Here is a 288,358-nt window from a genome sequence, read left to right as displayed (position 1 = left end):
GTAAAAATGACAATGAAATTATGAAAGTTTGATCTTCTTATTAAGCAAGTAAGTAAATAAAACCCAAAAGATCTCTTCCTCTTTGTTTAACTTAATCACATTGGCAAAAAATTCTAAACAATAATATCCCTTGCTGGTGGGACAATAAATCAGCAGCTTTTCTGTAAGTCTAGTTGTATTATACATCAAAAGCTCTATGAACATACATTCATTTTGATCCAGAAATTCCATAGTTAGAAATACATTTTAAAGGGATAATCAGAAATAAATGCAAATATCTTTTTATATTTATGCCCATGGGAATTACAGTTATTGTAGGTAAAAGAAAAAAACAACTTAAATGTCTAATTCTAAGAAATTGGTTGCAGATAGTGTATTGCCTCAGTAGACTATGAGGCAGTTTTGGAAATATACTATGTAATTAATATTATAGAAGAATTTTCAAAGACATGAAAAATATGACAATGAGTATTGCTAGTGAAGACAGCATGCTATGTATTCACAGTATAGCAGGTTGTATTCACAATACGATCCTGTGTTTGTTTATACCCACATATGAACAAAGCATGTATTGTGTGCATTACAAAATGATTTTCTTTTGACTTTTTTGCATTTCTACAGAACATGCTTATTGGTTTTCTAATAAGGAAAACTAATAATTACTGTTGATCATCATTAAACAGAAATTAACAGATTCTGGGTCTGTGGTATTTTTGAGGGATGGAATTATAGGCCTGATCATACCCTATGACATATACTTTTGTAATGCTTGAATTTTGTTTATTGAATCTGGCCCTTTTTATAGTCAAGAGGAAACAATTTTTAAAAGAAAGAAAGGGCTGGGGAGCAGAGAATTTCATGCTCTTTAATTCAATAATTTCACTTTTACAAATGTTCTTAAACCTGAAGGCGAGCAAATAGTTATACACAGATTGCTCATGACAGCAGTATTTATAACAGAAAGCAAACAAAACCCTGATAACAAACATATAAACATCATCAAATGTCTGACAATAGGGAGCTAGATAAGTAAATTCAGAAAGTCCCTTGAGATGGACCTACAGCAGCCTAGTGAAGTCAGCTTGAATCCAGCCTGCCTCAGTTCCCATCTCAGCTTGCCACTTACTTGCTGTTTGACCTTGTACAAGGTCTGAGTTTCAGTTTCCTCGTTAGTAAAATGGGGTAACAATAGAATGCACCTCATAGATAGTTATGAGGATTTTTATCAGTTACACTCTATGCAGGAAGCAGGTAGACGCTTTACAGAGGTGTGGGAAGGAAGTGGGGGTCCACCACGGATAGAGAGGTTGTCTGGGCTAGTAACAATAGGAAGTCATAGAGAGCAGTTGGGCAGTTATCGGAAGTGGGAATTATTGAAGAGGGACAGAGAGGGAGAAAGCGAGATGAAGATGGAGAGAGAGGGATCTTCTAGAAAGAGCTGTGCCTTTTGGTGAAAACCCAGTGACCCTTCACAAATATCTCGACCTCATTTCCAGCCTCCTTCTGAGACATCTGTGATTAGTCGGCCATTGCTGCTAATGGTGCATACAAACAACCTCAAATCTCAGTGGCCACCGACTGCAAACATTTGTTTTCCTCACTCCCAGGTTGATTGGGCAGCTCTGCTTCAGGTTTTGGATTGGCCGGATTCAGGTCAGCTTCCGTTGGCCTCTTATTTTGGGACTAGCTGCCAAGCAGCCCAACCAAACAAGCAAGCTCACTCCGGTTTCCGCTCGGCCCAAGTCTACAAGCATTCCATTGGCCAAAGTGTGACACATGACTGATCCTACCATAGAGTAGAGATATTTATAATCCATTTACTCCGGGAGAAAGCAAGCTCACGTGATAAATGCTAAGAGAGAGAGAGAGAGGGAGAGAGAGGAGTCAGGATTGATAATCCAATCTACCACAACTCCTCATTGACCAAGCCCGAGGGAAGTGAGACGGCACAGAAGCTCGTTAATGCAGTTTATACAGGTTGGCTTGCCAGGGCACAGAACAGGACGCAAGAGGGCAGAGGGGTCTGGAGAGGCAAACAAAGGCATCTGTGCAAGATTACATGAGTTAATCCTTTTAACGAGTTTAAGATAGTGACTGGCATGTAAAAAAAACACAATATAAGTGTTCATTAAATGAAATAATAAAATACAGTGCAGTTGAGAATGATGTTTTTTTTTTTTTTTTTTTAGATAATTATTTTTTATTGAAGGGTAGTTGACACACAGTATTACATTACATTAGTTTCAGGTGTACAACACAGTGATTCAACATTTATATACATGATAATTCTAAGTACCAGCTATCACCATACCAAGTTGTTACAATATTTTGACTATATTCCTTATGCTATACATTACATCCCGGTTGCTTATTTATTTTACAATTGGAAGTGTGTACTTTTTCTTGGTTGTTGTTGTTAGGGCATCTCTCATTTTTATTGATCAAATGGTTGTTAACAACAATAAAATTCTGTATAGGGGAGTCAATGCTCAATGCACAATCATTAATCCACCCCAAGCCTAATTTTCGTCAGTCTCCAATCTTCTGAAGCATAACGAACAAGTTCTTACATGGAGAACAAATTCTTACATAGTGAATAAGTTACATGGTGAACAGTACAAGGGCAGTCATCACAGAAACTTTTGGTTTTGCTCATGCATTATGAACTATAAACAGTCAGTTCAAATATGAATACACATTTGATTTTTATACTTGATTTATATGTGGATACCACATTTCTCTCTTTATTATTTTTAATAAGATGCTGAAGTGGTAGGTAGATACAACATAAAGGTAGAAAACATAGTTTAGTGTTGTAAGAGAGCAAATGTAGATGATCAGGTGTGTGCCTGTAGACTATGTGTTAATCCAAGCTAGACAAGGGCAATAAAACATCCACATATGCAGAAGATTTCTCTCAGAACAGGGGGGGTGAGGTTCTAAGCCTCACCTCTGTTGATCCCCAATTTCTCACCTGATGACCCCCCAGCGACTGTGCCTGTCTTAGGTTGTTCCTCCCTTGAGGAATCTTACCCGTCTCTGGCTAACCAGTCATCTTCCGGGGCCACACAGGGAAATGTTAAGTTGGTAAGTGAGAGAGAAGCCTTATTGTTTGAAATGGTTAGCTTTTTATTTCTTTGCATATTTATGCCCTGTGGCTTCTATGCCCAGCATTTGTCTTGAGGTATCTTTACCACTTGGAGGAGTTATGATACTCGGTAAATTTGATATGAGGCACGAATTCTATTTAAGAATTCGTTGTAATTAGGAAGGAAGAAGAAAAGCTATAGAAGTAGCAGGCGGGAGAAAACATGGGAAGATTGATTATTTCTTTGACATATCTTCTTGTAGAGTAACTTCAGCATGTATAGATTTTAAGCTACTACTTAAATTGCGCACACACATTAACATAATAGGAGTATAGTTACATAACCAAAGCATACCTGTAATTACCAGCCATCTCCAGTGAAACCAAGAAAACCAGTTAGGCACCCTAGGCATTTGTGAAAACTTATCAATGATATGATGGTTATTATCTAACTGAATTTGAATAGTTTGAGAAAAATCAGACAAATTAAAACAACCCATTCCTGGGCACTGTTCACATCCCATATGTTCTTTTAACAGTAAATAGTCTGTAGTTGTAAGATTTTGGAGCGCTACAATTTGCACTTCTCCTAATTCTTGGTTGAGTTCCAACAGTATAGATCCAGTCAAATTTGTTGTTTTACTGTATGCACAGGCCAGCTTAGATATCTCCTTCATTCCCATGGCAAGTCCAGGAGCTGGTGGGATGAGTGCATCTACAGCTGTAGCAGTGCGTGGATCTTTGTTGGGGTTTTTTGATGATCATCTTCTGGCATGAGTCTTCCCGAGAGTGCTGATGTTGGAAGTTCTCTTTCATATCGTTTCTTAGTTCATTTTCGGGGTAGCCAAATTAGGCTTTGATCCTCTGTATAAACACAAACAGACCCTTTGCCTACACTTTTATATGTCCTTTATATTATTGTGTAGAACTCATTAGAGGTCACCACATAGGAACTGCATTTTTTTTTTTAATCATTAATCTACACTTACATGACGAATACTTACGAATACTTTGTTTACTAGGCTCTCCCCTATACCAGGTCCCCCCTATATACTCCTTTACAGTCACTGTCCATCAGCGTAGCAACCTGTTGTAGAATCACTACTTGTCTTCTCTGTGTTGTACAGCCCTCCCCTTTCTCCCACCCCGCTATGGATGCTAATCTTAATACCCCCCTACTTCTCCCCCCTTATCCCTCCCTACCCACCCATCCTCCCCAGTCCCTTTCCCTTTGGTACCTGTTAGTCCATTCTTGAGTTCTGTGATTCTGCTGCTGTTTTGTTCCTTCAGTTTTTCCTTTGTTCTTATATTCCACAGATGAGTGAAATCATTTGGTATTTCTCTTTCTCTGCTTGGCTTGTTTCACTGAGCAAAATACCCTCCAGCTCCATCCATGTTGCTGCAAATGGTTGGATTTGCCCTTTTCTTATGGCTGAGTAGTATTCCATTGTGTATATGTACCACATCTTCTTTATCCATTCATCTATCGATGGACATTTAGGTTGCTTCCAATTCTTGGCTATTGTAAATAGTGCTGCGATAATCATAGGGGTGCACTGATCTTTCTCATACTTGATTGCTGCATTCTTAGGGTAAATTCCTAGGAGTGCAATTCCTGGGTCAAATGGTAAGTCTGTTTTGAGCATTTTGATGTACCTCCATACTGCTTTCCACAATGGTTGAACAAGTTTACATTCCCACCAGCAGTGTAGGAGGGTTCCCCTTTCTCCACAGCCTCGCCAACATTTGTTGTTGTTTGTCTTTTGGATGGCAGCCATCCTTACTGGTGTGAGGTGATACCTCATTGTAGTTTTAATTTGCATTTCTCTGATAATTAGCGATGTGGAGCATCTTTTCATGTGTCTGTTGGCCATCTGTATTTCTTTTTTGGAGAACCGTCTGTTCAGTTCCTTTGCCCATTTTTTAATTGGGTTATTTGTTTTTTGTTTGTTGAGGCGTGTGAGCTCTTTATATATTCTGGACGTCAAGCCTTTATCGGATGTGTCATTTTCAAAGATATTCTCCCATACTGTAGGGTTTCTTTTTGTTCTATTGATGGTGTCTTTTGCTGTACAGAAGCTTTTCAGCTTAATATAGTCCCACTTGTTCATTTTTGCTGTTGTTTTCCTTGCCCGGGGAGATATGTTCAAGAAGAGGTCACTCATGTTTATGTCTAAGAGGTTTGTGCCTATGTTTTCTTCCAAGAGTTTAATGGTTTCATGACTTACATTCAGGTCTTTGATCCATTTTGAGTTTACTTTTGTATATGGGGTTAGACGATGGTCCAGTTTCATTCTCCTACATGTAGCTGTCCAGTTTTGCCAGCACCATCTGTTGAAGAGACTGTCATTTCGCCATTGTATGTCCATGGCTCCTTTATCAAATATTAATTGACCATATATGTCTGAGTTAATGTCTGGATTCTCTAGTCTGTTCCATTGGTCTGTGGCTCTGTTCTTGTGCCAGTACCAAATTGTCTTGATTACTATGGCTTTATAATAGAGCTTGAAGTTGGGGAGTGAGATCCCCCCTACTTTATTCTTCTTTCTCAGGATTGCTTTGGCTATTCGGGGTCTTTGGTGTTTCCATATGAATTTTTGAATTATTTGATCCAGTTCATTGAAGAATGTTGCTGGTAGTTTCATAGGGATTGCATCAAATCTGTATATTGCTTTGGGCAGGATGGCCATTTTGACGATATTAATTCTTCCTAGCCATGAGCATGGGATGCGTTTCCATCTGTTAGTGTCCCCTTTAATTTCTTTTAAGAGTGACTTGTAGTTTTCAGAATATAAGTCTTTCAGAGAATGATGTTTTCAAGAATGTTTAAATATTTTAAAGGTTCAAAATTAATTGTTAACGAAAGAGGCTATAAAGTAGGTTTTTACATTACAATGTCATTTAAAAATACAATAAAACTGGAAGGAAACTTAGCAAAATAATGTCACTGGGAGGTAGAATCAAGGAGAATGTTTTCATTTCTGTGCTCTGTGTTCAGAAATTGGTTGCCACATACGGCCTCGTAGGCTGTACAGTGCACAACTCCAGGACACCCCATTTGTCCTTCTTTACACCTTCAGTTTATGCAACATCCCTTATTGCTTACAGCTTCTAAATTGTACATGTATTGTTCTTGTGTAATCAAACAAATTCAGTTACAAAAAATTGCAACCTTGCTTTTTTTCCTAAAACATTTCAAAGACAACAGAAGTTGACCTAGTTTGGTATTTTTATTAGAGCAGGAGAGAAATTTTCCTGGTACTCTAAAACAATTGTAAGATGCGCTCACCAGCTCTTGAGACAATCGGGCACCACTGCAGGATGGAAAGGTATTGCTTCATGCATGTAGCATAAATAAAGAAAACATGTTTGGCCTGGGTGAATTATTAAAATAAGAAACAACACCCTTGTAAAGTATTTTATTCACTGAAGAAATCCAGAACTGTTGGGTCACAAATGATGAGTATAAGAATGGCATATTCATAGCAGACTCACAGAACACAAGAATGTACTAAGTTACCAAAGGGAAAGGGACTGGGGAGGATGAGTGGGAAGGGAGGGATAAGGGGGAAAAAGGGGCATTACGATCAGCACACATAATGTAGGGGGGGATTCGGGGAAGGCAGTACATCACAGAGAAGACAAGTAGTGATTCTATAGCATCTTGCTATGCTGATGGACAGTGACTGTAATGGGGTATGTGGGGGGGACTTGATAATGGGGGGAATCTAATAACCATAATGTTGCTCATGTAATTGTACATTAATGATACCAAAAAAAAAGAATGGCATATTCATATTAAATCTGCAATGGAGAAGATTTAAGTAAATGAACACTTCTCTTCCCATGCCCAGGATGAAAAGAGCATGATTTTAATGGCATCCAGACCAACTCTGCATTTCGTGCCTCCATACTTCTTGTTATGTGAGATGATAAATATGTTTGCTACGTGGGGTATGTGGGGGCATGATAATATGCGTGAATGTAATAACCACATTGTTTTTTCATGTGAGACCTTCGTAAGAGTGTATCAATAATACCTTAAGAAAAAAAAAAGTTTACTACATAGGCCACTTAGTTGTGTGTTCTATTACTCAAAGCCAAATGTATATATATATTCTCTTTGAAGCCCTCCCTTCCCTTGATAGTTAAACATCCTTCTTCCATGTGCCCACACCCCTTGTATATACCTCTATTCTAAGTTAACATACAGTGTAATAGTCATTGACATGTCTTGTTTGTGAGGTCATCTAAATAATTTATGATTTTCTTTCATTTGTATAACCTCAGTATCCTTCTTGGTATCCAGCACAGCAATATTTATTTAGTAGGTGTCGGGACTTCATATGTTCACCGTTCTGGGAGGGCATTCTTTCTTGAGAGTGTGGAAAAGCGATGGGCCCACCCATGTATATACACATGAGCAGTCTCAGCGTGGGTGAGGCTGTCGGTAAAGGCCTAAAGGCTGAGTCAGAAATACCTGAGTGGACTCTCCCTTCAAATCTGGAGCCCTGGCACTGCACTCCTGAAAACTGGGAGATGGAGAACTGACCGAAAGTCACTCTAGAATGCAGGGTGGCGCCACAGAAGAGTATGTCTCTTCTTCCATTTGGAGTCTTAGGATTCTTTTTAGATAGTATTTTTATTTTATTTAATATATATATATTTGAGATTAAAATGTCGGCTTCACTACAAAGCCAGATTGGAGAATAGGGTATGGTTATGAAGGGAAACGGGCTTGCTAATACTCTCGTGTTTTGAACTACCTTCCAAAATGCCATCCTCCACCCCTTCTGGGATAGAGGTTGTTGTGTTTTGCTTACACATGCTGGGGAAAAGACCAGAACACACGCACTCCACAGGGCAGGTTACTGACCTCTGGTCCAAGCAGAAGTGAATTCAGAAAGCTCAGCCTGCGGGGGGAGCATGTGCAGTAGTCCCTCTTATCCGCGGTTTCAGCTACCCGAGGTCAGCCACGGTCTGGAAGCAGATGATCCTCGAAGGTCAGTAGTAGCCTAACAGGGCAATGCCTACGTCGTTCGCCTTGCTTCATCTCATCACACAGGCATTTTATCAGCTCACATCATCACAAGAAGGGTGAGTACAGTACAATAAGATATTCTGAAAGAGAGAGACAACATTCACGTCACTTTTATTATAGTATATTGTTATAATTGTTCTATTTTGTTATTAGTTATTGTTGTTAATTTCTTACTGTGCCTAGTTTGTAAATTAGGCTTTATCATAGGCATGAATATATGTATAGGACAAAACATGGAGTTTGATACTATCCATGGTTCATGCATCCACGGGGGGCCTTGTAATGTAGCCCCTGTGGATAAGGGGGCCTACTGTACAAAGACATGAACTTCTATGCTCGTAATCTGCTACTCTGCATTCTTTATAGTCCTTCTCACTTTCTTTTCCTGGTTTGGATCACTGAGAGGTCAGAGTATTTAAACATTTCTCCCTAGTCTTGCCTTCTTACAATATGAAGAATGCAGCCTCTGAGCCAGTTGAGGAATGTGGGCTGCAAAGTGTGGACTCTGTTTCATGTTTGATACCATCGTATTTTGAAACTTTCTACACAGAGTCTCAACGTGATGGCTGAAATTATCATTGGCAGAAATATGCATGATTCCAAATATGAAAATTTGGGCCCCAGGTTGCAGTAAAAGCAATCAGTCCCGACTGCTATTTTCAGAGTTCAAATATCCCAATGGGCAAATCTGATAACATAATTTGAAAGGCCTTAATGGCAGAGAACAGTTTTCTAAGTTAGACCAACCAAACATCATCTGTTTTTTAGCAGTCACCTTCAGTGTCTTGCCTCAGAGGAGGGTGTCCTATAGGAAAGTTAAGCCACGTGGCAGGGTTCCTCAGAGAAGGCGGCTTTGTCTGGCACCCCTAAATCATGGCATGCAGGAAGCTGCTACTTTGTTCTCCCACACACAAGGCTGAGGATTGTAAGAATGTGGCAGGAAAGGGGGAGATCTCTAGGTTTAATTCAGAAGGAACAAAACACAGGGCCTCTACCAGCCTCACCCCCTCACGATACACTTCCAGCTTGGGCAGAAACAGGAAGTAGGTGCGGGAAACACAAAGCCCTGTGAATTTGACCACGGTACCATTTTCTGGGTTCTGTGGAGTAAGTTGACCTTATCAGGCGGAGACTCAGCCTCTCCTTCCAGCTGCCTCAGGTTAATATTGTCCTGGGCCCAAAAGGTCTCCAGTCCACTCGCCTGGGGTCCCACTCTACTGACAGTCCCTGTGCTGTTATTGTGGCCAATTGTCAAGTAAATTGCTCTCCTGGGCTCTTAGGGGATTGGGTGAAAGTGTGGATGACTCACTGCGGCCTCTCCCCACTTGCAGAGAAACAACTCAAAGCAAATAGTCTGTGACAGTGAGTTAGTGATGTTAGTTTCACTAGAGAATATATTGTGGAAGGTGCAGTGAATAGCATTTTGCAAACCTTTTAAGACTAATTTTTGTGTCATGAAAGAAAGGGGAAGTTAGAGTAAATAGACTGAGACTCAGATGAGTCTTGTGTGTTTAGACTTGTGTGTTTCATTCATTTCTGGGACATTTCTTCTCTTCTATCCGCCTTTGGGGATCAACATTGAAAGATGACTGAGTCATCATTTGGTTACGTCTTCTTTTCTGTATTTAATCCTTTAACGTAAAGAGGATTAGGCAAGAGGATTAAGAAAAATTAAACAAGATTCATTACTGAATTATTAAAAATTAAGCTCTGGTTTAAAACACCTAAGAAGAGATGTATACACAATGGAAGGGACATAAAACTTATTCAAGCACAAGAGATGTTATCCATTTGCCTTTTCGTAAGAATAAATCATTAACGATAATAACATGCTCAAATGATAATCCAGGAAGAGACCCCGCTGACTCACTTCTGGGGAGTATAGACTTAGCAGAGTAACTCTAGTCCTGAGGTGGGTTAACCTGGTATTTCTCCTCATCTGCCATACAGCCAGGCCTTTTTACCCAGTGAGGCAGCCGGCGTTTCCAACTGCTCCACCATCAAATAAATGCTCATAGGTTTGTAAAGCCCTAGATACTACTCCAGGGTGGGGCTGCGGTAAGATACTGAAAACTAGCCAAGTTCTTCTTCATTTCTAGTGACAGACTTGGCCTCCAAGATCAGCTTTCCAATCTAGTCATGTCTCCTAGTCTTTATGTGTGAGAAAAAAAAGTAAAGATCCAGGAAAAAATCTGGAAAAAATCAAATTAGGTTTTCCTTAAAGAATTTCTAAAAAATAATAATAATTTTAGATTATAGAAAGATGAATAACATGTTGAAGAAGAGATGGTTATGTATTGTTTATTCAGTTTTATTCCTCCCCACATATTTCTTAAAACCACAAAATAAGGAAAGTTTCTGTAGAGCCAGCTCAGTCTCAGAAGATTACACTTCCAAGCAGAGACAGACCAAGACTCTCGAAAGACAAACTACATTTGCTTTCTGAGCTGCTGTGACTTTCACGAGGAGTTACTGCATTTCCTTTGGGGGTTTCATGCTGTTGTGTTTAGTTTAGAGCCAGGGTTTGTAACTGTCTGGGAGGACCATGGATGGGCCAGTGGGGGTCTGTGAGCCCCATGAACCTGTAGCAACATTTTCATTATATGCACATGGGTTGGGGGAATCTGGAAGATTCAAAGCCCTCATTATGTTTTCAGAGGAGTCCATGACCCCCAAAGTGAAGGCCCCTGTTCCAAGGCTGGAGCATTTGTATGCCTTCTGGTTTAACTGCAGAACCCACATCTTAAATACAGGTGATATTGTTATCCCCAGTGTTCAGATGAGGAAATAGGCTGCCAGGGTAACCTCTCCAAGGTCATACAGCTGGTAGATGGTGAAGCCAGGTTAGAAACCCAGATCTGACCTCAGAATCTGAGTATCTCATTAGTGCAAAATGCTCTGTCTACATTTCACAGGTTTCAAATAATAAGATCTGGAATTTGTTAGGGCTTTTCCAGCTTTCCCTCATCTGTATAGCAGCATCCCTGACAGGTGACCTAGTTCTGTCTGAACCCTTCCAGGGATTGGAGCTTCCTAGCTCAGCAGCAGGTGGCTCCGTTGTTGGACTTAATGAATGCTTTTTAAGTATTAAACCCCAATTTACCTTAGGATTGGGTGTTGGCAAGGTGCTTTCAAATGTTATAAAATACAGAACCTCTTCAGGTTCTGTTCAGGACTGGAGTCTGAACTTGTGCGACCTGGAGACCTCTATTTCTCTTCTGCAAATTGGGGCACATGGGGCAAAGGAGACTGTGTTGGAAAATACAGCCGTGCACAATCACAAATAATCTAACATGTGAAATGATGGAAAAGGCAATCTTCCAAACATATCAGGAGAGAGTGTGCTTTGAAAATGAGAATGAGCTGACAATTTCCATATACAGAAAAATCTTTATTAGCTGATATTGGGGGTCTTTTCTCCTTGAGCTTCTTTTGTAAGAATTATCTTTTTTGTATGTCCTTTATACTTTAGGGATTAAGAAACCTGGAAGGTGAGGGAGGATGTTATCTTAGAGTATTAATGGTTTCTTGTGAGCTCAAGTTCTTTCCTGCTTTTTAAAAGATCCTCAAGGATAAATGCCTTAAATGCTTTAAAAATGGAAACTATTTAACAGTAATGTTAGTAAATTAGAAAATTTGTTATTATTGCCTGGAAACTATTTGCATGTGTGTGTGTGGTAGCCAATTGCCAAACATGACCCCCAAGGGTCCATGTCGCCACGATTCATGCCTTGCAATCTAGACTGGCTCAGCTTCCCTTTAACCAATAAAGTGCGGTGGAGTGATACTGTGCTGGTTCCAGGCCACCCAAAGTTTCCACTTTTGCACTTTGGGGAGTTCTGTGCTGCCATATGTGAAGTCTAACTTCTCTGCTGGAAAGGCCATGTAGACAGAGAGGCCCCAAGATTATGTGGAAGGAGAAAGAGTCCCAGCTGCCCAAGCATGCCATCTGAGTCCAGCCTTCTAGCCATCTCTGAGACGTAAACGAGCTATCAGGATGTTCCTGCCCAGGCAAGCTCCCAGGTGACCACAGCCTCAGCCGACATGACCCAGAGCAGAAGAACCACCCAGCTGAGCCTAGTCAACCACAGAATCATGGAAGGTAATAAAATGGCTGTTATTTTAAGCCCCTAAATTGTGGGGTGGTTTGATAGATAGCTGAAACACTTTTCACTTTCCTATATCAAACCTGATTATTTTTGCAAGTAAACAAAGTTAATAACGTGTATTATAGCAAAGTGATTAAAAAAGCTCATCTGTCTTGCAGAACACTCAATCATAAATAAGCTTCAGTAAAACAATATTCAGACCACAAAAAGAGAGCACTTTATACCCACTAGGCTGGCTATAATCAAAAAGATAATAGCAAATGTTGCCAGGCATGTGGAGAAACTGGAACCCTCAAACACTGCTGGTGGAATGGAAAGGGTGCAGTCCTTTGGAAGCAGTCTGGAAGTTCCTCGATAATTAGCATATGACCCAGCAATTCCACTACTAGGTATATACCCAAGAGAAATGAAAATAGATGTTCCCACAAAAGCTTGTACAGGATTGCTTATAGCAACATTATTCATAATGGCTGAAAAGCAGGAACAACTCAAGTGTCCATCAACTGATGAATGGCTAAATTACACGTGGTATTATCTATACAATATCTATCTTTGTTAGGTGCAGTTCCATACATATCCATTAACTCAAGCTTGTTAGTTGTGCATTTATGTCCTCAATAGCCTTATTAGTGTTTTAGCTACATAATTTCTAGTTAAAATAATAAATAACTATTTAATGACAAACTAAAATTTGTCAGATCCCCTGTTGGGCTCTGAGGATTCAATCCTGAACAGGACACACTTCTCGCACTCAAGGAGCTCAAGGTCGATGATACATGTCTCAATATACAAGGATGTGAGATCTGCAATATCTTGTATTTATAAGTTTGCATTTACTTTGAATTTATATTTTTTATTTATATGTATGTTTTTAAATTTATAGCTTTGCCTTTTTTATCTATCATTTTTTAAAAAATGCAATGTTAAAATCTTCCACTACAGTCTCGAAACCATCAAATCCTTCTTTAGATCTGTCAAGGTTTGCTTTATATTAGATTCTGAGGCTCCACTGTTAGGTGTGCAGTGGTTCAGGCTTTTTATAATTTCCGGATGAACTCTCTTTTATCTCCAGCGATGGCTAATCTGCTGTTCACACTAGCCACTGAAAATGTGTCCCAGGCATGGCTGTTTTCATCTCTAGAGATTTAATTTGGATTTTTTTTAATATCTTCGATGTCTCTACTTAACATACACAATTTTTCTCTACCATCTTAAATTTAAGGAACATAGTTGCAATAACTTTTAATGTTCTTCTCTACTAATTCTGTCATCTGTGCTATTTCTGGATGATGTGTTTTATTGATTGGCCTTTCTCCTTATTTGCATGCCTGGTAAGTTTTGATTGGTTTGCAGACATTGTGTATTTTACTTTGTTAGATGCTGATGTTTTGTATTTCTGTAAATATTCTTGAGCTTTGTTCTGGGACATAGTTAAATTACTTGGAAAAGTTTGATCCCTTTAAGTCCTTTTTATTTTTAAGCTTTGTTTGGTGGGATTTGAGTAGTAGTCTTCAGGGCTGATTTTTTTGCCCCACTACTGAGGCAACACACTCTGATCATTTGGTGCCCCGTGAATTGTAATATTTTCTGCTGTGATGGGACCTCAGCTATTCTTAGCCCTGTGTCATCTGCCTGAATTGTTCCCTGTGTTCTTTTTGGGGCCATTCCTTCTCTGATTTGGGATAGGTCCTTCATACTCACATGCTAATGAGCGCTCAGCTGAAGACTTGAGGGCAAGCCTGTGCAGATAGATTTCTGGAATTGTCTGTCTGAGGGCAACTCTCTCCTCCCCAGTACTGTGTCTGCAAACTCTAGCAGCTTTGGCTCCTTCAGGCTCTCAGATTTATCTTTCAGCTCAGAAAGACTCAAAGGTCTGCCTGTCTGTTCTATGGCCTGGAAACTCTCCAGTCACTAAAGCTGGCACAAATAATGGGGTTCAATAATTTGTTTTCCTTCTCAGGGGTCACTGTGTAATGTCCAAAGTGTGAAAAATCATGGTCTCAGGTATTCTGTCCTGTTTTTTGGTTGTTTCAGGTGAGAGCTGGGAACTGAAGTCTACTTAATTTCTAGTAATGTTTTTGCATTGGTTTGCTTTTTTTGTCTGATGTTTGCTATTGCCACACCAGCTTCCTTCCACTAGTATTGCCAAGGTGTATTTGCTTCCATCTCTTTACTTTGAACCTTCTTGTATCATTATGAGTCAGGTTTGTCTCTTTAAAAAAAATGTAATCATTGGAAATGATCTCCTAGTCTGAGCATTTTTGTCTTTTAACTGTTGGGTTTAATCGTTTAAATTTTTTAGATTTATTTCTATTTCCCATTTTTGTGCTTTTCCTTATCATGCTTTGTTTTTCCTTTTATTGCTTTCTATTGTATTAATGAAGTTTTTCTCTTTTGCTCCCTCTTTTTATTTCTGTAGGCTTGGAAGTTATGTATTCTATTTTTACTCTTTTAGGGATTACACTTAGAGTTTGAATATGCATCCTTGACATAAGAAAATACAAAGTTAATTGTGTCACTGTCCTTCTAAAAAAATACAAGGTCTTAAAATGATTTAATTCCTTTTTCCCCTGTCCCCCATTCCATCTCACTAGTGCCTAAAATGTATTCCCACCTTGTTTTAAACATCCCCATATGAGTTACAATTTTTAGAAATTGAAGTATAGTTGACATACAATATTATAATAGTTTCAGTGTACAACATAGTGATTGGATATTTATATACATCATGAAATTCTCACCAAGGTTAAGTGTAGTTACTATCTGATCTGTCACCCTACAAAATTATTACAATATTATTGGCTGTATTCCCTATGCTGTACTTTTCACTGCTGTGACTTATTTATTTTATAGCCAGAAGTTTGTATCTCTTAATACCCTTCACTTATTTTGCCCATTCCCTCTCTGCATCCCCTTGGGCAACCACCAGTTTTTTCTCTATAACAAATTAGTAATATTTTGTAGTCAGTGTTTTGTTTATTAGGTTTTAGATTACCAACCTGTTGCTCACCACTGCTTCTTGCATATCCTTTTCCTTCAACTACCATCTTATTGAAGAACGTCCTTCTGAAATTCTTTCACGGAGGGTCAGTGAGAAGTGAACTCTTTCACTATTTAGTTGTCCAAAAATGTCTTTATTTTATTCTGTGCTCAGTCTAGAAATACTATTTAGGTGAATTGAGAACTCCAGGTTGACAGTTTCCCTTAATTCACTGAAGACAGTGTTTCATTTTTTTTTCTGACATTTGTTATTCCTGATGAGAAGTCTGTTCTCAGTAATTATTGTTCTTTGTAGATGATCTTTCTTTCCAAGTTGGTAGGATTTATCTCTTTGTTTTGTTCTGCAGGTGTGATGGTGTGTCCAGGTGCGATTTTTATTTATTCTGTTCAAGACTCAAATTGCAACTTCAGTTGAAAAGACTCATTATGTCTAACACTGGCCTGCACCACCGGAATCTGTCTTCAGGGCTGAAGGAATGAGTCGCTGAGACGTGAGGACCTCGGGGTGCTGCCAGCAGACAATGTTCAGATGTCAGCTCTCTCTAGGCATTGCTCTAGGCTGAACAGTCCTGCTTTGCCCACGAGGTCACAGCCCTTCCTGAGGGCAGCCTGCATCCAGTGATGGGTCAGCGCAGGGGTACAAAGCGCCAGCCCTCTGTCTCAACATGGGACAATTCTAAAGGGCCATCTAAGCTTCACAGCTCCCCATGGTAGGATGATCAATTCACCCAGGTGTGCTAGAGACTCGTGTCCCTGAAACCCCTCAATTTTACATCCTAAGACATCCCTCAATCCTGGGCACGCCAGGGCAATTATTTCCCCTTCTCATGAAGCTGGCTGAAGACTTTGCTGAGATGGCGTCGCAGCTCACCTCCTCCCTCTGCCGGGTCCTGCTTCCATCCCTCCCACTGCTATTGGGCCCAAGAGCTCCCCGTGACAAGCTTCTTGCACACTAATCTCTGTCTCAGTCTACTTCCCAGGTAACCCAACCTGCAACAGTAGTGTCTTTCTAAATTTAATTATAGAAAATGCTTAGATATTTTCTTTTTAAATATTGCCTTTTCGCATTCTCTGTTCTTTCCTTCGGGGACATCCACTAAATGCATATGGAATCCCTTTATTATATCCTCTGTTTCTCCTAATCACTGTTTTTATTTTCCATCTTTCTCTCCCCCTGTAAGTTTGGTCTGATTTGCTGTTTAACCCATCTATTGACTTCTACACCTTAATAACTCCCTTCATTTGGCTTTGAAGACACATACTCTTCTGGTTTTCTTCTGTATTTCTGGCTCTGTTTCAGCCTGTTTCTTGCTTCCTCTTCATTGTCCCCACTTCTAAATGAAGTCCTGGGGCTCAGTTCTTGAACCTCTTCTCTTTTGCACAAACTAAACCACTTTCCAGATGAAGTCATCAGTCTTGTGACTACAAATACTATAAATATGCTGATAACTTCCAGAGCTCAGATGTCTCCCCTAAACTCCTGAGAGCTTGCTGTGAGGTATCTCCACTTAGAAATTTAAAAAATGAGCACCTGCTCTTCATTCCCAAACTCTGCAGTTTTCCTGTCTTAGTTAATGGTAACTGTTATCAGTGTTTAGGCTAAAATCCTTGAAGTCATCTTTAAATATTTCTTCTCTTTGCCTCACACTGCACATACTACAGATCGTGTGGATTTTTTTTATTAAGGTATCATTGATATACAATCTTATGAAGGTTTCACATGAGCAACATTGTAGTTACAACATTCACCCATGTTATCAAGTCCCCCCCACCCACAGCCCATTGCAGTCACTGTCCATCAGCGTAGTAAGATGCAATAGAGTCACTATTTGTCTTCCCTGTGCTATACTGCCTGCCCAGTGACCCACCTATATTATGTGTGCTAATTATAATGCCCCTTAATCCCTTCACCCTCCCTCCCTACCCTCACAACTCCTTCCCTTTGGTAACTGGTAGCCCCTCTTGGAGTCTGTGAATCTGCTGCTGTTTTGTTCCTTCAGTTTTGCTTTGCTGTTACACTCCAGAAATGAGTGAAATCATTTGGTATTTGTCTTTCTACTCCTGGCTAATTTCACTGAGTATAATACCCTCTAGCTCCATCCATGTTATTGCAAATGGTAGGATTTGTTTTCTTCTTATGGGTGAATAATATTCCATTGTGTATATGTACCACATCTTGTTTATCCATTCATTTACTGATGGACACTTAGGTTGCTTCTATATCTTGGTTATTGTAAATAGTGCTTCAATAAATATAGGGGTGTATATATCTTTTTGAATCAGGGATCTTGTTTTTTTGGTGTGGGGGGGTAAATTCCTAGGAGTGGAATTACTGGGTTGAATGGTATTTTTTTTTATTTTAAAAGTTTAAAAAAATTTAAAAACTATTTTTGTTTTCTCTGAGGGAACCTCCATATTGTTTTCCACAATGGTTGGACTAATTTACATGCCCACCAACAGTGTAGGAGGGTTCCCCTTTCTCCACATCCTCGCCAGCATTTGTTGTTTCTTGTCTTTTGAGTAGTGGCCATTCTAATGGGTGTAAACTGGTATCTCATTGTGGTTTTGATTTGCATTTCCCTAATGTTTATGCTATGTATTATATTTATTATCTATCTTCATCATTAAAATGTAAACTCTATTAGGACAATGCTTTTTGTCTGTTTTGTTCACTGCAGTGTTCCCAGAGGTTTGAACTATGTCTGGCACATAATATAAGCTCAATAAATATTTGTTGAATGAATGAATGAGTGATTCTACTTCTCATTTCTAGAAATCTGACTTGGTTCTTTCTTCAGATCTGCCTGTCCTTATTTAATAGTGTCCTGTTGCCTTAATCTATAGTGATGAGTAGCATATACTCTGGAACTATACTGTTTGGGTTCAAATCCCAGCTCTGCTACTCTAATGGCTGTGTGACCATGGGCAAATTTCCTAACATCTCATCTGTAAAAGGGAGGAAGAAGTAATAATGCCTGCTTCACAAGGATTTTGTGAAGATTGAATGAATTAATACTCTGTGAAGTCTTTCAAACAGTGTTATGTAAGTACTAGCCATCTTTATTATTATCACCTCCACCTTTTAAAATCTGCGCTTATTACTTACAGTACCTTCCAGATTTTTTACTATTATGACTTTTGAGGAGACACCAGTTTTTCTGTTTCTTGTACATGCCAACTCTCTACTGATAAATCCGCATCAGCCACAGGCCAGGAGGGAGGCTGTAGTCTGACCATGTGAGAGTGGTTGATTCAATGCAGTCAGGCAGGTCCCTCCAGGGGAACTGGTGGAATGTTGTTCCACAGAAGGGAGGAGGGGAGCATCTTTGGTGAGGTTCAGGTCCCGTTGAAGGATTCTGAGGGTTCTAAGGGAAGTGGCATCAATTCTGGATTGGTTGCTGATGCAGAGGGGAATTCGGAGTGGGGATCAACCAGGGATTGGGTGCTGGCATGAAGGGAGGGGGCTTAGCAGTTGGGTACCCCAGCAAAGAAGGGTATGGCAATGGCAAAGTCGGCTGGGGCTTTGGTAGGAAAGTGGTAGTCACTCAAAGAGGGGTCGTTATGGAGTTTGAAAGCTGCTGTTGACCTTGGGAGAAACAGTATTCCCTGCTAACTTTGTAGCTTGATTAGTGTCCAGACTAATTAACTTCCCCGCCTCTTTTGGCAGGGATGCTTTTTGGTGTTTGGTTTTTGTTTTTTTTCCTGCCAGTCTAAACTAATTTTCACTCTTTAAATTCTAGACAGGATTTTACTTTTTTACCAGCATGGAAGGATATTTGTAACTTTTGTTGTGAATTTACCTTGAGCAGGGGCTGCTTCTTCCTAGGGCTCCCTGAAGCTCTGACCAGGGCCGTCATCTCCGTGGAGCAGGTTCACATTTGCTTCTGCCAGAGTGCTAAGTACCTCAATGACTCTAAGCCAGTTTTTATGTCAGATTTTCACATTGGGATTTGCACCACACAGGTAGCTTAATTTGGACCCCCACTCCTGCACATGTGATAGGCCTAGGGTTAGATTTCTGGTGGACGACATTTTCACTCCATGACTAAGAACTTAGACAAATGGTGAGCTTCCTGGCTAATTCCCGGGGATGGTGTACAGTTTTTCTAACTCCATTTCAAAGGAAAGAGTTCTTCAAGGCCTTAGATTTTATGCAGAGTGCAATCATGTCTCACAGTCTTCCTCTTGCCCCTCATGGGCATGAGCCCCTGGCTCTTACTCCAGAGACAAATTCTTGTGGCTGCTGAGACATCAGTTCACTTTGCTGTCTTTGATGGCTTTCTTCATTGCTAGCATTTCCTAAGTTTTCCTAAGTTTCTTTATTTACTTAAATATACATTTGGATAGTATTTTATTCAGCACCCTCTATGTATCTGTGATAGAATTGGGGCCACCTCCACTTCAACTGGGCTTACTCAGTCCTGATGCTAGAACATCAATGGTTGTCTGAAGTCAGACCTGGCTTTAAATCCCTGAGTCTATGCTTATTTTTTGTATGACTTTGGTAAACTCTCTAAGCCTCCATCTCCTGTCTATAAAATGGCTTGCCTTTAAATGAGGTAATAAAGGCAAAATACATATATAGGGAACTCATTAGGTTCCACTTTTATTATTACTAGCAATATAGACAATTTTTTAAAACAAAGGACAAGAAAGAAAATGATGTATGCCTTTTGGTGGCAAGAACAACCACTTAAAACCAAGAAATCTTCATCTACTTTTGACATATTCTGCCTATGAATGCAGAATGATAACCCCTTTTCCTTTTTTTTGTGTTGCTAAAAAAGTCTTTGATTTCCTTGAGAAGGTTCTGAAAAACGCCTTCCTCTAGTTTCTCTTCCCAGGACACGGCTGCTGGTGGTAGCAGGTGTGCCCTTTAGCATGGCAGTCCTGACCAGCTGCCTCTGTGGTCGGCACGCTATGACTTGAGGTGCTTCGGGGTTAGTGGTTTTCTACTCCCTCTTCAGTGGAAGAAAAACTTTCTCTGTGGTGTCTTTTGAAACAGAATCCACCTCCCCATCCCTCAAAACACACACACACACACACACACACACACACACACACACACACACACTCCCCTGCTAGACAGAAACACCAAGGTCATAACCTTTCTTTTGCCACACCGTTATTAAAGTTAGGATTAACTTCAGCAGTCTCATGTCACATGGGTTAGACATGTATTTAAGTGTCCTTACACATTTTTGATTTTGGAAATCTGACATCTTCTCTAAGTAGTTGCACTTATCTTTCAACTCTTAGTTTCTCCAGCAAAGATAAGTGAGTCACCTCCACACACACAAAGTTTCTACTAAAACTTTTCCCATGAAGGAAGTCCAATAACTATTATATATATATATATATATATATATATAGTATCTCATACCTCAGTAATTCTGAATTCACATGTTAGGAAGATTAAATGGGGACGCACATAGGAAAGTATGTGAGCACATAGGCCACAACACATAGATGTTGGGAATTGAGCATAACTCTAACCTCTACATGCTGATGGCATCTAATGTAGATTCTTTGAAAAATGCAAATTATAACTCCCTAATGCATCTGTTTTCAAAGGCTATCATGCATATGTGTAACTGGCCTGCCAGTTTGTGAATCTATGTTTCTTTTTCTCAGATGAAACAGTGTGAGCTCGAGGAAGCCAGGAGTGATTTATTCTCTGTACTCTAGGTCTTCCTCAACCAGAGGGCCTTATGCCCTGCATGGTTTTTTCTTATACACATGATGATGTGCATGGCCGGCTTTGGTGTATGACAGTGAATCTCCAGGGGCCTTGGGGAAAATGAAGCTGTTACCCCTTCCTCCTTCCATGTCAGGTATTACAGATAGGCTCAGTGAACTCCATCCCAACTCCCTTGTAATATGCCTTGCTAAATGCCTCAGATAAGATGGTAAAGACTGCATGTTTCCTGGATTCCTTGACAGCTGGAGTTTGAGCCCACAAAGGAAACACACCCGGGATTTGAAAGGCAAGAATAAAGTGGGGGCCATGCTTCTTTTGGTTTCTGTCACTTCTGCTGACACACACATATGGCAGGTGCATCGGGTTCTTCTGTGGCAGCAGTGGTAGGAGTCCCAGTGGCTGGTTCTCAGCTTTGTGGGTGCCAGGAGCAATGTGGTCTGAGTGCCTCCTGACTCCCCAAGGCACTACTTCTGAGAGAAGTAGCTGCTCCCTTCATGGGTCACTTCTACCATCTTGCTCTGTAGAGTCGTTCTTGGAAGCTCATCCTGGGGCTATTCCTACGACCCTTCAAACAGCTTTGTAAGCACCCAATCCCTTCATTAAAGGGTTGTTTAAACTAGCTGAAGTGGTTTCTGTTATTTGCAGGTGGACCCTGACTGATAGACCCTATAAATGCCCCTTCCTCCTGCACCCCCACATTCTTTCAACAAGGCTGGTGACTAAAATGCTAGCTGGAAAGGTACTCCATTTATTTGAGACTTTGAATCCTACAAAAGCTTATGAAACTTGGGAATGCATAACACAGTGTAGGATATTCTCAACCAATTATAGCTCAGAACAATAAATTTAGAAGATATCTCCTGGTAAGAGATTTTGAATGTGTCATGAAAAAGAAAGAAAAAAAGATAGGAAGGGAGAGAAAACAAATAAGGGAGGGGTTGAGAGAGAGAGAGAAAGAAGAAGAGGGGAAGGAAGGAAGGAAGGGAGGGAGGAAGGAAGGAGGAAGGAAGGAAGAAAGGAAGGAGAGGGAGGGGGGGGCACCTTTGGAGAGGAGTCCTGAGTGGGGAAAACCCAATGCTGAGTCAGAGGATAAATTTATCCCACTTCCTTGATGATGACGATGGTGAGTGTGGTTGTGGGGCAGTGTGTCATCATCAGGAAAAGCAAGTAACTGAGAAATGGCTGGAGAAACCACCCATCTCAACAGTCCTCCATGCCTGGGTCGGCATTCATGATGCAAAATTTCCAAAATGCTCTGTTTAGCAAAAAGAGCTGGCTGTGGGATCTAAAGAAGAATCCCAGACACTCTGTTTATACCCATTCCAACTGCTTTTTCAGGAGATTTTTAATTTAAAAGTAAAATGTAGTTATTTTTATTTAAGACAGTTCCCCATTTTGAGCACATTTACATTTTTTCTTTCCCCATTTACAGCCTATTTTCCCAAAAAATATTGAGAAGATTTACACGTCTAATTTTTTCCAAGGCCATCTCCTGATTCATCAGCTTATTGTTTGTAAAATATAAGCCTCCAGAAACTGGCTTAAATAGGAATGTTCATCTGGATTTTCTCTTCTGATTTACTTCATGGATGACACAGAATGAATTAAAAGATTAAAAAGTCAACATTGTGCTGAGTCCCTTGAATAACAAAGAGGCCCTATAAGAACTGAGGGAGGCCACCACAGGCACCCCTTGTCCTATGATACAGAACCCCATGTTGATAACATTTGTGACCGGGAGGGGTCATAGACCTGTCACCTCATTTCACAAAGGAAGAAGCAGGGCCTGCGAGAAGGGAAATGGCTGACTCAGGACCAAACCCTTAGCCAGGGGCAGAGCTGGGACTAGAACTCAGGCCTCCTGAGAGTCACCCTCCAGGGCTCTCTCTGGCCTGCTTATTTTCAAATGCACCCTTTTTTGCTCATTCCTTCCTGTCCTGCTCACCAGCTGTTTCTACTTCAGCATAAGTAGTCAGAAACTTTTCTTATTGCCCCTACTTAGGAGAAATCAAAGATCATTGAAATAGCTGAGAATTTCCTTCTCACTTAGAGCTCCTAGATGTCAGGACTCCCATCCTCAATGTGCAGATGAGAAAGAAAAAGTTCAGAGATGGAATTTGGCTCGCCCAGGGCCACACATCTAAGACTTGAAATCAGGCCTCCTAACACCAAGCTCCTTCCCAGCACATTGCAATAGGTGACCTGGTACATTATGTGAATGAGCCAGGCTTTTGTTTTAAGAAGTATACAGTAAGCAGAATTTGGTAATTAAGCACCATCCAAGAGAAATAATGAAGTACAGAAAGGACCTCATTAGAAAGAGCTGTCCTCTAAAAGGCAAGCCAATGGCCATTACCTTTCCAAAATGCACATTAGAAAGCAGTTCCTGTGTAATTTTCCAATCATTTAACTTCATGATTTCTATCTGTATAGTACATGTAGGTCTGCATGTCCTTTTATGATAGGCTGAATCAAGGTTGACTTGAGCAGAAAGCTGCCAAAGGTCAATGATCATGAGCTATTACCTTTCTTCATGTATAAACGTTTATATTCTGAAAGTAACATAAACACACAGATCTTTGGAAAATTTAGGAAAGAAAATATATACCTATAATTCTACCATCCATCAGTTATTGTTATTCTTTTGCATATTTCCTTTCTGTCTTTTTCCCAGAAGCTAAATAGTTGTAAGTGCTCTTCCTCTCATTTCTGTAGCATGCTTACAGCCCTATACCCTGTGTTTCCCTGTGATGTTATATCATAAATCTTTTTCACATAATACCTTGTCTTCATGAGCATTGCGTTTAATGGCTGCAAAGCATTCTACCTCATGAGGGTCCCATAAAGTGTCTGTGATCCTCTGCAAGATCTGTGAACATTATGCCAGGGAATTCCAGGGACTGTGGAACACCACATTCAAAGAGAACAATTGGCCTTTATTTGAGTTTCAAAAAGTAAAAAGTAGCTTGATTAGGTATTCAAAATCTTCCCCCTTTAAAGCTGAGTGGTGAGGGAACCACTGGGTGTGTGTCCAGTGAGTGTGCACAGACAGAATCAGTGGAGATCATGAAGACCTAAGAAATCTTTCAAACTGCTATAAATCATCTTTATTCCTTATTGCATTTTTAAGTCAATGCACATAATGGATTACAGGCTAACAAAAATCACAGAGAATATTGTAATTAAGATAAAATAAGTTAGTGAGAAGCATTATAATTATAATTCTGCACTGATATATAGTACAACATGGATGGCCCTTGGAAACATTATACTAGATGAAAGAGACCAGGCACAGAAAGCCACACAGTATATGATTCCATTTATATAAGATATTCAGAATAGGCAAATCCATAGAGATGGAAAGCAGATGAGTAGTCGCCAGGGGCTGGAGAGGGGGGACTGGGGAGCACTGCTGAATGGTCATAGGGTTTCTTTTTGGAAACCTTTTAGGGTGCTGAAACTGTTCTGGAACTAGATAGTGGTGATGGTTGCACAACACTGTGGATGCACTAAATGTCATTAATGGTGAATTTTATGTTATGTATATTTTATCACAATAAAAAATTTTCCTTGAGATAGCCGTTACTTGTAAGTTGTATTTATTTTATAATTCTGATAACATGAATTCAAACATCAAAATTTGTCTGATGCTTTTGTCTGTTTTAAAAGGAGAAGAGCAATTCATTTTGGGAATAATTATTATCCACACCCAAATTCCATTCCCAAGTGTATTTGTAAAGATGTATTTGCAAATGACAGTCTGAAATCCCTCTCATTTCTTCATTTGAAAACAAAATAAGAAAATTATAAAATAAAATAGTTGGTATTTTAAGATGTAAGAATTCTAAATGTTAGGTAATGAAAACAATTTTTGCCCATTTTAATGCCATAGTATGTGGTCTCAGTCTATATTAAATATAGATTTTGTCCCTAAACTAAACATAATAAATGATTCCATTTCAAAATGCATATCACAAATTATACTTTTTCTAATTAAGTACTTTAACATGTTAAATAATTTAATTTTATTTTAAAAGTTGAAATATTAAAAGGAGCATGTTAATAGGCAGTTAAATTTTGTTTTAATAACATGGATATTATGAAGGTTGTGTTAAAATAATCTTTGTCATAGAATTTTAATACAATGGTATTAAAAATAAAATAATTTACAAAATTTAAAAACATATCAATGAGCTAGGATTTATAATGCAAAATATTTTATATTTTGAAGTGCTTAGGACAACTCCTGGCAAATATTAAACATTATGTGTGTTTGTTAATTAAAAATAATGCAAAAATTACAAAATGACTTTTAAAAATACTATGAATTTTATGAGATTGTTATGTGAGTTGACAAAAGAGACTTGAACAGAAAAATAACCTGTCTCTCTCTCTATATATATACATAAACTGGGAAAGGCAGGTTTATGTAATGATTTCCCCATTGTTGGCTATTTGCCAATGTCTTGGTTTTATAAGGATTACTATGATAAATATTTTTCAAGCATAAAGATGGTTCCATAGTTTGTTATTTTCTTGAGGTGTATTTACTAGGGCTGTTGGTCTAAGTGTTAGGATGACAATGGAGGGAAGTCATCAATTTTTGCTGTCATCTATGAGGGAGATGGAACTTGTAACAAAACTTGAAGTCTTACAGTTAAAGACTGAAAGATGGAAAATGGGTTGGAGAGGGGTCAAGTGTGTTTGGTAGGATTATGTAGTGTATTCGTTTCTCATGGCTATTATAACAAATGACCACAAATGACAGAAATTTATTCTTTCACAGTTTTGGATGCTGAAAGTCTGAAATCAAGGTGTTGGCAGGGCCATACTCCCTCTGAAGCCTCTGGGGGAGGAATCCTTTTTTATCTTCTAGTTTCTGGTGATTGTTGGCAATTTTTGCCATTTCTTGGCTCATCTATACATCACTCTAACCTTGGCCTCCGTCTTCACCATGGCCTTCGTCCTGTTTGTCTTTGTGTCCAAATTTTCCTTTTCTTATAAGGACACCAATCATATTGGATTCAGGGTCCACCCAAATCTAGTATGGCCTCATCTCATCTTGACTACATCTGCAAAGACTCTATTTCCAAATAAGACCATTTTCCCATGTTCTGGGTGAACATGAATTTTGGGAGATCACAAATCAGCCTAGTACAGTTGGGGAGAAGGAGGCTGATAGTTCTGCCCCTCATCATTTCTTACTTTGTGCCATGCAGTGGTTAGCAGAAGTATTGGTCTCCAAACAACTGGGGAGACCTTGGAGCACAAAATCTTAGGAGGCTGCTGATACCTAGAAATAGAGAACTCCCCACATTCAGAAGACCAGGAATGGGCCTATCCCTATCTTCCTTCCCAGTAGTTTCAACAGCTCTCATAATCAGGATAACAGAGAATATCAAAGGAAAAGATGTGCACAGTGCCAGAAATTACTAATATATCATAAAAGAGGAGCACGAAATGTAACACATGACAAATACCTAAGAGATAGTTAATAGAATTCACAGAAGGTGATTTTAAGGGAAATATAATTAAAATCATCACAGGGATAAAAGCAAAAGAGATCATTGAATCCATGAGACAAAAAAGAACCAAGGAGAGAACTTGGAAATGAAAACTATTCAGCAGAGGGGGAAATAGCAGAATAAATGCAGTTGAAGAGTTATTTAGTGAGCTGAAAACAATAGCTGAAGGATTCTTCCAGAATGTAGTACAAGAGGTCAGAAAGTAAGAAAGAAAATTTAGAAACATGGAGAATAGAACCAGAGGCTTCTAAACCTACATGTTCCAGAAGAAAATATAAAATAGAGAAGATGAAAGGGAGAAAAGGTCAAAGTATATTCAGAGTTGAATAAAGACACAAGTCTTTTGGTTGGGAAATGAGTAGGATGAATAAGAAATGACTATACCTTAAAAAAAAAGGGAAGGAAGAAAGGAAAAAAATGACTTCACCTGGATACACAGAGTAAAGTTTTAGAACAATGGACATAAGGAGAATTCCTAAAAGCTCCAAAGATTTTTAAAAACACTTCTACAAAACTGATATCAGAATCCTCAATGGAAACATGTTGGATCCAAGAAGTCAGTAGAAATATATCTTCAAATTTGGGGGGATAAAAATGGTTACAAATCTAGAATTCTATAAACAGCTATTATTCAAGTGTGAATGCAAAACAAATACATTTATTCAAGGACTCAGAAAATTTACCACCCACAAAGAATTAACAGAGGATGTACTTACCTAAAAAAGTGTAAAGAAAAAAAAAAGCAATCCAAGAGAGATACATGAAGCAATATCCAATTAAAGAAATCAGTGAAACTTTTTGTAAAATCCATCTGGCTTATTGATACATCACTCTAACCTTGGCCTCTGTCTTCACCATGGCTTGATTAACAAAAATAAGTTGATTAACAAAAATTTTCTACCACAGAACAAGTTAGGGGAACTATTTGAGGAAATAGCAGATATGAGTTCCAAATTTTTTAAGAAAGATGAATAGGACAAAGAAAATTCAATCTTATAAAAGAAAAAAGGAAACAATAAAAATCTAGGATAAGTAGAAAAGGCAAAATTAGATGAGACTTCAGATGTATCAATATCATATTGAATATGATTGGATTAAGTTCATGGATGAAAAAAGAATATTACATTGGATTTTTAAAAATCCATCTATTATAAGAGACACATATAAAGTAAAATCACCTAAGAAGGTTGAAAATAAAATAATGGAAGAAGATTTTTTTTAAGTGCCTAAAAAGAAATTATACACAATTATATTAAAAGCAAATAAAGTAGAATTCAAGGAAGGCCTAGGAAATGGATCCACAAAGTAATAGTGAGCACCCCTGGTACCTAAATAGTGGTCTCTCAACATCATTTCTCCCTAAAGGGATCAGAGTTTACTTGCAAAAAGGCTGATTTCAGGTCTGTGACAGGAAATGTCAAGATGAGTCTAGAACAAGTTGTCATATCAGAGGCAAGGATGATAAAGATGTCAGAGTCAAAACCACTTAGGCACCAACTTGAAGAGGCTGCTACTGGCTAAAGATGTGACAGTTTTACATTAATAAAAATAATAACTACTGGATTAGACACTTCAAATATAAGTTTCTGAGTGATAATTAAGACAAAAACAAAAAAAATCCTTCTTGGCCATTTTCTACAAGAAATAGGATACAGAAAAATATATTAAACAACATCATAGGGATATAATCAGCAAAATCAGGACTGCAGGAAATTCTACAGAACAAATGATCCAGTTATTTCAAAAAATAAATTCCAAGGAAAAAAGAAAGGTGTGTGTATGTGGGAGGGGGCGGAGGTTTAGGAGTGTGGAGGGGAGATCTATAGATTTAAAGAGACCTAGAAGACATCACCCAATTGCATGTATGGATTAAATCAAATCTTGATACAAACAAATTCACATGTAGGGGAATTTGAGCACTGACTGGATATTTAATGATATTATTGTGATGCTTAAAAAGAGTTCTTATATTTTAGAGATACATGCTGAAATACTTATGGATGGCATGTGATGTCAGGGATTTGCTAAAAAATGATAATTGCTGTGAATTGGTCATTTTTGGCTATGAGTTAATAAATGGTTCATATTATTTTCTGCATTCTCATAAATTCTTTAAAGTTTTAAAAAAAGACACTAAGCCTAAAAAGCTTTATGGATGATGCTAAGCTTTCCAAAAGGTATAATTTCTATGTTACAAACATTACTTTAGTGTTGGAAAGGTATCTAACTTGTTTCGTAAGAGCAGCAAAGTGCTGATGCCAAAACTGAATAAGATCAACTTCACGTGGCACTCAGATGCAAAAATCCTATTTAAATTTCAGTAAAGTAAATATAACAGTATATCAAGGGAATATATCATGATGAAGGAAGGTTAATTACAGAAGCCCAAGAGTCTAATTTTAACTTAGTTTATGTAATTCACTACATTTACAGATTAAAACATCTGATTTTATCAGTAAATGTTGAAAAATAATTGACACATCTATTAATGATTTTTAAAAACAACTCCAAGCAGCTAGCTCTAGACGGGAATTTCTTACTTTAATAAAAGGACAACCAAAAACCTACAGCTATCATAATACTTAGAGCTGTGATTTTAGAGGTAATCCTATTAAGCCTGGAACAAGACAAGGGTGTTTGCTTTCAGGCTGCTATACAGCATTAAACTGGGAGATCTAGTTAATGCAATAAAATAAGAAAAATGAATAAGAAACCTATAATGAGGATGTTGTCATCTATAATACTAACAGAAAACCTAATTTGAAAGAACTTACACAATAAATAAATTTTATTATCATATAATAAGAAATCCTGAGGCAGGAAGTCTCCAGAGTTGGTTAATCTGGTGGTTTACATCCTTAAGGATATTTTCAACTCTACCATACCAAGAAGGTCAGCTTTGCTAGTCTCTGGCACTTGCCCCTCCCAAGACAACAAGAAGACTCCCATACTACCAGGAATCCTCTGTAAGCCTGTGACACCGAAGTGTTGTCTATTCTGTTTGTCTTTTCTCAAGAGTGAGGAAATATTTCCCAGAACTGCGCCAGGATATTTCATCACATCTCATTGGTCAGAGCTAGGTCGTATGCCCATCCCAGAACTGTAGAAGTGAGCTCACAGTCTGTCCATGATGGACCTTTAGTGGGAGAAAGTCTAGGCGGTTAGACGGCTGAGATTTTGGTGAGTTTGTTACCGCAGCATAACCAAACCTATCCTGACTTGATTAACAAAACCTAAAGTTAATCAACATCTTTATCCTCCTTTTTGAGAACAGTAAATCCAGTTACTCCCTTTCCTACTGATATGCCACACTTCCACTCTCTCCTTCTCTATCTTGTTAAGTACTTTTACTAATTTCATTTGAATATTTCCAGTATTTCTTTATACAGATACAAAGAAATAAGGATATATGTTTTACCCTCTTTCTTGATTAAAAGCAGATTATATATTACTATTTCATACCTTCTTTTTGTTACTTAAAATAGACCCTAAGGATCTTTCCATACCATTACATTTAAAAACTTCCTAATTTTTTTATAGCCATATTGTGTTACATTTTGTGAATAGAGCATAGCTTATTTAACCAGCTCTTTATTGATGGGCACTTGGTTGTTTCCTATCTTTTTCTACTGTAGCAATGCTGCAATGATGAATTACACTGTACATACTTCATTTTGTCAGTGTGTAGGGTAACATATAAAATCTCCAGACATGAAAATGTCAGGTCAAAAGGCAAATGCATTGTAAATAAGGGAAATATTGCCAATTGCCTTCTATTATGGTTGTACTATTTTTCACTCTGACTGCCAATCAACCTGATGTCCTGTAATTGATAACAGAAACTGCTCTTCAACTTTTGGGTTTTTCCTAATTTAATAATTATCTCAGTTTAATTTCAATTTTCACTTTTCTTATTATGAGTTAAAGGAAGCTTATTTTCTCTTTATATGCATAAGGACAATTTGTATAACTTTTCCTGTGAACTTTCTGTTCATGTGTTTTGCTCATTTTTCTTTAAAAGCATTGATCTTTATTGGTCTTTTTTGTGTTGATTTATTGTAATTCTTTATGTATTTGGATAGGTTGCTCTTTGTCTATGATGTAAGTTGCAAATACACTTCCTCAGTTTGTCATTTGTCTTTCCACATTTGCTTATGACATATTTTTTCATGCACTTAAACATTTTTTTTATATAGTCAAAATTACTAATCTTTCTGTCTGTCTTCCGTATTTTGAGTCATAGGTAGCTCATAAGAAATTCACTTGTGATTTCATTCTGATAGTTCTATAGTTCCTTTTTTTTAAAATACTAAGATTGCAAATACATTTGCCTTTTTCCTGGTACATGATGAGAGATATCAATTCAACTTTATTTTTTCCAGGTGGCTACCCAGTTGTTTATTTAAAATTCTTTCTTGCCATGCTGATTTAGTTGCCACCTTTCCATATACTACATTTTTAGGTATATTTGGTTCGATTTCTGCACTTTTTACTCTCCACCTTTAGCCTTTCTAGTCAGGTACTGTTGCCATACTGGAAGTCCTCCAAAAGTGAGGGAGATAGATATGAGACCCATGCACAAAACTAAAATACCAAAGCAGAGTTAGAAAAACCCAGCTCACAAAGTACAGTAAGAAAACTTGCCAGACCTGTTGTATGTTTTAACATCAGTTTGGGGTGGCTCCATCTCATTCTTCATTTTCATAGTTTTTCAGATTACTCTTGCTTATCTAGTTTTTAGAATGAATTTAGAAACAACTTATCTATTTCCTGGAAAAAAATCTCTTGATAATTTTATTAAGATCAGGTTAAATTGATAAGCTGATGCAGAGAGAACTCGCTTTTTGTCATGTTGAATTTTCTACCACAGAGCATGTTGTATATTTCTATTATTCAGTTCTACTTTTGTCTCTTATAGTGGTCTTTTGAAATTTTCCTCATAAACATATATACTTTATCTAAGTTTATTCTTAAGTAGTTTCCCCATTCATCGTTTTTGCTACTGCAGATGTGGTTTTCTTTTTCCATTGTATTTTTTTAACTGGTATTTTATATGAGTTACTCATTACTGTATATTAATTTTATACCCTTCAATTTACTGGATTCTTTTATTATTTGTTGTAATTTTTCAGTCAATTTGAATAAATATGAAATTGTATCATTTGAAAATACTGACAACTTTATCATCTCTTTTGCAGTTCTTATATTTTTCTCTTGTCTAATTGTATTTGTTGATATCTTCAGGACAATATTAAATAATGTTGCTGATAGTGGGCATCTTTGTCTTGTTTCTTACTTTAGCCTGAGTTTTTCCACTGTTGTCCATTAAGGATGATTCTGGTTTCTGGCTTAAAAAATCATGATAATCATGTTAAATTAATCAGCTATTTCTATTTTGTGGATGTTTTACAAAACCAAGAATAGGTTTTGACTTTTTTTCTAAGTCCTTATAAGTATCAGTTGCGATGATCATATAATTTTTTTCCCTCAGCTATCTTAATATAAATAGATTCCTAATACCGAACCATCTTTTCACTCATGGAAGAAATGTCACTTGATTATTATTTTAAATGAACCCTTGCTTATGCTTGTTAATATTTTATTTGATGTTTTTGCATTGATATGTGTAAGTGAAACTGGTCTGTAGTTTTCGTGTTTTGTGCAGTCATTGTCAGGTTTTGGTGACACTGTTGTACTTGCTCTGAGGCATTTATAAATAAATTATCAGATTGAGGTTTCTCAGAAAACATGGGCCTTGTGGATTTAGGCCATACATCAATGTAAAGGCTAGCTGTCATTCCACATTTTCAAAGGATATTTTTATTTCCCCTCCCACCAACCACCAAGATTGAAACAGGTATGTTTTCTTACTGTACTTTGTGGGCTGGATTTTTCTAACTGTGCTTTGGTATTTTAACTTTGTGCATGGGTCTCATATCCACTACCTCACTTTTGGAGGACTTCCATACTCTGGACCTTGGAAGCTGTCATAATGGAAATTTGAGGCCATAAAAGATGACTAGAAGGCACCTGGTATTCCACTTGGATTTCTCCTCTCACTCATCTAGCCTATGCAACTTACTGTCACTTTCTTGATAACTTATTTTTTAAATTGAAAACAAATCTATTTTGTCCAGAATTTTTACTTGTGTGCAGCAAGAAGCCATTCAGGGTATCTAATCTACTATGCTGCTAGAAACAGATATTAGGACTTGTCCTATCAAATATCAAAATATTTTATAATACTAAAGCAATTAGAATTGTGTGATTTTTGAAATTGAAATAGATAAATATGTGAGTGGGGCAGAAGGGAGACTATAGAAATGGACTTGTCTATATATAAGAACTTAGTATATAATATTAGTATTCATATTCAATAATCTTGGGATAATTGGTGGGGGAAAGCTACATCTCTTCTATATATCATTTTCAAATATATGTTCCAGGTGAATTAAAGGGTTAAACTTTAAAAAAAACCCTCAAGGCTATGAAAGTATTAAATGAAAATACAAATACAACTACCAAGAAGGAAAGATTCTCTAAATCAAACACACACACACATGCACACACACACACACACAATCACACAGGAAGAAACAGGCAAATATTTATACCCACAGGGTAGGGAAAATTCTCTAAAGCAAGATACACTCACACAACAAACAGCTTTGCAGGAAAGAATGATAAATTTGATTACCTTGAAATAAAACTTTATTCTTATAAAACACATCAAAACCAAAGTGAAAGAAAAAGCAAGAGACTACAATACATAGCCTCATATATATATATATATTCATCACATATACAGTAATAAAAATTAATATCACAAATCTGTTAGGTAGTCAACAAGAATAAAATAGTTCAATAGAAAAATTGTCAAAGGCTGTAAGAGGCTAAACAAAAAGCCAATGAAGATATTAAAGATATCCCCCTTTTACAGTTAGTCAGGAACATTCAAATCTTACTGTACTTTGTGTATTATGATATACTATTTCTTAACTCCGATGTATGATTATATCAATTGTGGCAACATGTAGAAAATTAATATCCTATATTGAGTTGTTAGGAGTTTAAGTTGATGATATCTTCTTGGCAGAAAATTTAGTGATATCAAAATTCTAAAAGTGTATACCCTTTATGTAAGAATGTTACTTATACAGCATACACTAGAAGACTGTATGCACACATGACAAAGAGATGTATGATAATAAAAATTTTAAATAAAGTAACTATCCATCAATGGTGAAATTGTTAAATAATCTATGGATTGCACATGTACACAAGGAGGCACATACAGTGATGTCCATTGCATCACTGTTTGTAATAGCAAATAATCAGAAACAATCTAAATGACAGCAATGGGGGAAATAAATAAAATGTGGTCTAATCATATGATAGATTATTACACAGCAGTTAAAAGGAACAAACATGTCTATCAATGTGGATGGGTCATAAGCATAATTTGCATGATAAAGACAAGTTGTAGAGACATATGGCATGATAACGTTTTTGTAAAAAATTTTAAGCTCATAAAATAATGCTGTACATTATGTAAGAAAAATATGGCAGATGAATTGGAAAGAGACACATTAAATATCTGGAAGTAGAATGCCTATGGTGAAGGGAGAAGAGCAGGGTAAATGAATAAAACCCCAAGTTGGCTATAGCTGAGGAGTATGAATAAACAAATCATGTCAATCCATTTGTACAACTGAAGTCTAACATAATTAGAAATACAAAAGACAAATGAACAAAACTGTGATAAACCCATACCAGTACTTAGGTGAAAGTTAAAGAAAATAGTTAAGTTGACTATATTTTTTGACATGGAAAGATCTCCAAGATGTATTGTTAAGTGAAAAAAGCAAGTCAAAGAACCATATGCACAATGTTATAAAACTTACATGAAATATGAAATGAAACCACAAAACAAAACTTTCTTTAAGTACACGCACATACACATGCAACTAAATAGAGAAAGTTTTGGAAAAGATAACTATGGAAAAAATATAGATAGTGATGTAGGAAAAATTCCTATACTCTTTACAAAAATTTATAAATACTACAGGATAAAAAATGAAAGCAGATAGAAAGCCCAGGAAAGAGAAAAATCATTAAGGAAGGAAATGTAACTCTAATGACCACTGCTTCTGCAATGAACAATATTTTCAGTTGCAATAGTGTAAAGAGTATTTGTCTCCCTCTTTCTCTCACTGTACACAGGTGTGTGTGAATGGTGCATATATATATTTACATGTGAGTATGTTTATTTCTATAAACATTTTATGCCCACAAATATTCATGCCATACTACAAGTTGATTCATTTATAGTGGGCAATACAACTCTCAAGCAGACCATATCCTTGCTTCTTCTGGTCACATCATCTTGTCTGTTTGTCTCTGTCTATCTCTGTGTATCTGTGTCTATATCTACAAGTATATCTATATCTATAATGTCAGTTGCATAGCAAGTAAGTTTTCTGGGACTTCCACAGAATTAAAACAAGAGATGGATGATGTTACTATTTTTTTTTTATTGAACAGTGTATATCACGATGCATTCATTGCCAACAGCAGAGTTATAATTGATTTTTTTGTTATTGTTCATAACCAACCTATAGATAAAGCTTAGAAGACCTAGTTATAATGTAAATGTTGTCAATCTTGATAATACAAAAGTAGAGTATAATGCAAAAGTCCACAGAAGTTACAAAGTGAAGTGTAGAATTGCTGAGTGGACAAGTATGAAAAGATAGTTGCTGGAACAAAAAATAAAGGTGTTAGGATGTTCTTTATAGTCATTAAGGTAACCAACAGAGGAAATAAAAGGGGAGAAAGAAGAGGTATTGAAAATGAGCTGATTTTTTTCATCTATCATGATACATTAAATAGATAATGTCTAATATTTATGAATCAAGAAACGGCAGTAGAAGCATGTTTGGGAATGTGGAAGTCTATCAGATAGGGGGCCTGTTTTCCAGTAACAAAAATAACCCTAATTCAATTTGACTTGGATTGCAAGGAAATGCATTGGCTCTCATCACTAAAATCCCAGAGGTAAGGCAAGTTTAAGATTGATCCAATCCAGGATCTCTAGCTCTGCCTCCCTGCACTTCTCTTGGCCCTGCACTTATTTAAGGGTTGGTATCAAAATGGCTGGTATTCCAGGTCTTCCCACATTTCCAAGTCCTGGAAAAACTGATCTCTAGTCCCCAGAAGGAAAAGAAAACTTCCCCTTTCCCTCTCTCATTTGAAGTTTTTCTTACATTTTTATATTCTGACTGAAAAATGAACTTATTTACAGGATGATGGATGATGGGAACATCCATTCTTCAGTGAAAATACAGAGTTAGACCACTTCCATGGTAGAGGGTGAGCTGCTGGGAGGCAGGCCAGGAGAATGGCTGGGGATTTGCCTGGGTTTAGGAAGTGATTATAAATTGTTCTTGAGTGGCACCCCCTGCCTATAACTCACAGGCTCTAGCAGGTGTTATTAGTGTTACATCTCAGTCTCAGTGCTGCTGGGGGGATTTTAGGTAAGAGCTGGTGGCCAAGCTTGCTGCAGAGAGTTAGAAGGAAAAGTGAAATTCCTAACCCCTAGGCAGAGAGGGTTAACAATATTAATCAATGGAGGAGAGTTGTGTCCAGAGTGAGCCACGTGATATAGATTGAGGAGAAGCTTCTCATACACATTGGGAAATGTGTGTGTTAATCTGGAGCAGGTAGTTGGCTTGGGCTTAGGTCATCATTACTTGGGGATAGTTATTTGGGCATAAGGAGAATGAATGACCTAATTTTATATATGGGCTTCAAATAGATTGGATATCAATCCAATTTCTCATCAATGCTTCTCTCTTTGGGGGAATATTTTCCCGGGAAAAAAATTCCCTTATTCTACAGAAAAGTCGTTCCCCTCTACAAATGAGTTTCCCAGACAGAATTAATGAGCTGGCAATGGAAGGAAGCTCCTTATTTAGCTATTGATTTGTTTGTTTGTTTTTTAACTCTAGCATTTGTGTGTCTTGTGTGTAGGTGTGCCTGTTTTATGTTCAGTAAAAAATTATAGCAAGTCAGATACTGGACCCATGGAAATCTCGTTACACCATGCCTGCCACTGCACTATGTGTAATTGGGCTTCCAATAAAAGATTTCACGTATTGGTGACCTTTTAAGAGAACTCTCTTTTTAGGGCAGATGTGGGGCCAGAGATGTAAACAGTCTGATCAAATATGAAAGATAACTTTTAAATGTTGAGCAAGACTATCTGAGAAAGCAATGGACTTTCTGATTCCTAGAGAACTGTAGGAACGGAATGGCCTGAAACTTGCTCTTGATAGTTTACTGTTCCTCCATCTGAAGGAAGGCTGCAAAATCAGATATTCTTTCAAAGTCCTTTTCTAGTTCTGGGTTTTTACATATTTAAAATTTAAGAGCACAAATAAAATTTAAGCTTCCCATTTCATTTTGCCTCCAAGGGACATACATTTGACATAGAGCATGGACATGGTAAATGGAAAGAAAAAATATAAACTTGAATATAAATTTGTTTTCCTTTAAAATGACAAAATTTATGATTTATCACATATTCTACACAGCTTTGGAACAGAATTCTTCCTCCGCTTATTCCTAAGAGTTATTACATCAGGAGAAAGGCATTGGGAAGAGCGTTCCTTTCTAAGTAAGATTTAATCAAGGTTGGCAGCCATTGATGTTCTGGGAAATAATAATAGGGCAATAATCGTTTATTCTTCCCGCAAAGTGCTTCTCCAAAGAAGGACGTTGAAGAACATTTAGAAGTGGTGACCTCATGAATTTGTGTGGGAGAAGTGGCACACACATGTGACAGTGTTACAGACAGCTAAAGGGCTGCAAAGGAAAGTTAAATGACTTGTCAAAGGTCAACTTATAGATCCTTAGGAACAGTTTGACAATCACTATCTTATATTTTAAGGTTAAAAATCACTGGGATTCAAACTCTACTGTAACAATTTCTTTCTGCTAGATGACTGGGTCATTATAGGTCACAGAGGCTGCTTTGGGGAGGGCAGTATTAGGAAGCATGTGAATGAAAGAGGGCATGGTTACAGGGCATTGTACAGGTATATGAATGGCTTGTTTATTCTTTGCCTGAAATGGAGCAAAGGTGGAAATAAACCATTCCAGGTCTTTCATGGGGGCATCTTTGGATCATAGAGTAAACTTTCCTTGTCTACCTGTGACCTAATCATGACCTTCTCTCTTCTTTCTCTGCTATCTCTTCTATTTCTTAAATCATGACTTCATCTGGAAGGATGAAAATTTTATGCATTGAAAACAGTATCAACTTTTCAAATTGGGGCATAAGATCAATGGGCATGATTTTAAAGAGAGCAATTCTATTATTAATGAGAATGAGAACAGTTATGGGTCAGAGGGAAATATTTTTAAGCTTTGACAAATAGCTCTTTAGAATTTATCTGGTCCTGTGTCAGGCCCTGCTGGAGATACAGTGATGAAAGAGCTGATCTGCCCTTTAAGAAAATGGATTAGAGAAGAAGCAGATTTGACTGTGTGGCACAACAATGGCTTAAACATTAAGGGGTTTATTCTTTTCTAGAACAGAAGCTGAGAGGAGATAGTCTGGAGATGGAATAGTGGTTTCACAAAGTCACTGGACACTAGGTTCCCTCTATCTTTTTACTCCACTGTCCTTAGCCAGCGGCTTCCATTCTGAAGGTCACCTCATGGTCCATGATGGCTTTCTTAGCTCAGCCATCCCCTCCCTCTTCACTTCAAGAAGCAGGAAGGTGGATGGAGGAAAGGACAAAAGGTCCAGTCTTCTGCCTGAATCTGTTTTCCTTCAGCAGTCTTCCTGTCAGTTCCAGAAAACATTTCACCTCATATTTCATTGATCACATGAACACACTCGGCAAGAGAGGCTGGAGAGGCTAATTTTTATGTGGGTTTATCGACACTGAATAATTGGAGTTCTGTTCCTAAAAAGCAAGGGAGAATGGATATGGGGTGGCAATGTACAATTTCTGCCTTGGAAAGTTAAAATGTACCTGGGAAAATAAGAGCCCATAGGCTTAAAAAGACCATTATTAGTATGTTGGGAAGTGTCAAGCAAAGGGTTGCCAAAATTTAGAGGAGGAAGAGTAGGTTAGGTATCAAGGAAGTCTGAGAAAACTTCCTAGAAGAAGTAGGATTTGAACTCTCCTCTGAGGATGGGAAGGATTCACTAGGCACACAAGACTGGTGAGGGCATCCCAACAGGAGGCACTGACCTGAGCAAAAGCCTAGCTGCTGGACAATGGAAATCAGCCTTGGGCTGGAGCAACAGTGACCAGATAGATGCTATGCTACGATGTAATGGAGTCTTCGGCTGAAAGGGAAGGAACACTGGCTGATTTTTAAAAATTACCCAAGGCTAAAGTTCCAAGTCCACTTTGCCAGGATAAAATGTGAATACTGAATTTGCTTCCCTTTTACTGGAATAGACCCGCCTATAGTTAATACACAATTCATGCCAGCAGAAATGATTGCATTATTTACTCCAGTGAGTTCCTGTAATTTTGGATTGTCCAAAATAGCACAGAGTATAACCAGTGAATGTAGGACAATGATAATTAAAACAAATACATGGGACACCTAAGACCACAGTCCAAGGCTATTATTTATTAAGTGGGGGAGGGAACCTGCACATAGATGGTTCTGGGCCCCTTTCCTAAATACTAATTGTTTATTTCATGATTCTTCTCCACTCTAAACAGACCTTAAACTGCTCCTTCTTAATATGCTCCCATAAAGGATTATAAACTAGAGAGGAGGTTGGTTTAAACAAAGTAATCAGAAAGTAAGCAATCTTCTCTTTCTCTCCGGCTCAGAGATTGTTTTGTTTTGTCTGTCAGGGAACTTTTCTCTTCAGCGCACAGACTGCAAGGTCAAACAGAGGTCACTCTTCTGCTTTTTGAGGTATGGGTGCTTTCACGTTATTTGCTCATTTTTATTGCTGAGAATAACCATCCATTTGCCCACATAACTGGGGCCTCCCCGACACAAAGACTTGAGAGTGGGCCCTGGCAGGGGGATGCTAATCCCATTCAACACAAAGCAAACAAGTTCAAATCTCATTAAATGTCGGACTTTGCGGCAAGAAAGCAAACATCATTTCCAATGTAGAAAAAGGAAGATGGAAATGTGACACAGAAATATTCTGATCATTTAGTAGAATATATTGTGCCAACATGATACTAAACCCAGCAACTTGGTGGAATAAAAGGGTAAGACGCCATTAATAATACAACAGCAACACTTTCTCACGTGAGGAGAATTCCATTACAGCAAACAGCCTGGGGCTTTCTGACTGGTTTTGTTCTAGATCAGTGGCATATCGGTATAAAGAATCTATTGCTAGCAATGACAGCTTGGATCGAAAGATGAAACCTGGCTGAGTTTTTAGAGTGAACTAGGAGAGGTGGCAGTGGTTGCACACGGGGCCATGTATGAATAATCTCCTTCTGGGCACATTTTAGAAGGTAGAACCTTCACACGGGCACATAGCCTGGCAAGCAGAATGCGGGCTGGAATTCAGCTCTACTTGCCCCCTCAGCCAGGCCACAATTGCACAAACTCTTACAGAGGTCCTGGTTGCACAAGATTGTTCTTTTAAGGCCTATTTGTCAGTTGACTCTCTGAATGTGCTTTCCTTAAGTCTACCCTGGGACAGGACGCCCCACACAGTTTTTTTAAATTATAAGGTCCTTTATGATAGATTTTCCCGTTTAAGGAATTGGATGAAAGCTTCCCTCTCCTGGTTTTGGAAACACTTTAGAGCTATCTTGTAAGGGTCTTGTGAGTCCCCCTCTGCCACAATGCCATCTCCTGGTGCATCTGGCCAGATATGGACCAAGGTCTGCTAGAGGCCTTGCCTACATAGCCAGAATTCTCAATTGATCTCCCAGGTGATTGCCTTAGCTTGAGTCCTCCTAAAAGTAGAACTGAAGAAAAGGATTTGGATGTAAATAGTTTATTTTGAAGGTGGACCTGGGAGCACAGTGAGGTGTTGGGTGATTGAGACAAGGGAAAGGGAAAGGGCCCAATCACAGTGGGGACCCTCTGGAAGGCTGCAAAACACACCTCAGGATTGTCCCCTTAACAATGATAAGATACTATTTCATACTCATCAAATTGACAGAAATCTAAAAATTCAACACTACCAAATGTTGGAAAAAAGATGAAAAAATTGGTACACGTTGGGGAACAATTTGATTTTCTCGATTAAGATTGGCAGTGCTTATATTCCTACATCCTAGAAAATCTACTCATAGGTCTATACTTTAGAGAAACACTATTTGATTGCACCAGCAGATATGTATGTTTGTGGCAGCATTACTTTTAATACTGAAAAGATAAATCAACTGGAAACATTTAAATGTCATTAATAGAAGATCAGATTCATATGTCATCATATATTCATACAAAGGCATATTATACAGCAATTACAGTGATGAATCACAGCTTTGTGTCTGCAGCATGATAAATCTTAAAAACAACACAGAAAAGCTAATTTTAGAGTATGTAGAGTGTGACACCATTTAAATAGTTTAAAACCTGCAAAATAGTACCATATAGTGTCTATAGATACATGAATATGTAGTAAAAGCATAAAACATGTACAAGAATGATTAACGCCTACTACATGATCTTGTTCTTTCTGAAGAAGGAGAAAGAAGAATGAGAAAGGGAAGAGGAAACACACAGAGCCCTCACTTCTATCTGCAGTGCTTATGTTCTCTCAAAAAATATCTCAAGGAAATGTGGAATTCTGTTAAGATTTAATTTGCTGTAGATAGTGCAGGATACATTAGGTAAATCCTTATGTAGGTATTCCTTTTATCTTTTTTATATTTCTATAGGAAACATACCATAATAAAAATAATTTAAAAAATTGTTGCATGTCGAAGGGGTATTTGTATTCTTGCTTTAACAAATCCTTCATCCTTCCAGGCACAAGGTCTGAGACAGAGAACACAACAATGGAAAGGTACAATGCCGGTCTTTGGACAGTGGTTCTCAAACCTCACTTCTCCTTAAGTTGTTTAGCACTACTGTGGAAAGACAGTCTTTATTTCTGCTATAAGAATTCCAAGGACTGATGGGAGAACTATTTTCTGGATGGTCTGCTTGGCCAGGTCTCTAAAAACACACTTACGCTGCCCACCCTGGGGCCACAGGAAACACATTACCTTCCTGGCTTCTCAAGAAATACAACTCCATCCTCTTACCCTTTCTTACTTGTGGTTGTGTATATTTCAACTTATTCCATTTAAATTTTAGCTCCCTTGGGGCAAATACGCATGCTGTTTGGTGTACTCCCTGTACAAAATGTTAACAGTGGTTATTCTTAGATGATGGAACTGTGGGTAATTTAAAAATCTTTTTGCTCATCTGCATTAGCTAACATTTCCATAAAGAATGCTTCCATTATGCACAAGCATTAATTATATAATAAGGATATTATAGTAAGATGAATATATACCAAGTTGCATTAGGCTCTGTGATGAGAACAGAGATGCTAAGAAGTAAGATGCCAAGAAGTGGGAGATGCCAAAAGTAGCACAAATATGTAGCTGCCTTTAAAATGTTTATGATCTTATTTGTAAGAGAGAATATATGTTGGAAAACTACTTAGTCATAAGAGAAGGTATTCAGGAAAGGGTTTCGTTGAGAACTAAAGGAACAGTTGGAAAGTACTTTGGAAGGAAAAAAAAGACTGGCTGAGCAGCCCTAGAAGAGGTATGTGGGCCCAGCCTTGGATGATAAACCAGCTTGGCATCTGCCAGAGCCTAGACAGAGGTTGAGGGAGGATGCATGCATCCCTGCAAGCCCCCAGGGTGCCTCCACTCAGTGAAGCCCGGCAGGAGTTCAGTGAACGCTCTTGAAGAAGCAAAGTGAAGAACTGAACAATTATTGAATTCATACAGAAACTTCACTTGAGCACAAGTACACATTTAGCATAATAGAAGCTCATACCCTTCTTGGACTCCACCCATAAGACACATAAATAGAAACCAAATTAATTTCAGTGCGGATTTATGACAAGTTAGGTAGAAAAGTCTGTCATTTTCTTCTTTTACATGCTTTCTGCATTGATGACCACATCCTGTAAGTGCATTTATGAGTTTGTAAGAAAGATCCATATGGACTGGACTCATCTCTTAGGCAGTTCTCCACTTTTGCCCTTAAGATCAGGCTGTTCTCTGTGGATTAATGGTCTTCTAGTTTCTCTGTTCAAAAGCATCCTTATCCTGACAGAGCATTTCTTCACTTCTTTATGTTCGGATTGTTAATATATATATATTGTTTTGCATTCTTTTGTGTCATTTATTTTTATTTATTTATTTATTTATTTATTTATTTTTACTTTTTAAAAATTTTGTTATCATTAATCTACAATTACATGAAGAACAGTATGTTTACTAGGCTCTCCCTTACCCCAAGTCGCCCCCACAAACCCCATTACAGTCACTGTCCATCAGCATAGTAAGATGTTGTAGAATCACTACTTGTCTTCTCTGTGTTGCACAGCCCTCCCCTTTCCCCCACCCCCCACATTATACATGCTAATCATAATACCCCCTTTCTTCTTCCCCACCCTTATCCCTCCCTACCCTCCCATTCTCCCCAGTCTCTTTCCCTTTGGTAACTGTCACTCCATTCTTGGGTTCTGTGATTCTGCTCCTGTTTTGTTCCTTCACTTTTTCCTTTTTTCTTATACTCCACAGATGAGTGAAATCATTTGGTATTTGTCTTTCTCTGCTTGGCTTATTTCACTGAGCATAATACCCTCTAGCTCCATCCATGTTGTTGCAAATTGTAGGATTTGTTTTCTTCTTATGGCTGAATAATATTCCATTGTGTATATGTACCACATCTTCTTTATCCATTCATCTACTGATGGACACTTAGGTTGCTTCCATTTCTTGGCTATTGTAAATAGTGCTGCAATAAACATAGGGGTGCATCTGTCTTTTTCAAAAGCATGTTGTTAAGCCTCCACGTGTTTGTGAGCCTTTTTGCTTTCTTTGTACAATTAATTTCTAGTTTTATACCTTTGTGGTCTTAAAAGTTGGTTGGTAGAATTTCAATCTTTTTGAATTTACTGAGGCTCTTTTTGTGGCCTAGTATGTGGTCTATTCTGGATAATGTTCCATGTGCACTTGAGAAGAATGTGTATTATGCTGCTTTTGGGTGTAGAGTTCTATAGATGTCTATTAGGTCCATCTGTTCTAGTGTGTTGTTCAGTGCCTCTGTGTCCTTACTTATTTTCTGTCTGGTGGATCTGTCCTTTGGAGTGAATGGTGTGTTGAAGTCTCCTAAAATGAATGCATTGCAGTCTATTTCCTCCTTTAGTTCAGTTAGTATTTGTTTCACATATGCTGGTGCTCCTGTGTTGGGTGCATATATATTTATAATGGTTATATCCTCTTGTTGGACTGAGCCCTTTATCATTATGTAATGTCCTTCTTTATCTCTTGTTACTTTCTTTGTTTTGAAGTCTATTTTGTCTGATACTAGTACTGCAACACCTGCTTTTTTCTCCCTATTGTTTGCATGAAATATCTTTTTCCATCCCTTGACTTTTAGTCTGTGCATGTCTTCGGGTTTAAGGTGAGTCTCTTGTAAGATGCATACAGATGCGCCTTGTTTTTTCATCCATTCAGTGACTCTATGTCTTTTGATTGGTGCATTCAGTTCATTTACATTTAGGGTGATTATCGATAGGTGTGTACTTATTGCCATTTCAGGCTTTAGATTCGTGGTTACCAAAGGTTCCAGGTTACTTTCCTTACTATCTAAGAGTCTAACTTAACTCACTTAGTATGCTGTTACAAACACAATCTAAAGGTTCTTTTCTATTTCTCCTTCTTTTTCTTCCTCCTTCATTCTTTATATATTAAGTATCAAATTCTGTACTTTTTGTCTATCCCTTGATTGACTTTGGGGATAGTCAATTTAATTTTGCATTTGCCTTGCAATCAGCTGCTCCACCCTTCCTACTGTGGTTTTACTACCTCTGGTGACAGCTATCCAACCCTAGGAACACTTCCTTCTATAGCAGTCCCTCCAAAATAGACTGCAGAGATGGTTTGTGGGAGGTAAACTCTCTCAGCTTTTGCCTATATGGGCTTTCCTTTGTATGTGATCTTATTTCTGCCTCTGGCTGTTTTTAACAGTCTGTCCTTATCCTTGATCTTTCACATTTTAATTACTATGTGTCTTGGTGTTGTCTTCCTTGGGTCCCTTGTGTTGGGAGATCTGTGGATCTCCATGGCCTGAGAGACTATCTCCTTCCCCAGATTGGGGAAGTTTTCAGCAACTACCTCCTCAAAGACCCTTTCTATCCCTTTCTCTCTCTCTTCTTCTTCTTCTGGTATCCCTATAATGCGAATATTGTTCCACTTGGATTGGTCACACAGTTCTCTCAATATTCTTTCATTTTTAAAGGTCCTTTTTTCTCTCTGTGCCTCAGCTTCTTTGTATTCCTCTTCTCTAGTTTCTATTTCATTTATTGTCTCCTCCACCGTATCCAACCTGCTTTTAATTTTAATACCCTCCATTGTGCTCTTCAATGATTGGATCTCTGACCTGAATTAATTCCTGAATTCTTGAATGTCTTTCCATACCTCCATTAGAATACTGATGATTTTTATTTTGAAGTTCCTTTCAGGAAGAGTCACAAGGTCCATATAATTTAAATCTTTCTCGGGAATTGTATTAATAATTTTACTCTGGACAAGGTTCCTTTAGCGTTTCATGCTTGTATATGGTGCCCTCTCATGTCCAGAAGCTCTATTCTGGAGCTGCTCAGCCCCTGGAGCAATGTCGGGGGTTGCAGGGGAGCCGTACTGGTGCCTAGGGGGAGGAAAGAGCTGTTCCCCACCTCCTGGCTGCTGTGCCTGTCTCCACTGCCTGAGCCAGTGGGCCGGTCACACAGGTATAGGTTTTTGTCCCAGAGCAGCCGGATATGGATCCCTGCTTTCCACAAGCAGCTGGAATCCCAGTGTCCCCAGGAACTCTGCCTGTATTAACTTTCCAACCTGGTAGTCATGCGAGTCTCATGAAAGCACCATGAAATGTAGGTTTGTGCTCCCAGAGCAGATCTCCAGAGCTAGGTATTCAGCAGTCGCAAGCCTTCCACTCCCTCCCTGCTCCGTTTCTCTTCCTCCCGCCTGTGAGCTGGGGTGGGGGAAGGGCTCGGGTCCCGCGGAGCCACAGCTCTGGTACGTTACCAGGTCTGCTGGTACGTTCGCTGAGGTCTGCTCTTTTCTCCAGCTGTGTGCAGTCTGACTCGTCCTCTTTCCTGTTGCTCTCTCAGGATTAGTTGCGCCAATTAAAATTTCTAATTGTCAGTTTTAGGAGGAAGCCTCTGTCTCTCCTCTCATGCCGCCATCTTTAATCCCCTGTTGGATTGTTAATATTTTTCTGTGTTAAAAAAGCCTGGATGACAGATGGTAACTACACTTGCCATGGTGAGCATTCATACTGGATATAATTGTTGGATCACTGTTTTGTACACCTGAAACTAATATCATTTTGTATGTCAACTAAACATTTTTTAAATACTAAAAAACTTCCATTAAATAAATGTGTATGCCTTTGCCCTTTACAAAAATTAAATTAAATAAAAAAGCTTGGAGATGTCTACTTTTGGACGAGATAAAAAAACAGGGACCAAATTTATCCTTCTGCTCTAAACAGCTAAGAAAGCAGATATATGGGGGAAAAATGGGGGAAGATTTGGTTAGGGGACTACAAATTGGGACTGGATGGAGGAATTATAGAGAAGCATGAGAAAACTTTTGAGCGTGTGGACATTTTCTTATCTTGATTGTGCTGATGCTTTCCTGAGTATATATGTATATTTCAAAACTTATCAGGTTGTATGCTTCAAATATGAGGAGTTTACTGTATATCAATTATATCTCAATAAAACTTTAAAAAGTACCTGGAAGGAAAAAAAGAATGGCCTGGAAGCAGAGATACCATTTAAAAAATATTCCCATGCAATGTATTGGATAATTTCCAATTCTAGCAGATTTTTAAAATTACTGTTAAGCAGAGGTGAATATACAGTGAAAAAATATTTCTATGCTATTCAATTGCATGATTTCTCCTCCTTTTATCAGATTTGTTATTACTGTCAAGCACAGATAGACATACTGTGAATAATATTTAGGATTTCCTCACTTTCTTTCTCATCCACTGCTTTCTCTGGAGGGACCAGAGTACAAAGGAGAACAATGGCTCCATAAGTACAATTCATTTCAAGCATCTCATGAATCTTTGTTTCCTGCTTCCTTCAATAGCAATGCAGAACTGAGCATGCGATATAGTGGAGGAGAGCTCTGCCTCAGGTGTTTGTATCTGAACCTTGGGGAATTTCAGTTCTGCCACCTTCAGAAAAGGAGTCTTGAAATGATCGTGGAAATTGGATATTTTACTACATTTGGGCCATATTTTGCACTACCCCTGAGTAAAATGTCCTTGTTCTTCTCTGCCTACCAGATTCCACCAGTCCCTTAGTACCAACCTCAGTGCCTTTATCCTGCAATGGTTTGCCCAGATCTATTCAGCCCAGAGTGAACTCTCCCTCCCTCAAACTGAGCACTTAAAGTATGTACCATCTTCTAACCGTTGGGAGTTTAGACTCTAACTCTTATAACCATATGATGTGGGAAAGTGGTAACCTTTCCAAGCCTAGAGTTCTCCAATAATAATTCATTTTCCACACTAGTCATGTGTTATTTTTATAATTAAAATGTTTTCTGATGGCAGTAATTATTTCTACTGATGTCACAGAGTTGTCATGAGGCTTAACTAAGACAATGTATGTGGGCATCTTTAGTAAACTATAAAATGCTGTTCAAATACAAGGTACTGGCAGAGGAGATATTCCAAATATTTAATGATCAACAGGCACTGGCCTTGACCAATCAGAAGAGTCTTCAACCACAGCCCTGGAGCAGGTCCAGAGTTCCAGACAGTAACTCTTGAGTTGCTAGATTAAAGGAATGTTTGGAGTTTCCTGAAGGAGAAGCTGAGATAATGGGGGCCTTTGGAAAGAGACTTGGCGCTAGGGCCACAGGTATCAAAAAATGTTTTGTTATTTTAACAAGTATTTTAACTTGCATATAAGTACAATTTATTACTGCTTTAAAAAGAGCAATACTTTTTTACCCACTTGCTAAAAAGCAATAGAGTTTAACTTGAATGTTTATGTATTTTGTTGTGTATGTTTCTTCAAAAAGTATTCCCAATCCTCTTTTATATTCCACTGGTTTGTAATGATATTACAGAACTCAGTTAAACCTGAAACACCTAGTAACAAATCCTAATTTTTGAAGCACTCTGTCTTTACTCTGAGAAATGTCTAGGATACAATCCGTAATTATTTAGTACACAAACAACGAGGAAAAATATCAAGTAATAAGGGAAAAGATTATCAGCAGACAGCAACCCTGAGAAGACACAAATGAAATTATGAGACAAAGACTTTTAAATAGCTATTATAACCATGCTCAGAGAAGTGCAGGTGAACATTCTTGAGACAAATGGAAAGTCTCAGTAAAGAAATACATGATATAAATAATTGAATGGAAAAATTTCAAATGAAAAAAGTAATAACTAAAATAAAGAATTAACTAGATAAGCTCATAACAGAATGGAAATGACAGAGGAAAAAGTCTATGAGCTTACAACAGAAATTGTTCAATCTTAACAAGAGAGGAAAAAAGAAAAAAAAATGAACAAAGCCTCAAGGATCCATGAAACATTACCTGAAGTTCTAACATACATATCATTAGATATTCAGATGATCCAAAAGAAATAAGATAAGGGTAACAAAGGAAAAACCCAGAAAACAAATAGTAAAATTGTAAATATAAGTCCAGCTATACTAAAAATTACAAAAATGTAAATAGTCTAAACACCTCAATTAAAGGCAAGGGTTGTCAGAACAGTTTTCTTAAGAAAAGAAAAATGACCCAATAATATGCTGTCTACAAGAAACCAAGTTTGAACATAATATAATAAGTAACACAAATAAAATGATGTAAAAACATATATCATGTAAGCCCTAAGCAAAAGAAAGCTGGAATGGCTATATTAATACTAGGCAAAGCAGACTTTAAAGCAAGAAAAATTAACAAGCATGAAGAGGGACATCACATAATGATAAATGGGTCAATTAATCAAGAAGGTATAATAACCCTAAATGTATATGCACTAAACTACTGAGCTTCCAGATATGTGAAGCAAACTCATAATTGGAGTTGAAGATTTCAGTATTCCTCTCTCATTAATAAATGAAACAGCTAGATAGAAAATCATCAAGTATATAGAAGAGCTGAACAACACTATCAAACAACTGGATCTAATAGCTTTTCATAAAATATTCTGCCCAATAATAGTAGAAAACACATTCTTTTCAAATACACATAGGACCTTCACCAAGACAGACACATCCTGGGCCAGGAACAAACTTCAACAAACTTAAAAGAACTGAAATAACATAAAGCATGTTTTCTGACCATAATGGACTTGAACTAGAAATTAATAATAGATAACTGGTAGATCTCCATAACCTTGGAAATTAAACAACATGCATCTAAATAATCTATGGGTCAAAAAGAAAATTCCAAATATACAAGAAAACATTTTTAAAGAAACAAAAATGAGAACACAACACATAAAAATTTGTGAGATGAGCTTACAGTAATACTTAAAGGGAAATTTAAACAATTAAAATGCTTATGTTATAAAAGAAGAAAGGTCTCTAATACACAAATTAATTTTCCATCTTAAGAAAAAATGAAGAAAACCTAGAAGAAATGGACAACTTCCTAGGAAAATACAACCTTCCAAGACTGACCAAGGAAGAAACAGAAAATCTAAACAGATGAATTACCAGCAATGAAATTGAATCAGTAACCAAAAAATGACCCAAGAACAAAACCCCCAGGCCAGATGAATTCACAGCTGAATTTTATTGGACATATAGAGAAGACATAATACCCATTCTCCTTAAAGTTCTCCAAAAAATAGAAGAGGAGGGAATACCTCCAAACTCATTCCATTAAACCATCATCACTCCAATACCAAAACCAGGCAAAGACACCACAAAAAAAGAAAAATACAGACCAATATCCCTGATGAACAGAGATGCAAAAATATTCAACAAAATATTAGCAAACCGAATTCAAAAATACATCAAGAGGATCATACACCATAATCAAGTGGGATTCATCTCAGGGGTGTAAGGATGGTACAACATTCGAAAATCCATCACCATCATACACCACATCAATAAAAAGAAGGACAAAAACCACATGATCATCTCCATAGACATTGAAAAAGCACTGACAAAATTCAACATCCATTCATGATAAAAACTCTCAACAAAATGGGTATAGAGGGCAAGTACCTCAACATAATAAAGTTGACAAACCATATATGACAAACCCACAGCCAACATCAGACTTAACAGAGAGAAGCTGAAAGCTTTTCCTCTAAGATCGGGAACAAGACAGGGATGACCACTCTCTCCACTGTTACTCAACATAGTACTGGAGATCCTAGCCACAGCAATGAGACAACACAAAGAAATACAAGGCATCCATATTTGCAAGGAAGAAGTCAAACTGTCACTATTTGCAGATGACGTGATATTGTACATAAAAAAACCCTAAAGACTCCACTCCAAAACTACTAGAACTAATATCTGAATCCAGCAAAGTTGCAGGATACAAAATTAATACACAGAAATCTGTTGCTTTCCTATACACTAATGATGAACAAGCAGAAAGAGAAATCAGGAAAACAATTCCATTCACAATTGCATCAAAAAGAATAAAATACCTAGGAATAAACCTATCCAAGGAAGTGAAAGACCTATACCCTGAAAAGTACAAGACACTCTTAAGAGAAATTAAAGAGGGCACTAACAAATGGAAACTCATCCCATGCTCTTGGCTAGGAAGAATTAATATTGTCAAAATGGTCATCCTGCCTAAAGCAAGCTATAGATTCAGTGCAATTCCTAACAAAATACCATCAGCATTCTTCAATGAACCAGAACAAATAGTTTTAAAATTCACATGGGACCACAAAAGACCCCAAATAACCAAAGCAATCCTGAGAAGGAAGAATAAAGCAGGGAAGATCTCACTTCCCAACTTCAAGCTCTACTACAAAGCCACAGTAATCAAGACAATTTGGTACGGGCACAAGAACAGACCCACAGACCAGTGGAACAGAATAGAGAGTCCAGATATTAACCCAAACATATATGGCCAGTTAACATATGATAAAGGAGCCATGGACAGACAATGGGGAAATGACAGCCTCTTCAATAGCTGGTGTTGGCAAAACTGGACAGCTACATGTAAGAGAATGAAACTGGATCATTGTCTAACCCCATACACAAAAGTAAATTCGAAATGGATCAAAGACCTGAATGTAAGTCATGAAACCATAAAACTCTTAGAAAAAAACATAGGCAAAACTCTCTTGGACATAAACATGAGCAACTTCTTCTTGAACATATCTCCTTGGCAGGGTAAACAAAAGCAAAAATGAACAAGTGGGACTATATCAAGCTGAAAAGCTTCTGTACAGCAAAAGACACCATCAATAGAACAAAAAGGCATCCTACAGTATGGGAGAATATATTCATAAATGATAGATCCAATAAAGGATTGACATCCAAAATATATAAAGAGCTCATGCACCTGAACAAACAAAAAGCAAATAATCCAATTAAAAATGGGCAGAGGATCTGAACAGACACTTCTCCAAAGAAATTCAGATGGCCAACAGACACATGAAAAGATACTCCACATTGCTAATCATCAGAGAAATGCAAATTAAAACCACAGTGAGATATCACTGCACACCAGTTAGGATGGCCACCATCCAAAAGACAAACAACAACAAATGTTGGCAAGGTTGTGAAGAAAAGGGAACCCTCCTACACTGCTGGTGGGAATGTAAATTAGTTCAACCATTGTGGAAAGCAGTATGGAGGTTCCTCAAAAAACTCAAAATAGAAATACCATTTGACCTAGGAATTCCATGCCTAGGAATTTACCCTAAGAATGCAGCAACCCAGTTTGAAAAAGACAGATGCATCCCTATGTTAATTGCAGCACTATTTACAATAGCCGAGAAATGGAAGCAACCTAAGTGTCCATCAGTAGATGAATGGATAAAGAAGATGTGGTACATATACACAATGGAATATTATTCAGCCTTAAGAAGAAAACAAATCCTACTATTTGCAACAACATGGATGGAGCTAGAGGGTATTATGCTCAGTGAAATAAGCCAGGTGGAGAGAGACAAGTATCAGATGATTTCACTCATCTGTAGAGTATAAGAACAAAGAAAATACTGAAGGAACTAAACAGCAACAGACTCACAGAACCCAAGAACGGGCTAACAGTTACCAAAGGGAAAGGGACTGGGGAGGATGGGTGGGACTTGAAGGATAAGGGGGAAGAAAAGGGGGCATTACTATTAGCAGATGTAATGTTGGGAGGGGGGCACGGGGATGGCTGTACAACACAGAGAAGATAAGTAGTGATTCTATAGCATCTTACTACACTGATGGAGAGTGACTGTAATGGGGTATGTCCAGGGACTTGGTGATGGAGGGAGTCTAGTGAACATAATGTTCCTCATATAATTGTAGATTAATGAAACCAGAATTTTAAAAAAAGAAAGAATGAAGAGCAAAATAAACCCAATATAAGCAGAAGGAAGAACATAATAAAGAGCAGAAATCAATGACATTGAAAACAGCAAAACAAGGGAGAAAATCAGTGAAGTGTAAGACCAGTTCTATGAAAAGGTCAATGAAATTAATGAACTCTAACCATAGGGAAAAAAAGGACACAAATTGCCAATATCAGTAATGGAAGAGGGGATATCATTACAGAACCCACAGACATTAAAAAGAGATACTATGTACAACTCTACATACATAAACTCAATTAATTAGAATGAAATGGTCCAATTCTTTAAAAGCCACAAACATCAAAAACTTATCCAAGAAGAAACAGGTAATATATATGTTAAAGAAATTGAGTACATAGGTACAAACCTTTAAAACACACACACACACAAGCACACACTCCAGGCCCCAATATTTTCACTGGTCATTTCTATCAAACTTTAAAACAATAAACAGCACCAATTCTAGACAATCTCTTCCAGAAAATAAAAGAGAATGGAGCACTTCTCAACTCATTTTATGAAGCTGGAATTCCCTTGATACCAAAACTAGACCAACACAGTACCAGAAAAGAAAATTACAGACTAATATCCCTCATGAATAGTACATACAGATCCTCACCAAAATATCAAATCCAGCAATATATAATGAGCACAACACACACTGTCCATGCAGGGTTTATCCTAGGAATGGAAGGCTGGTTCCAAATTCAAAAATCAATCATTATAATGCACTATATTAAAAAACTAAAAATGACAAGAGCATGTCAAACAATGCAGAAAGAACATTTGAAACTATCCAGCATCCATTCATGATAAAAACTCCCAGCAATCCAGACACAGAAGGGAATTTCCTTAATGTGATAAAGGGAATCTGCAAAATACCTATAGCTAACATCATGCTTAGTGGTGAACAACAAAATACTTTCTCTGAAGATTGGGAACAAAGCAGGATTGTGTCCTCCCTCCTATTCGATATAGTACCAGAAACCCTAGTCTGTGAACTAAGGCAGAAAAAGAAAGTAAAAGGCATACAATTAGAAAGAAAGAATACTGTTCCTATTTGCAGGTCAGATGATTTTTATATAGAAAAATCTCAAGGAATCTGCAAAAAAAGTCCTAAATTAATAAATGAGTTTGGCACAACCATAGGATACAAGATCAACTCACAAAAAATGCACCATGTTTCTAAATGATTATAATAAGTTGGAAACCAAAATTTATAAAAACAATATCATTTAAATTTTTAAAAAGAGAAATACTTTGGTATAAATCTAACAAAACTTTTGCAGGATCTGTATGCAGACAACTATAAACACTGAGGAAAAAAATCAAAGGACATAAATAAATGGAGAGACATAGTGTGTTCATGGGTTGGAAGATTCAATTAGTTAAACATGTCAAGTTTATCCAAATAAATCTATAGATTTAATGCAACCCCAATAAAAATTCCAAAAGGATTTCTGTAGCTATAGACAAGCTGATTTAAAAATTCATACAGAAAGAAGAAGGGACCAGAAAAAACAAACTAATTTTGAAAAAAAAAAGGAAGGAATCAGTTTACCTGATTTCAAGACTTGCTATAAACCAACAGTATTCAGTGTGGTATTGATGGAGGGATAGAGGTGAAGATCAGTGGATCAAAATAGAATACCCAGCAACTGATTCATAAAATGTGGATTGTTGACAAAGGTGCAAAGACAATTCAACGGAAAAAGGAAAGTCTTTTCAACATTGGTGTTGGACCAACTGAACATCCATATGCAAAACTATCACAGAAAAAAGGTTTTAAAAAATCTTAGTCTCAATCTCACACTTTATACAAAAATGGAGTGAAAAATGTACCATAGATGTACAAGTAAAATATAAAACTAACTGTTAGGAGAAAATATAGTAGAAATGTTCATGACTTGGGGGGTAGGGAAAGTTTTCTTAGACTTCACACTAAAAGCACAACCCATAAAAGAAAAAATGGTAAGTTGGACTTCATCAAAACAAAAAACCTTTTGCTTTGTGAAAGACCCTAGGAGAATTAAAAACTGTCGACTGGGGGAAGATACTTTCAAATTACATAGCCAACAAAGGACTTGTACCTAGGAAAACTCTCAAAACTCAATAGGAGGAAAACAACCCAATGAAAAAATGAGGAAAACATCTTGCTATAGTTTAATTCTTATAATCCTTAAAACAAAGAATTTATTGTGATAGGAAAGAATGACCAGTGTTATGTGTTTCCAATGCCTTTTTAAAATAGAGGGCTTCCTGGGTAATTTACATTACTGTAAATGGGGAAAAAAGCAGTTAAAAATTTTTTTTACAACCTCCCTAATTTTAAAATTTAATGCTGTTTACTGTTGTAGGAAAAAATTAAGTAAGTGTTTTATTCACTTCAATTTAGTTCAAGTAATCCGTTCTTGCAGAAAGCTTTCTTTAAGTCTGATTTCAGGATTCCTCCACTGTGCTTTGCCAAGTTCCTGCACATATCTTTCTGGCCACACCTTCCTTATCTTACAGGGTTAACTGTCTATCTCTTAAGTAAGGTAGCTTTCACTTTATTTCACTTCATTCCTAAACCCTAGCACTGTCACTGACACAAAGCAACCACTCAGTGTGTTAGTTGATCAAGGAAAAATTTATGGAGCATAACTAAAAATTATGATGAAATAAATTAAATGACAACAAATCTGATAATAATATGATACTTTATAATAGGTATTCATTGGATTTCCACTACTGCAGAAATTTCTACTACTATGAAGCACTGTTATAAGTGATATCATATCGTAAGTTACAAGCATTTTTGGTTATAGCGGTTAGAGCAATGAATAGCACAGACCAAAATGCTTCCCCTCGTGAAACTTACATTTTAATAGGGGAAACAGACAATAAATACAATAAATAGGCAAAATATGTAGTTTGTTATGTGGTTTTTTAAAAAGGCAAAGGGTTAAAGACATATGTCTAGACACTTTACCAAAGTGCATATGCAGGTGGAAAATATACACATAAAAAGATGGCCGACAGCATTAGCCATTAGGAAAATGCAAATTGAAACCACAATGAGATACTACTACAAACGTAATAGAATGGGAAAAAAAACAACAGTAACAGAAGCCTGGCAGTACCTAATAAGGCTTGTTTGTGCAGCAAATAGAACTCTCATTGTGGGTGGGAATATAAAATGGTACTTTGGAAAACAATTTGCCATTCTCTTATAAAGGTAAATACATACTTTCCACATGACCCAGCGAGCCCCCTCCTAAGTATTTCCTAAGGAGTTGCTCTGATCCAAAGCATTTACCTTAGAGAAATGTATTTTATATTCACCCAAAAACCTATACATGAATGTTTTTATCAGCTTCATTCATAATCATCAACAAATACTGGAGACAACCCCAATGTCCTTCAATGTAAAGAGATAAACTGTGTATATTTATACTATTTAGCATTAAAACTACTTAGCAATAAACACTATTGCTAGTATATGAATACTATTTAGGATTTAAAAGGAAAGAACTATTATTATAAGCAGCAGCATGAATGGGTCTCGAAGACATTATGTGGAGTGAAAGAAGCCAGTCTCAAAAGATTATATACTGTGTGATTCCATTTATATGATATTCAGGAAAAAGGCAATGTAATGGAGTGATAGGAAACAGACCCGTGGGGCTCCAGGGCTTAGGGATGGGGGAGAGTGTGATTCTAAAGGGACAGAACAGGGGTTTCGAGTGGCTGACAGAATCTCTGTATCCTGATTGTGATGTTGATATGTAACACACATACAAGTCAATTTTACTACACGTTAATTTAAAAAAGAAAAGAAACCATACACTAAATCATGGGGCTCTGATTCTGTCTGAGAGACAGTTGGCCAAAATTCTGTCTTCCTCAGTCAATTCTAAAGGAGAAAACAAATATTCTTAAGTCAAATAAATAAGTAAATAGCAAGAAAAACCAAACCCCAAACCCCTGGAGGCTCAGTTACACAATGTCAGAGTTGATTTACTAGGTAAGCAATATTTCTACACTGCTATACAGTCATGCTTCCAATTATTAGAGCTACAGGCTGAACTGAGAAAACTCGGTAGGGGTGCTTTATTTTTTATTTTTTTATTATTTTATTTTGTTATCATTAATATACAATTATATAAGGAACAGTCTGGTCACTAGATATCCCCCATTATCAAGTTCCCACCACATACCCCATTACTGTCACTATCCATCAGCACAGTAAGATGCTATAGAATCACTACTTGTCTTCTCTGTGCTATACTGCCTTCCCTGTGCCTCCCCCCAACATTATGCGTGCTAATTGTAATGCCCCTTTTTCCCCCTTATCCCTCCCTTCCCACCCATACTCCTCAGTCCCTTTCCCTTTGGTAACTGTTAGTCCATTCTTGGGTTCTGTGAGTCTGCTGCTGTTTTGTTCCTTCCGTTTTTTTCTTTGTTCTTATACTCCAGATGAGTGAAATCATTTGATACTTGTCTCTCTCCACCTGGCTTATTTCACTGAGCATAATACCCTCTAGCTCCATCCATGTTGTTGCAAATGGTAGGGTTTGTTTTCTTCTTATGGCTGAATAATATTCCATTGTGTATATGTACCACATCTTCTTTATCCATTCATCTACTGATGGACACTTAGGTTGCTTCCATTTCTCGGCTATTGTAAATAGTGCTGCGATAAACATAGGGGTGCATCTGTCTTTTTGAAACTGGGCTGCTGCATTCTTAGTGTAAATTCCTAGGCATGGAATTCCTAGGTCAAATGGTATTTCTATTTTGAGCTTTTTGAGGACCCTCCATACTGCTTTCCACAATGGTTCAACTATTTTACATTCCCACCAGCAGTGTAGGAGGGTCCCCTTTCTCCACATCCTTGCCAACATTTGTTGATGTTTGTCTTTTGGATGGTGACCATCCTAACTGGTGTGAGGTGATATCTCATTGTGGTTTTAATTTGCATTTCTCTGATGATTAGTGATGTGGAATATCTTATCTTTTCATGTGTCTGTTGGCCATCTGAATTTCTTCTTTGGAGAAGTGTCTGTTCAGATACTCTGCCCATTTTTCAATTGGATTATTTGCTCTTTGTTGAGGTGCATGAGCTCTTTGTATATTTTGGATGTTAACCCCTTATCGGATATGTCATTTATGAATATATTCTCCCATACTGTATGATGCCTTTTTGTTCTACTGATGGTGTCCTTTGCTGTACAGAAGCTTTTTGGTTTCATATAGTACCACTTGGTCATTTTTGCTTTTGTTTCCTGTGGAAATATTTTCATGAAGAAGTTGTTCATGTTTATATTCAAGGCATATTTTGCCTATGTTTTCTTCTAAGAGTTTTATTTTTGTATTTTTTGCCTATGTTTTCTTCTAAGAGTTTTATTTTTTATTTTTTTATTTTGGTATCATTAATATACAAGTACACGAGCCTTTCAAATACCATTTGACCCAGGAATTCCACTCCTAGGAATTTACCCTAAGAATGCAAGAACCCAGTTTGAAAAAGACATGACTTACATTCAGGTGTTGGATCCATTTTGAATTTACTATTGTGTATAGAGTTAGACAGTAATTCAGTTTCATTCTCTTACATGTAGCTGTCCAGTTTTGCCAACACCAGCTGTTCAAGAGGCTGTCATTTCCCCATTGTATATCCATGGCTCCTTTACTATATATTAATTGACCATATATGCTTGGGTTAATATCTGGACTCTCTATTCTGTTCCACTGGTCTGTAGCTCTGTTCTTGTGCCAGTACCAAACTGTCTTGATCACTATGGCTTTGTAGTAGAGTTTGAAGTTGGGAAGTGAGATCCCCCTGCTTTATTCTTCCTTCTCAGGATTGCTTTGTCTATTCATGGTCTTTTGTGGTTCCATATGAACTTTAGAACTATTTGTTCCAGTTTGTTGAAGAATGCTGATGGTATTTTGATAGGGATTGCATTGAATCTGTATATTGCTTTAGGCAGGATGGTCATTTTGACAATATTAATTCTTCCTACCGAAGAGCATGGGATGAATTTTCATTTGTTAGTGTCCCCTTTGATTTCTGTTAAGAGCGTCTTGTAGTTTTCAGGGTATAGGGTCTTTCATTTCCTTGGTTAGGTTTATTCCTAGGTATTTTATTCTTTTTGATGCAATTGTGAATGGAATTGTTTTCCTGATTTCTCTTTCTGCTAGTTCATCATTAGTGTATAGGAATGCAACAGATTTCTGTGCAATTCAGATAGTAGTTCTAGTAGTTTTGGGGTGGATTCTTTAGGGTTTTTAATGTACAATATCATGTCATCTGCAAATAGTGACAGTTTGGATTCTTCCTTACCAATCTGGATGCCTTTTATTTCTTTGTGTTGTCTGATTGCCATGGCTAGGACCTCCAGTACTATGTTGTATAAAAGCAGGAGAGTTGGTATCCTTGTCTTGTTCCTGATCTTAGGAGAAAAGCTTTCAGCTTCTCGCTGTTAAGTATGATGTTGGCTGTGGGTGTGTCATATTTGGCCTTTATTATGTTGAGGTACTTGCCCTCTATACCCATTTTGTTGAGAGTTTTTATCATGAATGGATGTTGAATTTTGTCAAATGCTTTTCAGCATCTCTGGAGATGATCATGTGGTTTTTGTCCTTCTTTTTGTTGATGTGGTGGATGATGTTGATGGATTTCGAATGTTGTACCATCCTTGCATCCCTGAGATGAATCCCACTTGATCATGGTGTATGATCCTCTTGATGTTTCTTTGAATTCAGTTTGCTAATATTTTGTTGAGTATTTTTGCATCTGTGTTCGTCAGGGATATTGGTCTTTACTTTTCTTTTTTTGTGGTGTCTTTTCCTGGTTTTGGTATTAGAGTGATGGTGGCTTAATAGAATGAGTTTGGAAGTATTCCCTCCTCTTCTATGGTTTTGGAAAACTTTAAGGAGAATGGGTATTATGTCTTCTCTATAAGTCTGATAAAATTCAGTGGTGAATCCATCTGGTCCAGGGGTTTTGTTCTTGGGTAGTTTTTTGATTACCGATTCAATTTCATTGCTGGTAATTTGTCTGTTTAGATTTTCTGTTTCTTCCTTGGTCAGTCTTGGAAGGTTGAATTTTTCTAGAAAGTTGTCCATTTCTTCTAGATTATCCAGTTTGTTAGCATATAGATTTTCATAGTATTCTCTAATAATTCTTTGTAGTTCTGTGGTGTCTGTCATGATTTTTCCTTTCTCATTTCTGATTCTGTTTATTTGTGTAGATTCTCTTTTTTTCTTAATAAGTCTGGCTAGGGGTTTATCTATTTTGTTTATTTTCTCAAAGACTGAGCTCTTGGTTTCATTAATTTTTTCTACTGTGAAAGATTTGTTCTGGATTTTGTTTATTTATGCTCTGATCTTTATTATGTCCATCCTGCTGAGTTTGGGCCTCCTTTGTTCTTCTTTTTCCAGTTTCAATAATTGTGAATTTAGACTATTCATTTGGATTGTTCTTCCTTTTTAAAATATGCCTGGATTGCTATGTACTTTCCTCTTAGAACTACCTTTGCTACAGCCCACAGAATTTGGGGCATTGTGCTATTGTTTTCATTTGTCTCCATATATTGTTTCATCTCTGTTTTAATTTGGTCATTGATCCATTGATTATTTAGGAGCATGTTGTTAAGCCTCTGTGTGTTTGTGGGCCTTTTTGTTTTCTTTGTACAATTTATTTCTAGTTTATACCTTTGTGATCTCAGAAGTTGGTTGGTACAATTTCAATCTTTTTTAATTTACTGAGGCTCTTTTTGTGGCCTAGTATGTGGTCTATTCTGGAAGATGCTCCATGTGCACTTGAGAAGAATGTGTATACTGCTGCTTTTGGGTGTAGAGTTCTGTAGATGTCTATTAGGTCCATCTGTTCTAATGTGTTGCTCAGTGCCTCTGTGTCCTTACTTATTTTCTGTCTGGTTGATCTGTCCTTTGGAGTGAATGGTGTGATGGTAGGGGTGATTTCTGATGTGGAATTGTTACCATTCAGATGTTTACTGTGTTGTTTTTCTTCATTGACTTAATTTCATTTTCTATTTCTGGTTGGATTTATCAATAAGCATGTTGCGGCTGTATTTGTAAAAAAACAAAAAGTGTGTGTAGGGGTTCACAGTGGGTTACAAGCAAAATGTATTTTCTTTTTGCATCTTAGCGTTCCAAAACAGTTTTCCTTAATGAGCATGTATTACTTTAATAAACTAATAAATTGTAAGAACTTAAGTCATTGCTAAGTAGAGCATCTTTCACATAGAGAAGTTTTTGGACTGTATTTTTTTTTTTTTTGAAGGCAAGACTGGGCTTAGTTACTCTAGGTATGATATCATGTGATTGTAAATGACTGCTTCTAAGATGATTTCAAACAGTGAGTTCCCTTAAAAAAATGAAGTGTAAGCAATTTGGCAGTTCCATAAAGTTAAACATAGAATTACCATTTGACTCAGCAATTCCACTCCTATATGTACCCCCAAAAGAACTGAAAACAGGCATTCAAATGAGTACATGTACACTCATGCTCATAACAGCATTATTCACAATTGCTGAAAGATGGAAGCGACCCGCATGTGCACCAACTGATGAATGGATAAACAAAATGTGTATAGCCACAAATGGAATATTATTCAGCCAAAAAAAGGAATGAAACATTGACACATTTTACAACTTGTAATGAACCTTTATACTAAGTGAAAGAAGTCAGACAGAAAATGTCACATATTGTATAATTCCACTTACTCAAAATATCTAGAATAGGTAAATCTAGAGACAGAAGGCAGATCAGTGGTTGCTAGGCATGAAGGAGAGTGGAGAATAGGGAGTGACTGCTTAATGGGTAAGGGGTTTCCCTTAAGGGTGAGAAAAATATTTTGGAACTAGATAGAGGTGATGGTCATACAACATCATGAATGTATTAAATGCCATGGAATTGTACACTTTAAATTGATTCTAAGTTTATATTCTGTGACTTCTCCCTCAGTTTTTAAAAATGATGATGTGTGTACTTGCAATCTTACTCATAGATGTAGCAAAACATTTGTTTTTCAAGGAAATTGTAAAGGCTAAATTTACTTTAGCCCATTTCTGAATAATTGGGAACTCTGAGTAGAATCCCAATTAATCAGTGATATGTACTTTTTTGAAAGCAATCTGGATAGTCTAAAAATGTTCGGAGGAATTAAGTAGTCAGAATGGTTACAAATCAGCCTAACGAACTCCCTTTGTACCAGCTTTTCAATGCTCTGTATATGTAAAAGGTGTCTACAAATATTTAATTATACCCAAATCCTCTGTTGGAATATAGTCTATTCAGCGGCTATTGCCCCAGCAGCCCTTGCGGTTCTCAGGCTGCTCTGCCTGTCAAAGTCACTTCTGGTTGTGATGTCGGATCTTAGGGAGACAGGAAAAGCAAGAGTGAAGGGGAGAGGGATGTTGTCTGCAAATTTGACTTTGGGTCCTGGAATGTTTCTACAAATTTTGAAATCTCAGGTTTCTCTCTTTGCTAATGATGGCTCTTTCAACCAAGTAAGTAAGTCTCTCTTTTCTTGAAAATTCTTAGATCATTTTGTTTTTCCTTTGAAAGTATGTAATAACCTGGTGATGCATACCAAATGACTATCCTTTAAAAATCATCAAATTTAAAGTCCTTTACTGAAATTCATTTTTTGTGATATTTCCATTTTATTTACTCTTAACCATGATCCCGAAAATTTTGGGTAAAATTCATGAGCTAGTTCTTCACTGTCCTGTACAGACTCACTCTTACTTTTTCCCACTGTACCCTTGCCCTGGCAGGCTGACCTCCATTGATTTTATCAATGGCATCCCAGACCCTCTGACCTCCTGTGGGGTTCAGCCAACAGGAGGTGCACGCAGGAGATCAGAGAACAGGAGTAGAGAGAGAAGTTGGGGTTATCTATTCACCTGCCTCCCTCTCTACAGGCTCTGGCTTGACTATGGCTGTTCTATAGAATGCCACTGCTTCTATTGTGTGACCATCTCTGGCCACAGCCACAACTTCAGCAACAGCTTTCTCTCTCTCTGTTTAGCTATTTCTCTTTCTTGCCCTTTCTGACTTAGGGATGGTAAAGGCTCCACACTGCTTTTAATCCTTTGGTGCTATACAGTCTCTTTCTGGTTTCCCCTACCTCTGCATATATGACTGGTTACATAATTTGTGGGGCCCAGTGCAAAGTGAAAATGCAGGACCGGTTGTTCAAAAAATTGCTAAGAATTTCAAGATGGCAACCACAAGGCATTACACCAAGTGTGGGACCCTTCTAAGGGTCCTGCACAGGGGCCCATCCATGAAGTCTGCCCTGGCTGCACACTCCTATAAATAGTACTTACCTTAAATGCTCCTCAGTTACCTGTTCAATGTACTACCTGTTTCCTGCCAGGATCCTTTCTTACACAAGATCTCATGGATTCTCTCTCCCACTTAAAAAAAACCTGTGGCTCCATTAGGGCTTCTGGAAAAGTAGCCATTATCTATACTTACCATTTAAACACTGGGCAATTTAAAACTTAGTAGATTTGTATTCCCAGTAGGAAATTCACTTAATCTCTCTCTTTCTCATCCTTACAGCTAAAAAAGTCACTCATTTGGGAAACTTCCTGGGTCACCCAAGCCCTTGAGCATCACCTACCATGTAGTAATATCATAGCAGAAATATATTACTATCAAGGAAGCCTTCTGGACAGGTGCAGAAATTTTTAACAGTGATTTCAACTAGTTAGTTGCTTTTTGCTTTTTTGTGTCAGATACAGAATCTACTAAGTATCCTAGCTTTTTTTTTTTCCTCTTGGAAATATGACTTAAACTGAGAACCTTCGCACTGCCTGAGCCTGTTTTCTCTCTCTGGCTAGAAACTTGCCTGAGATAGTGATCTCTTAGTATTACTAAACACACACCAGTTAGGCCTTCTGTCTTGAGTAAGGCCTGCTCTCTCAACACCACCCTTAACAAATTTGGGGGTTGGGGTGACTATCAACAAATGATGCTGTCTTATTGGTTGTAGAATCGGAGTCCCACAAGCCCTTCCAGGCCATAGTAATCCCCTTCACTGCTTTGATTGTTACAGATTCAAGGACGTGAAGAAAGAAGAGGGTGAGAAATTCCCTACAACCATATTGTTTCATTGCCATGGATTAATCTGCCCTTGCCACCCAAGCCTTTTCCAACAAGTGCGTTAGTTACATCTGCCACGCATTTCTAAAGTGCACGCTCCACTTGTTCTAAACTCATGGTCTCTTGATTTGGTCCTGAGAGGCTTCATTCTGCAGCCGTGGTTACAGCAGGAAGCAGAGGTGGTGTTTTTCTCTCCATCTCTTCCACCCCTATTTCTCACGTCTCCAGTTTTTCCAGTTTTTGAGAAGCTCTCCTGAAAAGCCACCTTTAATATAAAGGCAAGTATTATACAGAGGGGTTCACTTCTTTGAAGAGTTACCAAATATTGTCTCATCTTTTCTCTGAAGTGCAGATTTTCTCTCAAAGAGGACAAACTTTATTTCAAAATGGGGGTCATATATAAAAATAATTCCAGCTCTTAAACCCAGAGCACAGCAAAATTACTCCTAAAACAATATATGAATGCTCACTGGGCCTAAAATATTTCATTTGGTTATAAAGTGGATACAGTTTCATTTCTGTCAGCTCTGATCTGTTCTTGAGATATGCCAATAACCAGTGTGGCCTCAGAAATGACCCTTGTCTTGTGAAAGCAGACAGCATTCCTTAGTGTAGGCAGCTGGGAGGGGCTGGAGAGGTCTGGCCCCCAAACTACAACTGAGGGATCTCAGAGCCACAGTTCTGGACTGGGAGACAGAACTGGTAAGCAGAGAGTTGAGAATTTACCCAAAGCATCAGATTTCTTATCCATGCAATTCTGAAATGGCTCTGTGATGACATACATTTTCAGGCAAAATCTGCCCCCAATTTAATATTCACCTGTTCCTGTCACCTAGCCCCCTTGCCATTTATCTTCCTGTACATTGTCCTCTGTGTGGTTGAATGTGTCCTTAACAATCACCTGTCCACCTTGCTTTCTGCAGTGTTCATCCCTCCCTCCCCTGACACTGCCACCAGTTTACCTACCAGATGCAGGTAAGACCTGCCTGGAATATCTCACAGTAATGAGCCATTTTTACACTTGCTATACTATAAGCCAGTACTCTATTTCAATAATTTAAAAAACTTCATAATTGTTAATTACAATTCACAGTAAATAAGCCTGATACTTTAAAATTGTAATGCCTCAGAATACAATTATTTTACTTTTACATTTATTTCAAATGTATTTTAAACATTTCAAGTATTCAACGGAAGTAGGGAAAACAGTATAATGGACAGCTTCAATAATTATACACAGTTTGCTAATCTTGTTTTATCTTCTGTTTTTTGGGGAGGGGGCTGGCATACTTGAAAATAAATTGTAGACATATCTTCACCCAAAATTTCTTATTATGCATTTCTAATAAATAAGAATTGAAGAAAAAACTACAATGCCATATCACAACAAAATTAATTTCATAACATCTATGTCAAATCCACATTTTACGTCCCTGATGGTCTCTACAATGTCTTAACAATTGGTTTATTTAGATGAGAGCCCCATAAGACTGAAACATTGCATTTGTTTTATGAGACATTTTAAAAGCCATTATTTACATGCACTTAGCCTTCACATTAAACCAGGGGAAAATGTATAGTCCCAGTTCACAAGCAGATGAACCGGGGCTCAGAGAGGTGAAGAAACCTCCTCAAATCCTCAGTGCTGGTGGGGACCAGACCCAGGATTTGAATTAAGGTCTAAGGTGCAGAGACTCCATTCTACTTCCCCTCCAGGCTGCCAGAATTTTCTCTGTGTCACAGAGAGGCAAGAGGGCAAGTGGTTAGGAGAGAGGGTTTGGGCTCAGGTTGGCCTGGATGCAAATTGTAGCATGTTATGTAATCTCTCTGATCCTCTACTTCTGCCTGCATCTGTAAAATAAAGATAACAATGATTTGGGCTGAGTAAATAGGATAATGCGTGTTTAGGACTTAGCATAGTGCTTTGGCAATAAACCTTATGATTAGTACTAGTACAGAGGAGGAGAAAGAACCACAAAGTGTTTGCTTTTGTAAGTAGCTCAGGAAATGATGGTTTCTCATTAATACAACCTTGTTTAGGATTGAGGCTGAAAGCGTTGGAAGGGTGGGAGTAGAATAGGAGTAGGGTGGTTGGTGATTTCTGTAAATTATATGGAGGCCTCAGGTGGAACATGGTTAACATGTCTTCTGAAGGCTAACCCCGGTTGCCTCCACAGAGGGAAAACCAATGGGTGGCAGTCAGGGTGGGAGAGAGACTTCTCAATATTTAATTGAATTTGGAACCGTGTGAATTTGTGAAACCCATTCCAAAGAATGAATTAAAAAATCCATGAGGGTAAGTGCTGAAAATGATAAGACTAGGAGCTAACGATACTAATAATAATCTCCGTACATATTTTTGCAGCCCATGGAAGGCTTCCATCGTACAAGGCAGGTTTTAGACCAGGACTACAACTAGTTCAGCCTGACTCTGATTTTAAAGATCCAAGGTAATATTTTAACCCTCCTTCAACACTCATTCTGGGTCCAAAACTAGAGCTGGGGGATTTGGGATTATCCACCTCATGGATTATCTTCAAGTTATATGCGTTGTTGAGGGTTGAATCTAGTGGCTAAGTAAGGTCTTTGTAGGTATTGTCTGTGCATTTATTGGTGCTTTTACAGCTTTTAAAGACATAGATTAATTTTTGATGCTTAAGTCAGTTAAAACTCTGGGGACCTGATTTTCTGGGATCCTAGGGCAGCAAGGGGGCACAAAACCCCACACATCTAAAGTACTTCCCCAGACACTGTTCTAAGGTTTTTATACATATATATTAACTCATTTCCACCTCACAATCACACTAACTATAGGTACCATTATTCTTTATAGGCAAAGAAACTTGAGCCAAGTGAGGTTAAGTAACTTGCCCAATGTCAGAGTCTGTATGACTGACCATTAGACAGTACTACCTGGCTGATGGCAGTGGGCCAAGCATATGCAGGGTCCTTTGAAGGTGACAAAAGTGTCCTTGGCTGTGGAAGAGCATTATCTTGGGCCCCAAATCCCAAATCCTTCATTTTCTTCACCTTCTGGTTTAGGAGCAGGAAAGACCAGGGTGTGAATTTCCGCATCGACTCTGGGCAATTTACTTACTCCCTGCTAGCTTCAGGTTCCTGATCTGCCCCAGGGAGAAAGAAGTTTTAGATTACAAGAACTTTTCTTGCATTAGTGTGCACCCACGTGTACTGGGGTGGGAGGTGGAAGGGCTGAGCTTTTTTCCAGGTCTCTAGAGGAAACAGGGTGTTTTGAGGTTCCGTCCTAGCCAACTCCCTCCCAGGGGGTCAGGCTCCCAGGCAGTGATGGTGCACAAGCTTCGCTATTCCTCCTCCGCTTGGAAAAGGGCCGCCACTGGGGCCAGCTCCAGCCACAGCCCGCTGCCAGGGAGGGGTGTGTGTGTCTGTCTAGGGTGGGTCTTTTCCCCCTAAGTGAGCCGGGGATGAGATTGTTTCCTCAGGAAGACTTCTCGGAGGTAGTGATAGTTGAGGCAAGTCCTGAAGGTCTAGCAGAAGAGGTGGAGTAAGAGTTTGGGATCCTCTCCCACAACCCCCTACAGAACAAAGCAGCACCCGGCTTACATTACAGGAGGAGGAGCTGTGAGAGTGCAGAGGTCTGTAGAGGCGAAATCACGCAGGGGCTTGAGCTTGGCTTTATTCTAAGAGCAGTTGGGAGGGGTTTGGAGTGTAGTCAGGAGTTTTAGACTCCTCTAGCTGCTGGGGAAGAACGGTTCGGAGGGGGACAGGCGGCTATCAGGGAAAGCAGTAGGGCAGGAAGAGGACTGGGGGGCGGGGGACGCCCTAGCATCTGAAGTCTTTCTCAGTCTCAGAGATACTGTGCGCTGTCGCTCGTCTTTCTCTGCTTCTGTTGAAGGGCCCCATAAGGGGCTGGGCAGCGGACAAACGCTCTGAGCGAAATAGCCCAGAGCCCCCTCCTTTTTCGAGGGCTCTCTGCTCCAGGTGCGCCAGAATTGGTAAGGTTACGCTGCTGAAGATGGAGAACCGTTACCCCTCAAAATGCACAAGAATCTCGGCCGCTTTTGGTAGCAGCCTCCTCCGCCCATGACCTCATGCTTTAAGCTCCCACATAGCCTTCCCCCGCCCTGTCCACACCCAGAGACCGAGTGGGGGTGGGGAACAGCGGCGAAGGTCTGGGTCGCGGGATCACCTTATTTATCTTGCGCGAGATTTGGGGGAAGGGGCGCAACGATTTATTCACACTGAAAAAAGCATGATTTAACTTTCCCTTGAGCAAAAAAATACTCGCTGTCTTGGGGGCCCTCCGTGAGACAGATGCCTCGAAGCCGGCTAGTGGTGGTCTGCTTAGCCGAACCACCTTCGGCTCACGTTTCCTCAGACTACCAGGACAGAAGCCTGGAAATGCTGGGGTCGCGTGCTGGACCCAAGCGCGGCCGCGCCTTCGCGGGCCCCGGGAGCTGTCCTGCTCTCGCCTCCCTGGCGCCGCCGAGGTTTGAACCCTTGGCTCGCCTTTCAGCCCTCGCCCTGCCCCCTGCTCGCAGCTGCTCTCGGTTTGGGTGCAGCGGTTTCCCCCGCAGAGGAGGAGGAGGAGACAGCGCGAGGAGCGACTCCAGGCTCGGGTTTCCGCACCAATGCCGAGCGGCCCCGGGCGGCGGTCCCTCCTCCCCGGCACCACGTTCGACAGTCATGGCGCGCGAGGAGGGGCGAGCGCGCGCCGCGGCGGCACCCGCGCCCCCTCCCTCCCCGCCGTCCGGCCCCGGCTCCTCTCCTAGGCAACCTCCCTCCCCGGCCTGCTGCGCCGCCGAGATGGAGCCCCCTCCCCAGAGAGCTGCAGCTCCAGCGCCGTCTGCAGCACCCCCTCCCCGCCCCCATCGGGGCGGAGGGATGGAGCCGCGCGCCTCGCAGTCCTCCAGCCCCTTCCCGGGCGCCCCAGACCCTCTCCCAGCCCCACAGAGCCGGGGCGCCGTGGGGGTAGACGCAGACCATCTCCCGCAGCCCCCCCAGACCGTGGCATCTTTGCAACCCCTTATAAAAATAAGTTTAAAAAAATCCCTAACCCCAGTCGTTAGATTGCAAAGAGCGTTACAATAAGCGAGACGGCTACGCAGGAAGCAATCCTGCACTGGTCCGGGTCTAAGGCGGCAGCTTCCCGGCCACGCCGCCTTCTCCCGGGCCTCGATTTTCCGGCCACGCCGGAGAGTGTGCCACACCCCGGGCCTGACAGGTCCCGCGCAGGGTCGAAACTCTGTCCGCGCCCCGTACCCCATCCCCATCCAGCCTCGCCAGGCTACAAAAGGTGCAACCTCACGCACAAGCAGAGCACACAAATAAGGTCGGCAGCGCATCGCCGGGAAGGCTGCGAACAATGCGCCCGCGCCCGCCGGAGCGCGGCGCCCGGGGGGACAGGGAGCGCGGGTGGGGGCCGTGGCGGAGGACCCGCCGGCCGCTGCGCTGGACACCTTACTTCCTGCTTCCCCGCCCGCGGCCAGACCCAGCTCTGCGGAGGGATATCTTTCCCCACCTCTGTCCCTCTCTCTCCCTTCCCCCGCCCTCCCCCCCTTTTTGCTTCTGCACCCCCCCTACCCCGCCTTTCTCCTTTTGCAAGAAAATAATTTGACAGTCGATTTGCTGACAGGGGAGGAATTTGCATCCCGGATTTAAAAAAAAAAAGGCCGAGAGGAGCTTGGGAACGGTTGCTAGGGGTGGGTAATGGGTGAAAAAAGGGGGGAGCCGGAGAGCGGATAAGGAGAGTTAGGGGAGGGGGCGAGGGTGGGGAGCAATGCAAAAAGGTAAGGCCAGGTTACTGCGGCTTGGCCCCGAGTGGGCTGCGGCCGGGGGAGGGGCGAGAGATACATATGTATTTCTGTCTCCCTAGCACACCCCCTTCCCTCTAAGCGATGGCTGAGAGGCGGTGCATGCAGATGGGGAGTAAGTTTCCTGAAGGGGAGGGTGGATGCACGCGCGCGGCCCCGCACTGCAAATTTCCACCGGGGAGGGAGAGTGGCTGGATGCGGAGAGTTTGGAGTTGCTTGCGGCGGAGGGCAGGAAGGGGAGCAGGGCCGGGAAAAGGGGCTGGCGGGCGCTATATCTGCGAGTAAGTTTCCAGGATCGGGAGAGCCTGCACGCTTGCTCGCTAGTAAGTTTCTGAACGGGGAGGGCGCGTGGGGAGGAGGAGCGGGAGGGGTGCATGTATGTAGAAGGGGGAGGGGGAGCAGATTTCCTGCGGGGAGGCTGAATGCATATGGAGAGTAGATTTCCTGAAGGGAGGGTGGAGGCGTAGACGGACCGAGTAAGTTTCTTGCTGGGGTGGTGGCGGAGGTGGTGGTTGGTGCTTTGGAAACCCAGAGCTTCTTACCCAGGTTGGGGGAGCACGCTGTTGGGTGGTGGTTGGGGGGCGAAAGGCCAGGTTCCCTGCTGGGGAGAGGGGCTTGCATCTGGGGAGTATGTTTCCTGGCGGAGCGATATTTGTTTACAGGCTGTGGGCAGTACTGTAAGTGAGTAGCGCTTCAAGAAGGCGGCTCTGACATAAATTAATATTGAAATTACTCCATCAGCTCTGTTCGTCCCCCATCTCACCCCCCAAGAGGAGGCTTGTCTTCTTGTCGGATTGCCCATGCACTTGTTGCAGAAACAGCCAAGGTAGGCACGAAGCTTATTAAGTTTCATTAAAAAAAAATTAGTTGGGGGATGCTCCGGGAGAAGACGGGGGAGGGGAACGGAAAAGTCTCCCCCCACTTCCTTACTTTCAGTATGTTAGCAGGGCCTTCTCTCTGCTTTCCTTCTTCCCTCTTCCCTCTGTGGGCTGCACAGCATCCCAGCAAAGGGGGTGAGGTGAGGTGGGCGCTGTAATTGGTAGCCCTGGCTTGAAGGGTGGTGGCGGTGGGGCTTGCAAAGGAAGGTTGTGATGCTATAAAGCCTTCATTCTTCGAGCCAAGAAACCGCAGGACCCTAGGGATGTGCCTTTTGGGGTTTTTGACATGATGCCTATGTGTATGTATACAGCGTCTGTGGGCTCTTCGGGGGCTGGGTAGTCCCCAGAAGTTAAAGTGGCCACCCAGATTGGTGAAATGTGTAAGGGGATAAGCCTGCCCCTTCACTTCCCAACTTCAGTTTGGGAGCCTGGGAAGTTACTGCCGGAGGTCTGAAGAAATAGATATTTAAAAAACAGCACAAACCCACTTATTCACTGGCGGAGGCTGAGAGCACCTGGCCTGCAGCCTCTGGCCAGCCCTGGGCTGGAGCATGTGCGCCTGCCATCCTTAGTTTTAAGAAAATGACTTCTGGTTCCTCCGTATGCCGTTGAGTGGGCTGTTTAGAGCAGCTTTGTGGAAGCTCTTCCACAGACTAGACGCGCCTTTGGCAAGTGAACGTGTAGAAGCGGGCTGCTAGCAGCATGGCCTGGGCTGTCTTGTGAAGTGCATGGAAGGGATGCTTAGGAATGACGGATCCAGGGGCGGCTGAAGAGTTCTTTAAAAAATGCCTCTGGAAGGCCGGCTGGGTGCACTTTTTAACAGGCCATGGCGGAGAGTGTTAAGAAAGGAGTTTTAATTTGTCTCCGTTGGTCAACCTTCTGCATCATTTACCTTTCACGATAGAAGTCCGGGGATGGAAAGGTGGTTCTAATGCCTGCTGAAAGGACAGCAAACAGGAATACTCAGTGCTTAACCAGTTAACCAGCAGCGTTTGCTTCTCCTTGCTTCTCTTTTCCTGGTTCTCCGTCCACTGGTTTCTGCAGATGAGTTGTAGGGGTTGGCTCTCAGGTACCTTGATTGTACTGGGAGTCTTAACTTTGCCAGGATAATTTTAGCACCAAGGATTCAAACCCAGACATCTTTAGTAGGGTCAGGGAGCAAACATTAGGCATGCAGTTAACTGAAGTTGATTAAGCTTTCTGTAATTCTGTAGACAGGCTCAATTCTAGCAAGGGAAAAGTGGGTTTAAAAAAGAAAGATCTCTCTGCATGTTAATGATGGACAGTGCTTTTTTTCTTCCTGTCATCAGATTTCCATATTGAGAATTTGATATTTAGCAATTTAATAGTTGAGTTAGTTGGGAATTAAACATTGTTGCTGCCTATCAAATGCTCCTAACTAGTTATTAGTTAAACAAAATTAGCTATTCTTTTTTCCTGCTGAAAATCTGAGTCTTGTTGGTGTATATGCCAGGAGGGTAAACAAAGTCTTTATGTGTGTTTATCCCAGGTTGGTGGAATTATTTACTTGCCTCCCCTTGAAGCCAAGAGCAGTCATTCAGGTTTTTTTTCTTATATTTATGAGACTTATTTTATTGTCTTGCTTTGGCCATTAATCAAATCACAGTAGCTCCCTCCTACCCCCCCTACTTTTAGCTGAGAATGTTCTTGTGGTAATAAAGGTTTGAAAGCCCATGAATCATAATTCATTTTTTTTTAAAATATTATGGTGATTGTCAGGATTTGATTTATAGGAATTGATACTGGGAGTGACACACCTCTTTGGGCCCCGCCCTTTTAGGCATGTCCATTTTTGCCAAAGGATTGTTTAGAAGCCAGCTTGACATCTCAAAACAGAGCCATTTCCCTTCTGTTTTGTGGGCATTGAGAAGATAATTTTGCAGGTTACATAGTGAACATGGTTCTTTTCACAGCTTGGTAAGCAGGTTTCCACATAGCAGTCATGTGTTAATATCACATAGTATTTATGTGAGCTTGCTGTGAAAACAGCCGTTCTGTGAACTGTGTGCAAAGTACTCAGTTTTGCCTCCTTAAACTCACTTGAGCCTGTGTGGTTTTGTGAGGTAGGAGCTTGAATTGTAAAAGAGGGGTGTGCTGCTTATGTAATAAAACATGTGGTCACAAAAACAAAGCTTATTTATAATGTAATATCTTTTTCTTCTCCTTTGATAGGTGGGTTGGTCATAACAACCAAAAAGCATTGGAGTTTTGGGAAGTACAAGGATTCTCTACAAAGTTGATTAATCAGGAGGTGATAAAATTGTCTTGCATTCCGTAGTTGGCTCAGTTTACTGTATTTGTAAAATGACAAAGAATTTTAAAGGTGGCTTGATTCTCAAGGTGGGGAAAAAATGTCCCTGAAGAGAAAAGTGGGAAGGGTACCAGCTTCTAGCCATTTCTTGGGTTTGGATTCTTTATCTTAAAAAATGCCCAATTTGATCCATGAGTTCCATCCGTCTCTGAAATTCTGTGACTTGGTTCTGTAAAGAGAGGTCTCAGGAGGCCCCGACAGTCTCTTCCTGGGCCAACCAACCGCCAAGTTGCTTCATGGACTTGAGCGAGTAGATTAACTTCTGTTTTTGTCTTCTCATGGAGAGAGTGGATTTGCACCTTCGTATTCCAAAAAGGACTCTTGAGTGGCCTGGTAATCTTGACTATCAAATGTATGGAAATACTTACAAAAGTCTCCCGCCGACCAGGAGAAAAATAGTGTGCAGTGTGCGGTTGATTTCCAATTACACGTGCTAATAGAGAGTGAGGCGCATAATCCCAGGTACCAAAAATAATTTCAGTTAATCTTGGAAGTTTCCCCTTCAGCCAGCTGGTTCCCCTGTCTGATCTGCTTGCTCAAGGCTAAGGTTAATTGAGCTGTTACTCCAAGGCAGCAGGAGGTGCTCTTGGGGAGGAATGGGATACCAGAAAGCCTAGTGTGGCTTTACCCGCTTTGTGTGGAGAATTCACATGCGGGTAATTGGGATTTGGTGGTATATTTTTGGAAGGATTCATAATAATGATACTGTATTACTTTCATTTCTGGGATACCATGTATTTCACTGTGGGCATTTTTTGGGAAGAGCTCTTGGTGTTTTTATTGACTGAACATTATATGAAAAGTGAAGATCCAGACAAGTGGCTCAGCCCCGAGGCAGTACAAATGGGTGTTGACTGTCCTGCTCTAAAAGCAGTTGAATTCAACTCACTTTCTCTTTGACGTCATAAAACTGTGTGATTTAGGGAAGAGGGAGGAGTAGAATCAGCTGGGATCTTGTGGATTAAATAATACTTCTAAATTTGCATGTTGGAGGGGAAACTGACTTTGTAAAGGGGAAACTAAAACATAGCTGATTTCTTTTATGGGGAGAGGGAGACAGCAGCTGAATTCCAATTATTGGTACACTTTTCAACAAGCTTACCTTGGCATTTTAAGGAATAATACAGTCCTAGTAACATGAGTTTGAACCTTTTGCTTTCTTAATAAATCTTTTCTTCTGGGTTCAAGAAAATACACAACAAAAAACCCCTGATATTTTCTAAGAATTTTAAGAGCTCAGGGCAGCGTACACTGTCTTCTGGTTGCTTTGGGTTTACTGAGGAAATGGATGATTTTTGCTTTTTAATACCTTGTGAGCAACAGCTAGGGGATGGGTGGGACATGCTGAACTATTGGGCTTGTTGATTCAGCAACATTCAAAAAAATCTCTTTGGATAGAGAGGTAGGGGGAAAAAGAACCTGTGTGCCTAGATGGCAGTGATAACTCTGGGCCTCTAGGAGGCTAAGTTATTTTTATAACATAGTGGGCTCTAGTTTTTTTAAATTGGTACATTCAGCGGCTACTTACTGAGCACCTACTATTTGTTATGTGTTATATTAAGGCTCTGGGAATACATTAATGACTAAAACAGACATAGTTATCTCCCTCTACCCATCCCCCACACTTGTCCCCTAGCTTGAAATCCAGAGGGGAGGCAGACATGTAAAGAAATATATATTGCAAAATGTGAAAAATGCTCTGATGAAACACAGAGCACTGACCTGGCTTGATGTAACTTAAGTAGCCTCAAAAAGCCTCTCTGACCACTGGGGGTAGGGGGAACAGACAGCACCAGGCCAAGGAGAGCCTGTATGGAAGGACTTTGGCTTGGGGGGGTGGCAATTACAGAGGCCTAAGTGGATGAGGGGGAGGGAGAGAGGGCAGCGTGAGACGATCCTGCAGGGCTCTGGGGGCCTTGGAAATGTTTGAGTTTCGCTGGAAGTGTGGTGGGAAGCCATTGAAGGTTTGCAGTGGGAAGGGGCCTTCCCTAGCTCATGCTACAGAGGATCGCAGTTTGGAGAGGAGCAGGTGTGGAATGGGGAGCAGGCGAAGTGAGGATGTGACCGGAGGTGAATGCAGGGGAGCACGTGGGTGTGAGGTGCACCTTAGAGGCAGAGGGGCAGGGCTTGCAGCTGGACTTGGTGTAGGGGGGTGAGGAAGGTTGGATCATTCTGAGGTTTCGTGAGATGGTGTTATTTGTTGAGATGGGGAAGATTGGAAGAGGGAGGGAAGCAGAATCAGGCTATTTTTGTTTGGACGCCACTAAATTTGAGATAACTCAAGGTGGAGATGGCAGCCAGGCAGTCTAATTATGGTGTCCGGCACCAGAGGAGTGGCTAGGCAAGAGATAAAAATGTAGGGGTCTTCAGCCAGGGGGTGGTACTTAGATCTAGGAAACTGGAGGAGATGCCCTAAGAAGCCTATAGAGGGAGAAGAAAGGATAGCACGCGTGCGTGCATGCATGTGTGTGTGTGTGTGTTGGGGGGGGATGGTTTAAGTATTTCATGAGGTTGATGGGGCCAGGAAAGTCACCATTGGATTTGACAAAATGGAAGCCATCAGCAACTTCGGGGAGACCAGGTTCAGTGGAGCGATGGGTTGGATTGAAGCAAGATCAGAGGGGGTTGGGAGGGGATTAGGAGGTGAGGACTGGTAATAGGACGTGTAGATAACTTTTTTGGTAAACATTTGACTGTAAAGGGAAGAGAAATGGAGTGGGAGCTGGAAGGTCGTGTGCGGACAGGGAAGGATCCTTTTTGGGGTGCTTGGCATATTCGTGTGCTGATGGGAAAGACGGTGGAGAGGGAGTGATTCTTTGAGAACAGGTCAGGTCAGCTGAGGGAAAGTCCTTAAGAATTTTGGGGAACATCTTGCCTTTGCCAGGGGAGGGGCACTCCCTCCATCCTGACTGGAGTGACTGAAGGTGTGGATGGTGCAAGGTGAGGGACCAGTAAGCTGGGCTGCCACGTGCTCTGCCTCTCAGGCTGGGGCCCATGCCCTTGGGAAGGGGTTTGGGCTCAGGACTTGACACCAGCCAGAGACTGAAAGGGTTAAGACTGCATCAGAAAATCGTACTGCATTTTTCTGAACATTTGACTGCATTACTGAGCAGTACAGAGGAAAGAGCAGATAAGTTCGCATGGGGAAGAGTCTTCAGTTTAAGTAATTTGGGCCTCCCATTAAATTTATTTGAAAACTGTGATTGGAAAAAGACAGCTGTGATTTTTCAGCCTTGTTCAAAAGTTGGTGGGCACTGTCATATTTTGAGCAAGAAGCTCCAAAAAATAAAAAAGAAGGCAAAGGTCTGCCTCTCCTTCACGCTGCCTTTCACAGAAATATGCCACCGACTGCCAGCCAGCCTCAGTGGCCCCCAGCCACTGCGTGGGAGGTGGGTGGGTGTGGAGGGAGTCGGGCCTGGGTTGGGGTGCAGCTCCATAGGTTGGCTCTGGACAAGTTGGCCTCCAAGCCTGTCTCGCATCTGTAAAAAGTGGGTGATACCATCTGTCGCCTCTCCTCTTAGAGTTGTGAGGATGGCATCAGATAATGTACGGAAAGTGCTATGTAAACTGTAAGAGGCATCGTACACAGGCAGCAGAGAGGTGAATTGATCTTCAGCCAGATCTCTCTTTCAGATATAAAACCCGACAACCAGTGAAACACTTGCTTTAATTTCCCAAAGTGTCTACTAGAAACTCTGTTCGCCATGTCCACTCCCACTCTTTTTCCCTCCTCATAGCCACTTTCTATTTGGGGTTTTCAAGTCCTCTGTGATGTGATCCCTTTAGCGAAACTGCTCTTACTGTCAGAAGGCTGGTATCAGAAATGCGGGCTGTGACATCCTAGTCAGTATTGGTTGAAACTCTCATTCCATCTTTAGAATTTGAGACCTGCCAGTGGGTTGCACCCTTTGGTGCAAAGGGCCAAAGGAACTTGGTTTGTGACCTTGGGTGCTGGGGAGCCTTGACCCTACCCAAGAAACCTGATGGTGGCCTGTTGTTCTCAGCAGGCTTTATTTGCATTCAGCATTTGTTTTGCAAATGAAGACTGTTCTATAAAGCTGAGTCTACCTAAAACCACCTTTAGTCCTGCTGTGTATGCTGGAAAGCTATTTCCAGTAAAAAAAAGTCAATGCTTGTCACTAATCGGACCTCTGGCCTCTGCCTAAGAGGGTGAGGCATTATTTATTTATTTCTAATTTAATTTTTGTTATGAAAAAACATAAAACATACACAAAAGCAGACAGATGTATAATGAACTCCCTCGTACCCACTGCGTAGATTCAGCAGTTAAGTTAGATTTTGCACTCCTGTACGTAATAGGCCTTCTTGTGTTTGTATGATAAATGCAAATTGTCAGTTTTGAGACATCGGTGGAACCGTTATCAGTTTGGTTTCATAGACGGGGAAGATAATCAATGAAGAATCAGAGAGAGAGGAAACAGATACTGTCTGTGTAAAAACTAGTGTTTACCTAGCATTTCATAGGTCCAGAGACTTTGGTGTGTCTTATTTTATCTGTGCTACAACCATGGGAGGTAGATGTTATTCTCTTTTTAGAGCTCAGGAAAGTGAGGCTCAAGAAGTAGACTTGAAAAAATGTAAGTGACTAACCCAGAGTCACGTGTCCAGCCAGCATCTAAAGCCCTGGTTTAATGCCAGAATTTGGTCTCCAAATTTCATCCAGTTTTAAAGAGCTAATGCGATACAGTATTACATGAGAATGTGGTACATGCATGTAAAGGATCATGGAAACGAAGAAGAGCATGGGTAAGTTTTGGGCTTATAACTCCAGTGACCTTAGTTGGAAGTGCTCAGATGATTTAAGGATGTTTTAGGCATTACATTAAAAAAATACCTTGAATTGTCTGGCTTATTGTGGAGCACACAGCTTTAAGGCTGCCTTGTAATTAAAGTCCAGATGTGACTTCAATAAACCACGTGGCTGTTCTCTCTCAGCTCCTCCCCTCAGCCCTGTCCCTCCTGTAGGGCCCCTCAGTGAAGGAACCTGGATAATCCGTGGTCATTTCTAGAGAGGGTGGCTTTTAGGAATCCTCCAGGCTCCTGCTTCGGACACATTGGGCCCTGAGCAGTTTGCTGTCTCGGAAGGCTTCCTGAGGGCCCATTAGGGGTCTTTGTTATAACCATGGCTGCTCTGGGAGCCTTTCCTATTCTTTGGGAAACCACTTCCAAACTAACTTTTTTGAAAGGTGTTTCTAAGAAGAAAAAGAAAAAAAAAAAGATGGAGTTGAGGCCCACAGTTTTCCTAGGAGGGCCATTTGAGTTCCCTCTGCCATCAGAGTGGGAGATACCAAACTCCCGTAAACTTCATCTCAAGGAGACCAGTTAGTATTGGGACTGTTCATTTTTCTTTGTTAATTGGGTAACACAGGAGAGCTGAGGGGTTTTTGTGGAGAACCACAGTACATAGGGGCATTTAGGGGCCTCTGTTCTTTTGAAGAGTCTGAGCCTCTTTAGAAACCAGTGTGGAATTCAAACCATTTCACTGTGCAGAAGCTCCTTCCTGAAGTCTTTCTCGAAGACTCTGTGTGCCTGGTCCTGGGCCAGGGCTATGGGGTGGGCTGGAGGTGGATACACTTGGACTCCTGCAGCCCTCAGCTCATAGGGTGCTGATGTCATACTTACATCAGGCAGGTCTTACCCCCCTTCTAGACTGCCCTGTGGAGGGCAAAGCTGGGTCATCACTCATTTTTGTACCCCCTGAACCTAGCCCAGAGTCTGGCAGCACTTAGTGCTGCATAAATGCTTACTTATTTCAGAAACAGCTGGTTGTTTTGCTTTTGTTTTGCCTCTGATTTTCTCCCCATTGCTTCTTCTTGAAGGGAGAAATCCAGGCCTCTGCCACCAGGGTCAGCTCTTGCAGCCACTGAAGGAGACCAGGCTAGGGAAACATTTCCTTCCCCCTTGTCTTCTGAGGCCTCTCGGCCTTTAGCTGGCCTGCTTTAACTGAGCTCTCAAATGCAAATGCGGCCCCATCCCCCATCCCTTTTAATAAGTGACATTTTGTTAAATCAGTTATTTGAGACCTTATCTATATTTCTGTCTGTGCTGGCTTAGTCAAAATAGGAAAGAGAGTGAATATTAGATTTCTTCACCCGCCCCCTCCTCCCTCCCATTTGAGCAACTCTACGTAATTTTTCAGATAGGGGAGGGGTGATGTGTCCTTGAAGAAGTAAATGCTGCGTGCAGAAAAAATGTGGAGGGCTTTGACTTGTAGCGAATGCTGTTTTTCAGCAGCTGTGATTTTTCCATTTTTCTTTTTCTTTCTGTTTTGATTAGTGGAACTCATTGTGCTCTGGGGTTGGGATTGCGTTGGGGGAGGGCGCAGAGGGAACAGCATTTACTGGGAGAGCTCGAGTTGGGGAGGAGGAAGGCGAGAAGGGATTTATTGAAAATATATGTCTACTTCTGCTATGATAAAGCAGCAGGCCTGTAAAAATGCAATGGGGAAATCATTATTGTGGTAATGTAGGCAGAGCTCCGCTTTCTCATTAACAGAGCTTAGCTCACTTGGAGGAGGGGGCGGCCAGGCTGCTTTGAGAGTTGGGGTATTCAATAATAGCAGAAACTCAGGGGATTGTCTCCTTCCCCCCTGCTCACCCCCTCCAGCTGCCTTCTCCTTTCTCTCTCCAGTCAGTTTGTAACCTTTATAAAGCTGCTTGTTGGATTTCATGGTCTCCATCCTCACCCCTGCCACCCCAAAATGCTGTAAGGACTGTTTAATTTTAAAAGTTAGAGGGAATTAAAATAAAATTTATCTTGGGAACTTGAGGAGAATTTTGGCTACATGTTGTGAGTCAGAGATTGGATTATATCCCTTGCATCTCAGCACCAAGAAGAGCCTATTTAGGGGCTCAGGAATTTGCATATGCGGTGGGGTGTCCAAATGAGGGTTCCACATGGCGCTAGGAGTAGCTGCTGCTTATGGAAAGCTTACGGTGTGCTTAGCCTTGTGCAGATGTGTAGTCATTTCAGCCTTACCAAAACTGTAAGAGGCAGATGCGAGACCCATTTTATACTTGAGGAAACTGAGGCTCAGGCATTTCAACACCTTGTGTAAAGATACACAGGGCTGAGTAACTGCGCTGGTTTCCAGACCCAGGACTAACTCCAAAGACTGGTTCCTGGTTATTAGCTATGATGCCTTTAAAAACTGGCTAGTCACTTTCCCTGTTCGGACCTTTGGAATCTAGGAACCTGGACAAAATAGAGGCCCCACAAGGCCTGCTGTTGGCATTAGGGGTGGAGTACACAGGGTATTCATGAGAACTTTTCCTGAGACCAGGACAAAGCTGTCCTTCTGAAGGTCAAGGTTAGAGGTTCACATCTTCGTTAGAAGAGGTCAGTGCCCCGCTGCCCCTCCCTGCCAGGCTTTGGTGACTTTGCTTTATCAAGCGTTATTTGGCTTGCTTTGGTTCATCAAGCATTATTGAGTGCCTCCCCTGTGCCAGGACTGTACCGGTGGCTGGAAGTATCAGGACCAATAAGAGAAGGAACTCAGAGTCTAATGGAGGATGGTCATGAGAACATATAAATGTGATACACAGCGATGACTGCCTAGCAAGCGACAGCATTTCACGAGTAGTAAGTGGCAGAGACTGTGTAGAGCAGCCCAGGGGAGTTGGGAGAGAGGTAGAATGTGGGCCTGGCTGTACAGGCAGGGAGGGAATAGCAGATAGCATGGTGAGTATAGGAAGCCACATAGAGTCTGGCCTTACTTCAAGGCTTCCCCGTCTAACTTCATTTTCGATCACCTTCAGTTTAACGCTCTAGAATTGTGCTGTCCAACATGGTAGCCATTAGCCATGTGTGGCTGTTTAACTTTAAGTTAATTAAAATTTAAATAAAAGATTGAGTTCCCCAGCTGCACAAGCCATATGTCACATGCTCAATAGCCACATGTGGCTAGTGCCTACCATATTGGAGGGCATAGATACAGAACACTTCCATTAGTACAGAAAGTTCTATTAGGCTATGCTGCCCACCACCTTGGCCCTGTGGTTTCTTCTGCATGGAGTGCTTCCTCCTTTGCCCCTCACCTAACTCCCTCTCCAGAAGCCTTCCCTAACCACCCCAGGCTCTGCACCACCCATCTGGATTGCAGTGATCTCTTCCTGTATCTTTCTCACCAACAGGATTTACAGCTTCTTAAGGACATGACTGGGTCTTATTCATCCTTGTGCCATGTCTTATTTATTACCTTTGTGACCCCAACATCTAGCTGGGGCCTGACACATACCAAGTTCTCAGTGACAGTTGGAGGTTGTACATCGTCTGGAGAGGTAAGAAGGGATTGGGCCGGGAGGACCTGGTACCCATGTTATGGAGCTTGACCTTGACCCTGTAAGCAGTGGGGGAGTCACTGATAGTTTAGAGTGAGGAGACGTCTATGGGGGGATGGGGTCAAGTCAGATTTATATATTACAAAGATCGCTCTGAGTGGTATGGAGCACAAGCCAGAGAAGTGAGCCTGCAGCCCAAGAGATGGGTTAGGAAAGGGTTGCAAACACAGGGTCAATAGGGCCAAAGGTCTGGATTCTGAGGCTGTGGCAGCGCTACTGAAAGAGCAGCATCACCATCTTGCCAAGACAGGGCCTGCTAACCTTTCCTCTCTGTATTTTGGGTGAGTTTCTAAGGGAAACTGCAAAAAGAATTCCCTTCCACTTCTCTGGGACCCTGGACCCCCTCCCCTCTCTGAGGCCCTTGGCCCTGTACTGGGACACACTCCCTTTCTGCTCTCTACTTTGTTGCTGGGCTGCCCTCTGTCATGCCCCTCTCCTGCCAGGTGCTCATCTGTTGGTCTGACCCTTTATCATCCCGTGGCTAAACCCTTGTGATGGAATCAGAAGCTCAGAACACAGAGGCTGGATGGAGTTCCAGGCTGTTGTCTTCTTCCACTCTTGCCAGGTTCTTCTCTGAGGACACTTTTAAGGGCCTGAACTTAAGCTTGTTGAGAGTTTTAAAAAGGAGTCTGGAAGTAACTAGTTCAATCTAGTCTCTTTGAAGTAGTTAAAAGGAACCAGAATGGTGGAATTTAGAGAAGCATAAAAGGATTATTTGCTTTAGGAAAGTGAAGCAGTGTTCTCTGGCCATGGGGACCTCACATTGTGCACATTGGGGATAGGGTACCTTTCAAAATGTAGCAGCTATCTGCTAACTGCGGACACAGGCCATATATTACCTCCTTAATCCTCAAAGCAACTCCATGAGGAAGGCATTGTTATCCCCATTATACAGGTGAGAAAATGGAAGCACAAAGGGACGAAGAGGCTTGCTCAAGGTTTCATGGCTAGTAAATTACAGAGCAGGGATTGAAACCCAGGAACTCAGACCGAGGTAAAAAGCAGGTGCTTTCCCACTTCCTCGTCCTGCCTCCCATTAACCTTAACAGTCAGTGTGGCCTGAGTTCTACTCAGAAATACGGCTGTAATAATACAATGGAAGGGACCCCATACTGACTCTTCTGGGGTGTTCTCAGACAGCAGTCTAATTCTCAGAGCCTTGTTTTCCTTGAGCTCAGTATCTTTACTTTTACTAGCTAAACAGGTTTATTTTGAGAATCAAAGGAGATAAATGATGCAAAAGTGCTTGGAGAAATACAAAGCCATATTCTTCATGCTTCTGCATAATTGTTTTCTGAAGGGATGAAGCCCTGTGGGGTTTGGGTTCCAGTGCTGTATGTGGGTTTTGGGCATGATGTGTGTGTGGGTCACACAAATCTGCACTGGTAGCTTCCAGAAGTGCTTGGGCATGGACTTGCTTTCAGGTTCCCCCCCCAACCAAGTTGTTCAACATGATTTGGGGGAATGGTTGGTGGCTGGGTGCATGTTGGATGGTCCTTTGACCAGAGCCTGGAGTGCTATGCATGACCTTGAGAAAGTCACTTCACTTTCTCCTTTTCCTGAGATGGTCATATCTACCCGGATGGGTCATTTTGAAGATTAATGGCAGAATATATGTAAAAATCAGCACTTTGTCAGCCAGATAGTGACATGTTTGTGCAGTAGAAGTCGTGCACTCTGGAGTCTGTTGAGCATACTGTCGATCTGTCCCTTTTCATGGTCAGAATATCATGGTTCAGATTTACGCCATGTTCTGCTTTTAAGACCTGAAGAAGGCAAGATTCAAAACTCCATTGGAGCTAAGATTTTTTTCACTGAAATTGTGTAAATGGTGAGTGAAAGTTCATAAAACTTTTTTTTTTTTTGGCAAAGGAGACTGCAAATAGTACATGGTGATTTCAGAGAATTTGGAAAATACTGATAGGAATAAGGAAGAAAATAAAAATTGTCTTTAATTCCTTCCTGTTCACATTTTAATAATTTCCTTCCAGTTTTTTTTTCAGGCAGTATAGTCTGATGATTAAGAGTATTAGCTCTGGAGTCAGGCTGCCTGGGTTTGAATCCAGGATCTTATACTCATGGGAAATAACAATAACCTGTTGGGCTGGGTGAGATGAAATGAGGTGATACATGCAAAGCATGTGGGACTGTGCCTGCCAGATAGTAAGTTCTCAATACACATTAGCTAGGATATTATGCTTTAAAAGATTATTGAAGTTATTTTGAGTGTGCTTTAATTAGTATCTTGTTCATTATTCTTTGGAAATTTTTTTTCTTAAATACTTGTTTAAGAATTTAAACATCCTCTCATGGATTCTGTGTTAAACAAATATTTATAGAGAACCTACTGTGTACCAGGTACTGGGTCCCCAAGTTCATTTAACTGGTTCCTCTTATTAGGAATTAAGTTTATTATTTCTGGCTATCATAAATAATGTTTTGATGAATATCCTTGTACATAAAACTTTAATCACATCTCAGATTAGGTTAAATTCCTGGAAAGGAGGATTACTGTCTTAATGACAGTGGGCATTTTTTGGGTAATATATTCCTACACATTCTTCACAAATTTTTAAAAATTAGTTTTCATTTGTAGTACTGACATGTGAGAGTACCCACCTCACCTCATCAGCTCTAATATTCTTGTTTTTAAGAAAATAGTAATTCTCATGTAGCATGGATTGCCCTCAAAATAATATACATTATTTCTCTGGGGCTCAATTTTTTCTTGCTGCAAGATGGAGTACAAATGTATCTTGCATGCTGACTGTAATTTGTTACGTTAGCAAGGTCTTTGGATTTCTGTTGTGGAAAGGCTATACAAATGACCTGCATTATTATTAAATGTGATTTTTTTTTTCTGCCAAGTTAAAATTTCTTCCTGCTTGTTAAGAAGACTTTATAGGAGCGCTGTCTCACCACACACAGTGTGTGAGCAGTCATTCTCTGCCCAGGACACAGGATATGTCAGATAACTGGTCTGTATTGGCAGGCGGACAGCATTCTTCATTTGTACAAATAAATGTTGCTAATAATTGACTGTAGAATTACAGGGTCTCTAAGTTTCTAGAAATCTGTTTGTTTTGAAACTTCATAAGAAAATGAAGGCTACTTTCACCTCCTGGCGAGAATAAGAAAATACTGTTCTAGTTTGGTATGAAACCAAATATTAAGAAAAAAGTTGATCTACCAGAAATGCTGAAAGACTGAAGACAGTGAAAACCAGTCATCATTCCATCTAGATAGAACCTCTGTTTTACAAAGATGCTGTGTTTGTTCTTTTCTAGTGTTTTTTACAGTATATATGTCTCTGCATTTTTGGAGGCTTTCTGTGTGATTTTTTTTTTTGTATTTTTTTTTTCTGGAGCTAATCCTCAATCAATACTTTAACCTCCTAGACAATGCAAGCTACTCACCACACTTAGATTCCTTTTACCTCTTCTATTGCCCTTTGGGGTCTTGTGATTTAAATCTTTATATATGAAACCCTACATGATACTGTTTTAAAAAGTCAATAGTAACTTAGACTAATCCATACATTTGCTCTTTTTGGTGTTCTTCTTGTATAACCACACTAATGCTCCTCTTTCAGATTAATTTCCTTCTGTCTGAAGAACTCCCTTTAGGTGTGTGTGTGTGTGTGTTTGTATGGTGAAGGGGTGTCTGCTGGTGTCACAATTCTCCAAGGTTTTGTTTGAATGTTTTTTTTCATCATATTTGGAGGATATTTTCACTGGGTATAGAATTCTAGCTTGTCTTTAAAAAAAATCCTTTAAAGATACTGTACCATTGTCTTCTGGCTTCTTTCATTTCTGTTAAAAGTCATCTGTCAGTTTTATTGTGGTTCTTTTGAAAGTAACATTTTTTTAATCTCTTTTTTTTTAAGCAGTATTACTGTGATGCACATCAATATAGTTCTCTTTGTATGTATCCCTGTGGAGTTTGGAGAGCTACAATTCTGGCTTGATTTTTTAAAAAATCATTTTTAGAAAATCCTTGGGAAATTCTATGCAGATATGGTTTTTGCACAATTACTTCTTTTCTTCCCTCAGATTCCACATATGTTAGACTCTTTTGTGATATCCTACATGTTCCTGAAGCTTGTGTTTGTATTTTCTGTGCTTCAGTATGAATATTTTTTTCTACTGACCTATCTTCCAGTTTATTAATCATCTTTTCTACTATTTATTATTTGCTGTCAAACCCAGGTAGTCAATTCTTAATGTGTTTTTATTGTTTTCAATGTTTAATTTTAAAACATTTCTTTGATTTTTTAAAATGATTGTGCTTTTCTCTTAGTTTGGACCGTTTCATGACATGCTTGGTAATTTTTATTTGAATGCTGGGCATTTTACATAGAAACTGTTGTACCACCTTGATTCAGTAAAGGCTGGTCTATTTCAGATTTGTCCTTGCTTTTAGGGTGCGTGTTATTAGGTTTCCTCCTCCTTGGCAGGCCCTGATCTTCAAGTTTTGTTTCCCTGCCACTACCAAAAAATCTCTGCCTAACTTTTTAGTCTTTCAACAGCTTTTTTTCTGCTTGGATTTCTATGGTATAGCCCTGTACACAAATGGCTTAGGTGTCAGCAAATGCCCTGAGGGGAAATTGCTGCAGAACATTGGGCTCACTTATATGTCATTCACTTTCTCTGTGGGATCTTGGCCTCTCCAATCCTGGATGTCTACATAGCCCTGAGCTCTAGTTTTTGTCTTCCCAGTCTAGAGAGAAAGCTGTGCGAGCTTTAATTTGCTGATTTCTGTTTTACCTCAGGGTTCTTCTACCAGATGGGCAGCTGTCCTAGGGGAAACACCTCACAGCGCTTCCCTTTCCTCTCAGAGCTGAATCTCTCAAGTCCTGCCTGCTTGTTGGACTCCCATACCTCCAAGCAGTTGTTGTTATTATTTTGAATTTTATCTACCTTTTATTGTTGTTCTATACAGGAGGGTTAATTGAATAGCAGTTACGTTATATTGGTTGGAAGTGAAGTCTAATTCTGTGTCCTTTATTATTTGATACTTTTTAAGTATCTTCCATGTCTTTAAAAATGCTTCATTATGTGATTTTTTAATACACACCCTTATGGCTAGATCTTCACAAAACCCTTTCCTACGGCTTTTATAACCTACTCACCCATTCTTCTATTGTTGGATACTTAGGTCATTTCCCATAATTTACCTTTATAAATAATGCTGTAATAAGTACGTTTGTGCCAAAACATTTTATTATATTTTAAAAGTATGGAATAGGAATTATCAGAGTTGAAAAAATTAGCCGGTAGTGATTGTTTTCATGCATACGTGCAAAAATAAAACTATAGCCTTTTTCTCTCTCAGATGGCTCAGAAAGCTTTCTTTTTTCAAAAGTATTTTTATGTCTTTAAAAAATATTCATATAATTCTTACCATGTGCCAGGCATCTTTTTCTATGCTTTATAGTACTAACTTCACTTCTGAGAGCCCTAGGACACAGGTACTAACAGTGATCCTGGTTTTAAAGGTGAGGAATCTGAGGCATGAGAGAGTAGGTAACTTGTGCAAGGTCATGCAGGTAACTTGCCCAAGGTCATGCCCTTTGCCAGTGGTGGAGCTGAGCCAAGCATTCTGGCTCTAGAACTGTGCTTCTAGCTCCTGCGCTATACCACCTTGAGTTAATTGCTCTAATTTATTATGTCCTTTCTACTAATTTTATCTTATTTCAGGGCTTCCCCAATGTTCTCTTTAAATGCACATTATTTTTTTTCCTCTGCAGTCTAGTTGCTGAGGGATAAGTGTGAATGTGGGGACAATCTGGGAGAGGAAGTGCCATGGACAGAAGTGGCTGTTGGGTCTGGGGCTGTGTGAGGGCAGCCCATTTTGTAGATTGACCAGGTAAGGTTGCCTGGTGGCTGTCGCCTTGGGAGAACCCTGGTTGAATTCTGTGATGAGGGAGTTTCTGCTTCCACCTCTGGTGTGACCGGCTAGGTTAGCTGGGCCACTGCCTTTGCAGTTTAGAGAGGAAGAGTGACCTTTTTCTTCTCTCCCTTCCTCCAGTTCCACCTGATGTCAGGAAAAAGCGAAGTTCAAGAGGTGGGAAGAGAGGGCTGCCCACTGATTGGATTGTCAGCTCAGTCACAGGGCAGTGGGGATTGTAAGACTAAGCACCGGTGCTTGGGGGCCTCATAAGCTTCAGGACATGGTGAAGAGTAAGGAACCTGTTCAGCTTTGTCTTTCTGCCTCTCTGGTGCTTTCTGGACTTTTCCACGTATATCTCCTTGTCTCTCTCTTTGTGGTTGTTTTTTCCTGGTATCCATTTCCCTCTTTCATCTTCCTACCCACCTTCCCTTTTGGGTCACATACTGATTTCGGGGGAAGGTAGGTGTCGGGCTTGGCTGATTTTCTTAGGATTGTTTGAGTTTTATAGCTTGCAGTGATGAGTGGGAGAGGGCTTTGCAAGGGAGATGACTTTGAGTATATTTATTAAATGGTATCAAAGGGCTCACCAGGGAGAATGACAGTGACAGACAATTGAAGGGGAAGCTGTCCCTCCCCTGTTCACCCCACCTCAGTCAGTGAAAACCAAAGTACTTATAACTTTCTGGTGACACTGTGTCCCCTTTCACCCCCCTTGCTTTTGTGACACTGTCTTCTAATGTTCTCTACCTTTCTCACTCTGCCACAACCACACTTGCCTTGTGGCTACTCCTTGGACATACCTGCCATGTTCTTGCCTCAGGGCCTTTGCACAGGCTGTCCTTTCTGCTTGGTTTGCTCTTCCAGAACCTAGATACCCGTCTGCATTGTTGACTGTCTCCTCCTCCAAGTCTTTGCTCAGATGTCTCTCTTTCTTACTGAGGCTTTCCTCACCACTGTATTTAATACCATACCCCGAATTCCCCAGCCCCTATATCTGCTGTACTTTTTCTTCTTCCCCAAAATACTGTAACAGACTAACATTCCATATAGGTTACTTGTTCATTATCTTTATTGCCTGTCTCCTCCTCCTAGAATATGGGCGCCAGGAAGCAGGGATCTTTGTGTATGTGTTCAGTGCACCTCCTAAGCACCCAGAATAGTGCTAGGCACATAGTAGGCATTTACTGAACATGTAGTGAATGCTGGGTCCTTGGCGGCTCTGGAGGGCCTCTGCTCAAGAGACTTTTATCACATCTTAGGATCTGGAAAATGTCTTTGCCTGTAGGAATTGTTTTTAATTAAGATTTTTATCATTGTCATCCCCTTTCCCCATCCAGTTCATTTAAGACTGTTATGAAACAAAACTCATTATGCTTCAAAATCTGACAGAGCTAAGGCCCGGGGGAAAGTGAGAGGAGGGGGCAGCTCCTTCTGTTCCCCCCACTCGGTTTTCTCATGTGGCTGGTTCTCTTAGGACAGCCTGAAGTCCACTGGGTTGAGGTAAGCAGGGGTCCCCAGACCTCCCAGGGTACATCCCAGGGAGCATCTCCTGTCGGCTAGAGAGGAGAATGCTGCCTTCCTCCAGTGAAGAATTTCTCCAGTTACCAGGACTCAGGATGGAAGGGAAAAGGAGCAAGGCTGGAGAGAAGAGAGGCGAGAGAAGTGAGGAGTGTTTGCGTGGGTCAGCTGGCCGCATAATGCCGCAAGGAGAGATTAGAAGCGTGGTCCTCTGTGGGTGTAACTCTTAGTTTTCATTTAAAATAAGGTGTGGATTTCATTCATTTGTTCAACAGCAGTTACAGACTGCCTGTTGTATGGACAGGCTTAGACCTGGGCTGGAGTCAGATCTCCAGTCACTTGCTCATTTAACGCAGGAGGGACACTACCAGGTGACCTTGGGTGTAACCCAGCGACTCCAGGCCGGTGTGTTGCACTTCTCCTGGCTCTGTGGCTTCCTGGGAAGTGGGAAGGCCTGCTGGGAATAATTAATATGTGTGGAAGGGAGGGAGGAGGAGGCACTCGATGAGGAAGTGGCTTAGGCTCCTCCCGGCATTCTTTTTGAAACATTTCCCTAAATGAATCCATGCTCAAGCTTTTCAGAGTCAGGGCAGGGCAGACCTGTCCTCTGACTTCAGCAGGCCAGGGATTTGTTCTAGGCTGCAGAGCTTCAGCTCTGAATCTGTTTTAGGCATTTGGGCTTTCCATATGAACACGGGAAGGGAGCTTGGAGAGAAATATTATTGGGTCATCATAGAGGCAGGCCTGTTTCACAGAATCATTGACAGGCTGTCACTGTGCAGGGTGTAGGGCAAGGGGATCTGATGAAGGCTGTCTGAGGAGAGCCTTGTCTCTCAGGACCTGGGGTCTCACCCTCTCCACACCCCACCCCAGACTTGGCATCTTGTCCTCCAGTCAATCAGCAGCACTAACTGCTGAGAGTTTCGCCTCCTTTCGTTTCCTCTCTCCTGACTATTGGAACTGGGACCATGATCAGCTTCAGAAAGCCACCAGCCAAATGATCGCCGTCTGAATAATCAAGTCTGCAGAACTAAAAATAACGGTTGCGTTGCAATGCAGATGTACCGATAAATTAAGGGGAAAATAATTGAGTCTACAGTTGTTTACCAATGCACTGTGCTGACCAGAAGTTACATAGGAAACAAATGACATGATTTTCACCCTAGTTGGGCCTATAGCTTAATTGTTTAGCATGGAAAGCTTGGGAGGCCAGAATCCTGCTTTGAGCCCCACTTGGAGATTATCACAGCGTCTTGACTGATTACCCAGACTTGACTCCTACTTCTGGCCTCCGCTGGCCTGCCAAGCCCGTACCAGCTGTCCCGACTACAGCTCCACGACTTGGTGTAACCCACCACCACTGTGAGGGAAGCGCTCAAGGCATACCACCTACTGAGGATGTCAGCCTTCACATTCATTGATTTAATATACAAGAGAGCATATTTCCCACTTATTAAACATCTGTTACTATTATGTCCTGGGTAAATAATGTCTTTGTTCTTATGTATGAGCTTGATTTGGGCTTATTAGAAAAAATTAATTCAAAAGATTTTGAATCCTCACTCTATGCAGATAATAGGCTAAGCTTTAGATCAAGGCTGGGCGAAACTTTCTTTAAAAGGCCTAAGAGTAAATGTTTTCAGCTTTGTGGGCCATGTCTCAGTCCTAAGCACTCAACTTTATCACTGTAGCATAAAAGCAGCCAGAGACCAACATGTAAATGGATGAGTGGCTGTGTTCCAGTCACATTTTATTTACCAAGCCAGTTGGTGACCCCTGGTCTGACAGCTTCAGTCCCTTCATTAGAGATACAGCAGTGAACAAAACAGACATGATCATGACCCTCAGGAAGCTTTTATTCTTGCTGGGAATAATTCTTCACTACTGTTAGCACTGCTCTGAAACCACACCTGTTATAAATAGTTGACAAGTGGCTTCTGGGGGGCATTGGAAACCTAAGTAACTTTACTGAAGAAAGGTTCTAGTGAACACTCAGTTCTGTTTATTTTATCCACCCATGTCTGGGGGTTCTGTATATCCCTAATTTGGCATGTAGATACTATTTTAGAGTTGCTTTTTTTTTTCATTTACCATAATTTTGCATGCATGTTTCCACGTATTGGCCTGCGTTGTATAATTTTAATGGCTACATAGTATTTCTTGATGAGTGAAGGCATGTCCTGCCCCGAGTATAGTAGGTATTCATTAGATGTTTGTTCCCAGTTAAAGTTAAAAACCCTTTCAAATTTGAAAAGGAGCTGGTTTCTGCAGAACCTCCACTGGTGGGAAATATAGACTTGGGAGAACTCTGAGAGGGCCAGGCTTGGGTGATGTCCTCGTGTCAACCTGCTGGGTGACACCAGCATCTTGTAGCTAGAGACCTGATATGAAAGCGTATTGTCAGTGCAAATGTTAAGTGACAAACAGGGTGACCTTTTACTGGAACACTGTCCCCCAAGTTCAAGGAAAGCATTTGTGGGCTGTAGAGCAGCACTTGGAATCTGAGGAGCAATATTTGTGGGGATAAGAGGGCAGTAAAAGAGCCCCATGCAGAGAACATCAAAAGGCCAGGGGCAAGGCTGGTAGCAGGTATGTGGAAAGGGCATGGGTTCTGGGGCCAGACTGACTTTGATTTGACCCTGAGTGGGTTTGCCTCTTGTGTGCTGTGATGGGGGACCTCCTTAGACTCCCTGAGGCTCAGTTTTCTTTGCTATAAAATGGGGCTGTCACATCCGTTCCATATAGACTGTTGTGAGGATCAGATGAATAACCAGTAAACATGCAACATGGTGTTTGGTGTATAGTAAGAATGCTGCGTAAATAATAGATAATAGCTGTTACTGTTGGGTGTGAAGTGTGTTGCCTATGTTAGACCTGCAGTGCACAACAGTTACGTTGCTTTACTGTTATGGTTATTGAGGCGCAGTGAATTGCCTGAGCCAACACAACTTGGCTGCCCTCCATGGACCTTTCCTTCCTTCTGTCCGGGTTTGTAGGTACCACCTCATCACTTCTACTTCCACCCCCTTGTGGAGGTAGAGTTGGTGGAGGTCAGACCTAGACTCCGGAGCCCAGGCTTTTAATAAAACCAGATCGGCACCTGAAGACTAACTGGGTAAGTCTCATGTACTCAGCTGTTCTTGCGTTCATTCATTCATTCAGCATGGACACAAAGGCCCTACTTTGTGCCTATGTACAGAGTGCTGTGGTGAAGACAACAGACATGGCGATGGGCTTTAATCAAGTAATTCCACACATGGTTAATTGTACACTGTGATAAGAGCTGTGAAAGAAAAGAACAGGGCATTAGGTTGGGAGAGGATCTCTCTCTTTTTTTGAGAGACAATTTCATTAGTAATCGGGGAATACAACGTACACAGAGATTCCGTTTCATCCCCAGTCGCCTGTCAAACATTAAGATGCTGTGCAATAGTGAGCAGTGGAGAGCATAGAGATGACTATGGCCTTTCCCGTGCTGCTGGCCAAGGTGTAAACTGATGCAAGCACTTTGGGAAACAGGTTGATGTTGTCTTGTAAAGTTGTTTGTGTGCACACTGTATGAACTGGCATTTCTGCTCCTCGGTGTACAATAATCATGAGAAACTCATTCATATGAGCACCAGGAGATACACCTAGCAGCACTGTTGATAACAGCAAAAAGCTGGAAACCCAAATGCTCATCAGCTGGAGAATGAGTAAATAAATGGTGGTCACATGATGGGCTGTTCTACAGCAGTGACGTAAGTGAACATCTACATGCAAAGATATGAATGACTCTTAGGAATCTAAGGTTAAATGCTAAAAGCAACCTGTATACTCTGTATGCTGTGACACCTTTTGAATATATTTTAAGCCAACAAAATTTTAAAAAACATTGTTTAGGGATGCAGATGTATCTAATAAAACCATAAATGTTGGATGGTGGGTTTGTGAAAGCTCCTCCTGTGGGGGAGACTCTCGAATGTGTTTGCCACACTGTCCCTGAGTGCAGTGACAGAGATGGGAGTGAGGAGGTGCCAGCTGGTTAGACACATTCTAGAATAGACTCTTTTGGTATTGCTTTGGAAACTTTTTTCTAAAACCCCAATTACAAAATGTCATCCATCAGAGTAGTGACACTAGGTGCCTGTGTATGCATTTTATTTATTTATTTTATTACCATGAACACATTTTTTGATGGCCACAAACGACATAGGATATGGGAAACTGTGGCTGTATCTGATGTCTATCATTTCCTGCCCGTGCAAGGTGGTGCTGGGAGATCTCAGCTCGGTAGGGCTGGGTTTGCAGCCAGCTGTGAGATTCCTTGTCACAGGGCCGCTGTCTCCGTGAAGGGGCAGATGTGGCCAGGTGTTGAGGCCTTCTCGGTTTGGTTCCAGGTTTAGTAGGCAGAGCTAGTTCAGAAATGAGTAAGAAGGGAGCACTGGTTGTAGATTTGGGCTCAAATATGTGTATTGAAACTCTTCCTCACTTTCGCTCTTTTTGTTGCTGGGCCATGAGGCATCCTTATTTCATTTGTGGAAGGACAGAGAAGGAGGTGGAGGAAACACCTTTGTGTGAAAGAACCAGAGAGGAGCTGGGAGGTGCTGGAAGGAACCTCAGCGCATTCCTGTAGGGATGCGTAGGACATCTGGTGGGAAGGTTCAAGAAGATGCTCGTGTCACCTGAGGCCACATAGAAGCCGCCAGAGGAGCAGAGGCACCTGCTAAGTGAGCTTGGCACTCCCAGACAGCAGTGATCTAAGGAGAAACCTTGTAGAGGAAGGAGTCCAGAGGAGGGGATGTGGACGAAGCAGGATTGGAAAGGCAGATCACATACAGTCACTGCTTGAGACAACAGGGAATGCTTCAAATGCTTGGGAGGTGAACACATGGAAGATGGAGCCAAGTTGTTCTCTATGGGCCAAAGGGTGAAGCTAGAATCAAAAGGTAGAAGCTACTAGAGGAAGTATTTATTTGGTCTTAGTATAAGTCAGTGTTTTTTAAATTGCAATTTGCAGTCCATTAGTGAGTTGTGCAATCAATGAAGTGACCACGACCAGCAATTTAAAAAAATGAAATGGAATAGTAAGGAAACAATAGAATAGGAAGCAAATCTTCAGTGAATCAGATGTGTATGAGGCAGCTTTGTTTCTTGAAAGTAGTTGTTCAGTTTTATATGCTGATATGAGTATATAGGTATTTTATGTACTGAGTCATAACAAAGTATAATTTCTTTATAGGGGTAAGGTGGAAAAAGTTTGAAAACCATTGTCACAAACTATCATTTAATAATAATACTTACTGTTTATTGAGTACTTATACCTTGCTAGGTACTTTGTTAAGTGCTTTCAAGCAGATATCGTTCCTATCTTAGAGATGAGGAAATTCAAGTTCAAAGAGGCTAAGTGACATTCCCAGGGACGTGGAGCATATCAGAGGCTGAGTCTGGTCTTGAACCCAAGTCCAGGTCTCTCACACACCTGTGCATGTGATGACTACCTTCACCTGCGGGAAGAGTCATTGATGGAGCTTCCCCAAATGGTGCAGGCTGCTTGGAAAAGGGATGGAAAGTGGGAAGTATTTGAGCAGAGGCTGGGAGGCCGCCTGCCAGGGGCAGTGGAGGTAGGGAGATCAGACTAAACCATTACTATGGATCCCTGACTACTCCCCCTGACATTGTGCGGCATGGCCCAGGATGCAACCTGCACCTCTCTTCAGGTCAGCTCCAACTCTTGGGTTTCTTTGATTTTCGATTGGAATGAGATTTAATTAACAAATAGATTCAGATTGTTTACAGGGTAGTATTTTCTTTTAACAAGTTTCCTGATTTTTCTGTAATAAACGCACATTTATTTTATGATTTAAAAATGTTTTCTGGTTTTCTGTAATGACCACAAGTCAATTTTATAATTTAAAAGAGTCATTAAGAAGAAAATAATACTGCAATGCAACAGAAAAGTTTAATTAAAAATTCTTCCTGACAAGTTTGCGAAGACAGCTGGCAGCTGGCCGTTCCTTTTCTGTGGGCTAGAGAAGCCTTGTGTGGCCCATAGCAGGTGATTGTGGACAGGTTTTTTGTGAACTGCAGCTTCTTATCAGTTGCCTGGACCAGCCCATCCTCCTTGCACAGAGAAGAATGATGCAAGGGCCATGGCTTGGGGAGCCCTGTTCCTTCCCAAATGCCACATAAAGCTTCCATTGATTCTATTTAAAGCTGGAAAGGATCTTAGAAGTCATTTCCACTAACTGCTTCATTTTAGAGAAGAAACTTAAGTCATAAAGAGGGTATGTGACATTGCTTTGCCCTTGACCCACCTCATGGAGAGCAGAACTGGACCAGCTCCCACATGAGTTGAGTTATATTACTTCCCCAAGAGAAAGGGGGGCTGAAAGGTTGGTTGAGGTTGGTGGGTGATAAAGAGCAGAGAAGTGGCCAACTTTTTAGTTCTAATTTCATAGGGGAGTTCTAAAGCAGAAGTGAGGGGAGCATAACTTAATTGAAAGAACCTTGATCTGAGAGTTGAGGGACCCAAATTCTTTAAAACTCATTGTATAAAGTTGGGTGAGTCACTTGCCCATAGTCACTCTTGGTCCTCTCAGATTCATTCTTGGTCCTCTCATATTGCTTAGTCAACTCATGGCAGGAGTACTCACCCCAGCAGAGCATGTCTCAGGCTTATTTCCTTCCAAAGCCAGTGGCCTAATTTTTACAGAGAAGTTGTCATTAGCCATGTAATGTAGAACTTTAGGGCACAAGTATAAGGAATTCTCTAAACTGGTAGGTTCTAGCCATTGGGAAACTTAACATATGATTGCTGCCTGAGCATGGGGTGTTGTATCTCTTTTTTAACCAACTCCTCAAATTCAGGGATTGTTTTTTGAATCCTTATAGTTTATAAAGGATGCTGAGGTTCTGCACCCTTTAGACACCTGATTCATTGGATGGAATTAATTGCATTCATTGGTTTGTGTGTGTGTCTGTGTGTAGTTTGTGGGGCACATGAAGGTGGGTCCAGGACTATCTTTGAACAGTCTCTGTGATTGTTGCTCTGTTGGTCAACCACCCACCTCATCACCAAGCAGCACAGGCATGCAGCTTGAAACACAGGCCATCAGATTTCAGAATTGAGCAATGCCAGGGAGTTCTGTGGTTTGTGATGGGGTCGATTTGAAGTGGGTCACTCTGTGCCTAAGTAGGTGACATGAGCGGGAGAGAGTCAGCAGGAGGAGTGAGGAGAAGCAGAAGGTTCTCCCAGGCTACCAAGTTTCTCAAGGAAACAGGTCCATTAAGGAAGTTGCTAGGATTGTGGCAGATCGTGATTGGTTTCCAGAATCTTCTCAGAGTCATACAAGAGCTGATAAATTTCTTGCATGGCCCATCCTGGATAGGAGATTGTCACTGGTTAGATGGCATTTTTCTTCCACTCGGGATGTAATGCAAATGTTAGCCTGACTGATGGCCTCAGCTGGGAGGAAAGGCAATTGTTGTTGGGTTTGTTTTTCACTCTGTTATCAAGGCTAATAATATGGTGCTTTAAGGCTTTATGACTTGATTAGTGACATTAGCCCTTGAAAGAGCTGGCTTAGGGCTGCTGTGGAAGGTTACAGGGAGACTAATTAGATGGTAGTTGTGAAATGCAGGGGTGGCTCCCATTTACTAATGGCTTTGAGGGAGCCCTGCCTGTTACTGAAACCTCATGGTGAATTTTTCTAATAGAAAATGAGTTGATAAATTTGGGTGCTCTCCTGTAGACCCCAGTCAGCCTTCATTTTTCTCTCTGGCCCTGGTTAATGCCCATAATCTGCTGACTGGTGGCTCACTAGAGCCTCTGCTCATCTAATCCTTTGCTACTCAAAGCATGGTCCCTGGATCACTGACATCCTGCATCACACAGGAGCTTTTTAGATATAAAGGCAGAACCCAGAGTTGCAGAATCAGGAAATGCAATTTTTTTTTTTTAGGATCTGCACTTTTAATATGATGGGTGCACTTTGACGTTTGAGAAGCCCTGGGCTAGCACAGATGCCCCCTGAGGTTAGAGTGTTGTGGCAATGTGGTTTTTATTGTGTAGTCAATAAACTTTTTAAACCCTAGTGCCACGGCATGGTTCCAGCCTGGCTTCTTTAATTAGAACCTGGAGGTGTGTGTGTGCACGCAAGTGGCATCAGGAGAGGGTTGTGGTTTACAGCCCCCCTCCCAGCTCACCGAGTTCTTGGCACAGCTAGTCATTTCCTTGAATGCAAGTCTGGCATCATAGAATGTGGGGAGTGTGACCAAAACACCACTTTGTTCCTGTTACTCCCCAGCACAGGAGTGTGCGGTGGCTCCCGTTGTCTGCTGTGTCATGTCCAAACCTCTTTTGGCGGCTCCCAGGCCCTTGGGGCCCAACTTAATTTGTCCCCTTCCCTGGCCAGGCAGCATCCCACTGAATACCATCACACACTGGGCTGATCCTCCTGCAGCCTGGCTTTGGGTCCCTTGCTTGAAGTGACTTTCTCACTGGCCTTCCTGGTGGCCCAGTGACCTCTCTGTTCTCTGCACTCTTGGTTTGCTCTGCTACAGTACTTTGTTCTTGGTTGTTCTGGGCTGCTTCTTGCGGCCTTGTTACTTGTGGGCAGTCATAACCCCTGGCTCAGATACCATACTTTTGAAGCCAGGATGCCTGTATGGCAGGTAAGGTGCCTGATGAATGAGCACCTGGGGATTCCCTGGTGCTGTCCATCAGGAGGGCAAAGATTTGGTGTGAATTGGGTGAGGTGAGCTGCTGGCTTCAAAAATGGGGTAGGGGTTGGCAAGGGCTCCGAAAAGAAGCCCAGAAGAGATTAGAAGGGACTCCGGTGACGGGAGTGGAGGAATTGGGCCTTTTGTCTATAGTCTTTCCCTGCTCTTTCTGGAGGTGGGAGAGGAGTGCCAGTGAGGTTTTGGTTTCTTGCAAACCTGTCCATTGTCTCTTTATGTGATTCTGGTGGTGAGAAAGATGAAGCCCTAAAGAGAGAGGAGGATGGGTTCAGAAATTAGGAACCAGGCTGGTTTGGGCGTTGGCCTGGTAAGGGGGAAGGTCTGGGTGGAGGCTGTGTTTACTTTTTACAGTGACGCTGGTAGGATCTTCTCCTGTATTTAGGCATAGTTTATGTAATATAAGAGTATGTGTTCTTTAAAAAGAAAACAAAAAACTGACACCAGAATAGAACAAAATTTAAACAAACCAATTACCAAAGAAGAAATTGAGACAGTTATCTAAGAGCTGTTCCTTAAAATAGTTGTAGGACCCGATGTTTTCACAGGTAAATTTTTTCAAATATTGAAGGTACAGGTTATTCTAATGCTCTAGAGCAGAGAAAGAAGGAATTCTTAAATTCGTTTTATGAAACTAGTGTAACAAAATGTGACCAAAGGACACTATATGCACACAAAAGACTGCAAAATGGTCTGTTTTGAATATTCATGCAGTATCCTCATGACATAATTAGCAAATGGAATCCAGCAGCCCATTGAATGAACTCCATGGGCACGTGGGTTTCACCACAGGAATGCAAGGATAGGTTAATTTTAGGATTTCTATTAATAAAATTCACCATATTAAAGAATCAAAGGAGAAAATAAGATGCTGAAAAAGGTTCATGAAAAATTAAGCATCTGTTTCTAATAAAAACCCACACTGTAGGAATTAGATACCCCCTCATTGTGAGAAAATACGTCTTTGTCAGGCCGGTTGCCAAATTTCGCTTAGCATTGAAATGGTGAAGACTAGATGCTTTCCCATTAAAATCAAGATTAAGTACCGTAATTATATAACCTTGTTTTAGAGGGACAAGCTGGTACAACTGGATAAAAGAAGGAAATAAGAGATGAAAACTAGGAGGAGGCAAAACTAAAGACAAATAATGAGAGAATTCAGTAAGGTAGTTGGGTGCATAATTAGTGCACAAAAAGTCAGTAGCTCTCCCATGTAATATCCAACTTTGTAGCAATATACAATGCTGCAAAAGGGCATAAAAGACTTAAATAGAAAGATAACTCTGGCTAGAGTCTGTGTTATAAAAATATCACTACTTCTGTACATTTGAATGTGATCACAATAAAATCACCAATAGGATTATTTTGGTAGTAGAAAAGCTTTTCTAAGTTCATATGGAAAAATTAACATGCATGAAAATATGAAAGAGAAAAAGAGAGGAGGGCCTAGCTCTGATACTAAACATTTAAAAAGCTACAATAATTAGGATAATTTGGTACTGAGTGGACTGAAGAAGCAATGGGACAAAATAGAGTCCTGAAATAAATAGGGGTATGTGTGTGTATATGTGTGTAATTTATGATAAAGGCAGAATTTCAGATTTAGGGAAAGATAATATCTTCACAATTAGCTGCCTGATGTGGGGGAAGAGACACAGAAAGCAGGATCCATACTTTGTGCTTAGAACAAAGTAATTCTTTCAGAGATTTAATAATGAATGAAAATACAAAAGCACTAGTAGAATTTTTCTACAGTCTTAGATCTTCCCAAGCTTGACATAAATCCCTGAACATATAAAATCAAAAATGGATAAATTTGACAACATAAAAATGAGAACTCCAACATGAAAAAAAATACCATACACAAGGTCAAAAGATAGTTGATAATCTGAGAAAAAAATATTTGCAACATATATGATAAAAAGAGCTAATTTTCTTAATATGCAAAGAGCTCTTAGAAACAAAGAAAAATCATTGACTTAATTGAAGAATAGGCAAAGGACAGGAAAAGAAATTCACAGGAAAAGAAGGGTAAATGATTCCTTAAAAAGAAAAGATGCACAGACTCTCTTATAAAACATGCGAATCAGAACTACAGTAAAATGGCATTTTAACCTAACAGGTTGAAAAAAATCAAAACATTTGATAATATACTGAGTTAGTGAGGGCATAGAGAAAAATGGTACTTTTGTACATTGCTGGTGAGAGTAAATGGATACAATTGCTGTGGAAGGCAATTTGTGGTATTCATCTAAATTATAAATGCCCATATCTTAGGACCCAGTGGTTCTGCCCTAGAGAAACATTCACATACATTTCTAATGTTCTAATCACTTATCTAATGTTGATTGAACATTAGAAAATTGGAGACAATGTAAATATCCATCATAGGATGGATAAATTAAATATTTATTGAGTAAGGGCTAAATAAAACTGGACTGTTCATACCATTACTAGGTTAGTAAGTCAACTTGGTGGGTTATGACACAGTGGGAAACAAGTAATAGAAATAATGGAGTGCATTGCACACAGTGTGTGTAAATATCTGGTGAGATTTTTGTTTCAGTTTTACTTAGTAACAAGTGTGAACTGGGTTGGTCGCAATATAAAAGATATTTCTTGCTGTGGGACTCCTTTCCACAGCAAGAGTAGTGGGAAGGAATATATACGATTGATACAAGAGTAGATCTCAGAAATGTAATGTTGAGTGAAAAAAAGCAAGTTGTAGAATATTTACAATGTGATGCCATTTTTGAAAAGAAAAGTGTATCATATTTTCGACAGTGTTATGGTTTTGGTGTAATCAAAAACAGGCTTCAAATATGTGTACGAGGCTTGTCTCAGCGGTGCCCTCTGGGGCCTGGAGTGGTATTTAGAAAGGCCTCAGCCCTAAATTGCCTGCTTTAATTTGTAAAAAGGAAAATATGAATGTTTTATTTGTATGTTTAAGTGATCAAAAAATGTTTACACATTACAGGGCTTCCCAAGGCACCCATTAAGCCCAGGTGCCTTTCCCTTGGTTGTTTGCCTTTTTCTAATTCATCTGTTTTTGATCAATTTAACTGTCTTTCCTTTTGCTTTGAATTGGGTGTCTTATAAATGTCTAAGTATCATCTTGTTATCTTTGTTTTTCAGTTATTAACTTAAGATTCCGCATAAAATCCCTTAAACAGTGTATAGGTGGCTTATTTATTGGGTCTTTGTATTCCTTTTCTAACTTTTCCAGTTTATTCTTCTTTTAAAAATTGAAGTATTGTTTATACACAATCTTATATTGGTTTCAAGTATATAACACAGTGGTTCAGTAGTTACCCATATTATTAGATACTCACCCCTACTAGTGTGGTCACTTCTGTCAACATAGGAAGACGTTACAGAATCATTGACTGTATTCTCAATGCTGTACTGCCATCCCCATGGCCAGCTTACTTTATGACTGAGAATTTTGTGCCCCTTTATCCCGTCACCCTCCTCACCCCCCCAACCCTTTCCCCATGAACCACTAGTCACTTCTCAGTGTCTGTGAGTCTACTGCTGTTTTGCTCATTTTATTTTGTTTTGTTTTTATATGCTACAAATAAGTGAAATCATATGGCATTTGTCTTTCTCCACCTGGCTAATTTCACTGAACATAATACCCCTTTAGGTCCATCCATGTTGTTGCAAATGGCAGGATTTCTTTTTCTTTTGTTTTATGGCTGAACAATATTCCATTGTGTGTAGAGTAGCACATCTTCTTCATCTATTCATCTATTGATGGATACTTAGGTTGCTTCTATAACTTGGCTCTTGTGAATAATGTGCTAATAAACATAGAGATCACATATCTTTTTGAATCAGGGTTTTGTTTTCTTTGGGTAAATTCCTAGAAGTGTAGTTACTGGGTCATACAGTATTTCTATTTTTAGTTTTTTGAGGAACCCTCATACTGCTTTCCACAGTGGCTGCACCAATTCACATTCCCAGCAACAGTGTAGGAGGGTTACCTTTTCTCCACATCTTGCCAACACTTGTTATTTCTTGTCTTTTAGGTAGTAGCCATTTTAATGGTGTGAGGTGATATCTCATTGTGGTTTTAATTTGCATTTCCCTGGTGATTAGTGATGTGGAGCATCTTTTCATGTGCCTGTTGGCCATCTGTATTTCTTCTCTGGAAAAATGTCTGTTCAGGTCCTCTGCCCATTTTTTAATTGGGTTTATTTGTTTGTTTTGAGCCGTGTGAGTTCTTTATATTTTGGTTAACCCCTTATCTGATAAATCATTTAGGAATATACTCTCCCATACTGTAGGATGCCTTTTTGTTCTGCTGATGGTGTCCTTTGCTGTACAGAAGCTTTTTAGTTTGATGTAGTCCTACTTGCTCACTTTTGATTTTATTTCCTTTGCCTAAGGAGATGTGTCCAGAAAAAAATTGCTCATACTTATGTTTAAGAGATATTTGCCAATGTTTTCTTCTGAGAGTTGTATGGTTCCATGTCTTATTCAAGTCTTTGATCCATTTTGAGTTCACTTTTGTATATGGAGTTAGACAATAATCCAGTTTCATTCTCTTGCATGTAGCTATCCAGTTTTCCCAGCACCAATTATTGAAGAGACTGCCTTTTCCTCATTGTGTATTCATGGCTCCTTTTTTTTATATTAATTTACCATATATGTGTGGGTTTATATCTGGTCTCTCTATTCTGTTCCATTGATTTATGAGTCCATTCTTGTGCTGGTACCATACTGTTTTGATTACTGTAGCTTTGTAGTGGAACTTGAAATCAGGGAACATAATCCCCCCAGCTTTGTTCTTTCTCAGGATTGCTGTGACTATTCAGGGTTTTTTTTTGTTGTTCCAAATTTTAAGATTATTTGCTCTAGTTCATTGAAAAATACCATTGGCATTTTGATAGGAATTGCACTGAATTTGTAAATTGCTTTGGGCAGGATAGCCTTTTTGACAATAGTAGTTCTGCCTATCCATGAACATGGGCTAGATTTCCACTAATTTGTGTCTAAGTTAATTTCTCTTATGAGTGTCTTACAGTTTTCAGAGTACAGGTCTTTCACCTCTTTGTTTAGGTTTATTCCTAGGTATTTTATTCTTTTTTATGCAATTGTAAATGGAATTGTTTTCCTGATTCCTCTTTCTGCTAGTTCATTGGTAGTATATAGGAATGCAACAGATTTCTGCATATTAATTCTGTATCCTGCAACTTTGCTGAATCCAAATGGTTTTTTGGTGGAGTCTTTAGGGTTTCTGTATATAATCCCATGCCATCTGCAAACAATGATAGTTTAAATTCTTCCTTACCAATTTGGATGCCTTTTCTCTATCTTGTCTGATAGTCATGGTTAGGACCTCCAGTAGTATGTTAAATAAAAAATGTTGAGAGTGGACATCCTTGTCTTGTTTCTGATCTTAGAGGAAAAACTTTCAGCTTTTTTGCCATTGAGTATGATGTTAGCTGTGGGTTTGTCATATATGGCCTTTATTATGTTGAGGTATGTACCCTCTATACCCAGTTTGTTCAGAGTTTTTGTCATGAATGGATGTTGAATTTCCAGTTAATTCTTTTGAAATTAATTTGGCCCAGGTTTAATAATTCTGTTATTTTTTCTAAGAGCCAGCTTTTGGTTTTGGTTCTCTTCCCAGACATTGGCTGATATTCTTGTTAATCCTATTTTCACTTTTTTCTTTCATTTTTTTCTTCCATGATTTCCTATCAACAGAAATGCATCAGTGTTTCTTAAACTTTAAGGTGCACAAAGATCATCTGGGGCCTGGCACCCTTGTTAGATGCAGTTCTTATTTGGCAGGCCAGGAGTGAGGCCCCAGATTCTGCATTTCTAACTAGAGGCTAGTGGGGCTAGCCTCTGAGAAGTGAGGAAGTAGAGGAAGTGACACCTGTTCTTCTTCTGACCATAGGATACTAAGTCCCCAAGTGTCCAGTGTCTGGTGAACCTGTCAACTGTATAAAGATAATGCTTCTAACTATTGCAATAAAATTCATACTGTTCTTTAAAGTAGTAAAGATGGGATGCCCTGACCCACCAGTCATTTTCTCTGGCTTCAGTAGTGACCATATACTTTACAGATGGTTTGAGAGGATTTAGAAGAGATTGTGGTATAGAATTTCTTCGAGCATATTTGGCTGGTTGAGCTGACTGCCTTGACTCAGTAATGCTGTCTAGCACCTGCTGGTTTAGCTGACTTCTTAGGCGCATTTGAACCAGTTTCTCTGAACCTTTTTGGTGGTCTGTAGATGCCCTTGGAAATATAATGGAAGTTATGGACTTCTTCTCCAGAGATCTACCCACCCCTATTCATGCACACTGAAACCCCTAATTTTTCTTTCACTTTTATGGGCTTCAAATGTCCTGAAGGCTGTATATAGATCATAGGACCTCCGATTTAAATGGTGTTGCTAATGTGAAGAATCCAAAGAAGAGGAACAGAACTGCAGTACTTGCAGAAGCCATTTGGTCACGTCTTGTTCACTTTGCACATTGGGAAGCCAAAGGCCACGATTTTCAGGTCAGATTCTCCGTGTTCCATGAGCTCCCATTCTAAATACAGGTGGTGTTGCCTGTAGCAGTGGAGTGCCTGCCTTGCTGGGCACTGGTTCCCCTTGTGGTCTGTGGAGCTGAGGGGGGCATAGCAGACTCGGGCTGCATCACCGCATCTGAGGGCAGCCCTGTGGGTTCCTTCCTGCACTGGGGTCTGCCCTCAGCTCTTAGTGTCTAGTCTGAGGAAGCAGAGACTCATATCCCTTCTGGCCAGGATTCTGGGCACAGACACTGTTCTGGCTTTGACATGGCAGAGCCTCCTGCCTTGTTCCTGTGTCCCATTTCCTACTCTAAGTCTCAGTTCTTGTGAGAAGCTTCTGGGTTGGTTCCTGTTCTGCTAATGTGCTTGATATCCAGGGCCTGAGCTGGAACCAAGATCCTGCCCTGGCCCGTTGCTAAGGAGAGCCAGGTGTGGTGGGAAGACACCGGTCTGACTCCCGACTCATCCACTTTCTGGCTGTGTGATCGGGTAAATTACATAACCTGACTCGCCAGTTTCTTTATGTGTGGAATGGGAACTTGAGACTATACCTTGGAGGTGGTTGGAAAGATACTTGGGTAAGGTGTCTCATGCATAGTGTGTGTAGATAACCGGTAACCAGAGTGATGATTCCTACTCCCAAGGGTTGGGGTCTTGCCTCATCAGCCAGCTGGGGCCCTGGTAACCTCCCATAGACGTCCCAGTGCCTGTGTGGAGCTGGGGTCATGTGTCCAGGCTCCACCCACCACAGGGCTTTACCCATTTGTTGGGACCATTCATAACTTCATCTCACATTATCCCTTTCCCCAAAATCACTGTGAGCCCATCTTCTAGTTGGAGATCTCCAGTATCTCCTCAGATACGAGGCCTGTCCAACAGACCACAGCTCTTCTATGTGTGCATGGAATTGAGCCAACTTGTCCATGCTCTGCTGATCCCAAGGATTTTACAGATCAGTTTCACTTAAAAATACAGCTGCAGGAATCATCAATGAAATGAATAAAGAGATGAATGAGCTAAGTACTTTGGGAAATGTTTATTGAGCAGCTCCCATCCACTAGTCATGGTGCTTAGCCCAGGTGATACACCAAACCTCTGTCCTCGCAAGAGGGATGGAGTCCTGAGGGGGAGCAGACAGGTCGGCATTTGGTTGCAGTACAGTCCCTGTGATAAATGTGGTAATGGAGGGAGGGAGGACTGTGGCAGCCTAGAGAAAAGAGCTGAGAACTCTACTGCAGAATAGTTTTGGGAAGGCTTCATGGAGTAGGTGATGTTTGACCTGGTTCCTGGAAGTTGATATAGCAATATTCTAGTCTGTTCTTTTTCCAGGTGAATTTTATAGTCACTTGACAGGTTCTTGGAAAATGAGTCTTGAAAAATCCCAAGCAGGGCTCTCATCCCAGAAATATATTCAATATAAAGAGCCAAATATTAATAGAAATAAGCCACAGAAATCAGAACACCTAATATTTAGCTCAGTGCCTGCGATATAATCAGTGCTCAACAAATATTTTAATGAATGAGTTTAGTCTGAGTAGATGCAGAAAAATACCAAAAATAATTACATATGCATTAGAGCATCATAAAACTAAAAATAGGTGAGTGGAACATACCCCTAAATATGATGAAGAGCCTGCTTGTGTATAATCATGGACCAAGCCTTCCATGGGGCTGCAGATACCAACTGGAGAAATACTAAAAGTGTGCTCTGAAAAATGGGAACTAAACCAAGATGTCCCTTATCGCTACTCTTATTTAACATAGTTCAACAGATGCTTGTCATAACAATATAGGAACAAAAAGAAACTAGAGGGATTGGTATAGGGAAGGAAGAGATAAAAATACCACTGTTTGCAAGTGACACAATTTCTATTCAAAGAAAATTGCAAAATTCTACATGGTTGCTTCTGATCAGAAGTTAAAAGTGTTGTAGGGTCAACATCCCCAGGTTTTGCCTAGATTTCACGGCAGTTAAAATTCCAATTAAGTTCTTTATAAAGCATGAAAAATGATAACAGTAGTACAATCAGGAAAAATTGATGGGCAAGCCTACTGAAATACGCTTTGAAAAACATTTAGGAGTGGGCTCTTCTAGGCAAACTAGGCAGGTAAGCAGTAGTTATTAAAACTGTACATTATTAGGCTAAGACAGAAAAACGGGAGATTGGTACAATACAAGAAATTTAAATAAATGGAAGACATTAATATGTGGCAAATTTGGGAAGGCAAACGATAGTAAAAAGAATTAAAGTAAATGGCTCATGGGAAAAACTAGATAACAATATGAAGAAAATGAACTCAGATTTATGCCTCTTCATATGTTACAAATTCTAGATGTATTAAAAACTTTGTTTTAAAAAGTCTTTAAAACTCAGAGAAAGCATATGGAGTATTTATCCTTACTGTGGAGAGCAGATGCATTTGTGAAAATCCCATAGACATGATCATTGACAAAATGGGATGCTTGCAACTGTAAAGAAATAAAACCTGTAAAGTAAAAATACACCCGTGTACCCAGTCATTTCATCACAGACTATGTGACCTGGGAGCTGGGAGCTGGGGTGGGGCGACATGTTTACAGCTGGGTGTGACTCAGTAAAGTGGATTTGTTTCAGATAACAACAATAATTGTGCTAAAGGGGAAGGCGATAGAAGAGGGAAACGGTTGTGATATGTGGTGGGTAAGAATGTTTGGTCAAAGGTAAGCACAGAACTACTTAAGTTAAGGCAAATATTCAGACTGTGTTGGTGATATAACCAAGGCATAGGGACAGATGATTTCATATAAAGCCCAGATAATAAACTGAGATGTGGTAAAGTGTTCAGCTTCCTTAACACAAAAGATGTATATATGTAAGTTAAAACAGTACTTCAGTTGGCCCGTAATATGAGGGACAAATAGATCAAATTTCTAAAACCCACTGTTGAGGTTCGTGGGAAAGAAAACAGAGTTTTCTTTAACCGCTGGTGTTACTGAAAAATGGAGCTGGTTTTCTGGCAAGCATTGCAACTTCGGACCACAGCAGCAGTGGCACTGTTCATACCTTTTGACCAGTATGTTCAATTCTGGGAATAAGTCCCACAGAAATAGTCCCAAAGAGGCAAAAAACCAACTTGTCCAAAGTTGGGGAAAACTGGAAATAATCCAATATAGGTCATCAGGTGATGGTTAAGTAAACTCTGCAAGAACAGCACGCTGGAATACTTACCCACGTATAGTCATGGAACCAGATGGAACAAGAACAACATGGCATAGCTTACCCGTGCTGATGGCAGCAGGTAAAAATCTATGTGCACCTATTGGTAAGAATCCAGAAAAGTGCTGAGCTTATTTGATCTGTTTTCGATCAGGTTTCTTTCCCCCAGTAGAACTGTTACTATGTAATGCTGGTTTTTAAAAGAAGGGAGGAGGGGGGAAATGCTGGTAGTAAAAAGAGGAAACGTGGGTAATATGTTGTGGAGAGACAGCCTTGGACAAGGAGTCCACATGGGCTGGATTTGAGTCATCGGGTCGCCGTGTGGTTTGGGACAAGTCACATATCTTCCCCACCTCCCTGGCCTCCACCCCAGAAGGAGGTGATGGCGACACCCACCAATTAGATCCCAGGAGTTCTTGGCTTCTGAGCAAACGCCCTGGTCCTGAAGAGCGTTGCAGAGGGCTGGGGACCCTGGCCTTTTCTCCCTTGTTTTGCCCCCATCTCTGCAGAATGTCTCAGGTTTGGCGGCAGACCCAACTGTTTAGTGTGGGAGCAGAGAGGGAGAGGCAGACAGACACACCCCAAAACAAGGCAGCCGACAGAGCCTGAGAAGACACCCCAGGAAACGTTAGGCAAAGGAATCTTTGCCCCTTCCATTTTGGAATGGGAGACGTGGCCCAAGAAGAAAAGACAGAGACTTAAAGAGAACACTTTGATGAGCAGACGCAGATTTGCCATGTAGTTGAGCTTTTTTAGAAGATTGGCTGGTGGACAAGGTAGGGGGGGAGGGAGGCCAGCTACTTACCTCATGTGTTTGGGACACTTGGGGGCCTAATAAGTCTAGTGTAGAGCTCCTCTATGTGGGAGCTGGGTGACCCTGAACTTCTTAACCTGAATCCCAGTCTCTTCATTGTGAAATGAGGCTAAGCCCTCCGTCTGCCTAGTTTACTGTGGGAATGACTTAGCACGTTGTGCCTAAGTGTTCTCTGTGCTTTCAGTTCCTGTTTGTCAAGGTTTTCCCTGAATCCATGTCAAAAAAGGCATGATGCTGCATCCCACTGGAAATACGGAGCCAGCTGAATCATTGTCCCTGCCTTTGGGGAGCTCTTAGAGCCCAGCGGGGGCCATTACACAAACCCCTACAAAGGGGCAAGTGTCATGAGAAGGTGGCAAGGCCAAGGGTGGTGTTTTAGGATGAGAGAAATTGGGGCCATTTAGGGCGAGGGGCTAGTGACTAGTCAACAGGCAGAGTGTAGGGATGTCTGTGAGAGAGGTGGTATTTGACAGGGGGAGGTTCCAGAAGGCTGAGATGGGTTTGCATAGCCCTGTAGAATGTACTGGACCCATCTGTGTCTGTTACCTCTTGTGAGCCTTCCAGCGCCTGGAAGGTGAGGGTACTGACGTTTGCAGACACTGAAGGGATCTGAACTCCTTCCTGGGCTGTCGGGGGCTCAGGACCGAGTCTCCTTGCCTCCTCACCTGAGCTCCTCTGTACCGACGCCGTCTCAGATGAGTGGTGGGTATTGGCAAGAGTTCGGCTTCTCCCTTCTGAGTGAGGAGAGAGGTAGAGAAGAGGATGAAGGGCAGGACATGCTTGAGGTGGAGAAGAAGGGAGGTGAAGGTCATGGAGGCGGTCTGACTGATTTTGGGGAGGCACCGATAAGGATATGGTACCTGGAGTCAGTCATAGGGGGTCAGTCACAGCTTTACACCTGCCAACCTCCATAATCGTGATCAAGTCGGTCAACTTTTATGAGCCTCAGTTCCTCCCTCTGCAGAACGGGGACAGCCAGCTTACCTCCTAGGAGTGTAACTTAACTCGTTCATAGTTACATGTGAAAGTGTTTGGTGCTTAGTAAGTGTTCTGCACACAATTGCTGCTGTTAGACGATTTTTATTTTTGTGATTACGAAGGATTGGTGCCTCGGAAAGAATGGCGCTCCTGCGGCCTAGCAGGTCAGTGACACTTCACATGGGCAGGTGGCTGCCTCTCACCCTCTGCCTGACTCTCACTCTTTCTCTGCCCCCCTCTATTTTCAACTTAAAACAGCTACCTTTATTAAGCACCTTCTATATGTCAAGCATTTTATTCTATGATTTTACGTACATTGTCTCATTTAAATCCTCCCAGTTCTCTTCAAGGTGGGTGAATTAGAAGGAAATAGAGGCTTAGAGAGTCCCGCAGGAGGGAACTCAAACCCAGACCAAGTCCCTCAGCAGCCGTGCTGTGGGCTCTGTGACCTGCGGCCCTAGTGAGCCAGGTCCCCTTCCCTTGCCTATGGTGAACTGGGACACCGCTGGGTGGTCCTTATCACTGCCTGTTCCCTTCCTGATTGTGAGGCTGTGAGTGAAGGTACTTAGCCCCTCAGTGCCACACTCTTCTGTCTGGAAAGTGGCAGTGATAACAGGCCTTCGTGGGGACGCGTTCCTGTGAAGATTATGTAATATCCAGTGCCTTGGGGCACAGCTGTGAGCTGCGGCTGTGAGTACCTCTGTCTGCCACCTCCGACACTATCCAGCCCCTTGGGAAAGGGAGCTATTTGCTGGCCTTAGCCTGGGGAATGGGTGTATTAGCCTTGACCAAATATATAAACACTTCAGGGAGCCTCCCAACCTCCCTGTTTGTGCCTTCAGGGAAGAGTTCTTTGAGCACCACAAGTGGGAACTTTAGCCCCACTTCTGATGCAGGCAAAGACAGCTGGAGGTGAGTTTCCTAGTCAGAGAGGGCAGGCGGTCCTGAGATTTTATCTTCTTGAGACCTTTGATTCTGTGGTTGCTTAGCTAGGACAGGACAGGGGAATTTGCAGAGAGCACAGTTAGAGGGTTGGATCTAGAGGCAGGAGGAGAGGCTTGCTGGGCTGGGAGGATAGGGAAACGGATCAGGTGGGGCTTCTGAGTGAGGGAAGGACTGCGAGTCACCGAGACGCCTTCTGGCTGAGTGCAGTGGGGCCAGAGGTCGGGTTTTCAGAGAGCTGTGCTTCTCAGGATGAGTCTTGTCTGTGGTGCTCAGGATGACTGGATTGCGGTGGGGGCTGGAGAAGAAAGGCCCCTCTAGTGTCCTGCTAGAGACAGGAACGCCCGTGAGGCAGCCGCTGAGCAATCCGGGAGGGAGAGGAGTGGAACTGCACTCCAGTCGGGCATGAAAAGTGGGGGTGGAATGGACAGACAGTTTGTGGCTTCCTGGATGTGGAGGTGAGCAGGAGAGTCTAGGGTGAGCCCGTTGTAGGGTGACGACCCAGTGCTCAGTAGTACCACCTACAGAGGTAGGGAGGAACCCAGTAGGAACAAGGTGGCGGGGACAGATGTGGCCCTGAGCTCACCTTGGGACGAGTTGAGGTTGAGAAACCTGTGAGGTTGGTAGGCGAAGGTGTCTGGTCAGAGAATGTCCTGGCTGCTGTCGGGTGCCATCTGCAAACAGATTCTGGCACTTGAAGCCCTAGGAGTGGATGAGACCAGCAAGCAGAATGTGGGCGGACAAAAGCAGTGGAGATTGGAGGCCTGCAGGGCGCTAACAGGCACAGGACTGGAGTCCACAGATTGGAAGGGCATAACCTCTAGACTGGGTTTTATAACCGCTGCCCCACCCCACCCCCAAGCATATGCCCCACTCTGCTGCTTAACATCTGCAACACAGGCCACAGAGTGAAGTCCAAACTCCTTCACCCAAGAGTAAGGCCTGGGCAAAGCACAGAGGCTGCCGTAACACAGCACCTCGAGCCAGGTGATCAGAACAACGGGAGTGTGTTCTCTCACTGTTCTGGAGGCCAGAAGTCTGAAGTCAAGGTGTTGGTCGGGCTGGTTCCCTCCAGAGACTCTGAGGGGGAACATGTTCCATGCCTTTGTCCTAGCTTCTGGTGGCCACCAGCCACGCTTGGAGCCTCTCAGCTCGTAGACCCATCGCTCCAGTCTCTGCCTGTGCGGTTGCGTGCCCTCCCCCCTGCTGAGTGTCTCTGCTCTCCCCTTCGGAGGGCGCCGGTCATGGGACTGGGGGTGCTTGAGATGAGTGCGACTTCATCTTAACTAACTACATCAGCAAAGACCTGATTTCCCAGTACCATCATGTACTGAGGTTCCTGGTGGTCATGAATTTTTGGGGGGGACTCTTCAACTCTGTGTAGACCTTCTCTCTGCCTGCTTTTTTGGCCTGATTTCCACCTGCCTTCATTATCTCCATGAGCTTCTCTCTCTGTGAGCACCCCAACAGCCCACCCGCTCTTTGTTGTATGTGCCCTCCGCTAGGCACCAGCTCCCTGACGCAGGCCCGGGCTTTGCTCCTCTCCTGACTGCAAGGCCCCTTGGCGTTTCAGAGCCCAGTTCCAGGTGCTGTAGCAGGGCATTGGAGTCCGGGCTGTCCACCTGATTAACCATAGCACCCTGTTCTAACCCCCCTGTCCCAGTTTCTTCATCTGTAAGATGGAGCAAGTAAGTGAGAATTTAATACATTAAATGAGAAAAGGTACATAAAGCAGCAAGTGCAGGACTTAGGATCTGCTGTGTGTTTTCATTCACCTTTGTGTTTCTGGCACTTGGTTCCCTGTCTGACATGGTAGGTATTCCATAAATATTTGTTGAGCAAGTGATTGCATGAGGAGATTTGGCTTGATAAGAAGTGACAGTCTGTGTTTATGGATGTGACCCTTTCTTAGAAACCCCCCTTCCTCTTGCCCTCAGTCCCCAAGAGCTGGGTAATTACAGTTTGAGTTTCAGCTGAACGCTGACGGGTGGCGGTGAACAAGGGTCGCATTTTGAGTCAGGTTCACAGCCGTGCACCCAGCATTTCTCTTTCATGTGGATGGAACAAACTTCGGCTTATTACATTAGCGGTACCTATGGTGGCTGCAATAGATGAGTCACCATTTACTGTAAAGCTTTCAGATGCCCGGCAGACACATGCCAGTCGGGAGTGACAGAGCCTTCTGCAATCAGGCAACCTGGCTAAAGCGTCTAAAAAGAGAGAGAAAATATTCTTGTGGCCCCAAGAAGTAGGAAAGTCTTGGGTGAGGGTCCAGTTCTTCCTTCTGAAATTTCCTTTTGGCGTTTTATTTCGATCTATAAAGCGATGGTGGATGTAGCTTGAAGTCAGTTAAATAAGTCTGTGTGCTTGCTTCTAAACTAGAGGTTTATGCTTGTGTGGTTTTGGTTTTATGTGGAATATTAATTTTTTTTAAGGGACCTGCTCTTACCTCTTGATTATTGACCACTGAGAGCCATGCTTTAAGCCTGAGACCTTTTTTTCCTACTTTTTTCCCCCCTACTTTTTTAAGTAGAAATGTCTTTGGTCCTCTCTGCCTGCAGGTGATGGTTTTCTTTTCCTTTCAAGTGAGAAACTTGAAAATTCCATTTGGTCTCCAGTGGTAGACACAGGTTGGGGTGTTTCATTTCATTCTTTGAGGATGAACTCGGTTGTGAAGACCTGAAAAGACTCACCGGTGTGGCAGTGTGCTCTTTTGCCGGTGGGGCTGAGTGGGGCAGTGTGTGGGGAGTGGGGAGTGGCTGGAGGGGCCCCCACATAGTGCCTGGTGGGTACCTGGCTCCATTCTTGGAACCAAGTTCCCTGCAAGCAGGCTCTGTGGCAGGGCCTGGAGCTCTTGTGGAATTTAAAACCCCATTGCATAGGTACAATGTTTCTGTGCATGTCCGTGAGCATATCTGTGCTGTGGGGCTTTGGGTGAGTTGTGTAACCTCTCAGCCTCAGTTTCCTCATCTGTGGAATGGACATACTGAGGCTTTCTTCAGTTGGGTGATTTTAAGGATTTGATATTTAAGGCTCCTTGTACAGGCCTGGTACACAGTAGGGCTCACAAAATGGTTGTCATAATTACAAGTGCTGTGAATCTTCTATTTTGAGAGTATGTATTGTGGAGGGACCCCTTTAGTAACATGTTCGTTCTAGGCAGTTAGTGGCCAACTCCCTGATTTTTTCAAGGTAATTAATTCAGTATCTTAAGTTGGCCTCTGTGTTCGTTTGACTAGTTTCTGCCTCTTCACTTTGGATTTGCTGTTGGCCCATGTGGAGCATCTCGTTTCGCATCCTCCTGGGCCTGTCCCCGTCCCCTCCTTTTGGGCTTTTCCCATGATTGGCCGGACCATGCTTTTCTGGTGAAGTTAGAGGGCAGCCATGAGCCCCTGCAGTTTAGTTTCTGCCTTGCTCTGGCCAGTCGGGCAAAGGACGTGACCCCAAGGTGCCCCCACCAGGCCCCAGATCTCCCAGAGATTTTTGTGCCTCTTCTGGGAACAAGAGGCTGTGAAGGACATCTGTTTGGGATGCTGATATTTGGGGCTCTCTGGGACATACCAAGGCTTATGGGGCAGTGGTGACACGATTTAAAATCAGAACTTTGGAGCATTCAGGGTAATGGTCACCAAAGGAGGCCATCATGGGCGGTGGAGGACTGGGGGGTAAAGGGGCCATCTTTCCTCCTGTGCCCCTTTGCTCCTGCTCCGTCCTCGCTGTTGGTGTGTCCCAGGTCGCTTTCTTCTCCCATCCCCGGCTCTCCGAGGTGGAGGTGGTTTCCCTAGAGCAGAGCCCCCTTTTGACTTTGCCAGACCTCCTCCAGCCCTGGGTGTTCTGCCCTCTTAGAAGGTAACAGTCCCTGGTGGGTGGGGGCTTTGTGTCTCATCTGCGGCAGTCTCACCAGGTCATCCTGCCAGGAGCCAGGGTGGAGAGAGAGGGAGAGGGAATGAAGGACCCAGTGAAAGCCCCTCACGAGGAGAGAAAATTCAGATGTGGGGCAATTGCTATGCCTTCACCTCTGTGGGAAGGGGATGGTTGTGATTTGCTGTTCTTCTGTGTGTGTGTGTGTGTGTGTGTGTGTGTGTGTGTGTGTGTGTGTGTGTGTGTGTGTGTGTGTGCTGGGCTGTGTAGCTGTCCTTTGAATCATACCACACTGAGCCATACAGATCCCTTTGCTCGGTCCTCTCTAACGTAGTAATCGTGCAGCATTTAGGGTGCGTCTGGCTGGGTTGGGGGACACAGGAGTGTTTTTCTTTGCACAGAAAGTGTGGGTTTTGTGATCTCCGTTTCATGATAACTGGACGCAATGGAGGAGGCAAACCTAGTCACCTCGGCTGGGGCAGAGAGGCTGAGTGACCTCTTGTAAGTTACAGTCAGGGTTCCAACATAGTTTTGACTCCAGAGATGGTGTTCCTTCTGCAGCACCAGCCGACTCCTGGAATACTAGAATGCTCTAATACCAGACTTCCAGTCACCCTTGGGTCCTGTGGGACCTGCCTGGAGAACAGAAAGACTGTGAATAAGTGGTATTCATCAAAAGTGGCTTTCTCCATTCACTGCCACTCTACGGAGGATCTGACCGAGAGGGCCGGGAAGCAGAAATTAGTGCAGGGAACCTGCCTCTGTTCCCAGAGCCCTTGATTACTACTGAACGTGTGGTGGGGGGAACTCCGTAGTTCTTGTCTCAGGGACCCATGGGAGCTCTTCTGTCCACCCCACACCCCCTTCCCCATTGCCAGTTTCTGGCTACTTCTTATCAGCACCAGGCCAGGTCCCTCAGCAAGGCACATTCCTCTTCGAAAGGCGTCAGTCTGGAAGAATTGACCCCCGGCCATGTGGTCGCTCAGAAGGTGTGAGTTCTTCTCTGGTTAGGTGCTGGCGTTTGGGTTTCCGCTGCCGTTCTGCATGGTCTCCTCCCTTCTTTTCCTGCAAGCAGGTACCTGAGGAAACCGCTGGCCCCCGGCTGGTAATAGGGAAAGACAGACCTCACTGTCAGGGGAGCTCTGAGGGTGGAATCTAACTGCAGTGGGGCTCATATCTTTTCTTTGATCGTTTTAGGTTTAATATGCTCTCGTCTGTAATGGAAACCGTAACACAAGCTGATTACCAAAATATAACTATTGGTTTAATGAGAAACCTGTGAGAGAGACCCACTTCCTCTTGATTTTTGTTTTATTTTTTAAAATTCTGTACATTCTGTTTCATTTCTCTTCCTCTGGACTTGTAGAAAAGGCACAAACAACATGCTATAAAAACCCAAACCATTTGGAAAATAAAACTGGACCCTGGGGAGTGCAGAGCACTTTCCCTCCATGCTGCCTCCCTTCCCACCATATGCTTGAGTCTCTCCATTTGTCTAATGGGGAGACAGGTTGTAGGTGACATGAGGAAACTGAGGCCCATGGAAGGGATGGGAATTGACTGAAGTCCATCCACCCTGGAGAAGGGATAGAATCAGGTCTGTACTGCGTAGACCTGCCCTTCGGCTTCTCCACCGAGAGTGCTGGTGTTAGATGTGAAGGATTTTCCCATCCGTGTATACGCTTAGCCCTTCCTCCTTGTAGTTTCATTAGCTTACGTATCATGAGCTCTCACCAAATGCACGATAATGCATTTTATGTGGTGTCAGGACTGTCTTGAATGGATTCCTTCCCCACCCACCCATCCATCTGACATTTTTATTGACCTGCTCTGTACAAGGCAATGTGCCAGCCAGGTCCAGAAGGTTTGGGGGATGAGAGAGACAAAAGCCCGCTTCCGAAGAATCTTTTCTTTGAAGTTGGGGCACAAAACTGTATCACAGCTGGGATACCAAGCAGAACAAAGTAAGTATATAAGACCATACAGGCAAAATGGAGTAGTGGAAGAGGGTTTAATTTTTGTTGAGAGATGTAGAGACAGCATTGGAGCTGAATTTTGAAGGATGAGTAGAATTTTGGTGCTGGGCAGACTATAAAGGGCACTTGGGGAAATAAGGACCACGGGCATCCTATGACCACAGTCCTGATGCCTGCATGCCACACTGCACAGACACCGAGGGGACCCCTTCCAGGGTTTCAGCAGTACTTGCCCAATAGTGGTTTTACAAAATGCTTTGAGCTGCTTCACTTTGACGTTAGGGTTGGAGGTGGGAAGGTTGGCATTAGGAGAAGGCTTGTATTTATTGAGTGTACTATTTACATTTATCCAGTCTACCTACAGCATGTAAGCAAAGGCATACAGCTAGCAAGTGCTGGAGCTGGGACTTGAACACAGAATTCTGAGACTCCAGGGTCCCTGATCTTCCCATAATATTACCTTATTACCTCCTGGGAAGTCACTGATGTTGAACAGCCATTCCGAAGCAGTAGGGTTCAGGTGGCAAAGTAGAGTTGGCTTCTAACTGGCAGAAATGGCTACAAAAATGTTCTGCTGTCTTAAGTCACATCATTCAAACTTTTCTGTAGCTAGTGGAAGGCATAGGCCCCCTCTGGTCGTGCTTTCTGGAGGACCCTCCATGGCACCACTCTTTTGCAGTGCTGCTGTTTGGCTGGTTCATCAGATGATTGCTATACATATTATTTTCTGATGAGGAGGCATTTCTGACCTGTGACCTGCCTAAACTGGCAAATCATATTCTGTGCTTGAATGGGTTGTTAATGTGTTTCCAATGAAGACAAGCTTTTGAGCTGGCCGAGATGACCCGATAATCCTTCTGCTTGGTTAGGGTGAGGTTTTTATTGGGCAAACTCATGCCGTGCTATGAAATCTGAAAGGAGAAACAACGAGAAAGAGTGGGGTGAGGGGCAGCGGTTAAGTAGGAGGTGGCACTTCACGGGACAAAAACAGTAGATTGGGCATTGGGAATTTTGGACCCCTTTTCCCCAAGGGATGTTTTGAGACATGAGGGTGTCAGGGAGGTGAGTCATTCATGGAGTAGGGTGGTTGTTTGACTCTTAATAAATATCTGGCAATTAAATAATGTTTTAATTCTGGAGTACACCTTGATGTTGTCTCTGTCTTGTCATTTTGACCCCTCTAACTAGGGGTTTGTATAGTGAATGATAAGGAAGGTGCCTGAGGCAGTCAGTTTTGTCACACACATGGATGCTGTTCCCAGAGGTCCCAGTCCTGTTACACAGCTAACTTCTTGTTGCCACTCTGCTCTGATGACTCCATCTATGTCCTTTGTCTCCTTACTCCCCACCCCCTTCTCCATTATGGTGCAATTTTAGTTTGCAAGATTCTTTTAGGGCTGCAGATCAGTTAATCTTAGAATCTGCTTCTCTAAGAGGATCTTGCCTTTTAGTTCTGTTCTCTATATTGGGGTCTGGGATTCTGCTGCTAAAAAAAGTTTGAAAACCAGATGCCAGAGCATTTCTGCAGTGTTCATTGTCTGCAGGCACAGGCACCCGGGGAGGTTGTGAGTGGTGGCCACACTTCTCGCTGCAGGGTGTGTGTGGGGTGGGGGAGGGGACCGATGGGCCTGTCCTTTTGCTCTTCATCTGCTTCTGCGTTCTGTGTCCTTCTAGTTCTTGGGAGATCCATGGTTCTCCTTCTTTCATCCCAGGCTGCTGAGGGAAAATGACTTGTGGTTTTTATAGTTGAAACTAATGAATAAATCCCAAGTTATATATATATTTCCTGCAACTTATATATACTTTCATTTCATAGATGACCAAGCTCAGAGGGGTTGAGTAACTTGCTTGAGGTCACATAGTTTAGTGAAAGGGCCTAGATTTGAATTCAGATCTGATTCTACAGTTCTTGATTTTCGCTACTCTGTGCATCAGCCATGCTTTTACCTACAGTCAAAAATGTTTATTATTCTCTATCATTTCCCTCTCTTGGGTAGATGGGCTGGGTAAATTTAGCACTGAGTAAGGCAGTGTAATCTGTATATCTCACTTTTATTCATCTTTGAAAGTACTGCATTTGGAGGGCTGGGCTTTCTGGTCTTTGATGACTGGCCACGGTGGGAGTACTGAGGACTCTTGAGTCCTGTGTTCAGTCAGAGTCGGGGGGTGGGGGGAAGAGGTCTGAGGTTTGCCTCCCAGATCCTGAGGCTGGACAGTAAAGTCAGGTCTGAGAGCTTCAGAGCACTGAGGCCATTGGTTGCCCTCCACTTATCTCTGAGTCTCCTTTCTCTCACTGTTTCTGGATTTCTGATGAAGTCCTTACAGCGTGGCTCAGCAAGTGAGGGACACCCTGCTTGGAAGGTTGCAGGTGTGAAGGGGGCAGGGCCTGAGGAGGACTGGAATTGAGTGTGTTTGTGTGTGTCCATCGTGTGTGACTTGATCAGATCTGGATTGCCCATCCATGATTGCGGGGATGGGAGTCCCAGGTTCGTTAGACAGTGTGGTGTCTCAGCAAGCACAAAGCAGTTTAATGCCTCCAATATGAAGCTGTGAGTTATGCCTTTGTTAAGGCCTTGCTTCTCCTTGAGTTGTGAATATTCATTTTATTCTGCTTTCCCAGGTTGCTCGTACCTCTGTTGGAGGGAATGGGTACAGACCTACTATAAGGGCTTAGATACACTCATGAAACACTGGAAGGAAATCTGGAAAAGAAATCCATGGACGAGGCTGCTGGGAGAAAAGTCCAGCTAGCTTGTGGGGGGCCCAGAGCCTCAGAGCCATCCAGAAAACCAGAGAGCGGTTTTCAGTAGCTAGTGCCTCCTCTTTCACTGGCCAGATCCCTTTGAAAAAGCCAAGTGTGCAGAGAAGAGAGCAGGGACTCTGAGTTTGTTTGAAACACCCAGTGCTCTGGTACTGCCCGGACAGGACCAGAGGGCACCGAAGAACCCTCTTAGCTGAAGCCTCCCTGGCAGCTCAACCTTCTGTGTCCCTGCTGTTGCAGAACATTGACTGAGAACTGAATGCTCCGAAGCCGGAGCTTAGGAACTACTGCAGCTCCAGGTCTGGCCACCTCCTTTAGCACCCACCAGCACACCTGGGTTGCTGTTCATTCATTCTCTGGGTGGTGGGTGGTGGGGTGGGGTGTTCAGGCCTTGCCCAGTGGGCTGCCCTCTGCACATCAGGGGCCTGTGTGTTACATGGGCCCTTTCATCAGCCCATTCCTGGTTTTTCAGGCAGATGACTGAGGCCCAGAGAAGGGAAGTTGGCTGCCACAAGGTCACATAGAATCAGGCCACAGAGTCTGCTCTTTGCCAAGGAGTCTTCCGAGGCACAGCCCATATACCCCCAAGGATGCCTGCCCTACCTGCCCGGCCAGTTTTCCTTGGAGCAAGTGCTAGTATTACAGATGAGGGCTTCATGACTTCATTTCAGATAACACATTTGGATACAGTGTGCCTGGCGGTTGCCTAAATTTAAACGAAGTGGGCTGGGGTGGGTGGTAGTGAAGAAGATTGGTTTGGTGCTTTCATTAAAGCACAATGTGTTGGGGGAAGGTTTGATTTTTATTTTTACTTCACTGAATGAGGGATGAACCTAGAGCTGAGGGTTCCCCCCACCCTTGTCTTTCTTTCTTTTTAAAATTATTAAATCTCTCTCTAGTCTCAAATCAGGACTAGTGGTGCATTTCACTTTCAGCCTGGGTATAAATTAAAGTAGGTAAATTGGGATATTATTATTTCACATTTGGCAATGGCCAAGTACAGCTGTGGGGCAAGCAAGCCTCTTAAACATCTATAGACCAGTTCTGGTTAGACTTGGATTTCATTCCTAATTCTGTGCACTCACTGGCAACATGACACTGGATATCATTTCTGAACTTGACTTTCCTTCTCTGTAAAATGTTGATATCAATACCTACATTTTAGAATTGCCGTATATCTAAATTCACGTGTGTGAACGCCCTGGCAGGCTGCAAAGCACGTGGAGGGTGCTCATAAGTATCATTGGGTGTCCATCCTCCTCCATGCCTTCCAGGCCTTGCCCCCCACCCAGTTTAGAGTAGGTCAAGGGGTGAGGTCAAGAGGCTGGCCACCTAAGGAGGAGGCGAGGAGGTAGTATGAAGGCATGTGCTGGTGTGGTGTGTGTACAGAGCAGTTGGACAGGAGCAAGTCTAGGTTGTCTGCTAGGGTGATAGGAGGAAAGTATTAGAGGCATGAGCAACCAAGACTTCTGCTCCAGAGGAGTGCCTTCCTGGGCTTTACCTCACTGATTGTTTGCAGTTAGTCCAGACTTAAAAATGTGGTCTGCTTATTGTTTCTCTGGCTATAAAAGCAACACATTGAAAAGTTGGAACATATAGAAAATCATAGAGAAGAAAATAAAAACCACCCATAATCCCACCCTTCTGGTGGAAACCAGTGCGAGGATTCAAAGTCTGTGTCTTCAGTCCTTTTTCTATGCATATATACACAGGGTGTGTTTGCCTGCTTGTTCATTTTTACAAAACTGGAATCACATTGCACATACCGTTATGTAACATGCTTCTAAAATGCTATCTGTGAGCATTTCCAAGTTATAAACTGGTCTTCTAGAACAGGGCTCTGGGTGATGGCACAATGTTCCATTATGCGGATCCTCACAATTTACTTAACCAGCCGCCTATTGTTCGTCATTTAAATTGCTTTCCATTTCTTTTGCTCCTTGCCTTATGATGCAGTGGATTTGGGAATGCAGATTTTAATAACTGGATCATTGTTCTAGGAAAGCATCTCTCTGGTGAAGCCTGGTGAGTGAGACGGTTTTATTAGTTTCAGGGTTTTTCACACCTTCCATGCTCCCTGGGTGAATTCTTTGAGCTCTGTGGGTGAATTCAGCACCTAGGTAAGCCTGGTACCTCTTCCGGCGTTTCTGCTCCGCTCTGCGCATACTGCTCCGCCTTTAATCACTTCTCCCGTAGGAAGCCCTGGCTACAATATGAGATCAGAACTGCCCTGGAAGATCCTGGTCCAGCCCTCACAAGGTCATTATTCACTAGCAGGATGACCCTCAAAAATTTTAATACTGTTTTGACCTGTTTCCTTTTCTGCAAAATGAGGGCAGTATACTTTTCTCACCAAATGGTGAGGGTGAAAAACTGTTCTGGCCTCAGATGTGCTTTGTCACCCGAAGTACCACAAAGATGCTAGATGTTAGCATTAACCACTTGGCCCACAGCCCTTGACCTTGAGGAATAGTCATAGGACCCAGTCCAGCGGTGTGCTGCGGCTCGCTCATGCCAGCTCCAGAGACTTGATGGTGCACATCTCTCCCCAAGTCTGTGTCCACTGGCCCTCACGTTGGTGGCTTGAGATTGGCCTCAGTGACAGTATTTACACCACGGAAGTTGACAGATGTTGCAGTCAAGCCATGAGATCTGTTAAACATTTACCAGCACATAAAGTCCTAGTGTCCAATTCACTTACTTGACACTTGACAGACGTTGCTTTCAGTTTGAGTTTATAGTTTTTTCACATATTAATGTCTCATTTTCCCCAGCTGGACTGTTAGCTCTTGAGGCCAGGAATTAAATATTTTAAGACTTTAATGATAGGAATCTATAAAGCAGTATTTACACAAAGGAGCTCATCACTTCAAACTCCATGAAAAGATTTTACACTAGGACTTAGTGCTCCGAGGGATCCATAGGAGCTGGGCAGCCTATCGCACAGTCCTGTCTTAATGATCATTTGTGAATGGGTCTTACATACACAGAATTTTAGTTGTTTAGCCTAAACACTGCCCAGGGTATAATAAAGAGGTTTTATGGCCCTGTGTTTCCATCAGTGGCTGTACTAATAATGGCTAACAAGTAATAATAGCTAATATTTATTGATTGTTTGCTATGTGCCAGGTACATCATAAATGCTTTTACAATTATTTTGTCTAATCCTCACTCCAGTCATATAGAAAATACCTTAGTAGTATTCTTGCTTTATAAAAGAAGAATATGTGAAACGCAGAGATGTTAATGGTCATGATTTAGGAAGACCCAGGATTTAATGCTGCCCTGGCTGCCAGGACCAACGAAGTAAGTCCCTACCCTCATGGCGCATTCCTCCTCCTGAGCAGGACAGACAGTAAGTAACAGGTAAACGTGTACTCCAGTGGCAGGTGTTTCCAAGGCCTGCAAAGAAATTCAGTCAGGAAAAGGAGAAAGGGGCTGATGGGGCAGGGCTGGGGTTTGGCTGCTTGGACTCCAATCCTGGATGTCTCTCAGCCCCTGAAACGCAGCCCACCTGTAGCTAGCCAAGCACCTTATCACCCCTCGTCACACCCGTGGGGATGATACAGGGAGGCGCATTGAGAGCTCACGGTCAGCACAAATCAGGTACAAGTACACACAGAACCCTCCAGAGTACGGCTCTGTGTTCTGAGGGCTCCCAGGAGTTGTGGGCAGGTGGAGCGAGCAGGAGGTTGGGCAGGGAAGGTGGGGTAGGAGAATGAGCCCTGTAGTGGTCAGGGGGTGGGACATGATGCCCAGGCCCAGGGTCAGCAGCTTCCTGGAGGTCCGTGTTCTTATGGTATACATGACCCAGGAAGATGTGGGGGGCAGGAGGACGCCCACCCCGCTGAGGCCACCCAGTGAGATCATGTTCACCGAAGAGTAGATCCCGGTTTTTCGTTCCTACTTCTTTATCTTGTGTAATACCATTCTGTCTCCCAGATTTTATTTTATTTTTTTTAATTCCTGGCTGAGTAATAATGACAGATAAATGTAGTAGTTTAGAGACCCCTTGAAGGGCAGCCCCTTACTTATTGGCATTCAGGCATTAAGGAGCCAGTGGGTTTTGAGGACTGGATACTCCGCCCCCCAAAATGTACTTCCAAAAGATGGGACCTCCTAGAGATATCATCAGGCAGAATGATCAGCCGCATGAACTGTATTTCTTTTCTATGCCAGGGAGAGTGCAAGGTCACTGGCTTAGGCTGAAAAATGGGTAAGGGCCGGTGAAGCTGGACAGAGACTCCTTAAGACACGATGAAATAACTACCTGCATTCACTTTTCTATGGCACCACAGGAAATAAAATGGAACACAATAACCTCCTCTTACGAAACAAACAGCAAACATGAGAAACAAAAGCAAAAACAGGATATAGCAGTGGACAACAAATCAAACATTGTATTTAGAAAGTAAACAGAGGATAGTAGCAGCCTTTGCAAATGTAAAAATCATCCTAGGTGCCTATAGAACAAGGTGGGCACCTGGAGACCAGCACTGCAGAAGATAGTGCTGCAGTGATAACAGAGGAGTTGTTTAAAAGTTAAGTATATTAGATCCCAGTTCCCTCACAGTCCTATAGAAAATAGCTTGCTACAGAGAAGAGAGATTTAATCTCTTGTGACAATGCACCATACTAGCTCCAAAATAGAGATGTGGGAGTGGTACATGGCTGGGAACAGGAGGTTGAAGCTAAATAAGTGTGCATAACAAAGATTGAGACCCAAAAACAATGCCAGTAAAACTTAACTAAATGTGCACAGAGACCAACCAACCAAAGCATATATTAACTAGAGGACAACCCTAAAAATGGGATGGTTGACACTAAGGACAGGGCACATTTTGACACCTAATCTGTTTATGGATCCTTTTCTGGCTGGTTTTAGATGAAAGGTTAACTTCTCCTGGTCTGGACCCACTTCCTGCCCACTGGATTACATGATTCAGGAGGCACAGATACTGTCTTCCAAACATGTTACCATGCTGGGGCAATTAATTAAATGCTTTTGCATTAATCTTACTCATGCTGCTACTTGGGTTGTGGTTTTAATAAACTTGTCATTTGAGTGATTATTCTTCCTCAATGATGTTGTTAGTAAGTAAATAAATAAAAGATGGAGCCATCTGATGTATAATAGACAAAAGTATTTTAGGGTCACCCTCCACGTCCCTGATGTGTTGTGGACGAGCCAGTGTCCAGTGTGGTTGAGCTAACATTGGGTGAGTATCTGCTCCATGTTCATTTGATAAGATACTAAAAAACCCTGTCCTAGGGGTTGGAGAACTGGGATCCAGTAGTCGCTCTGCTGCTGCTAGATTAACCCATGTGTTACATGCAGGTCTTGAACTCGCTTTCCTCCTCTGTAACAGAGGGGCTGGCCAAGTGGTTTCCATGTGTCTTTTTGCTCTGACCTTTATTCTAAGCCAGAGGTTAGACAGGGTCCCACTCACAAAGCATTTCAGTCTTTTCTTTCCCAAGTGGTGATCGTTGCCTGGGGTGCACAGTTTGGGGACGGGTTTAAGGGCTGGAATGTGTGTCCTCCTGGTATTTCTTGGTCTGTGGGTGCCAAGTATTTTCCTCCTGGGTTCCCAGGTCTAAGCCACCTGGTTTTCACTAGTGGTTAAGTGGCCATTGCCCACACAAGATCCTCCCCACAGAGCAGAGCTCGCCCACGAGTGTTTTCCTAGCACACCCACTGTTGCTGGAAGGGCCTGAAATTTGGGGTGTACTTTCCTAACGGTGGGGTGGTTGTGATTTGGTGTCCCAGAGTGCGGGAGTCCTCATCCTGGTGCCTCGACAGCCTCCTGCTGCTGCCCCACAGTGATACCAGAGCAAACACAGCCGCTTCAGAACCTAAAAGTGATGAGGTGAAGAAGCAACAGGAAGTGGGGAAGCGAGCAGAGCAAACCCTGCGATGTGTGCTCAGAACGCTGTTGACCTTTTTTTTTTCTTGTTAAACTAAAGTCCTCTTAAATTGTTGAGGTAGACGTTGTTGTTTGTTTTAAAAGGTTCAGGCTCTTCAGAGGCCTGTGGAGAGAACGTGTGGTGGGTGTAAAACAAGTTTAGGGAAGATGCAAACCACCCTCCTCTGCTTGGCAAAAGTTATGCAAATTTATGTCAGTCAGTTTTCTCGGGGCTGTTTGATCCTCTTGCTCCGCTTTTCTTTACTGGGGCTGGGGAGGGGAAAGTTATTTAAATTGCTCCTCTTTTAGACCTTCCTCTGTAGGACTCCATTTCGCTCCTCTCATACTTGATTGAAGACGGCGGGGAAAGTGGAATTTGGCCCCCACACTTTTTCTTTTTCTGCCTCTACCTCAATCTTATTTCCTACTAATGACTAATGACTTAAAAAGAAGAGAGAGCAACTTCAGTCAGTGGTTTCTGGTTTTGTGAGGGCCCACGTGTGTCGACTTGAACAAGACCCCGTCAAGCCCGTGAGAGAACCATTACCGTCTAAGATGCCTCCTCCCGGGGAGGACACACTTCACACGTTCGGTGACAAATCACTGGCTGGCCAGATGCAGAGAGGGAGTGTTACGTTAGGCAGGTGGCTTTTCATTTGGAGAGCAAATAACAGTCCTGAGGATTGAAGCTACTGTTAGGCGTTCCGTCTTTGGCTCTGGGACCCCAGTTAGCTCAGGTTCAATTAGCCGTATTGGGCTTTACATGGGGTTTGATCCGACAGTAACGCTGCTCTTGATAAGAGCTGCGTGTTGGTAGAAGCTTCCCCTCCATTTCCACAATCTGCCCTCCTTCCAAGATGATGAAGTGAGGAGGCAAGGTGTTCTAGGCGCTCGCTCACTGATGTGATGGCTGGGTGATGTTAATAATGAAGTGATGAAAACCAGAATGGTAAGCGGGCACTTGGTGGGCACGCGCTCTGGGTTCAGAGGCCCCGGGCTGGGTCCTGAGGTGTGATCTTGTTTAGTGCTGAGGGAGCTCCATTGTGCAGATGGGCAGTGGAGCAGGTGTCCCACCCTTGGGTCACTGTGCCACAAGTTGTGTCTCCTGTGTCACCTTCTGGGTTCCCTCGTGTCAGTTTCTGAGATGGCTGGCTTTGGGGTGTGGTCCGTTGCCTGGCCATAGAATGTGTCTCAGGGGAGCTCATTGGGGACAGTCCCAGGGGACATTCCAGCCCTGACTCCATTGGCTTTGCTGATGGACAGGCATGCCTCGCTCCCTGCTGCAGCCCTGAGGATTTATGTGTCAACTGTATTCCATTGGAAACGCACCAAGGCTCAGGCTATTTCAAAGAAAAGTGAAGGTTTCGTCTTGGTCTGTTGATTGTAAAATTCGTGTGGGAAATGTGGCCTGGAACGTGAACTATGAACTTGGCCTTTTTTTTTTTTTTCATTAAAAAGTAGTTCTCCAGCTTTGTTTGATTGTTTAAGTTCTGTGAGAAGTTCCATGTACAGCAGTGGGGAGGGATTGCCTCCCCAGCTCGTCCATGAGCAGGGAGAGTGAATTTGACCACTTTAAAATAATAGAGTTTGTGGCTTAGAAACCCCTGCCCCCATCATTAGCCACCGGTGAATGCCAGCCTGAAACATGTTCTTGTGCCAGAGTAAACTGCGAGGTTGTGGAAGAATGTAAAGGAAATGGGGGGTAAATTAGTCGTAAAAGGTGAAGGGTGGTGGGTAGGGGATATGGAGTGGGTGCAGCAGAGTAAAGAAGAGAGAAAGGAAAGCCAAGTCTGACTTGGGCCTCTTGGCCCTCCGGCAGCTTTGACTTGGCGAGTGAGAGGTTAGCAGTTGTGAACTAAATATTGATATTCTAATTTCTGCATTTTCTAAGATTTGCATTTTGAAACTTCCGAGACAAAGCAGCATAGAGGAAACAGATTACGTTTGATGGAATGGAGTGGATTTGTCTCCACCCGCCCCCCTTTGTCAAGGTAGACTTCATTCATCTCGGACCTTGATTCTTGACTCAGGTGATTTTGCCCCCAGGGGATTTTTAGCAGTGTCTGGAGACATCTTTGGTTGTCACAACTGTTTGAGGAGGGGTTACTAGCAACTAATGGATGGAGGCCAAGAGTGTTTGCTTGCTGTCCATTCATCTTTAAACAGAGCAATGTCTTGGCACTGGGCTGTGGGAAGTACCTATTTCTACTGAAGTAGAACTGCCAGGTCCGGAAAGCTTACCGCTCCAAAGACCTGAAAGGGTCCCAGGAATTGGCATCTTGGCCTAGCTCTAATAATTTTGCAGCTTGAGTCATTTTTCTTGCTCTTTGCCTCACAATTGTCCATCTTATCTTGTTGCTCCATGGACTTGTCCCCCAACATTAATTCTCCAACTTAGTGCATTTTGCCCCTGTCCCATACAAAATGCTGTAATTTGAATTTTTCTTGCTTGTCTATCCACCCATCTTAAGGCTGTCCTAGATGAGTGCTTGGTCCTCTTTGGGGAATCTGCTTTTTGTTTTTTAACCCCAAAACAGGTTCATGAATCTCCAAATTGCTATTCTGCATAGGGTGCATCCGTGTGCTGTTCCCCTCCCCATATAGAGAATTAAATATGAACTATTTAATAAACTGTAGGCTTACCACCAGTCAGCTATAAAACACATGCCTCTTTTAGGCCACTTTTTGACATGTTTCAGGTAAGAATGATGGCATATTAAATTATCAGGCAGTTTTATGGCTATGCAGGGCAGATTTATCCCCTGATGAATAAGTATGTCTGTGGCCCAATTTAGAACTTGACAAATGCTGATTTACAGCTTAAAATATATATAAGGGTTATTTTATGATGAAGTGCGGTGGTAGTGGGGTGATTTTAAAAGCGGCTGTGGCACCTTTGAATAATGTGCCATTAGAACATTGCCATGGGCTGAGCTGCAGGAAGAATTCTCAGTGGCTGCTGGGGGTTCCTGCAGCACCCAGTAGGTATTGGGGTCCAGGACACTTTGCGAAGCACAGTCCTAGCTGATAATGGTTTGAGGCACTACTAAAAAGTGTGGGTGCCCCTGGGTCCCTGGCAGTTGATCCTTCAGTGCACCTTCTAAAGGACTCCAGCTGGCTGCCTGCATGTTGAACTTCAGGGTGATGGTGGTCCTGGTGTCAACCACAGTACATTGTTCAGATAAGAAAACGTAGTTTTGAGGAGGAACACTTCCAAAACCTAGTTGAGGAGGGAAGCTGGTGAGTTTCTTATGTGTCCTAGATGTGGCGATTTTCCTCCTTTTTAATCAAAAGCACATGGGACATTTGAACTGACAAGCACAGATACTTACAGGAATATGGAATTTATCACTGCAACTGACCTGTGATATCTGTTGCGTGCATACATGTGTAAGGATGGTCATCTTAATCAGTTACTTACAATCTTCCTCTATTTATTTGCTTGTTGAGTAGTTAATGCATGCACATGGTAGGAAAGTTGGAAGTCAGGAAGAGTCTAAAGTGGTGTAAAATGATCCTTCAGTCACTTCCTGCCCCCAGTCTCCCAGTTCCCCTCTCTAGAGGTAACTGCTCTTAGTAGCTTTTTGCTTATCTTTTTCAAAGGTAATGTATGTATATAAATGAAATGTGAACACATGGTATTTTTCAACAATTGCTGGCATACTGTTCATGTCATTCTGTGACTTTACTTGTCTTATCTAAAAGTATACATGGAAAATTATTCCATATTACGATGTAGAGAATGCGTTCATTGCTTTTTACATATGAATAACATTCCATTTTATGGATGAACTATAGTTTGTTAAAACAATCCCCTGACATTGGATATTAAAGCTGTCTCTAGTCTTCTGTCATTACAGAGCCTCCTATGGTGAGTATCCTTGTATGCACACCATTTTGCATGTCTAGGAGGGTATCTGCATGATAAATTCCTAGAAGTGGAATTGCTGGTAAATCATATATGCGTCTATGATATTGGAAGACATTACAAGTATCTATTCAAGGAGGTTGTAGCAATTTACACCAACACCCTCAATGAATGAGACATTCTCGCCAACACACTGAGTTATCAAACTTCTTGATCTTTGCTAATCTGATACATGAAAATTGGTATCTCAGTTAAGTTTCAATTTGCATGTCTTTTATGAGTGCGGTTGAGCGTTTTTTCACAAGTTTAAGATCCATTTGTATTTCCTTTTCTTTCGATTCATATTCTTTGCCCATTTTTCTATCGGGTTGTTGTCTTCTTACAGTCTTTTACATTCAGTATCTCTTTGACCCATTTCCGTGTTTGGCATAACTCACTGCTGGAGGCTGAGGCTGACTGCATTCAAGTGAGGCTTTAAGAGTGGGATGGATTGACCACACTGGTGATGAGAATGGTGATTTTCACCACTTGGGTGTGGCCTTTGCTGCTTCTGAGGCTGCTGGAGTCCTGAGCCTAGTGGTTTCTGCTGCCCACCCCCCACCCCCCCAACCCTCTCCACGCAGTGCTCCTCAGAGCAGGCAGCAATCTGACTCAGACAGAGAGCAAGTGCCTACTGGTGTTTTGAACATGTGGGAATGGATTGGTTTTGGGGATGGACATGAAAGAGATTTGGGTTGGAGGAGGAGTGGGGCGTGGGGATCCAGGGCGCTGCATGTTCGTATTTAGGCAGATTCACAGGAAAGAGGCATGACAGCTACACTGAAATTTTTCAAATACATGGTGTCCGAAAAGTCAGGAAAAATAGGATACATTTATTTTTAAGTAGTATGTCAGTTACATTTTCAGTACTATGCACGGTGCCGTTTTATTTTTCAACACTCAGACATCTTTCTAGTTGAAATTTATCTAAAACATAAAACGGTGGTTCTCAACTGAGAGATGTGCACACCCACTGCACCCCTGCGCCATGGCATTTGACAATGTCTGGAGACATTTTTGGTTGTCACATTTGGCAGGAACAGAGGGAGAATGCCACTGGCGTCCAGCACGTGGAGGCCAGGGATGCAGAGCACAGGATGGCCCCCATGACAGAGAGTTTTCAGCTGAAATGCCAATAGTGTCAGTACATGGACAGCCTTCTTGTAAAGCAATGGGATCCAGTTAATCTGAAAAATAGTACCCTATTTCCTTTGGTTTTCAGACATTCTGGATACTCTGTAGTGCCTAGTCAGACTCACTGATTTATTACATTTAGATGAACTTTACCTGAAAAGGTGTAGAAGTTGAAGAAAACATATTGAGAATTTTCTTTGAAACAGTAACTGGCACACTATGAGTATTTGGACTTCCTGAGTTTTTGGACCCCTGTGGGCTTCCAGTGGGAGCTGAGACTGGGGGGTGGGTATGCTGGATACAGAGAGGGTGGGAGTTTTTAACTGGGGGGTCCTTAAAGAAAAGGGCCATCGACATCAGCAAGGTGGCACTTTTAGGGCTCTCAGCACAGTGGGAAGATGGCGCTAGGACCCTGCCAGGCTCTGTCTGAGTCTCCAGCACCCCAGCCTTCAAAGACTTCAGGGTGCCTGTTGCAGGGAGGTCTTCAGCCCCAGAGGTTCAGAGGAACCAGCAGAAACACCCTAGGATTTCCCCCTTTGTTTTCAGAGAAGGAGGCCGCTAAGGACGCAAGTTGGGGAGCCAGACTGCCCAGCTGAAATCTTTATTCCTCACCTAGCATACCTTCAGGCAGGCCTCAGTTGCCTTGCTTGTAAAAGGAGTATATTGTTAGCGCTGACAAAGAAGAGTCCCTTAGGTGGTGTATGGACAGCACGTGGTACAGTGCCTGTAAGTGTGAGCTCTTGTCACTGTTACTATTGTTGTTCCAGCCTTCTTGCCCCTCTTATGCAGTTGTGTGGGAACCCATTGCTGAGATGAGCCAGCATCCGAGATTCCAGGAGGGCCTCTGGTGGCTTCCCCGAGTCCACATGGACACAAGTGCCCCTCCCTGTGTCTGGGGTGGGCTTTGCTTCTGCCAGGGGACGCCAGGAGCTTGTGCTGAGCCAACCCTGTACTCTCTGAGCCCTTCTCCACCTGCCTGCCCTGACCTCCTCCATCAGGGGAGGCATGGGCCTGCCTCTCTGGGATGGGTCTCCTCCTCATTCCACGCTGCTGATTCCAGGTCCCGTAGCCAAGTTCCCATGTCCCACCACAACATTGGTGTCACTGCCTTGGATAGCCCAGGTTGGAAGTTGAGAGGATGGTTGTGTCTGGGTCATGCATAGGTCAGGCCTGGGCCAGTGGGTTCCCTGCTCTGTGTCCCTAAAGTGATTTTAGCTTGACCTTAGCCACAGTCACCAGAAAGAGTTATTTATAAAATGGGGACAGCCTTTGACTAGAATCTGTAAACGGTCTACCAAAAAGTTGTTGGGTGAAGCCAGCGTTTTTGGTTTTCTTTTCATTCAGCTTGCAGGTTTGTATTCAGCTAGTTTTCATGATCATTTGATGGCCGGAGGTCACAGGGTCTTGCCCCTGGGTGGGTGGTTCAATCTGAGTGTTTCAGTCAGCACCTTGTTTTAAGAAACCACCAAATACCAAAGCCTATGGGATGCAGTGCGGTGATAGAGGGAAAGGGGCAGATAAGCCCTGTCTCCAGGGAGCCTCTGGTCCAGTGCAGATGGCACAGCCCTGACATTAGGTGTTCCCAGTCTGTTGGAGGAGATACAGCCTTAGGCGTCATGGAGCCTCCAGTCTGATGGAGGGAGGAGGAGGAGGAGGCATAGGATGTATTCAGGCTGTTGGGTGAGGTAGTTCATATTCTCTGGGAGCTTCTGGTCTGATGGAAGAGAGATAAACTCTGCCTAACCAGTCTGATGTGTGATGATATGATGTGTCACAGACAGAACCTTCAAGAAAATGGACGGGATGCAGCCCTTGACGACCCCATAACTTTCCTTCTCACTCCTGGATGGCAGTGAGGGAGACAGGAGAGACTGGCAGCTCAGGCAGCAGGGGTTCCGCAGCGCCCTCTGATCTGGCTGAAGCAGCCGCTTTCACTGGCCACTGCCGGCCGGGCCCAACCCTGAAACGTGTGGAGGCTGTGCTATCTTTAGTGGTCACCCTTGGTAATCTTTAGAGGACATTGCTGACGTGGCAGCTTCCTGGGCTGGACCTCTCTCCCTAGAGAGCTGTGCCTTTTGCAGGGTGAGAATTTGGTTTGGGGCAGGTGCACCAGTGGGGACTGGTTGGGGGCTTCTAAAACTTGGTTGCTCTTCTCCTGAGAATTTTAGACCCTTTGGGCAAACTAGACAGCATCTGGTCTTACCTTCCCATTTCACAGAGGAGAATGTGGAGGCCAGAGAAGGGGAGTGTTTTTCTCACTTCTACTTAGAGGCTGTGCTAGGTTTGGAGCCTGGCTCCTGAATCTGGTCTCCTAGCATGGGCAGCCTGGTATCAACAGCAGTCAGGGAGATCCTTGTAAAGCCTGTGTCAGTCCAGTTATTCCCCTGCTCAGGGTCCTGCATGCTCCCATCCCACTCGGAGTAAGACCAAAGGCCTTATTGTGGCTTCAGGGCCTGAATGATGGGGCGCCCATCCCCTGCCTCTCTAACCTGCCGCTCTCCTCCTCACTCATGCCACACCAGACTCTTAGTTATTCCTTGAACATATCGGGGTCTTTTCACCTCAGGGCCTTTGCACTTGCCGATCCTTTTTTGTGTGTGTATGTGTTTTATTTTTATTTATGTATGTATTTTTGATACACAATCTTACAAATGTTTCACATGAGCAACATTGTGGTTACAACATTCACTCATATTATCAAGTCCCCTGCCACATACACCCCATTGTGCACTTGCTGATCTTTTGCCTGGGAAATCTTCCCTCAGATATCTGTAAGGCTCACCCCTTTGCCTCCAGAGAGCCCTAACCTGGCCCTCCTGCATAAAATGCCCTCCTTCCCCACCGTTCTCTACCCCTCTTATTCTGTTTTGTCTACAGAGCATTTGTCACCATCATCCATTGTATCTATTCATTTGTTTTTAACTCTTCCTGTTTCCTTCCTTTAAGTGTAAACACCAAATCATGATTCATTTTGCTTACTGCCATATCCCCGGCACTCCGAATATGCCTGGCACATAGAAAGTGCTCAGAATCTATTTGTTCAAGGAAGGAAAGGAGGGGATAATGGAGGGAAAGCGGGAGGGAGGGAGGATAAAACAAATAGAAATCAAAGGAATCCGGGCACTTGGTGTTGAGAGGGGCTTGCTTTGGTTAGTCTGTGCCATGAGGTGGTGGCAGGTCCCTTCCCTTCCCAGTGGCCTCCTGAACTGGTGTTTTGGGTGTGGTAGGCTGGCAGCATTTCCTGTCTGCCCCTGTGCTCCATCCACCCTACATGATCCTTATACCTATAACTGTAAAAAACTGGGTTAAACGCCAGTCTTCCCAGAAAAAATAAATGTGTTTATAAATGCCCTGGACATGGAACAGCTCTGAACCCTACAGTGGAGCCCTTCTGGCCTTTTGCCAAATGATGGAATGGAGATTGTGCTGGTGGGAGGAACCTGCATCTTCTTCCTTAGAGTTTATAAATCTTAACCTTCTCTGCATGACCAGACTCCCTTTTCCGAGGGACAAAGACGCCCTAGACAATTTGAGCTGTGGGTCCAGGAGACTATTGGAGATGAGGGGTCTACACCCAGTACGTGAGTTTGGGTTGTGTTCGTGAAATTGGGAGCGTGGAAGGGGAAGCTGAAAGCCCCCGGGGTTCTGGTCCTGCCTCTTTTTGTGGGTGGCCTTGGCCGGTCACTTCCCCTCTCTCAGCTTAGCTTCCTCATCCGTGAAAAGAGAATTGGACTGAACTGGGGCGGGGGATCAAGGTTTCTGGGGATCCATGTACGGGGAGTGTCCCTAAGGCCCCTTCTAGTACTGACATTGGTTCTCTGACTCTCTTTGGATTGAATACCAGGTTTTTGGTGAAACCATGACTTCCTTGATATGCTGGAAATAAAGGTGACAGTTAAAAAAAAAAAGTAAATGTTTAAATTTTTCTCAGTGCCAGTTACTTTAGTAAGTGTGGGTTTTTTTTTTCTTTCTTCTTGGTCTTAACCTGTAAGCGATTATAAGATCAAACAAGTTTCAGTTTGAGTCCCCCTGCTTTACAGTCTGAGCCTGTATCACACTAACTTATCATATGTACTTTCAGCTAGTCTGCTTGTTCCGGGGAGGCCTTATCAGCCAACTGTTCAGCCCTCAGGGTAGGAAGACCTGGTCTTGGGCAGTTTGGAAGCTGGGTTTTCAGCCTCCCTGTAGACCTGGCTTCGTTCCCCCACTTACCTGCCATCCCCTATCCCCAGCCTGACTAGCTGTCCCGTGGCCATGGCAGCAGTCTCTTCATGAAGATATCAAGATCCCACCCTTCCCAAACTCTTGCCTCTTGCCCAGTACCAGGTACATAACTTGCTGGGTCCTGTACAAAATGAAAACATGGAGCCCCTTGTTAACAATTATGAAGGCTCTCAAGGTGGTAACAGGAGTACACGACACAAGTACAGGGCCTTGTGGGCTTCCCAGGTCTCACGCCATGAAGACTGTTCCATTTTAGTTACCAGGACTCTGGAGATTTATAAGCCCATTTTAAGAGTCATTACAGAGTCCTTCAGAAGGAATTTGAGTTGTTTCTGTCGTGGCCTATGTGATTCAGGGCTGCTGGCCTTGGCCACTGTGTATTTCTAAATCATGCCAGCCCGTGGGGAGAGCTTGGATGGTGTCCATGGGTGCTGGTGGTCGGAGCAGAGAAGGATGGTTTACAAATGATTGCATGGCCCAGGCAGCCCCAAGGATACCAGAAGCTCCTTTGTGCTGGAGCACCACATGTTTTGCCCCTTAAAGTCTCTTTTGGTGGATAAGCAGAAGGTGGTACATCCATACAATGGGATGTCCTTCAACCATAAAGAGAAATGAGGTATTGACACCTGTTGCAACGTGGACGACCCTTGAGAACATTAAGTGAAAGAAGCCAGACACGTTTACGTGAAATGTCCAGAATGGTTAAATCCATAGAGAAAGAAAGTGGTTGCCAGGGGAAGAGGGGAATGGGGAGTGACTGCTAATAGGCTTGGACTTTTTAGGGGATGATGACAATGTTCTGAAATTAGATACTAGTGATGGTTGTATGACCTTCGAATATGCTAAAAACCCCTGAAGTTTAAAGGGTAAATCTTATGGTTCATGAATTATATCTCAATTTTTAAAAACTAGTGGGGAAAAAAAAAAGGTCTCTTGAGGGCTCAGCATTTAACACCGTACTCCTCTGCCCATGGTAGGTGTTGTTGGTCCAATGCAGGAGTGGCCTTGTCTCCTTCCTAGAGTCTCTCCCTCTTCTTCCTGCCTCACCCTCAGTCACAGGTAATCTCTTGAGCATCCCTCATGCAAAGCCCGTTTTCCAGGGCAGATCCCCTGGAAGCATTCATGCTAAGCCGATATGTAGCTGCTCAGACACCCTCGTCCACGGCATTTGCATATTAGCTTACAAAAGGAGAAAGCTTTTAGGTGAGAAGAATGAATGTTTAATTTTAGAATTCCAGGTAAGAGCAAGCATGTGCGGAAGGTCTTTATTTTTCATGGGGTGAGGTGCTCTCAGTGGCTCTGCAGCTAGGGGCCGGCTAGGTCCCCATTCCACCCACTGATCCCACTGACTGCAAGGCAGGGCAGGCAGGCGGTGAGTGACAGGCCGAGAAACCACCCTTCTGGACAAGCATCTTTGACCCAGACCTGACTGGGCTTCCTATAATATTTCCCAAAGGGGGGACGTTTTTGACTTTGGAGGGCTGCTGGGAGGAAACATCCTTCTAGTCAGGTGTCATTTCTGCTCTGTTAATCCACTTGGTTTTGAATCAGGTGGTCCCAATTTGAGACAAACCCCTCCCTTGCGTAGCTCTTTTCTGCTCTCACCCCTGTCATTTTAATTCTGTTTATTCTTGTCCAGGGCTCCTTCACTGCCTGCTTCCCTCTCACACCTCCTGCTGCCTTCCCCCCCTTCCACACCGACACAGCTCTGTTCCTCAAGGCCCAGTGTGGTTCAGGCTTTATTTCTTTGAGAATCCCCTTTTGTAGTATTAAGCCCTCTTCCTTCATATTTTTTGTAGCTCTTGGATCCTGAGACCTTTTTCTTAATATCTTCAGATGTTCAGTACCTGACTTGTACCTGTACACAGTAAGCGCTTAATACATGCTGTTGGATTGCACTGAACCAAGGCTTTGTTTGGCCCTGAGAGAACGGGGAGCAAGAAAACCAGCAAGAGAGATGCTGAGGAAATCATAAGCCTCAGGAGTTACCTGATAAAAGACAGGAAAATAGCGTTTGTGATCTGAAGGGCTGCAGTCTGAAAGCCTGCTTGCCGTAGGTGAAGATGTCTCAGAGCTTCATAGGCAAGAGGTGATGGGCGAAGGGTCTCAGGAGCTGCCCTGTGGAGTAGCTGCTTCCGTGGATTATTCTTTCCTGAATGATCTCTTGGTTTTCAGGTTCCCATTCTTCACCAGAAGGACCTTTCTGAACAAGTATTTATTGGGTGCCTACTATGTGCCAGGAATGGAACTAGATTCTTTTATTTGATTGGAGCTCCATTATGTGATGGATTTGGAGAACAGGGCCTTTGAATATGCCATGTCTGGGCTGGGAGAGTTGCTTTTCCCTGAGCGTTTTGGGTTTTATCCAGATTCCTAGGGATGTTAAACTCCCATATGATTGCTCATGGATAAAACACTGTGCATATAACTGACACACTGCCGTCCACATTCTGCCTCTGAGGGGAGGAAGGGGTGGGAGAGTAAGAAAGGACTGAACTTTTGGCCCTGTGCATCTGGGGATGGGAGCAGACCCTGGCTCTGTTAGTCGGAGTCCCAGCATGAGATGGCTGGCGCATGCAAAGGGCTTACCCGGAGAGGCTTTAATGAAGGGGACTATTTAGAGAAGCTTGAGCAGGGTTAGGAAAACCAAAGGATGGTGAGGTTCCCCACAGCTGGCAACAGTGGGAAGCTATGACCTCCCCCAGACCAGGAGGAGGGGATCTCCAGAGTGGGGGCAAAGTGGCCCCTGACAACAGCTGTGATGGTGAAGGGATGTAACCATTGCCAAACTGGTGAGGTGGGAGGAAGAGGGAAATAGATGTTTTCCCTTTGACTGAATCAAGCTGGAGGCTTAGGGAGCCCAGCTGATACAGTTGGTGGTCCAGTAAGGGCAGAGAACTGTGTGTGTGTGTGTGTGTGTGTGTGTGTGTGTTGTGCCCTGGTTGTTGGCTGCCTGGGCATTCTAATGCTCAGCTGGCTCTCCACTGTTTAGGTTATTCAGGCTGGTATCAGTCAGCCATGTTCCGTCTTCCCAGCATCACGGCTGCTATAAAGAAGAAAGTGCCCTGTCTGCATCCCCAGGGTGGCCACTGGGCAGTTCTCCCTAGTTAACCGTCAAAATAACAGGTCATAGTCACTGGTGGGAGGCACCGCGCATCCTAAGCGCTGTGTGTGCCTGCTGTCATTCAGTCTTCATAATACCCCCATCAGGTGAGTACCACCATTATTGTCATCTTCATCATGTTACTGATGGGTGAGGGTGGGACAGAGAGGCTTACTAAGTCACCCAGCTCATCAGAGGCAGAGTTGGACTCCAGGCAATTCTGACTCCTGAACGTAACCTCTCACTGTTCATGGTCTCATTCCTCCACAGCAGGCTTGCCCACCCTGAGGTCAGTGCCACATGTGTGCTGGTCCCACTGCCTGGGACAGTCTTCCCACTTCCTCTCCACTTGACCCAATTGAACCCATTTTCAATACCCAATTCAGATCTCACTTCCTCCACGAGACCTTCTCTAATCATTCCAGGCCCCCCCATGCCTGTCCTTTGGCAATCAGTGGCAGGTGACTGCCCACCATCCCCTCAGGGTATTCTGTGGCTGTTTTGAGTGTGTACATCTCCTCAATCTCTCAGAAGGCCCCAACTTTCTTTGGTATAGATCTTAGGTCCTGAGTTTTCTTTGAACTTTTCACTCACTCAAAAGGATTAATTGAAGAGACTTTAATAAAGTAACTACTTATAGAGCTGTAAGGTTAAGGGAGTCAACAGCGATACTCTAGTGCCATGCAGAAGCCGTTACCACTCAAGAGTCTGAAGGAACTTCTTCAGGGAGCTGTTACAGAGCCCGGCGAGGGCTATAGCCCTGGGAGAGGGGCCATGTGATAGGAGCTGACAGACTTGAAGATTGGTTTTTTACTTGGTTAGTAAATGCCCACTGAAACCAATAAGGAGGACTTTTTTTTAAAGGAACAAGAAGAAGCTAGAGCTGAGCCCAGTAGGAGCTTCCATTCTCAGTCTAGTTGAGTGTTTTGGGGAGAAAAGATGGACGTGCATCTACCTAAAGCAGCACAACACTTACAGAGCAGTATTTCCTCCTGGACCAGATGTGCACAACCATTCACCAAGCAGTCAAACCAGTGGAGGTGAACATTTGAGGAGACAATTGTCAAGAGCTTCTTCTACTGGATAGGAGGCCATGCTAGTCCAATGCCCTCCATGAGGGTTTCCCAGAAGGCCTCACAGGCATCTGGGTGGAACATGGCCTGTGTTTCAGCAGTTTTGAAGTTTCACAGTTCTTTAAACACATCTCTTGAGGGTCCGAGAAGTTTGGGTAGTTGGCAAACATCCTTTGTCTTTGGGCCTGATGTCAAGGAGAGGGTTCAGCACCACATTCTGTCCCCTGCTCAAGAATCCTGCAAGGCCACTTAGGAAGATTTGGTGTTGCACTGGGAGGACTTCAACCAGCCTCAGTGTGATGTTGCATAATCTCATTTCTTTTTTCTCTATTCCTGTTTTTCCACCCACTCCTGTTGGCCTAGACCCAACTAGACACTGGAAGGGTAAAGTGAATTATGGGGAAGCAGTTGGAAGGATGGATAGCAGATGAAATGTTGAGAATTCTTTGCTTGGGCCTCTCTTTGCTGGCCCTTGTAAGTTTTGCTGTTAAAGTTTTTTGGGGGGGGGGGATTTTTCTCTCTCTGCTCAGCCTTGGACATGCGAGGAGATGCTCCAGACATCCCAAATGCCTTTTCCTTCCCTGAACACATCACACACCCTCTGACCTCCAGGCCTTTGAGCTTGGGATTCTTGCTGCCTGGAAGATTCTCTCATTCCTCTTCATTGCTTTGTTCGACACTAGGGAGCAGTGGGGACTGTGGAGAATTCCACAGTTTATACTCCATCTAAAGAGTTTCTGGGCTCCTGATCTACAAGTTGTGGGTCTGAATGTTGCTTGGAGTAGGTGTGGCCGCTTGCTTTGGCAGAGAGGAAGAAAACATGTAGGGGTGGGTGATACAGCCCAGGTTGAAACAGTGAGGCAGGGACCAGAGGAGACACTCAGGAGAGGACAACTGATCCATGTGACTGAAACTCAGAAAGCAAGGGGAGATGGAGCTGAGGGAGTCAGATAGGTCCTGGAAAGGGCTTGGCAGCTCTGCTAGAACATCCCTTCTGCATCTATTCTTGGGGACCAGCAGGGCCTGGGTGTGGCTTGGGGTCCATTGCAGTGGTAGACATGGCCCTGAGCAGGGTGTAGAAGCCGGGGTCTGACTGGGGAGAGATCTTTCATTTTAAGAAAAGGAGGTGTTTCTACCTGCTGCACTGGGACCTGCTCTGGTGCCTTTGCTTCTCAATTCCGTGTAGGTTTCAGAGCTCAGACAGTGCTTTGGTTCAGGTTTTAAACTTTCATTATTCCTTCATCACATAAATAAAACATCATAAAAATAAGCAAAGAGGAAAGGGAAGTGAAATTAATGTCACCCATAATCCCTGCCACCCAGATAGCATTTACATTTAGAACTTGGGTATGCGCACTTCCCGGATGATTTTTCTGTATTTACAAAGTAGAAGCAGACTGTAGATGTATTTTGTAACCTGCCCTGTGTGATATGTTTGTCCCATTAAAAAAAAAGACATGCTTGCATGAAATTCAAACTGAAGTATATGAAGAGAAACCCATCTGGTCCTCCCCTACTTCTTAATTCTACTCCTCACAGGTAGCCCTCTTTAAAAGTTCCCAGTATATCCTTGATTAGGGAGAAATTTAGAAGGAATAATGTGTGTGGCATAACCAACGGTAAATATTGGTTGTAACTTATACAAATATTAGCTGTCATGTGTTGGTCAGGAGGAGGATGAAGGGTGGGTTTGGAGGGACTGGGAAGTAGTCTGTGGTTAGAGAAGGGACTTTCAGAAATAGATACTCTGAAGTTAGGAGAGGTGGAGATGAAGAATTTTTGAGGTCTGGCTTTTGTTTGGCTTTGTCGCACGGATGTTGGCGAGGAACGGGGAATAGAGGCGAGTGAGACTGTGGGGGTGGGGTGGGCAGATATTGTCAACGCTCCCTCTGGGGCAGGGATCGGGGTAGAGAGGGTGGCCAGTATGCAAATGAGCAAGGATAGGAATTGGTAGATATTTACAAAAATACCCTTGCTTGACAACCAAACGTCAGCAACTCTGTGTTAGTCCCCCAATTAGAGGGGAAAAAAAAGATTTTCAACACATCTATGAATATTCAAAATCTGAGTGAGACTGCAGAACTGGAAGGGAGTTGTAAAGGTCAGGTTTGGTTCTGGTTTTGTCTCTGGCCATACAGTCTCAGACTGCCCCTTACTTTCCTTAGATCTCAGTTTTTGGGTTTTCAGTACATCAGTGGTTCTCGACTGTGGGTGCATTTAAAAATCACTGGGAAACTTAACAAACCAACCAACCAGTGCCAGAGCCCCCCTCCAGTTCAAATGTAGGTGAACCTCTGGGGGTGGAGCCTGGGAATAGTTTTAATTCAGCCAAAGTTGAGGACCACTGGATAAGGATCGTCCTAACTACTCATTTTAGCCCTAAAATATTAGGATTCTATGTATTGCATTATGCAGTTTTGTTCCTGTCAAATACTGGGTACAAATGTTGTAAATGTCTTACATACCAAAAAGTCTTACTTTTTATGAAAAATTCCCCATAATTCTCATTAGGACCATGGTATAATGCCAATGTCTTTGTCCAATAAATCAGAATCGCAAACATAGTAAAACATCAAATAATTAATTTCTGACCCAGGAGTTGAAAGCTTGGACTTTAATTTCCCTTAATTTCCCATCCCTTCATTTTGAAAGAGCTACTGACTGGAGGCCTGGCCACCTCCATTCGTAAAGAAGACCCTTCAAAGAGAAGACATTACTGGAAATGTTTTTGCTAGAAGAATTGTGTGTACCGTAAGCTCCAAATTAGGAGGTCCACTTGGGGAGTCTTTATTGGATCTAAATTCTACATGGAGTAGGAGGTGTTTAAAGAGACTTGTTGCTGTTTTATCTTTACCATTGAAGTTTTTGGTTTTGACTCTTCCTAAATGAGTCATTTTTTTAAAAAGGAACCTAACGTGGGGAGGTGGGGAAACCACTGCAAGAGGTGCCAAGAGGGGGTGGGCGGGAAGGCTGGCAATCAGGGGACTGAGTTTACAATTGGGTGGGTCCCCAGGAGGGGTGGAACCAGGGATCTGTCTGATGACGGTGGATCAAGATGAGTTGGACACCACTGTGGTAAGATAGTAGAAATGGTATTGATGTTTGTTGATTTGCAAAGTATTTTCTGGAGCACACCCACAAACACATAGAGCCTTGTAGCGAGGCTCAGTGGGCAGGTGGCTGAGAGATTGTGAACAGGGAGGGAACCTCCTAGTTTTCACTCTGGTTGGAGAGATGGGACACAGGTCCTGGAGGGTAGGTGTGTCCCTATTTGCCTGCACTTGCAAATGAACGAACTGAAGGTATGGCGCTCCACACAGTGTGAGCAGTACAAATGAAAATGTTAGTGCCAGGCAGGATTTCAGGGGAGGAAAAATGACAACCTGAGACCCCTGTTGTGGAGCAAGGGGGACTGAAAGAACATACGATGGCCAGGCAGCCAGATGACTGGAGAGCTCTGTGGAACCTCTGCACATGACATCCTTTTTATCCCAGCTGAAAAGTTATCCCCCACACCTGAGTCACCCAGGCCTCTGAGAGGTGTTCATAGGGCTCACTATCCTCGATGCCCAAGGAGGTAGGGACAGAAAGTGGGGAGAAATTGACAGAACCTGGCCTTGGATAACCAGAGCAGCTCCATGTGATTCGCGCACATGCTTTGCTCCCTGACACCGGCGAGGAGTTTCATGCACTGGAATGTTGGCCAGGCTTGCCCCTTTTAGTCCACTCTGATTCCCCCACCCCTAGAAGTGCTGGTTTTCTTTTTTTCTTAGTGGTGTGCAACCTCCTGCAGTTGTACATGCGCATTTTCTAAGTTTGTCACAAACTTCCTGTTTGGGTATGGGCTGAGGCTCGAAGCTGTGCTATGTTTTGAAACCCAGGCGTTCACAGAAGTCCAGCGCTTCTCTGTCAGCGAGAAGCCTTGTTCTCCTTTCTGTTGCTGACTTTTGCCATCCTTCTTTGCAAACCTTCTAGCTGGGAAATGCTCTGTAGTTTCTGTACTTGTTTCCATTAGCAAGGCTTGACAGCTGTGAGTGCTGAAGGTTGGCAGAAGGGAAGAAGCAACCCTGTTGGACCCCTTTTATAATGCCAGGCCCTGTGCTAGATGTTTTTATACATTTCTTGTGTTACTTAGGCCTCACTTTAGCTTATGCAGAACCAGGCTCAGAGGGGTTAACTGACCAGCCCAAGGCTGGACAGCCACTGGGTGACAAGGTCGGAATTTGCTCCCAGGCCTGACTCCAGAGTTCCTGTTATTTCTACTGTGTCATGAGCACCATGGTGCGACTTGGTTCCACTGGTCTGGGGAGATGCTGGGCATCTTGGCAGACAGCACCACCTCGACCCCCAAGGTTGCTCCCAGACCCTTGTTATCCCTGTGCAGCCCTTCTTTCTGTGTGGCCTGTGATTTGATGGCCCTTGACTTTGCTGACTTTCACCTTTCCCAACCACCCTTCCCCTGTAGCCCTGGGAATCCCAGAATTGTGTGGGGCCACTCAGTGGACTGCAGGAGAGGGCTGAGAGCAGTCGGAGGGGCAGAGCTGCAGGGCAGAAGAGTGCCGAGAACTGGGGCCTCCTGGGAAGCATGGAAAGGGTAAGAGCGGGCTAGGTGGGGTGGAGCGCAGGTGCAAGTGGGAAACGAGATCGAAGAAGGTGATGTATGTTGCTCATGAAGGACCCCAGGAAGCGAGTTTGGAACTTGTCTGTATGGGAGCCACCAAAGCTGATTGAATAGGACAGGGGTGGGTAAAAACAGTGCTGGAGGAAGGTTCGTCTGGATGTGTGCTTGTAAACTGGGAATACTGGGAGGTTAGAGTGTTAGAAGACGTTAACCATGTTAATGAAATGTTGAGGGTTTGCACTATATAGAAAAGTAGAGAGTTGGAAGGTTTCAGGTCCCAGCTCTGCCACTTGCTGTCTGTGTGACTTTGAGCAGGTTTACTTAATCTCTTGAACCTCCATTTCATCACCTGTGAATAGAAGCTAATAACACGTTAACAGGACTGTCATGTGCGCTGTTAACTTGTGTCGCACCCAGCACATGAGTTGTTGTGGGTGCTCAACAAAATAGAAGTCCTCTCATAGCATAAGAGGCCTGGTGTGTGATTGATGGGGAGGAACTAGGGGCATTGACAGAGGACACAAAGGGGTTGAAAAGGGTTGGATCTGGGAGCCCGTTGGGGTGATGCAGTCTTGATAGAAATACATGGAGCTGCTGGGGAGTCCCGAATTCTTTTAGGAAGACTCTCCTAAATCCAGGCTGCTGAGGGCCTGTTCCAGATATACCACAGCCGCATGGATTGTGTCTCCACGGAACCACGGCCTCTAGTTTCAGCTGGGCCCTCTGTGCTGCTGGCCGCAGCCAGCTCTCTCCCCCAACAGGGTCGTCTCTGGGAGAGACAAGTGAGGCACCCAGGGCGCGTCATTTAAGGAGGTGCTCTGTTTCAGGGTGGCCCCTGCACTTGCACAATTCCCCATAGCAGCATCGATGTTCCACACTGTCCCCACATCCCTTGAGCCTCCTCTCTCTGTCTGCCCTTCTTCACTCAGGAGGCAACCTGGCTTCACTGACTGGTTGACAAAGTCGAGCCACTCAGCAGCGAGCCCACTCAGGTTCCTGCCTCCCCTCCTGTGCGGTTCTCCCCATCCGGGCTCATCCCGACCCAGATTCCTCCCACTCAGGGAAGGACACATCCCTCCTCCTGGCCAGAGAGAAGCTTCTTCCTGTACATGGGTTCCTCCGTCTCCTGTATCTCCTGGGAACTCACCCCCTCCAGTCATTCGCAGTAAAGTCTTTCCTCAAACCTTCACTCTGCTCTGTTTCCCATCCCCTTCCTCCCACCCTTACAGAGACATCTGGAAAAAATCTGCCTCAGGTTCTGCTCCTCAGCTGACACAGCCCCCGCAGGCTGGCTTCTGTCTCGGGGAGGTGTGGCTGGCACAGGGGAGGGACCTGGTGGAGAGGGCTCCCGCCTTCCATAGGAACCGCCCTCTGGAAGGTCACCTGCAGCTGCCATGTTACCACACCCAGTGGAGATGAAACACCATAGGAGCGTTTTGAGCAGAAGAATGATTTTTAAATGATCACTTAGGCTGCTGTGGGGAGCACAGTGTGTTAGTCTCTGAGGGCTGCCATAACAAAGTACAGACTGGGTGGCTTGAACGATGGAAATGCATTTTCTCACAGTTCTGGAGGCCAGAAGTGTGTCAGCAGGGCCCCACTCCCTCTGAAGTTGCCGGGAAGGATCCGCTGCAGGCCGCTCTCCCAGCTTCTGGGAGCGCCTGGGCTCGTGGCAGCGTCACACGTCTTCACATGATGCTCTCACCCTGTGTGAGTGCCTGCATTCTCGCTTCCCCTTTTCATAAGGACACCAGTCATAATGGATTAGGGACCTACACTACTACTCCAGTCCCACCGGATCTAATAGTTCATTACATCCGCAATGATCCTATTTCCGAATAAGGTCATATTCTGAGGTACTGGGGGTTAGGACTTCAACACAGGATTTTGGGGGAGACACAATTCAACCTATAACACAATTCAACCCACGTAACAGATGGATTATAGGAAGGCAAGGGTTGGGGTAGGGAGACCAGTTAGGAGGCTACTGCAATAATCCAATCGGAGAAGCTCCAGGCTTACACTAAAGAAGAGGTGGTGAGAAGTGGTGAGAGTCTGGATATTTTTTGAAGGTAAAGCTGACACCTTGCTAATGGATTGGCTGTGGGGTGTGAGGGAAGAGGGGAAGTCATAAGGACTCCTGGGTTTGGGGCCTAAATAACCAGAAGAGTGGAGTCGGATGCAGTCCTCTCCTCCCTCGGAGACCTTCCTGAGTCTTTGCAGGATCCTCCTCCGGGGCAAGTTCATCAGCTCTCCGGTTCCTCGGGGCTCCATCCTTGGCTGCCGCCTCTAGTCTCTCCCTGATTCATCTGACCTGTTCCTATGTTGAAGCCAAACCTCCTGAGTGTGCTTTTTGGGTCACTCCTGCAGGCCCCTGGCTCTGGAGGACCCTGAAGGAGGAAGACACAGAAGCAGGATGCCCCTGAAAGATTAAGTCTTACTCCTCAAACAGGTAGCTTTCAGAGGTTCTCAGGGTCTGAATGCTTCATGATGAAGCAGGAGTCATGAAGTCCTTTCTTTGCCCCCTGTGGGGTGGCAGATGTCCTGAGGAGGGGAGGGTTGCTCTGGGCCTGGGCACTCATAGATTTCTAGGAAACTTCCCCCAGGAGATGGTCAGTGACTGTGGACTCACATACTGGGATTCAGCAGCACTTGGAGTGGGGCCGAGGGCATTCTCTCTTGTCTCTCTGGACTTCGCGGAGTTGTGAATCATGAAGGATCAAAAGGGTGTTCATGGATGGTAGCTCTAGAAGTGTTAAAAAGGGAACTAGACATTTCTGGAGAACTATAGGACAGGCTGCTCTGGGAAACCCCACAGAGCCTGTCAGAGGCAGATTCCTGGACCAAGGAGCCTTTGAGCTGGCCCAGGGGCATGTCTGGTGTCTTTATCAGCTCTGGCCCTGTGTTCTCATCCAGGCTTAGACTGTCCCTCTAGAATTGGGCACAGAGCTATGATTCTCTGCCAGGTCCCAGACAAAAGCTGTCTGAAGGGTCAATAAGTTTGTGTATAAACAGACCTTTTTTTTTTTTTTTTTTAGGATTGCACTTTGGTTTATCAAGAAATGGCAGTTTCCCACAGCTCCTCAGTGGCGGTGGGGAAGGAGGGTGGTGGTGTCTAATTGGATCCTTTTGGCGTGTGCAGAGTTATTTTCTTGGAAAGTGCCATCTTTTCATCTCTTACATGAGACTGAGTTGATTGCTTCTGTTTCTTTTTTGTTATGCTTGATTTTGATTTAATTTTTAAGCCTTGTGTCTTCAGGTTCCAATAGAAAACAGATGGTTTACTCAAATGGAGTAATTCAAGAAACTCTACAGAAGGGACTGCTTTCAGTGTCATAGGCAGGGTTAAGAGAAACTAGCATGGATGTTGAAGCATCCCTGGGCTAGCAGCATCAGAGAGCTGTTACTATGCCTAGGCCTGAAAAGGAAGAGGGAGGGATTGGTTATCAGAACTGGGAAAAGAGGCTGTACAGAAAGGCTACCTCTGGTAGAAGGATGCAGTCAACCTACAGCAACATGGCCTGGAAAGTGCCAGTGAGTAAATATCCTCATTGATGTTCTCAGTTCTCCCATCTTCGGAGGGTGCCTCCCATTAGGTACACTCAGCCAGAAGCCAGAAGCCAGAGAGCCACACTCATGCTCTCCATAGAGATCAGAACCTCTGGGGCACAGCTGAGTGGAGAATGAAGGAGGTGGATACAGAGGTTCAAATGAAAACACCTGTCCAAGCAAGAGATACAGAATGCTTAAATCACATTATTAGGGATGTTTCTACTTTAAAAATCACATGAGGATTTTTTGTTGGAAACTCTGCAATATTAGGTCAGCTGCATAGAACTGTTGGCTATGAGGGCTGAAGGAGTAACAGAAATCCTCTAGTCAAACTTGATCTTGATCCTTTTTATAGTTGAAAAGACCCAGGGAAGTCCACTGACTTGCCCAAGGCCACTCATTAATTCACAAAAGTGTTTCCTGTGAGTCCGTTCTGTTTTCTTGAGAAAAACAACAAAAATCACTTGAAAGAGTTAAGAAACAGTGTAAAGCAAAATCTGAGCAAGGGCTAGGAAAACGCTGTGGATTAGTGCTTATTTCCCATTTACCAGTTTGAATTCTTTGGGGTTGTCAGTATCATAAAACTGAACTCAGAAGGGCTCCCACAGCACAGGGACTTAATTAATGGGCTCATGTACCTGCAAAGTGCAGGGATGGGTGGAATGCAGGGTGGGTGTAAAACAGCAGCCTAATATATTAACAGCCTCCCAGTTTCTTTCCCTCTCTCTGTCCCTGTTCACTGGTGTCAGTTCAACCTCAGGCTGGTTCTCTCAGAGGCAAAGGGGCTGTAGGAGTCCCTGGGCTTATTGTTGCCCATCCCTCTGCCCAGAAAGAAAGAAGCATCCCTTCCAGTGGCTCTTGAAAAGACTGAGAAAGTATCTTTCCCAGAAGTTCCTCCCCAGCAAACTGGTCCTGGCATTTCATTGGCATGAGTTGAGTCACATGCTCATTCCCTAGCCATTCCCAGTGGCCAGGCGAACACCCTCTGTTGATTGGCAGGGCAGAAGAGTTTCCTGATTGGCCAGTCCCTTTTCTGGGGGAGTGTGTCAGTATTCCCCAAAGCACCAGCTTGTGGGGAGGGAGGAAGCAGAGCTCTGGGGACTGTTGGGGGAGGGGGGAAGATGGGGACTGGGAGAGTGGCAGCTGACATCCACCACACTGTATCATCTCTAGAAACCTAACTGATTTGGACTAATTGTTGGGGGCAACAAGTGAGAGGAAACCTGCTCTTAACTAGTAAAAGTGAATTTTAAAGTGCTGTAACAGCACAGTTTCCTTCAGAACCTTCCCAAACAGTTCCTGTTGGAAGGCTTTCAATTAGCATCTGCTTTTCAGTATGTCTTATATCAGTGGACCTTCTGGTAGGTTAGCTATGCCTTCTACAATCCTGTTTAATTTCCAGTATGTTATTCAACCTTTTTATAGTAGAGTGAACACTGAACTCAAATACTGGGTTAGTGGAGATTAAATCACATTAATGAGGTTCCCCATTTATAATCTCATCTATAAAATGGGAGTAAGAATAGCACCTATTTTATAGGTTTGTTGTAAGCACTAACAGGTAATCCAAGTAAAGTGCCCAGTGGCCCAGTGTTTGGCCCAAAAAATGTTATTTTAGCTTTTGTACCTCAGAATATTGTCACCTAAATTTGTCTATGTGCATATTTAATCTAGAAAATTAACTCTCTTCACAACAAACATTATCTGTCACCGATTAGCTCAGTTACACACAAGATAAATAAGGGTATTAAAAATTAAAATGGATTTTTCCCTCGACTGGAGTGTTTTTTTTTTTCTATTAAGAATTTATTTTGAGGAAAAATTTTAAAAGAAAAGTTTTAGGTTGAATGCAGTTAAAGATAGGTTAAATTCCTGGAAAACAGGGAATTTTAATTTGACAGTAGCAAACAGATGCATTCTCAGTTCCAAAATCTTGTAAACAGTTGAAGGCCGGTTGTGACCTATCCCTGCTGATTTTCTTGCCTTGTTCTCAGTTTGGAGGCTCTGAAGGGGCAAGTGAGTCCCCTTGGCTTTGTCTTCCTTAACCAGCTACACAGTCGGGCTTTCTTGGGGTGGATGGATTTTAGGATCGCCTAGATGAGGTGGACTGCTGCAGTAGCAAGAAGTACTACTTCTGTGGGGCTTTTAGTTCAGTGGAATTTTAGCTGACTAATGCCATGAATCGTTCTCTAAAGCCTTTGACGCAGTAAGGCTGTCCTCTCAAAACCCCAGGACGGGGAAGTGCCTTGATTCGGAGTTACCAGATGAGTAGTGAGGAGAGCACAGGTTGGCACGGTGCCCTCCAGCACTATCACCTGTGTTTCAAAACTGGGGGAGCTAGCTTTGAGGAGGAGGGATGGGTAGGGGGTAGCAAGGGGCCCTCGGAAAGAGGAAGAAATTCCAGAGCAGCCAAGAACTTACAGACCCCAAATTTATTATAGTACATAAATATTTTCATACCCGTCTCCTCTGAGTATTGACTAAAATTAGACTTCAGTTTTCCCTCAGTCGTTTGTCACCCCTGGGGCCAGTCACATTGATAACTAGGTGACACCGAGTGAGGTAATTGACCCTAAGTTCCTTGGTTCAGAGAGGGTGCTGTAGGTGGGCAGTTCTCAAATGTAGGTTGCCTGGACCAAGAAACTACTACTAAAAAAAAAAAAAAAGGTGGGGGAAGAGGGAGATTGGCCTAGGGCTACCAATTTTTAATTTTGCCAAGGAAGGACGATTTTAAGAATCAGTTTCATAATAGAAAGTATCATTCTGATGCTTAAACAGCAGTAAGGAGATAATCTAAGAATAAAACTTAAGTCTTTACATGGGAAGAAACCAGCTTTAGGAATCATTTACTGCCCTGTTCTTGTTTTTCTGACATTACCTGTCAAAACTACATCAAGGATGGATGCTACCCCTCAGCCTGTCTGTAACAATGTCGGGGAAATGAGGAGTTACTTATTTAATGTGCAGCTGTAGTAGGGGGAAGTCATACTTTTCAGCAGCCTCCCTTGGAGCCTAGGAATTCTCTTATGTCGAGTCTTAATTTGATTTCAAGTGATGGGAGAAATACACTTGAACACAAGTCTCAATAAATCCAGTTCATGTTATAAAGAAAGAACTGTTCACTCTCAAGTCATTAACTTAGAGAATTGTTTAATTTTCCCCCATGAGGAAGAAAATCTTGCAATGCCTAAACAGTTCACCTTAAAAAGTATGCCACTAGTTTTTCTTTTTCCACAGTTAAACCCGGAAAGTGATAAATCTGTTCATTCTGACTTGGCCCTCTGTTTTGCAGCATGCCTCTCTGTGCAGGAAAACAGACATGCGCGCGCACACCTGCAAGCACGCACACACACAAAACTTGGTTTGGTCTGAAAAGCCCCAGAGAGGAAAGGGTGCTTGTGAGAAGAATCAGAATGTGCATCAATCCGTCTCTGGTAAATGTTAGTACTTGTAGCAACAGTTGCATGTCGGAGCTTCCAGAAGAGTATGACTTTTTAAGATGTCTTATAAAGTCATTAACAAACCCCAAACATATAAGCAGCCACCCCTGGCATCAAAAACAGTAATAAAACGTTCCTCATTCTGCTTCGCTTCACATGCCTGCTTCCTGCCTTTGCCACAAACATATTTTGCCTTCAAGCCAGGGATTAAGCTCCTGCATGAGGCCGTGACGGTGTGAAAGCAGCTTCTCTGTCCTTGTCGAGGGGGAGAAAAGACTGCTTGCATGCCTGTGTGAAATACTGAATGGAATCATGGAATTCTAGTGCCCAAGAGGGTTTTGAGGTCCCTGCCTTCCTGCCACTCACCTTGACTAACAAGAGGTGAGCTAATCCTAACGTTTCACTGATCTCTAATGTTTCTTGGATCCACTGTGAACAAGGATATGAGCTAAGAAGTGTCTTTCTCAAGAAAAAAATGGTTCTGTGGCATCCTCCCATCTTGCCCTGTTCACAGCCTCATTCATGGGCACGTGTCACTATTTAGTCTCTTGTTTCAATGCTCACATAGTGCCCCTCTGGCACAGTCCTTACCGTCTGGTAGACACTCCATCTTAATTTGTTCAGACTCCTTACCTTGTTTCTCCCTCTACAGCAGGCTATGGGGTCTGCCTAGCTATAGCTCAGTGTTCTTGTGGACAGACATTACCCGAACCCTCTTATGTCAGTCTGCTTGGGCTGCCATAACAAAAGCCCATAGACTGGCTTAAAATAGAAATTTATTTCTCACAGTTCTGGAGGCTGGGAAGCCTCAGATGAAGGTGCTGGCAAGGTAGGTTTCATCTGAGACCTCTTCTCTTGGCTTTGGGCAGCCACCATCTTGCTGGGTGTCTCACGTGACCTCTTCTTTTTGTGCTTGTGGAGAGAGGAAGCTCTGGTGCCTTTTCTAATAAGGGCACCCATCCCATCATGGGGCCTCCACCCTTGTGACTCATCTGCACCTAATTGACTCTCAAAGGCCCTGCCTTTTAATACGACAGAAAAGGGGCTAGGGCTTCAACATATGCATTTGAGGTGGAGGGAAAACATTTTTCATCCCATAACAATTCTAAATCCTTATTAGTGGCCCCTTTGAAGTGCTCCCAGGGTTGTTGGTCCAGGAGCAGTAAGTAGAGAAAGCCTTCGAATTTGCCAGCTTTTATTGCTATGGAAGACATGGAGTGTCTGAAAGCTAGAGAAGATAGCTTGATGGACTAGAAAGTTGGAAGACTTTCCACAGAATCAGAGGTGACCTGCTGTAGACAGTAATCTCTTTATCTTTGCTGACCTTAGGTTTTATGGTTCCATACATCCATGGTAAAGTTGCCAAACTTGGTCAGACTCAGTGAAATTTGGATAGTTCAGCATTCAGTATTCTATGACCACCTGTTGCCTCCTTTATGGGCCTCTAAAAAGGAGGCTCTTAGAACCAAAGCCTGGGAAAATGGGTTATTTCTTAGAACTTCATGAACTTGGCCATTTCCTCCCTTTTCATGGGGGAAAGAAAGGCAATGAATTATAATAAAATTGTTCCCTGTTCCATTAGAGTTCAATATCTTACAGTGTCACTTTGAATGTATACAAACACAGTAATGTCCACATGGGCACAGGTGCACACTCGGGCTTGCACACGAGTGCACACACACACACCTGTGCCAGGTGGGATATTTAAAATATCAAAAAGCCTTTGACATTCCTTTTTAACTTTCAAGAAACAAATAATTCCTGTGTTATATAAACTGTTCCAGGATTTTGAAAAAAAGATGGAAAACTTCCAGATCCTTCTTTGAAGTAAATATGACCCTTGCAACAAACCTGGCTAGCTCCCAAAGGGAGGCTCTATACCAATCTCACTGAGGAATGCACAAATTTTAGATAAAATTCTAGTGAGTAGATTTCAACAGTAGAGTATGTGACTGTTCTATTGTCCCCAAGTGTATGATAATCCTGAAGCATAGGAATGACTTCATATACATATATTCTCATTTGATTCAAATAAATTACTTAAATCAAAATATGGAGTAATCTCATTAATTCCAAAAGGGCATCTGATCAATTCAACTTCTAATTTTTACAAAGCACTTAAAAGGGAATATGTCAGAACCATTCCTTAATGGAATGAGGGAGATGAAGTTCATACAGCCCCCTGGTGTAATACCTGTGGGGGTCCCAGTAAAGGCATCATTAGATTAGATTAGATATCAAAACAAAAAGCCAGTGCAGGAAATTATGAAAATAGTAACTTGAGAGAATAAAGTTCTCTAAAGATAAGCATAAAATTACCATTCACTACAGACTGCTTTATTATAGACCAAGAAGACTTAAAGGCATTAACCGGATACCCTATTTCTAGATGGTAAGATTAAAATTAAGGGTTTGGACCTCTCAAATTAGTTTGTAAGTCCAATGCCATTCTTCTCAGTGTCCCATCAGGATTTTTAAAATTTCATAGGATGATTATCAATCTATTTGGGAAAATAAGTAGATGAGAACCTCAAGGGAAATTCTGAAAATGGCTCTAAGGGAAGGGAGTTAGATCTACTGGATATTAATATATACATAGCACTATCACATATTAAGATGCATTATGAAGCCTTTGTAATTAAAACACTGAGGTGCTATCATAAAAAGAGAAAGTAGATGTGTGAACTAGGGTAGTTCAAAAATACACTCTTGCATAAATAATTTGATAAATCATAGAGAAGTCATTGCAAATCAATAGGAAGGGAAAATTATCAATAAATAATTTTGACGCCTACCTAGCAATTTAGAAAAAAATCATTTTGACTTTACCAAAATGAATTGCAGATGGATTAAATAATTAAGTGCAAAATGTAGAGTTGTAGGAAATCTATAGAATATTGCTTAGAAACAAAAGAAAAACATTCAAAAGGAAAAGAATAGTCAATCAAACTGCAGGAAAATCAGAGATTTCTTCTTGTAAAAAACCAATGGGGAAATAATGGAGTAGGAAAAGATTTGTAGTAATGACAGAATTAATGTCTTTGTTATGTGAAATGCTCAAACAAATGGAAAAAAAGGGTACTAAAACCTTGGTAGAACATGTGAATAGATAAGTAAATACAACAATAAACAAATATTTGGCAACTGTCCAATTTTATAATAAGAGATATACAGATTAAGAAGCAGTAAAGTACTTATTTTAACATATTAGCCAGAAAATATTTTTAATGGTAATACCCAATTCTGATGTTTGCAATATTATGAAGCAATTTTGTAGTGTATTTAAGAGGCATATTATTCATTCATGCATTCTGATCCAGTTATACCACTTCTGTGGACCACCTTCCCACATCCCCTCATGAAGGAAATCATACAAAATATTTAATAAGATGTTTAGACAAGAATGCTCCCTGATGCATGATTTGCAAAGCAAACATGCATATACACAATTAATGTCCAAGACTTGGGTAACAATAAAATGAAACAGCTCTTCGCTAGACATAATACTCCACTATAATTAATAATTATCTTGAAGGTGTGTAGCAATGTGACAAGATATTTACAATATAATTTTGTGTACAGAAATTACAGTATAAATTGTGGTATTGTTTTACTGTGGCATATAGCTGTGCTCTTAGAATGAATGACCCACAGCTGCATATAACAGATACTTAGGAATATAACGTTAAGTAAAAAAGCAGGTTGCAGAATAGCTACAGTGTGATTCCAACTACATAAAGTTCAGATGCATACAAAACTAATGAAATAAGGTTGGGACATCCACACACATGCGGCAAGACCTATAAGACCAAGTGAGCATAGACAAAAATTCAGGATAGTGATGGGAGGAGGGGATAGAATGAGGAAGGAGCCCATGGGGGCTCTCTAGGGAATTGGTAAAGTTCTCTTCCTTGAGCTGGGCTATGGACAAGTTACAAACATTTAAAATGTATTTAATGTTAACTAAATGAATATTAAAACCCAAATTCAGTAATGATTACGTACAAAATCTGTATCACTAATAAAGATGGGAAGCAAGCATATAGGTACAGTGACTGTATTAAAGGAATGAATCATAGGTAGTGTATTCTTTGTTTTCTCTCGTTGCCAAACTGTCGATTATAGTCATACCTTGTTTTATTGTTCTTTGCTTTATTGCACTTCACAGATATTGTGTTTTTTACAAATTGGAGGTTTGTGGCAGCCCTGCACAGAAAAATCTACTGATGCCATTTTTCTATTAGCATGTGCTCACTTTGTGTCTCTGTGTCACATTTTGATAATTCTTGCAATATTTCAGACTTTTTCATTATTATTGTATGTTATGGACATCTGTGAATTTTGACAATGCAGTTGTAACCATATTGGGGCACCAAGAACCACACCCAGGTGAGATGACAAACCTAATTGATAAATGTTTTGTGTGTTCTGACTGTTCCACTGACCAGTGATTCCCCCCACTCCCCAACATCTCTCTCTGTCTCCTGAGGCTTCCATATTCCCTGAGACACAACAGTATTGAAATTAGGCCAATTAATAACCCTACATTGGCTTCTGAGTGTCAAATGAAAAGAAGGCTCACACATCTCTCACTTTAAATCAAAAGCTAGAAATAATTAAGCTTGGTGAGGAAGGCGTGTTGACAGCCAAGATAGGCCTAATGCTAGTCAGCCAAGGAAAATTCTTAGAGGAAATTAAAAGTGCTCCTCCAGTGAACACGTGAATAATAAGAAAGCAAAATAGCCTTATTGCTGATACAGAGAAAGTTTCAGTGGTTTAGATGTAAGATCAAACCAGCCACAACATTCCCTTAAGCCAAAGCCTCATCAGAGCAAGGCCCTAACTCTCTTCAATTCTATGAAGGCTGAGAGAGGTGAGGAGGCTGCAGAAGAAAAGTTGGAAGTTAGCCGAGGTTGATTCATGAGTTCTAAGGAAAGAAGCCATTTCCATATAAAAGTGCCACATGAAGCAGCAAGTTATCCAGAACATCTAGCTAAGATCATTAATGAAGGCAGCTACACTAAACAATAGATATTCAATGCAGATGAAACATTTTCTGTTGGAAGATATCACCTAGGGATTTCATAGATAGAGAGGAGAAGTTAATGCTTGGCTTCAAAGCTTTGAAGAACAGGCTGACACTTTTGCTAGGGGCTAATGCAGCTGGTGACTTTATGTTGAAACCAGTGCTCGTTTACCATTTTGAAAATCCTAGGGACCTTAAGAACCATGCTAAATCCACTCTGCCTGTGCTCTGAAACAACAAAGCCTAGATGTCATCTGTTTACAACATGGATTACTGAATATTTTAAGGCCACTGTTGAGACCTAGTGCTCAACAAAAGGATTCCTTCCCAAATATTACTGCTAACTGGTCACCCAAGAGCTCCGACAGAGATGTATGAGATTAATGTTTCCACACCTACTAACACATCCATTCCGCAGCCCATGGATCAAGGATTGATATAACTTCCAGGTCTTACCATTTAAGAAATACATTGTGAAAGGCTAAAGCTGCCATAGATACTTGATTCCACTCTGCTGAATCTGGGCAAAGTAAATTGAGAATCTTCTGGAAAGGATTCACCATCTAGATGCCATTATGAACATTTATGTTTCATAGGAAGAGGTCAAATATCAACATGGACAAGAGTTTGGAAGAAGTTGATTTCAGCCCTTTTGGATGACTTTGAGGGGTTCGGGACTTCAGTGGAGGAATCACTGCAGATGTAGTGAAAATAGCAAGAGAACTAGAATGCGAAGTGGAGCCTGAAGAAATGACTAAATTGTTGCCATCTCATGATCAAACTCGAATGGATGAGGAGTTGCTTGTTATGGATGAGCAAAGACAGTGGTTTCTTGAGATGGAATATACTCCTGGTGAAGATGCTGGGAAGATTGTTGAATGATAACAAAGGATTTATTAGAATATGACATAAACTTAGTTGCTGAAGCAGCAGCATTGTTCAGAGAGGATTGACTCCAATTTTGAAAGTTCTGTTCTGGGTAAAATGCTAACAAACAGCATCACATGCTACAGAGAAATTGATCATGCAAGGAGGAGTTGATCAATAGAGCAAACTTCATTGTTGTCTTACTTTAACAAATTATCACAGCTACCCCAGTTACCCCCACTTTCAGCAACCAACTCCCCGATCAGTCAGCAGCCATCAACACGCAAGCAAGACCCTCCACCAGCAAAAAGATTACAACTTGCTGAAAGCTCAGATGATGGTTAGCATTTTTTAGCAATTAAGTGTTTTTAAATTAAGGCATGTACATTGTTTTTTTCAGACATGATGCTATTGCAGACTTAACAGACTACAGTGTAGTGTAAACGTAACTTTTAGGTACACTGAGAAACCAAAAAATTCATTTGACTCGCTTTCTTGTGATACTCAACTTTATTGTAGTGGTCTGGGACCGAACCTGCAATATTTCCAAGGATATGTGTTTACATTTTTTTGTAAAAAGAAAGAAAGGAAGAGTGAAGACAACTGCAATTATAGGGTGACAATAAGCTTCCAGTGGAGGCTTCCATTGCTTAGAGGGTGATAGACTTCATCACTGAGGCAGAAAGGGAGATAGATTCAAAATGTAGAAGGAATGTGGGAAAATAAATCAGTCCATAACTAGTCACTGAGCATGTTTCTTGTGTGAGAAAGCATTGACCTAGCATGTATTCTGAAAAAACTTATGGATACTGAGTTTTAACGAATTGTCAAAATGATGAGTTAGAAATGCTGGCATTTCTTTGAGTTCCTTTCAACAACTTTTTTTTTTTTTACTTTTATTGTTTTGTCTGGTTGTAAAAATAATACAATTGATTGAAATACTCTTTAAAAATATGAATAGAAGGGGCATTATGAGTAGTGCACATAATGTGGGGGGGGGACATGGGGAAGGCAGTATAGCACAGAGAGGACAAGCAGTGACTCTGTAGCATCTTACTACACTGATGGACAGTGACTGTGATGGGGTATGTGGGGGGGATTTGATAATGGGGGGAATCTAGTAACCACAGTGTTGCTCATGTAATTGTATATTAATGATACCAAAATTAAGTATTTAAAAAAATATATGAATGGAATGGGAAGTTGACTAGATACTACAACTAAATCTTAGTTGTAAAAGAATTTAAAGGATAGAGGGACATGTTAAAAGATACTATGAGGATGCAGCCAGGAAGTTCTTAGGATATATGATCCATATGTTCCTCAATGAATAAAATGGCCCAAAAAGGGGGGTTCACTATGTAATAAATTTTAAAAGATTCAAGAGACACATTTGGATCCTGATTTAAACAGACCAAATGTAATTACAAGATACTTGGGAAAATGGAATATTGACTGGATATTTGATATTGAGAAAATAATGTTAATTTTTGGTTGTGATATTGTTATTATGGTTATGTTTTAAAGATACATGCCAAAGTATTTATGGACATATAAATAAAATTGATGGGTATTTATGGATGAATGATATACCCAGCATTTATGTTAAAATATTGAGGGGTAGGGGCATAAGGAATGTAGGTGAAACAAGGTCAGCCATATATGATCATTGTAGCTGGATAATGGGCACATATATTCCTGCTACTTTTGTGTATGGATGGAGTTTTTCATAATAAAACACAAGCAATAAAACTAATACATTGATAGTTGGAAATGTATAAATATAGAAAGGTATAAAGAAATGAAAGTCATCCATAATCTCACCACCTTGAGATAGCTACTATCAACATTTTTATAGAAATCCTTCTATCATTTTTCCTTATGCACTTACAACATAGATTCTTATACATATATTATACATACATACTTTCAAGCAACTAGGAAGTTGTACTATCTGTATTAAGTCCTGCTTTTTTACATTGTGGGAACTAATGTGCTTTAGAACATTTAGATCTTCATCATAATTTAAAATTGTGGCTATTCTATTATTCACTTATGTGAATACACACACATGCATAATTTACTTGTCTATTTCCTTACAGATAGGTATCTACATTGTTTTATTTTCTTTTTCTATTCAGACAATTCTCCATACTTGTTTATTTCTTTTGACAAATATCCAGAAAGTCAAATGGTTCTCAAGGCCTTTTTTCCCTATTATGCCAAACTATTTATTAGAAGTCTGATACCTTTTTGAATTCCCTCCTGTAGCATATATGACTACCCATTTCATCATATCTCAGCACCATTTGGTACTAAATTAACAATATTTTAAATGTTTGCCACTCTAGTAGAGAGATACAGAATATCTTATTTTAATTTGCATTTATCTCATTATTAGTGATTTTTGAAAAATCTTTCCGTAAATGTTTGTTAGTATTTCTTATTTTGTGACTAGGTATTTATGTCTTTTTCCCCAGTTATTGTATTTATCCCTCCCTTATTGACTCATAAGGGCTTTTCGTATATAAAAGATACTAATAGTTCACATATTGTATAAATTGCAATTTTCCCCACTAGTTTTTTGTTTGTAATTTAGCCGTAGGTTATTTTTGGACAATCATTGTCTGAAATTGTTTTAGTAGATGTTTTTTAATATTAATTTTTATCTGAAATGTAATTGACATACGATATTATATTAGTTTCAGGGGTACATCATAGTGATTCGGCAGTCATTTACATTACAAAATGCTTACCACAATAAGTGTAGTTACTATCTGTCACCATACAGATTATTTGATAGAGTTGTAAATCTATATGTTTTTCTTGAGCCTTCATAATATCCTATATTTTTATAACCTTATTTAACATTTCACTAAGGGATTTCATTATATAGTGTTGCCCTCTAAAGTTTTTTTGTTTTAATATCTTTATTTATTATCAAATAAGACATGTTTGTGCTGGAAAGAATACATTTTTTTTAAGTCACATATAATTGGACTATCATACAGTGCATCAGAAAAAAATTTGCTCATTCACCTGTCAGCAATTTTTCTATGTGTGTATATTAGTTGGGGTAACATTTGCTGAAGAAACAATTAAAACCCCAAATTATAAATTAACGCAGGAAGAGGTTTATTTTTTAACCTCAGTCCAACACTGGTGCTCCTCATTGGTGGCCAGCTCATGGCTCTTCCATTCCCTAGGACTTTGGAATCCTCTGCATCTAGTGGGCAGGTGGAAGAAGAAGCATGGAGGAAGCATACCATTTTCTTACCTACCTCAGCCTACATCACTTCTGCCTGTATTCCATTGGTGAAAATAGTCATATGGTACCACCTAGATGCACTGGATGCTGGGAAATGTAGTCTCTGGCCAGGTAGCTGCCTTACAGTGAAAGCTTTTCACTCTGTAAAGAGGAGCATGAATATTTTTTGGACATTTAGCTGAGTCTGATACCATTTATTACATTATAATGTATATGATATATATTTTCTTTACAAAATAGAATCATTCTATTAAGAGTTTTGAGTTTTAGTTTTGTAAGCATTTCCCTGTCTTAACATAAGAGTTTTAATGTCTACATATTATTACTTGTATTGACATATCCTAATTCATTTTAACCATTTTTCTGTTATTCAGTTAAGTTTTTCTTGATTTTCATTATTATGAAGAGTGCTGCTATAAATGTCTTTGTGCATAAATCTTTAAGTATTCCTCTGATTATTTCCTCAGGGAAAATTCTTGGGATTTGAATTTGCTCAGTGTTAAGGCTGGTAATACATATTTCCAGATGGCCCTTCAGAAACATGGACTAATTTATACTCTTATCAGTAGTGTCTGAGGATTTTTATTTCCTGGACATTATATTGTTTTATATATATTCTTATTTCCTTGAGTTTCCTGGGTATTAGAGTTATTTCAGTTTTTGCCAGTTTGATGGTTGGAAACAGTATTGCATGGTTTTAATTTGCAAGCTTTACTTACTAATGGGTTTGATCATTTCTTCATGAGACCATCAGTAGTCTCTGGTGTATGTGTATTTTCATGCAGTATGTATTGTCATATGTCATAAATATTTTTAGCCTTTCCTTTCCTTCATTTTGCTTCATAATCTAATTTTTTTAGATTAAACCCTGCAGTTGGACCCGTCATGTGTGATATCACACCCACTGTGTCTGCTTGGTGAGCAGTAGTCCTGAGATTAATATCATTTAAAAGAGCAAAGCAAATTCTTTTTTCAGATCCGTCATAGGGTCTGAATGTTCTTAAGGTGAATTTTAGTTATCTGGGAGTGAAGGGGTTTAAAGTAGTCATCAAGAAAATGGACTTGACAAGGAGGATTGGGAGCACTGCTCCAAGTTGCCCACGGAGATAATGTGATCGACTTCTTTATCTTCTCAAGATACTTAAGAGAGGCAGGGAGACAGGCCGAGAGATGGTATCTGAGGACTCCATGGTCTTAGCTAAGCGAGTCACAGCAGGGTCTCAGGGGCCCTCCAGCTGTTTCTCATGTTAGATCTTATTAACAACACATGTAGTGGAGTGGCAGGGACCCAAACCAGGGGTCCGGGAGCTGAATTGTAGTCTCAACTCTGCTACTGACTGACTGTGACCCTGAGCAAGTCACCTGTACCCTAAGTCACCCTTAGTTTTGTGATCAGCAAAACTTGAGGGGTTGTTGTAGGTAGTGTTTTGGGCTTGTGAATCAAGGGCTGTGCAGTGGAGTTCTCCAAGAGGCCTTGTCTACGTTCACCACCTTCTCCCTGTGTCAGGTGGGTGGGCAGGGAGGTTACTCCCTTTGGTCTCCTGAGTGATTTATGAAAGAAATCAATCCAGTATATATCTGTTCCAGATATAATGTGATCTAAATGTGATATTCACCTAATAAGATTAGATGAATCTAATATGGTTTTCCTCTAAAACACAAATACTGCGCCACTTTTAATTGTAGTAGCCAAATTAAATTACTCATCCCAAATTAGATTTCCAGCAAACAATTTGAACATGAGCTCAGTACTGCAGGCTCTGAGTAATTTTTTAAGATATAAAATAAATCAGTGGCATACTAGTATTGTTCCTCTGGGCTCTTCAGTGGTTACCATAAAAGAGAATAGGTAAGCATCTGGAGGAGATGTGTGGAAGTGGAGCTGAGACACAAATTCGGATTCTTCAGCTTATCATTGAAGAGTTTTTTCTCCCCTTCCATCAGTCCCACCCTCACCTATCTTGGAAGACAGGAAGCAGATAAGGGCAGGCCCAGTAGTCACTTAAGTCTTTATTGCTAATGATCACCTTTCTTCTTTTTGTTCCTTGCGTGATCCCCTTAATGTCTTCACCCCCTCAGGAGGATACCAGGTAGGCAAGCAGCTCCCTGGATAGTTTATGGAGCCACAGGGATTTGGTGAGGGACTAGAGAGGTTCATAGCATTGCATTAGCCATATTTTCTCTCATTTAATACCAGGTGACAGATGAAGTGAAAACCAACCCAAACTGGCTTAAGCAAAAACAAGAAATGTTTTCACTTATGTGACTGAGCATTCCAGGAGTAGATCTGGCATTAGGTGAGGCTTTATCCAGTGCTCAAAGGAGATCCCCAAGACACAGTTTTTCTCCTTCAGTAGTGGTTCCTGTCTCAGGCATGATCTCCCCTTCTAGCCTGAAGATGGCCCATGGCTACTGGGCTGGCCTGGCTCCTTGTTCTCATCCAGTTCTACATCCAAAGGTGTAGAATTGAATTGAGTTGCCTGTGGTTAGCTTAATTTGGATTCTTTGCTTCCCTGAACCAGTACTATTTGGAGGGGAGGGGACAGATTGACTGGGAGATTCAGGGGGCTGTTGGAAAAGTAGAGAGAGTAGTGAAGCTGGGGAGGAACCTCCAAACCTCCATGATGTGTTATGGAGAGACTTCTCCTCTTCCAAGCACTTAGGTTCACAGTCTCTTATCTGAACTGTAATGACCCTGACATGTAGGTAGGACATGTGTTCATGGATGAGGTAGTGAAGCTCGCCATGGGATCAGCTTACCCAAGGCCTCGTCAGTGGTAGGGCTAGGACCAGACTGCGTGTCTTCTGAGCCTTTTCCTATGTCATGCCTTGTTTCTGCAGATCCCTCCCACCAGCCCCTGCTTCCCACCACCCCAACACTGACACAGAGTTCTTCATTAAATAGGCAACCAGTCAATAGTTGTTAACTTGTTATTGACTGACTGGTGTAACATCAGGCCAAATGTGGGCTTTCTGCTCATACTTTGTGAATATTATTATAGCAAAAACCAATGTGGTTGATTCTCAGTTATTAATTTTTAGATTGTCCCTGGTAATTCAGTTTATTTTTCCCTGAATTATGGGGTTTTTCTAACAGGATGGAGTTTGGATTGCTTGAGGATAGACATACAGAAAGGAGCCAGGAGTGGTGTGTGTGTGTGTGCAAGCATGTCCACAAACCTGCATTACAAAATTAAGTATGTTTCGGTTCCCCACCTCCTTAGCATGGACAGCTGAGATTAGACTTGATGTCTGTTTTTCCCTGTAAATGTAGCTTGCATTTGTGAAAGTCACTATTGGCAAGGTCCTCATTGGCTCAAACCAAAGACCTGTGCGTAGGTGTGCCATTTAGAAACTTTTTTAGTAATAACTATACATTTACACTTGCCAGTTTTGAGAAAAGTCACAGGTAACTATTGTCTTCTCTCTGTTTAGAACCACCCCCGGCCCCAAACTATTACTTTGTCCCAGGCTTTACTTCCACTTCCTCTGGGAAGCATTCCACAACTGGCACAGTTATCAACCTGTATCCTGTGATATACTAATTGTATCATACGTGTGGGTTTTATCTCCTTGATCATTTGGTTAACTCTTTGAGGCCAGTGCTTGGTCTGACCTCTTTCTTTTTCCTCTCCTCTCCTCCCTTCCTCTCCCCTCCCCCCATAGCACTGCCTCCATGCTAAAGTTAAGTGGGTGGGTGGTCACATGGTATCTGGTTCAGTGACTGGGGTAGATGCCCCACCCCACATGTCCCCACATCACTCCTGATGGTTCTGCAATTGCCTGGTTGCCTGTTGCTATTCCTCCAGTCCAGTTCTTGGCACATTTTAAGGGCAAAGTAAATACATGTTGACTAATGGAATGATTCTTGCCTTCTCCACAGCACCCCCACCCCTGACCCGTTTCACCACAGAGACTATCTTATCATTCTTTGTGTTCTTTGTAGTCCCTGTCAGTGTCTGCCACATAGTAAATGCTCAGTCAGTTCTTGTTGAGTGAGTAGATTCATTTCATGGATGGGGGAGAAGCCATCGGTGTCCTCTTGGGACCTGCCCTAGGGAGAAACAGATGGGAACTGAAGCTCTGAGAGGAAAGAGGGTGATGCAGACTGGGTGGGCATGGGTTCAAGACTTGGGCATGCCAACTCCTCCTGCTGCTTCTGATTTCCAAGTACAGACCAGGCATTTCCCCAGAGGCAGAGTGCTGTGTCCTCTTACCCCTCGGTGGAGGTGAGCTCAATGCCTGAGAAGCAGATGAGTAAAGGATAATGGCTGTGATTCTAGCTTTTATTTTAACAGCAATAAAGAATTTTCTCTTCTGCCTGAGCCCTCTCAAAAATCTTCCTGGTTGAGGTGAGGGGATGCAGCCTGGAGGGGCACGTGGTCACCCCACCCACCCACCCCTTGTTGACCTCTTCATCCTCCCCATTGCCCTGGGGATGAAGGGGGGTGGCAGATCCACAGAGGAGGGGAGGGCGAGGACCAAGGCGTCAGCAATCCCTGAGCATCCCTGAGTGGCATGGCCACAGCATGACCGACTCCTCCTGGTTTGCCCAGGGCTGTTCCAGTTTTAGGACTGAAAGTCCTGAGCCCCATAACACCTCTCACGTGCTGGCAAACCAGGCCGGTTGGTCACTTCAGATGTCACTTGCTCCCTTCCCTGCCCCAACAGGCTTGTTCTCAGTTCCTTTTCCCTTTGCAAAGTTCCTCATTTAGCCCTTTTCCTCCTCTCTTTCTCCTTTCTCCTTTTTCTCCTGCCCTAGCCACATACCCTGAGCCCTGCTTGCTTTTCGGCTCTGAGAGGCCATTCCAGACCAGTGTTCTGAATTGCTCTAGATTGCTCACAGTCCTTGGAGCTAGACGCAGGTAGAGGAGCTGTTTTCCCATCCTCTCTGGCTCCACTTGGCTCCTGAAATCAACTGGGACGTGAAAGCTCCTGTCACATAGAACTGGGACCCATCTGTGCTCGGGGGCAGCCTGGCCTCCCTGGGGGAGGCTCCAATTCGTGTGCTGTGCCTGGAAGGTGGGGCTGCTGTAGCTGTGCCTGCAGGGCCGAGGGGTGCCCACCTCCCTCGTCCAGGCCTAAGCCCTCAGCTCTTCTCTCCTTTCTCAGCGAGGCTTAGCTGCAGCCTGCCCGCTTCCCGAAGCCTCCTTGCCCACCCTTAACCTCTTTGTTCTCAGAGCTTTTATTACACATATAGTCAGTGCTGCTCTGCTAAGTGAGTCTGTTTTCTTCCGTGTTTCTCATGTGTTAGTCCTTCGTTGAAGGCAGACTTCTTATCTTGTTTCTTTCCTTCCACCTCACAGCACCTGGCCTTGTGCTGAGGCCCGCAGCTGGCCCTCACTCGATACATAATGGTGTTGACGGGGCCCCGGTGACTTGTGGGTGCCAGGGGACGTGGAAGTCAGCGGGTTGGTCCCTGTGAGCACCTGTATGCAGAACACGTTGGCAGCATGGAGGAGGAGGCAGGAAGAGAGACTGTGCCCTGAGCCAGGCCCAGGGGCTCTTGTGGAATTCGTTGATCCTGACCTTCTCTTTAACACTGGCTCGGGAGAATGAGGCTTTTTAAATGCGAAGTGAATTTTCAGTTGCAGAATACCTCACGTTATATATTAGGCTCACTTTACATTTTCTGGAACATTCGAATGTGATTTAAAAATAATCACAGAGGATTAAACAGTTTTGAGACTGTTCTAGAGAGACAGTAAAGTGGGTTTTGATTTTTATAGTTTTCCTTTTTTGATTCATTCCCTTTTTGGAGGAGTTCTGAAGGAGTTTCTGCTGAGGCTCAGGCCATGTAGACCTAATTCTGCTGTTTCTCTCAGCATCTCTGATCGATAGTGAAGATCCCACTCTAACCCACCACCAGGAAGGTGATAACTGTGAGCTGTCACCAGTCTTAACAACCTCTCACTTAGGTCTCCTGTAACCAGCTGCATGCTTCTGCTGTATGTGTGTGCTGGCGTGCATGCACAAGTGTGTTTTCTAATGGAGATAGCTTTAAAAACTTAGGAATCATACATGGGCTTTGTAAAACATTTAGAAGAAAGTTAAAACTGTCTTTACTCCTACTCCTTAGAAATAACCACAATGAACATTTTCATGAGTATCTTTCTAGAATTTTTTTTCCTGTGCACACACACATATGCTCTGACACACACAAAATAGTGTATTGACACAAATGGGATCATTTTATGTAAAACTTAAGGGCCTGCTTTTTTTTGCTTAACAGTATGTTATGGACATTTTCTCTATGTCTGTAAAGATTAATTTATTATTCATTCAGTAAATACTTCCTGAATGCCTGCCTGTGTCCACACTGTTCTGGGTGCCAGGGGTGTAGCATCAAACAAAAGACATCAAACTCCCTACCTATCATCTAGGTGGGGTCAGCAATAACGCATAATCACAATGCGTGGAAGGTTTAGAGGTGACGAGTGCTATGGAAGAAATGCGATAAGGAAGGCAAGTGGAAGTGAGGGGGCGAAGTGCATTTTGCAATTTTAAACAGGGTGGTCAGGAGAGAGGGAGGCCCCGGAACAAGCACAGGGGCTGTGATGTTTAACGAACAGCAGACACTGCTAGTGTGACTGTTGGAGGGCACACACTGTCCTAGCCTCAGAAGCTCTGGGTAGGAGCAACCCAGATCCCTTGTGGTAGGAAATACAGACTTGAGCATCCGTGCATTGTCCCATTTTGGCCATTAACAACAATAATGACCACCATGTATGACATGCAGCAGTTTCCAAAGCAGCTTTTTATCTATTATCCTGGCCCTGTGTCTTTTTATCTATCGTCCTGGCCCTGTGTTTACTAGCTGCAAGGTTTCAGACAAATAACCCACCCTTGCTGGGCTTCAGCTTCCTCATTTATGAGCTACGAGGCCTCTTGTACAGTTTAGATGAGCTGATCCAAGTGCATAGGGCAGTGTAGTGAGAGCTGTTACCAGGAAGTTCAACTGTTACTAAGACTGCCTTTCATTTATTACTTGGGACCGTCCTGCGAGGGGGACGTTAATGCTCAGTTCAGAGATGAGAAGGCTGTGGCTTGAGGAGGTTGCCAGCGCTAGTTAACAAGTTCAGAGCACTATGGGTGGTGGAGCAGCGGCTCAAACCCCAGGCTTCGCACTCCAGGCCCAGTTCAGTCCACGCGAGCCTGGACTTCTGCCAGGTGGGTGCAGCTGCGCCTGTGTCAGGCCCAGGAGACATGGCCACAAATCCTGTTCAGTGCCTTCCCAGTTGCTCTGGAGCCTCCTCAGAAGAGAAGCAGCCCTCGGGGCGCTGGTGGCAGGGTTGGCCCAGGCAGGAGGAAGGAAGGATATGCAGCTTCCACAGGGAAGAACTGAGGCTGAAACTGCACGGCTTCCCTGTGAACTTGGTGTCAGTGCATCTTCCTCTTCTCCCGTCACCGCAGACCCCAACTTGTAAGGGTCCCTCTTACAGGCTCAAAGAGGAACATGATAATTAGTGACTTTGTAGGTTTAAATTTCTGACTTTGAGAAATACCCTTATCCTTGTGTCTGCAATAGATTGGTGAAAAACAAGGCCACATATACAAGGAAACCACATAACATTACTACTTGCTTTCTTCTAGACGGTCTCCCGGCAGCAGCCTCCCAGCTCACCCAATCTTAACGGGCCCTCATGCACGTAGGGTCCATAGACCCTATTCTCAGGACAACACACTTTAAAGGACCTGTGGGACTGAACCGAGTGGGGGGACTAGCATCTAGAGTCATTTCTACTCTAAGGTCAGCACATCCACTCCGCCCCAGGGCACGAGGACAGCTCGAGCTGCAGCACATATACCTCCTGTCTGATTCTCTGAAATGGAACGTGAAGTGTGTTGCCGTGGAAACCATAATATAAATGGTGGCTCCGGGTAGTTAAAATAGCACTGTGAGTTTCATATTCCAGGTACATTATGAGTTCAGAAGGCTTTTGTACACTGGCCTGCGAGTCTAACCATCATTTTAAATCCAGTTTCTGTGGCTACATGCTGTCAGGATTCTAAAGAAATCACTCTTAAGCAAATATTTAGAGAAAGTTGTTTATAACAGGGAAATTGGCAGTCGGTAATTTATACTGTATTTTCTTAGCGTCTGGTGGGGTTTCTCATCACCCAGGACTCCAGATGGAGTGTAAGCGACTGGGAAGCCCTATGGCGGATGGATGGAGTTGTGGCCCAACAGTAGTACACTCAGAACAGCGTCAGGGCGTTGGTGTGAGTCTCACAGAGTAGCAAACCCACCAAGAGCCAAGTAACTGGCATGGGGAGCCTGGGTACTGTGCCACGGCGGGGCTTGGATGTTCATATAATACAGGACTCCAACTTTAGACCAAGCCCAGTGAATAACAGATGAAGAAACTGGGCCTGGACCAGAGAAGCTTTGGGAGGAATGTAGTAACTATGTTCGTTATTTGAAGCAACATCATATGGTCCCCAGAAAGAGACTGATAAGAGAGATGTTTCAATAATTAAAGAAAGGTGTTTAACAGCCCAAACTCTTAAAGAGAGGAAGAGTTGCTGTAAGAGACAGTGAGTTCTCCATCATTAGAGGTGTGCAAAGACAGGTTCCCTGGCTGCTTTTGGAGGATACTATAGAGACTGAAGCTCTGGGTGAGTCATTAGACTAGACTTCAGAGGTCTTTGCTAGCCTAGAGCATCTGTGATTCTAAGGCATGGATGGGAAATAAATTTAATTTTTCTGGATCCCCTATTCAGGAGATTTATAGTGGCTGCCTGGAGCAAAGGTGAGGAGGATTTGGGGCTGGCAAGGTCTGGGCTAAGCAAGTAGGAGCTCCTCAATCAGTTATCAGTGTCTGCCATGAGTCGGGGGTGACAGGGAGGACAGAAGTGGGAGCAGGTTGCAGGATACCCCATATTAGCCATCTCTTGTCCAGTGATGGTTGTCTAGTGGTGAGCTTTGATGCAGATCAAGCAGAAGTGGGGTGACCAACCATCCTGGTTTGCTCAGGATTAAGGGAGTTGCCAGGACCTAGACTTACAGTTTTAAAAGCAAGACAATCCCAGGAAAACCAGGATGAACTGATCACCCTAAGCAAGAGGGATAGTCATCAGCAACCCTGCATATTGGGCTTCCACTTCTACTCATGGTATGCCATGAGCATCTTCATCTCCTCAGAATGCAAGTGTGGGGCTCTGCCCTCAGTAGGAGCCTGGTAGACACAGGCACAACACATGAGTTGGATGCAGTTCCTGGGAAGTGGTTGCAATATCCTTGCAATTTATTAATTTGTTTAATTAATTAAAATGACTTCGCTAATTATATATACAGGAGATTGCACATTTCATTAAGCTTAGCAGATGGCTCCACTAATAATTACCAAAGCCTGGTGTTGCAGGAGGAAGAGCTGTTGGCATATGAATTGATGTCGAACATTTAAATGCCATCCTTCCTACAAATCAAGTTGAAACTCCTCTCCCCATTGAGTCCAAGACAGATTGAGGAACACACTTTTAGTTTTCTTCTGGTAGTGCCAGTAGGTTGTGGTAACTCGCTCTTTGTGACAGGTGATTGTTTTCTTGATGAAGCAGCTGGAGCAGTGTGGGCTCCATGGCCTGAGAAGGGGAGCCGTGTCAGTGTTAGTCCTGGGGCCTCAGCACCATTCAGACAGCTAACTTGCCAAATTGTGACAGTGATGCAGACCTACCAGAAAAATAGCAGGTGTCTCGTTGCTGAAGGGAATGTGCCTTCCTCCACTGTGTTGTCCAGACCTTGCCCTGTCCTCAACTCCTGCAATCCCCGGGGCCTTATATCTGAGGCAGACCCACAGACACACCACAGAATGAAATCCCCGAACAATGAACACATAGACTGGGCAGTACCTGTATTTAAGTGACTCAGTGTCACAGAGGTGAGTGAGTATATTTCTAGAGTGTTCTCAGTACGATGATAAGGATAATAATTATCGGTAATTGACCAGTACTGAGCATCAGCCCCTCTGGGCCAAAAATGTCCTGCTATGTGTAATCCTTGAAATAACCCTGCAGGGCAGGTGTTAATTTACAGATGAGAAAACGGAGGCTTAGAGAAGTTAAGTAATATGCCTGGAGTCACAGCTAGCTGGATTCACACCCAGAACTTTCTGTCTGTCAAGCTGCCTGTTCTTTCCACTCAAGGCTCTGCTGGTAAATGATCTGGGGTCATGAAAGTCCCACACCCAAATCTGGAAGCATGTGTGAGGAAGCCACCAGGTTGGGCTCACCCTGCCTGTGGGTGACCACTTGGGAGCCAGTCACCACCTCTGGGCTGGCTCTCCACACCTTATAGCTGGCGGGGCCTTGGAGTAACTGGCACTGAACAGTTTCCCAGCACCCCTAGCCAAGTGCTGAGTGTATAAAGATTGCCCTCAAAAAAACAGTCAGGTAGATGTGTTACGGAGGAGTGAGGTTCTGGACAAAGAAAGTTCCAGAAAGAAAGAAAGAAAATCATTTCAGGAGAATCTTCAGAATGTTAATTTAATGTGATCTGATAAGAAAGTTTTCTTTTTTTGCTCATATTCATGGTTGGGAAGAGGGAACCTTCTGAAGCTTCATGTGTGGTATGTGAAGAAGAAATAAAGCTAGGAAAGGGGGGGGAAATGCCACTTATAAAAGAACAAATAGATCAGTCCATGCACTGATGAATATATGTTGAACGTGGTGTCAGTATTCCTGTTTGGGCAAATTGAGCACTGCAGTCATGAATGTTCAGCCTTCTGTGATGGCCTGGTGAACTTCCATCCCTCTCATGGTCTGCCTGCCTGCCCCAGGGTAATCTTGGGGTACTTGTCCATCCTTGAAGCTTTCACTCCACACTCCTTATGAGCTAGAGCAGGAATAGGGTGGTGTGTCTGAGTCACAAAAAATTGTGACTCATTCTTGAAATGAGGGAGCCCTGTAAATGTGACTAATATCTGTAGCATGTACAGGTAAGAAGTGGCTGTTTGGTTGTGACTGGCAACTACCGTGTAATTTCTAATTCTGACTTGGTTGCTGTTGTTTGGGGATGGGATCAGACTTGGCCCTAGGGTGGGTGCAGTGTGGAAGGATACGGTGCCATTTGGACACAGTTCCTGCCTTTGAGCACTTCACAACCTGAAGGAGGCAGGGGCATGTCGATAGCTGCAGACAACGTGTCAGTTTGAACATATGTTAAGTGGTAAACTGAAAGATGGAAATCTTAAACTTAATCAAGATTAAAACATGTTTTTTTCTAATCATTGTATCCAGTTCTGGAGGGAGGCTCCAGGGCCCAGCCAGGTAGTGTCTGGATTGCATCGGTCTACCCCGAGCAGAGCACAGGGCTAATTCTTAAATTGTGTTTAAATGTTTGCACATCTGTTCTCAGGAGTAGTTAGTTACTTGTTCAAGGCCTTCTGTCTTTTTGTTGATGGGTCTGCCTGAATGAGTTGGCTGAGTCTTTGATACCTGCTATGAAATTCAAGATTTGTTAAATATAAACGCACTTCAGAAATATCCTTAGGTAACTTTTATTAGTTTACAATGATAATCCAAGAAATAAAGAGACATAAGAATGGAATTTGCTCTTTATTCCTCAGGCTTTGGGTAAAACTTGTAGCTCTGCTAAAGTTTCCAGAGATAAGGGGAGGTAACAATCAAGGATGGACGTTCAAAGTCAACATTTTGGACATGGGAGCTGTGCCTCTGACCCTCTGCCACATGAGTTGCGGGTGGAGGATGTGAATATGAAAAAAGTGAAGAAAATTGAAGCAGTCTGGAGATAGAAAAACTAGATGGAAATTGTAAATAGCAAGGAGGTGAAGCAAACAGCAGGAGAGGAGTTGAAGATAGGAAAGGACCATGGGCACGCTTTTGGCTTGAAGTAACAGAAAAGCAAATGAATTCGTGGCCTGACTAATAATACATTTTCTCATAGAACAGGATGTTTGGGTGGCAGCGGTGGGGATCTGGTGTTGGTCTGGCAGTCCCCAGCACTGACATCAAGGATGGGAGTTTTTCAGCCTTTCTGCTGTGCCCTCCTTACTGGTTTGGCTTTTTGACCTTATTCTTCTGGTTTCGTCTGTCCCATGTGGACGATGTGATCATGTGGTCACCCTGGCTACCAGGGAGGCTGATGAAGGGATGATTTCGCTCCTACAGCCTTGGTAAGGGAGGTGGGCAAGGGGGCTTAGGAGTGGCTGGTGGGTTATCGGGCCAACCAGTGGGCATAGACCAGTTATGAAAAAAAGTAAAAACAAATATACATTGAATGATCACCACAAGAAAACCAGATGCTGCAGGGTTTCCTAAGTGTTGCCTGTGAATGGAATCCCGCGGAGGAATCCGGGTGTTCCAGGGCGGAAGGGCCTCTTTTAGGCCCCATTCCAGCAATGGGGCTGATCAATCACTGTCAAAGTCTGCGGGTGCCATCGCCTGCTGGATTCAAGGGAAGCCATCTCAGATCCTGCCAGGCGGCCATGGCGGAGGAAGGGAGGAGGGCAGCGCCACTGTACATCTACCTTTGCTCCAGTTTCTAGCCCATAAGCTTCAGAAGCAACGTTGCTGCTTTTCAGACATTAATAATAGAGCCCTTATTAATTTTTTTGTAAATTCCATTTTAAGGAACAAATGCATTTAATTTAGGACACTTGGCTTCTAGTAGTCGCTCAAAGTCGGATACACCTTTAGTGCCATTTTGAATTTCACACCTCCTGTGTGTGTGTGTGTGTGTGTGACGCACACTCGTACCCTCAAGTCACATACCTGCGGCCCAGATCACTTTTTCTCCTCATTGCCTCACAGAATCCCCGCCTCATCAGTTCCCCTGCCCCCAATCTCTCTTCTTCCTCTTCCCTGTGTCTGCCATATGGCAATCCTCCTTTCCCACGGTGCTCAGTGGAGGCCAGCTCTGATGTGCAGCTCTTGCTGCTTTGGGTCATTTGGTTATCGTTTGGGGTCCCGCCACTTCCTCACAGCAATAAGACCGAGGCCTTTGATCCAAAAAATGTAAGCTGGCTGATTTAAATGCAATTCCTGCTCTTCCTCTGATCAATCCTCTGGAGCAGCGCTTCTCAGACTGTCCTGTGCATGCAGATCACCTGGGGACCTTCTTAAAATGCAGGTTCTGGTTGAGGAGGCCTGGGTGGGGCCTGAGACTACCTTCCTAATCAGCTCCCAGGTGATGCAATGCTACTGGTCCAGGCAGCAGAATCTTAACCCTCAAGCCTGGGGAACTTTTAATAAATGCTAGTGTTGGGGCCTCACCCCAGATCAATTACATCAGAATCTCTGGTTGGTGGGGCCTGAGCATCCGTCTGTTTTAAGTGATTTAAAAATGCACCTGGGTTGAGAATGAGTGATCTGGGACTTTCCCACCTCTGTGCCTCTACTTACGCTGTTCCTCCTACTGACAACCTTTCCCATTTACACTTGTGACAGTTCTGTACGTCCTTCAGGGTTCAGCTCAGAGGCCATGTCTCCCTGAAGCCATTCTCAGTCCCCACCACGATGTCACTGTCCCTTTCCACTGCGCTCTCACATCACGTGCACCTGTCTTTGCACTTTCTGCCTCACAATATAGATGGTCTGAGCACGGTAGACTAGGCCATCCTGGGAGGCTTCACCAAGTCTGTGGTATGTGAGTGGCAGAACTGCGGTTTGACCCCAGGCTACTGGCCACCCAGTCTGGCGTGCTGTGAATTTGCCCTGAGCCATACAAGCCACTGTCGCCTCAGGTGTCAGTTCTTAGCCAGGTGCTGGGGGCAAGGCTCTGATAAGATGATGATTTTTATTTGTCCCTCTCAGTCCTGTGCAGCTGCAGTGGGAACCCCAAAGAGGCTCAGGAGACGCAGAGCTTAGAGTGGGGAAGGGAGGTGATGATCCCTCCTTTGGGATAATCTTTCTTGCACACGATGGCTCGTTGACTCAGTGCATCTCCAGTAGGTGGAATAGGCAAGGCAGCCTGCAGAAGTGACATTTTCTGGCAAAGGTGGGGAGGTATTGAAACAGACTCTAGGGCCCCAGACTCTACCAGACCTTAGAGACTATGGAAGGTGGAGCAGGGAGCTGCTCCGGGGACCTCTCAGGACCTGGGAATAGGGCCAGATAATCAGGGCCAGTGGTAAATGGCAGGTTAGCCGGGCAGCACAGAGAGAATGGGAATGTGCTGCCTCTTTGGCTCCTGCTTCTTTCTTCCTCATCAGCTGCCCTCTTCTGTGTTTTTATATTCATTCACTTCTTGTCCTCGTTCGTTGATTTAAATGCGTATTGCATCCTGACTCTGTTAGCACTGGGGATATTGCAGTGCAGATCAGGCCCTTATGGGGATTAGGCCTACACTGTCCAATAAAGCAGCCACAAGTAACATGCAGATATTCAAATTTAAATTAATTAAAATGAGGTGAAATCTAAAATTCAGTCCCCCAGCCACCTAGCCAGATTTCAAGTGCTCTACAGCCACATGTAACACTGGCTGCCGTATCAGACAGCACAAACATAAAATAGTTCCACTGTCGCCGAAAGTTTTATTAGATGGCTCTGGCTTAGTCTCTCCAGGGAGAGACGCACTTATTAAGTAAACAGACAAGCAATAATGTGGAGCCATGGCAAGTGATAGGAAGACAAAGTGGAGGGAACCATGGTAGTGAATAATGGGAGCTGGGCCGAGCTGGGGGGAGCCACAGGTTCCCTGAGGAAGTGGTGGCTGAGCTGGAGTTGAAGCAGGTGGGTAACCAGGTTGGCAAGGAAGCTGGGGAGGAGAGTAGAAGAGAGCCCCAGGGCTGATGCACATGGAAGCGCCTACACACAGCCCATCACTAAATGGCCTTCAGTAAATGGCACATCCTGTGCACATGCGTGTTGATCGTTTAACCCAGAACTGTGGAAGCACAGGCCCTGGCTGTCCCTGGTGAGCACAGACTCTGGATCCCCATTGCCTGGGTTCAAATCTGCTTACTTAAACTCTTAGTCTCTTAGTTTCCTCATCTGTGAATTGGGCAAAATCATATGCACACGATTCTTGTGAGGATTAAATGAATTAATCCTTATAAAGCACCAGGAGTGCCCGGCGCACCAGAAGTGCTATTAAGTGCTGGCTGTTTTTATCGTTGTTGCCAGTGCCCCTGACTTTTCAGCAGGGGGATGCCCCACCTTGAGCTACTTACAGATTCAAGGAGTACCTGGTGCTAGTCCCCAGCACCTGGGAGCAGGGCCTCTCGGGTCTTGGCTCCTACTGTCCCGTGAGCCCAGAGTTCTGGCCCCTGGTGCCCCCGCCCCACCCTGCCAAATTCTGTCCTCTCTGCGTTTAATCCTCCCAGCTGCCCCCGTAAGCTTGCGGAAGTCACAGCAGTTGTAGCCATTTCTGTGGCCTGTGTGCCACACAGCCTAATCGCAATCCAGCAGGGTCAGTCCTGACACTACTGTATCAGAGTCACATCACTGTGAATGTTAGTGCTCCACAGGGGTGGAAGCATCTCACCAGTGGCGGAGCTGAGTGTGCTAGGTCTTCCATCAGACCTGAACCCCGGGGCCCATTCCTGTCCCCCACGATGCATCACCGAGGTGCACATGGGGTGTCTGGAGGCTCTACTGCTACCACAGCTGCACTGATCACACAGCTTTGAAACACCAGAGGGAGCATCCCATCCCCACTGGTTCCAGCACCACTGGGCCTGTGCTGTGTGATCGCCCCCACCTGGGTGGGGTCTCTGAGCCTAATTCCCCTTTCCCACTAGGGAGGTGAGGCCGTAGGCAGAGCCATGATGTTCTCTGCTGGCCCTTATCTCAGGTCTGTCCTGCTGCCAGCTCAGAAGCAGCTATTTTCAACAGAAAGTGACCGCTCTAAGTTGTCACAGCTACATAGAGCATTTGCGGTATAGGATCAGTTCCCTGAGATTGGTCTCTGACTAAATCCGAACATGACCATGACTTCCATCCAACCAATTCTTCTTGTAGTGAGATCTGATACATGAGACTGGCCTGTGTAATATTGCTAGGTGGTAGAATTGTTGAGAATATTAGCACTGGGACTTGCGTTTCTTTAAAATGTGACAGAGGATAGGAACGGTGGAAGTCACTGAGGGGCCTGAGGGGCCCAGTGTCCTGGAAGGGGGGAGTATCGACTGCAGACAGAGCTCCTGGGCCTCCCATCCTAAGCTTGCCAGAACCCATCATGGCTCAGCTGCCTTCACATCACTGGGTCCCACCTGCCTTCCCGAAGCTGTCTTTGTTTAGTTTTATTTTTAGATTTCCACATTTATCCCTTTGGGGCTTTTTGGCTGGTATATAACACATACACACCACACCTTCGTGTGTATGTATATGTACACCCCTCTGAGTGGGTATATGCGCATGTACTTATCCATCTCCCTTTGAGCTATGTGTCTCTATAACTGTTTTGTTTGTTTGTTTAATGGCCCCCAGCTAAAAGCCCACCTAGGACTGCCAACCTAAAAGGAAAAATCTCTGCGTATCCTTGAAATTTTCCATTCCTTAATGGCTAGGAGGTGGTTGGATGTGGCCGTTGGGATTCGTCACTGTCCTTGGCGTTGGTGTCTCTGCATCCGTTGGTGGGTGTCTGGGGCAATTTCCTCTTCACGTTAAGTAAGCCCTAGAGGGGGCCCGTGTGGCCCTTGGAAGCTCCTGTACTTTCCTCCCACGGAGGCTGAAGTCAGTAACAGGGCCCCCTTTGGATCTTGTGGTTATTTTCGGTCCCTTGTGCCAGTTGGGATGGGGAGGTCCCTTTACTTCACAGTGGCGGGAACTCTGCGTCCTCGCTCAGGGACTCAGGTCAGTCCTTGGGTGTGAGGGGAAGCTGCCGGCTCGGGTGCGGCTGCCAGGATCCTGCACCGCCACGTTGGCACAGTGAGCACCAGCGGGGAAGGAGCTTAAGTAACCAGCAGGTCAGGTGCCTGATAGAACATTACAAGACCTTTGGAAAACATCCTCTCAGACACCTGATTCACTTCTCACAAAGAGGGTGGTAATTTGCTCATGTAAGTAAGGCCGTAAGTATTGACTACAGTTGTGAGCTCCCCAACACGTTGCTTGAACCCGGCTCCCCAGTTGATGTGAAATACAAGATAAAAGAGGTAAAATAAACTTACGAAAACTAAGGCATATTTTCCTTTACACGTGACTTTAATCAGGAACCATCTAGTTCACACCAGCCTGCTCAGGGTTGGTCATTATTTAGGAACAAGTGCTTAACTGAAGAGTACATGCTTTTGTGCTGGGCTCTTGGAGATTGGTTCATACTGCTGGCTCACATACCCAACTTTTGAACTGACCTCCAACCCCGTACACACTATGACAGGAAAATAAGTAACTGACTGTCTTTAAGAAGCCAGTGCAGGAAGTCTCCCTCAGACATGTCCTAAGTAACTGTGAGAGCCCTTTGAGCACATTTACAGAGGTCAAGGTCACAGTTCACAGTGGTGGGGAGGCCTAGAAAAGCAGGAACAGGAGTTGTCTCCTTGCCTTTAGACCGACTGCCCCACCCCTCGCAGAGCTGAGACTGTTGCCTGACTAAATGGCTGAGGAGAGATGCTCCTACCCCCAACCCCGAGCCAGCTGAGGTCTCTCTCCCTTTCAGTATGGCCTGCCGCCGAGGAGGGAAGGTGGCTTTGCTGTGAGCTTTACCTATCTAAGAAGAGCCTTGACTTTCCAAGGGAATCCTGTAATGGACAGTCTGTTTTCTGAGCTGTTGTTCTAGCTTTCTGTAGAGATCTGAGGAAAATTCGGAGTGCGCAAAGCTTTCTTGGACTCCACTCCCCCTCACCCTGTCCCTCATTGGGCCTCTCCTTGGCAAGGATGTCAGACCTGGTTTAGGACATTTCCTGACTTTTCAGGAAAAGAATGGCCAATGACACATACTTTATTTCCCTGGAAACAGCTTCTCCGTTCCTAACTCTTTGGCGAGCTCAAGGGAAGGGGAGGCTGAGGGCAACAGGGACTGTCCACATGGCTTGTGAAGGCTGGGGGTGCCACCTGCCCCTGGCAGCCTTGCTAGTCTGTCTTTACTTGGGATTCAGAGTGGTCCAGAGTAGAGGGCTGGGCCGAATGGCAGCCAGCACCCAGCCCACGCCCCCACAGAAGTGTGGGGCTTCCTGCTTCCTGAGGAGACCAGACTGTACCTACCCCAAGCTCCGAATGCCTTCCTCTTCCCTGCTCAGGGATCTATGGCACCCCATGGCCCTTCATTCTCGTGTCTGTGCCTTTGCCCCTTGACTTAGTGGTTAGCAGCTGGGGAGCTTTTTGGGGTGATGCACAGGAACTGGCCACTACTCAGAGTGACCTGTTTGTCATTTAGGAATCTGGAGAAGGAATCTTCAGTCTCCTACCTGCAAGGTGCATGCAGGTGGGAGGGAAGGAGGGAGTAAATGAGAGAGAGCGCATGTGTGGGTCAATCTCCTGTTTTCTGGCTTCCATTAGGTCCCATTTTCAGCCTCATGTCACTCTCGTGGCTTCCTTGCTGCTTCACTCTGGACATTGCAGAGCTCAGCACACCCATCTTGTCCACATCCCTCTCTGAACGCTCTGTCCTGCTGGCTTAGTTACACCACCTGTCCATGTGCCATCTTCCTGTAACTTGTTGCTAATGAACTCTTTCTGGTTCTTTTCAATGTTGTAAGTTTATACAATTTAAACAATTTCCTTTACTATCATTTTAGTGGAGTCTCAGAAGGAAAGGGGATAACCACATGTTTTCAGCCCACCATTTTTTAACCAGAAGGCTTGCACATCATTTAGAACAACCTATGGTATTCCATCCTGTGTGTGTACCTCCTATTTACCCAGTCTCTCATTTTGCACATTTGTATTTTGACCCCTTGCCACATCCCCAAGGAAAACAGCACATGAGCATGCTTGTAGCTAAATCGTTAGGCATATACATGATGATTTCCTAAGGGTGAATTTGTGGGTCAAAAGTTACATAGAACTTTAAGATGTTCCTGGCACATTGCTAGATTGCTTTTCATAAATGTGATATTAATTTGCATTCCCACTAGCATATGAATGTGTCTGCTTCTCCACACTCTTGTCAATACTGGCTGTGTTTAAATATGCATTTTTGTGTATATAATGTGAACATTCTGCAGGATAGATTCCTGGGTCAGAGTGGCCCATTAATAAGAAACCCACTTTCTTGCTGATTCTTAAGCCCTCTTTATATATCAAGGATATTAATATGCATATGGAAAATTATTTTTGTATTTTGTTGACATTTAATTTTGTTTACTCTTTTTGTTTGTTTACACATATAACTGATAAGTTTTAAACAGTGGAATTTTATCAGTCTTCTGCCATTGTGGTATGCTTCCAGAATTACCTGAACCTTGGGCTTCCTAGGTTTCCTTTATTTCTTCGTTTGCTGGCCTGAGTGATGGATGGGCTTGGTGCAAATGTGAATGTGACTGAATTCCAGGTATGGTTCTCATTTCCATCAGAAAGAGGGAAGGGCTACCATTGACAGTTCTTCTGGAGCTGCTTAGCCATGATGGGAGTGGGGAATTGGTCCTGGGGAAGAGGTAGCCCCAACCTGCAACTCAACGTTATTGACCTGGGCTACCATTGGCCTGAGTGTTCCAGAACCCGCCGCACACTGGGGTGATCCAGAGGCAGAAGGTGAATGTCATGAGGGGTGTGGACGTGCATGGCTGCTAATCTCAATAAGACCCTCCTACTCCCAATAAGACCACTAACCAGTGGCCTCAGGGGGCAGTGTTGCCCAGTAGAGTCTCTTAAAAGGAGGGATTGTTCCTGCCGGTATCTATTCTGATTGACTGAGCCAGAAAGGAGGTCAGGACTAGACAAGTGGGACCAGAGTTTTAAAGACCACATGACTTGGTTCAACTCAGGCTTCCCGTAATAATACCCTCAAACAACCTCAAATGACACAGGACAGTGTTGTTTCAATGTGATGGCTTAGCCTTCCAATCCGTGTTTCTCCCCAGTGCTTACTGTATTGACTTGCCTCCTTCCTCTTCATTTACCAGATTTACTCCTGTGAGGCCTGCTCGGGGAGGAGGCCTGCTGGGGGTGGATGATGGTAAATCGCTCTCAGCAGCTGTTGGTGAGCATAAGCCGGGGACTTCCAGGATCAAGGTGGCTTGGAGCCTCATTTTCCCCAGCCATGGGCTAGAAACAAGATCTGTTTTAGAAATGTGTGAACAGTGCTGATGGGATTTTTTCACTTTCAGTAAAGCAGGTCCTTCTGACCTGTTTGAGATACTTTGACCAAACCTTCAGAATGGCCTTTAGGACTCTGCTTACTGTGCGGTGGCTATTCAGGTGGATGGTTCCACATTTCCTCCTAAATATTAGGGATAGTAATTGGGACATGACACCCATAATAAGGGGGCTTGTGATGATTAACAAAACCGCTACTTCCTTTTGCTTCTCAGGCACACCAAGTTCACTCCCACCTCCAAATCTCTGCCCTCGTGTACCTCCCACCTGCCCTGCCCGGATCCTGCAGGGCTGACTCCTTGTCTTCACTTAGTTCTTGCTCCAATGTCCCATCCTCAGAGAGGCTCCCCCACAACCCTAGTTACGGTAGGTCCCTCCTTCTCATTGTGCCATTCTCTGGCGTATTACCTTATTCTCTTTTCTTTATAGCAGTTACAGCATCAACAATAGAGTAACAGCTAATATTAAAGAGTACCAGCCACATACCCTGTGGTAGTGTAAAATCTTTGCATGTATGAGTGCATTTGATCCTCACGTTAACCCTCTGAGAAGAATATTGCTTTTCCCATATTACAGATAAAGAAATCAAGTCCTGAGAGAGGTTAATGGAGTACTTTGGCACCGGGCATCCTCTACTCAGTAACATTTATCGCGCACTTACATGGACCAGGACCAGGCTCTGTGCTAGGACCTGGGGCTATCAAAACTGAGTAAGTCACCGTCCTGGCATTCAAGTAATTGGGAGACCAGTGTTCCAGACTTGGCTAGGTCCATGACTCCTCCCTGAGACCCTAGGGCAAGTTGCTTACACAGGTCTTTGTAGTCTAATTTTTCCCATCTGTATAAAGAGAATAAAGGAACCTGCCTCAGGAACTCCTGTAGGTTCTTGGAGATTTGTTGGTGAAATCACTGTGGGACATGCACAGGGCAGCACAGATGCATTAGACATGTCAGTCACTGGGCATCCTCACTCTGAGACGAGAAGACAGCAAACATTCTCTTTTCCTACCTGGATAAAGGAAAGGCAGAGAATTAGCCCCCACTCATCCCTGTCCTGGTGGTATTTAAGCTCTTATCAGATTCCACTCCCTTCTTTTACTTGTATGCATTTTATAGTATCAAGGATTCTTAAGTGTGTCAAAGATTCTAGCCAGAATCTCAAAATCATTTTTTAGCACGCTGATGTAAGAGATGCTGTGCTTATATAACTGGTCAATAGGATTATGGTATTTAGGGCGGCAGTCTGTATTTGAATGTGATTCGAAGTGGTGAGTTTTATTGTCCAGAGACCCAAAAGTCCCTTGCCTGGTAATGGCACTTTTTGAAGGAAGTTGTTCGTATTCATCGTTAGGCTACCAGCCTTTTTAATTCCAACAGCTGGTGTTATTCTGGAACATAACGCAAGAGCACTGTTTTGCTTTCTGTGTTTTTTGCCAAGACCATTAGTTAAAAACAAGCCGATGGTAATAAATGAGCTGTTGATATGTGGTGGGGAAACAACCCTGTGGAAAGGGATTCTTGCTCCTTGTCTTCCACCTCAGATGGACTAAAAAGAATGAAATGACCAAAACTTGAAAGTAAAGTAAGCCAGCGTGTCTGACCCCGTCCTCCTAAGCAGTGTATAAGAGGGCCCTTTGGTCTCTGGTTCTTGCCCTGGGCCCCACCCACCTTTCTATCATTCGTGGTTTGCTTCCTGTGTCTAATTTGTTGCACAGTCTGTTAATAACCAAACATGCCCTCACAAGCTGGGGAATATTTGCAGAGTGATAAAGCAATTATGTTATAATCTCCCATTTTCCAACAGAGATGGGCATCAGCCGGGTATACTCTGGGAAGCATCCCGGTGCCAGATCCTGTTGATTCTGCTGTTTCATTTGTTTGCCCTATTACCATTCTAATGCAAGTCCCTGTCACCCCATCCAACCCCTGTTCATCTATCCACGCAACCATGCAACTATCCAGTGGAGCACTTATTTTTGAGCACTTGTTATAGGCCAGGCCTTGAGCTAGGATCTGGGGATATAAAGATGAATAAGTCACCATCCTTGCATACAAGGGATTCATACAATAATAGCAGGAAACATGAGTTCAGTGAAGTATTCCATGTTCAAATCTTGAAGCTTAATAGTCCCACTATCAAGCTGAAGCAGGGATTGGTCAAGAAAAATGTAATAGAGAAGATGACCTTGTAGCAGAGTCTCAAAGACAAGCTAGGTGCTTACCTTCCCTCCCAGCCTCTCATCCTTCCATGGATAGTAAGCACCTACTAGGATCAAATCCCTTATATCCCCACCTTCTCTCTCTTTGACATTAGTTCATGTCCTACCCATGTACTTTTCTACGGCTTCGAGCATGTCACTAGATCTGAAATTTTGGTAACATCCTGTTCCAAGCTGCACCTGGCATTTGGATGTCCCCATTATGTTGCTCTGCTCTGATCACCAGCCTGTTTCTTGTTCCTCCTGTGACCAGGCAGACCTACTCACTGCCCCCAAACATGTCTCTCATGCTGCCTTCTCCCATCTGTCTAATTCTTACACTTACCCTTGCAGGGCGGACTAAGACTCCCCTGCTCAGGGAGCCTGGGGAGATGGGTGGCGGCCCGGTTTGGGGCTTGGAGGCACCTGTGGTGGCACTTGCCACTGCAGGCCCACCCATCGCATTGCACCTGTTACCCTTCTGTGCAGGTCTGCCCCACTCTCCTTTGGCCTCATTGAAGGGGTCCTTGCTTCATGTATCTTGGTTCTCTTCTGTGATTAAACGCAGGGCCTACATATGGAAGTCATCCATCTGTATTAACTAATGAAAATTGGGGGAAATTACACATCCTTTATCACCTCTTCCTGGCAGTCCCTAATCACCACTTTGGGACAAGTGTGTGATTTATCTTATCCATTTTTTCACTCTCTGATAGGTAATGGAGAGTGTGAGTGTGTGCTGGCTCTTCTCTCTCTGCACCTCCTCCTCCCGGATCCATTCCCCATCCTGCTGTGTCCGAGGCAGCTGGCACCTATTGCTTGCATTAAGCGGGCACCTTTACTTTTACCCTCTGGGTTTCACCGGGTTTAACCAATAGGAGACACCAGCAGGAGATCCAAGAACAGGAGGAAAGGGAGGTTGGCGTGTTAATCCCCTTGCTCCCTCTGCTTTATCTGATTTCTGTCCATGGCTGTCATTTATAGCTTCAGCCCCTTCCCCAGAGCTCTAGACCCACTGGGTGCCAGGAATACATTCCCTCCCCTTGCCCTTCAGACTTAAGGGTAGTGAGGGCTTTTTGCTGGTGTTAGTCTTGGGGTGCTGCAGCATATATTATTTGTTCCCTTAGCCTGCCCCACAACTCTGTAACTGGTCCATTCATTAAATTATTTTCATTTAAACCCTTCAAGTGCCATCCATAGTATCTTACTGAGAGTCAACCTTGCAGGCTTAGTTATCTGGCCCAGTAATCAACCCCATGAATTGATCTGTTTTACTGTCTTGCCAAAGTGTTTTTTTTTTTTTCCTGGGGTTGGAGGGGGATGCATTCAGAAAAAATTCTAATAAAAATAACAGTCTCCTGGCCCCTTCTCTCCCTAACCCAATTACACTCCCTTGGGGCAACCACTTCTAACTCTTTCAAGTATTTTTTTCTGGCACTTACCTCCATATTTTAAAATAATGTGCTTTTATTTTACTCCTATTTTAGAAATTATCAGCTTATTTCCTGTTGTGATAGATGACAATTTAGCTCACTTATACCACCCTTCTACCTCCCCTCCCCACATCCTCACAGCATAGTCGTATTGTTATTTATAGTTTCTCTATTTGGTTAGCTTTGTGAGATTCTTGCTATTCACACTAGTTATCTCCTAATTTCCCTGCTCAGTAAGATGAAGATGTTAATGTCCTTACCCCAACTGCCTTCCACTTTCCAATTTCAGTCTTCTCTATTTTTACTTCTACATTGTTAAGGGTGATAAAACATTTACATTTTTAGTTTGTAACTGCCATTAAATCTTCTATACTTTATCTGGAGTTTGATCCTGAAGACTGAAAAATCAACAGATGGGGTTTCTGTTATAGTGAATGTACAAACAAGTTGTGCGTGGACAGTCCACCCTCAGACATACATGTTTGGTTTCCCTAGGGATTTTTTTTTAATTTCAGTGAACATTTTAAGATAAGGAAAGTTTTCATAAAAAAATTTAGATTTGGGGATATTGTTTTACAAGTTAGAAATCTGGCACATATGGTCTGACTTCCCATATGGTCACCCTGCTGCAGGCTGTCCTCTTTAAAAGGGACATGCCTACTCCAGTTTGCCATAGTCCCCACCACTCATACCGTGATGCACGGGCACACTTAGCCTGTTTTGTTCATCTACTTATTTATCTGACCCTGAAAGCATTTAAGTGTGTGACTCTGGTGCCTGATCTGTTATCTTTTTTGAAACCAAGTAATATAATTTTTATAATAGCTTTTTAGTTTTCCAAGAGTATCTCATCCAATAACCTTTGCCATTATCATATCCTCATTTTTCTTCCTCCCTCACTCTCTAAGCAGTTGGGTATTTTATATATTCTCCCTTCCTCCCAGAGTTCCCCATTCTCCTCAGGATTTTACCTGGCTGCTCTCTAGCCCAGCTACACAACTATCATCTGGGATTTTCCTTATTATTTTACTAGGTTAATTCTACTGCTTCCTGGATCTCATATCTTTCCTTTGGTTCCATTCAGAGAAGGAAATTTTTTTGTTTTGGCTTGGGAGGAGAATAGATAACTAGCTGCCCTGTGAGCTACACATGGAGGATGCAACTCTTCTGACCTCAGATTTCAAATAACACCCCCTCTTCAGCTTCACATCTGATAGGAATTTACCCTCCATTGCCCTGGCATCTTACTCATGAGCCTCTTGGCCATTCTGCCAGGCTGACAGACTCCCATAATATCTGAGCCCACTCGAGGCTCAGGCTCCATGTGCCTGCATCATCAGTTTGTAATCTACCAGTCTGTCCCTTTCCACAAAGTTATTCCAATCTCTTTCCCAGTAACCTTACTTGGTCCTTTTATTGTTTGAAATTGTCTTTAAAAAAATTTTTTTTAACTCTCATCTTGGTGATGATGTGTCCAGATGGAGAGGATATATATGAATATACTTAAATTTGCTTTTTGTCTTTAATAGGTTGTTCTCTTGAATTGATCTCAACCTTTCTTGAATCTATTCAAAATTTTTGCTTCTGTTACTTCAGAGCTAACAGGCTAAACTCTCTCCATTTAAAGTGGGGGCTTTTAATCCTAAATTTACCTCCTTCAGGATTTAGAAGTTAACCTGTTTATAATATTACATACCTACCCAATTGATACTTTTTAAAAAGGGTCCTATTTAGATACTGTATTAACGTTGTTAAGGCAATGTTAGCTTCCATAATCATCTCCCAATTTTCAAGAGTTTAACATGAGGTATTTTTTGGTTTTATAACAGTCAAAAGCAGATTTTCTGGTGTGTCTGGCATTCCTCCACAGGGTAATTCAGGGACCTAGACACCTTCCATCTTGTGATTCTGCTATACCCTAAAGGATACATTCTCAATGAGGGCTTTATCATACACAAGGAGGCAAAAATTAGTTTTGGGGGAGCAAGAAAATCTTCTATTCTTATGCATAAATTACATTTATGTGTGTGTGTGTGTGTGTGTGTATAGTACTTAAACAGATATGCAGTGTATCTGTGGTATTCCAGTTTCATGGAGAAAGACAATTAGGAAAAAAATGTCTATCAAGGCTCCTTCTGGCAGCAGTAATGTTGAAAATGGGATGAGAAACATTACTGCAAGAAATAGGAGTTCCCTGGATTCAGGTGGAAGGGAAAAAAGAAGGTGGTAAGGCTCACCCACCTCTTAACCAGCTTGACCCCCGTTTCATTGGTGAGAACTAGTCACAGGGTCCCACCTTAACTGCAGGAGGAGCTGGGAATTGTAGTTCCTGGCTGGGCAGCTATTTCTCAGTGATAACTCTCAACTAAATAAGGAAGAGCATGGATTTGGGAGGATGTTGAGGCTCCAGCACAGGGGTCAGCAAGCTTTGTCTTAAGAGAATGAAGTAGTAAATATTTTAGGTTTGTAAGCCATGTGGCCTGTCACAACTGTTCAGTTCTGCTTACTGTCGCTGAAAGCAGCCATAGGCAGTATTTAAGTGAATCGTGTGGTTGTGTTCCAATCGAGTTCTATTTATATAAACAAGTGGCTGGTGGGTCTACAGGCTGTGGTTGACCAAACCCTGCATATGCCTGCACCTGAGGCTCTCCTGGAGGTTTTCAGTTCTCCACATTTCCTCTGCTTCTCAAGACCTAACCCACGTTTACTCTGATCCCTGTGCCTAAAGAGGACCAGGAGCTTCCCCTCACCTGAATGACGAGGGTGAGGCCTTCGTTTTCCTGTGAGAAGACTGGGATGGGATGTGACCCTCAACCAAGTGAAGTGTAGAGGTTCCAAGTCTGGAGAAAGGGAATTGGTCTGCATGGGACACTATGATACTGAGCCATCCCTACAGCCCCCCTCTGGCAGGAGGCAAAGGATCTGCCGCACAGGAGTAGGTGCTCAGAAAATGGTGACAATTCCTGTATTCAGTACTTGTAGGTCACTTAAAGGTACCCGCATTAGGTGACACAAGTCCTTGAAGGATATGGGATTCTGCTTTTCATAACACTAGGTAACACTAGGAAATATACCATAATTTGAATAATTTCATCTTTAGCCATAATATTGAATGGTTAAAACTAAGATTTAAAAAAAGTTTTTTAATAACACAACAAAATGCTTATGTTAGAAACAAGGTACAAAATTACATGTACAATGTGATCTCAACCATGGTGTCTTACAGGTTTGGCAAAAAAAGAAAAGAAAGAAATATTCTCCCTTAATGGCAGGATTTTGAGGGCTTTCCTTTTTTATTTTGTATATGTTCAGTGCTAATACACCACTCCTGAGGGTCAGGGGAGGCTCGTGGGGCTTCAAGGGATCCCCTGTTTCAGGGCAGATGTCCAGGACAGGGCGCAGCCTGAGTCCTCAGAGTCCTGGCAGGGGTTACCAGGAAGGCTCGGTTTTGGGGGTAACAGAGGAAGGGGAGTGGGTGGGAGAGTCAAAACGTTGTCGAGAAGACCCTCTCCAGCTTATGTAATCGCTCTAAGGAGAGAGAGATCGGGCTCAGAACGAGTTCTAGCTGCTTGTCAGGTGAAGAGCACTGATGTGAACGACACTTTCCTCCTCTGCTTCCTGCCCTGTTTTTTTGTTCTTTGTTTCGTGAATAATGTGAATACAGGAGCCTCATACAGGAGTTATTTTTACAAGGTCTCTTCTCTGCTTCAGATGACTCAGAGCCGGGGCCTCCTCTTGAAGAAGTTCCTTGGGAAGCGCTGGAGAGACAATGAGTCCTAGGTGATCTGGGAGTCAGGACCAGGTGTCCTGGCCCCTGACCCATCCGGGTCTTCCTTCTCTCTTGGAGCCGTGTCTACTGGAGGGAGGAGGTCAGGGCTGGAAGGAAGGTCTTGCTGAAGGCCAATGCTGCTCTTGTTTCCCTGTCTGCCCAGCCAGCCCTGCCATTTTCTCACCATCCTTTTCCACTTCAGCAGAAATGACCAGGCCTGTTTGCCAGTCCGGAGGAGGACAGAGGGCACTGTCCCCAGGTGGATGCTGCAAGCTACCACTGCTAGACGGTGGGGTTTGCAGAAGGTTGGTGGCTCTAATCTAAAGGCATGAAAAGTACCTGGGCAGTGGTCACCAGGCACCAAGGGAGAAGTGGGGGGGGATTAGAGGAACCCGTTTTCATGTCTCCCACTGCCTCCACTATCCTCGTTACTACAGAGTTGGAACTGCATCTTACTCTCTTCCTCCCAAACAACATGCCCAAAACTAAGACCCAGTGAATATTCAATAGATGAATAAATGAAAGGGACGCCCCGTTCCATGGGTAAAGCTGAACCACCTGGACATGCGTGTGGAGGATGGTGGGTTCTGCATCTGCTTCAGAAGGTATTCAGCACACGGGCTGGAGGTTGTCACCACTTTCAGCACAGACATTGGCTGATTTGAGTCCTCGTAAGCACTCAGGAAGGCAGGGGTCTTGTGTCCATTCTACAGAGGACCCAGGAGATGGGCTGGCATGCCCAGTGTTACGCAATTAGTAAGAGGCACCGCTGGATTCCTGTGTCCTAAACCTGGAGACTCCTGGGCTGTTTCCCCGACCCTGTGTTGCTCTGAAACCTCAAAAACCCCAGAAGTAGAGACCTTCCTACTTTTCCATGCCCTCCTTCACAGCTCAGTGCCATCTTTCTAGGAAAACTAGCCCTTACCCTTCTGCTCTGCCTCTAGCGGAATGCCTGGGTCTTATCCTTCTACTCTCCAAACCCTTGGAAAAATTATGATGGGAAGGTCCTTCTCAGACTCCTTGTCTCATGGCTTTGGAAAAAGAGGGACAACTAGGGAATGCTCCCTTTTTCCTCCTTTAAGTCTGCGTTGACCCCCAACTCCCTTTCCCACCATCTTCTCCCAGATCACACAGTTCCCAGCTTGAAATCCAAGTTAATCATTTGGAACTCGGCATGCCTTTTCCCACAGAAGTCACTTGAACATGATGCTTGGCCTACCCATGATGTATCTGAGATAGAATATTAATAGCAGTGGCCAAGTGGTATTGTTAATACCAATGATCTTGTTAACTAATTAATTAAGTCATACCCACTCCTGCCTGGAAGACCGCAGCAGCCTCCTAACTGGTCTGGCCTTTCCACGCTTGTCCTCCTACAGCTGCTTCTTTATGTGAAAAGGTAATCAAGCCCTATCTCCCCTCTGCTTGGAGCTGTCTGGTGGTTTCCTGTCTGGAGACCTGGCCCCTGCCTGCCTCGCAGGCTCCCAGCCTACCTTGTCCACCCCCCAACCAAGCACCTTTCACCCAAGGCCCCCTGCCTGACGCTCTCTTGCCTCCTTGAATTACCTGGTCTCGGCCCAGGTGTTACCTCTTCAGGTGACCTCAGATACCCATCCCCTGTCACCCCTCTGTCCCCTCACCCTGGCATGTTTCCTTCATGACCCTTACCTGCCCCCGCTGCACTGCTGCTGTATTTAGCACTTGTGTGCTGTCCGTCTCTCCACTGAATGTCAGTGTCACAGGGGTAGGGGTCTGGTTTCTCTTATTTACTGCTGTGTTTCCAACACTGGAAGAGTACCTGACACATAGTAGGTACTCAATAAATACTTTGATATAAATAGATGCATGATTAAATGTTATATCTTCACCTATCCGACAGGCAGCTTGTGGTTACCTGTGGAATTTATCTCACATTCCAAACAATAAGGCCAAAAATGAATGTCTACCCCTCCCAGCCCTGGGGGTTTGAAGTGTAAGAACTTCATTTTACTAATGAGTTTGTAGATGATTCTGGAAACCAGTACTGCTTACACTGCATTCTTGGCAAAAATAGACACCTGTTTGCTCAGACAGTAGTTCTTGGGGTTCTGAATTTGGCAAAGGAGTGGGTGGGGCACTTTGGTCTTGTGAGTCTCCTGCCACCAGTTTTACTGAAAATGACTATATTTTCTTGATTACTGTAACACAGGGTTTCTCACATTGGCACTGTTGACATTTGGGACCATGTAACTCTTTCTCGCAGGGACCATCCTGTGCACTGTAGCATGTTCAGCAGCACCCCTGGCCTCTACCCATTAGATGCCCATCGGACTCCCTAGCTCTGACACCCAAAAATGTCTCCAGGCATTGCCAGATGTCCCTCAAAGGGCAAAAGCACCCCAGTTGAGAGCTACTGCTTATCCATATGCTGGAAGCCCTGCACAACAAAGAGTTATGCTGTCCTGAATGACACAAGCACCAAGGTGGCAATCCCCTGCCGCAGAACAGCTCGGTCCTGCAGCTCTCCTTGCAACACTGGCATGTCTGTCCTGCTCTGTCCAGTATAGTTGCCACTAGCCACGTGGGGCAGTTGAGCATTTATAATATGGCTAGTACAACTGAGGAACTGAGTTTTTAAGTTCATTTCATTTTAATTAATAATATAAATTTAATTCATGTAATTTAAATAGCCACACGTGGCTGGTGGCTGCTCTATTGGACGGCACAGCTCCAGAGAGCCCAGTGCTGCCCTCACATTAGTGTGTATGCAGATCATCTGGGGGAGGGCAGCATCTGACTCAGCAAAGGTGTCCCAGCACAAACTGGCTTTGAAGTCTCCTGTTTTAATAAATTGTAATGTGAAATCTTACAGTCTATTGCATAGTATGCAGCTGGGCCTGTTTTAATTAAAAAACAAAAAATGGGGAGATTTCATCCCAAATATTTAAGTGTATTTCAGGAACACATCAGGTTAATCCTGCAGCTCTGAGGATAAAGGTATAAACCAGGGCAAGAGGACAGAGGCGTGTCCAGGAGGGGGGCGATGTGGGGAGTACTTCATGAAAGGAATAGTATTCCTCTATAACAATGATCATTTTGTTTCCCTCTTCCGGAATTTCCTTAAATTTAATCTCTGGGGTGGGAAACATTACATTTAAACGATACATTGTACACACAAGCAAAGGGAGCAAGGTCCTACTGTAACTCCCTGGGCCACTTGGAAATTGCTGTAGGATACAAGCCCAGCACCCATGGCCTCCTTAAGTCAGAGTGCTCAGCCGTGGTCGTGTATTACAACCCCCTGGCAAGCTTCAAACACTGTTATTTTATAGGTATGTGGTAGAAATTAGGCACATGTGTGTTATTGAAGCTCCCCAGGTGATTTTACATGCAGTCAGGATTGGGAACTGCTGTACTTGCCCATGGGACGCTCTGGTGACAATAGCAGGCTTGGCCCATGCCCTAGTAGGGCTTACAGTCTGGGGAGACCAACTTGTTAAGCACATAGTTAATTAATTGTAACTGTGGTAAGTGCTGCTGTACACTTATATTTCTGGAAGGCCAAGAACGTCTCAGTGCCGCTATAACCTGAAAGCTTAACTAGATGTCAATGAGCGGGGAGCATTCTAGTCAGGGAGACCTGCATGTGCAAAGACCCTGGGGTAGCAAAGAGCTTGAAGTGGCTGAAGACCTGAAAGACAGCCTGGTCGGAGCTGTGGGCAAGTGGGTGGGAGATCTGAGGAGGTTAGAGAGTGGATGGCAACCTGCCATCCATTGTCGGGCTACAGTGAGTTGGAGCCACTCGGATACCAACGTGAATGGCCAGGCTTCTGTGTCTGGAATAACCAGGTGCGTGAAGGCTTCTCTCTCATAATGGTCTGGGCAGGAACCGCCTCCTCCTGTGCATAACTTCTTTTCTCACCCTCCGTGGGGGTGGAAGTGGGGCAACTATTGGAGGGAAAAGGGGCGTTTCCCCCACATCTGGAAAGCTTCCAGGCCACCTCTGGCCATCAGGGGAATGGGTCTCACTTGCAAATTAGGTCTTCTTCCATGTCACCCTTGTCTCAACATAGGAGAGCTCATCTGACAGAATGGTTGGCCCCCAAGTGTCGGGAGTCTAAGAGTTCTCGTTGCATTGATTACTTTCCGCACCGTTTATTAGTTGTTCTTAGATTAAACTACAGAGTTAAATCATCCTCCTCCTCATTTTCCTTTTCCTCCCCCTCTGTATTTTCCTTCTTTTTAAAATCTATGCCAATCTCTAATGTGGGTGGCATGGAGGGAATTCTTCACACCTCATTTCGTCCTGCTTCCCATTTCAGAAGCTCCGTTGTGTACATTCTGTGTCCCCTCCACACCCCTGGCTGCTCTCCCCACCCCACCCTCTGGGAGGGATGTGAGCTGTTCCTTTCATTTCAATTGCCTTGTGGCAGCAGAGAACCCTTCCTCTTTGGTTTGAGCCTCTCAAAACCCATTTAAAGTGTTCATTTATGTATATGAATTATTTTCTCCCCAAGACTCTTTCAATTTTCATTCCCTCCTTAACTCTAACAACAGTGCAGTGCATAAGGAGGCACTTGTCGCTGCGAGTGTGCAGAAGGAAAACTGAGGCCTAGACAGCAGCGTGGAGCAGTGGGAAGATTCTGGCCTTGCCTGGTGGCTTCCTGGCTGTGGGTCCTTGGAAAAGCACACTGCCTTTCAAGGCTGTGTCCTCCTTGGTTGTGTGGGAAGAGATAAGTCAGATTTCTGTCCCCAAAGGGTTGTGTGGTGGTGGAGAAAATAGGAAGGGCTTCCAGCCTCCGTGTCCTGTCTCCACCACTCAGTTTTGCGGTCTTGGACAAGTCGGCAGACCTCGTTTCCTCTGTAAAATGATGATACCGGCTGTGACTGTGCAGGGTGGTGGTTGCTGTTGGAATTGCCATCTGGGAAGTCCCAGCTCCCTGCCCGGCTTGTCTTGGCCTTCAGGGTGGGGTAGCTGTTCCATCTCCTCTGCCATCTGGGCCTTGGCTGGTAGTCCGTAGGATCCCTAGTCATTAGTGATGGAGCTAGAGCTAAAACCCAAGTCTGCTGTCCGCTGTCCCAGAGCCTGGCTGGAGCTCCTGGATGGCATCCGGATTCCCCCGGAGGAGGAGGCTGAGCCTGGAGCAGACAAGGTCAGACTCCCTGAGGGTCAGCCTTGGGGCAGAGTGGGACTTCGAAGTGCAGCAAGATGGCTGGGGAACACTTGGGGGCCCTCCCCGAGAAATGGTGAGTCCTCAGGGACACCTGGTCCATGAGGGGTGAACCCTGAGCCCTTGCAGAGTGGCCCTGCAGCCCCAGTACTGGCTGGGCACTCATTGTGTGGATTCCTGTTGAGTTTTGCACTGAGGAAGAGGCATGGCTGTCCCTACTAACTGGTGTGCACTGATGGTGATTCTGCCACTTATCCAGGTCTGTTGGGGCCTGTGTGCTCAGTGTGGGGCCCACGTTCTGTTAGTCTCCCTGAGACCCTTGCAAGGAACACACTTGGTAGCCCAGTTTTACAGAAGAACAAGGCCAAATGGCCAGAGAGGAGCAGGGCCAGATTTGAACCCTGGCCTGCTTGGCCCCAGAGCTCATGTTCCATGCACGAAACTGCATGACCTTCTTTTAGGTAGCATCTACCATGAGGTTTCTCCAGCAGTAATTTTAATCATAGAATGCTCATCCACATCCTCAAACCCACACTCACTTCAGTCTCATGCCAGCATTGACCAATTGGTTTTTACCATTGGCCAAAGTTAAATTTAGCCAAGTTACCACTGTTGAAGAGAAAATACATAAAAATGTTAAAACTTGTTATAAATGGGAGGGAAGGAAAGGAGGCCCCGATATTGGATGCCTTGTGGCTGTTCAGGATGAGGGAGGATTGAGTAGGTAAGCACTTTATATTTCTGGCTCATCACAGGTAATTTCTTGGACCCTTCTTGAAAAACCTGCACCTCTGTAATGCTCACCTTGCATACATAGTGATTGATGCATGGTGTGGGGTCAGGACCCAATCTGACTCTTATTAATAACCTCCTTTCATAGCCAGAAGGGGCCATGCTCTTTTCTCATAGAGGACCTTTGCACAGGCTGTTCATTACACCGACAACACTGTTCATCACAACCACATCAAGTGGTTTCCTCCACTGGACTGTATGCTCCATGAAGGCAGGGACCACACTGGTTTCTGTTGTATGCCTGCTGCCCTGCACTCGAGCCTGGTGTGTACTAGGCACTCGGGCTAATACTGAGTTGGGTGGATGAATGGGTGGTGAAGAGATGGATTGAGCTAGTTGTTTCCTTTCCCTTAACTCTAGCCAATATGCTCTTCTTAGCAGGGGAGGGGAATTGTAATTTCCTGCTGATATGACTCTCTTGGGCCTCTGAGGAACCCATCTTGAGAACCTCAGAGTCTAGCCCAGCATCTGACATAGAGTTAGACAACCAGTAAAGTTGCCTGTGTCCCTCTGTCAAGCATAACTCTTGCCCATGAGACAACTGGCTCCAAGTTGCTGTGAGCAAGGACGGCTCATGTATTCTTTGAAGCAGTGAAGTTCATTCCTTACTCCCATCCATGCCATGGTTTAGCTTCTCAGGATGCTCTGCTATTCAGGTTGCCAGTTACTCTATTGACTTATTTGTCCATAAACACTTATTCCCATAACCTTCTCTTCTCCAACATTCAGAGATAATGATGTACAATCTTTGTAACATCACAGGCCTCACTTCAAAAGCATTCTGTTGCTATAGGAATGTTTATGATGTGCTTATCGCTAAAATTTCATGAGCAACAAACTCCCAAATTGCAGATGATTTAGCATTTGAAGCAAGGAGTGAGAGTGTAAGAGTGTTTGCATTAAGAAAAAAAAAGGCTTTGAAAAGGGAAGTTTTTCTCCTGTAGAGTTATGTTCTTCTAAAGTTTAAAATAAGAACTACTTAAAAGCTGGGAGTTTAGAGGAATGAGCACTTTCTTTTAAACATTCAAATGGGTGAAAATGACTTGTAATCTCTCCCTCAAGTATTAAGGCAACAGGCATTTAAAGGCTTTTTTTGGAGCTGGCTGTCACAGACAAAGGATTTCTCAATTTAAGAAAATACCATTTTTATAGCATTAAGTAGTAGGAATGAACACCAGCAACCATCTTGACATTTTGGAAATGATTTATTTTCTGAAACATCCCCGTCCATTTTCATAGATGACGCTTTGTTCTTCCCATCTGGGATGGCAGCTGCAGCTAGGGTGGCCGTAGTTAGGGTTGGGGAGCAGTTCAGGGTTCCAGCCACAGCTTTTGACCAGGTTCCATGAGCCTCATGCTCTGTTACCTGAGCCAGCAAGACTCCGTGAGCCACTTTCCCCGAAGTCCCTGCTGTGACCTTCGTCCCTGGGGAGAGACTCTATGAACCAAGACATCAGCCAGACATCTTAGGGCAGTTGGACTCTGTATACACTTTTACTCCAGTGATGCTGCCCAGCTGTGGTTCGTGGAATGGTGCTGGCCTGCACGCCATTCAGAAAGCAAAGTACAGACATTCAGAGTGAGCACTTCGAGACTTTCATCCCTATTTGACAAGAGTAATCTGTTGAGTCGAGTGATTAAAAAGTGGGCTTGCGTCTTGCATGAATATTTTTTCATTTCATTTTTCTAGCAGTTTAGTTTTATTATGTTCTAAAAGTATTCATCTGTGACGATTGGAAAACAAAACAAAAACAAAGACACCTCGTCCTTTATCACAAGTAGTTTGAGAAGCCGTGTGTGGTGGCGCTTGTGACCTGCCTCTGCTCCCCTGTGGGACAGGCAGGCTGTTGAATGAATTTGGGGAAATCATGGCACTTACCAAATTATATTGTAATGGAACATGGGTACCTCTCTCTCTCTCTCTCTTTCCCTCTTTCTCTCTCCCTAGACCATTTCTTGAGAGGAGGGGGTGCAACTAATTCGTCTTCGTTAGCCCCAGTCTTTAGAGCACTGCCTGGCACATTGCAGGGCATGGGAAACGTTCATCCAGTACGTGCCTGCCTGCTCCCCGGTGAGAGGGGTGCGTGAGGCCAGCCTCGGGAACTCCCTGGTTTTTTAGATAGTGTCCTCTGCAGGCTGGCGATGGAGAGCTAGGAGCAAGCGATTAAAGAGTGATCGTTCTTTCTCTTTTCCTCACAGAACCGGGTCTCCTCTTCCCACCTGCCCAGCAGCATGAGAGCAGCATGACTGGCCAGCCGCAGGAGAAGCCCCCAAAGCCAGGCCCCCAACTCAACCGTCTGTGGCAGAGGTCAAGGTGAGCTTGCTTCCGTTCCCCTGGAAGATTTAGGAATTTTCGTTAACTGATTTTTTAAATTGAAATATATTAGAATTAACTACTTGTACATGCTTTTGTCATCCCTCACCATGTGCTGGAAGAATGGGATTTATTGGCACATGGGTAGATGAAGAAAGTGCACAGCAGCCTGGCTGGGCAAAGCATGCTCACTGTGGTTAATGGGGAGGCCAGTGGCGGAGCAGAGAGGACACTGAACTGAGCCTTCAAGGCCTAAGCTCCTATGAGTCCTCTCCCACCTCCTGAATCTGGGACATTGGGCAGATCTTTTAGGGGTTGGCTATCCAGGGAATTTGGGATGAAAGAATCTCTGGAATAGGTTGGAATTAGAAGGAAGGTCAGTCCCATGGTCTGGGAGTCCCAGCCATCCTGGACAGAGACTCCTGTCCCATGCAGGGTCATAAGGAGCCTTAGAGGATCACCTTGGCCAATTCCCAACCCATATTGAACAGGGAAAATTCTTCCTAATTTAGGGACAAATGCTTCCTCTCTGTAATTTCTGTCTGCTCTCTGCTGTGCCATTTGGAACCACAAAGACTAGGCTTTCAAAGACTTCCTCCATGTGACTCTGTCTTTGTATTTGGAGATGGCTGTCATTACTGTTTTGCTTTTTTGTATAAATTCTCCCTAGAGACTGGTGCGTCACCTTGTCCTTCAGTACCTCCAGCGTCAGCCCTTTCGGTCACTCACTCAGGCTGCGCCCCCCTCAGTCAAGAAACCTTCATTCACCATTCCTGCTTCAGTACATATTAAGAGCCTTTTTTGTGACAGTCTCTGTGCCAGACTCTGGAGATACATCAATGAACAAGATAGCGTCTTTGTGTTTTTTAAGACAAAAAAGGTTTGGATCCTCAGAGGAGTTTGAAACAAGCATTGAACTGCTTCTGTGTGCCCCTTTTCATTATTTTATCCCTTTTCAACTTTTTTCTGAAATGTTGCACAAGTGCTTGAAAAAAATGTACATTCTCTAATTATGGGATAGTTCTCTCATGTGATCAGCAAAATAAGTTACTCATCGTGCAATCATCTGTAATATATCCTTTTGTGTTTTTGTCTGATTGATCGATTAGTTATTGAGAGAGAAATGTGTTTAAAAATCTCCCACTGGATTTGTCAATTTCTCCTTGTAGTGCTGAAATTTTTGCTTTATATATTTTGGGCATAGATGTTCAGAATTGACATATTTTATTGATTCATTTCTACCATCTTTACATACTCTCAACTTTCTTCTGCACTTCCTTTTTGGTTGTGGTGTATTTTTTCCCCCTCGTTTCATTTTCCATTTTCTTATTTGGAAGGTGTATGCTCCATATCTGCTCTTTCAGTGGCTACCCCAGCTATTTCAACAGGCTTACTTCACATAGTTTAAAATTCATCAGTGTACCTTGTTCCCAAGCAATACAAGAACCATAGGCTGGATTAATTCTAGTCACTGCTTCTCCCAGTTACATGTCATTATTATCCTGTATTTTCATTTTCTCTTGTTTTTTTTTCCCTACAAATTAGACATCATTTTATAGAGTTTGTATAAATTTACCCACATACTTACCAGTATCTTTTCTTACCATGCTTTCCATGAATCTGAGATCATTTTCCTCCTGCTTGAAATAAAACCTGAGCATTATCCTTTAGTGGGAGCCTGTTGGCGGTAATTTTTTTTCTGCTTTGGTTGGGCTTGGTTTTTGGTTTTTGGTTTGCTTGAAAATATCATTATTTTGTTTTCCGTTTTAAAGGTAGTTTTACTGGATGTATTCTCATCGAAGCAACTACTTCACTGCCGCTGGCTTTGAATGTTGCTATTGAGAAGTTGGCTGTCAGTTTAACTACTGTTCCTTTATAAACAGCATTTCTCTGGCATTTCTCTCTGACTATGTTAAAGAAGTTGTTTTCTTTGTTATTCAGCAGCTTCATTATCACGTAACTAGGTGTAAGTTTCTCTGTCTTTATTCTATTTGGATTTTTGATGGAATTCCTAGAGCTAAAAATGGGTGTCTTTCAACAGTTCTGGAAAATTCCCACCCTTCATTTCTTTGAATCTTCCTCTTGCCCATTCTCTCTAATATCACCTTCTGGAACTCCAGTTAGATTTATATTAGGCCTTCTCATTCTTTTCTTTGTATCTTTTTTTAACTCTGTTTCATATTTTCATCTCTGTCTCTCTCTACTAAGCACTGAATAATTTCTTCAAATCTGTCTTCCATTTAATTTATTCTGTGTCTCAGATACTGTTTATTCATATTCCTTTAGTTCTTTTATTTATCATTTCTAGAAGTTCTGGTCTGTTATTTGTCAAATCTGCTTGGTGATTTTTCTGGTCTCTTATTTCTTGCTCATATTTGCAAACTTCTTTTTATTTCTTTAATATACTGAAGTAGCTATTTTAAAAATGTAGAATTTCTTGTCTGGTAATCCCAGTGTCTGAAATCTTTGCAGGTCTGATTCTGTCGTCTGTTGTTTCTGCTGGCTAGTCCTCGGTACCTTGTTCCCTGTGAGCTACTCATTTTCCTTGCAACTTTATCTTCGAAAATTATTTGAGAAATGGGTTATATTAATTTTTCTAGAAAGGATTTGCATTAACTTCTGCTGATTGTCTTGGGGGCGTTAGCAACCAAAAATCACTTTAATTTCTAGCTCCCTCTTTCCTAGCCATGTAAGCAGTATGAATTCAAGCTATACACCTTTGTGAAGTCCAGCTGTAGTTACAAATTTTCAGAAATGACTTTCCCACTTTCTCCCCAGCCCAAGGTCAGATTTCCTTGCAGTCTCCATCAGTGTTGTTTGTACATTTATTTCCCATTCACTAGAGCCTTTTAGGGTCACAACTATATGGAGGAACTAGGCTTTTCCTGTTTCCTGAACCCTTTGCAGCTCTCGTGGGAAACAGAGAATCTCTAGGGTTCAGCAGGAACCCTCAGGTCAAGTCAGCTTTGCTGGTGGCTCACGTCCTATAGTCCCTGCTTTTGGTCTCTTTTTGGTCTTTGAAGAATCCTTCCATTTGTACCAGCTCAGCAATGTGTATACAATTTTTATATTTAAAATATTACCCATTGTGTTCGTTGTTTCCATTAGGATGGTCAAGTGGGGTGTCTAGTCTGTCGTATTGACACAAAGTATGTCTCCTTTCTTCTCCACCATAGCCCTGTGGGGCAGGAATTCCTATTCCTTGTTCACAGAAGAGCGAACCAAGGCCCAGGGAGGCAGGGCAGTGGACTGTGGTCAGAGGGCCGGCAGATGATGGACTGGGAGGGAGTATGTCCCTCTTGTGCCCTTTTTCTCCTCCCCAGGATGACTGTTGACCATTTGGGGGGATTAGCTTTATGCTCACAAAGGATATGATTTTCTACCAAAATGCTTTAAATAGCTGGGCAGCTTTGTAAAATGTGTTTATCAATCTATTGTTTATCTTCCTTAAGAGAGGAAATGGCTTCTGCATATTTTGTGGCTTATTTCTCCATTGGTTACCAGCAGTTTCGCTCCTTCATTCCCACTTCACACAGCCCTCCCGGACCCAAAGCCAGACCATGAGCACCTCGTCCAGACCCCAGCGCCGCACCCTCCACCCAGGCTGTTCTCTCCTCCTTCTTACTTAATTCCCATCCCTCCTGCTCTTGGACTTTGTCTCCTGAACGTGCCCTTTTCAGTGGAGGGCAGGCCGCAGAGCACCATGGTTAGGCTTTTGGGGCTTTGAGGAAAGAGGGAATGAACTGAGTGTGAACCTAGCTCTGCCACTGACTAGCTTAGTCTCTCCAAGCTTCAGTTTCTTCATCTGCAACATGGGGACAGTGGACAGAGCTGTTCAAGGACTAAATGAGACAGCGTGTGTAGAGCTCATGAGAGAAGCTTGGAGCATCTCAGTACGCAGTCCGTGGTAGTCGATATTATTATGACTAAGAACAGATCCCTTGAAGGCCCATGCTCTTGTTCACTGATGCTTTTAGGCTGACAGGCAGCTTATGAAATGTGCGAAAGTGGAGGCAGAAATTGAGGGGCAATGTGGGACTCTCCATCTTACTATTATGTTCTTCAAACTGGGATGTTTTTAAAAATAATCTGAGGGTAAACAGAACACACTGGTCTGACTGATGTTTGCAAAGGATGTAAGCCGTGGGTTCTGGGAATGGTGCCCCCCAGCATCTCAGCCTCCCCTCCAGGTTGTGCCCTTTGTTTCAGAGCCATGAGGGGGCTGGAGCCTCATGATATCAGTAACTGGAGAATTTTCCCTTGTGGAACCTTAAGATCAAGGGATGATACAACCTCTTTTCTGGACTCATGGCCAGCAGGGGTGGGAGTGGTGGTCTTCACTGTCCATGTTACTTCCATTCTTAGAGCTGACATGGTGCTTTTTATTTCATATACTCCCTTCTAGTAGTGGCTTTATATCACTCTGAGATTTGTATCACTTCCTGCTCTGATGTCTATCAGGCAACAACTTTTCTCAGCAGCTGCTATTTGTAGTGACAGCTTTGTGTCCAGTGGTAAAAAAAAATGTATGTATACAGTTGCTTTGACCCTAAAACTGCTCTAAAAAAAAGAACACTATTCATTGTAAAAGACTTTATGACCAAAAAAAATGCATAAAAGATAAACTGTCTTCATAAGATTGTCAGGTACTCAGAGTGGGTTTCCCGGGGTCCAGCACTGTGCCTTCCAGTGGTCGGGGAAGGCTGGAGGAGGCGGATAGAACTGAGCCTAGGGGGTGAGTAGGCAGGAGCCTTGTACATTCTGGCTGGAAGTATGAGCTGTGGTGTAGAGATGAGTGTTCTCATGAGCCAGTGAGACAGCGGCTTCTTGGAGAGCCATGCTATTTGCATATCAAAAGCCCTGAGAAGTCCTGCAGTTAATGTTTATGTTTCACCAGGTTTCTCAAATGTGTCTGACCCCTCATGGCTGATGGGCGCAGCGGCCTTGAGTGGATTTGCACTTGGCTTCTGTCCCTAACAAATGCTTCCGTTCACTCTGGGCCAACAATTCACTTTCATAAAACGGGGTTTGGCAATTTTCTTTAAACACTCAGTGTGTGAGTACCAAAAAATTATTTGGAGTCAACCGCTTGTCTTCTTTTTCCAAGTGTTGCTAAAATAATCTGTAAGGATGAGGGTTTCTAGGAGCCTGAGCAGCCACATTGGAGGAGTTAGGGAAGGGCTTCCTTGTCCTCTGCAATCCCCAAGATGATGTGTTGGATAGTCTCTACCCAGCCAAGGGGCCAGGCCCAGCCCCACCTCCGCCTACAAACCTCAAAGTCTATTAAGAGCCTCCCTCCTGATGATGATTCATGTTTCCTGTCCCTCCTCCATCCTAGTTACTCAGAGCTGAGCCAAGATTGATTACTTACACCATCCAACTGGCTTTGCCCAAGGGAGCTCAAGTGGTATATTAAATACTCTTCAATGGGTGTCACCCCAGGCTGAGGTCTCCTTGGCCCAGCCCAGTGGCACAAGGAGCTGCCTTAGGTGCACATGTGAAGACCCAGGATCAGGGGAGGCTTGTCCAGCTGAGCCTTTGCAAGTCAGAGCCAGAAGGACCTCCTTGCAACCCGTCAGGTCCAACCTCCTCGTCCTGTGGCAGCTGAGTCTGAGGTGCAGGGAGGGAAGTCATTTGCCCAACAAGGTCACAGGGCCCGTCTCCTTTTCTGCTTGGTCCTGGTTATCTTTATACTGGGTTTGCATTTCCTGAATACGCAGCAGCTGGGTGGGGGTGGGGGTGGAGGGCAGGGGAAGTGGGCTTAAAAGAAGCCCGTCTGAGAATGTTTAAATTTCCTGTGAGTGTCCCATGAAGAGGGAGATGATCTGTGTGGCACATCATCAAGAGGAGAGGGAGAGACTTGGTCTTGGCCCAGACGACCAAGAGTGGAGGGAAAAAGAATAAAATGAGAGTCATTCAGAGACGGCTGTGACATTTTCCCCAGTGTACCAGAAATAAATAGGAGTTTGTCTCTTCGCCCTTCCATGATGCCGCCTTGTTTGTATTTTTGGAGAACTCTAATGTCACGTGGAGGCTGTTGTCATTTGTGTGGCAGTGGTCCTGCGTCTCTTGGGTGTTCTTTGGCCTCACCCCAGAGTCTTTGGCTCTTGTCTCCCCCAGGTTTGCTCCTACTGGCCAGTGCGAGCCTTTGGAAATCTCTTCCTCCCTAGGAGGTTCCAGAGCTTAGCTCATGAGAATGCAGCTTCCTGTGGGGCCCACCTCACAGGAAAATAATGGATGTGAGAGTGTCCTCAAAATGTTAAGGGGGAGGTTAGTCTCGTTTTTTCTTCTCTAACACCTGCCTTGGCTTGAGCTCTGAGGGAATTAGGAACTTCCGCCAGGGAAGGTCAAGTTTGCCCTTCAGGTCAGGTGGCAGATATTCCATGGCCTGCCTCCCTGGGACAGCCCCACCAGAGAAGGTGTCCCAACTTCCTCAGGATGGCTGGTGTTAAAGCAGGCCGAGAGGCTGTATCTGTTGTATGTAAGGCAGCTGCAGAGATGGACAGAGTTACTGCCCGCTTCCTGCACTCTGAGAGCTGGGGGCCCTCGTGAAACAGGAAAGAAGTAGACTCTCTCCTTATCATGTGTCATGGAGGAAATGAAATGACTCTTTCCGGGTAACTGGGACACGCCCCTTTAAACTTTCTTCTTAAATGGTAACTACAGATATTGTTCAGCTTTAGACAGCTGCTGAATAATAGCTTCTCTCCTCTCCTGGGGTCTTGGACGGTTTGAGAGCCCAACCCGAGGGCAGACACCTCCTTCTTTCCCAGTAACCACACTGGAGAGCGTGGTCTGACCTGTGGCCACACTCAGAGTCCCTCTCAGACACCCCCTGAGCTGCATGGACCCACGGAGAACTGGAGGCCTCTGCTGCAGGGGCCACCGCCCCAGAGAGCCTCCTCCAGTGATGAAGTCACGTGAGCACCGACACTCTCCTGTTTCTCTCGCTGCCCAGTGAGCAACATACCAGATGCACTTGGCCTTTCCAGGGTGCGTCTTCCACGTGTGGATCTGCGTCATGGATCGCACTGCACGCACTGGATGAAGGGTGCCTTCAGGGTGTCGGAGTGGTAAGGCGGGTGGTCCCCTCGCCAAAGGGCCAGGACTGTTGAGGCTTTCCTGTGGATGGTTTTCTCTCTTCCTGACCATGTCCACTTCCACTCCCTGAGCCTTGTGGTAACTGAAACAAAAGGAGGGTGAAGGTTGCCCAGGAACAAATAACCAAACTGATTCAATCAAGACTGAGTCACCGAGCTGATCTAAACAATACCCAAATTCAAACAAAACAGCAGAAACCCCACCCCGAGTGCTGAGACTCTTGAGTCTTCACTGGGGGCCACATATGTCCCATACATTCTCTTGTTTAATCTTCACAAAAAACCTGGAAAAATAAGTAATGTTATTCCTCCTTTACAGAGGTCAAAACTGAAGCTCGAAAATAAAAAGATGAGCTCGGCCTGCTGGGCTCTCACTGGCCAGTAGAAGGTTAAGATTTGAATGCTTGTCTTCCGACTCCAGAACCAGCACTCTTGGTGTTCCTGGGGGGGAAATGCTGCCATATAACTCAGGTGTGTCACTCCAGTGAGAAGTTCCTGATGGGTAAAAAAAACTTACCAGGTAGCCGGAGCTCAGCCTTTAAGCCTAGAAATAGAAAGGTTTTTGTTTTTGTTTTAGTATAAAGTGCATCAGCTTCTTTTTCATATTTCCAAGTTCATGGCTATATGCTAGAAGGTTGAAGGTTGCTAGGAGCTGATGGCCAGATTCCCAGGGCTTGTCTACACTATGGTGTAAACTAGCTCTCTTCAGCTCTCCAGAACTCAAGGAGAAACTTGGAAGGATCCAACTAGGGGAATTAGCTTCCTGCCGGTCAGATGTGTGATGGGATGCAAGAGACACTGCCAGATATCAGGGGAAGGTGCATCTGTTGGCATCAGAGGGCTGGAGGCCTGGCCCTTTGTCACCAATTGCGTGGCCTTGGGCAAATCATTTCCTGCATATTAATTTCCTCACCTTTTAAATAAGACAGTTCTGACCTCACAGGTTTGTTGTGGAAACAGAATGAAATAGTGTATCTGTGCTTTGTAAGGCACATTCCAGATTGATACTATTGGCCATGAGGATGTGTACACCCCCCCCATGAATGCCTTCAAGTCTGTATTGGGGAGCCCACCCTGGGTCAGAGGGTTTGTGGCCGTGGCTCAGGGCCGCCTGCCGTGTTCTGAGCTCCACGAATGTCAGGTAAGCGTACCCTGTGGTCCCCAGGGCAGGGCACTCTACATCGGCACCGACCTTCTCATCCTAGGCCTATTAAAGAGAGAGAGGCTTGAGCTTCATACTCCTCTGTTCAAAAAGGGAAAGAGAAAGGAAAAAGAAAGGGGACAAAGAGAAGAATTGATTTTCTTTAACCTGTGGCTTTTCCCCTTTCTCCCCTCGCACTGTGAATGGAATTGCCACTTCACTTTTTTTTTTTTTTTTTTTTTTAAATGGTGTTCTGGGTGTTAGAACATGATATTTAGACATGTTGAACTGACAGGTGATGGGTGTGTTAGTAATACACCATCCCCACAAATCACATTCCCAGGGTTGGTGGGGAGATTTGCATGTGAGTGTGTGTCGTGCATACCGCTGGACAGCTCGAAGTGACTGGGGAGGCTCCAGTGACCCCTTCAAAAGCAGCTCCTGTGGAAGGCTGGCCAAAGGACGTGGCTGGCCCTTCGGAGGGGGAGCAAAAGTCACCTTCCATCGTGAATTAAGGGGATCTTCTCCGTGGTGTCCTGTGGAAGCAAAAGTTCACTCCTTCCTCCCTCCTTCCCTCTCTCATGTCCTTAGTGCCCAGTGGGTGTCATGTATCACGCTGACTCCCGAGCACAGAGTTGATGAGGCGGCCCTTAGAAGAGGTCCCAGTCTGACAACAGAAGCAGATAGCACAGTTGGAAGCGATGCACCAAGTGGTATCATAATCATGCGCAGAGTCCTGGACCCTTCCCTGCTTATTCTCCAGGTGTCCTTCCTGGTAGCCCTGCCTAGCTCACCACCCATTGTCAGGGAATTCACAGACCTCTCTGAACCTCAGAGCCCGGGGTCCGGCTGCCTCAGTGACAGCTCCTGTTGTAGGTCTCCAGGTGAAACTGAACTTGGGCAGTGCTCCCTGTCTCCACAGGGGTGCGTGCCTGACATTGAGATGTCATCTTGATGATCCTCCCTCCTGTCAGGGTCACCCTGAATGCTCCTCGGTCACCACGCACATCCAAGTGCCTGGCATGGCCCATAGCAAAGCCAAGACCCCACCATATCCCCCACTCCCCTTCCTCCAGCCCCTGGTCTGCACCAGGGGTCCACAGACTATGATCTGTGGGCCAAATCTAGCCACTGCCTGATTTTGTATGGCCTGTGAGCTAAAAATGGTTTCTACCTATGAACATTCGATGAAATAGGAACAAGGACTTTGAACTCTATTAAGCAAAATGTTATCCCTCTAAAAGATATTTCCATTCTTCTCATTAGCAGAGCTGTATTACAAAAAACTGTACTCGATTATTATTACATTTTGAGTTTCCTCAAATAATTTGTAAAAATTTGTTTTTTCTCTTACTTTATTAAGTGTCTACATCATAGATTCAATTTTGCCACCTGGCTGCAAAACCTAGAATGTGTACTACCCAGCCTTTTACAGAAAAGGTTTGATGACCTCTGTTCTACACTGTGACCTTGTCAAAGTAGAAGCTGATTGATCAGTCTCACATACTTGCACAGATACACACACTGCTCAAAACTCTTTAATGCTGCCTTGACTCTCTCTGTCTGGAGTGCAGCTTTCCACACCATGTTAAATTTCCCTGTTTAAGTCCTGCTCATCCTTCAAATCATGGTGTCACCATGACTTCCTCAGAGGATCCTTCCCTGACCTTTCTGCTAAGGTTCCAGCCCTTTATTATAGCCCCTCGTCACAGTCCTCGAATTACATTTGTCGGTGTCTGACGCTCCCCCTCACACACTGCAAGCCCCACATGTCAGGTACCCACCCCCATCATGTCCACTGTGCCTGGTACATGGTAAGCACTCACTAAACATTTTGTTACAGTGAACGGCTAAGAATCAGGGGAGGCTCCATAAAAGATACTACGTTTGAACAGGAACTTGTAGACTGAGAAGATGGAGCATGAGAGAAAGAGATTGCAGGCAGAGGAACCTGCATTCTGGAAGCAGCAGCTCTGCAGGTCTGGTGCTCTGGCTGTGAATGGGACAATGAGGTAATGGGGGCCAGTGACCAACAGGGTATCTGTCCCAATAGTTTTGAGGGCTCCCAAGGGTGACGGAAAGGATAGCCAGAAGAGAGAGCAAACCCAGAAAGGGTATGATCCCCTCTCGAGTCCCTGAGGCCTCTCAGTAGCCATTCTGAGGATGGAACCAATCTTTGTGGGCTTCCCACCACCCACACCTTAAACTTAGCAGTGAGACTCTCAGGTGACCGGATTGTTCCCTTCCAACCTTGTGCTGTCATACTTGAATTCTTAGAAGCATCTGTGAATTAAAGCAAACGGCTTTTCTTCATGTGGCATGCTGTGGTTTAAAACAGGGCTCTGCAGACAGACCCGATCCCAGCAGCCCCCGGGGGCTTGCCTCTTGCAGGCTGTCTCCCAGTTTGCTGCCTTGCTCTGATCACTCTCTGCTTCCCCGCCCTCAGCAGCTCCCCACAGCCCTGGGAGCCCACTCACAGTGCTCCAGAGGCAAAGCGTCTCCTGGACCCTTGAATGGGGACCCCCTCTCATCTGACTGAGAAGGCCGGCTCCCCTCAGCACCCGCCAGGCCTGTGGTCAAACTTCAGTTCTGGGACTCCAGGGTAGCAGGAAATCTGAGGTGGGCTAGGAGGCCCTGTGTCTGGCTGCACTGAGCCACTGTCTGTTTGGCATAGTACCAGACATGAGGCACAGGCTGGTCCCAGAGATGATAGGCCTCTAGCTGCCCTCGCAGTGGTCACACCAGTGGAAGGTGGAGGTATGAGTGATGGGCCAGAAACCAGCCCACAGGGGCCTGGAGAAGAGAGTGGGTTCAGAAGTAACTGTTAGATGGCCCCTGGTCCCAGACACAGAGGTCACTCTGCCTTGTTTCCTGACTCCCAGAATCCCCCCAAAAGTCTTAGAACTCTGAGCCAGAAAGGGCCATGGGGATTGCTCATCTAAGCCCCTTTATCTTACAAGTGACAAGCCGGGCCAGGGCACTGCCCCACGACAGGGCCTGTGTTGCTGCGGCAGTTTACAGGCGGTCCAGGTATGGCCCTGACATCATAACTGGAGCACCGTCTGCCTGAGAGCTGGCAGGAGAGTCAGGAGAGCCCAGCAGAAACCCAAGCACAAGAAACTAACTCCCAGTTACTCACATACACAGGAGCATCACTGACGCTTAGTTTGTTACCCAGCGAGCTGTGAGCTGTTTTCCAGAAAGAAGGGGGGTGGTTACCCCAAGACACCCACTGCTTTTGGGGGGCCTTGGGTGTCCAGGGCATTTTTCAGATACAGTCTGATGTTTTTGAAGGCCACAGACCAAAGCCAAGCCAGCTGCTCCATGTGGGAACTGAACCCCTGACCCAGGAGTTCACCTGGAGCCCTAGGTGGGGAGAGCCTGCCGGCTCCCAGGTGGCAGTGCTGTCTGCTCCCCTCCCCACTGTCCTCTGCAGAGCGAGCTGGTCTGTGCCCCTGATGTGCTGGAGGCTGTCTTGGCAGCTTGGCCCAGGGTCCTGGTTGTGACTTGAGTGATAGGAAGGGAGCCCTCAGGGGCCTGCCTTGTGTTTTCTTAGATTTGTAATCCACTTTGAGGCTGGGGGCGTGGGGGATCTACCCACCAGCCAGCACAGCTTCCCATCCATCTTCATCCCCTGGACCTTCAGCAGAGTGGCTGGAGGGAAATCTCCCATTCTCCCAGCCCTGCTGCCCTGCCCAGGACAGCCATGGGGCTGGGGTTCCCTTCTCTGTCTGCAGTCTCGAGTGTTGATTGACAAGGCCCATGTCCGAAGTCCTCCAGGGCAGGAGTGGAGGAGTCCTCCTGGGACCCGAGGCCCAGACCCCACCAGCTGGACACCCTGTGGAGAGTCCCTCATCAGTCCCCAACAGCAGGGGTCTGCCTGCTGTGCCTCCTGGGCCCTGGCTGAAGTGACCTCCCCCCTCCTGCAAAGCCCTCCTCCACCTCCTTTGTGGGAAATTCCCTGGAGTCTTTAGATGCTCAGCCCCCACCCCCTGGACTGTGAGTTTAAAGACACAGGTTTGCAGGGTTTTATCTTCCCATGTCTGGGCCATGAATTCTGTAGTCCACTCATCTGCAAGCCTGTTGGGGCCTGTGGCTCTGACCTGGACTCCTGACAGAGGTAGGTCTTCAGGATGGCTGCTAATTGTTCTGAAATTCTCCTAGTAGCTCCCCCTTAGAAGCATGATTATGAAGTAGCATTTGGGTCTCAGGGACTCACGTGTGGATAAGAAGCCAACCACAAGTTGGGAGGAGGCTTTGTGGAGGAGTCAGGCAGCCCGAGTGGACCTCATCCCTGGCATGCCCTGCTCACAGCCTCCTGCCTCTCTGCCTTTAGGCTCCAAGGTGTCCTACGTTAGGGATGTTGGTTTCCAGCACTACCTGCATTTATATCATGTCACTTTCTCCCTGGGTTGTACCTGGCTTAATCAGTACTGATGTGAGGGACACCGATCCCAGGTTGGTGTGTTTGAGCGTGTCCCACTCTAGTCTCCTAGAGTAGTTAGGTCATGTGGTGCTCAGGATTCAGGAAGGGCTCAGTCACATCAATTCAACATTGCCACCCCACCCCTAACTTCTGTGTCCTAGGAGAGATAGACACCATGTGGTGCCTCGTGCTGTGTATTTGCCCCTTGAACAGTTGTCAGCCCCACAGCTAAAAATAATACTGATTGGCTGCTGAGCCATACATTTCAGCTTCTGCAAGTTGGTAAAGATGAGGCAGGGATCGTATGGATTTTATTTGGGCTCCTCTAGAAAATCTTTGCTTCAGTTATCTGGATACACGAAAACATGCCCTCTTGTGCCAGCCCGGGAGGGAGGGCAGTGGTGTGTGGCAGTGACATCCAGAGAGGGCAGATGACCTGTCCAGGGTCATGCAGAGAGTCGGTGACACTAAAGCCCAGAGCTCTTGTTTGCTGCTTCAGCATCCCTCTCCCTGCACCATATTCAGAGTCAGCACCCATTTTTCCTCATCTCTCTACTTGGTCTGTAGCCATTTGTGAAGGAGGATGGTTTGAAAAAATTGCATCTAGATATATCAACAAGGTCTACTCAGACCATGGCTGCCTCCTCCCGGAAGGCCCCCAGGACTCCTGCAGTCCCCTCTTCCCTCCCCATGTCCGCAGCATCCATGCCCTCTTGTGCTAGCCCTGGAGGGAGGGCAGTGGTGTGTGGCAGTGACCAGGGGAAGGCACTGTTAACTGCCTGGTAGGGAAGTGCTGCTCGCCCAGAGGAGGGAGCAGTGATAGACCAGGGACCTGTACACTGCAAAGTGAAATAGCACCAGCCTCCTTTCCTGGTAGAGAGCCATCTACAGGAAGTGAAATCCAAGCTGTGCATTTTGCAGATTCCTGGGCTGTGCGACAGGCTTCTTCCTCGTTTGTAGGGGACAGCTGATGCCACAGGGTGAGACTGAAGGATGAAGAAATAAATGCCCCTTGGTGCCCAAAGGAAGCCTTACAAACCTTCCCACAACCAAAAATCAACATTAACCCAGGCCAGGGAGCAGTGGGGCCTTGAAGGAACAAGAGTGAGCCAGGCACTCTTTGGATCAAGATTTTGACACCAGTCACCATCTTTGGCAGAACTTGTCCACAGTAACTGGGTTACTGGATTATAAAGTACCCTCTGGCTTTAAGTAAAAGACTAGTCAGAAAGCATTTAGCACAACAACACTGCTATAAAGGAGACCACAAACCATGAGCCCATGTCCTGGAGAACTGCCCTTGGCTTCTCCCTCCTTTTGGGAGTTGGAGGGAGGGCCGGCATAGGAATCCCAGGAGAATCCAAATAAACTCCTTTGGCAGACCTGAGGGGAAGGTTTGGCAAAAACCTAAGCCAAGTCATTTGGCGAGTCGTGTACACAGTCTCTGAATGGTGACCCTGTGTCAGAAAAAGGAAAATCTTTCTGCTTTTTCTTCCTCAAACAAGCGGTGGTGGTCTGGCGAGACCAGGGTGTTACCCCTGCAGAATTGTAAGCAAACAAGTCCTGCTGAGACCTTGGCCAAAGTCAACTTCCTCTCTCTCTCTGGCTCAAAGGAGGGTCCTTTCAGACAGATATCCTCCTTGCAGACTGTACTGTGTCTCCTGGTGACCCTAGGGACGCAGAGGGAGGGGAGAGAGACTTTGATGCACTAGAACAGGGGTCAGCAAACTATGGCTCCGGCCAAACCCAGCCCACACTTGCTCTTGTACAGCCTGTGAGCTCCAAAGGATTTTTACGTTTTTAAATGGTTGAGGAGAAATCAAAAGAAGAGCAGTGATATTTCTTCACAAGTGAAAACTATATAAAATTGTAATTTCAGTACCCATAAATAAAGTGGCATTGGAACACAGCCACACCCATTCATATACCTATACTGCATGTGTCTATACATGCTGCAACTACAGAGTTGTGACACAGAGTGCACGGCCCATAGAGCCAAAAATTTTACTAGCTGGCCCTGTACAGAAACACCCCTGTGCTAAAACATCCATGTAGAGCCTTATTATCTACAGCATTCCATGAATCTGGTGCTTAGGGCACTGCGCCCTCAACAGAAAATAGTCAGTTCCATCCCTCAGTCCATGTTAGAAGCCAGGTGCTGGAAACCTGGGGCTGCAGTGCTCCAGGTCGAATTTGCCTGGTTCAGTGTTTCAGTCCAGGTAGCATTTATCACACATCGGCTGTGTTCTGGGGACCAGCGATGGGGCCCTGCGTTGGAATGACTGGATAGCTGGGCAAATGGCATAGAAGTAGGCAGGACATTTGAGGGTAATGTTTCAGTGGGGGGAACGAAGAATAGGCATTACTTTGTTGAGCCCACTCTGGAATCCTAGAGTCTTGCTCTAAGGAAAGAATTGAGTAAAGAAATGTGACATGAATAGTTCTGATAATTAGTTCATGAATGAGAAAGCTCCTGGTGCCAATTAGCCAATAGGAAATGTTATACAAAATGAGCAAAGCAGTTACCTTATTAGAACAATAGTAAAGACTTGAATCCTGAGTTGGTATTATAACAGTCCTATGAGATTGACTAATTCACCAAGAAGAACGGTTTCCAGATTTTAAATGATACATTTAAAATAGCCTTTGACAAGATGCTGAACCATGGGCCTGGCATGCTGCCATCTATATAAGAGGGGTGGGGGTGTGTATAAGCATTCTTGTACATGCATAAAATGTCTCTGAACATACAAGAACCTGAATGGCCCCAGAAGAGTACTGGGTGCTGGAGATGAGGTAGGAGGAAAACTTTACAGGTATACCCTTTTTTTTTTTTTGGTATCATTAATCTACAATTACATGAGGAACATTATGTTTACTAGACTCCCCCCATCACCAAGTTCCCCCCACATACCCCATTACAGTCACTGTCCTTCAGCATAATAAGATGTTGTAGAATCACTACTTGTTTTCTCTGTGTTGTACAGCCCTCCCTGTGCCCCCCCACATTATACATGCTAATCATAATGCCCCCTTTCTTTCCCCCCAGCCCCCTTATCCCTCCCTTCCCACCCATCTTCCCCAGTCCCTTTCCCTTTGGTAATTGTTAGTCCATTCTTGGGTTCTGTGATTCTGCTGCTGTTTTGTTCCTTCAGTTTTTCTTTGTTCTTATACTCCACATATGAGTGAAGTCATTTGATACTTGTCTTTCTCCACCTGACTTATTTCACTGAGCATAATACCTTCCAGCTCCATCCATGTTGTTACAAATGGTAGGATTGGTTTTCTTCTTATGGCTGAATAATATTCTATTGTGTATATGTACCACATCTTCTTTATCCATTCATCTACTGATGGACACTTAGGTTGCTTCCATTTCTTGGCTATTGTAAATAGTGCTGCGATAAACATAGGGGTGCATATGTCTTTTTCAAACTGGGCTGCTGCATTCTTAGGGTAAATTCCTAGAAGTGGAATTCCTGGGTCAAATGGTATTTCTATTTTGAGTTTTTTGAGGAACCTCCATACTGCTTTCCACAATCGTTGAACTAATTTACATTCCCACCAGCAGTGTAGGAGGGTTCCCCTTTCTCCACATCCTCACAACACTTGTTGTTTGTCTTTTGGCTGGTGGCGATCCTTACTGGTGTGAGGTGATATCTCATTGTGGTTTTAATTTGCATTTCTCTGATGACTAGTGATATGGAGCATCTTTTCATGTGTCTGTTGGCCATCTGAATTTCTTCTTTGGAGAACTGTCCAGCTCCTCTGACCATTTTTTGACTGGATTATTTGCTTTTTGTTTGTTGAGGTGCATGAGCTCTTTATATATTTTGGATGTCAACCCTTTATCGGATCTGTCATTTATGAATATATTCTCCCATACTGTAGGATGCCTTTTTGTTCTATTGGTGGTGTCCTTTGCTGTACAGAAGCTTTTCAGTTTGATGTAGTCCCACTTGTTCATTTCAGGTATACCCATTTTTAAAAACTTTGCACTGCCTTTTCACTTCATTTTCAAGCATTTTATTCAGGAAATTTTTCATTCTTTATATATTCCTTGACTCCTTTTGAATTTTGTGAATATACTACTCATTCCAAAAATATATTAAGTTAATGTAAAATAATAGCACATAGTTTTGCCATTACCTCCTATGTCTTCCTAGGGAAGTTACTTTCCCTCTCTTTCTTTCAATATTTGATTCTTGATTGCCTGGTACTGTGAGCCAGGCACTGTTCTGGGCCCAGTGTTTAACATTTCCGGGCCTCCACTTTGTCATCTGTACTGCGAGGAGACTAGATTACCTCTAAAGCAATCTTCAACTTGAGAGGGCATCAGACTCAACAGGAGAGCTCATTAAAACACAGACTGCTGGATCTCACCCTCCGAATTTCTGATTCATTAGGCCTGGGTGGAGCCCAAGAATTAGTGTTTATAAAATAAAGTTCCCAGGTGAGGCTCTGGCCCAGGACCCACACTTTGGAACCCCACCTCTGATTTTCTAAGGTTCTGTGTGTGTCAATAAAACTGCAATCCTGAAGATAATACAGATTCCTGTATCTCAGAACACAAAGTAATCCCTCTCACCAGCAGTTTGGGAATACGTAACAAAGCAGACACATCAACAAGTAAAATTAGCTTCCATTCCACCCACAGGGAACATGGTGGAGGGCCGTGAAATCAGATCATGGTCAGGGCCTGGTGACTTTGAATAAGTAATTCTTCCTTTGGGAGATTACTTGGTGCAAGGCTTTCCCAGCAGGTTAAGAGACGAGGTTTAAGCCAGGTAGGGCATTCTGAAATCACCAGGCCTAATTAATGCCCGCAGGATAACACTGCTAGATATCATGTTGAAGCCCCCAGAATTTATCCCTACCTTACAAATTCAACCTCATCATCAGCGAGTTCCTTTCAAGGACATAGACACCCACACCTGACTTCATGCCTTTGTGCAACCGTTCCCTCAGCTGGAATACTTTTCCAGGGCCTCCCACCTCTTTAAACCCTGGTTGTCCCTCAGGACCTAGGTGAAATCCAACTATTGTCTGTGAGAACTTAGCCACTCAGCCTGCACTGATGATCTTTTTCTGCCTATGTCAGGTCGGTGGGATACTTGATCATTGTTGTTTCTTTTATTCATTGACTGATTCATTCAACAAATATTACCCCTCCTTCAACAAATTCTTATTGGATGGCACTCAGTGTGCTAGGCATTATGGTAGGTTTTCGGAATAGAGTCATAAAAACAGACACGTTCCCTTTTCGAATAGAGAAAGATCCATTGATCAGGTAATTGCCCTGGTGGAAGTACAATCACAGACCGAGAACAGTGGCCCAAAGGAAAGGAGCATGGATTTATGAGAACATATAAGAAATAACCCTGATGGAGACACGGGGGTTGGGGTCAGGGTAGACATTCCCAGGGAATAGGAAAGGGGTGAAGAACAAGGAGAATAAGGCTGCACTGTGAAAACAGGGACAAACTGTGAGGAGCCCTGTCAGCCTTGTTAATGACTTTGACTTTTAATGAAAGGATGCCATCAAAGGGTTTTAAAAAGGATAATGGGATCAGAGTTTTGTTTTGAAAAGTTCATTCTGCTGCCACTGTCTGGAGAAAGGACACAATTGAAAGCAGGGAGACGAGTTGGAAGGCTTTGGAATAGTCCAAAGACAGATAAGGGGTCTCAGACTAGGGTGATAGTAGGAGGACCAGAGAAAAATGGTTGGAGTTCAGAAAATATCAGGAGGTAAATTAATAGGTTGTGTGGTTAGTTATGGGAGAGGGAGGAGTTGAGGGTGAGACTTGGGAGGAGCGTCCATTTGGGGAAGATGATGTGGAGTTTGCCTTTGAACATGGAATCGGTGCTGTGGAGTAGGCAGCTGATCAGGAGCTCAGACCTGCTGAACTGGGGGTGGTCACGGGTGGGCAGGAAGGTACGTGAGGTGAGAAAGGATGCCAAGGGGGAGAGCACAGGTGAGAAAAGGAGGGTCTCTCCTCACACTGGGCCAGAAGCCCCTAAAGGACACTTTGAGGAAGGCGAGTCAGTTCCCACTGGCAGCATGGGGAATGTTTCTCTCAGTTCTCCTCCTCTCTGTGCTCAGTATTATCCATGTTCAGGTCTTCGTTATGTCTCACCTGGATGCAGCAAGAGCTTACTGACCCATTGCTTCTCAGATTTTAATGTGCGTACAGATTGCTTGGGGGTCTTAATAAAATGCAGATTTTGATTCAGTAGCTCTGAGCTGAAGCCTGAGATTCTGAACTTCTCACGAGCTTCTGGGTGATATGGACCACATTTCCAGCAGAGAAGGGAGTTGGTCCCCTTGCCTGTGAAACGTAGTGCCCTCACAGCCTTGTGCCTCTGCTCAGAAGCTGTCGGTGGCCGTTGATGGCCCACCACATAACTGCACATTTGGGGTCTGCTCCGGCCATCTTTGGCCAACCTTCGTTTCCCTCCACTGCTTCCCTTATTCATGCTTCATTCCACCAAACCAAATCCTTCACTCGGAATTTGTCCCATCTCGTCTTATCATTCAGAAAGGGACAGAGACCACCTAAGCTAGCTCCCAGTTGGCAGGGGTCTACTGCAGTGGTCTCTAAACTTTCCTGCTGAAAATCCCCCATAAAAGGATTTTATGGACCTAATTATCCCCTCACACATTTTTTAGTTTACATCTACATTTTCTTATCATACATTTGCAGAAGATGCATTTTGTAGTGTATTATAAACATTGATATTTTTAAGCAAAACTATTACATCACTGTTTTAAATTTATCCAGTGGAATCTAAACATCATAGGAATTTGATGCCCACAGTCATCCATTTTTAAAATGCATGAGCACGCTCTTCATTAGAAATCAGTGTTCCTTTTCCTCTTTGAAATTTTATTTGTTTCAGTTCCCCCAAGGAATTTTATCCTAATGTAATATGTGTAATATATTTTTATGCTTAAAATGCTTTCATTTGTTTCCCTACATAATTCTCTGTAACAATTTTATATGAAGTTGAAACTTTCTTAATTTCCTAAAATCATAAAACCCTAAGTATTAAATTTTTCTTCTGGTTTGAGTTGCCTTACAATTATTAATAGTACGCAATTGATCAAAACAGCATAAATGTGTGACTAATTTAGATAAATAACTAATAAACATAAAAACAAAAATTATATTGAAAATGCATCTCTTAGTGAGATGGTGATACTGGATGTCTTCTCAAAGTAACTTTTTGTAGGGATGTACTACGTACACACCTGTATGTGCCCAGGTCAGAGTGTATATAGCTTGACTTAGTGTGGAGTGACCATACCCAGGCAGTTATCAGCCAGGGCCAGAAATGGAATATTGCCAGTGCTGGGTTATTTCTCACTTTGTTTATATATCCATGGAAGGATATTTATTGCAGGAGCTATGAGACAAGGATCAGCATCTATTGTGTCCATTTTTCATTTATAAGCTATAAGCCCTGAAAACCCTCATTCCCATGAACTAATAGATATACAAGCTTTGTTAAAGCATGGTCAGTCAGTTTTTGATCTGCTTCTAAGTTGTATGCCAAAAATCACATAGTGAGCTATCACTAACCATTATCTTTTAATTACTTCCATTAGGCCTTCCCAATTAAAAAAAAGCTTGCAAAGATCTACTACTCATTTATTAGGATTGCTTGCTTTCTCAATTACTGAGAGTACACTTGTGTGGTGGCTGGGCAGGGGCTGGGGTGGAGGGGTCTTCCTGGGGCAGAAGACCCAGTTAAGATTTGGGATGGGATGGGATGGGTAAGCAGTTTGCCTTTCTTTTATAAAGGAGGAGGCAATATGTAATAGGAAGGCCTGCACATCTATCACCAGTTAGTTCTAGAAAGAGTGTCCCCAGAAGTTGAGGACCTGAAAGTTGAGTCTCTTAAAACTTGGCATGTGTAATGCTTGGAAAGCTTTCGTGTATTCCCAGGGGCTTTATATACCCCAGAGAATCTGTATGACTCAAACCAGACTAGACCAGTCTCTCCAAATGTCTGAGTTCATGATTCTGAGAGAGGGAATCTGACTGGCCCGGCCTATTTTTTTGTGCCAGGCCGCATCATAGGTTTCTGGCCTGGTGGTCAGTGCTATGCACAGATGTTTCCCTGAGCAGCGACCACAAAGAAGCAGCTAAGTATGGTGACCTAATAGGCAAACTAATGTGTAGTACTCTTTGAAACTTTCTCCAGTTCTGTTCTTCTGCTGGAAGTAAGTTCTCAAGTCTCTGAGTTCTCATATCTGTTATTTTTACTTTTTTATCACAGGCATCTTTTTCCTCCTTGTACTATACTTACTCATGTGAGCCATCACCTTTTCTAACTGTAAGCTCCTCAAGAGCTGGGCTTGTCTTCTTCATTTCCTAGCATTGTCCCTTACACACTTAGTAGTTTTCTATTTAGTATTGAGCAGATAAGTTGATTAATGAATGTCTTAAACTTCTTCATATCCCTTACAGGTCCTAGAATAGTGCTGGGCTTTCAATAGAAGGATCCCAGAGGAATGGATGAATTAAGCAGTGAGCAAAACAATTAATTAACAGGTCAATGAACTAATGAGCCATTGAGCAATGGCTGGCACCTAAGAGTTCACATCTCATGAGGGTCAAGATCTGCAGAATCAGCGTAAAGGGTGTGGAGTATATGAACGTACTTATTCCTAATTAAGTCTCCTGTTTTGTATTTATTTCTATAACTAGTCATGGTAGATATAACTGCTCACCACAGCTCATCCAGGTAAATCCTTTCCTGTCCTTTGCATCTTGTCTTGCAGGTGTGAACAGCATCTCTTCACCACGGTGGTGTTCAGTTGGTACCTGAGCCCCAGTGGGGATGTAAAACCCCCTGCTCTGCACATGAGTGGTACAGGCCAGCAGGAACACCTGGCTCCAGCCACAGTCACAGACATGTCAACCATGGAATAGAGTGGACACATTCTCTCAGCTTCTCAGGGTTTCAGTCCTTCTGGGTTTGTTTCATTGACCTTTTTTTATGGTTCTTGTGGCTGGACATACACAGTCAAGGCAGGCACCATGGGAGATCAGCAACTGTACAAGACCAACCACATGGCCCACAGTGGTGAAAACCTTTTCTACCAACAGCCAGCACTTGGCATCCATGGAGGGCTGAACCACAACTATGGGAATACAGTCCCGGGAGCTGGAATGGATGCCCCCCAGGCATCACCCATCTCCCCCCACTTCCCTCAAGATACTCGGGATGGTCTAGGCTTGCCCATTGGCTCCAAGAACCTTGGCCAAGTGGATACCTCGAGGCAGGGAGGATGGGGAGGCCATGCAGGGCCCGGAAACCATGCCCAGCTACGTGGCAGCTTGACCAACTCAAACATGATGTGGGGGACACCAGCCCAGGCTGAGCCCACCGATGGCTACCAATATACCTACTCCCAGGCCAGTGAGATCCGGACCCAGAAACTCACCAGTGGTGTCCTGCACAAGCTAGACTCTTTCACCCAGGTGTTTGCCAACCAGAACCTGCGAATTCAGGTCAACAATATGGCGCAGGTGCTGCACACCCAGTCAGCAGTGATGGACGGGGCCCCTGACAGTGCACTCCGCCAGCTGCTGTCCCAGAAGCCCGTGGAGCCCCCAGCACCGGCCATGCCTTCCCGCTTTCAGCAGGTGCCCCAGCAACCTCACGCGGGCTTCACTGGCGGGCTGTCCAAACCAGCTGTTCAGGTCGGGCAGCACCCTGGCCAAGGGCACCTGTACTATGAGTACCAGCAGCCCCTAGCCCAAATGCCGACACAAGGAGGGCAGGCCCTGCAGGCTCCGCAGGTGCTGTCCCCACACCTGCAGCAGGCACAGCACCAATATTACCCACAGCAGCAGGCCGGCCCACAGCACCTGGCCCTGCAGGAAGCACAGTCACAGCCACCGCGGCAGGGTGCCCTGCAGATCCCTCAGTACTACCAGCCCCAGACCGTGATGCAGCACCTGCCGGAGCCCCAGCAGCCACAGATGCACCTGCAGCCGCCTTACCACAGGGACCCGCACCAGTACACCCCGGAGCAGGCGCACGCCATGCAGCTGATCCAGCTGGGCTCCATGCCCCAGTACTACTATCAGGATCCCCAGCAGCCCTACAGCCATCCCCTGTACCAGCAGAGCCACCTGGCTGCACACCAGCAGCGTGAGGACAGTCAGCCCAAGACCTACCCGAGTGACAGGCAGACCCAGACCATGCTGAGCTCCCACACAGATCTGGGGCCTCCTGATCCAGGAATGGGAGACACAGCGAGCTCGGATCTGACCCGGGTTGGCAGCGCCCTCCCCCATCGGCCGCTCCTGTCCCCCAGTGGGATCCACCTCAACAACTTGGGGCCTCAGCACCAGCAGCTGTCTCCCAGTGCCATGTGGCCCCAGGTATTCCCATAGCACAAGTGTCTCTTGGTATCTCGGTGTGCTCCAAGGCCAGCCAGTCTGTGCACTGCCAGGCCTCTCTCCATGCTTTTGTTCCTACTCATTCCACAAACATTAACCTACATGTGCCAGACTCTGTGTGTGCTAGACACTTGAGGTACAAAGCCAATTGGATTCAGTCCTTTGCCCATAGAGCTTATAATTTCACTAAGGAGTTGGCCAGAACACCCTATCAGGTCCTGAATGATGTATGTAATGATCAAGGCCTGAGCGAAGTGCCCAAGGACCACGCAGTGGTGTGTCTGTCCCCCTCGACCTGTGTCGTTAGGGAATTCCCTGTGATAATAGTTCTCCCTTTGGGAAGGAGACCACACTATAATAGCATTTCTCAAAGTATATTGTTCAGAACAGGAGTTCCATAGGATGTTTAATGGATATTTTTTGGGGAAAAATGGGTTCTGTGGATAAGTAAATTTGGGGTTTCTTAAAGTAAAACAGGTTGCAATGCTATAGTATTTCTCAGAGCCTTTCATATGCTAATGTATGCTGAATCTCCCAAGGGGGGTACCTCATGTAGTTGCAGGCATGAAAACCTTGGCTGCCCACAGAATCCAGGCAGGTAAAGAGAATATGTAAAGTGGCCTGGTATGAGACAATGAGGAGTGGTGGTGACTGTGGTGGGCTCAAAAGCAGATACCCCATCTAATGGGATTCTTATTCAGGATGTTTAAAAACAGTCTAGCCAAACAAAACATTCCAGATTCAGCCATAGGCCATGGTTATTAACCCTGGACTGTTTCCCAGAGGTATTTGACCATAAAATAGTCTACTATGTGCTAGGCACTGTTCATACCTTGGCATGATCCAAGTGCTGCACTTCTTTGACAACAGGGTCAGGGTAGGAGGGAACCTTCTGGAGCTGGAGAGAGGGACTGATAGAGCTTGAAGGCCAAAGGTAAACTCCTCTGAACCCCGATTGTTTGGGACTCAGGCCCAGTAATAACTGAGAGCCTTTGTGAGCATGAGATGACATGCCCAAGGCTGAGAAAAAACTCCAGCAAGAGGTCTCCTGGCATGATGCTGTGTTCTACTGTCTGTCTGAGTCTTGCAGGACTGGAGCCCGTCTGTGCACAGGGGGTGGAAAACAGGACAAGGTGGGGGATTGAGTCCTGGTGGGCTTGTGGCTGGCAGTAGTTCCCAGAGTGGGGTGTAGTCCCAAGTCAGGAAGCAGTCAAGGGAAAGGAGTTTTGGGTATGGAGGTGCGAGGGAGAGAGCAGACATCAGTTAGAAGTTCGGGCCCTGGGGTTCCTGCCACTCAAGGACTCCTCCTGCCAAAAACACATTTTTTTTGTCTTTCTTCTTTGTTCCTGTGTCCTGCATGGCTCAAAATTAGATGCACCTACCTGATGGCAGAGCCCAGCCAGGGTCCCCTGAGTCAAGGTAGGATGGATTTGAGGAGGCCTGTTGGCATTTTGGGAGACTGGGAGATTTTTCTGGGTTGTCTCAAGGTTCACTTCCAAATTCAAAGTCAGTTCCTCAAAGAAATATATAGAAATAGTAATAGCAGCTTTTGTGTTTGAGCATTTACTGTGTGCTAGGCACTCTATAATACTTATCATAAAGTAACCCAATGAGGGTATGATTCCATGTGCCTCGCAGGTAGCAAGCACTCTACCATCATTAGCTATTATTACTGTTAATTTTACAGATGAAAAAACTGAGGCTCAGAGAGCACTTCAAGTAAGTAGCAATGCTGGGATTGACTCCAAAGCCTCTGTTCTGCCCACTGTCCATTTAGTCAGTGAGTATTGAGTACCTACCATGAACCAGGAATAGAGCTGAGCTTTGAGAATACAGCAGTGAATATACAGGCTTGTTCCCTCCCCTCCTGGGCATGGTAAATAATGAAAGACTTAGCCAGCACCTGATAAACTGCTAAGATGTGCAGTATAGAAACTAAACCAGAGGACTTACATGACAGGTCCCTAAGGGAAGGCTTCTGGAAGAGGTGCGCCCGAGCTGACCTGAGGGAGTAAGAAACCAGAAACACCCAGCACCTGAAGGCCTGGGATGAAGAGGGATGTTTTGTTCAACTCGTGCATGATTTTGAGCATGCTCTTTCCCATTCTTGAGCCTCAGTTTTCCATCTGTAAATTGGGCTTAGTTCTCCAAGGGTATCGAGGTGGTACAAGTGGGCTGTGGACATGGGAGCACTTAGTGAATAAAAAGGGTTTGTTGTCGGGTATGAGGTCTTGTGATAAATCACTGTTCTGCTTCCTCATCATTCGCATCCTTTCCATTTGGCCCTACCCTTGAGCAGTGGCCAACCAAAAGGAGTGTTTGGGGAGCAGTTTGATGCCAAGAACAAGCTGACATGTTCCATCTGCCTGAAGGAGTTCAAGAGCCTGCCTGCCCTGAATGGCCATATGCGGTCCCACGGGGGAATGAGGGCCTCCCCCGGCCTCAAGCAGGTTAGCAGGAGCCACCCCACTCCTTCCCAGGCCATCTGCTTCTTGCTTTGCTTTGCTGCCATCAGACAGAGTCATATGAACCCCACATGGGCACTTAGTGAGGTCCAGCCCTTTCCTTCCAGGAGTGCTTGAGCTTTGACAGTGGGAGCCAGCCAGGTCAAACAGTCCCCACCTCCTCTGGCTTCAGGAACAATGGTCAGAAACAGAGGTGCCAGAAATCCTTTTAGGGGATCCCAGCCACGTCACCTCCCGGAGAGGACAGCAATGTACAGTTGACCCTTGAACAATTCCAGAAGCTAGAGGGGCAAACCCCCCGTGCAGAAGAAAATCCACATACAACTTTTGACTCCCCAAAACTTAGTCTGCTGTTAACCAGATGCCTTACTGATAACATAGTTGATTAACACATATTTTGCATGTTAAATGTATTACATACCGTATTCTTACAATAAACTAAGCTAGAGAAAAGAAAAAGTTTTTTCAGATTGTTGCAAATCTCCAAAAACTTCCAATAGAGTCATTGAAAAAAATCTATATATAAGTAGACCCAAGCAATTCAAATCCATGTTGTTCAAGGGTCAAGTGCAGGTGCAATATGATTTTTCACTTCTGCTTGAAGCACCCAGGACCAGGGTTACTTGGGCCTACCAGACCCGTAGTTAATGGCCAGAGAAAGCTAATGTGACCATCAGGCTCTCAGCCAGCATTTTTCTGTTCACCAGGATACTTGTGTTAGACTCTAGCATTTGAAGATCTTTAAATACCCTCAGGATTACCCAGGTAGGATATCCACGTGGTGAGCTAAACATGCAGCTTTAGAGTTATATTAATATTCAAAGAAGTTTTCAGTTCTCAGAATATTGTTGACCTAAATTTAAGTCTATGGGATTAACCCTGGACACCAAAATTTGGGATTACCCAGGTCCCTCTACCTCCTGACCATGCGAGACAAAAGAGCTTTGTCTTCCATTTGACGGATAAGTAAACTGAGACCTATAGAACTAAAAGGTAGGTCCTACACAAAAGCTTTATTTTTCTTCATTATAAGTCCATATCCTTTCTTTTAAAGCAGTAACAACCACTAAAAAAATGTTTTTTGGTATTTGTTTTAATGTCCAAGTGATACATGGTCAGGATCTTTCAAATACAGAAAATAGAGTGCGTGGCCTTGTTCACTGCCAGCTGGCACCACGTGAGCTGAGGGACTCAGGGTTGCAGGAAGGAAACCACCCCGCAGTGTTCTCTGTCACCCACGCATGAGGTCCTGGAACCTTTCGGGAAAAGCAGAGTGTGTCCCCCCTCATGAAAGCTGCTCTCAGCCCAGGATCAAAACCTCTATTGTCTGTGTAGGAGGAAGGAGAGAAGGCCCTGCCGCCTCAGCCCCAGCCGCCACTGCCTCCGCCGCCGCCGCCGCCGCAGCTCCCTCCCGAGGCAGAAAGCCTCACACCTATGGTCATGCCCGTGTCTGTCCCTGTCAAGCTTCTCCCGCCCAAGCCCAGCTCTCAGGGCTTCGCCAGCAGCGCCGTTGCCGCCCCCTCCGCCAGAGACAAGCCAGCCAGCTCGATGTCGGACGACGAGATGCCCGTGCTCGTGAGGATGACCCTCTCTCCCCCACACTCACCCCAAGGGGCTGCCCCCCACATGCCTGCTGTGAGTTGCTGCTCTGCCCTGCCTGCCTGGGGTGGGAACATCCCTTTGCTTTCTTGGAGATGGGGACAGCTCTTCTGGGGTCCCTGGCCTGGACTCAGACATGACTTGGCCTCTCAGGGCGGAGCCACTATGGCGGCCTTGGGGAATCCCATCCTTGTCTACACTGCTTGCTCCATAGAGGACCAGCAGTTCCTCTAACCAGGCTGATGGTCTGGGTTAGATTCTGAGAGAAGGCATATCCAAATTACAACAGAGATGATAACTCAGTTGATAATCACAGTTATTAAAATATGGAAGTGTTGTCCCAGATAATAAATAGCTGTTGCCTGGGGCTCTGGCCCCTCCCCCAGGATTTCTGGACCTCCCCAAATCCACCGACTATAGCTGTAACTCCTGGCACAGCAGGCCTTCCAGGCCACAGCCCTGGCATCCATTCTGATGGTCGGCCTTACCAGATGCTGAGTATTTTCAGTATCACACCTGCGTAAAGACCCTTGGAGGACCTGATTCATTAAGGTTCCCAAAGTAATCCCACTGAGAGACATGCACCCCCAATCTCAGGAAAGCAAAGAGATTCATGTTTTTCAATCACTGTGAAGTTCTTTTCTTATTCTCAAATTCCAAGCGCTTCACTCCAGCAGCTTAGCTTGGCGCTGGGACAGAGGCTGACTCTCTCTCTCTCTCTTCCTCAGTGTGGCTCTTTCTCTCTCCTTCCCCACCCATGAGACTCACTGCATCAGATTTGTCTCCTCCCCGCAAACTGGTATGCTGGGTCCTATTTGTCCTTACAAAACAGTTGGCTGCTGGGATTCCAGAAGGCCTGAGTGTAGGCATTAGCCAGAATAGGAGTAGGGAAGATGATTAAGAGAACTGGAAAAGTCCAGAAAGAGCCTTTTTGGTTCTCAGTGTAATGTCAAGTCCTCGGAAGACAGACTAATAGAGAACCTCTGGGGGCTCCTAAGCTAGAGGATTCTCATAGGCTGGCAGGACTTGGGGGCCAGCAATAGGCAGAGAAATGAAAAAACATTAGCCTAGCACCTTCTTTGCCTAGGGAAGTTCCCCTGATTTGGTGGGAAAGTCTCAGCCTGAAGCTGGAGACACTAAGGCACCCAGTCACAGTGGGCACGGCCCCAGGCAGCACCCCCGCCCCAATATAAGCCAGTGAAAGAAAGACCGGGGCAGAGGAGAAACGGTGGACCCAGGGTGTGGCTGGAGGGGAATGCCCCTGGAGAGCTAAAATAATCAGGGACTGGGGAGAAGCAAGCAGGTTTGCCGTTTGTTTGCTCAGAGCATCATGAGGGGATCATCATCATTCTGAGCTGAGTTTTGAGGGCAGAAGTGAACTTGGCTTTGTGAAAAGGGTGAAAGACATTATAAGTGAGGAGATAAGCCAAAATGGAAGCATGTAGGCACAATTGAGTTAATCTGAGCAAGGTTCTGACATTTGATACAAAGAAATTTAAGTGTCCAGGGAGGAGCCCTGAGTTCTAATCCCACTCTGCTCCAAACCAGCTGGGGCACAGGCAGCAGAGACCCTGCCTGTCTGCGAGCCTCGGGTTCTCTGACTTTTGAGGGGGTTGGACTCACCATTGGTTCTCACCCTTGTTTCTGGGGGTGGGGGGTGGCTTTTAAGACCTCTTAGTGCTTGGCCCTGCTTCTAGAGTAGCTTGGTGGGGGTGGAACACTGTAAATGCTTCCTCTGACGTGACATCAAGGTCTGACATTCTGGGTGGTGTCCCTGGCCCAGGGTCCCAGATCCTTGCCTGAAGGATAAGAACATCTGGGTTTAGAGCTGGAGTAACAGGCTCATGTAGAAGGAGTCCAAAGGGACCTTCGCTGTGATCAGTGGTCTGGATTCAGGTGCAGGGTCGAAGTCAGGTGTGGTCCACATGTGTTCCGAGGACCTCATAAGTTACCCTGGAACAGGATGTAAAGTTTCAGGATTGCTTCCCTAGTTGGGAGCTGTGGGCTTTCTCTCCCCATTCTCCTCAGCCCCGTCTGTGCACCTCAGCCTGTGGTGGTGAGAAGCCCTCTGGTGGGAAGAGGAAGCAGGTTGGGGCACTCTGGGCTAAGGAGAGCCCCCTGGGGGTGAGCTGGGAGCCTGAGGGCCCTCTGCCCCTTCTCCTTTCCCCATCTCTCTGCTTCTCTAGACTCCCCTGCTAGGGGCTGGGATGATACCCTGGAAGTCAGTGAAGCTGAGGTGGAAACAGGAAGGGGCAGCCTGAAGAGCTGAGGGCTGGCTGGGGCAGGTCACATGGCCTGGAGCCGCTGGTCATCTGACTATGGGCACTTCCCATCACCCCCTGCAGGCTCCGGATTGCCAGGCACTGTGCCTGTGAGAGACACTGGCCTGCAGGGCCTAGGAGGGTGCCTCAGACTGCCCAGAACTTCCCCACAGGTTCTCTCTACTGCCTCTCCAGCCACACCCAGTCTCGTTTTTCTGGGCTCATGCTGGCACACAACTCAAGTCTGTTTCTGTTTGGCTTTGGCATACCCTGCTCATCTATTTACATGCATATGTTTACTTATTAGTATATATGTTACATGTATCCATGAGGCAGATCTTACTTCCAGACTATGCTTGGGTCAGCTGCCATAAAATAAACTAACACTGCTGACAGGAAGCCAGTCAAGGAGAAGGGCTTGCTACCAATGAGGCTCCAGTGCTAGGTGCAGCGGTGATGGGTTGTGAGGGGTAGGTGAAACAGATCCATTTCTTGGGAGAGCGCATGAAAAGGGCCTTAAATGTCGCAGATGGCTCTCGCTCAGCCCAAAAGTTAGCTCAGAGGAGAGCCCAGTGTGGGTCACTGGCCCCGGGAGCCTTGGCTAGGCCTGACCGACCCCCTCTTCCTGCCCCACAGCCTCTGCCCAACTTCCCTGAGTAGATTATTCTGCCCCCTTCTCAGAACATGAGTTATCTGTCCCTGGTGTCTCTCCCCAGGGAGCAGGGGGGATTAAAGGGCCCGCTCAGCTGGATTCCACCCACCAGATGGGAACTCAGGGATAAGCAACAAAGAATGTGAATTTATTCCTTCTTGCCCACCCACTGTTCTACCACCACCACCCCACCCCATCTCTCTTCAGACATTAGGGTTTTCCTTCAAAACCAAAATTTTATCCTCATCAAGCCACCAGCCCTTTGAGATGAACGTGGCCATTTTTTAAGGCAGAGGACGCTCGGATCAGACAAGCGGAAGGGGCTCCCCACTGGAACAGAAGCCCCCCTCCGCTCAGCCTGTGGAGGTCTGTGGGGAAAGCCTAGGTATGTAGACCGGACCATTCTTCCACTTTTAGGAAATTCCCAAGAAGCACCCGGCGGGCGTGGCCAAGGCCGAGGATCCCTTCAAGGCCTTGCCGGAGAAGAAGAAGTTCCGGCACCGGCCCGAGCCGCTCTTCATCCCGCCGCCGCCCTCCTACACCCCGCACCCCGCCGCCTCGCACTCGGGCGCCACGCTGTACCAGAGCCAGCTGCGCTCCCCGCGCGTCCTCGGGGACCACCTGCTCCTGGACCCCGGCCACGAGCTGCCCCCCTACACGCCCCCACCCATGCTGAGCCCGGTGCGCCAGGGCTCGGGGCTCTTCAGCAACGTGCTCCTCTCCGGGCACGGCCCCGGCGGCCACGCGCAGCTGCCCCTGACGCCCCTGACGCCGACGCCGCGCGTGCTGCTGTGCCGCTCCAGTGAGTCCGCCCCGCGGCCCCCGACGGCTGGGAGCCGCCCAGGGAGGACGCGCTTTCTTCAGTCATCCATCCCCCTTACCCCACAGACCCTTATGGCGAGTCTACTCTATATTCCAGGCACTGTGTGGGTGCTGGAAACACATAGAAGGAGAACGGTCTCCTCAGTACTTATCCTCAAGGGAGTCGCCAGCACATACAGCCGTAGGGTGCACGGGGTCTTTGGGATAAGGAAGCAGTTGAAGGGTGCGCACACCACTGGGACTGCTACGGTAACTGTAAGACATCTACTTAGCATACTAAGTAGATGAGGTATTACCTGCAAGACCAGGCCTCCGCATTTCAGCGTGCGGCATAACGATCAGGTGTGGACAGGCCTGTGGCCCTGATCCCGTTCTGGAGCAAGGACAGTTTCAGAGAAACAGTGCAGCTTAGCAGACCAGAGTGGGGCAGCTGGCTTCCGATGAGGGAAATGGGTGACCTATGTGAGAAATGGGTGACCCTGAGGCATTTAGCAGCCCCTCCACCCAGCTCCTGGGAGACTACTGGGGGTAACTCTAGCATGGGTTGGGTAGGAGAGGAGCCCTGTTACAACTAGTTAGGTATTAGTTTGGTTTCTTCTACTCTCCCTGTTGACCAGTGACCTCTTGCTTTTTGTGTTTCAGGCAGCATCGATGGCAGCAGCATGACAGTCACCCCTGGGCCTGGAGAGCAGACTGTTGATGTTGAACCGTAAGAAAAAGCCAGTTATTCTCTAGAGTAGAAGTTTCAGCTGAGGATGAGGAGCTTTGAGAAGTGTAGTTAGTACATATGAGGTTACAGTGGCCATTGAAGGAGAAGATACAGAAATTGTAGGATCGTGATTTTTCTTCAGTACTATTGTTTCCCCATAATTGTCCATGTTTTAAGGCCTTTGCCAAAGACTTAATGCATAGTAAAAGCGTGATGCCCTATATTCAGAGGACCTAGTGTCCCCATCTTGGTCTCCATGGGCCAGTTTCGTTGTGGCCGCATGCTTTCACATCCTCGGGGACACCAAGGCATCTCTCTCAGGGTGCCCAGCTGTCTAGGAGGCTCCATCCAAGTGCCCTTGCTTCTCCATCCCCTCCCTAAGATTCTTGGCTTGTTGAGTACTGGAGTTGTGGTGAGAAGTATAATGGAAGAGAAAGGTGGTTATTTTCATGGATAAGTGCAGAAGAGGCCAGCTAGTAGAGTGGTGAATAGTTTTGAGTCAGGAATCAGAAAACCAGAGTTCTAGCACCATTTTGTCATTTGATTTTGACCAAGTTCATCTTCTTAGGCTTTAGTTAATTTACCTATTAAGTGGAAATAACTGTCACTACCTTGTTAATATCACAGGTCCTTGTGAGGCTCAGATGGATAAGTTACATGAAGGTAGTCTGAAAGGGGTAAAAAATGAAGAGCACGTGGTATTTGTCCCATATCTCTTTTTAAATGGGCCCACTGGCCATGCTCTGGACCACTGCTCCCTTGGAATCAGTGCCCTCCCTCTCCCAGTCACAAGGAGTTATGAAGCCCCAGAATTCTCCCTTGCTGATCAGAGGGCCCTCCCCAGCTTTAAAGCTGTTCCTTATCCCAGTGAAAAGGCCACACCTCAAATCTTAGGATCACACTGTGAGGAAATGCCCCTGCATTCTTCTTGCAGAAGGAACTGGTTTCCTTCTTTTTCAAGTTCCTGACAGTTTCCCTTGGCCTCAAATTGAAGACCACATTGTTGTTTTGCTTCTTGTTATTAAAGACGCATCAACATTGGCTGGAGATTCCAAGCAGAGATCCCGGAACTCCAGGATGTCTCTGCCCTGGCCCAGGACACACACAAGGCCACACTCGTATGGAAGCCCTGGCCGGAGCTAGAGAACCATGACTTCCAGCAAAGAGGTATTGGCACATGGAAAGAACTGAGTGGGAAAGGCTTGGTTCTCTCACAGGGGTCTCAGGCTCCAGGATCAGTGTGTTTTTTCCATGATACTGAGCTCTCTCTGATATAGTGGCTTCTAATTATTCCCAACAGTGGAGAATCTCCTGAATTTGTGCTGTTCTAGTGCATTGCCCGGTGGAGGGACCAATTCTGAATTTGCTTTGCACTCTCTCTTCGAGGCCAAAGGTGACACGATGGTAAGGAACCATGAAAAGTAATTTTCATGTTCTTCATGTCATAATTCTGAAAGTATTTTCCCCAAGTTTCCACATTGTCCTCTACAGTCAACTCATAAGATGATGACTAGTCAATATGCCTCCATGTTCCTTAACTAGTAGGTCAGGTTTAAAAGCCTACAGGAAAACTGCCAGTTGGACTTAAGTTTGTACATCTGTTTCTAAATAATACTTACAGGTCCTTCTGTCTTGGGAAATCTTTCCTTACAGCAGTCTTAGTAATTCACATCAGAAAACCAGTGTCCGGTGATGGAGGTAAAAGGCCTTACTGAGCTTGGCCTAAAATATCCTATTTTCTACCAATTGAACCTACATGGCAATCAGCCAAAGTTTTGATATTCATAGAACTTTGTTCTCGCCTAACCAAATTGAAGTTGAGTGTTTGCACCAAGTGGTGTCATTCTTCCGCCTTTGACATAGTGCTTTAATGTCCCCAAACCAGAACATGGGTGCCATTTTCCTATCAGAACTGACCATTTGCCACTCACCTTGGACACCTGGTGAGAGCATTTCAATCACTAACATATTTTCTGTTGTAAATACATGATTCTAGAACCAGATCTAGCCTCCTGCTTTTTCATTTTATGAAAATGTGAAAGTAAATGAATGTCCCAGCACTACCTTCTCATGAGATTATTGATACCCTTCAAGGATTTTCTAGAATGTTGAAGAACTCTAACTCTCCTTAACTCTTTAAGATCAGTGTTGCAGAGCAGCAATTCTTGAATTCTTAATGTGTGCACAAATCCTTGGGGAATCAAGTTCTTCCTCAGCAGTCCTGGAGGAGGGGCCCAAGGCTCTGTGTTTCTAAACAGCCCCCCGGAGGATGCCCTTGCAGCTGGGCCATGGACCACACTGCAGTTGCTCTGCCCCTAAATCACACTGCTCAATCCCACAAGTACCATTTTTTTAAAAACTTCCGTGAGGCTGAAGGAGGCAGCTTTGAAAGGGTTATTTAGCTAGGCACTCTGGAAGGACAGTGTATAGTACAGTTATTACTAACACAGCTGTTTATGTTCAGTTGTAAAGAAATGTGATTTTTATACAAAAACATTTACAACCCGCACCCCCCACTCATTTCTTCAAGAGCCCTTCCCCAGAGAGTCAGCCTCCATTCAGAGGAGCCACCACCATCTCTCAGGCTAGGGCCCGGCTCTCACCAAGGAAAGATTGGGGTCTTGGCTGCCACCTTCTTCTCTGATATGCTGGGGGTGGGGCGGATATGAGAATGGTGAGTCCCATGGGAGCTGACCAGAAAGGAAACCCCAATTAGGGCAGTCTCCCTCCAGTGCCCCCCAACCCCAGGCTCTGCAATGCTGACTCCATTTCCCTGTTAAGTAGATGCCCTTTCTAAGCCACACAGACCCATTACTGACTCTCACCTTTTCTCTCCCTGTATCTGTAGGCTGCTCTGGAAATGCTGCTGCTTCAGAAGCCAGTCAGATTAAAATGTCATCCTTTAGCAAATTACCATTATGCTGGTAGGTTGCTGGGAGCCCTTTGCCCCATTGCTTTCTGAAAGCAGAGTGTATGTTCAGCTGTGTCATTTTTTAATAATAGATTGCGCCAGTTCTGTCCAAATCACAAGTAGGCCTTGTGATCTCAAGCTGGGGGGCAGTTGTGTCTGTTCACAGGGTGCTGTTGGGCATTTGTATGGGCTCCTCGTGGATGCACCAAGAGCTGGGCGATCGTGGATGCTGCCTGCATGGGTGGCAGTGAGACTGGTGCATTAGGAGAAAGAGCCACAGAGGGTACAGCACAGAGGCAACAGCACTCAGCAACCCCTCAGACTTGGAGTCAGTAGACAAGGATTCAAATCTTGCCTGCATCCCTTGGCCTTCTGGTGTCCTTGGTTTCCTTACCTGTAAAATGGGGCTCATACTCCATGACTTGCAGCGTTTCTGTGAAGATTAGAGAGAGGATATGTAGCCCACTGCCTAGCAGCCTAGGCACTGTCTAGTTATTATCATTACTCATTTATTGAACAATTATTGAGCACTTAAGGTATACATAAACTATGCTAAGTACTAAGATGAAATAGGGACTGTTACAGATATAGACAGAGACCCACCTCATTCAGTTTTCAGTCTGAGGAGGCAGTTATTAAACAACAGATCACACTGGTGGCAGAAGAAAGACACCTACACATACACATGGACATATACATACATATGAGCGTGACTTACGAGGGTGTGAATTAGCAGTGGCATCACCAATAAGAGGGAAGGAGAAAATACCTTTGAGAGTTGAATGTAGTAAAAATCATGAAGAGAAAACAAAATGGGTTGGGAAGCCTGAGGTGACAGATGTAGATGACGTCAACATTTTATTTACATTAACTGGTAAACCCTTCCATTCTGAGGGTCTTCATGAACCTGGCTGGGTTCTCTATTTCAGAAGGTACTGAATCCTCCAACGCCTCCTGATTGTTAATCACTTGAAGGTTTTTTTTGGTTTCTTGAGTAGACCTGGCATAGGCAGGTGCTAAATAGTTTTGTGGCTTGGGGACCTGATAATACTTTTTCTAGCCATTGGTCCAGGTGCCCAGATACACCTCAGGTGAGGCTGCTCTGCAATACTGAGTACTTGCAGTGGGTTCCCTGTTAACGCCACCGTTGCCTCACATAACGTGCTCCCATGAGACAGCCTTCCTGTCTGTCACGACAGGGTGGAGAGGCCTCTGAAGCCACTTATCTGAGCACAGCAAACCCAGGATATCTGCCTGTGGATTACTTTTAGCACACAGGCCTCTGCTGGAGCTAAGCAAGCACAAAATGCACACATAGGACAAGAAATCCATCATTTTAACCAGTGGACCAATAGAGCCATTTTCTTAATATTGTCTCCATCACTTTCTGCTTGGTGTCTGCCCGAGCGTGGGTAGAAAGATGTGGGAGTTCTTCTTAATCTCCCGTGGCAACAATTCAATCATCTGTTAATTCTGAGTGTCATCTGCTGCCCATTAAACCTTGACACGCTGTCCAGCCTTCTGGAGCCTGGCTCAGGCCTCTTTGCATAGTGGAAGAAACAAGCAGGTGCTTCCCAACCATGTGCTGCAGCTGCCCTTGACCCTCCAGGTGACTGGGGTAGCTGGCACCTCTGGGCTGGTTAGCTCCAGCTGTGAGCAACCTCATCTGAGACCCAGATCCCCTCTAGTTCTTCTCAGTATGCCAAGCAAGTTTTTTTTTTCTTTTTTTCAAATATGTGTGTGATGACATAAAAAGGGTTGGAAAGCTATGGACTAGTAGCCACCCCCAGGCCCAAACAAAACAAAAATAAAATAACACTAAGAACTTTGAAATTAGAAGGCCCTAAACTCTGCTAAAATTAATTGATCTTTTGGGGTTGGGGGCTCTTAGGTAATCCCTGCCCACTGCCCCCGTAGGCAAACCAGGAAGCACTCTCTTGCTTCCGGAAATCATTTCAACCCTTAAAGACAAGAGAGGTGGAGCTGAGGTGTGAAGGGCTGGTGTCCTCCTAGCTGTATGTTCCCAAGAAAAGGGTGCTCACCTACATCCACCAGTCGTTTACCTCTCCAGGAAGTGATCACAGACTGGGCCCCAGAGAATCTTCTAGAATTAGGAGAAAAACAGCAGAGGTTACTGGTCTCTCAAGTCTGACGTGACTCCATCCCCTTGACAGTTCCCTTCTAGGCCACAGAGGAGCCCAGAGAGCTACCTCCATTACATGCCCTAACTACTAGCCACTGTCTTCTCCCACCAGTCAATTTGGGGTGTCAATGAATCCCATCCCTGTGGCCCCATCCTGCCTTGGCCTTTGTGCCAACCCCACTGGCTTGCTCTCCAGAAGGACTGTCTGTGAGCTCAGGTAAGCCTTACTGGGACATTGTCTTCTGGTTCTCCTTTGGCTACAAGCTCTGTGGTTGTGGCCAGTGTCATCCCACCCTGACTCCCAGGCCTGAAATCACACTCCAGGCTCCTGGTTATCTAGAAAGAGCGGTCAGGTCTCCCAGGCCTGGGCTCCGGAGGGCAGGCAGAAAGCCTGATCTTAGGGAGCAGGGATGCAAGTTCAGGGGAGATAGAGGCCTGTGAAAATTACTGCCCTTACTTTACTCACAAGTTTCCATCCCATCCCAAGCAGTTTAGTAAAAAAAAGGAAAAGTGGCCAATGCGGGGGCCCAGGAGGGACACCCACACTGGGTCGGCAGCTCACCTGCATCTGGAGGCTGCTTGCCAAGACCCGAGGAGCCCCGTGCAAGATCCTCAGAGGGAGGTGCCGCTGCAGTGGCTCCCGGCTCTCTGATCCCTGCCAAGGTGCACGGTCCAGCCTTCTCTCAGCACCCTCCACCCGTGTGTGGGTAGCAGCTGTTGGCAGTGGCTCCCACAACAGTTGGATTGGGTGGGGAAGGCTTGAGTGTGGGGGAGTCCGGTTGTGATTTAAGGGCTGTACAGCATCCTGGTTTTCTGTTGAACTGGTTGCTCCTGCAGACAGGCGCGGAGTGGAGGGGTGTCAGGCCCCGGGCCTCTCAGCAATGGTTCAACAGAATCTCCTGTCGCCTCCCACCACAGCCCAAGCATTCACCAGTCCTGAGCCTTGACCTGACTCTGGAGATGGGGGAGACCTGACAGAAATAGCCATTCGGTTGGGGGAGGCCTGGTCCTTGTCTTGGAAGCTGCCCCAGTTTGATGAGGAGGCAGAAATACATACTCAAGAGAATACTCTGCAAGAAACACAGCTGTGATGTCATTTTTCAAACATTCTTCGACCATGTCTCTAGCTAGAGAGTGGCCCCCTCAAGGGCAGGAGCTGAGTTAGTACCCTCGTGCTTCACCTGACATAACCCTTAAAAAGAAAAGGGTCAGTGGATGAGCTCCAGTTCTGGGTTCAAATGGAAGCCTCCCTTCCTTTTGCCTCCAAAGGGAACTTCAGTAGCAGTGTGCTTCACCCTACACCCCTAAAAAAATGGTTCTGCCGCTGTGAAAAACCTCTCATGGAAATGACGATCTGGTTTAAAACAGTCCTCCTTTTCCTAAAGTGAACGTGTCTTTCTTGTGTAACTGCAATAACAACAGTGCCAATAAAAGTTTTCATCATCTTGAAGGAAAGGTAGAAAGGCCCTCTTTAGGAGGTGCTGTGCTCAACCTTTCTGTTACTCCTCCACGTGTCTGTTTTAACTGCCTGGGTTCACTATAGATTGCCCCATAAGTAGCCACAGTCCAGAGCCTGTTTCCCAGCAACCAAAGCTTGGAACATTATTCCTCTGGATACTGTTCCAGCACCAGTTTCCTCCTGTTAATTAGGCTCTCTGTAATTAGCCTTAATCGTCTTGTTAGGGACCCCTGCTGATAATAGCCCAATAGCCAGGAATCCCCAAGTAGAACAAATGAGTGCTGGGGAGATGTCCACCCGCTCACCCTGTGTGCATGCTGAGTGGGCAGCAAGGATCCCAGAGAGGAAGGGGGGCCGAGGGAAGGGGAGGATCTGAGGCAGCCCCCTGCCTTGGTTTTGCATTTTATCCTGGATTTTGTCCAAGACACACCAAGGGCTGGCTTAGAACCTTGCCTAAAAGTGAGAAAAGAGCTCCTGTCAGACAGATTCCAGGGATGAGAGATGCCCAAGCCTTTCCTTGACTGGAGGACAGAAGGGATTCAGGGGCAGGGAGCAGGAGCCTGGGGGTTATGAGCAGCCAAGAGTCAGGCTGTGGGATTGTACGTCATGGAGCAAGAAACAATGGCAAGGACCAGCTGCCTTCACGAGCACCTCACGCATACATCAGCAGGCTGCATGAATCCTGGAGCCATGGGCTCACTTGGAATTTGCTCTCCAAGTGGCCAGGTGCAGACCCAAACCACTGTGTCCCTGCTTAAGACTGAATGCTGCCGGTCACAGAAGAAGAAACTGAGACTCAGAAGTTAAGGAAACTTGCCTGGGCCACAGGAATGAGTGGCAAAAGCAGGTTTGCAGCCTATTTTTATCACAGGACAGGTTATGATAACAAGGCTCTGTGTTGGGGGGAGAGCACATTCTGGTGTTGCCAGGCTTTGGCTTGGCAATTCAGTCCAGGGGCCCAGGGATAGATCCACAGCCCCATGGGCAATCCCATGGTCAGGATGCAGTGAAGATAGAGCCCTGTCTAGTGTGAGCATAAGGACCGGTTCTCTTGTCTGGCCCTGCATCTACCTCTCACATCATGGACGCCCTTGTTGGACAGACGCAGGCACACCGTGCTGTCACTGGTTCTAAAGCACAGACCCTAGGATTGCATAGAGGAGCCGCCTCCTGCCCTCCAAGCACACGCTCCCTGAAGCCCTTGGGTGGGAGAGTGGCGCAGAGAGGAAGACAAGGGAGTGCAGCCCACTTCTGATCCAGGACTGGTGGTGCAGCATGAGCACTCTGGGATGGGGAAGACTGAAGACCGCATCCCAGAGCAGCAGCCCTCAAAGCCACTGAGGAGTCAGCAGAGGAAAAGTGATGGGGATCCCCATACCAGATGGTCTAGGAAGCTACTTCGCTTTTATTGGAGTTGCAGCTGGAAGCCATTTGGAGACATGAAGGCAGGTGCTGCTCAGACATAGGCTGGCCTGCTGCGCGCAGGCAGTCATCGGGGTGAGCACTGTGGGCACTGGCTGCTGGCCCGAGAGAGCTTCATGCCCTGTCAGTGGGTCACCAGGCCCGAGGGCTGCACTCTGACTCGGAGAGCATGTAGTCTGGCCTGGCTAAGGTGGAAAGCAGTCCCAGTGATCTACTTGGGGGTTTTCAGCAGCAAACTGTCCCCTGATTCCCCATCTGAGATACAACCCAGAGCTGCACAGACTCCAGACCTGTCGCAGAGCAGAACATCTGCCTCCTTATAAGCTTGTCCAGAGACGCAGCTGGTGTGCTACCACAAGCCTCTTCCACCATTATCCTTCCAACCTCTCTTACCTCTTTGCTACCTTGACGGATACCTGAAAGGAGCCATAACTGCTCTCTGGCCATTCGACTAATTGTTGGTTAATCCTTTCTGTCTTTCTGTCTCTGCTCCTGGGCAAGGGGAGCATATGAGAGCTGGACCCACGGCCTTGAGCATTAGACCGAATTGGAGGAATGATGATGGATCTGCTCCAGACCCCCAAACCCCACTGACCTCCTCTGCTCACATCCACTCCTGCAAAGCTGCTCTAAATGTCCAGCCCCTCTCAGCCCCCTGTCATGGTAGTTTGCACAGCCAGAGATGTCCTAGCCTCCAGAACCTGTAGAAGATGATTTCTTCCAGCAAAGATTGAACAGAAGACTGCTTTTCTTCAGGAAGTAAAGAGATACGGAACAGAATAGAGTCCAGATATTAACCCAAGCATATATGGACAATTAATATACGATAAAGGAGCCATGAATATACAATGAGGAAATGACAGCCTCTTCAACAGCTGGTGTTGGCAAAACTGGACAGCTACATGTAAGAGAATGAAACTGGATTGTCTAACCCCATACACAAAAGTAAACTCAAAATGGATCAAAGACCTGAATGTAAGTCATGAAAACCATAAAACTCTTAAGAAAAAACATAGGCAAAAATCTTTTGGACATAAACATGAGCAACTTCTTCATGAACATATCTCCCCGGGCAAGGGAAACAAAAGCAAAAATGAACAAGTGGGACTATATCAAACTAAAAAGCTCCTGTACAGCAAAGGACACCATCAATAGAACAAAAAGACATCCTACAGTATGGGAGAATATATTCATAAATGACATATCCAATAAGGGGTTGACATCCAAATTATATAAAGATCTCATGCACCTCAACAAACAAAGAGCAAATACTCCAATTAAAAAATGGGCAGAGGATCTGAACAGACACTTCTCCAAATAAGAAATTCAGATGGCAAACAGGCACATGAAAAGATGCTCCACATCGCTTGTCATAAGAGAAATGCAAATTAGAACCACAATGAGGTATCACCTCACACCAGTTAGGATGGCCACCATCCAAAAGACAGACGACAACAAATGTTGGCGAGGTTGTGGAGAAAGGCGAACCCTCCTAAAATGCTGGTGGGAATGTAAATTAGTTGAACCATTGTGGAAAGCAATATGGAGGTTCCTCAAAAAACTCAAAATAGAAATACCGATTGACCCAGGAATTCCACTCCTAGAAATTTACCCTAAAAATGCAGCAACCCAGTTTGAAAAAGACATATGCACCCCTATGTTTATCACAGCACTATTTACAATAGCCAAGAAATGGAAGCAACCTAAGTGTCCATCGGTAGATGAATGGATAAAGAAGATGTGGTCCATATACACAATGGAATACTATTCAGCCATTTGAAGAAAACAAATCCTACCATTTACAACAACATGGATGGAGCTAGAGGGTATTATGCTCAGTGAAATAAGCCAGGCAGAGAAAGACAACTACCAAATGATTTCACTCATACGTGGAGTATAAAAACAAAGAAAAACTGAAGGAACAAAACAGCAGCAGACTCACAGAACCCAAGAATAGACTAACAGTTACCAAAAGGAAAGGGACTGGGGAGGATGGGTGAGAAGGGAGGGATAAGGGGGAAAATGGGGCATTACAATTAGCACACATAATGTAGGGAGGGGGCACGGGGAAGACAATACAACATAGAGAAGACAAGTAGTGATTCTATAGCATCTTACTACGCTGAAAGACAGTGACTGTAATGGGGTATGTGGTGGGAACTTGATAATGGGGGAGTCTAGTAACCATAATGTTGCTCATGTAATTGTACATTAATGATACCAAAATAAAAAATAAAAAAACAAGTAAAGAGATAAACCTGCAAACCAAAGAAATTGGCCAGTGGCCCTGCCTTTCTTAGAAACCTGAACCAGCCCAGCTCTGAAGAGCATAGGCCAAGTCTGGAGGCCGAGCTCTTGGCTTGAGGACCCATTGAGGGTCACACAGAGGAGGCGTTTGTTTCATAAACTAGTTTATATCACTGAGTCACGGAATCTCTCAAGGAGTCTGATTTACTAGTTTGGGCTGAACCTCCCAAGCAAAGAAGCAACTCAGGTTCCCTGGCTCTCAGCCCCATCAGTCAACCATAGCAAAGTGGAAATCTCCCCGGTTGGGAGGAAAAACACTATGGTTTGGGGGATTATTGCCCTGAGAAGTGGAGGAATATCAGAGGCCCAGCCATGTACCATCCAAAGAATTAGAGATGTGGAGAATTCAAAACACCAGGACAAGGCAGCATTTCCTGCAAACGAGCCCCTGTAATTAACCCTTCCCTGGAGACCCCAGAAGTAGGACTTCTCTTAGAAATATGCTATTTCTTTCCCTAAATAGGCCAGTTCCATTCCATATGATTATCTGCAAATCCTGCTTTCTCTTTTACAGAGGAAAAAGACGTGAATATCAGATTTAGCCAGCAAGGCAGATGCACCGGCCTGGCACTGCGGGACCTATTCTTCATTGGTCAGCACATGTGTCAGGAGCTGATCCCACTCACCTCCCTGGCCTCATCTGCCTTTTCTCTGTTGGAGCCCTGTAGTTGAATCGTACTGGATTATTTATAGTCTGAGGATGTCTACTTCTTCATCTGTGTAATAGATGATAATAATACCAGTCTTACAGGGTTGTTGGTAGAACCAAATAACTAATGTCTGTGAAGTGCTTAGACCTGACACCTAGTAAGCACTGATAAATGTCACCATTTTCCCCTAGCACAGCATCTTGCCTGTAGTAGACACGTAATAAATACCTGTTGAATGAATGAATGAATAAAACACATTATCTCGCTCTTATCTCAGCTTTGCACACACCTCTTCCTTCTGTTAGGATTTCCCCAAATTTCCTTCCATCTCCTTTTCACAGATTCAGAACCTCCTTCCACAGTTCTGAATTCTTCCATGTGTTCTTTAAAACTCAACTCAGGTGTTTTCTCTAGCTGGGAGCCTGGCGCTAAGCTGAGCACAGTTCTGCCGCTCTGTGCTCCCTTGGCACCTGACCCCTACCTCACCTCATCACTGCAGTCCTCACCTTGAACACAGTGGCCTACTGGTGTCTCCCACTAGACTGTGAGCATTGTGAAGATGGAGACCGCTGGATCTACCCTGCCTTGGGGAGTACTTGCTGCATAAATGCTTGTGCCCATGAGCATCATAATTACCTAAAAATGGTAGCTAAAATGTGTTGAGTGCTCCCTGTTTTCCAGCTACTAAACTAGGCACTTTGAGTGCATCATCATCTTTAACCTTCACAAAAATCCTAATTGGTGAAGTCAATGAGTGTCCTTCCCATTTGCAGGTAGCAAAACAGAGTCTTAGGTTCAGTAACTGTCATAGCTAGGATTTGAACCCGGGTGTCAGGACTGCTAACCATTCCACCACAGTGGCAGTCTGTTCAAATAGGAGTTCGATGTGCGCTCTGTCACTTGTGCTTTTTAACTTAATTAAGTGAACCAACAACTGAAGGTAGGGTAAATTGAGCTGGTCTTACGAAGTTTCTGTTTTGTTACAGGTTCGGACAAGTGGACCTCCCTAGAAAGGAAACTGTTTAATAAAGCACTAGCCACTTACAGCAAAGACTTTATTTTTGTACAGAAGATGGTAAGCATGTGTTTTCCCATTGTTCAGTTGGAATTGAGTTTGGGAAATTGTACACCTAACCATAGAAATACTTGGTTACCAGTTTAACACTTACAAAAAGGATGTCTTTCACCCCGCACTGGTGCAGGAGGGTATTTGTTATAGGAGTGGCATGGCCCTGGTGTCAGGGCTGTGGGGGAGAAGAAGGACATAGGTTATTTGGACATGGCAGTGGTAAGGGTTGTTTTTATCTGAATGAAAATGTGTAATTATTACATTTTACCAGGATAAATAGAACCAGGGCTTCTGGTACTCAATTTATGTAATTTATTTCATGTTTATTTAACATTGTCTCATATTTCTGAAAGAATTTTTTTTGGGAAATTCAGAGAAGGGAGGTTGTATGCCTTCCCCCTAGCCAGTAGGAGAGTTTCTGGTGTTGAGCCCCTAATCATCATGACAGTAACAATAAAAATAGCGCTTTATGTACACAGCATTTCACAGCAAAATAGACCTCTGCCACATAGATGGAATAGCACTTTATATAGCAGGTAATAAACTTAATAGGCCTTAATTGGCTGAGAGGTTGTTTAGGCTAAAAGTTAAAATGATTCAAAGTGTGTTTCAGAAAACGGCTAAATGATGGAGCCATACTTTGCTTTTAAGGTTGTTAAAGATGTTCAGATCCACAGAGAACAGAGTCACAGGTAACAGCTCTTCTGGCTCCCAGCTGGGTCACTGGTCCCCAGTGGTGTCCTGGATACATATTTCCTGTCCATAATCTAGGGCCTTGATGGATGAGAATCAGAATAGGCGGACCTTTTCTCTGGCTTACCTCCATCTCCCGATCTTTATCCTCTCCTGCCTTGCCCTTCCTTGGAAGCCACCATGCTCTTTGCTGCCCTGCATGCCCAGCAGTTCCCATGCTCCTATTTTTCTAGAGTCACCTTCCCCAGGACTGACCTGTCCTAGGCTCTGTGCCTTGAAGGCGCAGCACCACACTGACTTGTGATGGATTCTTGTGTCGTGCTTCCAGGCAATGCATGTTCTTGAACAAGCGCCCTCTGAGACAGTATCCACTTCCTGGGTGATTCTAGTTTAGAAACCCAAAAGATACCAAGTGACATGAAGGGGACAACTTTGGGGAGACAGGTTCTTGTGGTGTCTTTCTCATCTGACCGTGTAGGTGGTGGTGTTCCCACCCCGAGACTTTTATCTGCCTTCAGAAAACACACATTATTGAATCCCACCTTGAGCTTAGAGATAAACTAACTAAACAAAGGTATTTTTTTCCTCTTCAAAATACATCTACCTTTGCCTCTTTGGGGGAGAACAGGGCAAGGCTTGTTTCTTGCAAAAACTAAGCTCTTGTCATCATAACTTTTGCCTTACATTCTTGTTCGATTACTAAGGACATCATTTTTCATAAATAGATTTTGAAGGTCAGCAAATTGGAGAGCCAAACACTTTCAATCACATTAAATAAAAAAGTTTGCTACTTTATGGGTTCAAGAAAGGAATTGTGAAAAAAAATCAAGATGCAAAACAGTATATATAGTGTGCTACCTTTTAGGAGGAAAAAGGGGGAAGGAATATATGTTCATGTTTTAGGGTATGTGCATAAAGAAATGGTGGAATGATACCCACAGAATGAATTAGAGGGGCTGTGTTGCAGGGGTGGGGAGTGAGAACTGGGTGGATGGAGACAGGAGATTTGTCACTATGTACATTTTTTATTGAACTGCATAAACCTGTTCCCTTTTACAAAATAAAATTTTCACAAACACTCGCTGCTTTGCACTCTGCCCACCAAAAGGGAGCTGATGCTGAGATCCCTTTCCTGGCAGGTGAAGTCTAAGACGGTGGCTCAGTGTGTGGAATACTACTACACATGGAAAAAAATAATGCGGTTAGGGCGGAAGCACCGGACACGCCTCGCAGAAATTGACGATTATGTGGTGAGTGAAGCTGCTCGGTCGCTGCTCATGCTGGCCCCACTCCCACCCCACGTCCAGGTTAGTAAGTGGCTCGTATGTGGTTTGGCTTTGCTGCTAAGGTGACAGGCCCGCTCCCTTGAGGGACTCAGGCCTTGACTTCCTGGTATAGCTAAGCAGAGGGAAGGCAGCTTCGAGTTTGACCTGTAGCTCAGTGTTCAGCCGAGGTGGTGAGGGCTGCCTGCATTCAAAGGCAGGTAGGAGCCAGGGGAGGGAGGCCAGAGTGGTCCCAGTCTTGACTTGGTTGGTTTATAAGTGGGTGTCCTGACCCCCTTGTATATCCTTTCTGATCCTTCCACATCACAGATGCTACTGAACAGAGAACATACATGACTCAGATGAAGGGACCCTCAGATTTTACCACTGCTTCCATAAAACATGACCAACAAGGAGCCTTGGCCTTGACATAGTGCCAGGGACTCCCAGTTATTGAGGAATGGCTAGCAGGGTACAGGTTGTCCTATCCTTACATCACCATTCATCCCTGCTACTGACTTCCTTCATCAGCAGACAATCTGAAGTTGTCTGCTTGTAAGTATATACCAAACACGTGACAAGATTGAAATCCTCTCTGAACTCAGGTGTGGCTTTGGTAATTGCTGTCCCTTTTGTCCTCATAGTTAGCTCTTTTCTCTATATCCATAGCCAGATGAAATCTCCTTTCCACACGTTGTGGAAAACATTACCTACCATGTATGTGTATGTAAACCCTACATGTCTCACAACACGTGTCTTAACTCCAGTCTTTTACCATCAGGGAAGGTGTCCATGGAAGTTGTGAATATTTGTAATTATGCTTTCATTCCCAGTTATGCCCCTGCTGTAAATGTTAGCACATACCTGAGTTATTTTCTTTAACAGACACTTACATAGATCTTTCTACATGCCAGGCATGGTGTTAGACACTTTACAGGTAATGACTCAATCCTCTTACCAATTCTATGAGGTCGGAAACTGAGGCACAGAGCCTAAATATCTTAGCAATGGCCAATTGGCCAATGAGTATGTTGTCTGAGCCTGATTCACTTGTGTAACTGTTAAGAACATTCAAATGCAAATCCTCTCAGAGAAGTGTGAAAACACAGGGACTCATGAATGCTTCAAAGCCCAAGTTCCTAAGATCAAGCCTAGCTATGAAATATACACAGTTACAAATTTAGACCCAAATATCAGAAAAAATAGACATTTGTGGAATAGAATGGTATTGCCATTGTTTTGATAAGAGATGGCTGTATTCTGTATTCAGGATTTCCTGTGACCATGGATTTTGTTTGACTGGTTTAAGTAGTGATGTCTTGTATCTGTATAGCCTTTTTCTCAGTTGTGGACTAATGTTTGGAAAAACAATAAATGTGGCCTCTTCTGGTTCAATCAGCTGAAAGCAATTGAGTTCCCACAGTGTAAACAGGAATGTCTATGTAGTGCTATGGGTGACCCAGGGATGTTAACTGGCCTCTGCCCCATCCCCCTCTTAGGAACATATATTGTAGTTGGGAAGATACGGCATACACAAGTGGAAAGGATGCCATGAAATCCAAGAGGGTTTAAAAGCAGGATGAGAAGAGAACCAGAAAGCCGTAGATATGACCCTCTCATCCAACTCCACCATTCCACAGACAGAAGGACGAGTCCCCGGAGAGGGGAAGGGGCTTGCCCAAGGTCACAGAGAGCATTGCTTTCCAAATGAGTAGACTGGATAACAAGGAAGCACAAAGAATCCTGGCCTTGGAGGCATAGAGCTGGCTCCTAGGCTTACTGACCTATAAAATGAGGCAAATGAGTTAGATGATTTGGAAAGTCCCTTCTAATTCTGGAATGTCCTGGGCTCTGTCAAAGTCCTGTTCTGGAAGAGGGCAAAATCAGAGGGTATAGTTTCCTAGACCAAACTGATTCAGCTTGGGTGTTACCAAGTACCCAGGACAGTGCCTAGCACACTACAGACACTCAGTAAGTACTTGTTGAATGAATGAGTGAACATTTTTCCCAGCTAGGAGTCACTCGGTCATAGCAACAATTCCTCTATGAACTCACTAGGGGGAGACAGGGTGAACAAGGGGATTCTGAGCAGGGGAATGCTGCTAAGGGAAATGTTACCACTCAAGGCAGAGGTGCCATCTTGGGTCACCAGGGCTTTGGTGGTGGCTGGAAAGGTCCGGGCCAGCGTATAGCCTCAGAGCAAGGAGGAGAGGTTAAAACAGCGCCCAGACAGCCACACCTTTTTGTGGTTATTCACCAGGAGCCATTAATAGGCTGGGTCAGGAACACCCACACCCTTGTGACCTATGAGCTTAGGGAAAACAAAAAGCTATGTGCAGAGATGACTCAGGCCCACAAAAACAAGAAAATCTTGATTTAAGGCCAGCATGGCAGCACACAGCTCTCCTTTGGGCACTGTGAAGACGCAGTTAGCCTGAGCATATTTGCCCAGTGGAGATGAAAGTTGGGACCATGCAAGGTCAGGGGAGGGTGCAAAAGGTGCAGTGCTGGGACAAAGGTCTGATTAAGGGTTCTTAATATCTTATTAAAAAGGCAGGTGACTGACTCAAATGGAGCATACTGGCCTCCAGGTAACTCAGGGACTTTTGTGGGGAGAAGGGTAAAGAAGGAGCATTTGAGAGGAATGACTCCTCTTCAGGTAGCAGAAGGTCAGCCTAGCACAATCACTCCCTTGGCCCAGTCGTTTGATATTTTCCACCCTTTGAGGTAGAAGGGGACCAAGGTGGGCTCTGCTGAGGAGGTGGGAGGAAAGTGCTGACCACATCTCCCTGTCCCCTGCCCATGCTCAGGCTTCCACTCAGGGCGAATCTATGGGTCTGGATATGCCCTAAATTCATCACAATTCAAGAAACTAGCAAATGCAGTTAACTGACTTTGGAAGACAGCAGTCAGGGCTCTAAGGACAAAGGTTGCTCATGGTCTAAGCACCTAAGTTACCTACAACATGATCCACTGACAGTGATTTGGGGAAATACCTTCCTTCCCTTTGACATTTAAAGACAAATGGTTCCAATGGATTTGGAAAGTCGGGATTTCTGTGTTTGAGCTGAAAACCTAAACCATGTTCAAGCGGACACATGTTCACCTGTGGGCATTTGGTGCAGCACCAAGAAATGAAGGCGGCTCAGGTTTTGAAATCAGATAATCCAGGTTTTAAATCTCAATGCAACTTCTTGACCTTGGGGAAAGAAGTCCTCTGACCAGTTTCCTCATTTGCTTAAAAAAGAAAAATTTGCACAGGGTTACTGTGAGCCCTGAAAATGTGCAGACATGTACATATGTGGTGTCTGATTCATAGGCATTCATTATATCTTCATCACCATCATCATTAATAACGGTGACACTCACATTTGTGTCTGAGTAAATTTGTGTGGTTGAGCATTTCTATTTTAACTTACAAAATTTCTCATATACAAATTCCATTTGCATGTCTTAGAAATAAAATATCCTCTGAAATTCTTATTGTGGACACTCCGGGTTTTGAGCACCATGTTAAATTTATAACCATCTCCCCACCCTATATTTTCCCACTTTCTACCAGTTTTGCAATAGCACTAAATGTTTAATTTAATAATACCTCATGAAATGGCCAACTTGTTGATACAAAGTTCTACATGTTAGGGTTTTTGTCCACCTATCTTTGTATCTCTTAGTCACTTTCATGAGCTATATGGCTTATGATAAATCATAGTGTGAACATGTATACACTGACAGTTGAAATAGAACCTACCTAAGTTCCTGAGACATATATAATCACAGTACCATGTAATTTAGTCTATAATTGTGTGGCTATATGGAATGTCTCTCCTAAGAGTTTTGAAGCCAAAAAATGGCACTGTGAGAAAATGGTAATTATAGGAATCCATGTCTGTGGCTTCCTTGTACTTCCGTAATTAAACTTTGGGTTTTTCCTCCTGTTTAAAAAAAAAAAGAAATGATAATTATACAAGTACCATGAAACAAGTGCCATTGTCATTAAAAGTTATTGTATACTTTAAGTGCCAAACTAAAAGCCATGGTCTGATGAGTAAACTGATAGGTGAAACCCCAAAGTCCCAGTTCTGTAAAGGAATGGAGTGGACTCTGGGAGTTTGACATAACATGTTTTTACCTGAAATTCCTTGAGATTGGCAGATGGTAGATTCATATGGGAATAAGACCACTTAAGTGAAATCAACCTATATGTTCTGTATTAGTAAAAGACCTACAGATTATATCATAAATCACTCTAAAATGTATGAGGCCAACATTTGTACTCCCTGTAATCAAATATACCCTGTTACCTCATCATCTCAAATATGCATAAATATGATATTAAATACAGACAACACTGCGACAGGGGAGTACCAAATGCTCCATATTTACTGGCATTATCTTTCTCCCCTGCCCGCAATCCAAACTAAAGAGAGAATGCTTGTGGTTCCTGGATCCCAGGGTACCAGGACTATTAGAAATCTCTCTTCTTACTGGACATTCTCACTTCTGAGTTCCAGGAATTGTGGGCTCACCCAGAGTTCCGTCACTGGGGTAAACCACACTGGAGCCCACGTGCTTTAAGCAGGGGGTGTGCAGAGAGGGCCCAGCAGAGACAAATGGCAGGGGAACATGCTTTCGGTTCCCTCCTTCATAAAATGGAAAGACTGTTTACAGCCTATTCAGTGACAGAGCAAATGTGAACACACTTTATAAGCTGTAAAGTGCTGTAAAATAGAAGCTGAAATGAGGTTGACATAACAGAATTCCCTCAACTCCTAAGGACTGAGGCCTGGAGGAGCCAGCCTCCCTCAGCCCCTGATAAGAACAGAGAAAGCAGAATAAGGTAGGTAGATGATCAAGAAGTAGAACAGTAGCCCACCATCTCAACCCACCCGGGTGCCTACCACAGGCTGCCCCTGCAACTTACTATCATGCCAACCTTGAGGAAGGGGGTGCCTGCTGCGTAATTCTCTACCCAGTTGCTGTTATGAAGTACAGGGAGGGGCCCCACTGTGGGAGGATGCCCACTCATAGGAAATCTTTTTCTCATTACTCTTCATAGAATGCCTCTGGAAGGCATTTCTCCAAGCCCATGATCAGAGACACCCTCCCCCAAAAAAACACTTGATAAATAAGAGTTTTCTTTTTCTCTTCTGCATTTTCAAAGTCATTGCAGTTGGCTCGGTCTTTGATTCTACTTTCCGAGAAGAGTGAGCAGGAGTGTTGGGACACCAAGTCACAAGCTTCCACAGGACAGGGGTCAAATCAGACACTCAGGGCATCCCCCCAGGAAGTGTGTTATAAGGCCTGTAAAAAAAAATAAGCTTGTGGCCTCTCCAGAGGGGCTTCCGTAGTATTGTTACTGCTTGAAAACCCTCCTTGCTGCTCTGGGGTGACAGAGCTAATTCCCAAGCGAGTTTTAATCCGTTTAAAGGTCTGCTCATCTGGCACAAGCAGGAGGAGCTACATACAGAAATCTCTCCTCCTCGCCTTAGCACATTTTCATGTAAGTGATGAGGGCACCCAAAGTGGGGCAGGGGGACTTCCTCGACCTCGAAATCCCAAGGGCCCAAGGGCCCAATCTTGTAGGACCTTGTCTCTCCCCAGAGGGCTCTGTCAGCCATTCCTTTTGCAGAAAGAAACCCCAGCGTCCAGCCCCCTCTGTCCTCTCCTGGCCGGTGGTGCTGTTATCACTAAAATTGCCATTTGGGGATTTCCCCTTTTTCTTTTATTGCCTTAACACCAGACGAGTGAAGAAGAAGAAGAGCTAGAGGAGGAGGAGGAGGACCCGGAAGAAGATAGGAAATCCACGAGAGAAGAGGAGAGTGAAGTGCCGAAGTCTCCGGAGCCGCCGCCAGGCCCTGTCCTGGCTCCCACAGAGGGGCCGCCCCTGCAGGCCCTCGGCCAGCCCTCGGGCTCCTTCACCTGCGAAATGCCCAACTGTGGGGCTGTAAGTGTCTCTGTGTCCTCCTGGGATCCGGGACTAGCAAGGGCCCTCTGGCTGTGCCTGGCTTTAAGGATGATGCATTTTAGGAAGGGTGCCCGTTCAGCAGTGAAGGTTCGGCTGAGGCAATTCCACGTTGCCACGATTTCCTTTCTTTCACTCCCATTACGTATTCATTCGGCCAGCAGACATTTCTGGAATGTGTGTTCTGTGTTGGGCACTGTGCTGCATGCTCAGAGAGCACATAGAGAAGGACCCTGCCCTCAGAAAGCATGTGATCCGGAGCTCTTCAGAGCCACTGCCCATGGCTCTGCGGTGAGCCTCGGCCCCCAGAACTTAGACTCCACGTTTCTTGGTCCCTCTTCGCTCCTCTGGGATGTGTGTCACAGTATGTGTGTCACATTGGTCACGCCCTATAAACATGCATTTAAATGCACTGGGGGAGCCCACAGAGAAGGATTGTCCTTTTATAACGTAACTACTTGCCCCGACTGCCTGCAGTTTCACCTGTCTGGAAGGTTTTGCATTTTATATTCTATAAAGTGTTACTAATTCAAATGTCATTATTTTGAACTTTGAGAAAATTGTTACAAAGATTTAAGTAAAGCTTATCTTCCTACTCTTCAGGGAGAACAAAAAAGATTTACTAAGCCAATTATTCATGTAAACAGGCTGAAAGGGAGTCTGTGGACTTACTTAATGTAGTGCTTTTCAAGTACATTACAAACATCATTTGGCTAAAATAAAATGAACTCACCATTTGATCATTCTTAGCAGTAAAGGAAGGCCATACACAATCTGTACTAGCCTAGGCTAAGGCTTCCTGTATATTTTAAAGGATTTTTTATTTTAAGTTACTAACTTTGGATTCTCAGTTCCTTCCCTACTGGTCCCCCAGTAGTCTGAATTGTTGAGCTTTTCCCAAATCAGGTTTCTTAAAGCCCGGCACAGCCATGCACGCAAGTTCTAGAGGCATTACTTAAAAATGAGAGTATTCCTCCTCTCATAAGAAGCCTGTTTTCCCCAAGTTAGTGCTTCTCTTTGCTTGTATGCTTTCTAAGAGAATACTGTTTTCCACAGTGTGTTGAGAGCTGTTTACTGAGTCTGTCCCTTACAGAAAGAAACTAACAGTCCTGAAAATATTTAGAATTTAAAGCAGAAATTCACTCAATTTACATTTAAGAAAAAATGAAAAAGTTAAGTATATGTACATTTTGCATTAGCTTTGAACAGAAAGCTTATATCTGTCTTTGATGGTTAATGACCTGGACGCTTCACTCCATCATTGCCATTTAGTAAAGAGTGTTTCCATCCAGGGATCATTGAAATGTGACTTTAAATGACAGTGTTTCTGCATTAATTTGTTTAGAAATTGGATGCTTCCTCAATTCATCGTTTTGGTGTACAGTAAAGTGGGAAGTCGTCTTTTAGATGTCCCAATCAGAAATGCTTGGCAAGGTGGATATTTTTTAATGACTTAAAAATCACAGGGGAAAAAGTGATTCTATTCCTTGCCTCACCATGGAGGTTTTGGTTGCTAAATCAGCCATAGGTATTTTTCCCTGTAAGACCATAAACAGAGCTCCTAAACTTAACACAAAGCAAACTGCATACAGCTGGAAAGCTTGGTGGGTACCCCCATTAGCTGATGCGTTTAACAAGCTAGAAGTTAGGACTCTTAGAATTCAGCAGTGTGGATTACATCCCTTTACAGCAGTGGTTCTCAACTGGGAATGATTTGTTCCCTAAGGACATTTGGCAATGTCTGGAGACATTTATGTCACACTGGGGAGGTGCTACTGGCATCTCATGGGTAGAGGCCATGGATGTAGCCAAACAGCCTGTATAACACAACACCCCCCCAGCAGAAATTACCCAGCTCCTTCCCCTTTTCATCATCCCACAATAAAATTTAGGGGTCTGAAGCATTGCTTCAACAAAGGGCTACTGATTGGGACTTGGACATAACATAGAATACATCAGAGCAGCTAATCAGCTTCTTTCCAACTGTTTCTTGGGGTTCTCTGGCTTCCTGCAGGATGGTAGACCTGAGCAAATAGGCTCAATTCTAGGGCACGTCTGTATTTGAGCCAAAGCACCTCTGCTTTTAACGTTGAGCTTTTGAGTAAGACCTGACTTGTTTTTAAGTGAAAGAAAGGAAAGGAAAGGGGAAAAGAAAAGAAGAAAGTGGAATGGGAGGTAGGGGATGGTTTTCATCTTAAAAGAAGCTTGAAAGCTGGTCCAGTGCTCTCATTTTACAGATAGAAAAGCTAAGGTGTACCTAGGGAAATCAGCCCAGAGGCCTCCCTGTTAGAGGCGCTGGATTTAGCTCCCAGTCCCGATTTCTAGATTGCAGCTTCAGACTGCACCACATTGCCTCTCCTCTTCAGGTTCTGACACTGGTGGGTTTTGTATTAGCACAGCATTTGTGGTTGTGGTATTCGAGCTCTGCTTCCTGTGGCACATGCCCAGTGTTTGCTTACGTAAAACCCCTGCACCAGTCATTAGACACTGTTTCAAGTATTACATGTTTTACCATTGAGAAACTAATAACCCTAATTTCCTTTTCAGGACTGTAGATGTCATGTCACTCCCTTTCTTCCCCAGGTGTTCAGCTCCCGACAGGCACTGAACGGCCATGCCCGCATCCATGGTGGCACCAACCAGGTGACCAAAGCTCGGGGTGCTGCCCCCTCTGGGAAGCAGAAGCCTGGAAGTGCTCAGAGTGGGTACTGCTCAGTGAAGAGCTCGCCCTCTCACAGCACCACCAGTGGCGAGACAGACCCCACCACCATCTTCCCCTGCAAGGAGTGTGGCAAGTAGGTGGGATTGGGCCAGGGACTGAATCTAAGTTGGTGATGGATAATTGCTCTGTGGGGACTGGGCCAAGATGCTCTGAGGTTTCTTCATCTAGAAAAAAAAAACTAAAGTCTCCAAATTCTCCATCATACCATCCTGAAGGTCTGCATGGTGCCTCAGGGTAGCAGACCTTGTCTCTGACTCAGAATATTATCATTCCAATGTCCTGTACCCTAACGAGGATGGATGTCTTCAGACAGCAAACCTCTAGCGACAAAACTTGACTTCCAGAAAGGATGGATGGGGCTCTGCTTTGTTCTTCCCTTCACACCAAACTGTATTCACTAGTTGCATCCCTGCTGAGAGATTTGAGAATGGCTCTGAAACACCTAATCAGGAACTCTCCGACCACTCACTACTGGCTCATTCCTGTGCCAGAGGGCAGACATCACTAATCAATTACTACACTCTCTGCTACCACGTTAAGACAACACTTAAAATACCTTCCATTGTAGTGCTTTAAGCTAGCACAACCAATTGATCAGAGCTGACTCATGAGATAAAACCTATTTGTCATCCCTGCCCTTTTAAGTATAATTTACAACAATTAAGGGGAAAAGAAACTGACAATAGGTAGTAATAATAACAGCTAACATTTACTAAGCAGTTATTTGGTTGTGTACTTTATGCACATGAGCTCATTTAATCCTCATTTAGAAATGCCACATGATGTGGATACTGTTTTTATCCTTGTTTTACAAATAAAGATCGAAAGTTAGGTAAAGTGACTTGCCACAGGTCATGCCTCCCCTAAGAGCAGAGCTGAGATTTGATTGAACCCATTCACTTTCAAATGCAGAGCCTGGGCTCCTTACCACTGTTCCATCCTATTGGTTTGCTTTGTTTGTTTACTTGAGGTAAAAAACAGCATTAATGGTAAGATGCACACAGTTCCCTCTGATAGCATCCGGTGTCGAATTCCAGTGTACTTCTCAGTGAACCTGTCTGTCATGAGTGACTTCCTTTAGGAGTCTTGCTGAGTTCCTCTTCCTGTTCCAATGCCTCAAAAGTGAAGAGAAATGTTACCTGGGAGACATCAACCAGGTAGCTGCTAGAGGTCTACCAAAAAGACATCTCTTGGTGTATGAGTGGGGCCTCTATTTATAATATTTGTCCTCATAGAATATTTCAGGCAACTTAATAAGTAGCCGCCATTTATCAGCTACTCACTGTTTGCCTGGCATTGTTTTAAAGGGGTTTTACATGCACTGATTAATTTAGAGTAACCCACTAACGTAGGTGCTTTTAGGGACTTCTTTTTTACGAGCAGAGAAACTGAAGCACAGAAAGGGTGAGCTGCCTGTCACGGTGCACAGCTGAGGTGCACCTGACACCGTGCAGGCCTGCCCAGACCGCATTCTAGCCTCTGAGTCAACCCCACTCTGAGTGGCTCACCTGCCACAGGGTGTTGGGACTAGTGGCTCTCTTTCCCTTTGTGAAGTGCAGAGATGGGGAGATGGATTCAGGGGTTAGCCCCCTTCCTCTGTGCCCTGATGTCCTTCAGAGCCAGGACATGGTATCATTTTCATGTCACCATGGAAGAAATGAGCCCCCAGATTGATCATTAAGCTTATTTACCTGAAATAATGGACCCTCCTCAGGTGACTGCCATTTCCTCCCACCTGTTTGCCCAGGGTGGGGTGTCGGGGGGGCTTGGGCCCTGCCACTTTCCTGAGAGGAGCCTGCACCCTCCCCACCCTCTGCTCACACAGGCTACAACGCCTCATTCCACCAGGTGGAGGAGACAAAGGACATTTTAACAAACAAAAATTAGAATTTCAAGCTCTCTGGCTGGTCTTTCAGTGACATCCATTCAGTGTTTTTCTTGTTTTTATGTTGCTTGGGACCTTTTTATACCATAACTCCAGTTAAGATTTTATGGAAAATAGAAATGTGCCCTGGTGGTTCTCCGGACAAGCAATATCATTAGGGAAATGTCTGCAGAATGCCACTTTCAGCTGCTGAAATTATATTCATGACATCAAACAGTGTTCAGTATGTCCAGTTGTGATGCATCAACTGTTTGACTTGGGCCTTAGAAATCAGGGTGTTTTTTTTTCCTTTATGAGCCCAGGAATCAATACAGAGTATTTATGCCACCCCCTGCTCAAAAAACAGGCAGTCTCACAGCTAGGCAAACTTTTTCTGAAAAAGGTCCAGATAGAAATACTTCAGATTTTGCAGCCCTTACTGTCTCTGTCCCAACTACCCAGTCCAACCATTGACCATACCTAAAAAGATGTGGCTGCTCTCCAGAAAAACTTAGTTTACAGAAACAAGTGGTGGGCTGAATTTGGCCCACTGACCATAGTTTGTAGGTCCCTTGTCCCAGGGTTTCTAAGCCCAGCACTAACAGTGGAGTCTGATAATTCCTTGTTTGGGGAAGAGGACTGCCTTCTACCTTGTAGGATATCTAGCCATAGTCTCTATCCATTAGATGCCAGAAATAACCCCCTCACTTGTGACAGAACATTACCAAGATGTTCCCTGGGGAGGCAGGTCACCTGAGAATAGTGATTCTCAGCTGAGAACCACTATTTCTTTCTGAAGTAAACAGCAGGAACTTACAGTACTATGATGGCCAACAAGAAGGGGACTTAGGTGAAAAGTGTGAGGGAACAGCTCAGATGTCAAGTATAATATAAAGAGAGGAGAGGGCCATTGGGTTTGGCCACAGAATTACTGGTGAAGCACTTCTGGGGACAACTGTCCAGGTGGAGAGGGTGGAGAAAGAAGGAGCTATACCAAGGATGTGCAGGCCGGTCGTCCAGAAGGTAGACTGGGGAAGAATGGGACAGACAGCAGTGGTGGATGGTTGGCCATTCCTGATGGGAGCTATGAGAGCTTGGCAGGAAGTTCAGGGGATTCTGGGGTTGGCCAAGAGGATTTGGTGAATTATGGAGAAAGAAAGGGGGAAGCTGAAGGAGGAGATGGGCCTTGTGCTCCAGACACAGATGGACAGGAATTCATGTTCCATTGTCACAGGGAGGAAGCCTGACGCTGTAAATGTGTTCCTGTCCCCATCCGTTTTCCTTTGCTGCTTGGAGGAGAGAGAGGTGAGGTGGCAGCTCAGGGGGTCAGGAAGTCGTAAGAGCTAAGGAGCCAGGTACTCAGTCAAAGCCACTCTAAACAGATGTTAGACCACGCACCCTTATTCCCTATAGGACACCCACATTTCCAAGAACTTAGATCCCCTAAATTTCACATGCTTTTCCTCCATCTTTAGAGTCTTCTTCAAGATCAAAAGCCGAAATGCGCACATGAAAACTCACAGGCAGCAGGAGGAACAGCAGAGGCAAAAGGCCCAGAAGGCGGCCTTTGCAGCTGAAATGGCAGCCACAATCGAAAGGACTACGGGGCCGGTGGGGACACCAGGGCTGTTGCCCCTGGACCAGCTGAGTCTGATCAAACCCATCAAGGACGTGGACATCCTCGATGACGACGTTGTCCAGCAGTTAGGAGGAGTCATGGAAGAGGCTGAGGTCGTGGACACCGATCTCCTCTTGGATGATCAAGATTCAGTTTTGCTTCAGGGTGACACAGAACTATAAAGCCCTGTTTCACTCGGACACAGCAAAACCCCGCAGCCTCTGTCTTCATTATTCAGGAAACCTGGACTGCCTGCTTGTTTTGTAACCATTTTTAACTACCTGTTTAAAAAGTGGTTGTTTTATTCAGGTTTAGAAAAAAATTCCAGTTTCTTTTCCTTTTATTTTAAAAAAAAAATTGTTTTTTGTGGGAGGTTTGGGTGGAATAAGTAATTGGCTGGCACAACTCTATTAAAGAGGCATTTCTTCTGGGCTACATTCCCATGAACTCATTCCTGGCAAGGAATGAACCTGACGTTCATGTTCTTTTGCTTTCAGATGTCAACCATCCTGGTTACCTTTTATCCCAAAGCTTGCGGCAACTGTACGTATATGTATGTGCGAAGCAGGCCACCTTTGGCCATCCTTTCCCACCAAGAGTTATTTTGATTCTGTTCTGACCTCATTCTGTAGTTCGCAGTGAACTTGGAGTCTTTGCCAGGAGACTCTGTGCTTTCCAGGGGGTAGCTTTCCAGGGAGCAGAGCAAGCTCTCGTGGTCCACAGCTTTCTGCTAGCACACAGGTCATCTGAAAAGTTGCCCAAATGTGAAAATAAGTTTCCTCCCTACTTTGCCTGTCACTCATTGGCCTGTTTCTAGGAACTGAGTACTGTATGTGAAATTTCCGGCTTTCACTCCGCAGCAATGATCTACTAAGGACCTCGTAGACTAAGTGTGTCCTCAGTCCATGTTCCCTGGGGACCGGTTGGCTTCCTGAATTGGCACAGCTGTGTCTCAGTATGAGCCATCTGGAGGAAAATAACCCCAACTATTAAGTTACCGGGGTGCTTTTTAGGGAGGGTGGTGGAGGGGCACTCATGGGAATACCTGGGTGCCAAGTGTTCTCTGCCCCAAAATTAGATGGGAGGAGCCCATTCTTTTTTGGAACACTGTTAGTGGTCAGTGGAGTTCTGAAATGACTGTGTGCCACTGGAAGTACTGTGAAACCTCATTCACTGGGATTTTGCTGTAATTCACCAATGCTGGATCAAAGTTTAGCTTGATGCAAGCTCCACAAAAAGGGGTTTTCTAACCAATTTGGTAGCAAATAAAGGGAAATAGCATTAAAGGGAAACAAAAAATGGTTTCAGATACCACTTCAGCTGCAATGTTTGCATTCAAACAATGAATGTATTCATTAAAGTCATTTACCAAAGCACTTCTAGAATTCTCCAAGCTACATAACTCTGCTCTGCCTCCTCCTGTCCCTGTAAGCAGGGTTGCTGTTTGTACTTGAAGGGAATAAACCTGTAATCCTTCACAAATGGCATGTAGCTCAGGCTTTTGAGCTGAGTCAGACTGCTCCATCCCCATTAGGGTGCGTGAGTGTGCACCTTCAGACTGGGAGGCAGCCCCTGTGCAGAGACTGCTGCTGGCAGCTCCCCCTTGGCACGAATGCTTCCTGACTTCCAGAATGGGGGCTTTCAGGCCTTGCCTCACCCCCAAGTAGGCTGGTTCCCCAGTTCCTGTAGATGGGACAGTCATTTCAGGCCATTTGGCTGGCACATTAATAGCTTGGCATTAGAATGTCAGTGGAAGCATGAAGACGGGGCCTGACCATCTTTTAAGTTTGATTTTGCAAAAGCACACCGTCATGGCCCACAGCGGCCCCACACAGGCAGTGTTCTCTGAATCTCAGGAAAGCCATGGACAGAAAATAAATACAAAGATTCTTTTCATTTCCATCATTCTGTTTTCAGAAAAGAGGTGTTGGAGGTTTCCTTCATCTTTTCTTTAGGGGAAAAAAATGTCTTTTTTTTTTTTTTAATTTGCTGCCATTTCAGATGGGTCATTCTCTCGTACGCTTTGGGTAGGAGCTGCCTGGGCAGTGTGCATCAGCTTTGTGGCAGAACTGCTCCAGGACGATTCCAACTGAAATATCAGCTGATCACATCTATCCCAGTGACTGCTTCCCTCAGCTTGAAGGTGTCAGAGTGATTCTGGAATGGTTCTGCTACTGGGTTTATGGAAGCTTGTCTATCAAATAAGACAACACCCAGAAAAATGCTTATAAAGCAAATGTATTTGTCCTGTTTGGAGACTTGCCCAGCCGTTCCAGTTTTAAACATTAAAAATAACTGAATTGCCAAGGCAAAAATATAATGCATAATTTAATTTTGATTTTTCATGCAGTATGGTGTAAGCAGTTTTTACTTGAAATAACCAAAGAACTCCTCCTCAATGGGACAGTTCAAATTCCTGAATTAGTATTTCTTGATACCAACTTAAAATTTTGACTTCATGGTAAAATATTGCACTTAATTTTTTTTTCCTGAAATGATTCTGCCTGCATGTATGTGTTGTGTTTTAGCTTCCCCCTGACCCATCCCCCACCCCAAAGAACTTTTCTTCCTAAAGGTTAATGTCTTCAACATGGTTACTGTTTACTTCAGATGGTTTTTCATTAGTGAATATAGACCTCTTTGAGAAAGCTTGTATATAAAAAGTTAACAGATATATTTTATGGAAAAACCCATCTTATTTTCAAATATATTTAACTGCTGTTATATTTTATTAGAGGAAGGTTGTAAATATTTTCTAGGAGTTCTATTGTAAAAAAAAGTATTTTTGAAAAAAATTAATGTAATAAAAACAAAAACATTTTTTAATAGTGGTTGTGATTGCTTCCTGTTCTGACTTCATTATGTTCTATTCTCAGCAAATGACTTTGCATGCTTTCCCAATTCAGGATGTAATTTATTCAGGTTTGCACTATATAAGTTGACCTCACAGTATCTAGTGTGCTTAACTGTATCTTCCCCGGAATGCAGGTCCCTTGGTCCATATTGAAAGCACTTATGTATAGCATATTCATAATTTTTCTTTTGTAATGTGTGTATTTTTAATAAGGATTTTATGTAACATTTTGGCAAAATAGAGGACAGTATTTTCTAGTGAATTTTATAATACATTTTGCTAAAAAGGTTTCTTCCTAGTTCAGTTTTTGTTAAGGTGAGCCAAAAGTCTTATTTTACAAGGGGTTTAAAAAAAGTTCAAAGCTTGAAAGCAAAGTTATATTTAAACATCACATGTAACAAATAAAAAGATGTTTTATAGACTCGTCCTCAAAAGGTGCATTCCTTAAAATCAAAAACAACTGTGGCATTCTAAGTTGTTTTTCCCTGAGTGATAAGCATTTTTTTAAATGATCACAATACTTCTTTCAGAAAGAGAGCCAGAAGAATTTTATTGAAAAGATTCCAGTCATTAGCCGCCTCAGAAATTTATTACAGTTCTATAGCTAGGCATTCATCAAGTAAGAGATGTAACCAAATAGAAACTGTCCTATTTATTTGTGAAAACCTGATTCAATATTGCATCAGCTGCTCTGAAAATAAAATGTTATCTTTTTGAGTTTCATTTGGCTTAAACATTCCTTCTTTCTAGACACTGAAATGGCTTCTCAATGATGGATAAATGCAAATGTACCTTTTAGTTGGTTTCTGTAGACTGGTTTAGAAGTCTGCTGGTCAGATTGAATGCTCATCAGAGTGCCTCCAGGCCAGCCAGGACATACCTCCCTGCTACTGAAACAGCAGATGAGCCCCTTGAAGGGTTAGTGGTCTTGAAACTATAGTACTCAAACTGTGGTTTAGGGGAGTTCAGTATTACACCCAGGTATCTCAAGGCCCAGCCCACCCTGGTTTTTATGCATTGTTAATCTGGATTTCCAGAATCTGAAGAGTCTTTACTTTTTAATGGTCAACAACCAATTTAACATAAATCTGAAATTCTGGATTTTATACAGAATTTGCTTTAGGTTGAACATACTGTTCAAGACCTTGATCTAGGTTCTTTGGGGTTTTTTTTTTACTTTAATTTTAGCTACCAATTTAAGGTAGTCCTGTATCAAATTAAATAGCTGTTCCTCTAGAATCGGTGCATATTTAACCAGTGTTGTAAATTTAAATTCTGCTTCCAGAGGCTCTGGTATCCTATCTGAAGACTTTTTCCTACTTTTGTATTCATTCATTCAGTATTCATGAGCCCCATGTCCAACACACTATTCCACACTGTATTATACATGTGGAAAGTGTATAAAGATGACTGTGACATTACTCCTTCCTGCCAAATAATTTATTGCTTAGAACACACAAGGGCCTGGGACTTGATCCAGTTCCACCATTGGGAAAAGGAAACGTCCTGCTACATTAATATTTTGAAGCCCTTCACCATCACCAGCACACACAGCAATTCATAGTAGGTGCCCAGCAAGTACTTGTTACGTTAATTAATCACCTTTCTGATCTTTCAGGTTTTGCTTATCCATGTGTGTGGATGTAAATGAAACCTTTTGAGTTCACTTAAAGTCAATTCTGAATTCCACAAATTCCCAGTCTACCTTCCTCAGCCATAGCCAGCCAGCTGGGGTGTACCGAAGAGTTTTAATGTTGACATAAGCAAAACATAATTAGGAAAGAATGTTAAGAAACTGAGTAATATATCCCTAAGTGAAATGTAAGTGATCTTTGGATCACAAATATCCAGTAAAAAAGAGCCAGAGGGCTGATTATTTCCTTTATATAAGAAAGAGAATCTTTTGTAAAGGGCTGTCCTCCCCATTCCTGCCCCCAAGGGAAGTGTTGAATATTTCTGCTTGAGTTGTAAAAACCAGAGCAGCCATAGATGCTTGTTTTGCATCCCAACACACATATTGGTACATAATACACTGATCTTACTTTAGCCAAAAAGCTAAATGGATCATTACTTTCTCTGCTTGTCTAATTTTATTTTTAGCAATATTTCCATCTTCTTTTTTTAAACTAGTTTGTTGAGATGTGATTGACATAAAAAGCTATATAAATTAACATATACAACTTGAAGAGTTTGGAGATAAGTGCACAGCTGTGAAATCATCACAATCACAGGAAAAGGCTGTCTTTTAAAACAAAAACGAGCAATCAAAATATGATTTTAGTTAGAAATATTTGATGCACATACTTATATTTTTCCTGGATATACAGCAAGGCATATTTACATCATCTAGAATCATTTGGCATCCTGCTCTGCTCATCTACAGTAGGTCAGATGTTTGAAAGTTTAGGTCGTAGGGGAAGGACCCATAATGGATAGGTCAAGCTTCAGAACACTGTCATTGCCCACACACCATGCCAAAGAGCCCTGCCCACAGTCCTACTGTTAGCAAGACCTGGTTTTGCCCCTCACAATGACTCCCACCTTGGCCCTAGCTAACTGGACCTGGGTTGGCAACTGACCTCAAGCTATCAGGCACATAGGTCCTCTGGTAACACATGACATGACATAGCTCAAAAAAATGAGGGGACCAAATCAAATTCCCACGTTTGAGAGTATGAATTGGTAAACTTGGTGAGCCAAAGGCAACAAGCAGGGGCCATATTATGAGACAGTTCTAAGGAAGCATAAGCTATTTTTAAGCAGAGAAAAACTATCAATAAAGAGATTATATTTGGCCTCAGGACTCTGCTTTGAGTCCACATTTCCAGTGCCAGGAGCAGTTCAAGCAACTCATCTCTTAAATAAAAATATAAATAAAAATAAATGCTTTTTCCTTGCAGGGGGCTGGGGAGTGGGGACCTTTATTTCACAACTCCAAAAGAGACCAGATGGAACTGGACCTCATTATAGAGTCAGCCCTACCCTACTGCAGGAGCAAAAAAAAAAGGCACTGAGCTAGGATTGTGAAGATGGTTATTGGTTCAGCTGTAACTTATTCACTATATGACTTTGAGTGAGCCATGTCATCTCTGAGCCTGTTTCCTTACCTATAATACTAGGATAAAATTTATGTATTCTTGCGAGGATCAGATCGGGTAATGTAGGTAAAAGTCATTTGCAAGCCATAATGTCACCATCATTGTGGCTGCAGAACCCTCACCCAGCTGAGACTACTCGATGTGGACACAGACAGGCTGAGGAGCCATCCCAGAAGCACCACAGAGAGACTGATGCAAACTTCCAAAGCAGCCACAGAGTTGGAGAGCTATCGGAAACCTCACTGGCCAAGGGAGACCAGCCAACTTTGAATGTCACAATTCAGAGAGCCTAGTTCTGAAAAGGGCACTGGGCAGTCTGCCAAGATGGGGCACATCCAAAAACAAGGGGAAGTGTGGTGCTGCCACACTCTGGGCATCTCTGCCTGATCTCCACAGGGGCTGAGTTCAAGTGAGTAGACGCCAGTCTGAGGAGCAGGAAAACTGGCTTCTGGTCCTAGATCTTTCCCAGTTTGTGTGATGTTGGACAAATCATTCTACCTCTTTCTTGGCGTTCCTGCCTGCAAAATAGGGTAAGGAATACCTACTAGCGACAAGAAAAAAAAATTCACAGTTGCACAGGACTTTACATGCCAAAAAAAGTTCTCACAAACTTAACCTTTTATTTTTAACCTCAGCAGTCTTGCAAGGTTAGGTCTCTCATAATCTTGCAAGCAACTTTATGTTGCAAATAGTGGATGACATTTATCCTGCATGATAATGTGCTGGAAACTGTACCAAACGTCACACATCAGTATCCCATTTAATCCTCATTGCAACCATTTGAAGTAAGAACTATTATTAACTCTTGTTGATACATGTGAAAATTGAGGATCAGGGTGGGGGCATAACTTGTCCAAAGTCAGTCAGCTAAGTGGTAAACCTGAATTAGAATCCAGATCTCCCAATTTAAAATCTAGAGTGTTCCATTAAGTTAAGGTGTATATGTGAAAGCACTTGGGGAAAATAAAGCTTAGGGAATTGCACAAACAGAAGAAATCTGTATTTTGGCAAACCCCAGTTATGAGTCTTGTTAGTTGTAACTAAAATATGGTGGACATTAATAACCAGACATTTTGTGGTTATAATACTTACTGGCTTGTGGTACTAGCTGAAGGCAACCATTGTAAATTCCGAAATACTAGAGTGACATAAGAAAATGAAGATTTAGAAAGATCAGTAGGACAGTAGGATGATGGGAGCACAAAAATGTCAATCAGTGTGGGGAAGGAAGGTAGGATTAAGGAACATATACAGGCTATATCACAGTGAGGTAAAGGGATGGGACCTGGGCTCACTGTAGACTTTTCCTTTTAATAAAATATAAATTTTGCTAAAATTTTGAAAAATACATAAGTAGGAAAATAAATCAACCATTAATCCACTACCCAGAAATAATGGATATTAATACATGTTTTTTTCCAAGTATGTGTTTTGTTATGTTTGCTGCCAAAAAAACAGGAACCATATAGTACAAACACAATTTGAAGAGGAAAGCATTAATGGAACTTGGCAATTATCTAGATGTGGGCTGAAGCCACTTTATCAGGACTGTGCATCTGCAGGCAGCCGCCCGGGGAGGTACCCAGAGGTATTCTCTGTGCCGCCCCCAAGAAGCACATAATGTCGTCTCTATGGTTGTTACTGTGCCGGAACACAAGGCTATACTCTCTCCTCTTGGGGAACTCTGTGGTCCGAGGATGCGGCTGTGACCCCGGAAATGATTCTGGGAGGCCGGGACGACAAGATGGCAGCGCGAGCAGTGCTGGGGGTCATGTGCCGGCATCTCTGGCAGGTACCTGGCGGGCTTGGGAGAGTAGGCGCCGACAGGGACAATTGCCACTGAATCTGACTGCCACCAGGTGTTCTGCCCACCTGGAGTCTTCCTGATATTTATTCCGCGTCTCGGCCCATTGTTTGCAGGAAGGTGGAGAAAAGAGGGTTGGTTTTCTCTCTTAATTCTCATGGGATACAACGTAAGTTAATGAATCAGGGCGAAGACAGGAAAAAGAAGAATCGTAGAATGTCAGAGCTGGAGAGGAATTTGAGCATAAATACGTTCCAAGCCGCTCTTGATTCACGTTTGCAGAACATACTGAGGCTCAGAGAAGACGGAAAGCTTGTCTCGCGAAAATTAGGCGCTGAGCTGGCACGAGATCTTAGACACTTGACACGAAACCACATTGCGATACTTTCCTGATATCTGGGGATTCTGTGATTTATATGAGAGTCGCTGAAATCGGAGGAGTGGCTTAGTGGGTTAGATATCCACTGCGCTGTTTTGGGGAGAGAAGCAAAAACTTAAGCTGCTGTTCTCAAATTATTTGGCCCCAGCAGCTCTTTACACTCTAAAAGTGGCTGAGGACTCCGTAGAGCATTTTTGGGGGAGGGGGAGGGGCTAGCTATCAATATTAGCTTATTGGAAAATAAAACTGAGAATCTTAAAACTATTCATTTAAAAGTAACGATAATAAACTCATTACATGTTAACACAATTAATATTTTTATGGAAAATAACAATTTTCCAAAACAAATTTAGTGAGAAGAGTGGCAATGTTTTGTTTTTGTGAAATCTCTTTAATGTCTGGCTTAATAGAGGATGGCTAGGTTCTCATCTGCTTCTTTTGCTATATTACACATCTTGCAGCCTCTGGAAAACTTCCCTGTACACGGGTGAGAATGAAAGTGGAAAAGTTGCACTTACTAGTATTATGAAAATAGTTTTAATCTCCCAGGCTCTTGAAAGTGGCTCAGGGTTCCTCAGATCACACTTTAAAAAGTTTGATGGTGTTCTTAAGAAAAATCAGATGGTGTTAGTGGTTGAAATTTTGAACTACTAAGACACACCCTACCCGAACTCCACCCCCTTTTAAAATAAAAAGGAAAGAAAACTTAACTTGTAGATGAAAGAGCCCTTTAGGCTCCAACGTTACAAGCAGAGGTTTATGCTGGGAAAATGAGACTGAGAAGTGTCAGATTCCTTAGACCTGTGGTCCTTTTACACAACTGGATTTATGGGGTCAGCAGAGCAGATGTGGGGAATGGCGTATAGTCTTACTGCCTTGTATTGTGCCTGCTTTCGTTTACTCTTTGTTTTAACGCCTTGATCCAAGGAAGAATGTGAAAGTAGGTTTGCCTCCATCTTAGGTAAAGAAGGGAAGGACGATATACTAAGAATAGGCTTAATTTTAGCATACTTGGATGATACACAGTATTTTAAGTTTCACTTGTACTAAACTGTTACTTACATCCTCAGAGTATTTTTAAGGGTCCTCTTGTGCTTCCAACTTTCTCAGGTTACACTTTGAAATCTCAGGAAAGCTTAAGGGAAAAACAGATGGCAAATTACTTTTATACAGTACCATAGGTTTCCTACAACTAGAAGTTTTGTTCCACCAGGGGGAGCTGACAATAAAGGATTTGGAAATGCTGGATTGTTGCAGTTGGAGGCACAGTAGTGATGTAAATTGGGTGTAAGTTTAGTGTGTATTTCAGTGTATTTGTAAGCTAAATTATCCCAGCCAAGCCAAGACATACATATGCTGGAAAAGATGTATGAAAGCTTCAGAAGAAGGGTACTTGAGAATTCTTAATCCAACTCTTAGTAAATTAAGTAATTTTTTTATTGCTCAAATAATATTTAGGCAAAATAAGTATTATAATAAGTACATTTAATCTTTAAAAAATTAATGGAGATATGAAGTCACATTTTTCCTTGATGTCCACATACTTAGTTCATATCTCTCCTTTTAATGTGAGAATTGCTGTTTTGAAAGAGTTCTTGCTCCTGAGCTTTAAAAGTCCTTTTAAGAATATTTTAAGAGTCCTTTTTGATTATCAACTCTACTATTGTCCTGGTTCTTTTTTTTTTTTTTTTTTTTAATGAAATCCGATTTGGTATTTTAGTTACCCTAATAACATCATCTGAAATAATGAGATCGCCCTTTTTTTGCAGCATAGTACATCTTTTGATTTTGAGTGGAAACTGAATGGTTTGGGGATTGACTTTAATTCTAACACATGTTTCTCCCCCCCCCCTTTTTTTAAGGGTTCAGGGAAATTATCTGTAAACTGTTCTAAGAGCAGTACAGCTAAAAATGGTGGCTTTCTCCAGTAAGTATATAATTGGATGTGCTAAATTTAGTACGAAGATGGGCTCTTGTCTGTTTCACTTAGGTTTCTTTTTGTTTGTGCACATAGCAGTACAAGTATGAAGTGGGTACAGTTTTCAAAACTACACGTTGATGTTCCTAAGGATTTGACCAAGCCTACGGTACGTACTCCCCATTTCTTGACATAAAGAGCTGTATTAGCAATAAGTTTTCCTCTTTATTTTATTTGTGGCTGTTTTCCAAACACTTCATAAATAAAAAATGTTGTTCTGGAGTACTGGCAAATGCACGCTGTGCCTGAGTAAAGTATTCCCTATGGTTCCTGGATGCTCATATTACTGTTCAGGGTATCAAGGTATGTTTTAAAGGCATAATTTCTTTACCCCCAAATAACCATGGGCATGAGCAGGCTTTTGTTTTTAGCTTAGCATAATGTGAAGAGTTGTCATAATTAGTGATGCAGAATACTTGATATTATGTTACAGAAAAATTTTTTTCTTGTAGCTGTTGAGTCGGCATTGTTTTCACTTTAAGACATTGAGCCTGGGCCTGGGAAATGCTATATTGTTCACAGTGAAAAAGAGAATTACTCTTACCACAAGTAAAGGGAACCTAGATGTGGCTGTATAACCTTGTTTCCTTTAACTGAAAGCCATGGTTCTGTCAATGAAGTTTTGTGTTGTTTGCAATTTTTAAAACTTACAAGTTCCAAATCTTTCTAGTTCAACCCCTCAAAAATAATCCTCTTAACACTCTGGTATGAATCCTAGACATTTGTCTATATGTAATCGTAACACCTATGCACATGCACACCAAAATGGAATTGTGTTCTGCATAAGGTACTGCTGTTTCATTTTAACAGAAACGGACATATTTCCCTAACAGTACACTTGAACTCCCAGTCTCCAGCTTGAATGCCCGCATGGGCCAGGCCTGTAAGGAAAGGCGACAAGGCAGGCACGGTGGCAAGCTGCCTTTCTGCAGAACAACTGCTATTTAGTCACTTATTGCCGTGTGGGAAATCAGAGCTAGTAATGCAAGGTTGTCTGAATTTTCCAAGCTGGACTGAAATCCACAAATTTTAATGCAAAATCTCCTAATTTGTAATACTTCTAATATTCAAAAAATATCTTTGTAACCATATAGGGACCAGTCAGCCCACATCTTAGGGCTGTATGTCCCCTCCTGTGTTACTCCACTTAAGAGAGAGAATGTCAGTATATTCTCTTCTACCAACAGCCTACTTGGGATAATTGAGAGTAAATGTCTAGCTTCCTGGTTAGTAAGTAGATCTCCTTTTGGGGTAAAGTAATTTAACCTTGAATTATTGGATTAGTAATATAAATTACTGCTTTAATGGATTAAGGAAGTGAGGATAATTCACCTTTTCGAAGAAAATCAGAAATGTCAAACCCTTTATTTCTTGGATCTTTAAGTATTAGAGTGGAAGAAGTTAAATGTACAGTCAGTGTCATAACAGTTTAATTAGAAATTAGTGATTTTTCTATTAGGGCAGGCAAAACATACATGAATAAAACAATAAAAAACATAAATAGCAGTAATTCGCCTTTATAGAACAATGTTTTATCATTTGTGAGCACTTTAATCTGTTTTCTTATTTATTCCCTACAGAAGTGTTCGGAGCTATAGCATAGATGTTACCCCATTTTATATATGAGAAAATTTAAAGTGCAGTGAGATTATATGACTTGCCCATTGTCATTCAGCTAGAAGTGGCAGGGTTTAATTTTCTTCCATATCTTCTGACCAGGCTACTTTTGTTAACATACCCCAAAATTCTTTCACACTGTATACTGGGGGCTCAATTACTACTAAGTTAGAAGGTTCCATTAGTGATTTTGCAGGTTACTTGAAAGTCTATTTTTAGTAGACTTTCAATGTTAAAATGCAAACTATATTTTAACAGATATTAAGCTTCATTGTGGAGATCTGAATGTGATAATTACTTAAACTCAAGATATTTAAGCTAACAGTATTAAGATATTCTCAACATTTTTCTCCCCATTTATTAGTAAACTCTGAAGTTGTTCAACTGAGGATAATATGTTAAACTTCCCAATTATAAATACTAGAGGAACCATGACTAAAACTTTTCTTTTTTATTTCATAATTACAGATAACCATTTCTGATGAACCAGACACGTTATATAAGCACCTGTCAGTTTTAGTAAAAGGCCATGATAAGGCTGTATTGGACAGTTACGAATATTTTGCTGTACTTGCTGCTAAAGAACTTGGTATCTCTATTAAAGTGTAAGTATGAACTTTCCTTACCTGATCTGTTAGCAGCTGTAACACAATCAATAGGAAAAGGGTGCTGACCCCAGATATGGAATAGAAGCTCATGATGGGTTTAGGTTTGTCTTACTACCCTCAGCAGGATCATCTCTTCCTGTCTACTAGAATGAGTCAGCAAGGAAGATGGAGGAAATAATTTCTCTGGAAATACATAGACATAAGGAGACCCAAGAAGCCATCATGTCTGGGGTGTCCAAGGGTCAGGGAGGAGAATTAGGTGAACAAGCAGTCCTTTTAGATCCCTTGGATTTGATGGTCTTTGGCTAATATATCATTGTTTCAAAACTGCGTAAAACACCACTCACCCAGTAATTTCATCCCTGAGCAAGGTAAGCTTCATACAGCCTTGAGGTCACTGCAGGGTTAGGATAACTACAGTCGCCACCCCCCAATCCATGGGGATACATTCCAAGACTCCCCAGTGGATGCCTGTAAATATGGTCTTTCTCTGCCTCTCAAAATATCTTAACTGTACTGTTCTCACCCTTGTGATGATGTGAGATGATAAGGTGCCTGCGTGATGAGATGAAGTGAGGTGAATGACGGAAGCATTGTGACGTAGGCATAGGCTCCTACTGACCTACTGACAATACATCAGAAGGAGGATTGTCTGCTTGCTGACTGCAGTTGGCTGCTGGTAGCTGAGAAACTGGGATAAGTGGGGATTACTGTACCTCCTCTGTCTCATCACCCACTCCTTGTGATGTTGGACAAGGCCCATTTGGGACTGGCCAGTCTTGCCTTCTAACAAAACAGAAGGAACACACACATTTCCTATAACCAACTATGGCTTTGTGATTATTGATATATCTAAATTTTCCTAAAATAGTACATACACAGCAGACATTACAACTGTGCCCAACACATTGGTGCTGCTCTTCACAGTTCATATATTTGCTCAGTAAGGGACTTCAGGGGTGTGTGTGCTTCATGCCAAGGCTCATTTTTGGGTCTGTGGGAAAATGTTCCTATTGCTATCTGTGGTTTGTTTACGTTGGCCTGAGCTTTATGACAAGTTGTCACATTACAGTCTTGACATATGGCAGTCTGTAAATGGTAGGTAATGCCTATAATTGAGTGTGAGCCTGACCTACCAAATTGTGGGATCATGCTTTGATACCAGTGACTCAGGTTTCAGCATCACTTAGCTCAAGTAGATTGTTTTGACCATTAATTTTTCAGACATGAACCTCCAAAGAAAATAGAGCGATTTACTCTTCTCAAATCAGTGCATATTTTCAAGAAGCACAGAGTTCAGTATGAAATGAGAACTCTTTACAGATGTTTCGAGGTGAGTTTGTCTCAGACATCATTTTTGAAATGGCTAAACTGTCATTCTAGCATAACATAATTTTCCCTAAATGTTGACTGAGTTGACATCCTGTCAGGCAGCCCATGCTGATAGTTGTAGAAAAGGTGCACGTCTTTTTGTGTTTATGGAAGCATTGCAGTATGAAAAATCTAAGCCATCCTTTAGAGTAGCTCATGCTTTAACTCAGCAATGCAGATTATGCAGACTGATTTTTATACAATGAGAGCAGTAGAATGATTTTCTTATATTTAAAAAAGTTTGGTTAAGTTTTCACACAGTTCTAATCATTCTTTTCTTGTGCTAACTGGATTTTCCATGTCTGTGCTGGGCATTACTAAGGTTTTTCATTCATTCGTGTATCCAGTAGGGTCAGCATAGTCTTGTGGTTAAGGTAACCATGGGCTCTGGAGCAAGACAGCCAGGTCCAAGTACTGACACGCAGCAGCTGTGTGACCTGTGCCTCAATTCCTTCATCTGTAGAATGGGAATAATAAGAGTGCCCATCCATAATGGCTAGTGTGAGATTTAAATGAGATATCAAGGCACTTAGAATACTTCTTTCATATGGTAAATGATTGGTAAATGTTCTTCAAACAAGTATGTGCACCTTTTACATTGAACCCCATTGAGGGTACAAATATGATAAAGACATAGTCCTACCCTTAAATGAAGAAAAATCCAAAATTGTATCCATCCATGTCTGACAGAAACACCTTGCCATGGAGCACATAGAAAATCTAATGCCAACTTTTTTATCAGACTTCTGTTTGCATTTGTCTTGAGTTGTTTTATGAAACTCATTCAGCTTTGAAACGATGCTTGCTAACTGGGTTCCACAGAGCCTGGCTTTAAGGCATTTGGGAGGAAGGGGACTTCAGAGTCATGCTCCCCCCATCCAGTGCAGCCAGAGGATCTACACTTTTTTCCTTTTACATTGGGAATCTGTAAGATTTCATAGAGGAAGGAAAGGCTCTCCCACTTTTACTAAAAAACTTAAAATTTCTGCTGTAACAGCATAACGTGAACCAATTTCATGTTTGAAATTTTAGTTAGAACATCTAACTGGAAGTACAGCAGACGTTTACTTGGAATATATTCAACGAAACTTACCTGAAGGAGTTGCCATGGAAGTCACAAAGGTACGACTTATATTTCTACCTCTGTTGGGGAGAGATCTGTATTGTGATTCGTTGCGGTCTGGTCCTGGCTCACTGAGTGGAAGGGGTGGCCTTCGGCAGGCCTGGGCAGCACGGCCACAGTGGTCGGGCCCCTCACATCCCTGTCTTTCCCAGGCCTCCTCTGAGGGCTCCAGACCTGGGACCACATTAATGGCAGTCCCTGGAAGTCACTGGTGATCAAACAGATTACATATATAAGAGTGTTTTACATACCATCACATTCCCTTCTCTCTGTTTCAGAGCCCTACAAAAAGGGGCAAGGGGTAAGAGGAAAACATCAGGGGGACTGAAGGGAACAAAATTTACCAATCCAACGTGTGGCTGAAGAGTTTGTTTAAGTCCATGTTATATTATAGTTTTGTTTTTCTCTGTTTAGACAAAATTAGAACGGTTACCGGAACACATAAAGGAGCCAATCTGGGAAACGATACCAGAGAAAGAAGAAAGCAAGTCATAAAATCTCAGAGGGACCACTTGTGCTGGCCTTTGAAATGAGGGTGGGCCAGACATGTATGTTGAATGGAGAGTATTTCAGTCGAGATGCTTCTGAGCACACCCGACCGCTCTGGTGACGCCACATGCCCTCATCAGTGGAAAAGCGGGGAGTGGAACTTGAATGATACACTGGGCTGTAATGAAAGAACCACTTTATCTTCTCTTTTATACTTGCCATTGTTTCAGTTCTGATTTTAACAAATGTAAGCAACCCATTTTGTCTGTTACACACCAGAAAACTTATATTTTGTTTGTTATTCTGCTGTTCAATTATCAGTTCATACTGATTTTAACCTATATCATTTCATTCATCTGAAACTATTGAAAATATTCCTCATACACATTTTTTTTTCTTTTACACTACCTAGAAGGAACCTTTGGTTAATACAACACTAAGCAGTTAAAGTTTTGGTATTTACCTTAGTGAAGACTGGCATATGCTGGTTTGGGGCTGTGACCTCCAAATTTTACCTCAGGTAGGCATTACATTCTTGAAAATGAATATACTTTGCAGCAGTTCAAGTACATTAGTGGTGTGCACCAAACTCTTCTTGGAGCCCAGACCCTGACAGGGCTGCCTGGAAGTGTCACTGTATTGGAATTTGAGCTCAAGATATTACTACCTGTATCATTTCATTCGTCCTGTGGTTCATTCAACAAGCTTTTATTTTGTTAACTTTGCTCCCAGGACTATAGTAAATACGAAAAATTAAATAGAATTAATAGCTTTTGAAAATTTAACAAGACACAGGTAAATATTTTTCCTTATTAAGTTCCACATCGATTAGAGGGCCTCTTTCTTTTGGTAAATGGCACTCTTTTTGTTTGGAGATGTCTACTTTTCCATGAAATTAAATAGTAGTTGAAGCCCTGAAAGAGGCAAGACTTCAATGGGCTGAAACTGTGTGTGTATCAGCCCCAAGGGAGTGATTTGTTTCCTTTTCACAGCAGAATCAGGTCCATGTCTTTTGTGGTTTCCTTCTTATCTTTGGGGTAGTTATGACTTCTCAGCTTTTCCCCCCTTAAACTGGAGTCCCTGTTCTCTTTTCCTGACCCGACCTGCTATCAGGTATCAGTATTTTGAATACATACTGCTAATGTATCAGACTTCCATTACTGTCATTAACATGAGAAGAATTACAGCCTGGTGCCCCATGACCTCATTCTGTTTGCAGCTCAGTTGACTATGTCATTCACAAATGCCTAAAGCGTGCTTATCCCAGGTCTAAGCCTCAGGATTAAGAGCTAGTGAATAAGAGCAATATAATAGTAACAATATCTGGTAAAGCAGTAATTTGTGGCCCATTTTAAAAGAAGTAATTCTTTAAAAATAAGACCCACATCTAAGCTTTTTTGTGCTTTCTTAGACAGTATTAATCCCTGTGTTACAATAGAATGATTCCTGCACATTCACCTTTTGTGACTGTCTGTGTGAGCCCCTTTAAAGGTATGCATCTACTTCCAGCTGTTTCAAGCTAAGGTAACACATAAACCAGATTACTCAGTTTAGCACTTCAAATTATATATTAAAACCTTCTTTTAAGGTAAATATGTAAACTACACAAGTGACAAAAACTAGTATTTCTTTGACAAAAGTATTTGGCATATTTGAAGCCTAGTTAATATTAACAAGTTGATTTCTTTACCCTGATAGGCTGAAAAAGTTTTTTAAAAATTGGGTCTCCTGAGTAAAAGCCATAGTTTGAAAATAAGAATTAATGCCAAGTCTTCTGTCCTTGGTGAGGATAGCAGGTAGTGAGAGAAAAGTGGACAAGGGAGAATGAACCGGAAAACAGGAAGTGAGATAATTTTTCAGTGTCTAGTTTCAGTGCCTTCAAAGAGAATTACATGTACTTTTGGCCACTTAGACATGCCATAGTAAATACACAAAGGAATTATTTTAAGCCAGTTATCTAATTTCTTAACATTTCTACTTGTCAGCTACCATTCCTCCTCTCCTACATTATGTTAATAGTTTTACTACCACATTAATGAGTAGCAGAGTAGTGAAAGCCTGGACTTTGAAATCAGACAGGCCCGAGTCAGATAAGAGTTCAAACCCACTAACTGCTCTAAGCTTGGGCAAGATATTTAACCCAGTCAGAGCCTCTGTTTACTCATTAGGCTGGAGTATTAAATCAGGCATCTTACAAAGCACCTTACACACTACTGGGCAAATAGTAGACATTCAGTAAATAGTTATTACTAGGTGACAGTACAGATTCGATGGTACTCCAGATGCTTGTGTGCTAGACTTTAAACACCAGCTGGAAAGGTGTCTCCAAGGTGAGGATAATACTTAAGAGTGGCCATGAAGATGAATTTAGAAGAGAAAACATGTAACATGCTTATTACAATAACTACCACACATTATGCCAAGCTTTTACATAGTCCTTTACAGTTACTGTTTTATTCAGCCTTTATAACAACAGAGTAAAGTAGCTACTATTATCTCCATCTTATAGGAGAGAGAACGAAGTTGTGATTGGCCAACTCAGGCCCTTTCAGTTGACAGATGACTTTGAGATGAAAAAGGAGGAGAAACTGCTTTAAGTTCAGGCTAGTGACAGGGACAGCCCCAGATCCTACCATTTAAAGGCTAGGAGGTACTCGATGTTCACATACTAAATGCAGAATATTCCAACCTAAAATCCTAATTTATTTCCTCTTGCTTGTTAGCAAAATGTATTCCTCTTCCCTAAAGCTTTTACGTAAAGAGATTGATTGGTGGGGAGGGGAGGAAGGGGGTGGAATCTAAGGAATAAAAGATATAAATGTGTATGAGTAAGTACAAGAAGCATAATAAACAGAGCAGTCCCTGTGGTCTCAAGGCTGGTGCTGGTCCCTGGTGTCTGAGAGGACAGCAGGAGAGTTCAGACTTCAGCAAGGAGACTGCTGCTAGGCATGGAGGTGGTTTACAGCAGGCCTTCGGGCCAGCCCCACCCAGGACTCAGAAAAACTGGTTTGTTGCTCTCAAGCATTTAATTCTGGAGCCAGGCTTCCGGCTGACTGCCTGCAACCCCCAGTGTTCTCTGCAAATCCCCACTCCATTCCTAACCCCACCCTCCTCAAATCCTTACTATCCTTAACTTGCTTCAAGCTGTCACATTTCTCTATGGAGTCCTAATCCTCTTTGCAATGATATATTTATACCTCAACAGCTCAGCAGTATTTAAGGGCAGGTCATGGGCATCTGACCCACATGAAAAGCCAATTGAATTTTAGAGGCTAAATCAAATTACATTTTATTCATATAATTTCTTAAACTTGACCACAGGTGCTGTCCTTCAGTTACTGCTCAGTGTTGCTTAAATGCTGATAAATATGAGGAGACACAGGGAGGACCCATCCTTCACAGCAAGCGAGTTGAGGTACTCCAGCCACAGCAGCCATGGGCGTGTATTGTCAGGTGGCATGAGATGGAGTAAAGGAAAATGACGGGGCTGCATGATCTTCAAGGCCTCTTCCAGCTCTAAAATCCCATTGTCTTTCACATCAACAAATACCTGCTAACCCAGGCACTCTCAAGGGAGTCAGAGCAGTTGTCATACACAATTAAGGAGTCAGAGCTTGCATTAATTCAACTCTGACTGTGCCAAGTGCTTTGCTCAGGTACTCGAGTATTTTGAATTCCCTGAATGTGCCAAGCACTGTTCTTAACACTGGGATTCTGCAGCATATATGAAGTTCTCGCCTCAAAGATCTTGGACTCAAGTAGGAAAGACATAATAAGTAAGGGAGAAGAAAGCATAAGATAGTTTCTCTCTATGAAGCAAATAGGATAATGACAGAATTACTTGAGAGACTGCTTGAGGTGGGGGTGGGGAGAGCATTGAGAAGGAGATAATGTGTGAAGATGTCGGGGAAGAAGAGTCCAAGCAGCAGGGACCGTCTCTGCTAAGGTCCAGAGACCTCGTTCTGTCTGTGGACAAGGCAGAGGAACATGAAGACTGAGCAGGCAGGGGCTAGATCCTGTGCTCTGTCGTGTGTGTGGGAAGCAGTGTGGATTTTACTGAGTGTAAATGGGAAGCCGCAGGAGAGGGACAGGATCTGATGTAAGCTGTAAACACATTATTCTGGCTGCTGGGCGTGGACTGTAAGGAGGGGGTTGGCAAGAGGGGGTAGAAAGACCAGTTAGGGCCTACTGCTGTGGCCCAGGTGAAAGGGTATGGCCTGGCCTAGAGTTGCAGTAATGGAGGTGGTGATGGAATGGAGTGATAGAGGTTGGATTGAGAATGTAGTTTGGAGGTGGATTTGATGGAATGACCTACTAGTAGATTGAAATGGGATCTAAGAGAAAGAAAACTCAAGGATGACTCCTGGTTTCTGGCCTAAGCAGCTGGATAAATGGTGATGCTGTCACTGAGGTAGAGAAGGGTCGAGGAGGAATTTGGGAAGGAAATCAATAATTTGGCTCTGGCCTTGCCAAGTTTGTGATCTGCATGGAGAGGTCCAGTAGGCAGTGGAGTTCATGAATCTGGAGTTCTGGGGAGACATCCAGGGCTGAAGATAGATATTTGGAAGCTAGCAACCCACAAATGGTATATAATGTCGAGGGGTGAATGAGCCCATCTAGGGAGAGAGTATGTGTAGGTAGACAAGAGAAAAGGGCTGAGGATAGGCTTGGGAGCCCCAGGCATGAAGAGCTATATTAAAAAGGAGGTGCTAGGAAGGAGATGAGCAGTCAGTGAGGTTGAAGTGCAGAGTGGGTCCCTGAAACCTAGAGTTTTGAAGAAAGAATCCACGTGATGAGCTGTGATGACTGCTGGCAGGTTGAGGAAGAACAGCAGGTCATTGGTGACCACTATGAACGTGTCCATGGAGCAGTGGGGAATGAGCATCCAGTTGAAGTTGAGGAGAGAATAAGAAACATGACAAAACAGGTTTGAGAATGTTTAGTTATATTGCTACCTTAAACACTCAACACTTACTTAGTGATTAAGGGACAGCCCTTACAGATCTGCAGCTCAGCCAGGGCTGTGGAGGGACAATGTTTGCTCCATTTGGTGTCAGGTGGGGTGGCTGGAAGATGGGCTGGGGTAACCTACCTTCAGGCTCACTCCCTTGCTCACCTGCACATCTGGTGGTTGGGGCTAGCTGTCACCAGGATCCCCTCCGTAGGCTCTGGGGTTCCCCACATGGTGGCTGACTTCCAAGGGCAAGTCTGAGACAGAGCCTGGTGGAAACCCTATTGCCTTGATGACCTCCCTTGGAAGTCACGTAGTGTCACATCTGCCCATTCTCTTCAGTGAATAGCCACAAAGTCCTGTCCCGGTTGAAGAGAAGGAGAAATTGACTCTTCCTCTTGATGGGAGGAACATGGGGGACCAGGTCTATTACTGTGCGATTTTGGAAAAATACCATCTTGCACCAAGGGTTTGGTTGTAGGGGAACCAAAATCAGACGGTAGCTGGAGAGGAGCAGGGGTTGGCAGGGCCGGTGGCTCCATTAGGGACAGTGCTCAGTGCCTGCAGGATTGTAAATTTCTTTTAAAATGTTTGAATTTCTTTCAAAATTTGAAGAAAAAATGAATATAATCTGATCTGAATTTCATACCAATAAGTGATAAAATATCATTTTTAACATTTATTTAATTTATTCAATATTGAGCTTAGAAGATGTGAAGGAATATGTGTGTAGGCCCACGGAAGTCATAATGGGCCCCTGAGTGTGGGATCGAGGAAGGACTTTTGCTTTATTTTGTTTTAATAAAAGTGGCAGTAAATCGTGTCTGCAGACAGGAATGATCCATGAGGGAAGGTTGAATTAAACACACAGAAGAAGGGGTAATGGTGGGAGGGAAGTGCTTGAATAGGCAGAGAGAGGAGACCTAGAAAACAAGGGGAGGAGCTGAAAGGCAGAGAAGTGGGAGAGGGACACTGCTTGCATGGAACCCGGAGGAAGGGCCAAGTTCACGGGTACACTTGCAGGCAAGCACCAGGGAAGGTGAGGGCTGTCGGGCGCATCTGCTTCACTGTGAAGTGAGGTGTGTGGCAAGGTCATGAGCTGAGCATGGGGATGAGTGTAGGGTCCAAGGCCAGCAGCGCGGGAGGGTCATCTCCAGGAGTGGGGAGTGAAGACAGCAGGGAGCGGGATGCAGCACAATCCGAGTTAATTCGAAGTGTGTGCAGCCAACGTGGTTTCCTGTAGTCATGCCCAGCCTTCTGGGTGCAGGTGAGGTGTTATGTATGGTTAGTGGACAGCTTTAGCCTGGGTCAGGTCTTGCCAAGTGACTTGTGGAGGGAGAGAGCGGCACAAAGGTCAAGGTCATGACAAGGAAACGGCAAGAGTTCTGGCCTGTGGATAAGGGTAAGGAGGAAAGCAAGGATGTGAGCGAGGTGACAGATGTTAGGAAACCTAAGAGATCACAGGTTCAAGACTCAAGGCTGGGCAGGTAGCAGGGTGAAGGTGTTAGATTAAGTGGGCTGGAAGGAGAGGTGGAGGTGGTGGTGTGTTTCAGAGGTAGTGCGGCAAGGCCTCCAGTGCGGGTCCGCAGGCTTCTGTGTCCACTGGAAGCACCCGGAGGGCTTGTTCCATTACAGGTTGCTGGGCCCACTCCCAGAGTTCCTGCTTCAGTGGGAGAAGTGGGGCTGGAGAATTTGCATTTCTAACAAGCTCACAGATGCTGCAGCCACTGGCCTGGGGACCACAAGTAAGTGGCAGGCCAAGGTGGGTGGAAGGAAAGCTCTTTGGAGCTCCAGAAATCAAGAACCTTTGAGGCCAGAGTGGGGGGTGGATTAGCTACTAATCGAGACATGGAGGTCACTGTGCTGATGCGCCGACAGTGGTGAGGTCACTGGTGACTCGTGGCAACAAGGAAGAATGCACGGGGGACACCTGCCTTTGAAGGGACGGGCATTGTTAAGGGAGAAAAGAGAAAAAGTGGAGGCAACTACTAAGAGCAAGGAGGAATCTAGTCCTGCTCTCCATACCCCAAAGGATGTGAAATGGGAGCGGGGAAATCCACAAGTACGTGAAAGGATAGCAGGAGGAAGTGGGTTTCCTACTTCAGGAATGGCAAGGAAGTCAGGACTTTGAGAGATGAGGGCTGTGTGGGGGCAGGGAGTGGCGAGAGGGGTCGGCCTGGAGATGCAGAAGGGGAGACGGGCTGCCCCTTAGAGTATGAGACTCACTGGAACCAACGACTGTCCCTAAAATCTAGAATAATCAGTGCTCCAGATTTTCTGATTTCTTGGAGGGGACACTTTCATTAAAATAAGCATGAACTTAAAATTGATCCAAAAGCATATTTACATGAACCTTTAATATAAAAGACCCTTTGCTCCCAGATCATACCCACATGTTCATGCTTTGGAGAAAAAGCAGCAAAAACCCTTCCTGGGTCTTGGGCAAATGGTGTTGGAGGGAAGCGTTTGTACTTTAGATGGGGAAGTGGAAATATTCCAAGACGGAAGGGTGCGAGCTGTAGTGGAGCTAAGGACGCTGTGCTGGGGCTTGAGCTCAGGGACAGAGCTGCCCACCTGGAGCCCTTCACAGTATAGATCCTGCTGCTGCTCACTAGGCCATGTGGAGGAGTAGCCGCAGGGGACCGGCGGATTCTGTTTTACAGGCTGGGAGCTGGCCTCGCCTCCTCTCTGGACTGCTGAGTCTCGTGTCTGGGGCAGCGTGGCGCCCAACTAAAGGGGCAACCAGCCTGTGTAAGGCGGAGGCTGTCAGCCTGCTTTCCCCACTTGTCTTCAGTTCCCCTGCGCTCTGCCTCTCGTTTCCTCCCCTCCAGAAGCCGCCGAGGTGGTTTAGTTGACAAGACAAGGGTGGGGGGGTGCTGCGGGAGCTTAGCAGCCGGAGGTCAGACCTCCCAGGGGACTTTTCTAATGCCCTTAGGGCACTTAGCTGGCCGGTCCCACCCCCCCTTGCCACCTGCCCTCGTGCTGCCCATCATGTTCAGTTGCCCAGGAGACCGTGAAGAGGCTGGCTAAGCAGACAGAAGGGAGGCAAAGGGCCTTAGCCTAAGGAGTCAGTCCGCAGACGCCTGGGAGGAGACACAGACCCTTGCTCCGTGACGTTCTGGGGGCCAGGATGGGGCAGCAGTTCAGCTGGGAGGAGACCGAGGCAGCCGGTGAGATGGACGTGGCAGAGCTGCAGGGGTGGTACAAGAAGTTCGTGGTGGAGTGCCCCAGCGGCACACTCTTCATGCACGAGTTTAAGCGCTTCTTCAAGGTCACAGGCAACAGGGAAGCCACCCAGTATGTAGAGGGCATGTTCCGAGCCTTCGACAAAAACGGGGTAAGGCACTTGCTGGGGAGGCGCCCCTGGCTCATGTCTGTGTGAGCTGACGGGGCCCAGGGGAGCTCCCCATTCCCTAGTCCTCTGGCCCTTCCTCTCTCTCTCTGCTCTCTCCATCCCCTCACCTTTTCAGTCTCACTCTCCCCCAAGCCCCCTCCTCTCTCCCATCATTGTGTCCCTTCCCATCTTCCCTTCCCTCCTCTCCATCTCACCTCTGCTCCATGCCCCTGCTCTCTGACTCTCCTTCCCGCCCCTTTCGAGAGCTGAAGGCGGGACTAGCAGACACACTGGTCAGTCCTGTCTGAGTAGCCTGGGGACCTGGTTTCTCATTCCCACCAGAGCCCCTGCCACTCCAGAGGTGAGGAGCTAAGGAACTGTCACAAATGGGACGAGCTATCTTGGCGCAGATGGTGAGCTCCCCTTGGATCCTTGGAACTGGGACTGATCAGGTCTTCCCTGCAGAGAATGCTAGAGGCCACTTCTGCACTGCTTGGGCGATTGGGAGGATTATGCAAAAATCCCTGTCAGCTCTTCAAGCCATGGAAGATTCCATGAAATCATTCACAGGGTTGCTTAAGCCCTCCAGTGACACCAGCAGCTAAGAAGATACATTTTGTAAATGTGCACCTGGAAACTGAGTTTAAAAATTGAAACCCCTTCAAGCCCTTCATTACTTAAAGTCAGCCAGTCCAGCACCTCCAAAGTCCCTTAAACCATTAGGTTTGCCTCACATACCTTTTCTCTGCTGCCAGTATGGAGAGAGGTGGGGTGGACCTAGATAACTAATCTGGAGAAAGCCTCAGTATCCCCACGTCTCTGAGCATGGAGAACTTCGCTTTCTAGGCTGAATTACTGGGGATGGCTCTTCAGGTCTGAACCTTGTCCCCGGTCAGTCAGTGCACATCTCAGCACCTGTCGGGGGTGGGAAGGTGGAGGGTGTTGTCTTCAGTACAACAGAAACCTTGGAGATGAACCTTGGGGCACAGAGTGAGCTTCAAACTTCCCCAAGCTCCCCCTTTTCTGAGTCAAATCCAGGGCAAAAAGAAGTGAATTGATTTGCCTGCAATCATATACTCAAGGGGTCCCGACTCCCAGTTAAGTACACCTGCCTAGAAGGCAGTTTATTTTTAAAGGGAGAAAATGGTTAAAAAAAAAAAACAGCTCATCTATGACAAGGATTACTGTCATAAATATACCAATCTTTCCCATATTCATCTAAAAATTCAATACAACTCAAGATCATTAAGCCCCTGGGCATAATATAGCTATACCTCATCTCTTCCTACATATTAGCATGTAATATTCATCAATTGCTTTTTCCCTTTCTTTATAACTTTTACTTTGATAGGATTTCAAATTTACACAAAATTGCAAGAACAGTGCAACTAATTCCTATCTTACCTAGTTCACATTTTGCCTCATCTGCTTCATTATTCTCTCTCTTTTAGAGAAAGTTGGAGACACGAAGCCCTTTTACAGCATGTTTTTTCTGAGAACCAGGACTAATACAATGACCAAAATCAGGAAATTTTACACTGATACAATTCTATAATCCATGTTCAAGTTTGGTCAGTTTGTCACAATAATGTGTCCTTTTTTTGGTCTGATCACACATTGCCTTTACTTGTCCTGTCTCCTTACTCTTTAATTTGGAAGCTTTAATGTAAGCGTTTGTCTTATTTGACCCTGAGAGTTCTGAAGACCACAGACCAATGACATTGTAGCACATCCCGCCATTGGGGTTTGCCCAGTGTATTTTGAAGATTAGATTCGGGCTTTACGTTTCTGGCAGAAATGCCCTGATGTTTGTCCTCCTCAGCGTGTGTAGTCAAGGGTACATTATCCTGGTTTGTCCCATAACTAGGGTGATTAACTTTGATCATTTGGTTAGGTGGAGTCTGCCAGGTTTCTCTACTGTAAAGTTACTCGTTTTTCTTTGTAACTTACAGGGAAATTCTGCAAGACAAATTAAACACATCGCTCACCAAATTTTCACTTGCTGGGTTTTAGCATCCACTGATAATTTTCTGACTGTACCATCCCATCTCTATTTATTACTGGCATTCTGCTGTAAGAGGAACTGTCCTAGGTGGTGTGTTAAGTTCCTCTGTCAGAGACAGAGCCCCCTTTCTTTCTTTTCCCACTTAGCCTCTGCCTCCAAACCCACACCCAGCTCCACTTGGCACAACCTTTATATCAGCAAGTCTCATTTCTGGGCAATTGGACTGATAGAGCTGGGGCAAATAAAATCAAAAGGACTCAGATCTAGCTCACATGTCAAAATCTGGGGTGATGGAAACGGGTTTGGTGGAGGCAAGGAATTCGGAGCGCCTCGGCTCCACTGCTCCTCTCCCTTGTAACACTCTTCTCTCCGGCAGTTGCCCTGTGATGCACTGGAATGGAAGAAAAGGGAGGATGGAGGTCAATGTCCCTTGGGATTCCTATGTAAACGTGTGTTGGGGTCAGGGCTGGTACACAAATGCAGTCAGTTCAGAGAGAAACGGGGCAGATAATCCCACAGAGCAGATGACACGCCCATCACTTCTGCTCCTACTCTGGAGTAAGCAGAGGCACTTCCATCCCCCTGGGCCTCTGCGGGTAATTGAAGCTGACGAGGGCCTGAGCACAGAGGATGCGATTGGTCCCCCACCCGGAGGCTTCCCAGAAATGGTTCTGGGAGTCAAGGTAACCTCCCAGGTGAGGTGGTTTGTCAGGAAGCTTACTCTGCAGTGTGCCTCAGGGGAGGCAAGGGGTCATGGGGGAAACCAGCCCATGTTGAAAGACATCGTAAGAACAGAAGGCTCTAGACAAAGAATGTGGGGGAATCTAGAGATGACAGGAATTTGTCAATGGTTCTTTTTTTTTTCTTTCTGTCCTTGGCACTAGACACCAGGCTCGTGTTTGAGAGTCATAGACCTTGAGTAGACTAAGGAAGTTAAGCTTGATGAACTGGAGAAGATGTGCAGCTTGAAAGGCTCTGCCACTTGTTGGGTGGGTGTTCCTTGAGCAATTTATTCAACATATGAGTCTCAAGTTGCTCATCCATAAAACCCTGAGATGTATGTAAAATAGATGATCCCTACCAGGTATTTTGCATACATTTTCATACTCAATTCTTACTGGAAAAGTAGCATAAGGTCGATTTTTAGTAAGCTTAATAAATAATAATTACATGAACATAGCCCTTTAAAGAGTGTACAACTGCTACTAAGAATCTACCCTAAAGAAATTACCAGAGATATAAGAAAAAATATGTGTGCACAAAGATGTTCATTGTATAATGTAAAATATTAAAATCACATTGAAGAAGAGGGACTGCTCAGTACCCCCTTGAAAGAGTAAAAGTCAAAATTTTAAATAATTTTAAAGACATAGAACATTTAAAAATAAAAATCCAGGGAATAAAACTAGCTACAGTCTGACCTCAGTTAGGTAAATATGTGGTTGGGGGTGGTGTGGAGGACCAGCAGGAATTATTAACAATGTTGAATAAAACACTTAAGGTGTTCAGGTAGGCTTTTGTATTTTTCTACTTGGTTTTTCCTAGGGCTTTTTGCTGTTTCTCTCATTTTCTGCTATGTTCTGTGGCTCAAACCTTGCTCACCCAGGTACCCTTGATCTGGGGCTAGGACTCCCCAGTAGCCTGACCCAGTGGGCCAGGGTACTCTGGGTCAGAGATGTCATTGATTGCAAAAAGATGTCTGATTGCAAAGTCCTGTGAAAATGGGCACTCTGGGAGAGCTGATGGCTCTGGTTTGGAGAGCTGAGATCCCTGCCTCCCTGCCCTCTGACTGCATTCCTGTCAGTGGGACACCTTGTGAAGCTCAGCCTGAGACCCCGGCCTGACCTCCCCACTGCAGCCACCTCCACCAGCCTTTCACCCCAAACTCAGCTGGAGCAGAAAAACCAGAAGCACGTTCTCCCCTACTTCTTGTTCATGGCTTTTGGAGTCTTTGCTGCCATCACATATCTGTTGGAAGGTTTAGTGCCTGGGCAGAGTCACCTTAGAAGTGGCCACACCCTCCCCTCCTTCCTCTAGCCAGTTAGCTCCTGAGCTCTGTCTCCCTCCAAGTCATCCTGGGTGGGGGTGGGGGTGCAGGCCTGCCTCTCAAGTAATGTCCACCTAGGCCTGGAGGTAAGAGCCAGGGCCACTGCCCGTCTGCCCTCAGGCTCAGAGTGAATGAAAGTGCAGAAGGAGCTTTCAGTGTGAGCACTGCTTACTCATGTACTTCCAAAGCGACCTTAGCTCCAAATTCAAACTAACTCAAGGACTGATTCATAAATATTTATGAGACCCTCACTCTGAGGTAAGTGGGACTGTACCAACCATAAAGCAGAAACAAAAGCAATGTAAACCCCTGTCTTTTCCCCAGGAGCAATATCCTGTGGCTAGAGAATGAGACGTACTTATGCAACAGCTAAGTGATAATGTCAGAGTAAGCCCCAGACTGTGCAGATAGATAGTAGGTCCTGTGAATGTTAGAACAGGGAGAGAAGGATCTCTGTGGCTGAAGTGGCCCAAGAAGGAAGGCTTCCTGGAGGAGAGAACTCGAGCTGAGCCTTGAAGGATGGATGGCATTGGGTGATTATGGAGACTAGAAAATGATCCTGGGGTGGAGAAGAGCATGAGCACAGATGCAGAGGCCACATGGACTGCAAGAGGCAGGGCCCTGAGTGTGTAGGGACAGATGGCCCAGAATAGGAGCCACATTTACGCTGGGGATGGAGGTGGGGAGGGGGGAGGAGGGGGCCTCACAGCTCCCACTCCCAATGCAGGACAACACCATCGACTTCCTGGAGTATGTGGCAGCCCTGAACCTCGTGCTGAGGGGCACTCTGGAGCACAAGCTGAAATGGACCTTCAAGATCTATGACAAGGACCGCAATGGCTGCATTGACCGCCTGGAGCTGCTTGACATTGTGGAGGTTAGTGTCTGCCTGTGGGGCCCACCTGGGCGTGTGAGCACTGCTGGCTCCAAGGGCTGGCCACGGAAGCAGGGACCCCTGGCTCTGGGTTTGGGGACGAGGCTTTGGAATCATTCAGAGTATGCTTTCTGTCCACAGGGCAAGTAACCTAGAAATCACTTAGAAAAGGGTAACTGAAAATCCCCAGCTGTTTGGAAATTAGGCAATACATTTCTAAATACTCTGTAAATCAAAGAAATTATATCACACTCACACACAAAGTACTTTGAATTGAATATTGATGTGAATACGACAAAACGTGGAATGCAGAGACATTTATAGTCTTAAATATATCTATATTTTTTAAAAAGAGGCTGAAAATCAATGATCTAAGAAGTCATCCAAAAATTAGAAAAAAGAGTAAATTAAATCCAAAGACAGTAGAAGGAAATAAAGAGCAGAAATCAATGAAATGGAAAATAAATGCAGAAGAGGAAGAAAAAGTCAGCAAAGCTGAAAGTCGGTTCTTTGAAGAGACTAACAAAACTGATAGCAAGAATGACCAAGGGGAAAAAACAAGTATCTGTCATAGCACAGACTGACACGTGACCTGTGTTAGCCTATTACTCTCCGGAACTGCCCCAGATGGGGGTTGCTGGCACATTCTACAGATAAGGAAACCCCCTCGTGGAGTTGTGTAGCCTGCTCATATCATCCGCCCAGAGGAGTGGGACAAGCTGTCTTCCCCGAGGCTTTCAGACCCTGTCAGTGTGCCTGCTTTTTGCCAGGTGCTGAGCTGGACAGTGAAGCCATAGGGATGGACAAGATGTGCCTCTGTCCTCAGGACAGGAACCACCAATCCAGGAACCAAGGATAATGCTCACATTGTCAGTCGCTTCCCCATTTCACTTCACAAACACTGCCTCAGTGAGAGGAAAGGGCACAGGAGAAAACCGTTCTTTCCCCTCCAGTTCAAACATTTGGGTCTCCCATCATCCTGTTTCACCACACAGCCCCACACACCCATAACTAAATTCCCTTTTCTGCTCTGAATCTCCATCTCCTCCTCTGTAAAGGTTAGACCCTTACAGTGCCCTAATCCCTCATTAGAGGTTCAGGGTTTCAGCTTTGCTGCTCACAGTGGAAAGGCCAAAGGCATGAGGGCAGGCTGGGGTGGGCCGCGGGGATGGGCTGTGTGGCCGGGCACTCCTCGGTTGGAATTGGGCCTCTTTAATCCTGGGAGAACAGCCCGAGGACAGGTCAGTTTTGATTTGGATCTGGGTCCTGTGGTCCTTGGCCACAGAGCCTGGGCCCCCCGCGCTGGGGCCAGCCGGTGGGGCGGAGCTCACAGGGGCTCCCTCAGTGTCCTGGGTTTTCTCCCACAGGCCATTTACAAGCTGAAGAAAGCCTGCAGGGTGGGGACAGAGGCCGAGCAGCAAGGCCAGCTGCTCACGCCTGAGGAGGTCGTGGACAGGATCTTCCTTCTGGTGGATGAGAACGGAGATGGTAATGGACAGAGCTGGGTGTGTGGAGAGGTTACATGAAATAACAAAGTGTGATGTTCCTAAGAGTGACTCAACTCCTGTTGGGTCATGGAGGCCAGGCAAGCACAGTGAAAGAGGAGCTTTGGATTTGGGCAGACCCGGATGATACATTTAACCTCTCAGCTTCCTCTTCTGGAAAATGGGCATAATAATGGTTGTGAGGAATAAATGGTGGGTCATATATTTAAGACCCGGGCATACAGTCGGCTCCATTAAGGCTGCTTGGGCTCTCTCCATGTAGCTGGATGCCCCAGCCCCGGGGCTGTGCAGGGAGGGAGCTGGCTGTGAACACACCCAGAGGAGCCCTCAAGAACCTTTCAAGAGGACCATGGACACAAGTAAAACTTAAAGTCATTTGCAAAGCAAGTCTCTTAAGGAAACCCCTGAAGTTCCCAGGAGACTCCTGGAGACCCTAACCCAAGCTCGGGCCCTAAGACTGCAGCTCGTGTGCGTTAGAGGAGCAGGTGCCCCCAGGAGAGAAGGAAGGCCTTGCCCCCTGCCCCCAAGCCCATTGTTTCCATTCTCCCCCATGACGCTGCCCTCCCTTGCTCAGGCCAGCTGTCTCTGAGTGAGTTCATTGAAGGTGCCCGTCGTGACAAGTGGGTGATGAAGATGCTGCAGGTGGATGTGAATCCTGGTGGCTGGATCTCTCAGCAGAGGCGGAAGAGTGCCTTGTTCTGAGGGCTCTGGGGCCCGGGGAGCCAGTGGGAGTCCACAGGCCTCTCCAAGACTCCAGGCAACCTGGCTCTGCCTGCTCATGCCCACCCATCCTGGCAGCCCATGGGAGGGGGGAGGGGCTGTTGGTCTGAAGTGGCCAACAAGGCCCAGTCCACTGGGAAGATTTCCTTGGGAGGTGAAGGAGACTGGCTCACTGTCCCCTGCAGCTGCTCTGGGAAAGCTATGCCTTGGCTGAGTGGATGTAGGCCTCCTACAAATTCCTTCCTCATGGCTGGAAGCAGGGGAAAACTGAAGGTTGAGGGGCGGGGGGTGGGGGTGTCCCACAGACCAATTAGCCACAAGCATGCCCACACAGCTGGCAGCTGATGGCTGGAAGGCAGGGGCTGGAAGGTGTTGAGTCTGAAGAAAAGGTAGGAGTTGTGTGAAGGTGGATGATGCTACATTCCCCCAGGATCCTGGAGCGTTTTCACAGGGAGGACTCGCCTCCTCCTCCCCAAAGCTGTCCTCACCAGGGGTTTCCACAAGGGAAAACTGCAGCAGGTTAAGGCTGTAGTCTTCCTGCCCTTGGAGGGGTCAGCTGTGCTTAAAGGGGCCATTTCTGCCCTGGTGCGGCCCAAAGCCCCGCTGCCAACCTGCTCCCTGCCATAACCCTTCTCCCCACCCCCACCCCCTATACTCACCTCTCCAACCCCACCCCCAGCATGGACCTTCCACAGATTCCCAGCCCCAAGCCAAATGTGTCTCCTTAAAGGATGGAGAAACCTTCCCTCTGCCTCTGAGAATGGAGGACCTGCTGACCTGGGTTCTAGGCGAGGCTTTGCCTCCAGCTGCTGTGGGACCCAAGACAGTCATTTCTCTTCCCTGACCTCAGTTCTTTCACCCACACAGTCAGCAGGTTGGACTACACAAGCAGTTTTCAGAGTATTTTTTTTAGATGTGAAATTACTTTTGTTATACAAACTGTGCAACCCCAGTATAAAAACTAGATTCAAAGGGAGTCACTCTGGTTGAAGGACTCTGAATAGGAATTCATTTGAATAGGTATGTTTTTACGTTGCTGTATGAAAAATAAAACTAATCCCTTGACCTGCGGTTTCATAGGTATGATATTTGTGTAGTTTCCTTTAGAAATAAATTCTAGGTTAAGAAAAAAAGTTGATTAAAAAAGTAATAGTTATCCAGATGGGACACAGATAATAATGCCCCAAATCATGAAGATGGTATATGAATGAAGATGGGAAAATGTCCTAATTCTATCCAAACACCCTCCCTACCCTGACCTTCAGGATTTCCCAAGAGGCAGCCACAACAGAAGGAATGGAAATTTCAACTCCTTTTTTTTCCAAGATGCCCCTGGCTTTGATCTCCACCTTCCCTCCATGTCTGTGCTCAGGCCCTGGCTGACTTCCAAGTAATGGACAAGCTGCACATTCTCATCTCCCCATGGGGCCTCTACAAACTGAGGTTTCATTCCCCTTTTCCCTTGTTATCTCCCTCCCACCCCTGGCTTTTTGTTTACCCAGCACTTATCCCACACCCAGCTGAAGGGAAGACTCATAGCTCAGAAGAAAGAGCATCTTTGAAGACAGTCTCAATTGTTGCAGCCTATGTCTCTCCCCAGGTCTTGGACAGGAATTACTAAAGTTGGGGTATGCAGAGAATGGGGATGGAACCCACCTGAAACAGATCGCCCCACTTCCCAACTGCTATCCCGTGTCACTGCAGCAAGAGGGGTTTAGATTGGACCAAGGATGGTCAGGACCCTTGCCACAAGAAATGAGTCACAACCTGTGGGGAACCAGATGGCACCACATGCCACCCACAGCTCATCAGGGGAAGTATGAGGGTGTTGTGCTGTCACTTCTAAATAAATAAGGGTTTCCTTGGATAAATGAGGACTTTGCATAGTACCGCAGCTTCTCTTAGCATATTTTATTATGAAGCTTAACCTATGAGTTCCTGGAGAATGAGAACTATCCTTCTCTTTGCACGTCTAACAACTAGCATGAATACAAAGTAGGTGCTTAATAAATGCTTGTTGAAGGGAGCAATGGGTCAATGCACAAACCACACACAAGTAGGTTCCAGGGTCCTGGGAGCAGGATGGGTGTGTGACGACAGCATCTAAATGGAGGCTGTAGCCACCAGATCTGTAGGATCCCATCAGAATCCCAGGAAAGCCCAGCTCTGCCACAGAGTTCCTAGGAAGGAGTGGAACTGGAGAAGCTCCGTGGGCAAAGCTAGGACGAGCTCTGGGAGGTGCCTGGGGGCTGGGGAGGAGTCTAAGTGGTGCTGAAGAGTGCCCCCAGAGGCAGCAGGAACCCTCTTTCACTGTCCTCCGCTCTGGACTCCTACCCCTGCCCCTCAGCAGCCACCATGCACTCCAAAGAGGCAAGCTGGGCCTTTGAGTTCAGTAGACTCTAGTATTAAAACAACAATGATCCCAGGCACCACCACACATTTCCCCCGAGTACAGAAGCAGCTGGTGGTGGGCTCAGCCAGCTGCCTCGGTTGCCTCCGCTGCCCCACCGCCAGCCCCCTCCTCATCTTGCTCGCCATTCTGGAGCCTGCGCACAATGCGGGTGAGGTCCAGGCTTCGCGTCAGTGTGTCCAGGAGCAGCTGGTCCTTCTGCACGCCCTCAATGAACTCCTCCAGGGAGAGTTCCCCTGGGGTTGAGAGAAAAGGAAACATGGGGAAGAGGGTGTTCAGCTCTCCTTGGTATTGTACAAGGGCACAGAGCTGGCGTCTTGTAAGGGGGACAGAGCCCACACCAGGGGAAGTGTTTGGCAAGGGGAGTCGGCAAAGGAGCCAGAGACACAAGTCCAGCGCAGAGATTCCTAAAATCCAGCTGTGGCTGGGACAGAGGCGGGTGGAGGATGCAGCCCACACAGGCCCCCTTGGTGCCGCCCTCGGCCTTCCTGCCCCTCTTCCCCGGTCGCCCTACCTCCTGGTGGCCCCTCCCCTGGTGGCCCACATCCCAGCCTCCTCACCATCCCCATTGACATCAATCTTGGAGAACACTGTGTCGGTGAACTCCTCTGCACTCATGGTCGAGTCGCTGCAGGGGTTGATGGCTCGGATGGCCTGGGAGGGAAGAAGCGAGAGGACCCGTCCTAACGGGGGCTCAGCGGTGCCGGAGCAGCGGAGAGTGTAGGAGAGGCAGAGATGCGGCTGGACAGCTTAGGTCTGGGGCAGACGAAGAAACAGAGGCCCAGAGGGGGAGGAGCGTGGCCCGGGACCCGAGCCCGTCCCCAGCGGGGACTGCAGGCTGCCAGCGGTAGCCCCAGCCCGGCTCAGCCCCCGGACCCGCCCCAGCGCGGCCCTCTGCACCTGGCGTTACCCGGATGATGGTGAGCAGCTCGTCGCGGTCGATGCAGCCATTGCCGTCGACGTCGTAGAGCTTGAAGTACCAGCGCAGTTTCTGTTCCACTTTCCCCTTGAGGACCAGGCTGAGCGCCGCCACATACTCCATGAAATCGATGTAGCCGTCCTGGGCGAGGGGCGCGGCGAGGTGAGCCCCTCCCTGGCCGTCCGAGCCCAGCCGCTAGGCGCCCCCGCCAAACTTTGGTGCCCGCCCCAGCCGTCCGGGACTCGAGCAAAGCCCACCCGGGCTGCCCGGAGGCTGCCAATCAAATCCGATAAGCCAACTTCCACGGAGGTGTGAATGGCTGAAGCCTGCGCTACCCTGGCTGTCACTGGCTGCTTCCCTGTGATTAGCAAACTAGAGGCCTTCCAGTTCCAAGGCATGTTCAGGTGGGAGGAAAGTGGGTTCACTTTGCACCCCCAGGGATGGGGGCGCCGTACCGATTAACTTTTCTGAGCTGGGGTAAAGGTGAGAGGTAGACAGGGAAGCAGGGTGTGCCTCTGTGTTTCTTTCCTTTAGTCTTCCAACTTCACTGAGCACCTACTAAGTGCTGTGATAGACTGAGGATTCAGACCTCGGTAGGATATGAACCCTGTCCTGATGGGCATGCAGGTTTGAGGGTGCAGGTTTGAATCCTGGCTTTACCCTCGCAAAGCTATGGAATCTGAAACAAAGGACTCAATATGTCTTTGGGTCTGGATTTCCTTGTCTATAATAGTTATAATAGTACCTACCTCTGGGGGATTGTTATGGGATTAAATGAGTTCATGTATGTAAAGCACTCTACACTGGCTGGCATGTAGTAAGCACTCAATAAATGTTATCTATTAGTATTACTATTATTATAAACAGATCGCTGTGCTGTCATGACATATACTCAGTGGCAACACATCCCGACAGGACATTATGGAATCACAGAATAGGAGCACCCAATTGTGCTGAGACAAGGTCAGGGGGTGGGGGGCTCAGGGAGGCTTTCTGGGTGGTGGTGGGGGGCCAATGCCCTCACTGAGTCTTGGAGGGGTTGGCCATAGGGGAGGGTGGCACAAGACATTCTTGCTGGATAATTCCCCAGGGTTCCTCAAATGTTAGCAGGCTGACCCTATGCCTGGCCCTCCAAGGGGGTCAAGGAAGCAAGGAGCACAGGCCTGTCTCTGCCCACCTCCCACCCCTAACAACTCCTATTCTGTGATTCCATTATGTCCTGTCCAGATGTGTGGTCGCTGAATTTGCATCATGATGGCATAGTGATCTCTTTATGATAATAATAATAATAACAACAACAGTAGTGATAATAGCTTACATCTATTGCGGCTGCCTGTGTCTTACAGAAAGGCAGAGTGCTTTAAGGAAAGGCACACTGGACTTGGAGCATGTGAACGTGGAGTCCAGGCACTGTTCCTCCACTTACAGCCATGACTCTGGAACTAGGAAGTTGCTGAGCAGCAGATTTGGCTCAGTGGGAAGAGCTCTTTAACAGGCAGGGCTGCCCGTGGGGGGAGGGCCAGCCTCATGCAATAATGAGCTCCCTGTCACTGAAAGTGTGCAAGCAGAAGCTGCAGATCTTTGGTTAGGCATGTGGCAGAGGCTGGCCTGGTTCTCTGCCAGCCTTTGGCCTTAAGTGAGACCTTAGCCGCCCTGAGCCCCACAGTGGGTGTCATCATCATAGCGCACATTTGTGTGGCGCTTCCCAGTTCTTAAGAGCATTCACACACACGCCTTAGCTCATTCAGTCCTTCATTAGTCATTCATCCACTCTTCTAGGTGCTGGGCACACAACAATAACAAAACAAACAAAACTCCCTGCCCTCGCAGAGTTCACATTCCAGCAGGGAAGACAGATAACAAACCTAGCAGCTAAATGTTATTCAGTATCACTATTAGCAGATGAGATGTGCTCTGGGAGAGAGGAAGGACTGGGAAATACAGGGGTAGGGACTAGCCCCAGTTAAATAGAGTTTAAACCAGAAGATCCCAGCAGGTGTCAGTGGGAAAGAGACATTTGAGCAGAGACTTGTAGCAGGGGAAGGTGTGAGCCAAGCAGAATTCTGGAGGGAGGGGGCCCCTGGCATCACAAACGCCTCAATTGTGCATGGCATAATTGAGAGGTCAGGTTCGGGACAGTATAGGTGGTGCTTACAGCGCTGATGGGTTGCCCCTCCCTGGCATCATACATGTGATTTGGGAGGACCTTTCTTGAGATGGGTCTTGATCCAAAGAGTTTCCTTACCATGTGAGAAGCCAAGGTATGTCGGTGTGTTTGGGTGTAAGGTACTTAGGCTCAACCATTGACTCTTGCCCCTCATGTTCAGAAATTAGTCCTTCTTCTGGAGCATTTGGGGGGTCCAGTGTGCTGATGCCAATCTCTTCTGGTCTCCATACCATGGTTCCAGTACTCCCTGCCCTGCGTCCCCTTCAGGAAATCCCTCAGATACCAGGATGCTGCCCTTGAGCTGGGTTTCAAAGCCCGTAATCTGCTTTGGCCCCTGAACCCTAAATATTAGTGAGTTTTAAATAGCCTCTGAGCCCCAGCTTTCCCTAGAAGCCCTGCCTGCAGTGGTGTTTGGACCCTCTGGGCAGTGAGGGGAGCCAGGAAAGTTCTGGGCAGCCTCTCCCCAGCCTGTGGCAGACACATGCATCCCCAGTGAGGTAGGGGTCAGCGGGGGTAGGGAGACAGGTCTGAGGATTTGGGTTTTTCTAACACTGCATCTTGACTGAATTGCTCCAAATAA

At 44.0% G+C, this 288,358-nt stretch overlaps 4 protein-coding genes across 22 annotated transcripts in view; 3 read left to right on the top strand and 1 right to left on the bottom strand.

Moving 5' to 3' along the window:
* The first annotated feature begins 68,956 nt into the window (after positions 1-68,956).
* TRERF1 (transcriptional regulating factor 1) lies at positions 68,957-255,102 on the top strand. Of its 18 annotated transcripts, none has more exons than XM_057494098.1 (17): positions 68,957-69,049; positions 69,902-69,986; positions 193,733-193,847; positions 215,303-216,914; positions 218,305-218,351; positions 219,232-219,382; positions 220,733-221,032; positions 224,327-224,711; positions 225,374-225,440; positions 226,468-226,607; positions 226,741-226,844; positions 228,289-228,364; positions 237,319-237,407; positions 239,234-239,401; positions 245,100-245,303; positions 247,869-248,116; positions 251,383-255,102. In XM_057494098.1, the coding sequence occupies exons 4-17, from the start codon at positions 215,562-215,564 to the stop codon at positions 251,705-251,707; spliced, it is 3,657 nt and encodes a 1,218-aa protein (XP_057350081.1). In that variant the 5' UTR covers positions 68,957-69,049; positions 69,902-69,986; positions 193,733-193,847; positions 215,303-215,561; the 3' UTR covers positions 251,708-255,102. The 18 variants fall into 18 exon arrangements, with proteins under 18 accessions (XP_057350081.1, XP_036763119.1, XP_057350090.1 ...); XM_036907224.2 differs by lacking the exon at positions 68,957-69,049 and adding an exon at positions 69,153-69,275; XM_057494107.1 differs by lacking the exon at positions 68,957-69,049 and adding an exon at positions 69,302-69,483 and having other exon boundaries at positions 220,862-220,972.
* Positions 255,103-259,189: 4,087 nt separating this feature from the next.
* On the top strand, positions 259,190-269,714 carry MRPS10 (mitochondrial ribosomal protein S10). Of its 2 annotated transcripts, none has more exons than XM_036907281.2 (7): positions 259,190-259,269; positions 261,523-261,587; positions 261,678-261,747; positions 263,724-263,860; positions 265,088-265,196; positions 266,267-266,356; positions 266,772-269,714. In XM_036907281.2, exons 1-7 carry the CDS (start codon positions 259,195-259,197, stop codon positions 266,850-266,852), a joined length of 627 nt encoding a protein of 208 aa, XP_036763176.2. In that variant the 5' UTR covers positions 259,190-259,194; the 3' UTR covers positions 266,853-269,714. The 2 variants fall into 2 exon arrangements, with proteins under 2 accessions (XP_036763176.2, XP_036763175.2); XM_036907280.2 differs by having other exon boundaries at positions 261,675-261,747.
* Positions 269,715-274,689: 4,975 nt separating this feature from the next.
* GUCA1B (guanylate cyclase activator 1B) lies at positions 274,690-282,550 on the top strand. The gene is made up of 4 exons (XM_036907279.2): positions 274,690-275,134; positions 279,911-280,060; positions 281,425-281,545; positions 282,137-282,550. Exons 1-4 carry the CDS (start codon positions 274,928-274,930, stop codon positions 282,262-282,264), a joined length of 606 nt encoding a protein of 201 aa, XP_036763174.2. The 5' UTR covers positions 274,690-274,927; the 3' UTR covers positions 282,265-282,550.
* Positions 282,551-284,184: 1,634 nt separating this feature from the next.
* The window catches only part of GUCA1A (guanylate cyclase activator 1A), a 5,653-nt gene continuing 1,479 nt past the window's right edge, over positions 284,185-288,358 (bottom strand). Inside the window, exons 2-4 of the mRNA XM_036907277.2 lie at positions 285,603-285,752; positions 285,253-285,346; positions 284,185-284,928 (exon numbers count right to left, since the gene is read on the bottom strand). Coding sequence (XP_036763172.2) covers positions 284,756-284,928; positions 285,253-285,346; positions 285,603-285,752 — 417 coding nt within the window. The 3' untranslated portion in view covers positions 284,185-284,755. The remainder of the gene's footprint in view (positions 284,929-285,252; positions 285,347-285,602; positions 285,753-288,358) is intronic.

Source organism: Manis pentadactyla, chromosome 16 (genome assembly GCF_030020395.1).
Source record: "Manis pentadactyla isolate mManPen7 chromosome 16, mManPen7.hap1, whole genome shotgun sequence".
In the NCBI taxonomy this organism is placed as follows: domain Eukaryota; kingdom Metazoa; phylum Chordata; class Mammalia; order Pholidota; family Manidae; genus Manis; species Manis pentadactyla.
Note: the sequence above shows the minus strand (reverse complement) of the source record. Positions and strands in the feature narration are given on the sequence as shown.

Bases quoted from the DNA above. Each gene is read 5' to 3' on its own strand.
- TRERF1 (XM_057494098.1), top strand. From the start codon at position 215,562: ATGGGAGATCAGCAACTGTACAAGACCAACCACATGGCCCACAGTGGT. The intron at 216,915-218,304 runs GTATTCCCATAG...GCTCAAAATTAG, and splicing joins CCAGTGCCATGTGGCCCCAG to ATGCACCTACCTGATGGCAG. The intron at 221,033-224,326 runs GTGAGTTGCTGC...TTCCACTTTTAG, and splicing joins CTGCCCCCCACATGCCTGCT to GAAATTCCCAAGAAGCACCC.
- MRPS10 (XM_036907280.2), top strand. From the start codon at position 259,195: ATGATTCTGGGAGGCCGGGACGACAAGATGGCAGCGCGAGCAGTGCTG. The intron at 259,270-261,522 runs GTACCTGGCGGG...CCTTTTTTTAAG, and splicing joins TGTGCCGGCATCTCTGGCAG to GGTTCAGGGAAATTATCTGT. The intron at 263,861-265,087 runs GTAAGTATGAAC...TTAATTTTTCAG, and splicing joins CTTGGTATCTCTATTAAAGT to ACATGAACCTCCAAAGAAAA.
- GUCA1B (XM_036907279.2), top strand. From the start codon at position 274,928: ATGGGGCAGCAGTTCAGCTGGGAGGAGACCGAGGCAGCCGGTGAGATG. The intron at 280,061-281,424 runs GTTAGTGTCTGC...TTTCTCCCACAG, and splicing joins AGCTGCTTGACATTGTGGAG to GCCATTTACAAGCTGAAGAA. The intron at 281,546-282,136 runs GTAATGGACAGA...TCCCTTGCTCAG, and splicing joins GGTGGATGAGAACGGAGATG to GCCAGCTGTCTCTGAGTGAG.